Source organism: Apium graveolens, chromosome 4 (assembly GCF_009905375.1).
Source record: "Apium graveolens cultivar Ventura chromosome 4, ASM990537v1, whole genome shotgun sequence".
Classification (NCBI taxonomy): Eukaryota; Viridiplantae; Streptophyta; class Magnoliopsida; order Apiales; family Apiaceae; genus Apium; species Apium graveolens.
The window spans coordinates 22,018,925-22,307,282 of record NC_133650.1 but is presented as its reverse complement, the minus strand read 5'-3'; the positions used below and the strand labels follow the sequence as shown (position 1 = coordinate 22,307,282).

The following is a 288,358-nucleotide window of genomic DNA, read 5'->3' as shown; positions in this document are numbered from 1 at the left end:
ATTGGGACACCATCAAATTGCCCACCTTCCTAACCTCTTCTCCATCATCAAAGAAGCAGAAAAGAAGAATCAAATCAACACCCTCTAAAGCCTCAATCAAATTCACACAGAAGCCTAAGCCTAAACCTCAAACCTCTAAAGATGATTATGTTCACATCTGTGACATAAAAGAATTTTCAAACATTGAACTCTATCTGGATGAGCTGGAGGATGTAAGGGGAATAGCTGCCTACAGACAGCTACCTGAGAGACTAGTGTTCAAATACAAAGGAGCTGGGGAAAGAACATGGCCTCTTCACAGAATTCTGAATGAAGGCTACTCTACCTTGATTAGAGTCTACTCAGCCATACAGAAGGATTCTGGCTTTACCAGGACTGCCAAGACTGAGATTCTCAACAAGATTGCCAACATAAGGAAAACTTGGAGGGAGCCAAATGCCTTGCCTAGAACTTTACTCATTCAAGAAAGAGGAATTACAATTCACAATTCACCTCATTGGTTGATGGAGTTCAGAGACAACAAAGGAGTCAGAAGATTTTTCAGAATTGAAGATCAGCTAAAGATTGCCAGTAATGAAACTCTCAAGGATATGCAATCTAAGTTAGATATCAACGAAGAAGATGAAGCTGAATTCTACAAACAACTTCAACTTCAAATAGAGGAGAATGACAGGAGGCTAGGAAAGAAAACCAGGGATCAAAGAAAAAGAAAGTAATTTGCTCAGGCTAAAGGAGCACCCTTGGAAACAATGTAATTCTTCAATTCCATCTCAGCATATACATTTTTGTAGCACTTTTGAATTTCTACTTTGTTACAGTTTATATATTTGTTAAGTGTTTTGTTATCATCAAGCTAAACCTAAATTTATGCCTACAGTTCTAGTAGACATAAATAGGGGGAGATTGTTAGGAATATGTGTATTAGTTTGATGATAAGTTAAGCAAAACACTTAAGTAGAAATCTAGTGTTTGTAGCCTCAACGGATAAGACCATCTTGGCTATCCGTTGAATGAGTAGCTTTACTTAGCAATAAGTTTAGTATTGTAGCACATTTCACTCTCTGGTATCAAGCTGTAATTCTTAGATGTTGTTAGGAAATAATCAGTCATGTTGACTACTAATGGATGTACAAATAGGAGGGCTAATTGTAAATATTTCATGCCTTGTAATTTTGTATAAGTGAAGAAGTGTCAACGGATATTGAAGACCTTCAACGGATAAGAAACAATGCTTCAACGGATAATATCCATCAACGGATAAGTGCTTCAATGGATAAAGACTTCAACTGATAATGCATCAACGGATAAAGCTTCAACGGATAAAGCCTCAACGGATAAGGCATCAACGGATGAAAGCTTCAACGGATGCTTAGTTCATTAGCAGTTGATAGTGACAATTCACAAGCTGACAGAGGCACATGGATTGACAGAGACATACTGGAATGTGGAAGCCTCTAGGAGGAATCAAGAAAATGCAGCATTTCCATTCTGATGCAAACAAGGAAGTATTCAAAGATTTACAGATTACTCTAGATTGCATTGGATAGAGAAATGAAGAAGAAACATGTGAAGAATATTTTCAATTGTATTTTACAGTTTGTCTTCACTTGTAAACTTGGTGATATATAAACCAAGTAGCAGCTAGTAATTAGAAATGAATTTTCCTTGAGCTGTTTAGAAATATCAAAAGAGAAAATCATCTAGTTTGTACTAGGAAGCAGCTGTGATTTAATTCTTTGAATCACAGATTTTCTGAAATAACACATCTCTGGTGGAACAACAAATCCACCAGAAAAGTTTTTTTTAAAGTTCTTTGTGTTCATTACATTTGTGTTTGAATATATATCTGTCTGCATCAGCTTCAAGCAATTCACACACATTTGATCACTCAAACACTTAGCCTTGGAAACTGCTCAAAACTTGAAAAAGTTTTGAGATTTACATTCAACCCCCCTTCTGTAAATCTCATTGTTAGTCCACTGGGAATAACAGGGTGGCAGTCCATCAATGCGTAAGAGCCGGGTGGCGGTCCAGCACAAGGTCCTTATGTGGCCAGGGTGATGACCGGTGGGGGATTCATCCATCTACTAGTAGAAAAGGTTACTTATTGGTATCTTTGCCTGATCAGCAAGATATCAGGTTTATACCAAAATTCTTTCCTTTCCAAATTTATTGGATATTGCAATTCTGTTCATACTTTACATGACAGAGGTTTTTAGGAAACGTATGTATATATATAGGTGTATATATATATCGGGAATTAATGAAGTATATCATAACTTCACTTCCTTCAAAATATTTCAAAGATTGAATCTATTCAAGTCTTATCTTGTAGTCTCATCAGTGTGATGAACTTTTGAAACTAATTATAACTTGAACGGTGGTAGTTCAAGTAGTATTTGGAAAAGATATAAGTATATTGGAGTATCTTGTAACTTCATCTTTTAAACTTATATCTAGTAAATGATTATCTTATGCATGACAAAGATTTTCAGAAAAACGTTGAGACAAGGTTAGATATATGAGATCACCTTGCAACAATATTTTTATACAGTTATACACTGGAACTCTGTGTGTATTATGCATGGAAGAGGACTTCCCATATTTTGAAAAGTATATATGTATATATATATACTGAATATTTTGTGACTTCATCGCATTAAGATATCAACTTGGTTCATTTATTTTGACCAAGACTTTCATGAGTACTATGAGAATGCTCATATATTATAAATCACTATATATATTATTTTGGTGGGCTTGTTGCTCACCCTTGCTTTCTTCTTTCATCACACAACATCAGATAGACAAGATGAACAGGACCAAGCTCCCAATTCACAAGCGGATAGGGAACGTTCCGCAGTTTCCTATAGGCGTTGATGTCGCTGTAGCTGAGGTAGGAACTACCAATAGGCTAGGCTTTCAACTTTTGATATACCAGATTATGTATATTTATGAATTGTAATAATGGCAAAGAAATGTAAATTTATTCAGAAACCTTTTTAAGGTGTATTGGATATTCATCTCTGAGACTATAACTTGTGGTGTGTGTGTTTATTGTGGGGTCACAGTACAGAGTAGTTGATAATTTATTAAGATTGGGTGTTATTAAGGGAAATAGAACTCGTGACAACCCGGATCCCCGACCCCGGATTTGGGGGTGTTACAGAAATGGTATCAGAGCCAAGCGTTATAAACCTCAGAGATGATGTGACGTTAAGATAATAAGTTCACTAAGATAATAAGAACTCTTGCCAAGTTCATAGTCGGACTACCTAATGTAGTACTGACAGTTAAAACCCTTATGGGAACCCTTATAAATATCGTGATAGAAGCGTAGTTCGTTATCATATATGGTAGCGGGACACCGAACCCTGAGGTTGAGGAGTAACAACGCGATGATGTTTTATTACTAATTGGAGATCTGATTGTGGATCCGATAGAGCGTCCTAACGCAGGACCGGATGATGTTGATATTGAGGATGTAGCGATTGAGGATGTTATCCTAGAAGGGATAGTTGCTGAGGAGGATCCCATGGAGGATCCTGACAAGAATAAATAAAGGACCACTGATGAATTGATGACCATGGTTAGGTCGACTACCAGAGGTAGGATTGGCCGGTCACTACCGGAGGTTCGTTCAAGTTTGTAAAGATAGTAGCCCCTTTGAAGCAGCTTACTCGTAAGACTAAGAAGTTTGAATGGACAGAGAAATATGAGAAAAGATTTTAACAACTAAAGCAAAGGTTGGTGGCGACCCATATGTTGGCGTTGCCGGATGAAAAAGGAGATTTTGTGAATTGTAGTGACGCTTCGCATGAGGAATTAGGGTGCTTCTTATACAGCACAGCAAGGTAATCGCGTACGCGTCAAGATAATTAAGGGAATATAACATTCGATATCCCCACCTATGAGCTTGGGCTCATGGCAATGGTTTTGCCCTAAAGATTGGAGGCACTACTTGTATGGAGAGAAGTGCGAGAATTACCTAAGCCATAAGTGCTCTAGTACATTTTCACGCAGAAAAGAGCTCAACATGTGCCAAATGAGGTGGTTAGAGCTAATCAAGGATTACGATTATGAGATTCTTTATCATTCGGGGAAAGCCAATGTGGTGGCTGATGCCCTTAGTAAAAAGGAGAGACTCAAGATGATAATGTCTTTGAAAGAGTTTATAAGAGGTTTTGACAAAATGGAAATAGATATGAAGGTAATCGGAGCCGGTACCGAAAAGCTGTTTGAGATTGCAATACAACCCGAATTATTAGAAAAGAACATATTATGCCAGAAAAAGTGATGAATGAAGGCAGAGAGCCAACAAATAAATAAGAGATTAATAACGAGAAAGATGATAAGGGAATAATGAGGTATTCCTACAGAATTTGGGTTCCAAATGTTCAAGAGCTTAAAGATGAGATCTTAGATGAAAGTTAGTTTGAGGAATAAAATTTAGAGCAAACCCTGAACGTGATAGTCAGGGAGGTCGCCATCAAGATAGAAGGAACCCATAACATGATGAAGTGGAAAATGAGGATTTAAAATATGTAGGATGACCCCGATTATGGGGAGGAGGAGGGAATGTTCAGACTAAGGAAACAGAAGTCGAGTAAGGAAAGGAGACCCGAGACGGTACTCCTATACGAAAATTTATGGACCTTTCTAGACAGAACTTAGACTATTATCCCCAACCACCACCCTGAGGAAACAATGCGGTGAGAAATTCTTTCAGGGCCTTTAAGTCGCTAAGCCCTTAGAGTTCCAAGGAACAAGCTGAACCAGTCGAGGCAAGAACCTCGCTAAAGGAAATATAGGAATCATTTGAGATTCTAAATGATGGACGAATCACAAAAGACTATTTTGTCACTTACCCTCCTAAGAGAGAGGCCACCTGCTGGTGAAAGACCAAGAAAGGCACGGAGCCAGAGGTTAGAATAAACTGATTAAAGTTCAGTCAATTGTTTTCAGGAAAGTAATTCCCAAGGTTATGGAAATAGTGTAAAAGCTTTAGAGCCAGAACAAAGGCGGACGAGTATGATGAATTATGAATCTAAGTTGTAAAAGTTGTCAAGATTCGTTCTGAGGACACGAATCCAGAATGACGGGATGTTTGAAATCAATGCTTATGTTGTGATTGGTTTGTGAAATAATGATAAGGGAAAGGAAAATAAAAAGAAACTGAAGTGGAAAGGAATATAAAGACAATAGAGTTTGAGGTATGATAAGGGAGTTGTGCATAAGGAAACCCTAAAGACTCGTAGCAATAGAAATAGAAAAGTATGTAATCGTCAGGATGAGGGTGATTCACCATGAGTTAAATTGCTGGTTGAAGGCATAAGAGATACATATATTGTACCCCCTTTAAGTTGGGAGGATTCAAGGAAACCTTGAGATAACTCGAAGAATAAATAATGAGACGCGGATAGACCGAGGAGACAAGGAAGTAAGAAATTAGGAAAATTGGATGAAGGAAGTGACCTTCAAGAAGGTGAAGTGTAAGACCAGTGGCATGATACCCAGAAAGGGAGACGCCAGGTATAAAAGATATCCCAACATTGAGATGACTGTTGAGATAAACAACAAAAGTAAATAAGGAATTATTAAGAAGAAGTTCTCGTTGAACACGACCAATATCTTCCAGAACATCCTTGTTATCGTTACCAAATCAGGAAAGAAAAACGGATGACCATTGTTATCTTTTGGAGGCCATATGGATTGACCTCAATTTGAATAAGGATGCTATTATGAAATTAGGTATAGACTATCGAGGTGGGAATGATGAATAAGATAATCTTTCAAGGATATATGACTTGATTTATCCATGGAAGGATGCAAGTACCTTTTTAAAGGTGGGATTAAGGATATAACTTCGATAACTTGAGATGAACCATAGGGGAATGCATGAAGGTTGGCATTTCACCCTTAATAGGGATAGTATGAGTTTTGATAGTATGAATTGGAAAGGATTAAGGTAATAACAACCTTTAAGAATCAGTGGAGAAATTTTTCAGAAGTATATAGACAATGGTTTTAGTATTAGTAAATGGTATTTTGATATGCCCTGTATCTAGGGAATACAGGAGGAACGATTCAAGGATAACCTTAGAGGTTTTACAAGGAGAAAGGTAAAATTCAAAATTTTCAAGAATAGAAATGTTGATAAAGGAAATATGACGTAATTATATTGATGCCAAGTGAGGCACGTGTTAAACCACGAGAAGGTATGGATCGAACCAGTAATGGTCGAAATTGTTCAGGGCAATTAGGACTTAAGATAAAAGATGTTCTAATTATGATTGAAAGTCAGTCATGACAGTGATTAACCTCTAAAGACTGAGGCAATAACTTATGAAAAAATGGTAAAAAAATTTTTACTCATCACATTTTAAGGAAAACATCTTCACATAAGCTGTGATTGAAATAAGGTAGAAAATTTATTTGGAGGTGGTTAAAATGACATTGATTGTAAGGAAATTTTACTATCATGAAAGGCCAAAGAGGTGGCCGACACTTTAAAGGTAAGAGGATAATTATAGGCGCTTGTGCCAAAGGAATACAATGATGATGGTTAAAGCTATGCAGGTTGTATTATGGTTTGGAAGATTGACATTCCTTCTGATGACTGTGCAATACCCAACCGTAATAGTGGTTGGTAAAGGTTTAATTCGTGTAATCGCCATGAGCGGGCTATCTATCTCAGAAGGTACTATCTTGAGATTAATCCAGGACCATATTTCAAAAAAAAAAGGACTAAACGAACCTTTGAGTTAAGTCTTCTATTTAGGGCATACGATCAAAAATGGTATTAACCTGCTATCGTTGCTTTGACTGAAACTCTTCTGCAATTTTATCTGCTTCATGTCATATGTACGTCAAGTTCAGGAATGTTCTTCATGAATCATGAACGGTGATCATGTTACCTCCTTAGAAGAATTCGATACGAGATGTATGGACTCCGTATGGTTAGATATTAAGGTTTCATGGAACGTGAATGACGACAGTAGGTCAGTGGTGGACCATAGTAAGGCAGCAATGATTCTGCGAGTAATGAGCTGATTACAACCGTGAGAGTTGTATTGGAATGGATGTTGAGATTGAGTACCACTAATCGGGTCGTGGTAGTGTATAAGTTATCATCGATAGACTAATTAAGTAGAGTATCTACCTATTGAATATTTATTCTTTCTTATCAATAGAGAGTCGTATTATTATACGAGGAAGGTTGCGATGCAAGCATAGAATTCTAGTAACGATGATGTCTAGAATGAGATCCCAGATTCGATTTTCAATGTCGAGGGAGTTTCAAAGGTGATTGTGTATAAGCTCGAGGAAGAGCATGGGTCCATAGAATGATGGACGGAATAACAAATATTTAAGCATGTGAAATGCGATGCGATAATACTTGATGTTGATATATATACATATATGATTTATTCTCCTATGACAAACCTCTATATTTCAGAGGTAGGTTCCAAGCCAGATATTTTGTGGCAGTATATTTTTTTCATATATACAATTCTCTTCAATTCGTTCTTTTCTCTTCTTTTCATTTAGTATAAGCTGAGAAGAACAACCCTTCCAGAAGGGGAGGTATTGCCGAATGACTATCTATCTGTGTGATAGAAGCCTAGTAGGATACCAGCTATTGTTTAATTGCTTGTCAAGTACTAAAGGCCGGCCACCTTCTGTACTAGCTATGCGATATAACAAGTGTTCATGATCATAGTGATCTCTCAACAAATTTCTTTACTTCTATATGATTGATCAAACTTTGGGAAATAGAAACAACTGAAAAAGGAGTAGTAAAGTTATGGTGGTATTCGGAATGGAGACACATTCGTGATACTAAGGTTGACGCGTGTATTAAAAGGTTATAAAATGCTAACGAGCAAAGGTGTAACCAGTATAATATTAGGAACGGAAGATAATAGCGATTACGAACTGGAAAAGAGTGGGTATTGAGAAGCAAAAGCTATAATTCTAGAAGCTACGATGAGGGTCTGTGCAATAGACTTGAAAGAAATTGGAGCGATCACTTAACATAATTTGATTTTTTTTTCTTACGATAATAGATCATATGTCAGTATTGAGATATCGCCTTATGAGATCCTTGAGGGAAGACAATGTCGATCTCCCTTATGATAGGATGATGTTGCAGAGCGCAAGATGCTCAGACCATTAGTGGTCCAAAGGACCAAGGATATAATAGATCTAATCAGAGGACGGCTGGTAGTAGCCCAAGATAGACATAAAAAGTATGTTGATTTGACACGAAAGGACGAAGAATAGGAAATAGGGGACCTAGTAATGTTAAAGGTACCCCTTGGAAAGGATTGATGAGGTTCAAAAAGAAAGGAAAGCTAAGCCGACGAATTGTTGGACCCTTTGAGGTATTAAGACGTATTGGGAAGTTAGCATACGAGCTAGCCCTACCTCCGAACCTGTAGCAAGTTCATAACGTGTTCCACGTATCAATGTTAGGGAAGTATAATTCGGATGCCAGATAAATAGGGGCATATGAGCGCATAGACACGCAACCCGACGTAACCTATATGGAGCAACCAGGAAGGCTTATAGATTGAAAAAGGAACAAGTGCTTAGGAGAAGGGTTATCAAACTATTCAGAGTTTGATGGAAGAACCACAATGTGGGAAAATTTACTCGAGAGTTAGAAAGTGCAATGTTAATAAAGTATCCCTATTCATTTTCTATCTGATTCCGGGACGGAATCCTTTTAAGGAGGGGAGACTGTAAAAACCAAATTTTTGGAAAATTTTTGAAACCCTTATGAATAGTGATTTTGCAGATTATGCTGAATGAGAAAACTTTTCAAGCCACACTATGTAGGGGTTCTGTTATTGATCTTCTGGGATATTATTAGTACTCTATATGATAAATAAGTGTATGTAAAGATCGTCAGAATCCAAATTCGAACACTTTGATTTTTCCCGGAAATCCACTAGATACGGAAAGAATTGAGTATAAGGTAACAGGATAAAAAGGATTTAAATTAAAGGATTTAAATTAAAGGATTATAAGAGAGGATCATAAAAGGAATATAATATATTGAGAAAGGTTAAGGGAACCTAAGTAATAAGATCCCGGGTATGATCCCTCAAACGATAAACGAAAACGAAAGTTAAGCGAACCGTATAATAGATCAGCGATCATTAGGCAAACAATTAGGAAGTTAATCAAAGAGATTAGTGGGGATGATGTCACCCAACCAATGAGAAGAGGACAAGGAGGGAAAGATGACATCATAGCATGATATAAGCATGACATGGGAAGGAAGGAAATATGGTGGATTATTAACCACACAAAATCAGGGGCAAATAGGTAATTTACCAAAACAAAAACAAAACTACAACCAACCAAGCCAAATAATTCATTCTTCATCAAAACAAAAAAAAACCAAGGCATTATTTCTTCATTGCTCTCGGCTTTTACTATTGCAAAGGAAGAAGAAATTCAAAACTCAAGATCAAGGCTTCCTAAATTGGTAAGATAATTCCCTAACCATCCTTATGCATAGTTATGGCTATATCATGAGTTTAAGCACCCCATTCATTCTCAATCTTCTTCAATAAATCAATGAAGAAGACAATGAATAGTGACTTCAAGAATTTTAACTTGATTTTTCTTGTTTTTCCTTTAAGATCCAAGCTTTCCTAAGACTCCTCAAGGCTTCTTAAGGCTTCCTAGCTACTCCCACCACTTCAAGGAAGGTATATCATCTCCAAACCCTAGATTCCTTTGTATTATAAGATGATTTTGATTATTATGGTGATGTAGTAGCTTAATGCTTGTGGTTTAGAGTGTGGGTTGGAGTGGTAGTGAAATGGAATGGTGAATCTTGTTGTTTTGGTTAAAAGAACTTAAGTATAGTTAAATTCAAGCTTAGGCATAAGTATAAATGTTAATATTGAATTTATTGGGGCTGTTATAATGTGATAAGGATGGACTTTGGTTGTATGAATGGATTGAGGTTGAATTGTGATGGTTTTTGAATGGTTTAAAATTGGAAAATCGCGTAAACATAGCCGTCGTAATGTCCAATTTACTTTAGACTGCTTTTGTTCATAACATTAGGACCCGAGAACCCCCTGCTAGATGTTGACCATTGCCATGTTTAGATAGCTCATGTTACGAGCTTCGTTTTGATATGTAGTTCGTTCGATTCCGTTGCACGGTTTAGGAGAAACGACCGTTTCAAGTAACGATATTTCGCGAACGAAACTTTTCCCTCGCCTTACTTTGAAACATAGGTTAAAGACCAAAAAGGGTTAATTAATGTATGAAACAATTATGGTAAGTGTGTTAGGCAGTTGGTAAGACACCCGCGAAAGAATCGCCTTAAAAATCGTAATGGTTAATTTATTAAAAATGGTGGAGCCGGGGGTACTCGAGTGACTTAAGAGAATCAGTAAGCGCAAAACAAGCGTTAGAATCTAAGTTAGTTAAAGTATAGATTTACAAGTGACATTGGTTTAATTCCAACTTACTTGTTGTTTATAGGTTACCAGACTCGTCCCGAGCCTTTTATCACCCCTAGTCGCTCAGGCAAGTTTTCTACCCGTTATACTGTTGTTGTGATGTATATATGTATATGCATTATCTTGCGATAGATGCATGTTGGTTAATTAGCAAATGTTGTGATATATTGAAGCATGCTGATATGGTATATATATGCATGCCTGTTTTGTATTCTTGCCATATATATCTGTTGGTTCAGTTGATAATACCTATGCTAGAGAATAGCAGTAATTTGCATATACCCTTAGTATAGGGACCCAAAGGTGAAAACATTTTCTAAAACCGGGAGTCGAGGATCTCGAGTAGATTTTATATATATATATTTATATATATATGGTTATAGTTTTCAAAACTATTAATCGAATAAGGTTTATTTGATAACTTTATTTTATTATTGAATATTATTTCGAATATTCATCCGAGGACTTATGACTCCTTTATATTATTATTGAATATTATTTCGAATATTCATTCGAGGGCTTATGACTCAGTTTATATTATTTAATGATTATTAATTGGATAGTCATTTGAGGATGTATTGACTCCTTTATTGTATTTAATGAATATTATTTATAATATTCATTCGAGGTATTATGACTCCGCTTATTACTTAATAATATTCTTTATTTTATTGAAGAATAATGTTTCGATAATCAAACTTATTTTTGATTATTCAAATAAAGATAGTACTTTCGTATAAGTATATCTTTGGTTATTTAATACTCATTTCAAGTATAAGTTTTACAACTTCCACTTCAAGTTATTTATATAGAGATTATCCTTATGGGAATATTATTTAATAATATTCAGATATTTTCTAATATATCGGGACTGATTTATTTTAATAAATCAGCAGTACTCCAAACATTCTTAAAAATGTTTTCGAGTCTTCAAAATGATTTTTAAAGTTAGAGTGGACCCCAAAACTCATTTTTTTATATTTAAGATCTTCCTTTCAAAGGGGATTTTAATACTCGCTCAAAACCTGGGGGATCCAGCTCTGTGGTGCTTTTTACATTCGCAACGTGGTTGCTGTTTTGAGAAAACAAATGAATTGATTACTTACCCACCGTTCGGGAAGTAAGCCCATCTAATTGAGTCGGCATAAGCGACATGCCGGGGTACGGTCTATCAAAGTGTAAGTGGCTGGGTGGCAGTCCATCAACGCGTAAGAGGCCGGGTGGCGGTCCAGCACAAGGTCCTTATGTGGCCAGGGTGATGACCGGTGGGGGATTCATCCATCTACTAGTAGAAAAGGTTACTTATTGGTATCTTTGCCTGATCAGCAAGATATCAGGTTTATGCCAAAATTCTTTCCTTTCCAAATTTATTGGATATTGCAATTCGGTTCATACTTTACATGACAAAGGTTTTCAGGAAACATATGTATATATATAGGTGTATATATATATCGGGAATTAATGAAGTATATCATAACTTCACTTCCTTCAAAATATTTCAAAGATTGAATCTATTCAAGTCTTATCTTGTAGTCTCATCAGTGTGATGAACTTTTGAAACTAATTATAACTTGAACGGTGGTAGTTCAAGTAGTATTTGGAAAAGATATAAGTATATTGGAGTATCTTGTAACTTCATCTCTTAAACTTATATCTAGTAAATGATTATCTTATGCATGACAAAGATTTTCAGAAAAACGTTGAGACAAGGTTAGATATATGAGATCACCTTGCAACGATATTTTTATACAGTTATACACTGGAACTCTGTGTGTATTATGCATGGAAGAGGACTTCCCATATTTTGAAAAGTATATATGTATATATATTTACTGAATATTTTGCGACTTCATCGTATTAAGATATCAACTTGGTTAATTTCTTTTGACCAAGACTTTCATGAGTACTATGAGAATGCTCATATATTATAAATCACTATATATATTATTTTGGTGGGCTTGTTGCTCACCCTTGCTTTCTTCTTTCATCACACAACATCAGATAGACAAGATGAACAGGAACAAGCTCCCAATTCGCGAGCGGATAGGGAACGTTCCGCAGTTTCCTATAGGCATTGATGTCGCTGTAGCTGAGGTAGGAACTACCAATAGGCTAGGCTTTCAACTTTTGATGTACCAGATTATATATATTTATGAATTGTAATAATGGCAAAGAAATGTAAATTTATTCAGAAACCTTTTTAAGGTGTATTGGCATATAATTGTGGAATAAAACGACTTGTGATTATTTTTGGATATTCATCTCTGAGACTATAACTTGTGGTGTGTGTGTTTATTGTGGGGTCACAGTACAGAGTAGTTGATAATTTATTAAGATTGGGTGTTATTAAGGGAAATGGAACTCGTGACAACCCGGATCCCCGACCCCGAGGAGTTGAATGGACCAAGAATTGGAATGAATCTGACTTCATTCCAAGCTCAAAAGTTCTGTCAGATCATATTGCAAAAGCTGATGAGTTGTTGACAAATTCTGACTTTAAAGCTCAACTTAAAGTCACAGCTCTCAGTACTAAAAGTCTTCAAGGTCAACACTCCATTACTCATTCCAAGGTTGATAAACTACATGAAAATGCTGATAAGCTGGACTTGATGCTCAAACTAGACAAGAACAGGTTTATCAGACCTATTCATGAAAAAGTAGAGGCTATTGAGAAAGTTCAAGAAAAGCAACACGCCCAACTGACTGAGGTCCTGCAGAATCAAGCCTCTCAACAGACTCAACTAAATGAAATCCAATCTTCAGTGGAACTTCTTCTCTCTCTACTCCTACCAGATGATGCCAAAAAGGGGGATAAGGTAGTTAAGTCCAAATGCTCAACTAGTTAAGTACTGAAGAAGAAGGATGATAAAGGAGATGACCAGGGAAACCCTAGCAAAGGTCAAGGTCAAGGACAAAGCAGCAAAGTTTCTTCAAAGAAACTAATTTCTAATTCTAGCAAATCTTATACACAGAAGAATACAAGTTCTGAAGCTGTAAATTCTCAAGTTTTGAAAGCAAGTTCTGATGATCAAAGTCTGATATCCAGTTCTGATATTCTCATTCAAGGAGGAAGTCAAGACTCTCAGAAGTTTTTGCAAACTTTAAAGCTTAAGGGAAGGGAGATTACAGTCTACTATAAGGATCCCAAGATTCAGACACTTGATGAAGAAATTGCTAGAAGATTATTTCTCAAGCATAATCCGGGAATGGATTTAGAGACTCTAAAGGAGGAAGAAGCTAGATTTGCAGCTGAGAAGTAAAATCTTAAGTCTAAAGCTTCTAATGCAAAGAAACCTCCAAGGCCTAAGGCAAAATGCATTGTGATCAAGGAAACTTCTGAGGTTTCAAAGCCCAAGACAAGATCACAAGTTGAAATTGATCCCAAGGTAAAAGGGAAAGGAAAGATTGATGAACCAACAAAGACACAGGAGGCGAAGATTCCTCAAATCCTGATGAAACCAGTGTGCAAAATGGTTTAAGTTTTTGATGATACAGCTGCTGAAGATGAAACTGTTGAAACTCTGAAAAGAAGGAAGATAACAGAAGAATCTAAGACAACCTCTGACATAGCTCAAGTTGTTCAGAGTGAAGAACAACAAGCTACAGAAGAAACAACAAATCCTGATCAAGTCATCAAGACATCAACCTCTGACAAAGCTCAAGTTGATTTGAACAAGATGACAGTTACTGATAAGAGAAAACTCCTATGGAAAAATGTTAATCCATCGGATCCTAATAAAAGTCAACCGCTATCTGATTTCATGACTGTTGGATTGAAATTCAGAGAAGCAAGAGACAGAGCTGGATTAGGTTCTGAAGAAGCCAAGATCAAAATAGGAGTTGAAGTACTTACAAGAGATCCATTCTTATTAACTGACAAACCACTTGAGGAAGTTACTCAGAAAAACCTTGACAAGATTATATCTATTCAAGTGGTACTGGATGCTCATGATAAGAGTAATGTCAAAGAAAAACTAATTCTATTTCTTGAAGATGGAAGAACATACATAATGTCAGAATCAGATGTTCTTAACAAATCACTGAAATAACTTCAATTTTTTTATTATCTTTTGGAGATAAAGTCTGATATTACCAGAAGATGGTCAAAGTTCATCATGAAGACTATAAGAGATAAAGACAGAATCTCTGGATTAAGGGTTACGGAATTTGTTCCAAATGTAGTTGAAGATGATGGAAGTGAAATTCCAATGAAGAAGAATTCTGCTAAACTTGAAGTTATTCTGAAAGAGAAATGCATGTGCTATAATGAAGACTCATCTCATCCAAGAGTAATCAGACTTGGTGATGGATTAGAAAGAAATCACATCTCAGCACTTAGTACTGCAATCTACTAGATTGGAAGTCAAGATGAAGAAATGAAGCAAGTCAAGGCTACATTAGCTCAAGTCCTGAGGAATGCAGAAGAGAAGCTGATATCAAACTTTGTCAAGAATCACTTTGGATTCATATTGACTCAGTAAGATTGGTAAAAGCTACAAGGGCCGTAAGTTGTAGTTAGTTGTCTAAATAAACTCTCATTGCATTTGTACTTAAATGTTTTTGACATCATCAAATCTATTAACTTGTATATTTTTCAAAATTTACAAGTTGGGGGAGATTGTTAGATATATTTGTGATGTCATGTCTAATCTGTTGTGTTTAGTTTCAGAACTTAATATCAGGACTTACTGGAAATCAGAACTTACTGAAGTCAGAACTTATATCAGAACTTAAGGCCGTCAGGATTTATATCAGGACTTAAGTGCGGGTACTTCAGATAAGGAATGCAGCTGATTTATATGAGAGGATCATGACTAAAACAATAGAAGATATGCATGAAGAGTTGGACAGATAGAAGACTTGTAGAAGATAATATCTGATTGAAATATTTCAGGAGACATAATTATATTCCATATCAATTAGAAGATATCTTGTAACTGTGTACTATATAAATACAGCTTAGAGTTTACACTATATGTGTTATCATTCACGAGAACATTATACATTGTAACCTAGCAGCTCTTAGTGATATTGTTCATCACTGAGAGAGTAGTTTAACCTACTTTGTAACAGAGCTTATTATATTGAATAAACTTGATTACTGTTACATACTTGTGTTCTAAATCGATTTGATTGTATAAACACTATATTCAACCCCTTCTACAGTGTTGTGTGACCTAACATACTTCTACCCATACGATTTCATAACCCGACTCGTATTTAAATGTATTATTTGAAATACACATAACAATCAAGGTTCACGTCTTCCGAATGCGTTTCGGTACTTTTTTTCGGAAAATACGTATATTCGTCATTTTGAAAAATAAGGTGATCGTTTATTTATAAAATATCTTGTCACAATACGTAATTAGGTTCATATAATATAATTATATATCTTCATTCGACGTCTCCGATAATTATAGGGTACGTTCCCGTATTTTCGGAATTAATTTTCTGAAAATCGGGCAGCGTCTCCTTTTTTTATCAGCCTACCTGTCGAAACCATTCGACAACAATCCACAACTACAACTCGCAATTCCGAAACACCAATAAAAATTCAATTATTTATTATTATTATTCGCATTTTTATGTTTTTATTCGTAGGACTCAAAAATGTTCATCACCGTCCACCGTCGGCTCGCCGAGGCTCATCGCCGATGGCGGTAAAATTCGCGGATTTCCGTTTATATCGGATGTCCTACACGAATTTCACCGATTAATTATCAATAATTTTCCCGCACGAATTTATTTTATTTCATTAAAATAATCAAATAGTTTCCTGCAAGATTTAAAAAACCGAATTAAAATAATATACGATCAGTACAGTAGGAAATATTCGGCAAAATTGAAAAACAACACATGCCACAATTCAATCAAACTGCACATACATATATATATACACACACACACACACATATATATATATATATATATATATATATATATATATAATCAACAAACCCAACGAAAGGAACCGGAAAGTACACAGGTGCGGCAGAAATGGTCGAAAATAGGGGCAGAAACGGCGGCACAATGACGAGAACTGAACACAACACACACACACACGGAAATACACACATACAACACACACAAACGCGGACATAGACCTCGCCGGAAAAATAACCGGCGGCGAGGGAAGGAAGGAGCGCAAAGACGGCGGGGGACGAGACACAGGGCAAACGGAGGAGGGAAAAATGGGGGAGAGAGGAGAGAATTGAGAGAGATAATCGAGAGAGGGAAGAGAGAGTTAGGAGAGAGAGAGAGCCGAGAGATTGTGATGAGAGTGGGGGAAGAAGGAGGTGACTGAACAGGGGGTGGGGGATTAGGTTTATTATTTGTTTTTTTCCTTTATGCTTATCCTTTTCTGTACCGATCGATTTGTTCCGCGCTTCGCGACTTAACAATATAATTTACGAACAACAATAACCCAAAATAATTTTTAAATTAATTTTAAAATTCTCAAAATAAAAAATAATAAAAAAATAAAATTTCTATAATTTTTAAATCATTTTAGTAGCGCGTATCGGATTCGCATTTCACAACTTAACGAACACACATGCAGGTGAATTTAATCCCAAAAATTTTCAAAATAATTTTTAAATTCTCAAAATATTACAAACTTAATAAAATATAAGTTTCATAATTTTTGAGGCATTCTGGAATTAAATACTGAATTTACACATAAATGCAAATCAGAAAATCATTTAAGGATGAATAATTGGTAAAATATTGATTTCTGAATTTTATAAATTCCTAAAAATAATATTGAAATTATAAAAGTATAAAAATAATTTTAGAAACAATTTCAACATTTATGAGAATAAATTTTTAATTAAATTACTTTTAAAAGTGAAAACAATACAACTCAGTATTTAGTAATATATTTAATCCTCGAATACCACATAGTCACATCCAGCTAATAAGAAATACAACACTCTGCTAACAAAACCATAACATATTTTATTTATTTAATAATTACATAATTACACTTATATATTGGATCCGAAAATAGATTATCTAGCCGGTAAGTAACTATAAAAATGAAATTTGATATCATATTTGGATAATTATCAAAACTGAGCTTCTTATAAAACACTTATACAAAAATAAAGTAATAATATCCCGCCGTTCGAGAATATGGGTTTTACCGATCTATGAAATGATTAGCGTATCGAAAATTTTACGCTGGGACTCGTACGGGTCAAACCGTATCCCGGCTCGAAAAAGTCAAAACACGGAAAGTGTTCAGAATATTCAGATTAGGTTAGGAAAGAGTTTTCCGAAGAGTTTCGGGTTGTAAAAATGCAAAAAAGGTTAAAATTAGACGATTTCCAATTTTATAAAGTAATTTTATAATTACTGAAAAATAATAATTATTAATCCTATAAATCCTTATAAAATCATATAATAATTCAAAAATTACCAGAAAAATACCAAAATTATCTATATTTGATTCTGGATAATTAAAAATATAAAATATCCTAATATCATATATATATATACACCCAAATATCAATATCAATCATCAGATAATTTACCAAAATTCACGTAATAATCATATAATAATTATTTATTGATAAAATAATTATACGATATATCCCGGATGTTATAATAGACAGATGCCCTACATTGACTCTTTTGTTCTTGTTCACTTGACTTGTTTCTCCTGGAACAAAGTTCTTAGAAACTGATCCATATTTCTCTTTTAACTTAGCTAGCTTGGCTTTGCTGACTGGCTTTCTTTCAGTCAACGGATGTGATTCCTTGTCTTTCGACGGATAGTCCTTTTGGTCTTTCGACGGATAACATTCATTATCCGTCGAATCCACATCCGTTGAAAGTCCTTCTACCAAATTAAAATCTAGTTTCATATTGCTCTTTTTCCAGGATTCATCATAGAAAGATTCTATACCTTGAACTTTAGTAATTTGAGCATGACCATCTCTAGATGATTTTCATGCCTTAATTACTTCCTGTTCTCATTCAAGCTGCTTTCTTAAAATCTCCTATTTCTTTAAGGATTCAGTTAGTTCATCTTTAGCAATCCTGCAGTCTATCTTTAATTTCTCAAACTCAACGAATTGAGTCTCTAGCACATTGTTTCTTTCACTTAAAACAAATTATTCTCTTTAACTTTGGTGTTTTCTTTAGTAAGAGACTTGAGTGTAACACACAGATGGTATAATTCAGTAGACATGTCATTTATAGCATCATTACACTCAACGTTAGATAAATGTGCTAGATTAGTGCTGATTACCTGATTACTGGATGAACTGACTTCTGTTTCATCTGATTTGGCCATAAGTGCTAGATTGACATAGTTTGTATCTTCATCTTCTTCTAATCGATCTGCAACCCAGTCATTTTCTTGTGTTATGAAAACCCTTTCCTTTTGTTTGAGCAACTCAAAATATTTTTGTTTATAATCAATAGGCTCAAACTTCTTTTTACCAGAATCAGACTTTCTGCATTCATTTACAAAATGACCTTCCAAGCCACACTTGAAACATTTGAACTTGGACTTATCAACCATGTTTTTGTTTGACTTAGCTGCTCCAAAATTCTTCTTGAATTTGAGCTTGGAAAATCTCCTGGATAGTAAAGCAAGATGCTCATCTATGTCATCCATGTCATCTTGACTAAGATTTTCCTCATGTTCAGCTACTAGCCCTTTTCCCTTGCCTTCATAAACCCTAAGGTTTGATGCAGATTCAACAGCTTCAGCCTTTGTCTCCTTCTCCTTTTCTTGCTCAGCAACCAATGCAATGGATCCTCCCTTCTTTCTTCCTTTCTCCAGCTTCTCATCTTGCTCTATTTCAAGCTCATAAGTCTTTAAAATCCCATATAGTCTATCCAAGGTGAATTCCTTTTAATCTTGAAAATTTCTCAATGAGAGTGTCATAGGCTTCCATTCCTTTGGCAGAGATCTAAGAAATTTGAGGTTTGAATCTTTTGTTTGATAGATCCTTCCATGCAGTTTTAGAGCATTCAGTAATTTTTGAAATCTACTAAAAATGTCAGTGAGTGACTCACTTTCTTCACTGTGGAAATGCTCATATTGACGAATCAAGAGTTGTATTTTATTTTCCCTTACCTTCTCAGTTCCATCACATATAACTTGAATTGTGTCCTAGACATCCTTAGAAGTTTTGCAGTTTATGATGTTGTCAAACATGTCACCATCAACACCATTAAACAAAATGTTCATGGCCTTTTTATCCTTATGAACTTGTTCAATATCAAGATCAGACCATTATGCTCTAGGCTTTGCGACTGATGGTTCATTTCCTGTAGCAACTCACATAGGGACATGTGGACCTTTCTCAATGCAGTCCACATATGTTTCATCTTGAGATAGGAGATGCAGATGCATCTTCACCTTCCAATGGTGATAGTTGTCTTTGTCCAAAAATGGATTTTTTACTCCAACATATTTTCTGCTCATCTTGTTAGTTGTTGTGATCTTTAAACTCTTTGTTCTTCAAGAGCTTGCTCTAATACCAATTGTTAATCCCAAACAATCTAAACAAGAATAATCGAAGGGGGGTTGAATGTAATTCTGGCTTCTTTTTAGATTTCAAGAACCGTTCTTCTATAAATATATAACTGTGTTTGATTTAGCAATGGTGCGGAATGAAAGTAATATTGAAATCAAAACACAAAGTAAATAAATGCAAGTATTTAAAAACTTTCTGGTGGATTGAACTTTTCCACCAGAGATATATATTAAGTAGAGAACTCTGTGTTGCAAAATGTACACAACTACTTACAAGTTGAAGAACAAGAACAAAGGAATTCTTTACAGATTTTGCCTTATCTATTTCTCTGGTAAAATTCTTACTAACGTGGATACCTTTCAACTTGCTACACTTGGTTTATATATCACCAAGTTACATTATAACAAGATAAGATAATAAGATAAACTATTTCTAGTCTAATTACATGCTGCTATACTTCTCTTTCCAGGATCTTTGAATATCTTCTGTTAAGCATGGAAATGGAAATGCTTCTTTTGTTCTCTAAAACCTGAATTAGGCTGACATATTCCATTTACATACAATCAACGCATGTGACTGTCAAGTCACTATCAACTGCTCTTTTAAATTTGAACATCTGTTTAAGCTTCATTGAATCATCCGTTGAAACTGTGGTTAATCAATCGTTGATACTTTGGCTGATATCCGTTGAAACTATTTAGATCATCCGTTGAAGCTTTATCTGAGCATCCGTTGAAGCTTTATGAATCATCCGTTGAGACTATATTCTTGACAATTAACTCTATTTCATTTATACAAGATTATAAGGCATCAACTATTTACAGTTAACCAACCTATCTTGCATATCAATCTAGTAGTCAACATGACTTAAATGTTCCTCAAAGATCTAGTTCACTAAGCTATTTAAGTATGCATAAATGTGCTACTAATCTAATTTTACATAAGCTACTCTTTCAACGGATGTTGAAATGATCATCCGTTGAAAGCTACAAAATCACTTAATTAAAAATCTACTTAGTGTTTTGTTCAAGTTATCATCAAGTACATAACATATTCCTACCACATTCATATTTTATCTCATGTATATTATTACATTTTATACCTAATCATTTAACCTGATTTTTGAAAATTATCATAAATAAATAATTTAATTACACATATATTCCATGCATGTAAAAAATATTATATTTTTATTTATTCATAATCTCCTTTTTTATACATAATAAATTTAACTTGATATAATCATTCATATTCTATCTCAATATTTTAACACACTATATTATATACTCTTCCGTCTCAATTTATCGGTCATGTTTGACATTTTGTGGTCAAAGTTCCCCAATTTTGACTGAAAATTTCATAAATTATAAAATTGAAAAAAATATAAAATTTATATCATTAAAAATTATATATAATATATTATAATACGTATTTTTCATGTTTTAAAAATTAATGAAAGATTGATGTTTAATTTATGGTCAAAATTGGGTCAATTTGACCATCAAAAGTCAAACAATACAAATAAATTGGGACGGGGGGAGTACCAAATAGATTTAACTAGCTTAGATTTTTTAAAAATTACAACAAATAAGTAATTTAATTATTCATATTCTATTCCATGCATGTACAAACATAACTAGTTAATACATTTATGTACTCATAATTTCACACATAAAACATTGAACTTTATATACTCATGCATATTCTAAGTATATATGTATATGCCATATTCTTACTTTTAATTTTATATCTCTCCTTAGTACAAATTTAAAAGAGAGAATTGCATTTTGCATCCCCTAATTTTGGCTCAAAATCAACTTTGTATACCTATTTTCATAAATTACAGTTTATATCCCTTTTCTTTGAAACCCGATAAAAAACATTTTTTTGCCTAATTGTCTTAATAATACAGGGGCAAAATAGGAATTTCAGCTTAAAAATTAATTAACGTATATTTTATATATTCTTAATTGTATTAAAAAATAAATTATACATATTTCATAATTTTTAATTTTGAAGTCATATTAGTAATTTCGATTTCATTTTTTATATGGTGTTAATTTCAAAAGTTTATAATTATACCACCACGATATTGGCAGCTTTCTGAAGCGCTTTTCCTGTCTATTTGCATCTTGCAAAATCAGCATCTGAATATTCAATTAGCTTAAAATCTGAATCTCTAGGTTACCATAATCCAAGATCCATGGTCCCTTTGAGATATTTGAAAATTCTTTTCACAGCTAACAAATGTGGTTCCCTTGGATCAGTTTGGAACTTTACACACATATATGTAGTATACATGATATCAGGTCTACTAGCATTCAAATATAGGAGTGAGGCATTCATACTTCTGTAGTTAGTTATATCTACTGATGAACCAGTATTTAAATCTAACTTGGTTGCAGTGGTCATGAGAGTTGTTGCAGTTTAACTGTCTTGCATCCCAAATCTTTTAAGTAAATTCCTGATATATTTTACTTGATTGATGAAGATCCCTTCTTCAGTCTGCTTGACTTGTAATCCTAGAAAATAACTTAAATCTCTCATCATGCTCATTTGATATTTAGACTACATTAGCTTGGCAAACCTCTTACATAGTTTATTATTATTAGAGCCAAAAACGATATCATCAACATATATCTGAACTACTAACAAGTCCTTACCATGGTACTTATAAAATATAGTTTTATCAATTATACCTCTTTTGAAACCACTCCAATAAGAATTGAGCAAGTGTTTCATAACAGGTTCTTGGAGCTTGCTTTAGTCCATAGAGTGCCTTATCCATCTTGTAGACATGATTTGGATATTTTAAATCAATGAACCCTGGAGGTTGTTCCACATAAACTTCCTCATCAAGTTCACCATTTTGAAATGCATTCTTTACATCTATTTGGAACACCTTAAACTTCATGTGAGCAGCATATGCTAGAAAAATTCTAATTACCTCAAGTCTTGCAACTGGAGCAAAAGTCTCGTCATAATCAATGCCTTCTTGCTGTGAATAACGTGTGACTCCCTCAAAAATCCGGGGTCAGGGATTTAGGAGGCCACGCCATCTTGAATCCTGTTTAAGCACTTATCTTTGCACAATATTATAAATACTCACGCATCTACAATCCCACACTTATTAACACATACACACACATAAGTCATTGTCTTGGAAACGAACAATACATCACTAGAGTTATTAAATCCACAAGGTGATAGTTATTATAGACCAAAATTAATTATATCTTACCGTGAGTGTAACCTTTACTTAATGTTAGACCGACGACCAAATATATGTTTCTTCATATCTACCTTACATAAGTGATATTTATATATGAGCCGGACTAAAAATAATTAAAAACAAATTCAAGTCATACAGTCTACCTGTGGTACTGCTCCAAGCAACTTACGGAAAAGCTGGCCATTTCCTACTCGCTTCCGGGTTGTTGACTTTCTGACCGACATCATGGTTCACTGTTGTGTTGTGTCATTTTAAGAAAACAAGTGTGGGTTATATTTCCCAACATAATAATTTACAGTATAAAAAGACTGTACAAGAACTTATATTAATCCGTATATGGATATGTATTTATTCAAAGTAGTTTTCTTGGTGATACACTCCTCTTTTCAAAACAATTATTTTGATTGACTTATTAGTCTGCAAATACCTTAATGGTAAACCCAACACCTAAGCTTGGGTTACAGTATTGCATCTCAATTCCAATTGGAAGATTTGGACATTCACTGTAGCCATACTATACGATGATCAATCATATAGCAAAATGTATTATTATTGTTCTCTACATGTAGAAGAACGACTTCCTTACTCCCGTTTGTCACCGTAGCCGCATTCGGGCTTTATATGCTTCTCTTTTCCCCCGGGTATATTTTGCATACTTCGCATGTCCCTCGGTATACATGGTACCTTCTTATGCGAAAATTAAATTAGTAGTCTCCCCAGTGCACGAAATACTGAATCTCTACCCCTCCCTTGTCCTTTTAAGAATCCTATCATGTACTTCGAAATCAAACTATATCGAACTTCCCCAAGTGTTTTGCTTGTTAACAGGCACAACTCATCTCATATATGTATATATATGTACTTCCGAGAAGTTTCAGAGAAAGTACTAAGATAATGTGAGTTGACCGTTGTCAACATATAAATATTTAAGGGGGAGTTTCTATTGATACTATAGTCAAAATAATTAAAATATGTCTAGATAGTATTTTTTACGATCCGAAAGTATTTAAAATGATTTTCGGAAACTTAAAAAATATTTTAAATTAGGTTTTATGATTTTTAAATCATATAAATCATTTATTAATATTTAATAATTAAATAATTATTATTAATTAACTAAATCTCAAACAATTTGATTTTAAAAGAATATTAGGAATAATATTCCTCAACTAATTTATGTTTAAGAAATTAAATTAATCTTTAATAAATATTAAATAATTGAATTTAAAATAAAATAAATGTCTGAGAATACTTCTCCCTTTTTAAACAAATATCTGAAATAATATTTATTGTCCGAGTATTTAATATAAGTTGAGGGAATACGATCTTTGGAAGTTGTGTTAAATAAATTCGAGGTATTTAATACTTCGCAAGAGGATATCGAGTCTATTGAAATAAACAATTACATACTTTAATCGTCCAAAAAATCTCCAGAATGTTTTCCGGGTTGTTAATTAATACACGCTGACCGACTCTCGGTCTATAAATTATACATCATGCTACTCACTAGATTTAATATATATTCTACAATATATGCATTGTAATTTCAATCAATATCAATACGTAAAAACTCATAATTTGCTATCATGGCAAACATGGCATTTATATGAATATAGTAAAACAAATCTTCATAACACAACAGTATACAAAGTAGGGTTCATAAAATTTCCTGGGTGTTTTGAGGTGGAGGGCGCTCGCGAGGTTGTCCGATAATCTAAAATAAAAAACATTATTGTTTCGTTAGTCTTTACTCGTATTTATCGCCGCTTATTAAATACACAATATTTATAATTGAATTACATGACTGGCTTTACTCTCGTCATTTTAATAAGGTACGAGTAGTCATTAACTTCGTTTCCATTCCACGATCCTTTTTGTCATTTATGCTAATTCGCTTTTACCACTCGGCTCCTCTCGCGATTCTTAAAAAATTCTATTCGAGCGACTTCGGCTTCGATATTTTTATAAAATTAAAAATCAATATTTTCACTTAAAATTTTTATGGAAGTTTGTATACTTCATTTATTACTCTCTGTAAAATTTTCATGATTTTTGAATAATTTTAAGTCGATTTTTTATACTTCCAAGGTTCGTAATCCGTAGCAGTTTTTGTCGCGTAAATCATTTTCACTAAAACAGACCTAACTTTTGAATTGTAAATCGAAATCAAGTGATTCAAGCGCCTAAATAATCCTTACAACAATATATATCATTATCAAGTCTTACCTTTCAAGAAAACTCAGTTTATACATTTTCTAACTTTGCAAAAAACTTAATGTCAAGATTTGGGCGTTATAACGTCGTTACGTTAATGATCCGTGTTTCGTTTTAACTCTAAACTACGAATCATCAACCGAGAACAATCAATCCAACATCTAAACTAATTAATAAATTTAAGAACATCATGTTCTTGAGGTCACAACATCAACTCTAACATCCAACATACTAATACTTCTCAAATCATCAAAACAACCACTAAAATTATTCTAATATGTTCAAGATCCATGAGTATCTTGAAATTTAAAGCTTAAACAAAGTTTGGTTGAAGGTTTATACCTTTCTTGGAAGCTTTGGAGGTTCTATTCTTGGTGGATGATGCTTGGTGTGTTCTTGGTGTGCTTAAGAAACCTAAATCTTTCCAAGAAGTTCAAGAGAATACTAAAAGTCACTATTTGACACTTTTCATTATCACTTTCATCATTTTATTTAACTATGAAAGCCTCAATGAAAAGCTATGAAAGATTTATCTTATCTTATTTTGATGATGAGGAAGCTTGGGAATTAATTTGAGCAATTATCCATGGCTTGAAGTTGAAGATTTAAATTTGGTTTCTTTGTTTGTGGTGAAGACCGAATGAAAGCTTCGAAAATGGGGGGAGAGAATGATTATTGTCTTTTGCTAGGTTTCTTGAAGTATTGGTGATGTTTTGATCCTTTTATATGTATAAAATCTTTGTATATATCTTTTATCAACCAAGGTGTATTGATTTTCTAAGGCTACATGCTAGCCAAGGACATGTACACCATTCTCTTCACTATTCACCCCATCATCTTACTATTTCACTTACTATTTTATTGGCATTCTCTAGTTACATCTTAGGTTAATTGATTTGCATGATTTGCAAGGGAAGTTGCATGGGGTTGATACGTTTATTTATTCACTTACATATTCACTTGGTCGCTTGTTTGTTATTGTGATAAATCCTCATAAGCCATTCACGAGCTAATCCTTTTCTTATAAATCCTTTAATCTTTGTAATCTTGTTCTTGGGTTTTATTTGTAAGATTCCAAATCATTAATCGCGATGTTATTCTTGTATTCCTTGATAGTTCGTAAGATAAGGTTGTTTTATAAAAATTATTTTATTCGAAAACTAACGACTTTTATATACACTCATTTGGTACGTATAATCACAATATCGACTCGGAAACTCAATTTACCATATATATATAGTGTGGGCTAAAAAGTTTTCCCCGATCTTCAGGGTTACTATTCATTGAATATTTTACAAAGTCCCAAAAATTCGGTTATTACATAACCCTTTGCAACCATCCTTGATTTAATTTTTGTAATAATTGTTATGACCGGCATTTTATGTAATATTATTTGTGGATTTGGTATAATATTAAAGTCAAATGAAAATATATTCAATGATTGTACGCTAGTGTGAGTGAAAATTTCTGCATTATAAATTTGCTTTGTGTAGTATATGATTTTTCAAAGCAAGAGTTTATTTAATTTCTTTATTTTTGATTTATAAGGAATATTCTAAGCTTTGGAAATTTTTTCTTTTAAAAGGTATTTTGTTCACAAATTTTGAAAATAATTTTATAAAGTCTCTAAAAATCCAAGTTATTTTATGGTATAAATTTTATAATTTTTGGACTTGTATTTTATTTTATAAAAATAAATCATTATAAATTTTAGTTGTCATATTTAGCAAATTACAAGAAAGCCCTTGCATGCAAACCACCCTCTCATTCTTTTCAAGGACAAAGAGGACAATTCCAACCCCACTAACTCTTATTTCTCTAGCCAATTTCCTTCTTTACCCTTGCATGCAAAATGCACCAAGTATAAGTGGAGGGATAGACTTGTCAATTCTCCTTTCCACTCAAATTTTGTCAAATCAAATACCATAAAAACAAGCAAAGACATGATCATTTTCACTCATCACCCACACCACACTCATTCTTCTCTCCCTCCTCCTCCCTCACTCTCGGCCCTCCCTCTCTCACTCTCGGGTTTAGCCGAGAACCACCCCCTCCCCATTTTTCTTCATTCCTCCACCAATATTCTACTCTTTATACAATTAAATGTTACTTCCCAAACCATGATCACTCATATTTCAAAGAGTTTTGAGTAGAAAGTTTAAGTTTAAAGGTTGCATGTAAAGGTTTTAGTGAAACTCAAAATACAATCTTGATTCTTATGGATTTAAGGTTGTTTTTGAGAGGACTACAATGAATGGATAAGTGCCAAGTCATGAGAAGGAAACTCTTGATGATTTAATGGCCATTTCCATCCATTTCATTCGGCCATGATCATATGGGAGCCGAATGAATGGTCCTTGAAATCATTCTTGTTGTTTTGATCAATTTTTGCATGTTTATGTGATAATGACTTGAATTTTGTGGTGAAAATTTGATAAAACTCCTTGCATGCTAAGTGATCATCTAGGTATACCTTATGCTAGACTTGCATGTCAATTTTAAGATGGAATATATGAAGAAAATGAGTTGTTTTGGTTTGAAAAACCCGAAGGCATGCATGCATGAGGATTTCTCTTAGAATGTTGTAAGATTTTGATCATTTGGAAAGATTTTGTTAGTGAGCCTTAATTTCAGTAGGTATAATCAGTTAATATTGATTTATGCTTCTTGTTGCATGGTAATAATTCATGATTATCTTTTATAAAAATGCATACCTTGTTGTTTCAAAAGCATGAAGATTTGTGATTTGTGAAGTGTAGATTCTCTTGTTTTGCCATAATTGTACCTTAGGTAAGGATGATCTCACCAAGGTTATTTTGAGAATAAGGGAGTTAGTTCAGTAGATTACCATGTATAAGTCTTGGTTTAAGTATTGAGTTGTTGTTAGTTGAGTTTGTCAAGTCAAAAACCTTGGAAAATGAGAGTTATAGTTCCTGCAGAAAATCAGTTTAGTACCCTGAGGTTTAGAGTGAGTTTTGACCATGTCATTGATGTGCACTTTGAGGCCCAAGCTACCAGAAGTTAGTATTGGGAGTATATAAAAGGTTTTAGGAGTTGGTTGGAGGTTTGCATGTCATTTGGTTAGGTGCACAAGTAGAATAACAAAATCTGTCCAGCAGGGGACAGTTTTGTTGCAACTTAGAAATAGGGAGATTTGACCATGTCATGGGTAGGCCCTCATTAGGCCCTATTGGGCCTTAGTTAGAGGGAATGTCAGAGAAGTTTTTCCAGCCATAGTTCATTGGATATGAGTTAGAACCATGTGTCACAAGTTAATTCAAGTCAGAGTGTTTTCTGTCCAGAAAAGCAGGGGAACCTTGGACTTTTAGCTTAGGCCCAAGAAGGTCCAAGCCAGGCCCTTGAGCCACATCAAGATTGTGAGATGCCCTTAGGTCAGGAGAGTCTTGTGTAAAAGTTTTGAAGGAAAACTTGTAGTTTAAGAGTGCCTAATGCACTCAAGAAACTATAGTTGTCATTCTGAAATTTGCACCAGTGAGCACTATCACTTATCACATAGTTTTAGAACACTTAGAAGTGAGTATTAGGTCGACCACCATAGTTGTAAGATGGTATAAGGTCAGTAGAGCAAAAGGCACAAGTGAGGGTCAATAGGTTTTGGATAATTTAGGAAAGGCACATCGAGTTAGGGAGCCAAAATTTGAAGAGTTTGTCTAGTTTAGCGACCAAGTGACTTAAGTGGTGAGTCGAGATCATCCAAGCCTAGTGTTGCATTATGGTATATATGGTGTTATTTGGTGTTAATATATGATATGTGAATATGTGGCTATGTGTGTGCAATTGTAATTTAAAAGTGAATATAAATTAAGTGCGTATAGGCCTAAGTGCCATCCGTGTTTAATTTCAAGTTGTAAATAGGTTAAGTTAGTGAGAATATATTATAATGAGGATTATTATTTATGTAGGATCTCGAGACGAGGGAAAACTTGCCATAAAAGTCGAGTGAAGCTCCAGTTGCTCCTACCAGTCAGACCAGACCAGCCTATCTCAAGGCAAGTGATTCAACTTGACCTTCATATTTACTATAAACAGTTCATATATATCGATGCAATCATTCTGAGTCATTTTGATATGTTTAAATTAAGCGTATCTCTCGCTTATCTTTGAATTATATAGAAATGCCATGAACCCTCGAGTATGTATTGCAAGTAGTTCAGAAGTCTTTTCATGATAGTTAAATGCCATGATAAAATAAAGAGTTGTTATATTACTTGATTGATCCTCTTGATTAACATGCTGATGATTCCTAAGTATTGATATCTCATCCTGATACTTGAACCCCTATAGAACCTTACCTTGAACTCTGATAGTCAGAAACTTACCAACATGATTCCTCATTGATTGATACCCTCTTTCCTATCCTAAAGCTTGACAATTCTGATATATATATACATCCTGAGCTAGAGATCATTACCTTAACACCCATAGTATTCGTGAAGCTTATCTTCTTAATGATCCAACACCTGTACCTTGACGAGAAACCATTGCTTTGAGCCCAGTTTGGCATTACCCCTTCATATTATCCATTTGTCTCACCATATTTTCCTGTCCAAATTCTGACATATGAAAACCCTTTTGGTTACCCCAATAGAGTAAAGTTTTGTGAATCATGGCCCTGAGATTTAGTACCCTATTTCCCATGTTTCGAGTTGATCTATAATCCTTTAGTAAAAATATTTACTGTTAAAAGAGATTTTGTTACAATTCGGCATCAACTTTTGAAATAAATAAAATGTGGGTTTTCAGTCCCAAAGGGTGATAAATGTTTTCTTGAATAGTGGATCTGGACTGAGACGCGAGTCCTTTCCACACTTATATTAGGCTTAAAAGTTGCCTAGGGATTCCCGTTAATGTTTTAGAACCCAACGAGGTTCGGGATTACTTCGCAGCTGATCACCGGCTGTAATCCGTAGCGTCATAAAATGATTTTGATTAAGACATAATTTTAAAATTGATTTGATACAAGCAAAATGATGCCATCTCACATAGTTTTATCTCTCGTTACCTTTGGTTATGTCTTTCCATTGTCATTCTTAAAAGTATATCTCAATTTATGTTTTGTGTCGTACTGTTAGCACTTGTGGAGCATTTGGCTCACTCCTTGCTTTAACCTGATATTACAGCTAGCAGCTATGGTTAGATTCAAGCAGACTGCCCGTAAGACCTGTGATGCTGATGCTTATGTTCGAGCTCAGGTAGAATAAGTAATAATAGTTGTGTGAGGACTCGGTTTTTGTAATCAGATGTAATAGTTAGTAGTGTTGGGCTGTTCCAAACCCTAAACTGTAAGATCTTGGATTTGGTTGTGTATTCTTCATTAAAATGATGTAATAGCTATATATATTTTGCTGTTTAAGTTGGGGGTGTGACAGGTTTTGGTATCAGAGCTACGGTTTAGAGTCCCTGGACAGCCCAAATAGGTTATAGGATTTATGTGTAGGTTATAGATATTATGCGAGAGAGTAGGTTAAGTAAATTATTATTAATACTCCTCTTATTGGTTGTCAGCAAAGGGCGCATTCCTCGTCATCCTCTGGGTCGGACGACACTATTGCTTTCTCCGTGTATGCTGAGTTGAGGCGCGAGTTCGACATGCTTCAGGGCAAGTACGACCGACTGATAGACCGACTGAAGAACGTGTATCCGGACAGCCGAAACTACGAAGGGAAGCCCAAGGAGCAGATGACTGCGAGACTTGAGACCTTGGTTCAGTACGTCAACACTAAGCTTGAGGAGATGCCAGCGCACCGGGACCGCACCATCCAGTATGTCATTCAGATGGTGGCGGATGATCTCCAGAGCATTGTGAAGACGCTTCGAGAGGAAAAGACTACCAAACCCCGTTCAGATGGAGTGAAGCCTTAGTTCTTTCCATTTACCTTTCATGTTGTTGTACTATCAGACTCTATGGAATCCCCAGTTGTTTTTGTCTTTCCTTTAAATAAGCCTGTTATTCCTAGAAACAGACTATGTCCCAATCCTATGTACCGTGACCTTTAAAATTTCAATAATTATGTGCTATTGTTCCATTTGCTCTCAACTATTATTTTATGTTTTTATCATCATATCTGCTTAATTTGGAAACTTGACCCCATATGTAAATGAGAATGCCATGCGATACCCTCGAATCATTTTACCATTCATATCTGTTTTGACACAACTCTTATTTCAGGATCATGCCTCCCAAAAAGAAGAACCCAACAACCACCTCCACCACAGACCCAAATATTCTTCGACTACTGGAAACCTTGCAACAGCAAACCAATGCTATAGCTCAACAACAACTAACTCTTCAACAACGAATTGAAAACCAAGATAACCGTGAGCCACACCAACCACCTTAACCACCAGTACCACCTAGACAAATTGTCACTTTCAAGGCTTTTCAGAATGTGAATCCACCTGTATTTCATGATACCACTGATCCAGTGATAGCTAACACATGGATCAAGGAGATGGAAAGGGCTTTTGAGTTGGTATAGTTAGGAGACGATCAGAAGATGCCGTATGCTACTTACTTCTTGAAGGGAGAAGTCATCTATTGGTGGGAATCAGTAAAGGCTATGGAAGTCACTCAGCAGGTTTCTTGGGAGAGATTTAAGAAGTTATTTCTGGACAAGTATTACCCTAAGTACATGCAGAATCAGATGGAGCTAAAATTTCTTGAGTTGAAGCAAGGGAACATGACTGTATTGGAGTATGAGAAGAAGTTCACTAAGTTGTCAAGGTTTGTGACAAAGTATACCAGCACTGAGAAGGAAAAAGCAAAGAAATTTCAGCAAGGATTGGAGCCTTGGATCAGAGATAGGGTGGCTATGTTTGAGCTTGAAACTTATGTAGGAGTAGTACAGAAAGCTGCTCTGATTGAGAATAATGGGATGCAGTCAAGGAAAGAGAGGGATAACAAGAAGAGGAAGGTTCCATTTTATGGAGAAAAGTCTGAAGCCGGAAGTTCGCAAGATCGGAATATAAAGAGGATTGGTTTCCAGAAGGGCGGAAATTTTCAAAAGAAGGGAAATTTGGGCAAAAGGCAAGAATCAAAAGGGAACAACCAGGCAAGCCAAAGGCAAGTTGGAGAAAACAGGTTCCAGAGACCGGAATGTAAGCACTGTGGAAGAAGGCACCCCGGAGTATGCAATAAGCTGAGCATGACCTGTTATAGGTGCAATCAGAAGGGACATTTGGCAAATGAGTGCAAGATGCCGAAGCCAGGAGTTACGTGCTACAAGTGTGGGAAGACTGGACACATAGCTAGGGAGTGCAAGGCAACCAGACCAGTCAAAGCTCTGATGAATGTGGTAAGTACCAGTGCAAGCGTGCCAGCTGAGGTATTGGCATTACCTCCACCACCCGCCCCAACCCCGCAAGCAACAGCAAGGACATTTGATTTGAAGATGAAGGATGCTGTACAGAATTCGGAAGTGATAGCAGGTACACTTTTACTCAATAATGTCAAAGCTAAAGTATTGATTGATTCGGGAGCAACAAGATCTTTCATATCAGAATCTTTTGTTGATAAGCTCCAATGTGATAAAATGGTTATGAGTGAGGTAGTAAATGTGGTAATTGCGAACCAAGAGAAGATTCCTGTGAATCAATTTTGTCCAAAGTGTGAGATTGATATTTCGGGGTATAAGTTCTCAGCCGACTTGATACTCTTCAAGTTGGGAGAGTTTGATATAATTTTAGGAATGGATTGGTTAGGAGAGAATAGCGCTCAGATAAATTGTAAGACCAAGAGAGTGTATTTAAAGATGAAGAGTGGAGAGAAGGTAGTATTTAAGGGGCAGAGGCAAGAGCAACTATTTCTTACAATTGTTCAAGCTAAGAAGCTACTTAGAAAAGGTTGTGAGTCATTCCTAGCTTATGTAGTGGATTCGGAAAAAGGCAGCCCTAGCGTGGAAGATATTCCTGTAGTTAACGAGTTCCCCGATGTGTTTCCCGACGAACTACCAGGCTTACCACCAGATCGACAAATTGAGTTCGAAATCAACCTTGCTCCAGGCACGGAACCAGTTTCAAAGGCCCCATATAGGATGCCACCAGCAGAAATGAAAGAGTTGGCGAGCCAGCTACAAGAATTATTGGATAAGGGAGTGATACGGCCAAGTGCGTCGCCATGGGGAGCACCTGTTCTATTTGTAAAGAAGAAAAATGGGAGTATGCGACTATGCATAGATTATCGGGAGTTGAATAAGGTAACGATCAAGAACCGCTACCCGCTACCAAGGATAGATGACCTTTTTGATCAGTTGAAGGGAGCAAAATGCTTTTCGAAGATTGATTTGAGATCGGGATACCATCAATTAAAGATCAAAGAAGAAGATATTCCTAAGACCGCATTCAGGACCAGATATGGGCATTATGAATTCCTAGTAATGCCGTTTGGATTGACCAACGCTCCGGCCGCATTTATGGATCTGATGAATCGGGTATTTAAGAAGTATTTGGACAAATTTGTCGTGGTATTCATTGATGACATCCTTATTTATTCTAAGTCGGAAGAAGAATATAAGCAGCAGCTCTGGATAGCATTGGAGATACTCTGACAAGAGAAATTGTATGCCAAGTTTACCAAATGTGAGTTTTGGTTAAAGGAAGTTCACTTTTTAGGGCATGTTATTGGAAATGAGGGAGTTAAAGTGGATCCGGCAAAGATTGAGGCAGTTATGAGTTGGGAGAGGCCAAAGACTCCTACAGAAGTGCTAAGTTTTCTAGGATTGGCCGGATACTATAGAAGATTCGTCAAGGATTTCTCGAAGATCGCCACGCCATTGACCAAGTTAACCAGAAAGAATCAAAAGTTTGAATGGAGTGCAGAATGTGAAGATAGCTTTCAAGAGTTAAAGCAGAAGTTGGTAACAGCTCCGGTGTTGGTACTTCCAGATGATCAAGGGAATTTGTAATATTTAGCGACGCTTCACATAAGGGTTTGGGTTGTGTGTTGATGCAACACAGTAAAGTGATCGCATATGCGTCAAGACAGTTGAAGCCGCATGAGTTAAAGTACCCGACACATGACTTGGAACTAGCCGCCATAGTGTTCGCACTTAAGATTTGGAGACATTACCTCTACGGAGAGAAGTGTGAAATCTACACAGATCACAAGAGTTTAAAGTACATTTTTACTCAGAAAGAGCTCAATATGAGGCAGAGGAGATGGCTGGAATTGATCAAGGACTATGACTGCTCGATAAATTACCATCCTGAAAAGGCGAACGTAGTGGCCGATGCTCTGAGTAGGAAGGAGAGATTGAATATGATGATAACATCAAAAGAGTTATCTGAAGAAATCGAAAAATTGGAATTGGAACTTTGTGGTTATGGAAAAGTCGAGGAAGTTTGTCGTGCAATGACCTTTCAGCCAACACTAGTGGAAAAGATAAAGAAGTGTCAAGAGGAAGTAATGGAAAAAGAGAAGAATCAGTTATCTGGAGAGGAGATTAATACTCAAAGGGATGAGCAAGGGATACTAAGGTTTTCATCCAGAATATGGATTCCCCATGTACCTGAATTAAAGAATGAGATCCTCCATGAAGCCTAAAATTCGAAATTTTCAATCCACCCGGGAAGCACCAAGATGTATCGAGACTTAAAGAAGAACTTTTGGTGGCCAAATATGAAGCAAGACGTGGCAGAATGGGTTGCGAAGTGCCATACTTGTCAGAAAGTAAAGGCAGAACATCAACGACCAAGCGGATTAATTTAGCCCCTGAAGATTTCAGAATGGAAATGGGAAAATATCGCTATGGACTTTATAGTAGGACTACCGCGAACGAAATCCGGACATGACGCAATATGGGTTATAGTTGATCGTCTTACGAAGTCGGCGCATTTCCTTCCAATAAATGAGAAGTCGTCACTGGACAAGTTGGTTCATCTGTATGTGCGCGAAATCGTACTAAGGCATGGAGTACCCGTATCAATAGTTTCAGACAGAGATCCCCGATTTAACTCGAGATTCTGGAAGCAATTTCAGGAATGTCTTGGCACAAAGTTGAATATGAGCACGACGTACCACCCGCAGACTGATGGCCAGAGTGAAAGGACGATTCAAACAATTGAAGACATGTTGCGCAGTTGTGTAATCGATTTTGCAGGAAGTTGGGATGACCATTTGCTGTTGATTGAATTCTCTTACAACAACAACTATCATTCCAGTATCGGCATGCCACCATACGAAGCTTTGTACGGGCGAAAATATAGATCACCAACAAGTTGGGATGAAGTAGGAGAAGGAAGAATTCTTGGCTCGGATTTGGTACAACAGTTGCATGACTCGGTCAAGTTAATTCAGAAAAGGTTGCTTGCTGCTCAAGATAGACAGAGGAAGTATGCGGATCCAGCGCGTAAGGACGTTCAATTCCAAATTGGCGAAGCTGTGTTGCTGAAGGTGTCACCTAGAAAAGGGTTGATGAGATTTGGCAAGAAAGGGAAGTTAGCACCTAGATACATAGGTCCTTTTGAGATTTTGAGTCAAGTAGGAAAGGTGGCCTACGAGTTGGCCTTACCACCTCAGTATCAGCATGTGCATAATGTGTTCCATGTGTCGTTGCTTAAGAAGTACAATCCTGATGCTAGCCATGTGATAGAATATGAACCTGTAGAAATTCAGGCAGACCTGTCATTTGTGGAGCAACCGGTTAAAATACTCGACTGGCAAGTAAAGAGTCTTAGGAATAAGTCGGTAAAGTTAGTAAAAGTGCTTTGGAGGAACCCTAAGGTCGAAGAATCGACTTGGGAGTTAGAGTCTGATATGCGTTCCCGGCATCCTCATCTTTTTTCTTAGATTCTGGGGACAGAATCCCTTAAGGGGGAGAGGATGTTACGACCGGCATTTTATGTAATATTATTTGTGGATTTGGTATAATATTGAAGTCAAATGAAAATATATTCAATGATTGTACGCTAGTGTGAGTGAAAATTTCTGCATTATAAATTTGCTTTGTGTAGTATATGATTTTTCAAAGCAAGAGTTTATTTAATTTCTTTATTTTTGATTTATAAGGAATATTCTAAGCTTTCGAAATTTTTTCTTTTAAAAGGTATTTTGTTCACAAATTTTGAAAATGATTTTATAAAGTCTCTAAAAATCCAAGTTATTTTATGGTATAAATTTTATAATTTTTGAACTTGTATTTTATTTTATAAAAATAAATCATTATAAATTTTAGTTGTCATATTTAGCAAATTACAAGAAAGACCTTGCATGCAAACCACCCTCTCATTCTTTTCAAGGACAAAGAGGACAATTCCAACCCCACTAACTCTTATTTCTCTAGCCAATTTCCTTCTTTACCCTTGCATGCAAAATGCACCAAGTATAAGTGGAGGGATAGACTTGTCAATTCTCCTTTCCACTCAAATTTTGTCAAATCAAATACCATAAAAACAAGCAAAGACATGATCATTTTCACTCATCACCCACACCACACTCATTCTTCTCTCCCTCCTCCTCCCTCACTCTCGGCCCTCCCTCTCTCACTCTCGGGTTTAGCCGAGAACCACCCCCTCCCTATTTTTCTTCATTCCTCCACCAAGATTCTACTCTTTATACAAGTAAATGTTACTTCCCAAACCATGATCACTCATATTTCAAAGAGTTTTGAGTAGAAAGTTTAAGTTTAAAGGTTGCATGTAAAGGTTTTAGTGAAACTGAAAATACAATCTTGATTCTTATGGATTTAAGGTTGTTTTTGAGAGGACTACAATGAATGGATAAGTGCCAAGTCATAAGAAGGAAACTCTTGATGATTTAATGGCCATTTCCATCCATTTCATTCGGCCATGACCATATGGGAGCCGAATGAATGGTCCTTGAAATCATTCTTGTTGTTTTGATCAATTTTTGCATGTTTATGTGATAATGACTTGAATTTTATGGTGAAAATTTGATAAAAATCCTTGCATGATAAGTGATCATCTAGGTATACCTTATGCTAGGCTTGCATGTTAATTTTAAGATGGAATATATGTAGAAAATGTGTTGTTTTGGTTTGAAAAACCCGAAGGCATGCATGCATGAGGATTTCTCTTAGAATGTTGTAAGATTTTGATCATTTGGAAAGATTTTGTTAGTGAGCCTTAATTTCAGTAGGTATAATGTGTTAATATTGATTTATGCTTCTTGTTGTATGGTAATAATTCATGATTATCTTTTATAAAAATGCATACCTTGTTGTTTCAAAAGCATGAAGATTTGTGATTTGTGAAGTGTAGATTCTCTTGTTTTGCCATAATTGTACCTTAGGTAAGGATGATCTCACCAAGGTTATTTTGAGAATAAGGGAGTTAGTTCAGTATATTACCATGTATAAGTCTTGGTTTAAGTATTGAGTTGTTGTTAGTTGAGTTTGTCAAGTCAAAAACCTTGGAAAATGAGAGTTATAGTTCCTGCAGAAAATCAGTTTAGTACCCTGAGGTTTAGAGTGAGTTTTGACCATGTCATTGATGTGCACTTTGAGGACCAAGCTACCAGAAGTTATTATTGGGAGTATATAAAAGGTTTTAGGAGTTGGTTGGAGGTTTGTATGTCATTTGGTTAGGTGCACAGGTAGAATAACAAAATCTGTCCAGCAGGGGACAGTTTTGTTGCAACTTAGACATAGGGAGATTTGACCATGTCATGGGTAGGCCCTCATTAGGCCCTATTGGGCCTTATTTAGAGGGAGTGTCAGAGAAGTTTTTCCAGCCATATTTCATAGGATATGAGTTAGAACCAGGTTTCACAAGTTAATTCAAGTCAAGGCGTTTTCTACCCAGAAAAGCAGGGGAACCTTGGACTTTTAGCTTAGGCCCAAGAAGGCCCAAGCCAGGCCCTTGAGCCACATCAAGATTGTGAGATGCCCTTAGGTCAGGAGAGTCTTGTGTAAATGTTTTGAAGGAAAACTTGTAGTTTAAGAGTGCCTAATGCACTCAAGAAACTATAGTTGTCATTCTGAAATTTGCACCAGTGAGCACTATCACTTATCACATAGTTTTAGAACACTTAGAAGTGAGTATTAGGTCGACCACCATAGTTGTAAGATGGTATAAGGTCAGTAGAGTAAAATGCACAAGTGACGGTCAATAGGTTTTGGATAATTTAGGAAAGGCACATCGAGTTAGGGAGCCAAAATTTGAAGAGTTTGTCTAGTTTAGCGACCAAGTGACTTAAGTGGTGAGTCGAGATCATCCAAGCCTAGTGTTGCATTATGGTATATATGGTGTTATTTGGTGTTAATATATGATATGTGAATATGTGGCTATGTGTGTGCAATTGTAATTTAAAAGTGAATATAAATTAAGTGCGTATAGGCCTAAGTGCCATCCGTGTTTAATTTCAAGTTGTAAATAGGTTAAGTTAGTGAGAATATATTATAATGAGGATTATAATATATGTTTGTTCGGTAAACATATACACATAACCATATATGTGTGTTCTAGTCGAAGGACTCAAGAGTTGATATCGAACTAAGATAACCTAGTGATCAGTCGACAAGCGCAGCGAGGTTTCTAAGCAAAGGACCTGAGCATTGAAGTCAGATCCAGGATAGTCAAATAGTAAAACGATAAAGCAGAGTGTCCCGAATCGGTTCAAGGTTAATCAAAGATAGTTGTAATGCTCTCCAAGGCAAGTACCCCTGACCATTCTTTTATTGTTCAGTTCGTATGAATAGCTAAATGTTTTATTCTCGTAATGGAACATAAACGTTTTAAGTTACGTATCCCCTATAGTTATAAATCACTGTTTTCAAATTGTTTTGGGGAAAAAAAACTTCGAAAGGTACCTATCTCGAATGAAATGATTTGCGAACTGGATTTTATATGTGTGCTGGTAAAATGAATGATTTTGAAATGAGATAGATATGAGTGTTTTGAAAACTGGATAAAACGATCAGATATGGGATAGATAGGGGCCAGAGTGGGCTTATTGAGGTGGCGTAAGAGGCTAATTCGGTTGCGCGTATTATATAACCGATTAGTCCAGCAGGTCAGAGACCTAGTTAGTGAGAATATATTATAACGAGGGAAAACTTGCCATAAAAGTCGAGTGAAGCTCCAGTTGCTCCTACCAGTCAGACCAGACCAGCCTATCTCAAGGCAAGTGATTCAACTTGACCGTCATATTTACTATAAACAGTTCATATATATCGATGCAATCATCCTGAGTCATTTTGATATGTTTAAATTAAGCGTATCTCTCGCATATCTTTGAATTATATAAAAATGCCATGAACCCTCGAGTATGTATTGCAAGTAGTTCAAAAGTCTTTTCATGATAGTTAAATGCCATGATAAAATAAAGAGTTGTTATATTACTTGATTGATCCTCTTGATTAACATGCTGATGATTCCTAAGTATTGATATCTCATCCTGATACTTGAACCCCTATAGAACCTTACCTTGAACTCTGATAGTCAGAAACTTACCAACATGATTCCTCATTGATTGATACCCTCTTTCCTATCCTAAAGCTTGACAATTCTGATATATATATATATACATCCTGAGCTAGAGATCATTACCTTAACACCCATAGTATTCGTGAAGCTTATCTTCTTAATGATCCAACACCTGTACCTTGACGAGAAACCATTGCTTTGAGCCCAGTTTGGCATTACCCCTTCATATTATCCATTTGTCTCACCATATTTTCCTGTCCAAATTCTGACATATGAAAACCCTTTTGGTTACCCCAATAGAGTAAAGTTTTTTGAATCATGGCCCTGAGATTTAGTACCATATTTCCCATGTTTCGAGTTGATCTATAATTTTTAATAAAAATATTTACTGTTAAAAGAGATTTTGTTACAATTCGGCATCAGCTTTTGAAATAAATAAAATGTGGGTTTTCAGTCCCAAAGGGGGATAAATGTTTTCTTGAATAGTGGATCTGGACTAAGACGCGAGTCCTTTCCACACTTATATTAGGCTTAAAAGTTGCCTAGGGATTCCCGTTAATGTTTTAGAACCCAACGAGGTTCGGGATTACTTCGCGGCTGATCACCGGCTGTAATCCGTAGCGTCATAAAATGATTTTGATTAAGACATGATTTTAAAATTGATTTGATACAAGCAAAATGATGCCATCTCACATAGTTTTATCTTTCGTTACCTTTGGTTATGTCTTTCCATTTTCATTCTTAAAAGTATATCTCAATTTATGTTTTGTGTCGTACTGTTAGCACTTGTGGAGCATTTGGCTCACTCCTTGCTTTAACCTGATATTACAGCTAGCAGCTATGGTTAGATTCAAGCAGACTGCCCGTAAGACCTGTGATGCTGATGCTTATGTTCGAGCTCAGGTAGAATAAGTAATAATAGTTGTGTGAGGACTCGGTATTTATAATCAGATGTAATAGTTGGTAGTGTTGGGCTGTTCCAAACCCTAAACTGTAAGATCTTGGATTTGGTTGTGTATTCTTCATTAAAATGATGTAATAGCTATTTTTATTTTGCTGTTTAAGTTGGGGGTGTGACAATAATGCCCTCGCTTTATTTAATAACTTATAATCAGATCTTGGTAACTAACTATTTGCAACTTGACAACTTAAAACAGATCTTTTAAGTAATTAAATAATTTTTAATGGATGAAATTGGTCAAATTTATAATTCTGATTCGTGCAGTAACATTATTTTGAATCCATTCAATTTAAATTGGTATTTTCTTCAGCACAATTCTTGTGAAGAGACCTCTACAATAATGAGTCTTGGGCAGTTTATTTGTGAAAATATATGTATAGCCAAAAATGGACCACACCTCAAATCGGGTCTAGTTCTAATTGTTAAAATGGATTCTGTAGTAATACGATCCGCTAAGCCTTAATTGGCTACCCCAGGAGCAACAGTTCATGGACATTCAATCTTGTTTCTGAACACCCAGTTTGTACCAACTACCGATCTATTCTTTGGTCTTGGTACCGATGTCCAGACTTTGTTCCTTTCAAATTCATTGAGCTCCTCTTGCATTGATGTGATCCAATCAACATCTTGAAGGGCTTCTTCCACTTTCTTAGGTTCAGTTTGACATAGAAAAGAATGATAGAGACATTAATTTTGAGTTGCTTTTCCGGTCTTGACACCACTATCAGGATTTCCAATGAGTAAGTCGGGTTTGTGTGACTTAGTCCATTTTGCTGTAGAAAAAAGTTGACTCCTTGAAGTAGAGCCCCCCTTGATCCATGAAGTCTCTAGTCTTAATTTGTTGTGTACCATCATTATTTCTTGAAGCTCCCCCTGAATCAGTGTTTCCAGTATTATCAGTATTTGCTTCATCAATATTTAAGAAATCAGAGTCTGATGGAGTATCTACTGATATTTCTTGATTTGTATCACTTGTACCTGACTCTTGATTTGAATCACGTTGCTCCCCCTAACATGTGCTTCAGTATTTGTAGTATTGCCACTGACTTGTGGCTTAACAAAGTTTAAAGTGACATCACGATTTACGGTATCAGGATTTGTCAGATCATCAGGATTTAACTATTCAACATATGGTACTTTATTTTCAAATCTCTATTCCTCATGGTCATCTACATCTTCTAGACCAGTAATCTTCTTGTCATCAATAAATACATGAATAGATTCCATGACCACTCTTATTCTCAGGTTATAAACTCTAAAATCTTTTGTTGATAGTGGATATCCAACAAAAATGCCTTCATCAGCTTTTAGATCAAATTTAGTAAGCTGTTCAGGATGAGTTTTGAGAACAAAACCTTTACAGCCAAATATGTGAAAGTACTTCAAATTTGGCTTCTTTCCCTTCGCCATCTCAAATGGTGTTTTGTCATGCTTGTTTATTAATGTTGTATTTTGTGTGAAACATGCAGTTTGCACAACCTCTGCCCAGAAGTAGGTTGGAAAATTTTCTTCTTTAAACATAGCCCTTGCAGCTTCTATAAGAGTTCTGTTCTTTCTTTCAATAACTTCATTCTGCTGTGGAGTTCTAGGGGCAGAAAATTCCTGTTTGCCCTTGTACTTAAAGAATTCTTCCATGATGAGAATTCAGTTCTATTATCCTTTTTAATGATCTTTACTTTGTAAGTTGATCCTTTTTACAGTTCCCTTACATGATCAAGAAGAATGGATGGAGTCTCATTCTTGGTGTGCATAAAATACACCAATGTGTATCTTGTATATTCATTAACAATTACAAGTGCATACCTCTTCTTTGTAATAGACATAACATTTACTGAACCAAAAAGTTCAATATAAAGTAAGTGATATGATTTAAGAATTGAGGATTCAGTTTTACTCTTAAAAGAAGATTTCCTTAATTTTGCTTTCTGACATGAGTCACATAAGCCATCAAGAGTAAATATTGTATTGGGCAATCCTCTCACAAGATCTTTCTTCAGAACTTCATTGATGTTGTTGAAGTTGAGATGAGAAAGTCTTTTATACCAGTTACAGCTGTCTTCCACAGTTGCTCCACTAAGTAGACATATTTCAGGACCATCTGTAGTTTTGAAGAATCTGGCTTCATATAAGTTACCATATCTATAACCAGTCATTGCAACCTTGCCATCTGCTTTACTATAAAAATTTTACAATGTTCTTCATAAAAAGTCACATTATAACCTCTGTCACAGATTTGACTCATACTGATCAGATTATGCTTGAGTACCGCAACTAGAGCTACATGTTCAATGATGACATTTCCAAGTTTGATTTTTCCATATCCAAAGTTTTTCCTAAGTTGTCATCTCCATAAGAAATACTTGGGCCAACCTCCTCCTTAAACTTTAATATCAGTGATTTATTTCCAGTCATGTCCTGAACATCCACTATCCACAACTAAAGAATTTTTCTTTTACCCTACAATCAAATAAACAATTAATTAGTGTTTGAAGGACCCATACTTACTTGGATCTTTTGGCCTTTTAAGTTTGTTAACATTTGCAGTAGAAGACTTTATATCAGAGTTTATGCTAACATTCTTAATATCAGAGTTTACACATGCAGAAATAACTTTTGATTTATTTAAAGAGTGTTTCAGTTCATAATAATTATAATACAAACTATGATACTCTTTACATGTGTAAATTTAATGCCAAACACTACTACAATAAAAATATGGATTCTGTGGTTTATATCTAATTGTTCTATTCCTAAATTTTGATTTAGAAGGAACAATATTTATTCCTTTATTCTTACTGCAAGCAACAACAAGACGATTAGTACTAGCATAATTTAAACATATTTTTCTAGGTGCATTAAGAATGAGTTTGTATTTGTTCTCCTTATTGACACCTACTTTTCCATTTCTGTTCTTTCTAGGTTGTTTCTCCTTGTTTTTCATTTTGACTTCCTTCAAATTTTGCTTAAGCTGTTTTTGAGTCATTTAACCAACATTTACTGTCTTGGTGTGAACTTGTTCACACTTATTAATTTTTAAGTTTGACTTAAGTGCAGAGGTTGAACCTATTTCAATTTTTTTGACTTAACAACATCATCACTTAAATTAAACTTGATAGGTCTAAATTGAGACTTGTTCAGTTTTACCTTTTTATCAAAATTTATTGGTTTAATTTTCTCAGTTTCTTTTCCAGTTACATCATCGGAATTAAATTCATTAGCATAACCTAATCTTGATCCCCAACAACTACTTTCTAATAAACCCTAAGTTATTTTTCCTAAATTAGTCCAAAGCTTAATTTCCCCTCTTTCTTTAGCTAATTCTTTTTCAAGGTATGCATGCTTTTCTAATAGTTTTTCTTTAACATACAAAACATCTTCTTTTTTTTAAGTTTCTAGCATGAAAATCAACTCAGCTTCTAGGTAATCATTCCTTTTCTTTAAGTGAGAATTTTCAGTTCTAATCCTAGCATTTTTAAGTGTTTGATCCCTATCACTAACATGCAGTGTTTTAAGAAATAACATTAATTCACAGATATCATCAGTATCAAAAGCAAGAGCGGTTTAAGATACCTTTATCTCAGCAGTCCCATCCTCCCTTTCAGCATTTTTCATGAGAGCATAATTGACATCCTCATCAGTTTCTAATGTATGTTCCTAGTTCTTCTTCTTTGTAATCAAGGCTTGTTTCTTCTCAGCCTTTGACTTTCTGTAGTCAGTTGCAAAGTGTTCAACTCCATCACAATTGTAACACTTTATCTTTGACTTGTCAATCTTCCCAGTCTCTGACTCCTTCTCATTAGAGTTTCTTCTATAATTCCTCCTATCAGAAATTGAGGAACTAGAGCCTTTCCTGGAAAACCTTTTTCCCTTCTTGAAGTCTTTGTAGGCCATCCTTTTGAAGCTTTTTACCAATATAGCAGCCATCTATAAAATTTCTTCATCAATATCATGATCACTTTCAGTGTCTGATTCATTATCAGAGTTTGAGTCATCATCAGAGTTTGATGACTTAGTATTAGACTTTGCAATCATAGCCTTTTCTTCTGAATGACTTTTTCTCCCAGCTTTCTCCCTTGGTTTCTCTTCAACCTTGAGTGCAACAAGTCTTGCTCTAGGCCCTTTACTCTTGATTCTCTGCACCATCTCTAATTCATGAGTCTTCAACATACCATAAATCTCATCGAGAGATGTTTCATCAAGATCATAGTTATCCCTTATTGATGTGACTTTCAAGTCCACTTTTTAGGGAGTGCAAAAAGAAACTTCAAGTTAGAATCTTCTGGATCATACTCTTTCTCAACTAGTGACAAGTCATTTAACATCTTTTGAAACCTGTCATAGATTTCAATCAAGGACTCATAAGCCTTTGAGTGTTCATACCCCTTGTCACACCCCCAACTTAACAATACATAATATAAAAACTATTACAATAGCTAAAAGAAAGTAAATACAACTGAATCCAAGATCTTACAGTTTAGGGTTTGGATCAGCCCAACATTATTAACTATTACAACTTGTTTTAATATCGAGTCCTCACACAAAACTATCTCTTATTCTACCCGAGCTCGAACATACACATCGGCATCACAAGTCTTACGTGCTGTCTGCTTGAATCTAACCATAGCTGCTAGCTGTAATATCAGGGTGAAAGCAAGTAGTGAGCCAAATGCTCAACAAGTGCTAAACAATATGACACAAAACATAAATCGAGATATATAAAAGAATAACAATGTGAAGATATAGCTAATAATAATAAGAGATGAACTTTTGGGTGATGGCATCAATTGTTTGTATCAAAACATTTCCAAAATCATTTCTTAATCAAAAACCATTTTATGACGCTACAGATTACAGCCGGTGATCAGCCGCGAAGTAATCCCGAACCTCGATGGGTTCTAAAACATTAATGGGATCCCTAGGCAACTTTTAAGCCTACAATTTAAGTGTGGAAAGGACCCGCATCTCAGCCCAGATCCACTATTTAAAGAAAACATTTATCCCCCTTTGGGACTGAAAATCCAAATTTTTAATCATTTCAAAAACTGATGCCGATTGACAATTAATTTCTTAAACAGTAAACATTTTTATCAAGGGGTATGAATCCACTTTGAAACACTGGAAATATGTCCACTAGGGCCATGATCCACTAGGCTTTACTCTATCAGGGTAATTTGGAAGGTTTCTATTTACAAGGACTTTGACAAGGAGATTTAGTAAGGTTATTGGATAATATGGAAGAGTAATGCCAGACTAGGCTTAAAGCAATAGTTTTAGATAAGGTATACGTATTAAAATATCAAGAAGATAAGCATTACTGGTTCCAGGTATGATATAGGTGTTAAAATATAAATAAAGTGATTATCAACTCAAGGTATAACATGGTATCAATCTTTAGGGTAAGGATGGGGTTATCAAGCAATCATTAACAATCTTTAAGGAATGACTGGATTCTAGGCTTCAAGCTGAGGTTACTGAGTATAATTTACACATGGTTCAACATCACAATTACTTTGGTATGCTAGCATAATATGACATTTGATCTACTTCCATAAAAATCTTCAAATGAGGCTAGATTACTTGCAATAGATACTTGAGGGTTCATGGCATTTCTATATAATACAAAGATAGGTTTGAGAACCACTTGGTTCATGTATAAAAAGATAAATCAGAATACTCACATCATATATAGGAACTAGTTATCACACATTTGTAGTGTAAACTAAAAAGCAGGTTGAATCACTTGCCTTGAGAAAAGCTGGACTGGACTGGAAGGTAGGAGCAACTGGAAGCTTTACTCGACCTTTATGGCAAGTTTACCCTCGTCTCGAGATCCTACACAAATAATAATAACCTCATTATAATATATTCTCACCAACTCAACCTATTTGCAAATCAAAATTAAACACAATGGCACTTAGGCCTATATACACGCAATTTTTAATCACCTTATAAACATAATGGTACACATAGCCACATATGCTCACATACCATATTTAAGTACCAAATAATATCACACACACCATATTGCAACACTAGGCTTGGATGATCTCGCTCCACAACTTAAGTCACTTGATTGCTTAACTAGACAAAATCTCCAAATTTTGGCTTTCTAACTCGAATTGCCTTTACTAAACCATCCAATTCCTATTGAACCTAACTTGGGCCTTTCACTCTACTGGCTTTAGGATATCTTGCAACTATAGTGGTCAACCTAGGCCTCACTCATAAGTGCTCTAAAACTATGTGGTAAGTGAAGGTGCTAATTATGGTAAATTTCAGAATGACATCTATGGTTTCTTGGGTGCATTTGACACTCTTACACTTCAATTTACCTCCAAAACTTCTACACTAGACTCTTCCTGACATAGGGCAACTCCCAAACTTGATGTGGCTCAAGGGCCTGGCTTGGGCCTCCCTAGGCCTAAGCTTAAAGTCCATGGTTCCCCTGTTTTTCTGGGCAGAAAAGGTCCTGACTTGAACTAACTTGTGACACATTATTCTAACTAAAATCCTATGAAATATGGCTGGAAAAAATCCTCTGACACTCCCTCTAACTAAGGCCCAACAGGGCCTAATGAGGGCCTACCTATGACATGGTCAAAACTTCCCATTTCTAAGTTGCAACAAAACTGTCCCCTGCTGGACAGATTTTGTGATTCCACTCGTGCACCTAACCAAACGTCTTATAAACCTCCAAAAAACACCTAAAACCTATTGTATACTCCTAGTGCTAGCTTCTGGTGGCTTGGGACTCAAAGTGCACAACAATGACATGGTAAAATCTCACTCTAAACTTTAGGGTACCAAACTGATTTTCCAGCAGAAACTAATACTCTCCTTTCACCAATATTCTTACTTGACAAACCCAACCAACAACAACCAAAAACCCAAACCAAACCTCAACCAAGGTGATATACTGAAATAACTCTCTTACACTCAAAATAGGCTTAGTGGAGATCATCCTTACCTAAGGTGCAACATAGCAAAATAAAAGTAATCACATTATAGAAATTACAAGTCATCAAGTTTTCAAGGACAACAACTTTTACCTTCTTTATAAATATAAATGAATTAACATCACATATTGAGGAGCACAAATCTTAATTAATATCTTAACTTAACTGAAATTAAAGTTTACTAACAAAAATATCAATCCAAATGATCAAGAACTTCCAAAATTTAAGAGTGGTTTACATGCATGCATGCCTTCGAATCTTACAAGCCAAAACAACATGATTTCCAAATAAATTTTCATCATAATTCAACATGTAAGCCTAAAATGGATTATAACTAAATGACCACCTAGCATGCAAAGGTTTTTACCAAGCTTTTACTACAAATTTCATGTTATCGTCACAAAACACATAAAAATGAAACAAGGCAACAAAACACCATCCATTCGGCTCCTATCAAGTCATGGCCGAATGGATTAGGGTGAAAACAATATTTGCATAAGTGTAACACACTCATGTCTAGCCATTCTCAACATTATGATACTATAACTCATGGTAAAAGCCTTGGATTCACAAGAATCAAGGATGTTCACTTTGAGTTTAACAAAAATACCACCATGCAAGGTCAACACATAAGTTTTTCACTCTAAACTTTTGAGATATATAAGAACAACATGTAGGGAGTAAGATTACTTGATTATAGAATGATTGTTTGAGTGAAGAAATGAAGAAAGGAAGGGAATGGGGCCTCGGATATGGAATGGCTGAGAGGGAGGGGGAAAAGCCGAGAGGGAGGGAGGAGGCCAAAGGGGAGGGTGAAGTGGTGGGGTGGAATTGAGTGATCATCACTCTTTGGTTTGTTTTTATGTCCTTTATTTGACTAAATTATGAGTGGATTTATGAAATGACAAGAGTAACCCTCTAGCTAAAGTTAGGCCATTTTGCATGCAAGGTCAAGGACGTAATTTGGCTAACAAAATGTGAGTTAGTGGGGTTGGAAATGTCTTCTTTGCCCTTTAATTGAATGGAAGAGTGATTTGCATGCAAGGGTTTCCATGGAATTTGCTAATTATTAAACAACTAATTTTCAAAGATTTACTTTTATAAAATAAAATAAAAGTTCAAAAATTATAAAATTTATATCATAAAATAACTTGGTTTTTTAGAAATTTTATGAGATCACTTTTGAAATTTGTGAGTGAAATAATTTTTAAAAGATAATTTCCCAGGGTATAGAATATTCTTTATAAATAAAAAATAAGGGCAATTAATAAAACTCTTTCTTTGAAAAAATTATATACTCCATAAAGCAATTTATAATACAGCAATTTCCATTCACACAAATGTACAATCATTATGCATATTTATAATCGACTCTAATATGATACAGAGTTCACAAATAATATTACATAAAATGCCGATCGTAACACCCCTAAGTGAGTATTGTCCTTCTATTCTTCTTGATAGCAGTGGTGCTTTGACATTTGACCTCCAAAGTGTCCCAAATTTCCTTGTCAGTTTTGCATCTAATCATCCTATTGGACATGACACTATCAATACTGCTATACAAAAGTGTTAGTGTTTGTGCCCTAGAGACAACACTATAATGTTTTAGTTTAAGATATTTGATTATTAATGTTTATGTTCTATCTGTTATTCCCTTTATAATTTTTTTATGTCTTAATTTACTGCGATATAAATGCTAGATTAATAAATGTCCTTGGAATATGATATGAATTCTATATCTCTAAGTACGTGACTTAGAAATGAGATTATGAGAATAGTATCAATATTCTTAAAGGACCCTAGTCGAGTATTATTATTAAGGGACAATAATAATGTATTAAGACTGGTGTGTTTGTTGACTTATGATCACATCTCATTGATCATAGGTATAGTGATACTAAAGTCAAAAATATAGGCAGATGTAAATGTACATGGTGCTGGACAGACCCGATGTGAGATTCTACATATTTGTTGTGTCATAAGTAATTCTCACAGTGATAATGATGCAATGGTCCTTAGACCTGAAGCCATTATATTTCTATACGAGAATTAATATACATTGATTCCATTAAAAGTTATCCTTGACCGGGTAATGATAAAAGTGGACATTGGGTATATTATGAATCGTATGAGAAATATGAATGATCTAGATGGAATTTAACCCTCCTATTTTAGGAGTGATATTATTGGCCTCTTGTGTGAGTTAGACTATGAAATGCGTGGCCACGCTCAAATGTTGATTTGATATGATGGTCTACTCATTGATCAAGGAAACTTAGATTAAACTATGATGAGGATGACACAATGGTCTCGCTTAAAACCCACAACCTTACAAGTTCAATGAACTTGCTTTTGATAAAATTGCCCCATATTAGAAACAAAGAAAATTTGTATTTTATTCCGTGTTTCATATACACGAGGATCTCATAATCGTTTCTTCATTTTAAAATCTTGAGTCGTTACAGATTTTATCTTGTTTAGAAAGCATGGCATGGTTTCGCCACAGCGAAGTACTCCCATCTCTCGTAGGAGATGTGTTGAAGTATATTGATACTTTTTTACTATTGGGTTTGACTTAACTAAGTTACTATAATAGGATTGTGAACTTAGAGGCATATAGTTTGGCGAGATTTATTAGATAAATATGAACAAATATTGTTCCACCAAGCTATCCAAGAGTTAAATAGTTGATATAATTGACAAATGTTGTCTACCTAAATAATCATGTTTTAGGAGAAAAAATAAAGTTGACCTAACGCATGGTGAAATATGGATCTTGGCTCACTAGAATGGATATAGAAGATATTCTTTCTAAATTAATAGTTAGGGCTATTGATTTGATAAAAATAGTGGGAGATATATATTTTGAATATAATTATGAATAATCACATGAACATAATTTAATGATAATCTGTAGACTAAGTCATTTTATGCACTTTAATATTATATATATCAAATGACAAATAACACAAATAACTTCTCTATGTAATAGTCCTTGAGAAGGAAAAGCTGACATGAAATAATTTCCTCAATTGACATGGGAACTTGAGGATTGTCCTCAGGTTCAAGGATGTCACTCAAACCCCTCCCTTATTTCCTCTAGCTGAGAATGAAACATGTGCTGAACAAAATGCTTATCAGAAGCAAATTGACTATGCAACTGATGTTTCATGTCTCAAAATTGTAATTATGAGTGCTAAGCTTTAGAAGCAACAAGAGCATAATGATGCTTATGATATGATTGAGCACCTTCAAAGGATGTTTGAAGGATCGGCTCGTCAGAAAGATTTGACAATAATAAGGCACCATACTTTTGCATTAATGGGAGAATGATATCCGGGTGGACCACATGTTCTAAAGTAGTAAAAGCTACCCCTTGCCATCATACTCATTCGATCACATACATCATTATGTATGTCCTAATCGTGTGGTGGCCCTTTCACCTGATCAGGTAAAAGAAGCTTTAGTCATTTTTCCAATGAGACAAAGTTCGTATCTTCCGTATGATTCAAAATCAAACTTATCCAAGTATCCATCTATATTTAACTCAGAAATGCGTTTCTCATTAATATGGATTAATGACAATGCTAGAGGTAATGTTTGATTTGAGTCATCTTAGAACATATAAATTATTAACTAATTGTGCAACATTATAATCCTTATCATTAAAATATAATAAACAACTATTGTTTATTTAATTAAAATTAAAACCTTTATTGTCCTAAAAAGAAATTGATTTAATGTATCCGCTAAAGGCAGTCATGTAATAAAAATTTATCAAGTTCACAATCCTGCCTTGTGGGAAAAATTAGGTATCGAGTTCCTTCAACTAGAGCAATAACTTTTGCTCCATTTCTAACCTGATACCTAAAGTTTGACCATTGCTGGTCTTCCTCTTTAGATCTTCTAAACAAGCTCGATAATTTAACTTCCAATCATCCAATTATTTCCACAGAAGTGACAATCATCTCCTTTAGCAACATTACTATCAGGATTCAAAAGCCCTTTGGGATTGGACTTTGGTTTGGCACCGAATAAGATCAAATCTTTAGCTTGCCTGTCCACTTTCCTTTCCCATTTTCATTTCATGTGTACATGATCAATATGGACGTAATTCATGCCCTTACCGTGTTAGTTTCAGCAGTTCTAAACATGCCTAACAACTCAGTGAGTGTTCTGTCTATCTTATTCCTTTTGTTCTTAACAAACTGAGAATAAAAGTTGTTCAAAGATAGTTTGATCAAATCAAGCCGAGTCTCTCGAGCATTCTTGAAACCCAAAAATATCAAGGTACATATACCTATCATTTTTATAATATTTACGGTTGACTTCAGTAGGTATGGAAATGTATTTCTTATGAAGAATAAATTCAATTCTTTTGAAATGGTCAAAGAATATAAGGCCGAAGTAGAAAAGCAAATAAGGGAACAGTATAAAAGTTTTACGATCAGATCGTAGAGGAGAATACTTAAGCCTCAAATTCATGAGTTTCTTGAAAGAGTGTGATATTGTATCACAACTTACTCCTTCTGGAACACCTCAATGGAATAGAGATTCTGAGAGGAGAAATCGTACCTTGTTGGACATAGTGTGAATGATGATGAGTCAAGCGTATCTTCTATTCAGTTTCTAGGGCTATGCTTTAGAAACGACTGCATATACACTTAACCAAGTTCTGACTAAAGTGGTTCAAAATACTTCGTATGAGATATAGAGTGATAAATGTCATAGCATGTCATTTATGAAAATTTGGGGACGTGAAGCGTTTGTAAAACGTTTAGCCTCTGACAAGTTTGGACCAAAATTAGATAGATGTTATTTTGTGGGATACCCAAGTGAGACTAGGGTATAGTTCTTATAATCCTTCCGAGAACAAAGTGTTTGTTGCTCGGGCCGCTGTATTTTTTGAGGGAGAACTATTTTCTAAGAAAATCAGTGGGAGGATAATACATCTCGATGAAGATCGAGAACGACATGATAACATTGAACTAAAGTTGGAATAAGATCAGGATGTACATCAAAATGTTGAAAGTAATCTTGTCCAAGAAACATAAGTTATTCGTAGATCTAGTAGGATTCACCATGAGTCTGGGAGAAATTATGGATTTCTTTTGACTCATAATGGTGATGTGATGCTTATGGATAATGATAAGCCTCTCACCTACCAAGATGCTATGAACATTCCAGACTTCGAGAGATGGCTGGAGGCCATGAAATCTGAGATGGAATCCATGTATCAAAATAAAGTATTGACATTAGTTGATCCACTCGAATGGGTAAAACCTATAGGGTGCAAATGGGCTTTCAAGAAGAAAACTGATATGGATGGTAAAGTGCAGACCTATAAGGTGTGACTAGTGGCAAAAGGTTTCAAACAAACTCATGGTATAGACTATGATGAGACTTTTTCACCAGTTTTTATGGTCAAGTCCATCAGGATTTTATTAGCAATAGTTGCTTACTTTGACTATGAGATTCAAAAAATGGATGTCAAAATCGCTTTCTTATATGGGATCCTTGAAGAGGATGTATATATGATACAACCTGAGAGTTTTGTCGATCCAAAGTTTGCTAAGATGGTTTGTAAGTTGCTTCTATCTATTTATAGATTGAAGCAAGCCTCAAGAAGAATGAACATTCATTTTGATGAAACGGTCAAAGACTTTGGCTTTATTCAAAACAAAGATGAACCATGTGTTTGCAAGAAGGTTAGTGGGAGCCATGTGACATTCCTAGTATTATATGTAGATGACATATAATAGATATGGAATGACATACCTTCTCTATAAGCTTTTAAGACTTGGTTGAGAAATAATTTCTCGATGAAAGACTTAGGCGATGCTACCTGTATATTAGGGATCAGATCTATAGAGATAGATTGAAGAGATTAATCGACCTAGTCAGAGTACATACATTGATAGAATATTGCATCATTTTATGATGCAGGAGATAAAGAAAGGATATGTTTTGATGTCTCATGGGATAGTTATGACGACCTCAACCCCGGGGTCAGGGGCTGACGTCACCAAAAATATGATAAATTATAATAAAAACTACTAAATAAACTTTATTATAACACACGACCCCAACCAGGAGCCGAAACAGGTTTAAGTATTATTTATGTTATAACACACATACTAACTTATTCAAAACCAAACACTCTCACTTATTACAGCAACTCATCAGACCTCAGGGCCTGATACAAACTACCTCAGAGGAGCCGGGACTGGAGGCTGACACTCTACGCTGATCTGGTCTTCTAGAAATCTGCAATAAATAAATATAAAACAAGCTGCAAGGGTGAACAATCCATTGCTCAACAGTACCTCTATATGAATAACCAGTAACAGGATGTATAAAACAGTATAGGAACATATATTAAACTGATATACAAAAAAAATCCGTAAAACAGGTATAAACTGGATATCAAAACTAGCATGCTTTGCAAAATAACGTCATCTGTAGTGTGCTGTGTAAAAATACCAGAGTTCAATTTTAGCATGCTATTTCTTTCCAAAACCACTGTCCATTTCTGGACCCATAAATCACCTGTCCCGTTACAGGGACTATAAATCATTTGTTCCGTTTCGGGAACCATTAAACCTTTATCAGATATATAAAAGGGGATAAATTCTAGGGACAGCTGATCAGTCTATCCCACCACAAATTTCGTTCCGGAACTCAGAGACTAGCTAGGTCTCTGTCATGCTGGACTAAGCGGCCTACCAGTGCGCGCATCCGACTTAGCCTCTTACGCAACCATGCTGGGCCGTTACCTAATAACGGACCTCTTACGCCAACTGACCATCCAATATCTGATTTATTTTTTTATCCAGTTTCCAAAATCATTTACACCTATCTCTGTTTAAACGATTGCAACACACATTCTAAAAATCCCTTTTTAATTTTTTTTATTTATCACAATTTAGAGATAGGTATTTTCAGAAGTTACTTTTTCCCCAAAACCTCGTTCAGTAAAACATATTTAAATACGGGGAATACGTAACTTAAAACATTATGTTACAGTACGTAATTTAAATCAACAACTATTCATATATACTGAACTGTAAAAGATTAGTTCAGGGGTACTTGCCTTGCGAAGCTTTGCACTAACTCTGGCTTAACTCTAATTGACTTCAACTACTGGGTCCTTTGACTCGATCCTACGAAATCGAAACAACCTAGGTTAGACAACCGATTATGCTTGACTTTTCCTCACTAACTAATTACCCAACGATATAATTCTCGACTCGCATGCATATTAATAACAATAACATATATGCAATAATAATGCACATAACAATCAGGGTTAATTTGTATTAACGAGATATATATACTCGATTTATAATTTAAGGAAATTTTTAGAAAAATTTGGATAGCGACTCCTCTGTTTATAGGTCTACCCGTCGAAACATCAATCGACGTCAAATCCCAACACAAACAATTCAAATCGCCACATAACTAAATTTTTAGTCCCGAAAAACAATTTATACAACTCATTTTATTTATTAAAATATTTAGGACTCAGAACAGGGTCATCACCGTCCACCGTGCGCTCGTAAAAATAATTTATCGCGCGCGGCGGCAAAATTTATTGGTGCCCGAAAATACACGGGTGTCCTAATAAATTTCACCGATTTATTAAAATCACATCCCGCTCGAATTAAATTTAATATCACGAAATATTAGTCAAAATTCCTGCACAAAACCAAAAATTAATTAAATCCCAACTGCACAACACGCGCACCAACACGCGCCACAACCACAAATGCAACAATCGATCGGAAAATAAAAGAACAGCGGCCAGAATCAGGGAAACAGGGGCACACACACATGCAACTGAATACACACACAACACATACATATGTATACGTATATATACATATATATACATCAACCAGAAAGAATCGGATCAAAGGTCACCGGAAACGAACCGGAAAAATGAAGCTACGGCGGCGGTGATGAACAACGGGAGAAGAAACGGAGATAGAGAGGAGATGAAGAAAAGGGAAAACAGAGGGGAAGAGAGAGTGTAGAGGAGAAATAAGGCGAGAGAGATGAAAACCATAAAGATAACGAGAGAGAGATAGAGAAATTGATTGTAAACAAAATCCCTCCTGCTTACACGTATCACTTCCCACCTTCTGATTGTATTACACGTGTCCCTTAAATCCTTTCTGTCACATTTCTGGTTCGTTTTTGCTAGTTTGACGAACCAATCGCGTTTTAAAATTTATCGAAAAATTAAAATTTTAATACCAAAATTCTCGAAATATTCGGAAGTTAATAAAAATATAATTTTCATAATTTTTAAAACACTTTACACACACAACTTATACCCGCATTAAATGAAATAACGAAACAACATGCGAGTAGAATTAGTCTTAAAAATTACCAAAATAATTTTAAAATTCTCAAAATATTGTAAACATAATAAAATATGAGTTTCATAATTTTTGAAGAATCCAAGAATTAAATATGGATTTTACAATTTAAATGAATTCAGAAAATCATTGAAGAATAAATAAATAACAGAATATTGATTTGTAAATTTTGTAAAATCCCTAAAATAATTAGCAAGGTTATAAAATCATAAAAACAATTTTGGAGACAACCCAATAATTTTGGAAATAGAATTGTCATAAAAAAACACTTTTTAAAAGTGAAACAAAAATACATTGTGCCCCGGCTAATCATAAAACACACCACGCAAACCAGCAATAACATATAAACAATAATAATTAACACAGAGACCATAAATACCATAACTTCTTTATTAATATCTACGCAATAATTACATATTTAAATATTACAAAAATATACGAATCGTTATATCCTTACCCCCTTATAAAGATTCTGCCCTCAGAATCTTTACTAATTAAATAAGTGAGGATATTTGTCAAGCATATCTGACTCTAGTTCCCAGGTAGACTCTTCTACCCTAGGGTTTCTCCAAAGTACTTTAACTATAGGAATAGATTTATTTCTAAGTACACGCTCCTTTCGGTCTAAAATCTGGATTGGCTGCTCCGCATAGGATAAATCCGATTGAAGCTCGATCGGTTCATATTCAATTACTTGATTCGAGGCAGGAATGTACGGCTTCAACATGGACACATGAAATACATTATGGATATGCTGCCATTGCGGGGGTAAAGCTATTTCGTATGCCACTTTTCCTATTTTCTTCAAAACTTTAAATGGTCCTATATATCTCGGACTCAGTTTACCTTTCTGACCGAATCGCATCCATCCCTTCCATGGAGAAACTTTTAGTAATACCAATAATCCTGTTATGGATAAAAAACTAAGGTTATTATTTGCTGTATTTATTACTAAGATTCGGGAGCTCAAGGCCTTTAATGGCTGCTCTCGTGTTTCGTGGCTCGATCTGCCTTTACGAGATGCCTACGTATCTCTGTGAATTAGAGAATCAAGCCAAAAAACGTAGTTCTGATCTGTGGGGTGAGGCCCCTTATATAGATGTGGGAGTCCTTGAATTGGACTTGGTATAGGAGACTTGGTGGACAAGCCTCTGAATTAGGATAGACTTAGGAGTCCTAGGAAGTAGGAAGCTGATTCCATATCCTTTTAGGTCCCCTTGAGGCTAATCTATAAGGATTTATATCTTTATCGGGACTCTTCTCAATAGCTGATTTTTCCCTTATTAATTAATTACGAAATTAATTAATAATTAGGGCTTTTGGGCCTTTTTTATTCCATCAGGCCTGATCTGGTCCATCAGGCTTAACCTTTCTGGTATGAGTATCATATATCTTTTTATTGGGCCTAGCAGCCCACAGCTTGTACAATTAATGCAGTATTTAATTATACAATCATAATTTATTTATCCCTATCATTTGCCCCCCAACTTTTGGGAAACATTGATTAGGTTTCGCAGAAGTTAAGTCTATTCGTTCCCTTACAGGATTTCATTTTTCCGTAAAGTGTGGAGCGACCTACACATTTACAATGAATTTTTCCTTTTATTCAGGAATTATCTTAATTTCCAGGAATTTTTCCCTTATTTCCGGGATTTTCCCCTTATTTTCTGGATTTTTCCCTAATTTTTTGGGATTTTCCCTAATTTTCTGGAATTTTTCCCTAATTTTCTGGGATTTTCCCTAATTTTCTGGGATTTTTCCCTAATTTTCTGGAATTTTCAGATTTCCAGCCCTTTTTCGACCAGGATCCTAGTCGAAATTTCGACCTGGATCCTAGTCGAAAATAGGGATCAGCCTTGCCATCCTGGTCGAAGGAATTCGACTAGGATCCACGACCTGGAATTCGACCAGGATCCTAGTCGAAATTTCGACCTGGATCTAGGACCTGGAATTCGACCAGGATCCTAGTCGAAAATTCGACCTAAATCTAGGTCGAAAATTCCACCTTTTTTTTAGCTTCTTGTCATGAGCCTATCGACTAGGATTTCGACTAGGATTCTAGTCGATATTTCGACCTGAATCCTGTTCGAAAATTCTTTGGTTTTCTTGCTTCCTGGTCGAAGGATTTCGACTAGGATCCACGACCTGGAATTCGACCAGGATCCTAGTCGAACTTCGACCTGGGTTTTTAATCCCCATTTTTTGAAAGATGCTTGGTTTATTCGACCTCATTCCTGGTCGAAGCTTCGACCTCAATTCAGTCCCGTTATTCCAGCTATTTTCGGGTGTCTGCTCGAAAGATTTCGGGCAGGATTCACGACCTGGAATTCGACCTGGATTCTGGTCTTTTTTACCCGTTATTTTCGGGTGTCTGCTCGAAAGATTTCGGGCAGGATTCACAACCTGGAATTCGACCTGGTTCCTGGTCTTCCACTAGCCTTCTTTATTTAGCTTTAATTTAGGGTATTGTATTTTCCAAATCCTAATTGGATTTGGGCCTGGCCTTTTTTGTTGGGCCTTATTAAATTTTACTGAGCCTCTATTATTGGGCTTTTCCAAATCTTATTGGGCCTATTTTATTGGGCCTTTTCAAATCTTATTGGGCCTTTTCAAATCTTATTGGGCCTCTTTTATTGATATGGGCTTAATACACCCTGTTTTGGAATGCTCTAGAATTCCTAGGAATATTCTGGAATATTCTTTTTTCTGGGCTTTTTCCTATGGGCTTTTGTTCTCAATGGGCTTTTCGTCCCTTCAACTTCCTTTTCCTCTTATATAAAGGAATGAGGAAAGGCTATTACTCCTCACTTTCTCATTTCTTTGTTTTCTTCTTTACCTTCCTGCTAAGATTCTCAGAGGAATAACAGCAAGTCGGAGCTCAAAGCCTTTTTCAGGAGCGCTTCTTCAGGTAAGATTCCTCCCTTTGCTTTTCGTGTCTATTTTTCCATTGTGTGCCACTTTAAGATAGCCTATTTACGTGCCCTTTACTTTCAGATGGCTGACAAAAGAATGACTCGCTTGGCCAAGATGAACGTGGCTAGAAAGTCCAACGATTTTCCTATTCAATCGAGGTATACTTCCTTAATCGACATGATCAACACTCGAGGGGACGAGTATCCGTCTGATGCGCATCTGGACGCGCACGATCATATCAGTACTTTACGGGATCCCAAGGAGCTGGAAAAGTTGAGCAGCTGCTTCAAAATCAAGGAGCCTTTTAAGCTGGTTCTTGCGGGTCCGGCCGACAGGGCCTGTCAGTGGAAGAAGGACGCGTTATGCGTATATAGGGATACTCTAAGGGCAGGTATTAGACTCCCTTTTCATCCATTCATTCCTTTGCTATTGGCTGATGTGGGCATCAGCCCTTGCCAACTTCCCCCTAATTCCTGGAGGTTGATTCTGTGCTATCTGTCGCAATGCGCCAAGCACAACGTCCCCACTTCTGTTGCTGTCTTCAGGAAGATTTTTCAGTTCAAAAACAGCCCTGATAAAAGTCCGGGTTGGGTTTCTATTAACCAGCGCCCCACTATCCCCCATATCGTGAATAGGAAGTCCATCCCTGAAAACAACTTGGGGTGGAAGAAAGATTTTTTGTTTGTTATTTGGGAAGGTGGAGATTGGGGCTCCCTGTTTCGATCATCCTTTGGGCTGGCCGTGGACGGGAGCCCAAATGACATAACTTTGTCTGAGGAGGAGGCTAGAGGTTTCAACCTCCTTACGCAAGACAACGGTACTTCCCATTGTTGGGACCTTAACCGGGAGACCGTCCTGGTAGAACGCGGCCTTTCGCCCGTTAATAAGAAAAGTAAGTTCCCTTTCTTATCTCCTTTATTTCCTGCACTTTTATTTCATTGGTTTTCAACTGACTTTGTTTGTTGCAGTGGCTGAGAAGATTGAGGAGGCTACCAAGCCGAAGGACCTGGAGACAACCAGGATGAAGAGGGCTGGGAAGGTCTTTAAAGACCCTGGACTTGGTGATCGCTTCCCTGAGTTCCTCCTTCAGGCAATGGAGCCAAGCGAGGAAGGCCCCAGCCAAGTTTTGCGCACCAAGCAGAGGCCAGGGGCCTATTTTTAACCTGCCTGGGGGATCCGGGGCAATGACTCAATCGTGGGCAGCACGGCGCTGTCCAAGGAATGGTCTAAGCATTCCATCTCCCCGGTGGACTATCAAGATTTTGTCATTCAACAGGACTTAGAGGGGAATGAGCTATTTGGAGCCCAGGCTATGGCGACAGTACGTCCTTTACTTATGCCCTTCGTACTTATCTTTCCATGTTTCTTTTCTGAACTTTCGCTGTTTCTCTTGCAGGCTAACGCCCATTTCCAGGGGGCAATTCACCAAGCTAAAGCTTGGAAGGTTGGCCTGGAAGATGCCAACAAGAAGTTGGAAGAGGCCAACCAAAAAATAGAGGCCCTTGAAGCTCAACTGGCCTCTTCCACTTCTGACCTGGAGATGGCCCGGGCCGAAAATGTCATTCTGAAGGCGCAGAAGGACAAAGCCTTTGATGGCTGGATGGACACCCAAGAATTCAAGGACTTGATGGTGGAGCATGATGCCCTTCTTCACCCAGTTAGCTATAAAGAGGGCTGGGATGCTGCTGTGGAGGCCATCCAGGATGAGTTTCCCGAGGTCCTTGAGCAGTCTCCCTTTCCTTGCCCTGTGCGGGTTCCAGAGCTTGGAGGGTTTACTGAGAAGCTTGCTGTTATGATCAAGGACGGAGAGGAGGAAGATTCTTCCGAAGAGGAGTTTGAGCCTGTCGCTAAGAAGGCCAGGGTGGAAGAGCCTCCAAAAGCAACGCCTCAACAGCCAGCATCTCCTGCAGAGGGAACTTCTACATGGACTTCGGAGGGGACAACCGAGACGTCCGAAGGAACGGCCGAGACTTTCGAGGAGACTTCAGATAGTGGTTCTGAGGAATCTCAGCCTTCCAAGGCCTAACTTTTTGTATATCTTCTATTTGAACTTCATTCATATCTAAACTTGTCACCCTTCGGGGTTATATTTCATATGTTGCTTTTCTTCTTTCTATTTTAACTTTACAATCTTAATACGCATTTGAACTTTAAACATCCTTAGATAGAAATAATTTCAAACTCTTTAATATGAAGTCTGGTTTTCCAAAACCTTACACAGCATGGGTTCGACCCTAATCAACAATAACTAGACAATGTAAATTCTACTGGAATATAAAATCCTACGCAAGCAAAGCTTCAAGGTGCTTTTAAACCTACTTGTCACAATGACAAGTGAGAATCGTACTTCGCCTATCTTACACGTAGTAAACCTTCAGGTTTTGTGCGTGCCAGGTCCTCGGGACTTCAAAACCTTCCATAGTTTCCAGCTTGTAGGTTCCTCTACCCTGAACGCTCTTGACTCTGTACGGCCCTTCCCAATTCGGGGCAAGCTTTCCTTTCTGTCCGATACCAGAAGCCTCTATTTTTCTCAAGACTAGGTCACCTTGTTTGAAAAACCTCTCTTTAACCCTTAGGTTGTAGTAGAATGAAGCCTTTTTCTGATATTCCACTATCTTTGCATGTGCTTTATCTCGCACTTTATCGATTAAATCCAGGGCTAACCTCTGCCCTTCCTCATTTTCTTCTACATTGAAAGCCTGAATCCTTGGAGAGGAATGTGATATCTCTACTGGAACTACTGCTTCTGCCCCATATGCCAACATGAAGGGAGTTGCTCCTGTCGTGACTCTACAGGTAGTCCTGTAGGCCCATAATATTGGAAGTATCTCATCCACCCAATTATTTCTTGACTTCTCGATCCTCTTCTTTAGTCCATCCAGGATTATCCGATTTGCTACCTCTGCCTGCCCATTGGCTTGCGGGTGAGCCACAGAGGTGAATCGTAACTCAATTTCATTTTCTTCACAATACTTCTTGAATTCCTCATTGTTGAATTGTGTTCCATTGTCAGTGACGAGGATACGGGGAATTCCATATCGGCACATAATGTTTTCCCACAGGAATTGTGCAACCTGCTTAGTAGTGATTTTGGCCAAAGGTTTGGCTTCGATCCACTTGGTGAAATAATCAATGGCTACAATCAGAAATTTCCTTTGTACCGTGGCCATAGGAAAAGGCCCTAGAATATCCATCCCCCACATGGAAAAGGGAATAGGCGAGTTGATAGAGGTCAGCATCTCGGGGGGTTATCTAACAACTGGTGCATGCTTCTGACAGCGACCACACTTCCTCACATATTCTTTGGCATCAGCCATCATTTCTGGCCAATAGAAGCCTAAACGAGTTATCTTATGAGCCAAGGCCCTGCCCCCCAAGTGTTGTCCACAAATACCTTCATGCACTTCTTCAAGAGCCAAGCGTGCCTCATCGGGCCTGAGACACCTCAAGTAGGGAACCACGAAAGATCTTTTGTAAAGAATTCCATCTATCAAAGAGTACCTTAGTGCCCGAACAGTTAACTTCCATGCTTCAGTTGCATCACTTGGCAACCAACCGGTCTGAATGTGAGCCTTGATGGGATCAATCCATGACGTCCCCAGGCCTATGGGAGCCACAAGCTTAACATCTATGCTTCGTGTCTTCAATACACGGAAGTATACACTTCCTGAACTTTCTTCTATCTCAGATGAAGCAAACTTTGATAGCGCATCTGCCTTAGCATTTTCTTCCCTTGGAATGTGTTCAACATGGCATTCATTAAATTGAGTCATCACAGCCCTTACTAGGCGTACATACTTAGCCATCGTATCATCCCTTGCCTCAAATTCTCCCTTTACCTGGGATATGATCAGCTTCGAGTCTCCACGGACCTTTAAGTTTTTTACTCTAAGTGTCCCAGCTAGACCAAGGCCAGTAATCAGGGCTTCATACTCTGCCTCATTGTTTGTGGTTGGGAAGTCTAGCTTCATAGCATACTCAATTAAGAATCCATCAGGGCTTTGCAAAACCAATCCTGCTCCACTGGAGTTTGTTTTTGATGCCCCATCAAAATAGAGAACCCAATATTCTTTATCATCCTTCTCTTTGTCCCCATTGTGGACTCCCTTGTCTTGAGGTATGGTATCTTCCTGCCCCCCGACTTCTTGGTTGGGTATGGTACATTCCACCACGAAGTCAGCTAGTGCCTGGGCTTTTATAGCCGTGCGCGACTTATACTTGAGATCGAACTCTCCCAACTCTATTGCCCACTTAATCAATCTCCCACTTGCCTTGGGACTGTGAATGATGTTTCTCAGTGGCTGATTTGTTAGCACTTCAATCTGGTGAGCTTGAAAATAAGGACGCAGCTTTCTTGAAGCCATTACCAAGGCTAAAGCGAATTTTTCAATAGTTGAATAATTCAACTCAGCACCATGCAAGATTTTGCTGACATAGTATACGGGTTTCTGGAATTTCAGTTCCTCTTTAACCAACACCGCGCTCAAGGCGCTCTCTGAAACAGCCAAGTACAAGAATAAAACTTCACTCAGAACTGGCTTGGCCAACAACGGGGCCTGGCCCATATATTTCTTTAATTCTTCAAATGCCTTCTGATTTTCCTCACTCCATACAAAGTCTTTAATGTTCTTTAGTGACTTGAAGAATGACAAGCACTTGTCTCCTGACTTGGAGATGAATCGTCCTAGCGCAGCAACCCTTCCTGTGAGCTTCTGAACATCCTTGATAGTTTTTGGTGGTTCCATGTCCAGGATCGCCTTTATTTTATCGGGATTAGCCTCAATTCCTCTTTTTGAGACCATTAATCCCAAGAATTTTCCAGATCCTACTCCGAAAGCACACTTCGTAGGATTTAACATCATCTTGTGGTACCTCAGGACCTCAAAAGCTTTCCTTAAATGGGCTATATGATCAGTCTTTACTAGACTCTTGACTAAGATGTCATCAACATAAACTTCCATAGTCTTACCAATAAGATCCTTAAAAATTCTATTCACCAACCTTTGATAGGTAGCTCCTGCATTCTTGAGACCAAACGCCATAACAAGATAACAATAAACACCAAAGTCAGTGATAAATGATACCTTTGGAATGTCATCCTTATGCATTTTGATCTGGTTGTATCTGCTAAATCCATCCATGAAACTCAGCATCTCATGTCCAGCAGTGGCATCAATCAAAGTATCAATTCTAGGCAGCGGAAAACAGTCTTTGGGGCATGCATCATTCAGATCAGTGAAGTCTATACACATCCTCCACTTTCCATTAGCCTTCTTCACCATTACAGGGTTTGCTAACCACTCTGGAAATTGAATCTCCTCAATGAAACCAGCCTCTAAGAGCTTTTCTACTTCCTGCTTTATAGCCTCTTGTCTTTCCGGGGCAAAATTTCTTTTCTTTTGTTTCACTGTCTTCCGGCTTGGATCTACGTTTAGCTTGTGAGTAATTAACTTCGGGTCTATGCCTGGCATATCAGCTGCTGACCATGCAAACACATCACTATTTTCTTGCAAAAATTTCACTAACTTCCCTCTAAGGGGCTCCTCTAATGTGGCTCCAATGAAAGTCGTCCTCTCAGGATTCTCGGGGTCTAAAGGAACCGAAACCAATTCTTCTGCTGGCCTTCCTCTATTCTCATCATTTTCTCGAACATCCATATCTTCAATAGGAAGAACCTGCCCCCCGACTCCATCTGCCCTCAAAGAGGCCACATAACAGCTTCTAGCCATTTTTTGATCTCCTCTCTCTTCTCCAATCCCGTTTCGGGTGGGAAACTTCATGACTGAATGGTAGGAAGAGGGGACTGCCTTGAAGGCATGTATCCCTGTTCTCCCCATGATAGCATTATAAGTTAAACTAGCCTTTACTACCACGAAATCCAGCATCTGCGTTGCTTGCCTTGGCTCCGTACCTATGGTGGTTGGCAATTTGATTATCCCTTCCACAGGACATTCTACTCCAGCAAATCCATATATCGGCATGTTGGTTGGTGTCAACTGGGAGTCGTTATACCCCATCCTTAGAAAGGTGTCATGGAGCAAGATATCCACAGAAGCACCATTATCCACAAGGACCCTCTTAACCGGGCTATTTCCTATTATTGGTGTTATGACCAGCGGGTCGTCATGGGGAAACTTCACACCCTCTAGGTCGGAATCATCAAAAGCCAATGTTACTTCTGTCCTGGCCCTCTTCGGGGCTTCTCCAACAATATGCATAACCTCTCTAGTATATGCCTTTCTGGAATTTTTGGACAATCCAGCAGCAGCTGGACCTCCAAAGATCGTGTTTATCACAGGCCCTCGAGGTCTCGGCCCTCAATAAATGGTGTTTATAACTGGTCCTCTAGGCTGGGGGTTTCGCCCCTGATCGTCTTGGTCCCTCCTACGATCCTCAAAGTTCTTCCTTCCATTATTATTGCTATCCCCTCCTTCTCCAGTGTATTTGTTCAATCTTCCTTTTCGAATGAGGAACTCAATTTCATCTTTCAATTGCCTACACTCATCGGTGTCATGGCCAACATCTTTGTGAAACCTGCAATACTTGCTCTTATCTAGCTTGGCGGGATCAGGCTTCAAGGGCTTAGGCCAGCGAACATCTCTGTCTTTCTCAATCTCCATCAAAATCTGACTTCTAGGAGCATTAAGCTTAGCGTATTCAGTGAACTTTTGCCCAGGTCCTCCCTTCTTGGGGGTTGAATCAGGGTTTTGTTCGGTTCTAGGATATTTGTCCTTTGCAATATATTCTAAATCAGTTTTTCGCTTCTTGCCTCCAGTGGGCTCATTACTTACTACGGTCTTCCTCATGCTTTCTTCAACCTTGATATACTTCCCTGCCCTCTCTTGGAGTTGCAACATGTTTTCAGGGGGACGTTTGGCCAAGGACATCTTGAAAAACTCATCCCTGGTTCCTTGTTGTAGTGCTATCATGGCTACCTTATCATCAAGGTCTGGGACTTTTAAAGCCTCCTTTGTAAAACGATTCAGGTAATCTCTCAAGGATTCCTTAGCTCCCTGCACAAGACTCATAAGGGATGCTGAACTTTTCTCATGGACTCTTCCACTGATGAATTGCTTAATAAAAGCCCGACTTAATTCTCTGAACGATCCGATAGAATTTGGGGGCAGGCGACTGTACCATCTTTGAGCCATACCCGACAGGGTTTGAGGGAAGGTCCGACACTTTATAGCATCATTCACGGGTTGCAGCAGCAGTGCATTAGAGAATGTCCTAACATGATTAGCGGGGTCTCCCGTGCCATCATAGGCTTTGATAGTGGGCATCTTGAATTTCCTCGAGATATGGGCATTCATTATCTCTTCTGTGAAGGGTGGAGTTGGATCATCAGGATCTCCAAGGGGAAGGAGATTGCTTGGATCAGTTCTTGGGACAGCAGCCCTTCTTCTTACCGAACCATCCAGGTCTATGACAGGAGGAGGATTTCTCCCCCTAAGAGGTATCTGGGGCCTGGTGGCCTGGTGAGCCTCTAAATCACGCCTCAGCCTTTGGATTTCAGCCTTATGAGCCCTGATCCTTTCCTGCACTTCTTGGGGATTCACCCCTGGGGTGCTTTGGGGGCGTTGCCTTCCATCGGCCATTGGCTCTTTTCCAGGACGCCTCCTTCTCGGGGCCACTTCATCATCCGAAGATTCGGAGTCTCTTTCACTGTAAGGACCAGAAAATTCCCGATCCTCAGGGATAGGACCCAAACCTCGTATATAGGGGGGCGACTGCCCTCGTGCTTCGCTTCGCCCAGCATATCCGCTTCCTCCAACCTCAGGGTGAAGGGGCATCCCATAAGGGGGGTTAGTAGTAACAATAGTTGAATATTCATACCCGACGGGTCGAGAATTCACAGGTATATGTACTTGTTAAACTTGAGGATTCGTACCTTGAATAGTCGGGGGAGTTGTCCCTTGTGGCTGAGGATGAGTTGCCCCTGTCTGGGCTTCCCCCTGAGTAGATGCATAAGTTGAATGGGGAGGAACCTCCACGGTTGATGAAATCACCTGGGTTGTCTCTGATGGTGTTCCTTCCTCTAGAGCTCCAATTGTTCTCCGTGTTCTCGCCATGGTTGTTGTTGCATTTCCCACAGATGGCGCCAAATGTTATGGATAAAAAACTAAGGTTATTATTTGCTGTATTTATTACTAAGATTCGGGAGCTCAAGGCCTTTAATGGCTGCTCTCGTGTTTCGTGGCTCGATCTGCCTTTACGAGATGCCTACGTATCTCTGTAAATTAGAGAATCAAGCCAAAAAACGTAGTTCTGATCTGTGGGGTGAGGCCCCTTATATAGATGTGGGAGTCCTTGAATTGGACTTGGTATAGGAGACTTGGTGGACAAGCCTCTGAATTAGGATAGACTTAGGAGTCCTAGGAAGTAGGAAGCTGATTCCTTATCCTTTTAGGTCCCCTTGAGGCTAATCTATAAGGATTTATATCCTTATCAGGACTCTTCTCAATAGCTGATTTTTCCCTTATTAATTAATTACGAAATTAATTAATAATTAGGGCTTTTGGGCCTTTTTTATTCCATCAGGCCTGATCTGGTCCATCAGGCTTAACCTTTCTGGTCTGAGTATCATATATCTTTTTATTGGGCCTAGCAGCCCACAGCTTGTACAATTAATGCAGTATTTAATTATACAATCATAATTTATTTATCCCTATCAGATCCTATTTCAAAACTCATGTCCTTTCGATGTAAATCTGTATTCTTTTTCTGTCTATCCTGAGCGGCTTCCAATCTTTTCCGAATTAATACCACTGCTTCTTTTGTCTGCTACACTAATTCAGGTCCTAACACTTTCTTTTCTCCTACCTCATCCCAGTATAGAGGTGATCTACACTTTCGTCCATATAAAGCTTCGTAGGGTGGCATTCCAATGCTGGCGTGGTAACTGTTATTATAGAAAAATTCTATTAATGGTAAATGATCGTCCCAACTTTCCTTGAAATCCAAAGCACATACCCTTAACATATCTTCGATCGTCTGAATCGTTCTCTCACTCTGGCCATCAGTTTGAGGATGATAAGCGGTGCTCATATTTAACTAAGTTCCTAAACACTCTTGAAACTTTGTCCAGAACCTCAAACTAAATCTTGGATCTCGATCTGATACTATAGACACAGGTACCCCATGCTTGGTAACTATCTCATCTAAATATATTTTAACTAGCTTTTCCAGAGAATACCTTTCATTAATCAAGAGGAAATGCGCTGACTTTCATTAATTGAACAATCATAGTCTTTAATCAACTCCAACCATCTCCTTTGTCTCATGTTTAAGTCCTTTTGGGTGAATATATACTTTAAGCTTTTATGATCTCACATTTCTCTCCGTACAAGTAATGACGCCATAACTTCAAAACAAACACTATAGCCGCCAACTCAAGATCATGAACTGGATATTTCTGCTCATGGGGCTTTAACTGCCTAGACGCATACGCAATAACCTTATCATATTGCATTAGCACACAGCCTAATCCTTTAAGAGAAGCATCACTGTAAATTACGAAATTCCCGGTTTCATCTGGTAATGCTAACACTGGTGCTGTCACTAGTCTTTTATTTAGCTCTTGGAAGCTTTCTTCACATTTCTCCGTCCAAACAAATCTCTCATTCTTCTGGGTCAGCTTGGTCAACGGAGTTGCAATCTTGGCAAAGTCCTTCACAAATCTTCGGTAATAGCCTGCTAATCCAAGAAAACTTCTAATTTCCGTCGGGGTCTTTGGTTGCTCCCATCTGGATACCGCTTCAATCTTCGCAGGGTCTACCTTAATTGTTAGATCACACACACTGTAGAGGGGGGTGAATACAGTGTATAGCACAATCAAATCGAACTTTAATAACTCAAGTAATAGAAAACAAACTTTATTTAAAATAATAAACTCTGTTACAGTATGGAACTGTCCTCTCTCAGTGATGAACAAATATCACGAAAGCTGCTAGGGTTACAATGAATAATCTTCTCGATAATGATAACACATTTTGTGTAAACCCTATATCTGTGTTTATATACTACACGGTTACAAGATAATCGCTAATTGATATGGAATATAATTCTGCTTCCTAAAATATATCAATCAGATATCTTTTCTTCCAAGTATTCCATTCTTCACGGAATTCCTTCTTCATGCATATCTCTTCTTACATTTGTCTAGATCTTCTCTTCCTGTAAATCAGCTGCCTTCCTTATCTGAATATTTCCTTTAAGTCCTGATATTATCTTCTGATAAATATCTCCTGAACCTTAAGTACTGATGACATAAGTTCTGACTTCAGTATAAGTGCTGATTTCAGTTAAGTACTGATTTTTCCTGTTTAAGTAAGATCTGAAAACTAAACATAAATCATATTAGACATCACACTATCAAATATATCTAACAATCTCCCCCAACTTGTAAATTAGCATAATATGCAAGTTTAACAAATATTTGATGATGTCAAAAACATTAAGTACAAATGCATGAGAATTTGACTAGATAACTATAACTTATAGTCCTTAAAGCTTTACCAACTTTAACTTTTGATAACAACTTCAGTCTGTATACATATCAGAATTTGAGCAGTTGTAGATCTTGACTTGGCTTCACTTTCTGATCTCTCTGATGTCAGGAGTTGTTCTGAGATAGTTATTTACAAACATCTCTCAGCATATCTGAGTTCATCAATCATCCTCCTCTTAGCATCTTTAAGTTCTAAAGAATCTTCAGCAGTTTGAAAGATTGCAGCCCTGAGATCATTAATTTTAGCTTTCCTTATGTCCTGATCCAGTCTGATCAAATACGCCTTGTCAGACTCAAGATTGAATTCCACAGCCTTGTAACCCAGAAAGGTAGTTATAATCTTAGCAGAGTTAGGCTTCATCTCAACAATATCACCCTTGTGATCTCTATACTTTGGAAGATATATGCTGTCAGACTTAACAGAATAAAACCTTTTCTATTTCTGAATTTGACTCTTCAAATAGTTTGCAGCACTTTCTGTTATTTTGTCATTCACTTGAAGTAAGAATTATACATGTTCCAATTCTTCAAAATACTTCAGTGGAATGGCATTTTCCCTTATGTGATAAACCCTACCATCTGTCATGAAGTACAACAAGATGTGTTCTCTCAAGTAGGTATGGTAAACCATTTGTACAGATTCTAGTTGATTCAATCTTTCAGGAGTTGCTCCAATACCTGGTTCACTTAAGGAAGTTGGATAATTGGTTGTGTTCTGTATTCTTCTTTCATCAGCACTACCCAATCCAGATTTATCTCTTGCTTCCTTTCCAGTAACCACTCTTGCTTTAAAACCACTTGCAGCAATCTTCAAAGGTTGAGTCTGTTTGGCTTTGGTAAATCCTGGTAGGAGTATCTTTGAAGGTTTAACTTGAGCAATGTCAGAGGTTTCCTTTGATTTATCTTCTGATATCGAGTTAACTTGAGCTATGTCAGAGGTTACTTGCTTCTTTGAGATATCAGAACTAACTATATCTTGACTCTGAACAACTTGAACCATGTCAGAGGTTGTCTTAGAAATTTTTCTTGAAGTCAGAGCAAGATCAGCATCTTCAACAGTAATTTCTTCATCCACAGGAGGCACATAAACCTTGATAGGTTCACCAACTTTCTCTTTGCCTTTGGACCTTGGATCTATCTACAATTGTGATTTAGCCTTGTTTGCTTCAGGATTTGTTCTTTCTTTTATCACAATGCCTCTGGCCTTTGGAAGTTTCTTTTTACCAACAGAAACTTCAGATTTAGAATTGACTTTTTCTGACTTAAGTCTAGCTTCTTCTTCCATCAGACTTTCCAAGTCCATTCCTGGATTTTCTTTCAGAAATAACTGTCTTGATATTTCTTCATCAAGATCCAAAAGTTCACCAGAACTTATCCTTTTACCAGTAACAGAAGTAATTCTTTTTCCAGCATCAGAACTTGTCCTGTGACTTGTAATTTCAGCTCTTCTTGATGAGAAACTTCTACCTTGACCATGACTGTAATGCCCCCAAATCCGGGGTCAGAGGATTTGGTCGTCACTATGAAACCTCAATCCAAAATAACCTGTTAAATCAATAAATAAATGCCAGCGGAAGATATTTATCATTTATGAACCCAAACTAATCCAAGATCTTTTAAGGTTACAGTGCTATAAACAAGAAATCCAAATTCCATCAATAAATTTTTCACTTTCTTTTAAAACTCTTTTCAATAAATTCCAACTCAAAACTAAACGCACTAGTATAACTTCGAAATGAAGTATACTAGGCCCAAATAAAATACAAAATTATACTATAATATAATATAAACAACTTTACATAATAAAACTTACACTAGTCCGCAAACCCTGGACCAACCACCTTCGAAAAACTTCTTCTTTGCTTCCTCAAATTATGCAGCTAAACAACGCAAGTTAATCCTCACTGGAGGTTAAATTTAAAAATAGGCAAGTATGAGCGGAAGAATGCTCAGCAAGATCATTATGACATATATTTAGGGTCGTTTTGATATAAAACCAACATCTGCATTAGAGCAGAACATTTAAAATCATAATTGCTGAATCATAAAATTTTAGTTGAGGATCCTCAGAATTGATCCCTTAATCGTATTCAAAACCATTTTGATATTTTTGAGCGAAATGCTTCAGCAATACTTTGAATCTTGACGAGAGCAAAGCTCGTAAAACAGTGTTTACGGAAATATCGTAAACAATAACAATAAGAAGCAATGATTATGGAATGAATCATAAACTTTACTCAAAACCGAACTCTTGAAATTAATACTTATTTTATTGTCATATCAAATTAGATATCAATACGAACTTTGATGCTCATAACTCCCATACTGAAGTCAACATCAATCATCTGTACTAATACCACCTTTGATATTTAACAACAAACTAAGTATTCTCAAAATAAGAAACTGAATCAAAACCACATTTCATCTTTTATCCAAAAACAAAATACTTAATAAATCATTCCTTGTAAGATGTCAAAAGCAGTATAATAATTTAGATTGGAATCCTCGAACGACGGTGTGTTGCCGCCGGTGATCAGCCGCGGAGCAACACCGGTATACCGAAGCATATATAACTAAACAAAGGGGTACCCAAGGCACATATCGGCCTAGCAAGGTGTTATATCCTCTATAACATATAGCTCACGCTGGACCGCCGCCACGGCCTCTTACGCAACCATCCAATCTTAAAACATTTTTATTGAAAGGGGTCATAATACTCGACACCCTTATAAATTTTATTCGCCCATTCACTTGTGCAGAAAACCAAAACAACGACATCTTTCTCAAAATCCACAACATTTATAAATCCGATAATTGGATAAGTAAAATCCCTTAGCTACTCTGAACATAGAATAGCGGAAGAATACTTGCATAAACGGAATTATTTAATTCAGCGATATGTAAAACATTTATCGATTCTAAACTGAGAATAGGGAAAGCAATACTTGCATGAAAAGATTTAAAATAAATATCACTTGAACAATAAGTGATGATAGGGATACTTGCATAATATGATTTGAAATAAACATCACTAGAACGATAAGTGAAGTCAGGGGTACTTGCCTTTGAGTTTTAGCAGTTAGTCACACTCGCAAAGACGCATTTATTCTGACATTCTGGCTTAAAACATCACCGTCCTTCTTTTCTACACTTGACTGATATGCTGCTCTTGCGATTTCTAGAAGCTAGATACCCAATACCATTCCATCTCATTCTTTATCCAACGTCTTATCCCGATCAACTCGAGAGATCCGCATCTATAATTAAAAGATATAACTTAATCGCTTAAACGATACTCACTCGATGAACTACGCGTCAAAAGCCTATCGTCTACCCATACGATAGCCCACATATAAATATAACAGACAAATACAGGACTCTTGATCCACATATGCACATAATTCACATAGCACATAAGCACATAACTCATATATCACATAATTCATATCACATAAGACTCAGTTCATCAGAAGGGTCGACTCGGTACGTTTAAAACGGAAATCGGGTTGGTGCTTGTTTCCAGAAAATACGTATACTAATTATTTTACAAAATTAGAGTTATTGGTTTTGGCAAAATAATTTACCACTACATACAATCAGGTTCCGTAAAAAAAATATATGTATATACTTCTTTATACTCGCTCGACGTTCCGATAATTACAGGGTATGTCCCGAATTTTCGAATTTAATTTCCGAAAATTCGGGCAGCACCTCCTCTGTTTATCAGCCTACCCGTCGAATAACTCGACGTCAAATCAACAACAAACAACCCACAATTAATGCAAATACAATTCACAACCTACGATTCAACCCAATCATAACACAACATCCATTCAACCACATCCCAACGACTACACTCCAAATTAGTTACACAATTATCGACTAACTCATTACAACTGCTAATTAAACTTCCTGAATAAGTAAAAAAAATAACTATTCGATTAATCATTAGAAATTCATTCGAATCTTTTCGGAAATAATTCGAATAAATAATAACCACCGAATAATTTCATCACAAATCACTGCAATAATCCGAAATTCACAGCAGCAGGGAGCAGGAAGCCAAAGCACAGGGACGTACAACACAGTACCCACACATATACATACGAACTCATACATATACACATAAATGTACACACGACTGAGCAGCAAGAATCGAGCAAAAACAGTCGTACCAGAAACACATCTTCGACTCACATGAAAAAGAAGGACGAAGATGGCAGAGGAACAGAATAATAGAGGATGAAAGAGAGAAAGGAGGAATCGAATAGAGAAAACAGAGAAATGGTGAGAGATACCCGAACTTCGAATTGATTTTACCATAGATCTTCCATCCAATTCAATCTACAGTGATATGGTTGATAAAACTTGATTCTACGTGTCGCGAGCTTCAATTCGACTATTTGCACACCAAAATCGGAGTTCCAGAACACCTTTGAATCGCAGTTTAATTATGAAGAACACGAAGAACACTTACTACTTTCTATGGATAATTATGAAATTTTACTGGTGAAATGATTATAAGCGCGAAATAAAACTATAGAAAGGGCTATTTATAGAGGAAATTTTGAGAATATTCCTTGAATATGCTTTGGAATATTCCTTGAATATGCTTTGGAATATTCCTTGAATATGCTTTTGGATAGAATATTCCCTGAATATACTTTGGAATATTCCTTGAATATACTTTTGGATAGAATATTCCCTGAATATACTTTGGAATATTCCTTGAATATAATTTTGGATAAACATTATCCTTTTTGGATAAACACTATCCTGTTTTGGATAAACGTCATCCGATTTCGGATAATTATCAAAAACCGGGCTTTTATAAAACGATTGTACGGAGATAATGTTATCGAAAAGGGTTAGCGTATCGAAAATATCGCGCCGGGCCGCGCACGGGTCAAACCGTAATTCGGATCAAAAAAGTCAAAACACGGAAAATGTCCGGAATTACCAGATTAGGGTAGAAAGGAGGTTTCGGAAGAGTTTCGGGTTGTAAAAACGCAAAAACAATTGAGGTTGGACGATTCCCAGCTTTATAAAATAGTTTTGTAATTATTTAGAAAATAATTAATAATACATAAATCATTATAAAATCATATAACACTCCAAAAATTACCAGAAAAAAATATCACAATTATCTATATTTTATTCTGAACATATAAAAATTAGAACACTCAAGGAATATCAGATATAAACACCCAAACATCAATTCCACTTATCATATAATTCACAAAAATTCACATAAAAATCACATAATAATTCCAAATAATTATAATAATAATATTGAAATATGGGATATTACAATCTACCCCCCTTATAAGGATTCCGTCCTCGGAATCAGCAGAAGAAAGCACTAAGGGTTTTTTACCCAACTTTCCATTTCCAAATAACCTCAATTTTCCATAATCTCAAATAAATCTTGTATTCCTTGTATCATAAAATTTTTATAGGAGCTTCACTGCGCACCATTGTTCCATCCACATGTTTTGACCAATTCCTCAATAGAATCGCTTTTATTGATCGTGAGAAAAAGAATAAAGAGAAAATAGAGAGAATGAAAAAGAAAAAGAGATAGAGATAAATAGAGAAAGAAATAAAGAGACAGACCGACTTCGTTATACGCCCCTGATATTTTAATCGCCTTGCAAACCACTGCTGCTCTTGGTAATCCCATTACATAACCCTGCTTTGACTTGACCAAGATAACTCAGCTTAACTTGATTGACATACTTTCGAATGTTTGAGATGATAAAATCATGGAATTTTAAAAAAAAAATTGATACCATAACGAAACCAAAATATGAATTTAAGAAAAATATTGTTGAAATAAAAGAATAACTGAGAGATCAATATGATCAAATGAACTTGGTATTGCGTGTCCAAATTAAGACGCTACTAAAGGTTGTTAACCTTCATGTATTCACAACACACACAAGTGATGGCGTCCCATCCAAATCCTATCACACAGACAGGTATACCTTGTGTCCCCTATAGTTAGGGTTGTTCATCTCAGTCAGAATAAAAGAATATCAAAGGAATCCAAAATCAAATGAATAAAACTGAAAAGATTTCAAAGCTGATATTTCTGGAGAAAAATGAAATCCAGAAAACAAGATTCTGTAATAAAATGATTAAAGGAGTGTTGGGGAATATATCCTCTAACAGATACCTCTTTTGAGAGAGGTCAAAATAAATTATAGAAAGAGAAGGTATTGCCAAAATCTTAATGCTTATCTTCAATTTGACTCTTCAGTTGACTCGTCATCCGATTCTAGATATTTCTTCACATTCCAGGAATATCGATAATCTTCATCGTCGTCAAATCGTAGTAGCCTCGAAAGATTCCACCATAGAAGTTTGCAGCTTCCCGGAGTTCCATCCAGCTCAGCACAACCATCTCAAACGAATGTGCCTATCTTAACTTACTCGTTGGTACTATATCTGATAGTCCAACAAGAACTCGATATGAGCTCAAACGTCCTCACATAGCTATACACACTCCTACACACTCTCGTTTCTAGTTTACTATAACCTCAACTCTGATACCAACCTGTAACGCCCCCAAATCCGGGGTCAGAGGATTTGGTCGTCACTATGAAACCTCAATCCAAAATAACCTGTTAAATCAATAAATAAATGCCAGCGGAAGATATTTATCATTTATGACCCCAAACTAATCCAAGATCTTTTAAGGTTACAGTGCTAGAAACAAGAAATCCAAATTCCATCAATAAATTTTTCACTTTCTTTTAAAACTCTTTTCAATAAATTCCAACTCAAAACTAAACGCACTAGTATAACTTCGAAATGAAGTATACTAGGCCCAAATAAAATACAAAATTATACTATAATATAATATAAACAACTTTACATAATAAAACTTACACTAGTCCGCAAACCCTGGACCAACCACCTTCGAAAAACTTCTTCTTTGCTTCCTCAAATTATGCAGCTAAACAGCGCAAGTTAATCCTCACTGGAGGTTAAATTTAAAAACAGGCAAGTATGAGCAGAAGAAATGCTCAGCAAGATCATTATGACATATATTTAGGGTCGTTTTGATATAAAACCGACATCTGCATTAGAGCAGAACATTTAAAATCATAATTGCTGAATCATAAAATTTTAGTTGAGGAGCCTCAGAATTGATCCCTTAATCGTATTCAAAACCATTTTGATATTTTTGAGCGAAATGCTTCAGCAATACTTTGAATCTTGACGAGAGCAAAGCTCGTAAAATAGTGTTTACGGAAATATCGTAAACAATAACAACAAGAAGCAATGATTATGGAATGAATCATAAACTTTACTCAAAACCGAACTCTTGAAATTAATACTTATTTTATTGTCATATCAAATTAGATATCAATACGAACTTTGATGCTCATAACTCCCATACTGAAGTCAACATCAATCATCTGTACTAATACCACCTTTGATATTTAATAACAAACTAAGTATTCTCAAAATAAGAAACTGAATCAAAACCACATTTCATCTTTTATCCGAAAACAAAATACTTAATAAATCATTCCTTGTAAGATGTCAAAAGCAGTATAATAATTTAGATTGGAATCCTCGAACGACGGTGTGTTGCCGTCGGTGATCAGCCGCGGAGCAACACCGGTATGTCGAAGTATATCCAGCTAAACTAAGGGGTACCCAAGGCACATATCGGCCTAGCAAGGTGTTATATCGTATATAACATATAGCTCACACTGGACCGCCGCCACGGCCTCTTACGCAACCATCCAATCTTAAAACATTTTTATTGAAAGGGGTCATAATACTCGACACCCTTATAAATTTTATTCGCCCATTCACTTGTGCAGAAAACCAAAACAACGACATCTTTCTCAAAATCCACAACATTTATAAATCCGATAATTGGATAAGTAAAATCCCTTAGCTACTCTGAACATAGAATAGCGGAAGAATACTTGCATAAACGGAATTATTTAATTCAGCGATATGTAAAACATTTATCGATTCTAAACTGAGAATAGGGAAAATAATACTTGCATGAAAAGATTTAAAATAAATATCACTTGAACAATAAGTGATGATAGGGATACTTGCATAATATGATTTGAAATAAACATCACTAGAACGATAAGTGAAGTCAGGGGTACTTGCCTTTGAGTTTTAGCAGTTAGTCACACTCGCAAAGACACATTTATTCTGACATTCTGGCTTAAAACATCACCGTCCTTCTTTTCTACACTTGACTGATATGCTGCTCTTGCGATTGCTAGAAGCTAGATACCCAATACCATTCCATCTCATTCTTTATCCAACGTCTTATCCCGATCAACTCGAGAGATCCGCATCTATAATTAAAAGATATAAGTTAATCGCTTAAACGATACTCACTCGACGAACTACGCGTCAAAAGCCTATCGTCTACCCATACGATAGCCCACACATAAATATAACAGACAAATACAGGACTCTTGATCCACATATGCACATAATTCACATAGCACATAAGCACATAACTCATATATCACATAATTCATATCACATAAGACTCAGTTCATCAGAAGGGTCGACTCGGTACGTTTGAAACGGAAATCGGGTTGGTGTTTGTTTCCAGAAAATACGTATACTAATTATTTTACAAAATTAGAGTTATTGGTTTTGGCAAAATAATTTACCATTACATACAGTCAGGTTCCGCAAAAAAAATATATGTATATACTTATTTATACTCGCTCGACGTTCCGATAATTACAGGGTATGTCCCGAATTTTCGAACTTAATTTCCAAAAATTCGGGCAGCACCTCCTCTGTTTATCGGCCTACCCGTCGAACAACTTGACGTCAAATCAACAACAAACAACCCACAATTAATGCAAATACAATTCACAACCTCCGATTCAACCCAATCATAACACAACATCCATTCAACCACATCCCAACGACTACACTCCAAATTAGTTACACAATTATCGACTAACTCATTACAACTGCTAATTAAACTTCCTGAATAAGTAAAAAAAATAACTATTCGATTAATCACTAGAAATTCATTCGAATCTTTTCGGAAATAATTCGAATAAATAATAACCACCGAATAATTTCATCACAAATCACTGCATTAATCCGATATTCACAACAGCAGGGAGCAGGAAGCCAATGCACATGGACGTACAACACAGTACCCACACATATACATACGAACTCATACATATACACATAAATGTACACACGACTGAGCAGCATGAATCGAGCAAAAACAGTCGTACAAGAAACACAGTGGTGACTCACATAAAAACCAACGACGAAGATAGAAGAGGAACAGAATAATAAAGGATGGAGGAGAGAAAGGAGGAATCGAATAGAGAAAACAGAGAAATGGTGAGAGATACCCGAACTTCGAATTGATTTTACCATAGATCTTCCATCCACTTCAATCTACAGTGATATGGTTGATAAAACTTGATTCTACGTGTCGCGAGCTTCGATTCGACTACTTGCACGCCAAAATCGGAGTTCCATAACACCTTTGAATCACAGTTTAATTATGAAGAACACGAAGAACACTTACTACTTTCTATGGATAATTATGAAATTTTACTGGTGAAATGATTATAAGCGCGAAATAAAACTACAGAAAGGGCTATTTATAGAGGAAATTTTGAGAATATTCCTTGAATATGCTTTGGAATATTCCTTGAATATGCTTTTGGATAGAATATTCCCTGAATATACTTTGGAATATTCCTTGAATAAACTTTTGGATAGAATATTCCCTGAATATACTTTGGAATATTCCTTGAATATACTTTTGGATAAACATTATACTTTTTGGATAAACACTATCCTGTTTTGGATAAACGTCATCCTATTTCGGATAATTATCAAAAACCGGCTTTTATAAAACGATTGTACGGAGATAATGTTATCGAAAAGGGTTAGCGTATCGAAAATATCGCGCCGGGTCGCGCACGGGTCAAACCGTAATCCGGATCAAAAAAGTCAAAACACGGATAATGTCCGGAATTACCAGATTAGGTTAGTAAGGAGGTTTCGGAAGAGTTTCGTGTTGTAAAAACGCAAAAACAGTTGAGGTTGGACGATTCCCGGCTTTATAAAATAGTTTTGTAATTATTTAGAAAATAATTAATAATAGATAAATCATTAAAAAATCATATAACACTCCAAAAATTACCAGAAAAAAATATCACAATTATCTATATTTTATTCTGAACATATAAAAATTAGAACACTCAAGGAATATCACATATAAACACCCAAACATCAATTCCACTTATCATATAATTCACAAAAATTCACATAAAAATCACATAATAATTCCAAATAATTATAATAATAATATTGAAATATGGGATATTACAATGACCTCCACCCATTCCAGAGTTTCCCTGGTCATCTTTTTCATCATACTTCCCCTTCAGTGTCTTAACAGTTTTGGATTTGGACTTGATTACTTTCTCCCCCTTTTTGGCATCAGCAGGTAAGAGAAGAGAGACAAGCAATTCCACTAAGGCTTGGATTTCATCGAGTTGAGATTGCTGAGAAGCTTGATTCTTCAAAATATCATTAATCTGAGACTGTTGCTTCTCTTGGGTCTTCTCAATGTAAGCAACTCTGTCAAAGGTAGGTTGAAAGAATTTTTTCTTATCAATTTTCTGAGTCATTTCTTGCTTGAGCAATTCTTCCTGAATTTTATGTAACTCTGCATGAGTTGTTGAATGGAGACCTTGAAGATGTCTAGTACTCAATGCAGTGACTCGAAGCTGTGTCTTGAAATCATCATTAATTAACATTTCATCAGCTTTTGCTAAGTGCTCAGCAAGAATCTTTTCAGATGGAACAAAGGTAACTGAGTTCCATTCCTTATTCCACTCCTGTCCTTTAGGAGTTTCACTCCAAGGTACTGGTGCTTCTCTTGTAACAAACTTCTTAACTAGTTCAGATTTATGAACATTTTGTTGAGGTGCATGTCCTGAAGTACCAGCTGCATCAGATCATCAACATCAAGATGTAGAGAAGGTGTTGCAGATAATTCTGAAGTTTCATTAGCATCAGTAAGTGGTGTTGTTGATGGATTAATTGCTGTTGGAGCTTCTAAGTAGAGAACCTCAGGCACAACCAGGTTGTGAATATCAATTTCAACACATGTGCCTGGGTCTACAGGAGATACAGTTTCTCTACTTATTCTGAATTAAAATAAGACTGTTACAGATTTTAACCACAGATAAGTCAAGTAAAGAATCAGAATTTAATATCAACACTTAGACTTATATCAGAACTTAACAGTCATCAAAACATGATTTCTTAACTCAAAAAGTGAATGCCTATCTCCGTAATTCTTCACACAAATTCTGATGTTGATTCTTCAGAACTTAATCATCAGAACTTCCATTAGAACTTGTCCTCAGAAGTTATGCAATTTGACACATAAACGATTCATCTAAAACAACATTGAACGCCACAGTAATTTTTATCATTCATATGGAGTGTAAGTGTGTGCATTAAGCAAAATATCAGACAAAGAGTAAAGTCTGATTCACTTCAGTACATCTTAGAAATAAGGCATAACTTAGAACTTTACTTAAAATCTATCATTATTCTGAAGCCTACTTTTGAATGAGTTCATGCATGAGTCCACCTCAACTGTTGTTGTGCTTATTTTATGTATCTTTTAAAATTCTATTTTACAGTGGCTTCTCAGTGTAAGTGAGTTACGACTGCTTATCAGAATTTATGCTATTATCAGAGTATTTCTCCAGTAATCATAGAGTGTGAAAAGTCACCAAGAAAAATATTTTGCTTTTTCTGATGCATATTACTTAATACCAGCAATGCACTTGGGTCGTCCCTTCCATATTTTTACTCTAGATCTCAAAGGAGTACCTAATTTTTATTACTTGTGTCTTTTCCTTTTTCTTTTGATAAGTGAGGTTTATCAGCACTTAGTACATTCAACAGATTTACTAACATCAGAACTTAACAGATGAGAAGCATTATTCTAGTTTTTGACTTAGTAATAAGATAGACAAAGTAAACTTAACTAAGATCAATATCAGAATTTGCTTGTGTCAATAGATTTCCATATAAATAATTACTTCTAACATGGGATCTCTAGTATATTAAAGACTACTAGGCAGCATCTAGCACAATTATCCTCATAGGATAGAATAGTCACAGAAACAGTCAGTTCACTATCAGAGTTTATAAATTCACGTCAGACAACAATCAGTACTTAAGCAATTTTCAAATAAGCACAGAATACACAAAGAGAGTAATTTCTGTAAATACTGATCATAAAGTCTGATGCATCAGAACAAGAGCTAAGCAGATTTAGAGAAAGAACCTGAAACCATTCCAAGTTCATTTACCAATCTTGTAAAGGTAGCTTCACATAGTGGTTTTGTGAAGATATCTGCTAGTTGTTGATCTGTTGGAACAAAGTGCAATTCCACTGTACCTTCATCCACATGTTCCCTTATGAAGTGGTACCTAATGTTGATATGCTTTGTCATTTAGTGTTGAACTGGGTTACCTGTCATAGCAATAGCACTTTGATTATCACAGTAAATAGGGATTTTAAAATATGTTAACCCATAATCCAGTAACTGATTTTTCATCCAAAGAATCTGTGCACAACAGCTTCCTGCAGCAATGTATTCTGCTTCTGCAGTTGATGTGGAAATTGACTTTTGTTTCTTGCTAAACCAAGAAACCAATCTGCCTCCAAGAAATTGGCAGCTTCCACTTGTGTTTTTCCTGTCAATTTTGCAACCTGCAAAATCTGCATCTGAGTAACCTATTAGTTTAAAATCTGATTCTCTGGGATACCACAATCCCAGATCAGCTGTTCCTTTAAGATACTTAAAAATTCTTTTCACAGCTGTTAAGTGAGGTTCTCTTGGATCTGCTTGAAATCTTGCACATAGACAGGTAGCATACATGATATCAGGTCTACTAGTGGTTAGATAGAGTAGAGAGCTAATCATACCTCTATAATTAGTAATATCTACTGATTTACCGGTATCCATATCCAGTTTTGTTGCAGTGGCCATGGGAGTGGATACACTTGAACAATCTTGCATTCCAAATTTCTTCAGCAAATTTCTGGTGTACTTGGTTTGACAAATAAAAGTGCCATCTTCATTCTGCTTGACTTGAAGGCCCAGAAAATAGCTAAGTTCCCCCATCATACTCATTTGATATCTTGACTGCATCAGTTTGGCAAACTTCTTGCAAAGTCTGTCATTTGTAGAACCAAAGATGATATCATCAACATATATCTGAACCAGAAGTAAGTCCTTTCCATGGTTGAGGTAGAATAGTGTTTTGTCAATAGTTCCTCTGTTAAATCCACTTTCCAGAAGAAACTGAGCTAATGTCTCATACCATGCTCCTAGAGCTTGCTTAAGGCCATAAAGTGCTTTATCAAGCCTGTAGACATGATTAGGATATTTGGGATCTACAAAGCCTGGAGGTTGTTCAACATATACTTCCTCCTCCAATTCTCCATTGAGAAAAGCACTTTTCACATCCATTTGAAAGACAGTAAACTTTTTGTGAGCAGCATAAGCCAAAAATATCCTTATGGCTTCCAATCTAGCAACTGGTGCAAATGTTTCATCATAATTAATTCCCTCCTGTTGAGAATATCCTTTTGCAACCAACCTTGCCTTATTCCTTGTAATTATGCCATCACTATCAGTTTTGTTTCTGAATACCCACTTTGTACCAACAACAGATCTGTTCTTTGGTCTTGGCACTAGGGTCCAGACTTTGTTTCTTTCAAATTCATTTAACTCTTCCTGCATTGCTTGCACCCAATCAGCATCTTGAAGAGCTTCTTCCACTTTTTTGGTTCAGTCTGAGAAAGAAAAGAATTGTAAAGACATTCACTTGAAGTAGCTGTTCTAGTTCTGACACCTGCATCAGGAATTCCAATTATTAAGTCAGGTGTATGTGATTTAGTCCACTTCCTTACAGATGGAAGGTTTTCTTTAGAACTGGATGCTCCCCCATGATCCATTCTATCTTCATCAACATTTTCTGATGCTCCCCCTGAAACTATGCTCTCTGAGTTGGATTCTTCAGAATTTAAGTTTTCAGAATTATCAGAACTTAGCTTATCAGAACTTGACGAATCAGAATTTGAAGAGCCAGATGTATGTTCTGATGCTTCTTGGGATGTGGTTGTATCTTGAGTATGCTCCCCCTGCATAGGTGCATTTTCCTTTGACGTTGTCACCACAGTTTCAATAACATCAGAGTTTAATCCATCAGAGTTTGTAATATCAGGATTTAGACTTTCAGAATTTTCAGTATCAGATTTTAAGTCTTCATTTTCAAATCTCAGCTGATCATGATCATTTAAATCTTCAAGTCCAGTAATCTTCTTATCATCAAAAGAGACATTGATAGATTCCATGACCACTCTTGTTCTCAAATTATATACTCTGAAGGCTTTTGTGGAAAATGGATATCCAACAAAGATTCCTTCATCAGCTTTTAGATCAAACTTGGATAGCTGTTCAGGGTGAGTCTTAAGAACAAAACATTTGCATCCAAATACATGAAAATAATTCAGATTTGGCTTCTTTTTCTTCACCATCTCATATTGTGTCTTTCCTTGCTTGTTAATGAGTGTTGCATTCTGAGTAAAACAAGCAGTCTGCACAGCTTCAGCCCAGAAATAGGTTGGAAGCTTTGCTTCATCAAGCATTGTACGTGCAGCTTCAATGAGAGTTCTATTCTTTCTTTCAACAACTCCATTTTGCTGTGGAGTTCCAGGAGCAGAGAATTCCTTCTTGATTCCATGGTCTTTGCAGAACTTTTCCATTATCAAATTTTTGAACTCAGTACCATTATCACTTCTTATTATCTTCACAGAATCTTTGACTAATTTATCCAGTTGCTTGACATGATCAATCAAGAGAGATGCAGTTTCACTTTTTGTGTGCAAGAAATACACCCATGTATATCTGGTGAACTCATCCACTATGACCATATCATATTTCTTCTTTGCAATAGACATGACATTTACTGGACCAAATAGATCAATATGTAGTAGGTGATAAGGCTCAAGAATTGATGATTCAGTCTTGCTCTTGAATGAGGATTTCCTTTGTTTAGCCTTCTGCAAGAATCACAAAGGCCATCAGGAGCAAATACTGACTTTGGCAGTCCTCTCACAAGATCTTTCTTGACTAATTCATTTATATTGTTGAAATTTAAATGAGAGAGTTTCTTGTGCCAATTTCAGCTTTCTTCAATTGATGCTCTACTCATCAGACAGATTGCAGAACCATCAGTACTTGTTGAAAGCTTGGCTTCATAGATGTTACCATGCCTGTATCCTTTCAGAACAGCTTTGCCTGTAGATTTACTAACAACTTCACAATGTTCTTCAAAGAAATCCACATGATAACCTCTGTCACAGATTTGACTAACACTCAGCAGATTGTGTTTAAGTCCTGAGACCAGAGCTACTTCTTTAATGATGACATTCCCAAGATTGATATTGCCATATCCCAAAGTTTTTCCAATGTTGCCATCTCCATAAGAAACACTTGGGCCAGCCTTCTCCACAAAGTCTGATAGGAGGGCTTTATTTCCAGTCATATGTCCTGAACATCCACTGTCCAGAACTATGATGTTTTTCCTATTGCCCTGTAATCACAAAGACCACTAATGATTAGTTTTAAGGACCCAGACTTGCTTGGATCCTTTGGCCTTATTAAGTTTGTTAACATTTGCAGCGGATTTAGCATCAGAGTTTATGTTAACATTTTTCTTATCAGAATTTACACTATCAGACTTTGAATCAGAACTTACACTAGAAGGAACAATGGTAACTTTCGTTAAAGAAGGTTTTATTTGATAATAATCATAGTATAAACTATGATATTCCTTACAAGTATAAATGGAATTCCATAAACTACCACAATAAAAACAAGGATTTTGTGGCTTATATCTAACAGACTGACTCTTAACTCCTGACTTTGAAGGTAAGGAGTTTATATTCTTATTTTTCCTGCAAAAAGAAGCCAGATGGTTAGAACTTCCACAGTTATGAAATGTTTTTCTAGGAGCATTAAGAACAGGCTTATAATCATTACTTTTATTCACACCTTCCTTTCCATTCCTATTTTTCCTAGGTGATTTTACCTTGTTTGCATTCTTAACATCTTTCAGCTTATGCTTAAGCTGCTTCTTTGTCATTAAGCCTACATTTACTTCAGTTGTCTTTTCCTGTTTTAGTTTGTCAGAAGTTAATTCCTTTTAACTTCTGATTTCTCAGTATCAGACTTTACAGCTACAAACTTAACAGGTTTTAACTTTGGCTTTTGTTTAACAAATATAGGCTTAATATCTACAGTTCCTTTATCATTCTTATTCTCTCCATAACCTAAGCCCTCTTTCTAGTTTTAACTACTTAACAAATTCTGAGTTGTTCTGCCAGAGTTAGTCCAAGTCCTGATAATCTCTCTTTCCTTTTCTAACTCAGCTTTTAGAGATTCATTCATTTTAAGCACTCCATTCCTAACATATAAAGCATCATCTCTATCTTTCTGAGTTTGATGGAACATGACAAACTCTTTTTCTAAATAATCATTCCTCTTTTTACAAGCAAGATTTTCAGAAGTTAATCTTTCACATGTTAAAGTTTGATCTCTATAGCTAATGAACATGGTTTTAAGATATCTTCTCAACTCATTAATATCATAAGTATGAAAGGCATAAGTAGTTAGAGGTACCTTTAACTCAGTAGCTTCAGAACTTCTTTCAGCACTTGCCATATCAGCATTTGCCATCAAGGCATAATTCTCCTCACTTTCAGAATCTGAGGTGTCTTTCCAACTTTTGTTCTTTGTGACAAGAGCCTCGCCTTTGTCACTCTTCACTTTCTTGCAATCAGGAGATATGTGGCCTTTCTCACCACAGTTGTAGCATTTGACATTTGTATAATCTCCTCTGTCAGACTTTCCTCCTTTGCCCTCAGATTTTCTGAAATTCTTCTTATCAGAACTTGCACCTTTCCTGGAAAACTTCTTTCCCTTCCTGATCTTCCTGTATGCAATCTTCGTGATTCCTTTCACCATAAGAGCACACAGCTTCATCATCTCTTCATCAGCATCCGTCTCAGGCAAGCTTTCAGATTCTGAGTCATCATCACTATCAGAACTTGATGACTCAGTATCAGACTTTGTGAAGAGCGCTTTACCCTTGCCTTTCCTTGAGGTGGTTGCCTTGGGGGATTCTTCTTCAGCCTTAAGAGCAACTGTCCTTGACTTTCCTCCTTTCCTCTTGCTTCTTTGTTCCATCTCAAGTTCATGAGTCTTGAGCATCCCATAAATTTCATCAAGAGTTGTTTCATCAAGATTATAGTTGTCTCTTATTGTTGTTGCCTTCAAATCCCAGCTTTCAGGAAGAGCCAACAGGAATTTAAGGTTTGAATCTTCAAGATCATACTCCTTATCAACCAGTGACAGATCATTCAAGAGTTTGACAAATCTATCATATAAATTAGTCAATGACTCATTAGCCTTTGAGTCAAAGTGTTCATACTCTTGAGTGAGTATTATCTTCCTGTTCTTCTTAATCGTATCAGTTTCCTGACATCTTGTTTCCAAGGCATCCCATATCTCCTTTGCAGTCTTGCAGTTTATTACCCTATTTGACATTACATTATCAATGGCACTATGTAGTAAGTATCGTACCTTCGCATCCTTAGCAATTGAAGCGATGTCTTCAGCACTGTAATCACTCTTCTCCTTTGGTACAGACTTTGCTGCTTCACCTGCAACTGCAACAGTGAGCTTTGTTGGATTGTGAGGTCCTTCCTTGATTCTGTCAAGATATTCTGGATATGTAGCTTCCAGAAACATAGTCATCCTCACCTTCCATATGGGATATTCAGACGGTTTCAATATGGGAACTCTAATAGTCTCATATCGACTATGGATTTGTGTCTTTGGAGGTTCTTCAGTTTTGGTGGGCTTAGTTGGAGTTTCTACTTCAGACATGATTGTTTTTGGATCTTAAATTGTTTGTGTGTTAACAGATAGGCTCTGATACCACTTGTTAGGTCACACACACTGTAGAGGGGGGTGAATACAGTGTATAGCACAATCAAATCGAACTTTAATAACTCAAGTAATAGAAAACAAACTTTATTTAAAACAATAAACTCTGTTACAGTATGGAACTGTCCTCTCTCTCAGTGATGAACAAATATCACGAAAGCTGCTAGGGTTACAATTAATAATCTTCTCGATAATAATAACAATTTTTGTGTAAACCCTATGTCTGTGTTTATATACTACACAGTTACAAGATAATCGCTAATTGATATGGAATATAATTCTGCTTCCTAAAATATATCAATCAGATATCTTTTCTTCCGAGTATTCCATTCTTCACGGAATTCCTTCTTCATGCATATCTCTTTTTACGTTTGTCTAGATCTTCTCTTCCTGTAAATCAGCTGCCTTCCTTATCTGAATATTTCCTTTAAGTCCTGATATTATCTTCTGATAAATATCTCCTGAACCTTAAGTACTGATGACTTAAGTTCTGACTTCAGTATAAGTGCTGATTTCAGTTAAGTACTGATTTGTCCTGTTTAAGTAAGATCTGAAAACTAAACATAAATCATATTAGACATGACATTATCAAATATATCTAACATTAATACCATCCTTACCAACTATATGACCTAAAAACTGAACTTCCTCCAACCAAAATTCGCATTTTGAGAACTTAGCATATAATTGTTTTTCTCTCAACCTTTGTAGTACAATCCTTAGATGTCCGACATGGTCGTCTTTGGTCCTTGAGTAGATGAGGATGTCATCAATAAATATAATAACAAACTTATCCAAGTACTCCTTATACACCCGGTTCATTAAATCCATAAAAGCCGCTGGTACATTAGTCAATCCGAATGACATCACTAGAAACTCGTAATGGCCATACCTGGTTCGAAAAGCAGTCTTCGGTATATCTTCAGGCTTGATCTTCAACTGATGATAGCCTGATCTTAAGTCGATCTTGGAAAAACAACATGCTCCCTTCAGTTGATCAAATAAATCATCAATCCTGGGTAGGGGATACTTATTCTTGATGGTTAACTTATTCAATTCTCGGTAGTCAATACACAATCTCAAGCTTACATCCTTCTTTTTCACAAACAACACTGGCGCGCCCCACGGGGATACACTTGGTCTAATTACCCCTTTATCCAAAAGTTCCTGAAGTTGTTTAGCTAGTTCTTTCATTTCTACTGGGGCCATACGGTAAGGTGCCTTTGAAACTGGTTCTGCACCCGGAATCAAATCAATAGAAAACTCAATCTACCGATCTGGTGGTAATCCTGGTAACTCGTCTGGAAACACATCTGGAAATTCATTAACTACTGAAATCTTCTCCAATTCAGGTACTCTCTTCTCAGTGTCCACAACATGGGCTAAATATGCTTCACAACCCTGTCTCAATAAATCATTTCCAAGATAGAAATAAATTTCTTGTCCTGTTTTTGTCCTTGATAAGCTATCCTTTTATTGTCTTCTGAATATAACAAAACTTTCTTTTTCTTACAATCAATATTTGCCTTATGCCGAGAAAACCAATCCATTCCTAAAATTACATCAAACTCTCCTAACTGAAAGGGTATTAAATCCACCAAAAAGAGATGCCCGCAAATTTCTATTCGACATCTAGGGCAAAACTGGTTTACTGAAACTTTATCCTGATTAGCTACCTCTATCGACAAGGGCTCATTTAGATCTTCCAACATCAAATTCATTTTACTTACACAACTTTTAGATATAAAAGACTTTGATGCTCCCGAATCAAATAAAACCTTAAAAGGCACATAATTTAAAGAAAGCTTACCTGTAACCACATCTGAATCTTGAGCATTAGATTTCTTGATCATTTTAAAGGTTCTGGCTCTTGCTGTGCTAGTTGCTGGTCCCTGAGATTCATTCCCTCCTATACTACCTTGAGTAGCCGTCTTGCAGTTTCTGGAAATGTGCCCAACCTTACCACACTTGAAGCAGGTAACTCCGATGTTTCCTAGGTTACATTCTGACGTATAATGACCCTTTTTATCGCATTTAAAACACTGGACATCCTTCCAGCACAGAACACTATGCTTTCTACCACATAACTTACAATCCACAACTAGCCTGGTTGACTGGATTGGGGCGGAAGCTACTGAGGTGACACCGGAATTTGTCTGAGCCATGCCTTGCCTTCTAAACCTCCGATTCTTATTCCGTCCAAACTTCCTTGGGAACTTCTGACTAGACCCCTCCTGGTCTGCATTACCTGTACCACTTTCAAACTTTCTCGTCCGATCACCCCTTCCCTTGGAGGCCAACTTCTGATCACTCTCAATCACCAGGGCGGCTTGAACTACAGAGGTATACGTCTTAAGTTGCAGGGCCACCACTCTACTACGAACTTCCGGCTTTAGTCCTTGCTGAAATCTCCTAGCTTTCTGAATTTCAGTGTTCACATATCCAGGGGCTAGTCGAGCCAACTCCGTAAACTTGGCCTCATACACAGCCACACTCTTTTCTCCCTGCTTCAATTCCAAAAATTCTACTTCCAACTGACTCTGCAAACAGTCTGGAAAATATTTCTCTGGAAACAACTCTGTAAATCTGGCCCAAGAAACAGGGCCTTCTCATTCTAAGGCACGTGTAGATTCCCACCAAAAACTTGCTTCACCTTTCAGAAAATAACTAGCATAATCTGACTTAGAATCATCACTCACCTGAATAAGGGTGAAGGCTTTCTCCATTTCTTTAAGCCAAATTCTAGCAGCAATCGGGTCTACCTCGCCCTTAAACTCTGGAGGTTTAACTGACTTGAAGGACTTGAAACTAACAGTCTGGTTCAACTCTTTATATGAAAATTGTACCCCCGGGTAGCAACAGTTTTATGCATCAGGAGAATGCGGTCACAATTAAATATTCCCTTATTTATTTTTGGGGTCCACCCATGATGCATAACTAAATTCAACAATCCAGCAACAAATACAACAATAACAATAACATAAATATCAACAGTGCAATAAAATAAAACTAACAATCGTAACATCAGAAAATAATAGTACAACAACAGTACAAATCCATCTAACAACTATAGTACAACACTCATGAAAAGCAATGAAAAAGGCTATTGAATTAACTGAACAAGCAGATACAAAAGGAATTCAAGTACAAATTTCAGGGCGTATCGACGGAAAAGAAATTGTGCGTGTCGAGTGGATCAGAGAAGGCAGGGTTCTGCTATTGCACTGTTCATTCTAGTTCCTACTGCTTTTCTGCTTATCATTTATGTAAAAACAGCGGATAAATGGAAATTTTATTGATAAGACACAATAAAATTGGCTGTCATAGCAGCCCCGCCTAATACAAGCTACAGTACATAGAAAACATACATAAGAAAAGCATCTACAGAACTCCTACAACCAACTCCGAGCTCTGTATCTCACTACAACAAGTCTGGTCTAGCCACTGCCACTGCCACCAATGGATCCTAACTCAAATACCAACCAGTTCACGAGATCCTGGTACTGAACAGCTCTAAACTCGAAGCTAATGAATCGGTCAATGGTCCGAGCTCTCTCTACTGCAGCCTGAGTCAAGGATCGAACTCTCTCCTGCACATCTGGGGAAGGGGCAGGAATACCCTGGAAAGGCCCGACCGGAATCTGGTCAAGCTGAGCTGCTAACCCTGGGTTCTGCTCTCTGATCAAAGACTGGTTCACCGCTCGGTGAACACGGTAAGGGATCGGGGAGGATGCACCTGAAGGAACAGAGGGTGGAACAGGTGGTCTCGGGGTGGAGGAACTAGGGCCACATCCTGGTGGAAAATCCCTAACAGCCGACACTGACCTTCGTACCCAGCGAGGACGGATACTAGGTCCGAACACACCTCCTGATACAACTGGAGGAACAGGTGGAGGAGGCATGGGAGTCTCCTCGGCTACAACATCCAAGGTCCGCTCAGAATCTGAATCATCTGAGTCTGACGGGTTTCCCCGAGAAGGAGAACTGGAGATCACTACAGGCCACTGCCAACTATAACAATATAGAGGAAAGACATAACAAGGTTAAGGCAAGTCTATTAAAATATTAATAGATGCCAGGGTAACACCGTCGGAACCCTCGACTGACACTTAAGGTTGCTCCTCAACATGAGTTGCTAACTCACACTATATGACATACTTCCTACACCTTACTGACTCATCTCTTAACCTAAATTAGGGACTTGAACCTGTAGCTCTGATACCAACTGTGACGGCCTCAACCCCGGGGTCAGGGGCTGACGTCACCAAAAATATGATAAATTATAATACAAACTACTAAATAAACTTTATTATAACACACGACCCCAACCAGGAGTCGAAACAGGTTCAAGTATTATTTAGGTTACAACACACACACTAACTTATTCAAAACCAGACACTCTCACTTATTACAGCAACTCATCAGACCTCAGAGCCTGATACAAACTACCTTAGAGGAGCCGGGACCAGAGGCTGACACTCTACGCTGACCTGGTCTTCTAGACATCTGCAATAAATAAATATAAAACAAGCTGCAAGGGTGTGCAATCCATTGCTCAGCAGTACCTCTATATGAATAACCAGTAACAGGATGTATAAAACAGTATAGGAACATATATTAAACTGATATACAAAAAAATCCGTAAAACAGGTATAAACTGGATATCAAAACTATCATGCTTTGAAAAATAACATCATCTGTAGTGTGCTGTGTAAAAATACCAGAGTTCAATATTAGCATGCTATTTCTTTCCAAAACCACTGTCCATTTCTGGACCCATAAATCACCTGTCCCGTTACGGGGACTATAAATCATTTGTTCCGTTTCGGGAACCATTAAACCTTTATCAGATATATAAAAGGGGATGAATTCTAGGGACAACTGATCAGTCTATCCCACCACAAATTTTGTTCCGGAACTCAGAGACTAGCTAGGTCTCTGTCATGCTGGACTAAGCGGCCTACCAGTGCGCGCATCCGACTTAGCCTCTTACGCAACCATGCTGGGCCGTTACCTAATAACGGACCTCTTACGCCAACTGACCATCCAATATCTGATTTATTTTTTTATCCAGTTTCCAAAATCATTTACACCTATCTCTGTTTAAACGATTACATCACACATTCTAAAAATCCCTTTATAATTTTTTTATTTATCACAATTTAGAGATAGGTATTTTCAGAAATTACTTTTTCCCCAAAACCTCGTTCAGTAAAACATATTTAAATTCGGGGAATACGTAACTTAAAACATTCTGTTCCAAGTACGTAATTTAAATCAACAACTATTCATATATACTGAACTGTAAAAGATTAGTTCAGGGGTACTTGCCTTGCGAAGCTTTGCACTAACTCTGGATTAACTCTAATTGACTTCAACTACTGGGTCCTTTGACTCGATCCTACGAAATCGAAACAACCTAGGTTAGACAACCGATTATGCTTGACTTTTCCTCACTAACTAATTACCCAACGATATAATTCTCGACTCGCTTGCATATTAATAACAATAACATATATGCAATAATAATGCACATAACAATCAGGGTTAATTTGTATTAACGAGATATATATACTCGATTTATAATTTAAGGAAATTTTTAGAAAATTTTGGACAGCGACTCCTCTGTTTATAGGTCTACCCGTCGAAACATCAATCGACGTCAAATCCCAACACAAACAATTCAAATCACCACATAACTAAATTTTTAGTCTCGAAAACAATTTATACAACTCATTTTATTTATTAAAATATTTAGGACTCAGAACAGGGTCATCACCGTCCACCGCGCGCTCGTAAAAATAATTCATCGTGCGCGGCGGCAAAATTTATTGGTGCCCGAAAATACACGGGTGTCCTAATAAATTTCACTGATTTATTAAAAATCACATCCCGCACGAATTAAATTTAATATCACGAAATATTAGTCAAAATTCCTGCACAAAACCAAAAATTAATTAAATCCCAACTACACAACACGCGCACCAACACGCGCCACAACCACAACTGCAACAATCGATCGGAAAATAAAAGAACAGCGGCCAGAATCAGGGAAACAGGGGCACACACATGCAACTGAATACACACATAATACATACATATGTATACGTATATATACATATATATATCAACCAGAAAGAATCGGATCAAAGGTCACCAGAAACGAACCGGAAAAATGAAGCTACGGCGGCGGTGATGAACAACGGGAGAAGAAACGGAGATAGAGAGGAGAGGAAGAAAAAGGAAAACAGAGGGGAAGAGAGAGTGTAGAGGAGAAATAAGGCGAGAGAGATGAAGAGCAGAAAGATAACGAGAGAGAGACAGAGAAATTGATTGTAAACAAAACCCCTCCTGCTTACATATATCACTTGCCACCTTCTGATTGTATTACACGTGTCCCTTAAATCCTTTCTGTCACATTTCTGGTTCATTTTTGCTAGTTTGACAAACCAATCGCGTTTTAAAATTTATCGAAAAATTAAAATTTTAATACCAAAATTCTCGAAATATTCGGAAGTTAATAAAAATATAATTTTCATAATTTTTAAAACACTTTACATACACAACTTATACCCGCATTAAATGAAATAACGAAACAACACGCGAGTAAAATTAGTCTTAAAAATTACCAAAATAATTTTAAAATTCTCAAAATATTGTAAACATAATAAAATATGAGTTTCATAATATTTGAAGAATCCAAGAATTAAATATGGATTTTACTATTTAAATGAATTCAGAAAATCATTGAAGAATAAATAAATAACAGAATATTGATTTGTAAATTTTGTAAAATCCCTAAAATAATTAGCAAGGTTATAAAATCATAAAAATAATTTTGGAGACAACCCAATAATTTTGGAAATAGAATTGTCATAAAAAATCACTTTTTAAAAGTGAAACAAAAATACATTGTGCCCCGGCTAATCATAAAACACACCACGCAAACCAGCAATCACATATAAACAATAATAATTAACACAGAGACCATAAATACCATAACTTCTTTATTAATATCTACGCAATAATTACATATTTAAATATTACAGAAATATACGAGTCGTTATAATAGTGATCTCAAAAGATAATTTCCCCCAAATCATTAGATGATAAGGGTCATTTGAGAAAGTTCCATATGCTTTAGCAATTGGATCTACAATATGTACAATGATATGTATTTATCCTGATGTTTCGTATGCTTTGAGCATGATGAGCAGATACCAGTCTAATCCAGTTGAGGGTCACTAGATAATTTTCAAGAATATTCTCAAGTACTTAAAGAGGACTAAAGATTTATTTTTGATGTATGGAGAAGATAGGAAATTAGTTGTAAAGGGTTACACTGATGCTAGTTCCTGAACCTAATTTTTGGACAGACAAGGATGATTACATATTTATGTCTGTTTTGTATTTTGTCTAAATATAAGTAATGTTAGCTGGAATAGTTCACAGCAAGAACATTAATGATTCTATAATGGAAGCCGAATATATTGATATTTTTGAAACATCCAAGGAGACTGTTTAGGCATGTCCTTAGGCGATATCACCTTATTAATGAGATTAATGATCAAGGAGATATAAATGTAAAGTGCATATTATTGATAATGTTGCAGATCCACTGACCAAGGCTTTGTCGCAGCAGAAGCACGATGGTCGTACTAGTTCTATGAGTATTAGATACATGGGTGATTGACTCTACTGCAAGTGGGAGATTGTTAGTGTTTGTGCCCTAGAGACAACACTATAATGTTTTAGTTTAATACATTTGATTATTAATGTTTATGTTCTATCTGTTATTCCCTTTATAATTTATAATGTGTTAATTTACTGCGATATAAATGATAGATTAATAAATGTCCTTGGAATATGATATGAATTCTATATCTTTAAGTACGTGACTTAGAAATGAGATTATGAGAATAATATCAATATTCCTAAAGCTCCCTAGTCGAGTATTATTATTAAGGGACAATAATAATGTATTAAGACCGGTGTGTTTGTTGACTGATGATCACATCTCATTGATCATAGGTATAGTGATACTAAAGTAAAAAATACAGGCAAATGTAAATGTACATGGTGCTGGACAAACCCGACGTGAGATTCTACATGACTGTTGTGTCATAAGTAATTCTCATAGTGATAATGATGTAATGGTCCTTAGACCTTAATTCTTATATTTCTATACGAGAATTAATATACATTGATTCCATTAAAAGTTATAATTGACCGGGTAATGATAAAAGTGGACATTGGGTATATTATGAATCATATGAGAAATATGAATGATCTAGATGGGATTTAACCTTCCTATTTTAGGTGTAATATTATTGGCCTTTTATGTGAGTTAGACTATGAAATGTGTGGCCACGCTCAAATGTTGATTTGATATGATAGTATACTCATTGATCAAGAAAACTTGGATTAAACTATGATGAGGATGGCACATTACATGCCTCTATTTTAATCTATAATATTTGGTTAAAGGGATTATATTACATTGTATATTATTCACGAAAGGTTTAATCGATCACCGATTCAATTATTATTACTTGGGTAGCAATGATGTTATACTAGATGCCGCTCATTGTTTATGATTTTAAATTAGATTTAAAATTCGTTGCCAACGTAATAATAACCTATAGGGTCACACACAAAGAATGCTTGAAGGATTATTTAATTTAAATTGGATATAAATTAAATTAAAGTAGTTTGAATTATTTATAATATTAATTAAGTATGATTTAATTAATTGGATAAATATTGATATTCGAATTTACTAATATCATTTATAAAATTCAGTTGTTAAATAATAAAGTGTGACTTAATTATTATACAAATAGGAATTTTGAATTAATAATAACTCCTAATTAGTTAAGAGTTATAATTCTTTTTCTACTCTCTATATAATATCTCTTGTGTGGCTGATTTTGGGTGCAAGACTTTTACTAAAACCCTAGCCACCAAGAGAGAAGATGGAGAGAGCAAGAAGAAATGAGTTTGTGCTAGTACACATCCAATCCTTGAGTTCAAGCATTCGTGTGGATACCGATAGAGCATAGATCGCGAGAGCGGGATGCGTGGTGATTGAACAATCTACGGATCTCCATTATTCAACCAATTTGTAAAGCTTCTTAAGGTAAACAATCTGATCTACGAATTAAATATCTGTTTTTTGCATGGATCCTGCGGTGGGTTTCAAAAATTCTGGTTTTTCACATTTTTAATTACTATTTCCGTTGCGTGTATATGCTCGAAACCCTTCAACAAGATGTGTAGCTTTTGCATATTTCATAACTGATGTGTAATCCATAGGAGTATAGTCCTCTTTGTCATTGTCAACCATCTTATCTTCTTTACCAGGGACAAGGATAACTACCTTCATGGGCCTGTAATGACCATCATAAATCCTATTCAGATATTCAGGTTCTGTTGCTTCCAGACACATGCCCATCTTCACTTTCCAAATTGGATATTCATGAACCTTCAGAATCGGAACATTGATAACTTCATATCTACTCATGTTATGGCTGATTGGATTTATGCCTGGTGGTGGTGGGAATTTTGTTGAGCTTTTTTGTCTACCTTTAATGATTATTTTGTGGATCTTGAAATATTTGTGTATGAACAACAAGCTCGGATACCAATTGTTAGGCCTTAAATCAACTGTAGAGGGGGTGAATATAGTTTAAACAATCAAATTGAATTAACAAACTCACTAGAAAGAACAATTTATATAATAACTGATAAAAACTGATTACAATACTTTCTTAAAGGATGAACGGATATCCTTGAGAGCTGGTAGGTTATAAGAATGATATATCAATCGTTAGGAATATGTTGTGTACTTGATGATAAGTTAAATAAAATGAATTAGTAGATTTAATTTAGTGAATTTGTAGCTTCCAACAGATGATCACTTTAACATCCGTTGAGAGAGTAGCTTATGTATCAATAAGTCTTGTAACACATTTCTGTATTTTACAATACCTTAAAGATCCAGAAGTTGTAGGATATTCAAAGTCATGTTGACTACTAGTTTGATATGCAAAATAGGTTGGCTAATTGTAAATATTAGATGCCTTGTAATTTTGCATAAGTGATATAGAGTTAACTACTATGGAAGACTTTCAACGGATGATTTTACAAGGTTTGGACGGATGACCCAAGTCACATTCAATGGATGATCTAATGAAGCTTCAACGGATGATTCAATAAAGTTTCAACGGATGATCCAATGAAGTTTCAATGGATGTTCTAATTCAAATTGCAGTTGATAGTGACTTGACAGTCACATGGGTTGATTAGATGCAAATGGAATGTGGCAGCCTATTTACAGGTTTTAGAGAACAAAGAAGCATTTTCATTTCCATGCTAACTTGAAGATATTCAAAGATGCGGGATAGAGAAATGAAGAAGCTTGTAATTAGAAAAAAAGAAACATTTTGTCTTATTTGTTTGTCTTTTTATTATGTAACTTGGTGATATATAAACCAAGTGTAGCAAGTAGAAAAAGTGTGATTGAATCAAGCTAGAAAACAATCAACTAGAGAAATAGATAAAGCAAAATATGTAAAGAAATTTTCTGTAGTTTGTAGTTCTACTTGTAAGCAGCTATGTACAATCTTTGTATCACAGAGTTCTCAAATTTATATATATCTCCGGTGGAAAAGGTCAATCCACCAATTTTTTTTTAAATACTCATGTTTAATTACTTTGTATTTGATTTCTTCAATATTTTCATTCCGTACTTTAGTTAAATCAAATACAGTTATATATTCAAGGTTGAACAGTTCTTAAATTCGAAAAGAAACCAAAATTACATTCAACCCCCCCCCCCTTCTGTAATTCTTTGTTAAATTGTTTGGGAATAACAATTGGTATCAAAGCATGCTCTTGAAAAACAAAGAGTTTAAAGATCATGACAACTAACAAGATGAGCAGAAAATATGTTGGAGTAAAAATTTCATTTCTGGAAAAAGACAACTATCACCACTGGAAGGTGAAAATGCACCTGCATTGTCACACCCCCAACTAATCCAGCAAAATTAAATATAACTATTACAACATTTTAAAAAGAAGTAAACATAACCAACTCCAAGATCTTACAGTTTAGGGTTTGGAACAACCCAACACTACCATCTATTACAACTGATTTTAAATAGCGAGTCCTCACACAAAACTACTATCTCTTATTCTACCTGAGCTCGAATATAAGCATCAGCATCACAGGTCTTACAGGCGGTCTGCTTGAATCTAACCATAGCTGCTAGCTGTAATATCAGGGTAAAGCAAGGAGTGAGCCAAATGCTCAATAAGTACTAAACAGTACGATTCAAAACACAAATCGAGATATACATTAAAGAATGACAATGGGAAGACATAACCAATGATAACAAGAGATAAAACTTTGGGTGATGGCATCATTTTGCTTGTATCAAAACAATTTCAAAACCATATCTTAATCAAAATCATTTTATGACGCTACGGATTACAGCCGGTGATCAGCCGCGAAGTAATCCCGAACCTCGTTGGGTTCTAAAATATTAATGTGATCCCTAGGCAACTTTTAAGCCTAATATAAGTGTGGAAAGGACTCGCATCTCAGTCCAGATCCACTATTCAAAGAAAACATTTATCCCCCTTTGGGACTGAAAATCCACATTTTATTTATTTCAAAAACTGATGCCGATTTATGACCAAAATCTCTTTTAACAGTAAACATTTTTATCAAGGGATTATAGATCAACTCGAAACACGGGAAATATGGTATAAATCTAAAGGCCATGATCCACTAAACTTTACTCCATTAGGGTAACGGAAAGGTTTTCATATATAAAACTTGGACAAGAAAATTTAGTGAGGCTATTGGATATTATGTAGGGGTAATGCCAAACTGGGCTTAAAGCAATGGTTTCTCGTCAAGGCACAAGTTCTGGATCATCAAGAAGATAAGCTTCATGAATACTAAGGGTGTTAAGGTATGAAGAAATGATCTTTAACTCAGGTTATATCAGAATTGTCAAGCTTTAAGATAAGAAAGAGGGGTATCAATTAATGAGGAATCACTTTGATAAATATCTGGCTTTCAGGGTTCAAGGTAAGGTTCTATAGGGGTTCAAGTACCAGGATGAGATATCAATACTTAGGAATCATCAGCATGTTAACCAAGAGAATCAACCAAGAGTTATAACTACCCTTTCTTTTATCATGGCATTCAAAATTACTTTAATATACTATCATGATAAGACTTTTGAACTACTTGCAATACGTACTCGAGGGTTCATGGCATTTTTATATGATTCAAAGATAAACATAAGATACGCTTAATTTAAATATATCAAAATGACTCAGGATAGTTGCATCGATATATATGAACTATTTACAGTGAATACGAAAGACAAGTTGAATCACTTGCCTTGAGAAAGGCTGGTCTGGTCTGACTGGTAGGAGCAACTGGAAGCTTCACTCGACCTTTATGACTTAAGTTCTGACTTCAGTATAAGTGCTGATTTCAGTTAAGTACTGATTTGTCCTGTTTAAGTAAGATCTGAAAACTAAACATAAATCAAATTAGAGATCACACTATCAAATATATATAACAATCTCCCCCAACTTGTAAATTAGCATAATATACAAGTTTAACAAATATTTGATGATGTCAAAAACATTAAGTACAAATGCAAGAGAATTTGACTAGATAACTACAACTTACAGTCGTTAAAACTTTACCAACTTTAACTTCTGATAACAACTTCAGTCTGTATACATATCAGAATTTGAGTAGTTGTAGATCTTGACTTGGCTTCACTTTCTGATCTCTCTGATGTCAGGAGTTGTTCTGAGATAGTTGTTTCACAAACATCTCTCAGCATATCTGAGTTCATCAATCATCCTCCTCTTAGAATCTTTAAGTTCTGCAGAATCTTCACCAGTTTGAAAGATTACAGCCCTGAGATCATTAATTTTAGCTTTCCTTATGTCCTGATCCAGTCTGATCAAATACGCCTTGTCAGACTCAAGATTGAATTCCACAGCCTTGTAACCCAGAAAGGTAGTTATAATCTTAGCAGAGTTAGGCTTCATCTCAACAATATCACCCTTGTGATCTCTGTACTTTGGAAGATATATGCTGTCAGACTTAAAAGAATAAAGCCTTTTCTGTTTCTGAATTTGACTCTTCAAATAGTTTGCAGCACTTTCTGTTATTTTGTCATTCACTTGAAGTAAGAATAATATATGTTCCAATTCTTCAAAATACTTCAGTGGAATGGCATTTTCCTTTATGTGATAAACCCTACCATCTGTCATGAAGTACAACAAGATGTGTTCTCTCAAGTAGGTATGGTAAACCATTTGTACAGATTCTAGTTGATTCAATCTTTCAGGAGTTGCTCCAATACCTGGTTCACTTAAGGAAGTTGGATCATTGGTTGTGTTCTGTATTCTTCTTTCATCAGCACTACCCAATCCAGATTTATTTCTTGCTTCCTTTCCAGTCACCACTCTTGCTTTAAAACCACTTGCAGCAATCTTCAAAGGTTGAGTCTGTTTGGCTTTGGTGAATCCTGGTAGGAGTATCTTTGAAGGTTTAACTTGAGCAATGTCATAGGTTTCCTTTGATTTATCTTCTGATATCAAGTTAACTTGAGCTATGTCAGAGGTTACTTGCTTCTTTGAGATATCAGAACTAACTATATCTTGACTCTGAACAACTTGAACCATGTCAGAGGTTGTCTTAGAAATTTTTCTTGAAGTCAGAGCAAGATCAGCATCTTCAATAGTAATTTCTTCATCCACAGGAGGCACATAAACCTTGATAGGTTCACCAACTTTCTCTTTGCCCTTGGACCTTGGATCTATCTACAATTGTGATTTAGCCTTGGTTGCTTCAGGATTTATTCTTTATTTTATCACAATGCCTTTGGCCTTTGGAAGTTTCTTTTTACCAACAGAAACTTCAGATTTAGAATTGACTTTTTCTGACTTAAGTCTAGCTTCTTCTTCCATCAGACTTTCCAAGTCCATTCCTGGATTTTATTTCAGAAATAACTGTCTTAATATTTCATCATCAAGATCCAAAAGTTCATCAAAACTTATCCTTTTACCAGTAACAGAAGTAATTCTTTTTCCAGCATCAGAACTTGTCCTGTGACTTGTAATTTCAGCTCTTTTAGAGATGAGAAACTTCTACCTTGACCATGACCTCCACCCATTCCAGAGTTTCCCTGGTCATCTTTTTCATCATACTTCCCCTTCAGTGTCTTAACAGTTTTGCATTTGGACTTAATTACTTTCTCCCCCTTTTTGGCATCAGCAGGTAAGAGAAGAGAGACAAGCAATTCCACTGAGGCTTGGATTTCATCGAGTTGAGATTGCTGAGAAGCTTGATTCTTCAAAATATCATTAATCTGACACTGTTGCTTCTCTTGGGTCTTCTCAATGTAAGCAACTCTGTCAAAGGTAGGTTGAAAGAATTTTTTCTTATCAATTTTCTGAGTCGTTTCTTGCTTGAGCAATTCTTCCTGAATTTTATGTAACTCTGCATGAGTTGTTGAATGGAGACCTTGAAGATGTCTAGTACTCAATGTAGTGACTCAAAGCTGTGTCTTGAAATCATCATTAATTAACATTTGATCAGCTTTTGCCAAGTGCTCAGCAAGAATCTTTTTAGATGGTACAAAGGTAACTGAGTTCCATTCCATATTCCACTCCTGTCCTCTAGGAGTTTCACTCCAAGGTACTGGTGCTTCTCTTGTAACAAACTTCTTAACTAGTTCAGATTTATGAACAGTTTGTTGAGGTGCATGTCCTGAAGTACTAGCTGCATCAGCATCTATATTCTGATCATCAACATCAAGATGCAGAGAAGGTGTTACAGACAATTCTGAAGTTTCATTAGCATCAGTAAGTGGTGTTGTTGATGGATTAATTGCTGTTGGAGCTTCTAAGTAGAGAAACTCAGGCACAACCAGGTTGTGAATATCAATTTCAGCACTTGTGCCTGGGTCTACAGGAGATACAGTTTCTCTACTTATTCTGAATTAAAATAAGACTGTTACAGATTTTAACCACAGATAAGTCAAATAAAGAATCAGAATTTAATATCAGCACTTAGATTTATATCAGAACTTAACAGTCATCAGAACATGATTTCTTAACTCAAAAAGTGAATGCCTATCTCCGTAATTCTTCACACAAATTCTGATGTTGATTCTTCAGAACTTAATCATCAGAACTTCCATTAGAACTTGTCCTCAGAAGTTATGCAATTTGACACATAAACGGTTCATCTAAAACAACATTGAATGCCACAGTAATTTTTATCATTCATATGGAGTGTAAGTGTGTGCATTAAGCAAAATATCAGACAAAGAGTAAAGTCTGATTCACTTCAGTACATCTTAGAAATAAGGCATAACTTAGAACTTTACTTAAAATCTGTCATTATTCTGAAGCCTACTTTTGAATTAGTTCATGCATGAGTCCACCTCAACTGTTGTTGTGCTTATTTTATGCATCTTTTAAAATTCCATTTTACAGTGGCTTCTCAGTGTAAGTGAGTTACGACTGCTTATCCGAATTTATGCTATTATCAGAGTATTTCTCCAGTAATCATAGAGTGTGAAAAGTCACCAAGAAAAATATTTTGCTTTTTCTGATGCATATTACTTAATACCAGCAATGCACTTGGGTCGTCCCTTCCACATTTTTACTCTAGATCTCAAAGGAGTACCTGATTTTTATTCCTTGTGTCTTTTCCTTTTTCTTTTGATAAGTGAGGTTTATCAGCACTTAGTACATTCAACAGATTTACTAACATCAGAACTTAACAAATGAGAAATATTATTCTAGTTTTTGACTTAGTAATAAGATAGACAAAGTAAACTTAACTAAGCTCAATATCAGAATTTGCTTGTGTCAATAGATTTCCATATAAATAATTACTTCTAACATGGGATCTCTAGTATATTAAAGACTACTAGGCAGCATCTAGCACAGTTATCCTCATAGGATAGAATAGTCACAGAAACAGTCAGTTCACTATCAGAGTTTATAAATTCACATCAGACAACAATCAGTACTTAAGCAATTTTCAAATAAGCACAGAATACACAAAGAGAGTAATTTATGTAAATACTGATCATAAAGTCTGATGCATCCGAATAAGAGCTAAGCAGATTTAGAGAAAGAACCTGAAACCATTCCAAGTTCATTTACCAATCTTGTAAAGGTAGCTTCACATAGTGGTTTTGTGAAGATATCTACTAGTTGTTGATCTCTTGGAACAAAGTGCAATTCCACTGTACCTTCATCCACATGTTCCCTTATGAAGTGGTACCTAATGTTGATATGCTTTGTCATTGAGTGTTGAACTGGGTTACCTGTCATAGCAATAGCACTTTGATTATTACAGTAAATAGGGATTTTAAAATATGTTAACCCATAATCCAGTAACTGATTCTTCATCCAAAGAATCTGTGCACAACAGCTTCCTGCAGCAATGTATTCTGCTTCTGCAGTTGATGTGGAAATTGACTTTTGTTTCTTGCTAAACCAAGAAACCAATCTGCCTCCAAGAAATTGGCAGCTTCCACTTGTGTTTTTCCTGTCAATTTTGCAACCTGCAAAATCTGCATCTGAGTAACCTATTAGTTTAAAATCTGATTCTCTGGAATACCACAATCCCAGATCAGCTGTTCCTTTAAGATACTTGAAAATTCTTTTCACAGCTGTTAAGTGAGGTTCTCTTGGATCTGCTTGAAATCTTGCACATAGACAGGTATCATACATGATATCAGGTCTACTAGCAGTTAGATAGAGTAGAGAGCCAATCATACCTCAATAATCAGTAATATCTACTGATTTACCAGTATCCTTATCCAGTTTTGTTGCAGAGGCCATGTGAGTGGATGCACTTGAACAATCTTGCATTCCAAATTTCTTCAGCAAATTTCTGGTGTACTTGGTTTGACAAATAAAAGTGCCTTCTTCATTCTGCTTGACTTGAAGGCCCAGAAAATAGCTAAGTTCCCCCATCATACTCATTTGATATCTTGACTTCATCAGTTTGGCAAACTTCTTGCAAAGTCTGTCATTTGTAGAACCAAAGATGATATCATCAACATATATCTGAACCAGAAGTAAATCCTTTCCATGGTTGAGGTAGAACAGTGTTTTGTCAATAGTTCCTCTGTTAAATCCACTTTCCAGAAGAAACTGAGCTAATGTCTCATACCATGCTCCTAGAGCTTGCTTAAGGCCATAAAGTGCTTTATCAAGCCTGTAGACATGATTAGGATATTTGGGATCTACAAAGCCTGGAGGTTGTTCAACATATACTTCCTCCTCCAATTCTCCATTAAGAAAAGCACTTTTCACATCCATTTGAAAGACAGTAAACTTTTTGTGAGCAGCATAAGCCAAAAATATCCTTATGGCTTCCAATCTAGTAACTGGTGCAAATGTTTCATCATAATCAATTCCCTCCTGTTGAGAATATCCTTTTGCAACCAACCTTGCCTTATTCCTTGTAATTATGCCATCACTATCAGTTTTGTTTCTGAATACCCACTTTGTACCAACAACAAATCTGTTCTTTGGTCTTGGCACTAGGGTCCAGACTTTGTTTCTTTTAAATTCATTTAACTCTTCCTGCATTGCTTGCACCCAATCAGCATCTTGAAGAGCTTCTTCCACTTTTTTGGTTCAGTCTGAGAAAGAAAAGAATTGTAAAGACATTCACTTGAAGTAGCTGTTCTAGTTCTGACACCTGCATCAGGAATTCCAATTATTAAGTCAGGTGTATGTGATTTAGTCCACTTCCTTGCAGATGGAAGGTTTTCTTTAGAACTGGATGCTCCCCCATGATCCATGCTATCTTCATCAACATTTTCTGATGCTCCCCCTAAAACTATGCTCTCTGTGTTGGATTCTTCAGAATTTAAGTTTTTAGAATTATCAGAACTTGGCTTATCAGAACTTGACGAATCAGAACTTGAAGAGCCAGATGTATGTTCTGATGCTTCTTGAGATGTGGTTGTATCTTGAGTATGCCCCCTGCATAGGTGCATTTTCCTTTGGCGTAGTCACCACAGTTTCAAAAACATCAGAGTTTAATCCATCAGAGTTTGCAATATCAGGATTTAGACTTTCAGAATTTTCAGTATCAGAATTTAAGTCTTCATTTTCAAATCTCAGCTGATCATGATCATTTAAATCTTCAAGTCCAGTAATCTTCTTATCATCAAAAGAGACATTGATAGATTCCATGACCACTCTTGTTCTCAAGTTATATACTCTGAAGGCTTTTGTGGAAAGTGGATATCCAACAAAGATTCCTTCATCAGCTTTTAGATCAAACTTGGATAGCTATTCAGGGTGAGTCTTAAGAACAAAACATTTGCATCCAAATACATGAAAATACTTCAGATTTGGCTTCTTTTTCTTCACCATCTCGTATTGTGTCTTTCCTTGCTTGTTAATGAGTGTTGCATTCTTAGTAAAACAAGCAGTCTGCACAGCTTTAGCCCAGAAATAGGTTGGAAGCTTTGTTCATCAAGCATTGTACGTGCAGCTTCAATGAGAGTTCTATTCTTTCTTTCAACAACTCTATTTTGCTGTGGAGTTCCAGGAGCAGAGAATTCCTACTTGATTCCATGGTCTTTGCAGAACTCTTCCATTATCAAATTCTTGAACTCAGTACCATTATCACTTCTTATTATATTCACAGAATCTTTGACTAATTTATCCAGTTGCTTGACATGATCAATCAAGAGAGATGCAGTTTCACTTTTTGTATGCAAGAAATACACCCATGTGTATCTGGTGAACTCATCCACTATGACCATAGCATATTTCTTCTTTGCAATAGACATGACATTTACTGGACCAAATAGATCAACATGTAGTAGGTGATAAGGCTCAAGAATTGATGATTCAGTCTTGCTTTTGAATGAGGATTTCCTTTGTTTAGCCTTCTGACAAGAATCACAAAGGCCATCAATAGAAAATACTGACTTTGGCAGTCCTCTCACAAGATCTTTCCTGACTAATTCATTTATATTGTTGAAATTTAAATGAGAGAGTTTCTTGTGCCAATTCCAGCTTTCTTCAATTGATGCTCTACTCATCAGACAGATTGCAGAACCATCAGTACTTGTTGAAAGCTTGGCTTCATAGATGTTGCCATGCCTATATCCTTTCAGAACAGCTTTGCCTGTAGATTTACTAACAACTTCATAGTGTTCTTCAAAGAAATCCACATGATAACCTCTGTCACAGATTTGACTAACACTCAGCAGATTGTGTTTAAGTCCTGAGACCAGAGCTACTTCTTTAATGATGACATTCCCAAGATTGATATTGCCATATCCCAAAGTTTTTCCAATGTTGTCATCTCCATAAGAAACACTTGGGCCAGCCTTCTCCACAAAGTCTGATAGGAGGGCTTTATTTCCAGTCATATGTCCTGAACATCCACTGTCCAGAACTAGGATGTTTTTCCTGTTGCCATGCAATCACAAAGACCACTAATGATTAGTTTTAAGGACCCAGACTTGCTTGGATCCTTTGGCCTTATTAAGTTTGTTAAGACTTGCAGCGGATGTAGCATCAGAGTTTATGTTAACATTTTTCTTATCAGAATTTACACTATCAGACTTTGAATCAGAACTTACACTAGAAGGAACAATGGTAACTTTCTTTAAAGAAGGTTTTATTTGATAATAATCATAGTATAAACTATGATATTCCTTACAAGTATAAATGGAATGCCATAAACTACCACAATGAAAACAAGGATTTTGTGGCTTATATCTAACAGACTGACTCTTAACTCCTGACTTTAAAGGTAAGGAGTTTATATTCTTAACTTTCCTGCAAAAAGATGCCAGATGGTTAGAACTTCCACAGTTATGACATGTTTTTCTAGGAGCATCAAGAACAAGCTTATAATCATTACTTTTATTCACACCTTCCTTTCCATTCCTATTTTTCCTAGGTGATTTTACCTTGTTTGCATTCTTAACATCTTTCAGCTTATGCTTAAGCTGCTTCTTTGTCATTAAGCCTACGCTTACTTCAGTTGTCTTTTCCTGTTTTAGTTTGTCAGAAGTTAATTCCTTTTTAACTTCTGATTTCTCAGTATCAGACTTTACAGCTACAAACTTAACAGGTTTTAACTTTGGCTTTTGTTTAACAACTATAGGCTTAATATCTACAGTTCCTTTATCATTCTTATTCTCTCCATAACCTGAGCCCTCTTTTCAGTTTTAATTACTTAACAAATTCTGAGTTATTCTGCCAGAGTTAGTCCAAGTCCTGATAATCTCTCTTTCCTTTTCTAACTCAGCTTTTAGAGATTCATTCATTTTAAGCACTTCATCCCTAACATAAAAAGCGTCATCTCTATCTTTCTGAGTTTGATGGAACATGACTAACTCTTTTTCTAAATAATCATTCCTCTTTTTCACTCTTCACTTTCTTGCAATTAGGAGATATGTGGCCTTTCTCACCACAGTTGTAGCATTTGACATTTGTATAATCTCCTATGTCAGACTTTCCTCCTTTGCCCTCAGATTTTCTGAAATTCTTCTTATCAGAACTTGCACCTTTCCTGGAAAGCTTATTTCCCTTCCTGAACTTCCTGTATACAATCTTCGTGATTCCTTTCACCATAAGAGCACACAGCTTCATCATCTCTTCATCAGCATCCGTCTCAGGCAAGCTTTCAGATTCTGAGTCATCATCACTATCAGAACTTGATGACTCAGTATCAGACTTTGTGAAGAGCGCTTTACCCTTGCCTTTCCTTGAGGTGGCTGCCTTGGGGGATTCTTCTTCAGCCTTAAGAGCAACTGTCCTTGACTTTCCTCCTTTCCTCTTGCTTTTTTGTTCCATCTCAAGTTTATGAGTCTTGAGCATCCCATAAATTTCATCAAGAGTTGTTTCATCAAGATTATAGTTGTCTCTTATTGTTGTTGCCTTCAAATCCCAGCTTTCCGGAAGAGCCAACAGGAATTTAAGGTTTGAATCTTCAAGATCATACTCCTTATCAACCAGTGACAGATCATTCAAGAGTTTGACAAATCTATCATATAAATCAGTCAATGACTCATTAGCCTTTGAGTCAAAGTGTTCATACTCTTGAGTGAGTATTGTCTTCCTGTTCTTCTTAATCGTATCAGTTCCCTGACATCTTGTTTCCAAGACATCCCATATCTCCTTTGCAGTCTTGCAGTTTATTACCCTGTTTGACATTACATTATCAATGGCATTATGCAGTAAGTATCGTAGCTTCACATCCTTAGCAATAGAAGCGATGTCTTCAGCAGTGTAATCACTCTTCTCCTTTGGTATAGACTTTGCTGCTTCACCTGTAACTGCAACAGCGAGCTTTGTTGGATTGTGAGGTCCTTCCTTGATTCTGTCAAGATATTCTGGATCTGTAGCTTCCAGAAACATAGTCATCCTCACCTTCCACATGGGATTTTTAGACGGTTTCAATATGGGAACTCTAATAGTCTCATATCGACTATGGATTTGTGTCTTTGGAGGTTCTTCAGTTTTGGTGGGCTTAGTTGGAGTTTCAACTTCAGACATGATTGTTTTTGGATCTTAAACTGTTTGTGTGTTAACAGATAGGCTCTGATACCACTTGTTAGGACACACACACTGTAGAGGGGGGTGAATACAGTGTATAGTACAATCAAATCGAACTTTAATAACTCAAGTAACAGAAAACAAACTTTATTTAAAACAATAAACTCTGTTACAGTATGGAACTGTCCTCTCTCTCAGTGATGAAAAAATATCACGAAAGCTGCTGGGGTTACAATGAATAATCTTCTTGATAATGATAACACTTTTTGTGTAAACCCTGTGTCTGTGTTTATATACTACACAGTTACAAGATAATCGCTAATTGATATGGAATATAATTCTGCTTCCTAAAATATATCAATCAGATATCTTTTCTTCCGGGTATTCCATTCTTCACGGAATTCCTTCTTCATGCATATCTATTCTTACGTTTGTCTAGATCTTCTCTTCCTGTAAATCAGCTGCCTTCCTTATCTGAATATTTCCTTTAAGTCCTGATATTATCTTCTGATAAATATCTCCTGAACCTTAAATACTGATGACTTAAGTTCTGACTTCAGTATAAGTGCTGATTTCAGTTAAGTACTTATTTGTCCTGTTTAAGTAAGATCTGAAAACTAAACATAAATCATATTAGACATGACATTATCAAATATATCTAACATTAATACCATCCTTACCAACTATATGACCTAAAAACTGAACTTCCTCCAACCAAAATTCGCATTTTGAGAACTTAGCGTATAATTGTTTTTCTCTCAACCTTTGTAGTGCAATCCTTAGATGTCCGACATGGTCGTCTTTGGTCCTTGAGTAGATGAGGATGTCATCAATAAATACAATAACAAACTTATCCAAGTACTCCTTATACACCCGGTTCATTAAATCCATAAAAGCCGCTGGCGCATTAGTCAATCCGAATGACATCACTAGAAACTCGTAATGGCCATACCTGGTTCGAAAAGCAGTCTTCGGTATATCTTCAGGCTTGATCTTCAACTGATGATAGCCTGATCTTAAGTCGATCTTGGAAAAACAACATGCTCCCTTCAGTTGATCAAATAAATCATCAATCTTAGGTAGGGGATACTTGTTCTTAATGGTTAACTTATTCAATTCTCGGTAGTCAATACATAATCTCAAGCTTCCATCCTTCTTTTTCACAAACAACACTGGCGCGCCCCACGGGGATACACTTGGTCTAATTACCCCTTTATCCAAAAGTTCCTGAAGTTGTTTAGCTAGTTCTTTCATTTCTAATGGGGCCATACGGTAAGGTGCCTTTGAAACTGGTTCTGCACCCGGAATCAAATCAATAGAAAACTCAATCTCCCGATCTGGTGGTAATCCTGGTAACTCGTCTGGAAACACATCTGGAAATTCATTAACTACTGAAATCTTCTCCAATTCAGGTACTCTCTTCTCAGTGTCCACAACATAGGCTAAATATGCTTCACAACCCTGTCTCAATAACTTCTTCGTTTCCATGATAGAAAGAAATTTCTTGTCCTGTTTTTGTCCTTGATAAGCTATCCTTTTATTGTCTTCTGAATATAACAAAACTTTCTTTTTCTTACAATCAATATTTGCCTTATGCTGAGACAACCAATCCATTCCTAAAATTACATCAAACTCTCCTAACTGAAAGGGTATTAAATCCACCAAAAAGAGATGCCCGCAAATTTCTATTCGACATCTAGGGCAAAACTGGTTTACTGAAACTTTATCCTGATTAGCTTCCTCTATCGACAAGGTCTCATTTAGATCTTCCAACATCAAATTCATTTTACTTACACAACCTTTAGATATAAAAGACTTAGATGCTCCCGAATCAAATAAAACCTTAACAGGCACATAATTTAAAGAAAGCGTACCTGCAACCACATCTGAATCTTAAGCATTAGATTTCTTGGTCATTTTAAAGGTTCTGGCTCTTGCTGTGCTAGTTGCTGGTCCCTGAGATTCATTCCCTCCTATACTACCTTGAGTAGCCGTCTTGCAGTTTCTGGAAATGTGCCCAACCTTACCACACTTGAAGCAGGTAACTCCGATGTTTCCTAGGTTACATTCTGACGCATAATGACCCTTTTTATCGCATTTAAAACACTGGACATCCTTCCGGCACAGAACACTATGCTTTCTACCACATAACTTACAATCCACAACTAGCCTGGTTGACTGGACTGGGGCGGAAGCAACTGAGGTGACACTGGAATTTGTCTGAGCCATGCCTTGCCTTCTAAACCTCCGATTCTTATTCCGGCCAAACTTCCTTGGGAACTTCTGACTAGACTCCTCCTGGTCTGCATTACCTGTACCACTTTTAAACTTTCTCGTCCGATCACCCCTTTCCTTGGAGGCCAACTTTCGATCACTCTCAATCACCAGGGCGGCTTGAACTACAGAGGTATACGTCTTAAGTTGCAGGGCTACCACTCTACTATGAACTTCCAGCTTTAGTCCTTGCTGAAATCTCCTAGCTTTCTGAATTTCAGTGTTCACATATCCAGGGGCTAGTCGAGCCAACTCCGTAAATTTGGCCTTATACTCAGCCACACTCTTTTCTCCCTGCTTCAATTCCAAAAATTCTACTTCCAACTGACTCTGCGAACAGTCTGGAAAATATTTCTCTAGAAACAACTCTGTAAATCTGGCCCAGGAAACAAGGCCTTCTCATTCTAAGGCACGTGTAGATTCCCACCAAAAACTTGCTTCACCTTTCAGAAAATAACTAGCATAATCTGACTTAAAATCATCACTCACCTGAATAAGGGTGAAGGCTTTCTCCATTTCTGTAAGCCAAATTCTAGCAGCAATAGGGTCTACCTCGCCCTTAAACTCTGGAGGTTTAACTGACTGGAAGGACTTGAAACTAACAGTTTGGTTCAACTCTTTTGGCTGGGGTTGTTGTTGAAGCTGTAACTGTTGTTGGATTTGTTGATGTTGTTGTTGTATAAATTGTTGTTGTTGCTGCTGTTGTAGGAATTGTTGTTGTTGCTGCTGGAATTGTTCTTGCTGCTGAGCCATCTGATTAGACTGTTGGCACAGCAAATCTAGTAATCCATCCATGACTAGGCTCCCTTCAGAGTTCCTGCTAGAGGAATTGGACGGGAAACTTTTCTTGGGAGGCATTATCCTGAAACACAACAAAAAGGTTTTATATGAAAATTGTGCCCTCGGGTAGCAACAGTTTTATGCATCAGGAGAATGCGGTCACAATTAAATATTCCCTTCCTTGTTTATTTGGGGTCCACCCATGATGCATAACTAAATTCAACAATCCAGCAACAAATACAACAATAACAATAACAGAAATAACAACAGTGCAATAAAATAAAACTAACAATCGTAACATCAGAAAATAATAGTACAACAACAGTACAAATCCATCTAACAACTACAGTACAACACTCATAATATACTAAGTACACAACAAAATTGGTTGTCATAACAGCCCCGCCTAATACAAGCTACAGTACATAGAAAACATACATAAGAAAAGCATCTACAGAACTCCTACAACTAACTCCGAGCTCTGTATCTCACTACAACAAGTCTGGTCTAGCCACTGCCACTGCCACCAATGGATCCTAACTCAAATACCAACCAGTTCACGAGATCCTGGTACTGAACAGCTCTAAACTCGGAGCTAATGAATCGGTCAATGGTCCGAGCTCTCTCTACTGCAGCCTGAGTCAAGGATCGAACTCTCTCCTGCACATCTGGGGAAGGGGCAGGAATACCCTGGAAAAGCACGACCGGAATCTGGTCAAGCTGAGCTGCTAACCCTGGGTTCTGCTCTCTGATCAAAGACTGGTTCACCGCTCGGTGAACATGGTAAGGGATCGGGGAGGATGCACCTGAAGGAACAGAGGGTGGAACAGGTGGTCTCGAGGTGGAGGAACTAGGGCCACATCCTGGTGGAAAATCCCTAACAGCCGACACTGACCTTCGTACCCAGCGAGAAAGGATACTAGGTCCGAACACACCTCCTGATACAACTGGAGGAACAGGTGGAGGAGGCATGAGAGTCTCCTCGGCTACAACATCCAAGGTCCGCTCAGAATCTGAATCATCTGAGTCTGACGGGTTTCCCCGAGAAGGAGAACTGGAGATCACTACAGGCCACTGCCAATCATAACAATATAGAGGAAAGACATAACAAGGTTAAGGCAAGTCTATTAAAATATTAATAAATGCCAGGGTAACGCCGTCGGAACCCTCGACTGACACTTAAGGTTGCTCCTCAACATGAGTTGCTAACTCACACTATATGACATACTTCTTACACCTTACTGACTCATCTCTTAACCTAAATTAGGGACTTGAACCTGTAGCTCTGATACCAACTGTGACGGCCTCAACCCCGAGGTCAGGGGCTGACGTCACCAAAAAAATGATAAATTATAATACAAACTACTAAATAATCTTTATCATAACACACGACCCCAACCAGGAGTCGAAACAGGTTCAAGTATTATTTAGGTTACAACACACACACTAACTTATTCAAAACCAGACACTCTCACTTATTAGAGCAACTCATCAGACCTTAGAGCCTGATACAAACTACCTTAGAGGAGCCGGGACCGGAGGCTGACTATAACGACTCGTGTATTTTTGAATTATTTAAATGTATGATTATTATTGAAATTAGTAAATTAAAATATGTGTATTGGTTTTGACCGCTATGTGTTGTTTGATTAGTATTTAGGTGTGAATTATGATGTATCGGGTTGTCCGCGGGACTAATTATGGGATCATATTGAATTGTTTTCACTTTCAAAAGTGGATTTAGTGCAAATTTATTTGCATAAATATTGGGAATATTTCTAAAATTGTTTTTATGATTTTATAATTACAATAATTATTTTTAGGATTTTATAAAAATTGAGAAATCAATATTTTATTAATTATTTATCTCTAAATGATTTTCTGATTGCTTTTATTTGTAAAATCCGTATTTAATTCTAAAATTCTTCAAAAATTATGAAACTCATATTTATTTAAATTTAGAATATTCTGAGAATTTTAAAATTATTTTGGAAATTTTCGGGATTAATTTCACCCGCGCGTTGTTTCCTTTAATTGTTAAAAAGCGGGTATAAAGTGTACTTCGAAAATTATTCTAAAATTGTGAAAATTACATTTTTATAAATTTCGGGATATTTCTAACATTTTAAGACTGTTTCCGTGATTTTTTGAAATTATTTTAAGCGCAACTCGGATCATTAATTGTTAAATGCGGATATGAGTTACGTTTCAAATAACTTTGAAAATACGAAAAATTTGTTTTTAATAATTATGAATTATTTGTGATATTTTAAAAGTATTTTGGTGATTTTTCGATCAATTTCACTCGTAAATATATCGTTTAATTTAAAAGGCGGTGCAGGCAAGGGCAGTACACGTGTCTAATTGCTATGATACGTGTTTTATTTCTATAGCAGTTGGATTTGTGGCAGTGAACCCCTTTTCTCCTCCCTCTCGAACCTGATTGTCTCATATCTCTCTATTCTCTCACTCCCATCTCTCGTATGGTTCAATCCCTTCCCTCTTCTGTTCCCGCCTCCGCCCCGCTGTAACGCCATCGCTGCCTGTGCCCAGTTGGGTTCCGGTTGTTGCCTTAAGCTTTAATCCTGTTTATTCTGTTTATATAGGTACATATACGTATATATGTGCTTGTGTGTAATACCGAAAGTGTGTGTGTGTGTGTGTTCGTGGGTGTAGGTGTGTGCATCAGTCTGTGGTGTGTGTTGCGGTGGTATGGTGCCACCTGATTGTACTATTCTTCCGGCCATGATTTCTTTGGCCCTGTGTTTGGGGCGCGTGTATGCGCACGTATTGATGGTTATATTTTAATTGTTTTTCTTTATTTTTAATTTCTGCAGGAAATTGTTTGACTGAATTTCGTGAAATAAATTATATAATTTCGTGCGAAAAATATTTTTTTGTAAATCGGTGGAATTCGTGAGGAAACTCGAATTTAACGGGTACCGACGAATTTTACTGCCGTTGGCGATGAGCCTCGGCGAGCCGACGGTGGACTGTGATGATTATATTCTGAGTCCTAATTTAACAAATAAATGTAAAATGCGAATAATAATAGTATTGAATGGACGTTTGGGAAATTGTGAATATTGGTTGTTGTGAATTATTGTGGTGAAGTGACGTCGAATTATTCGACGGGTTAGTCCGATAAATAAAGGAAATGCTGCCCAATTTCCGAAAAACTGAACTACGTAAATACGGGAACACATTCGATGATTATCGAGATGTTGAGTGACTATATACATATATATATATATATGTGTGTGTGTGTGTGTGTGTGTTTTATACGAAACTTGATTGTACGATGTGATAAAATATTTTACCAAATCGATAATCCTGATTTCGTAAAATAAAGAGTTTATGTATTTTCCAAAAAATGAACACCGAACCGATTTTCGAGATTATGAATCCTACTTGTTGCGTGTGTTATCATAATATACATAATTACGAGTCGGGTTTAAAAATAGTTGGGTAGAATTGGTATCGAGGATATGTCAAGCATACCTAGACATCTAACGTAGGGTATTTCGACCCTGTAGGTTATAGTCGGGAACCTGAAAGTGGAAGATGGACTAAAGATAACCTACTGGTTAGTCGACGAGCTCAGTAGAGTTTCAACAGAAAGACCTGAGTGTTGAAGTCGAATCCAATGGGATCTAGTGGTTGGACGTTAAAGCCTGAGCGACAAAGTCGGCTCAGAGTTGATCAGTAATAGTTGTAAAGCCTTGTAAGGCAAGTACTTCTGAACTTTTCTTCAAGACATATTACCAATGTTTTCGAACTGTTTCATAACATGTCACTATTATTAAACATAACTCCTGTTTTATAATGCAAGTGTTTTAAACCACTTACCCTTGAACCCTGATTCTTTCTTGATCTTGAGTTGTAGGCCTTATTCTTTGTAAACCATCCTTTGTTGATCCTCAGATATCGAATCACACCAATATGATACTACTCCCCAAAAGTATAACTACCGAACACCAAACACTGAAATAAAATTATTTAAAAACACAGAAACTTTTATACTGCAACCATTCTTTATAACATCAAAGAACTATACCTTGAAAAATCATTTCTGACCTAATACCGGATGCTGGTACAAATTGAAAACCATTTCTTATACATACCCTGAAATCCCCTTGAGATATCCATAAGCTTCCTTATGCTTTTATTCAAGTGTTTAACTATCGTTGATTATGAACTTGTTTTATTGAATTATATTGTTTATCATATTGAACTGCTTTAGGATTGGATAGTTTTTATATATGCAGACCAGATTCGTGGTCAGACCATACCAATGGTCAAGTTAGGCCAATGTGTGCCTTGGATCCAGTAATTAGAGCAATGCTATGTGCTTGCTCAGGGTTAGTGCATGACTGATCAGCAGCCTAACCTTGGTTTTTTTAAAACTTAATATGAATATCCAATTCTAATGATGAGTTAAAAAAGAAACTTGATTCCTTTGAATCATCTCATTTGATCATTGTTTAACCTCAGTTATCACTATTATGACTTGCTGAGCTAGTTAGCTCACCCTTGCGATTCTTTTATATATTTTACAGTTGTAAAGAATATGGACGATAGTGAAGTTCCTCAGTCCAAAGTACGGGCTAAGGTTCCAGTTGAGTTGAATCGAGCTAGCAGAAGCTTCATGCAGTAGAGAGATAGTCAAATTGTAAGAATGATTTTAATATCAATTGTAAGTTAAATTAGTTGGGATTTGGTACGTTGTAATAAAGGTTAAGATTGTGGCTTGTTTTCATACTTTAACCTGTTGCGATCTGTGGTTTTATGAAGCAGGGTCATTATAAATAATATTTCTTATACAGGTAAATATATTATGTTTATGTTGTGGACCCCAAACTTCTGACCCGGGTTTGGAGGGCGCCACAGGTTGGTATCAGAGCCACAGGTTATAAGTCACTGAAACAAGCCTAGATTGTTGGGATTGGGTAGAGGGTTAGGATTAGGAATAGGAAATAGAAAGATAAGACGGCGTGAGGATGAGTGCGACTATATAGTAGGTCTCCGGCACGGTTGGGTTGCGATTCGGGATTCTTAGCTTGCGATGTGATTTCCAGACAACGGCAATGGCAGATCCTGATTTCCCTATATCATTTTATCGTTTGGAGCTTCTCGTTCAAGGATCGTCATCTTCTTTTAGATAGATTTGCACCTTGTTCCCCCACCAGTGTTAATGGCACTACCTTCTGTTATAACGGTTGCACTTCTTCAAGCTATTCTACGCTACTTTTCCACCTCTTGATATGAGATTACCTATTTAAGAACCTCCATCAATTTATTCTTATTTCACTGAACATTCGGCTATGAGTGTATCTCCTTAGTTTACCCTACATCCTGTTCTATACCCCCAGTTTAGAACTTGTCCTATGAAGCGATTGTACCTACGATGATGGATTCGAGGGTTACAGTAAATGGTGAGCGCTTGAGATGTAAATAAAGGTAAGAAGAAGTTTAGAGAGAAGATTTAAGTGTTTCAGAGGATAGCTGTTATCGGGTTAAAAGAAGCCATTAGTGACTAAGCCACTCGTGAATAAGTATGGGGTGAATTAGATGAATTTTGAAAGAGTTAGAGAGAAAGGTATAAATCTGGAGTTTTTGATGGAATTAAATGATGGTGCTATGATAAATGCGATATGTAAAGTAGTGATGTGATGTGATATGAGCAAATTTGGTTCTATGAAATAGACTTGTTGATTAGTGGATAGTCTGTTCCACTTAACGACTGCAAAGTTGATAACGGGAATATTACCGGTATGGAAATTTTAATGTAAAGCTACGAATATAATAACATGTAACAACACTTGAAGTGATCGTCAATTTAGGAAGGCAAATGGACCCAATAAAGGAGAGAATGTAGATTGAAGTGAATGGACCTTTATATGATCTTTCCATTAATTTGGTACCTTGTTATAGGTCGGAAGGACAACAACCAACTCATATAGTAAGGACAACCAGGTTTGTGATTTTCCAAATTTTTTTAAAAAAACAAGTTTTCGGAAAAGATTTTCCTTTACAAATTTCTAAAAGCCCTTTTCGAATAAAATGATTTTTAAATATTGGTTGTCAAGATACTACTTGAGTTTCTTGTTTGATAGAAAGCCCGGATCACCTGGAAGGATGCTATTTCAGACTTAGTATTGCTAATTTCGAGAACAAAATAACCTGTGATTATGAAGAAGCTGATTATTCCTATCGGTAAGGTGAAAATATTGTTTGACAAGGTTAATAATAGAATCCGTGTATGGAGTAATTATTTATCTAGTTGCAGAGACCATTAGAGTTAAAGAATTCATTGATTTAAAAAGAGCATGGGCGTGATCGAAAGAGATTGGAAAGATTTCCAGACCCTTCCAAAAGAAAAAGATTATTAGCAAAAAGGATCGCTATGCTGAACAATTCATGGTTATTCCAAATTAAAAAGAGGAATCTCGAAGTTACCAAGTAGGAACGCCATTATGATCGAATTGTTAAGGTATTATACGTGAAAGTGCGATGTTAAAGACGTAAAATTTAGCAAGTAAGAATTCATTATAATACTTGGTTGCAAAGACATTTCAGCGGACTTTCTAAAGTTGTTATATGACGCAATTGGAATATGATCGAATGAGCTCGAAAGATGAATACAAATGAAATGTGGATGGTGACCAGTGGTATCGTTCTTGTCTTCAATGTTACCGCGTATATTCCTTTTTAATTCCTAAAAAAAATGTATGAACTTCTTTTCTTAATTCTTTATAATGATATCAAAAAGGAAGATATTCCATTCCTTTCAAATTTATTTGCTTCCCTCAAGTTTTGCTTCCTGATTGGGACAAACAGTGTTATGATGAGACACTTTGTCAGAATGACGAAGAGTCGAGTGGGACGCCACCTAATCATATGTTGTATGCCATATGGTACGAAAGACTGGCCATCTTAAGTACCAATGTGGTTGTCTCATTTATATTCAAATCCTTGTTCTTCTTTCTTTTTAACTCTAATTTCGTTGAACTTTGAATCCTTCTAGTCGTTTCGTTGTACTGTCATTCTATGTAAGAGGTTTTCAAACAGAAATCAATGTATCCTAATTAAGCGGACAAAGTTCCATCTACGTCTTATGCATGGGAAGGAAATAAGGGCACCTGGCGAGGATTGCAAATCACTAGCCCCAGTGAAGGATCCACTAAGAATCAAGGCAATCTACTCCAATAAGGAATACGTTTTTGAGGACGAGAATATGCGATTTTCCTAAGAAATATGTTGTTCAGAATATGCACGTGATAACATGGATGATTATGGTAAATACCTTATGCGTTAAAGTATTAAAAGATGTGAGATAAACTTAATTGTTTATCTCTCAAGGTTTTGTTGAAAACGAATTGCTCTGTTAAATTGATAAGATTATGATTAAAGGACTAGAAAGTCAAGGACATGTAATTGTTACATAAGTGAATACCAATTATGGAATTGAGATTTCTGGCAAAAAGTTATAAAGAATTGATATCGTGGGAGACAAGAGGACTTGACATTATTATAAGGAATGGATTAACTATGGAAGCATGATGCCCAGACAAACCGTCATGATGAAGAGATAGTCTTGAAGACGTTAAATGAGAGTACGATGAGGTATAAAGGAAAAAGGAGGGTTAAGAATTTGTTAATGATTACGGTGATCAAGATATGAGCATTATGGTGATTATGGGATACATAAAAGTCAGAAGCAAATAAAAATTTGAAGATTTAATAGAAATTAAGGAGTTTCAAGATATATTTCCAGATGAGTTATCGATATTCCTCCAGGTAGAGGAATGAAGTTCGTGATTGACTTAGCACCTGAGACGAAGCCAGTGACCAAGGTCTTACATAAAATGGCACCAGTTAGAATAAGGGAGTTAGCAAAGCAGATGCAAGAGATGCTAGAAGAAGAAGTGATTAAACCCAGTGGATCCCATGAGGTGCACCGATATTAATTTGTTAATAAGAAAATAGAAGTATGAGATTATGCGTCGACTAAAGAAAGATCAAAAGCACCAGCAAAGGTAAGAAGTTTTACCATGAACCGTTCTTTAAAACTGCAATACCTTTGATGAAGCTAATCAAGAAAAACAAGAAGTTTTGTGAAGTGGAGATGGGTGAAGGAAAGTTTTGCGAAGTTAAATGAAAGAATGGTTTCAGCACCTGTTTTATCAATTTAAAAGTATCAAGGAGGTTTGGTAGTTTATAGTGATGCTTCTCATTAGGGAATAGGATGTATGTTGATGCAACACAAGAGAGTAAGTGTATATGCATCCAGACAACCGAAACCTTATGAGCAGAAGTATCCTACTCATAATGTGGGATTAACAGTAATATTATTCACTTTGAAAGATTGAGAAACATGATACGTATGGAGAAAGGTGTAGGACCTATACGGGCCATAAGAGGTTGAAGTATGTATTCACAAGGAAAAGCAAAGATAAAGGAAAGCAATAACGGACATAGAATCTATACCGGAAGAATTTTCTAGGGAATTTTAGAAGTTAGAATTGGAAGTCGGAGGTTATAATCCAAAAGAAGCAAGGATGGATAGTATGACCTTTCAGTTGAAATGTTAAGGGAAAAATAAGGAGATGTCAAGAGGAGATAATGGATCACGAGGTTAGCAGTTAGTAAGAGGAAATCCATACGCTCAGGGGGGCGATTATGATATTCTTAGGTTTTCTTCCAACACTTGGATGCTACAAGTAGAAAAATTAAGAAATGAGATTCCACGGGAAATTCACTATATAAAGTATTTAATTTATTGAAGAAATGCCAAGATATACGGGAATTTCAAAGAAAAAAATATATAGTGATAATCAGGTATAAGAAGGAAATTTCGAAATGGATTAAGAAGTGTTGGACATGTCAAAGAATTAAGGAGAAGTATTGGAGGTCTAGTGAACAAGACAGACCAAGGAGTGGTTTTACAAAAAGCAATTCGTAAAATGTACCAGTGAGGTTGTTGGAGAAAAAGGATAAAATTATGAGATTGTGTACTGATTAGCGGGAGTTTAATAAAACAACAAATAAGAATAAGTGACCCCTCTAAAGAATTAATTACTTACGAGACCTAATTCAGGAAGTGTGTTATGTGGCGGGGATTAACTTAAGATCCGACCTGAGAACATATCAATGATTACGAATAGAATGAGTTATGAGCATTGCCAGCTCTGGTGATATTATGTGAAATAACAAGTGTATCAGTTGTCTATAAGAAAGTAAGGAACATGTTGTATAAGGAATACCTAAATTAGCAAATTGTATTTATTGATAACATCCTCAGCTACTCAAACAATAAGAAAGTTTGTGTGGAATGCCCAAGAATTTTTCTCCAAGGATTAGAAGGAAAGCAACTATACGTTGAGTCTTCAAGAATGAAATTTTGACCAAGGTTAACAAAAGATTCTGAATTAATCCATTTACAACCACCTAAGCAAAGCCGTATGGTAACAGATGTCGTATGCCGACAAAAAGAATTAGATGTAATGAAGACCATTGAGGAGTTAATAAATGAATTGGAAAGAGTGGAATCTGAAGTTCAAATACTTAAAAGTGATAATACGTGAATATATGAGATTACTTTTCAGCCTTTATTAAAAAGAGTAAGAAATGTTTAAATGTTTGGAAACCAAGCTAAAAACGAGCACCGCCTATCATCCTTGAATGAAGAGTCAAGGTACGAAAGTGATTCAGGAAATGTAAAATATGTTGAGAGGTTGAGTTTTAAGGAAACACTGGAATGATCATTTATCATCAATGTCAGCCTTGGGATGCCATTTTATCAAGCTTCATGTGAACGCAAGTGTAGGTCCCCATTTTTATTGAAAGAAAATGGGAAAAAGAAAGTTGTCAAATTCTAAGTTAATTCAGCACACCAAGAACGTAGTAATATTGATTGAAGCAGCTCGGAGTAGACAAAGAAAGAAGGCGAAATTATATTGAGAGAGAATATGAATATAGAAATAGGACCAGTAGTATTAGTAAAAGTATCGTTTTGTAAGAAACTGGACAAGTCTAAGTAGAAGGGACAAGGTAAGTCCTAAAATTAGTGAACCATTCGAAGTATTGTTAAATATAGATAAAGTTGTCATGAGTGATATAACCGTCACACCACTGTGTACACCTAATGTATTTTACTTATCAATGTTAAAGCGATAAGTATTGGGTTTGAATTAAGTGATTGATCATGAGCCAATTGAGCTCTTGTCCAAATTTGTTTTGCATAGGGTGATCAATCCAAACTCTTGATCGTTAAAGGCGAGTCATTAGAAATGAGTGTATATCTATAGTAAATACGTTCGAAATCTTCGAGTAGAAGAGTCTACTTGGAAACTAGAGTTAGATATGCTTGACAGATATCCTCACTTGTGTAATTAGACCAGATTCTGAGGACAGAATCTTTTTAAGGGGGGAAGGATATAACGACTCGTATATTTTTGAATTATTTAAATGTGTGATTATAATTGAAATTAGTAAATTAAAATATGTGTATTGGTTTTGACCGCTATGTGTTGTTTGATTATTATTTAGGTGTGAATTATGATGTATCGGGTTGTTCGCGGGACTAATTATGGGATCATATTGAATTGTTTTCACTTTCAAAAGTGGATTTAGTGCAAATTTATTTGCATAAATATTGGAAATATTTCTAAAATTGTTTTTATGATTTTATAATTACAATAATTATTTTTAGGATTTTATAAAAATTGAGAAATCAATATTTCATTAATTATTTATCTCTAAATGATTTTCTGATAGCTTTTATTTGTAAAATCCATATTTAATTCTAAAATTCTTCAAAAATTATGAAACTCATATTTATTTAAATTTGGAATATTCTGAGAATTTTAAAATTATTTTAGAAAGTTTCGGGATTAATTTTACCCGCACGTTGTTTCGTTTAATTGTTAAAAACCGGGTATAAAGTGTACTTCGAAAATTATTCTAAAATTGTGAAAATTACGTTTTTATAAATTTCGGGATATTTCTAACATTTTTAGACTGTTTCCGTGATTTTTTGAAATTATTTTAAGCGCAGCTCGAATCATTAATTGTTAAATGCAGATATGAGTTACGTTTCAAATATACTTTGAAAAATACGAAAAATTTGTTTTTAATAATTATGAATTATTTGTGATATTTTAAAACTATTTTGGTGATTTTTCGATCATTTTCACTCGTAAATATATCGTTTAATTTAAAAGGCGGTGCAGGCAGGGGCAGTACACGTGTCTAATTGCTATGATACGTGTTTTATTTCTATAGCAGTTGGATTTGTGGCAGTGAACCCCTTTTCTCCTCCCTCTCGAACCTGATTGTCTCATATCTCTCTATTCTCTCACTCCCATCTCTCGTATGGTTTAATCCTTTCCCTCTCCTGTTCTTTTTCTTCTGTTCCCGCCTCCGCCCCGCTGTAACGCCATCGCTGCCTGTGCCCAGTCGGGTTCCGGTTGTTGCCTTAAGCTTTAATCCTGTTTATTCTGTTTATATAGGTACATATACGTATATATGTGCTTGTGTGTAATACCGAAAGTGTGTGTGTCTGTTCGTGGGTGTAGGTGTGTGCATCAGTCTGTGGTGTGTGTTGCGGTGGTATGATGCCGCCTGATTATACTATTCTTCCGGCAATGATTTCTTTGGCCCTGTATTTGGGGCGCGTGTATGCGCACGTATTGATGGTTATATTTTAATTGTTTTTCTTTATTTTTAATTTCTGCAGGAAATTGTTTGACTGAATTTCGTGAAATAAATTATATAATTTCGTGCGAAAAATATTTTTTTGTAAATTGGTGGAATTTGTGAGGAAACTCGAATTTAACGGGTACCGACGAATTTTACTGCCGTCGGCGATGAGCCTCGGCGAGCCGACGGTGGATTGTGATGATTATATTCTGAGTCCTAATTTAACAAATAAATGTAAAATATGAATAATAACAGTATTGAATGGACGTTTGGGAAATTGTGAATATTGGTTGTTGTGAATTATTGTGGTGAAGTGACGTCGAATTGTTCGACGGGTTAGTCCGATAAATAAAGGAAGTGCTGCCCAATTTCTGAAAAACTGAACTACGTAAATACGGGAACGTATTCGATGATTATCGAGATGTTGAGTGACTATATACATATATATATATATATGTGTGTGTGTGTTTTATAGGAAACTTGATTGTACGATGTGATAAAATATTTTACCAAATCGATAATCCTGATTTCGTAAAATAAAGAGTTTATGTATTTTCCAAAAAACAAACACCGAACCGATTTTCGAGATTATGAACCCTACTTGTTGCGTGTGTTATCATAATATACATAATTACGAGTCGGGTTTAAAAATAGTTGGGTAGAATTGGTATCGAGGATATGTCAAGCATACCTAGACATCTAACGTAGGGTATTTCGACCCTGTAGTTTATAGTCGGGAACCTGAAAGTGGAAGATGGACTAAAGATAACCTAGTGGTTAGTCGACGAGCTCAGTAGAGTTTCAACAGAAAGACCTGAGTGTCGAAGTCGAATCCAATGGGATCTAGTGGTTGGACGTTAAAGCCTGAGCGACAAAGTCGGCTCAGAGTTGATCAGTAATATTTGTAAAGCCTTGTAAGGCAAGTATTTCTGAACTTTTCTTCAAGACATATTACCAATATTTTCGAACTGTTTCATAACATGTCACTATTATTAAACATAACTCCTGTTTTATAATGCAAGTGTTTTAAACCACTTACCCTTGAACCCTGATTCTTTCTTGATCTTGAGTTGTAGGCCTTATTCTTTGTAAACCATCCTTTGTTGATCCTCAGATATCGAATCACACCAATATGATACTACTCCCCAAAAGTATAACTACCGAACACCAAACACTGAAACAAAATTGTTTAAAAACACAGAAACTTTTATACTGCAACCATTTTTTATAACATCAAAGAACTATACCTTGAAAAATCATTTCTGACCTAATATCGGATGCTGGTACAAATTGAAAATCATTTCTTATACATACCCTGAAATCCCCTTGAGATATCCATAAGCTTCCTTATGCTTTTATTCAACTGTTTAACTATCGTTGATTATGAACTTGTTTTATTGATTATATTGTTTATCATATTGAACTGCTTTAGGATTGGATAGTTTTTATATATGCAGACCAGATTCGTGGTCAGACCATACCAATGGTCATGTTAGGCCAATGTGTGCCTTGGATCCAGTAATTAGAGCAGTTCTGTGTGCTTGCTCGGGGTTAGTGCGTGACTGATCAGCAGCCTAACCTTGGTTTTTTTAAAACTTAAAATGAATATCCAATTCTAATGATGAGTTAAAAAAGAAACTTGATTCCTTTGAATCATCTCATTTGATCATTATTTAACCTCAGTTATCACTATTATGACTTGCTGAGCTAGTTAGCTCACCCTTGCGATTCTTTTATATATTTTACAGTTGAAAAGAATATGGACGATAGTGAAGTTCCTCAGTCCAAAGTACGGGCTAAGGTTCCAGTTGAGTTGAATCGAGCTAGCAGAAGTTTCATGCGGTAGAGAGATAGTAAAATTGTAAGAATGATTTTAATATCAATTGTTAGTTAAATTAGTTGGGATTTGGTACGTTGTAATAAAGGTTAAGATTGTGCCTTGTTTTCATACTTTAACCTGTTGCGATCCGTGGTTTTATGAAGCAGGGTCATTATAAATAATATTTCTTATACAGGTAAATATATTATGTTTGTGTTGTGGACCCCAAACTTCTGACCCGGGTTTGGAGGGCGCCACACTGACACTCTACGCTGACCTGGTCTTCTAGATATCTGCAATAAATAAATATAAAACAAGCTGCAAGGGTGAGCAATCCATTGCTCAACAGTACCTCTATATGAATAACCAGTAACAGGATGTATAAAACAGTATAGGAACAGATATTAAACTGATATACAAAAAAAATCCGTAAAACAGGTATAAACTGGATATCAAAACTAGCATGCTTTGAAAAATAACATCATCTGTAGCGTGCTGTGTAAAAATACCAGAGTTCAATTTTAGCATGCTATTTCTTTCCAAAACCACTGTCCATTTCTGGACCCATAAATCACCTGTCCCGTTATGGGGACTATAAATCATTTGTTCCGTTTCGGGAACCATTAAACCTTTATCAGATATATAAAAGAGGATGAATTCTAGAGACAACTGATCAGTCTATCCCACCATAAATTTCGTACCGAAACTCAGAGACTAGCTAGGTCTCTGTCATGCTGGACTAAGCGGCCTACTAGTGCGCGCATCCGACTTAGCCTCTTACGCAACCATACTGGGCCGTTACCTAATAACGGACCTCTTACGCCAACTGACCATCCAATATCTGATTTATTTTTTATCCAGTTTCCAAAATCATTTACACCTATCTCTGTTTAAACGATTATAGCACACATTCTAAAAATCCCTTTTTAATTTTTTTTATTTATCACAATTTAGAGATAGGTATTTTCAGAAGTTACTTTTTCCCCAAAACCTCGTTCAGTAAAACATATTTAAATACGTGGAATACGTAACTTAAAACATTATGTTCCAGTACGTAATTTAAATCAACAACTATTCATATATACTGAACTGTAAAAGATTAGTTCAGGGGTACTTGCCTTGCGAAGCTTTGCACTAACTCTGGCTTAACTCTAATTGACTTCAACTACTGGGTCCTTTGACTCGATCCTACGAAATCGAAACAACCTAGGTTAGACAACCAATTATGCTTGACTTTTCCTCACTAACTAATTACCCAACGATATAATTCTCGACTCGCATGCATATTAATAACAATAACATATATGCAATAATAATGCACATAACAATCAGGGTTAATTTGTATTAACGAGATATATATACTCGATTTATAATTTAAGGAAATTTTTAGAAAAATTTGGACAGCGACTCCTCTATTTATAGGTCTACCCGTCGAAACATCAATCGACGTCAAATCCCAACACAAACAATTCAAATCGCCACATAACTAAATTTTTAGTCCCGAAAACAATTTATACAACTCATTTTATTTATTAAAATATTTAGGACTCAGAACAGGGTCATCACCGTCCACCGCGCGCTCGTAAAAACAATTCATCGCGCGCGGCGGCAAAATTTATTGGTGCCCGAAAATACACGGGTGTCCTAATAAATTTCACCGATTTATTAAAATCACATCCCGCACGAATTAAATTTAATATCACGAAATATTAGTCAAAATTCCTGCACAAAACCAAAAATTAATTAAATCCCAACTGCACAACACGCACACCAACACGCGCCACAACCACAACTGCAACAATATCGATCGGAAAACAAAAGAACAGCGGCCAGAATCAGGGAAACAGGGGCACACACATGCAACTGAATACACACACAACACATACATATGTATACGTATATATACATATATATACATCAACCAGAAAGAATCGGATCAAAGGTCACCGGATAAACGAAGCTACGGCGGCGGTGATGAACAACGGGAGAAGAAACGGAGATAGAGAGGAGAGGAAGAAATGGGAAAACAGAGGGGAAGAGAGAGTGTAGAGGAGAAATAAGGCGAGAGAGATGAAGAGCAGAAAGATAACGAGAGAGAGACAGAGAAATTGATTGTAAACAAAACCCCTCCTGCTTACACATATCACTTGCCACCTTCTAATTGTATTACACGTGTCCCTTAAATCCTTTCTGTCACATTTCAGGTTCGTTTTTGCTAGTTTGACGAACCAATCGCGTTTTAAAATTTATCGAAAAATTAAAATTTTAATACCAAAATTCTCGAAATATTCGGAAGTTAATAAAAATATAATTTTCATAATTTTTAAAACACTTTACACACATAACTTATACCCGCATTAAATGAAATAACGAAACAACACACGAGTAAAATTAGTCTTAAAAATTACCAAAATAATTGTAAAATTCTCAGAATATTGTAAACATAATAAAATATGAGTTTCATAATTTTTGAAGAATCCAAGAATTAAATATGGATTTTATAATTTAAATGAATTCAGAAAATCATTGAAGAATAAATAAATAACAGAATATTGATTTGTAAATTTTGTAAAATCCCTAAAATAACTAGCAAGGTTATAAAATCATAAAAATAATTTTGGAGACAACCCAATAATTTTGGAAATAGAATTGTCATAAAAAATCACTTTTTAAAAGTGAAACAAAAATATATTGTGCCTCGGCTAATCATAAAACACACCACGCAAACCAGCAATCAAATATAAACAATAATAATTAACACAGAGACCATAAATACCATAACTTCTTTATTAATATCTACGCAATAATTATATATTTAAATATTACAGAAATATACGAGTCGTTATAATAGTCATCTCAAAAGATAATTTCCCCCTAAATCATTAGATGATAAGGGTCATTTGAGAAAGTTCCATATGCTTTAGCAATTGGATCTACAATATGTACAATAATATGTATTTATCCTGATGTTTCGTATGCTTTGAGCATGATGAGCAGATACCAGTCTAATCCAGTTGAGGGTCAGTAGATAATTTTCAAGAATATTCTCAAGTACTTAAAGAGGACTAAAGATTTATTTTTGATGTATGGAGAAGATAGGAAATTAGTTGTAAAGGGTTACACTGATGTTAGTTCCTGAACCTAATTTTTGGACAGACAAGGATGATTACGTATTTATGTCTGTTTTGTATTTTGTCTAAATGTAAGTAATGTTAGCTGGAATAGTTCACAGCAAGAACATTAATGATTCTATAATGGAAGCCGAATATATTGATATTTTTGAAACATCCAAGAAGACTATTTAGGCATGTCCTTAGGGGATATCACCTTATTAATGAGATTAATGATCAAGGAGATATAAATGTAAAGTGCATATTATTGATAATGTTGCAGATCCACTGACCAAGGCTTTGTCGCAGCAGAAGCACGATGGTCGTACTAGTTCTATGAGTATTAGATACATGGGTGATTGGCTCTACTGCAAGTGGGAGATTGTTAGTGTTTGTGCCCTAGAGATAACACTATAATGTTTTAGTTTAATACATTTGATTATTAATGTTTATGTTTTATCGGTTATTCCCTTTATAATTTATAATATGTTAATTTATTGCGATATAAATGATAGATTAATAAATGTCCTTGGAATATGATATGAATTCTATATCTCTAAGTACGTGACTTAGAAATGAGATTATGAGAATAATATCAATATTCCTAAAGCTCCCTAGTCGAGTATTATTATTAAGGGACAATAATAATGTATTAAGACCGGTGTGTTTGTTGACTGATGATCACATCTCATTGATCATAGGTATAGTGATACTAAAGTGAAAAATACAGGCAAATGTAAATGTACATGGTGCTGGACAAACCCGACGTGATATTCTACATGTCTGTTGTGTCATAAGTAATTCTCATAGTGATAATGATGTAATGGTCCTTAGACCTTAATTCTTATATTTCTATACGAGAATTAATATACATTGATTCCATTAAAAGTTATAATTGACCGGGTAATGATAAAAGTGGACATTGGGTATATTATGAATCGTATGAGAAATATGAATGATCTAGATGGGATTTAACCTTCCTATTTTAGGGGTAATATTATTGGCCTTTTATGTAAGTTAGACTATGAAATGTGTGGCCACGCTCAAATGTTGATTTGATATGATAGTATACTCATTGATCAAGGAAACTTGGATTAAACTATGATGAGGATGACACATTACATGCCTCTATTTTAATCTATAATATTTGGTTAAAGGGATTATATTACATTGTACATTATTCACGAAAGGTTTAATCGATCACCGATTCAATTATTATTACTTGGGTAGCAATGATGTATTACTAGATGCCGCTCATTGCTTACGATTTTAAATTAGATTTAAAATTCGTTGCCAACGTAATAATAACCTATAGGGTCACAGACAAAGAATGCTTGAAGGATTATTTAATTTAAATTGGATATAAATTAAATTAAAGTAGTTTGAATTATTTATAATATTAATTAAGTATGATTTAATTAATTGGATAAATATTAATATTCGAATTTACTAATATCATTTATAAAATTCAGTTGTTAAATAATAAAGTGTGACTTAATTATTATACAAATAGGAATTTTGAATTAATAATAACTCCTAATTAATTAAGAGTTATAATTCTTTTTCTACTCTCTATATAATATCTCTTGTGTGGCTGATTTTGGGTGCAAGACTTTTACTAAAACCCTAGCCACCAAGAGAGAAGATGGAGAGAGCAAGAAGAAAAATTCTGGTTTTTCACATTTTTAATTAGTATTTCCGTTGCGTGTATATGCTCGAAACCCTTCAACAAGATGTCTAGCTTTTGCATATTTCATAACTGATGCGTAATCCATAGGAGTATAGTCCTCTCTGTCGTTGTCAACCATCTTATCTTCTTTACCAGGGACAAAGATAACTACCTTCATGGGCCTGTGAGGACCATCATAAATCCTGTTCAGATATTCAGGTTTTGTTGCTTCCAGACACATGCCCATCTTCACTTTCCAAATTGGATATTCATGAACCTTCAGAATTGGAACATTGATAAATTCATATATACTCATGTTATGACTGATTGGATTTGTGGCTGGTGGTGGTGGGGAATTTTGTTGAGCTTTTTTGTCTACCATTAATGATTATTTTGTGGATCTTGAAATATTTGTGTATGAACAACAAGCTCGGATACCAATTACTAGGCCTTAAATCAACTGTAGAGGGGGTGAATATAGTTTAAACAATCAAATTGAATTAACAAACTCACCAGAAAGAACAATTTATATAATAACTGATAAAAACTGATTACAATACTTTTTTAAAGGATGAACGGATATCCTTGAGAGCTGGTAGGTTATAAGAATGATATATCAATCATTAGGAATATGTTGTGTACTTGATGATAAGTTAAATAAAATAAATTAGTAGATTTAATTTAGTGAATTTGTAGCTTTCAACGGATGATCACTTTAACATCCGTTGAGAGAGTAGCTTATGTATTAATAAGTCTTGCAACACATTTCTGCATTTTATAATACCTTAAAGATCCAGAAGTTGTAGGATATTCAAAGTCATGTTGACTACTAGTTTGATATGAAAAATAGGTTGGCTAATTGTAAATATTAAATGCCTTGTAAGTTTGCATAAGTGATATAGAGTTAACTGCTATGGAAGACTTTCAACGGATGATTTTACAAGGTTTCGACGGATGACCCAAGTCACATTCAATGGATGATCTAATGAAGCTTCAATGGATGATTCAATAAAGTTTCAACGGATGATCCAATGAAGTTTCAACGGATGTTCTAATTCAAATTGCAGTTGATAGTGACTTGACAGTCACATGGGTTGATTAGATGCAAATAGAATGTGGCAGCCTATTTACAGGTTTTAGAGAACAAAGAAGCATTTTCATTTCCATGCTAACTTGAAGATATTCAAAGATGCGGGATAGAGAAATGAAGAAACTTGTAATTAGAAAAAAAAAAGAGAAATATTTTGTCTTATTTGTTTGTCTTTTTATTATGTAACTTGGTGATATATAAACCAAGTGTAGCAAGTAGAAAAAGTGTGATTGAATCAAGCTAGAAAACAATCAACTAGAGAAATAGATAAAGCAAAATATGTAAAGAAATTCTCTGTAGTTTGTAGTTCTACTTGTAAGCAGCTGTGTACAATCTTTGTATCACAGAGTTCTCAAATTTATATATATCTCCGGTGGAAAAGTTCAATCCACCAGAAATTTTTTAAATACTCATGTTTAATTACTTTGTATTTGATTTCTTCAATATTTTCATTCTGTACTTTAGTTAAATCAAATACAGTTATATATTCAAGGTTGAACAGTTCTTAAATTCGAAAAGAAACCAAAATTACATTCAACCCCCCTTCTGTAATTCTTTGTTAGATTGTTTGGGAATAACAATTGGTATCAAAACATGCTCTTGAAAAACAAAGAGTTTAAAGATCATGACAACTAACAAGATGAGCAGAAAATATGTTGGAGTAAAAATTCCATTTCTGGAAAAAGACAACTATCACCACTGGAAGGTCAAAATGCACCTGCATTGTCACACCCCCAACTAATCCAGCAAAATTAAATATAACTATTACAACATTTTAAAAAGAAGTAAACATAACCAACTCCAAGATCTTATAGTTTAGGGTTTGGAACAGCCTAACACTACCATCTATTACAACTGATTTTAAATAGCGAGTCCTCACACAAAACTACTATCTCTTATTATACCTGAGCTCGAACATAAGCATCAGCATCACAGGTCTTACGAGCGGTCTGCTTGAATCTAACCATAACTGCTAGCTGTAATATCAGGGTAAAGCAAGGAGTGAGCCAAATGCTCAACAAGTACTAAACAGTACGATACAAAACACAAAGGGAGATATACATTAAAGAATGACAATGGGAAGACATAACCAATGATAACGAGAGATAAAATTTTGGGTGATGGCATCATTTTGCTTGTATCAAAACAATTTCAAAACCATATCTTAATCAAAATCATTTTATGACGCTACGGATTACAGCCGGTGATCAGCCGCGAAGTAATCCCGAACCTCGCTGGGTTCTAAAACATTAATGGGATCCCTAGGCAACTTTTAAGCCTAATATAAGTGTGGAAAGGACTCGCGTCTCAGTCCAGATCCACTATTCAAAGAAAACATTTATCCCCCTTTGGGACTGAAAATCCACATTTCATTTATTTCAAAAACTGATGCCGATTTATGACCAAAATCTCTTTTAACAGTTTACATTTTTATTAAGGGATTATAGATCAACTCGAAACACGGGAAATATGGTACTAAATCTCAAGGCCATGATCCACTAAACTTTACTCCATTAGGGTAACGGAAAGGTTTTCATATATAAAACTTGGACAAGAAAATTTAGTGAGGCTATTGGATATTATGTAGGGGTAATGCCAAACTGGGCTTAAAGCAATGGTTTCTCGTCTGGATCATCAAGAAGATAAGCTTCATGAATACTAAGGGTGTTAAGGTATGAAGAAATGATCTTTAACTCAGGTTATATCAGAATTGTCAAGCTTTAAGATAAGAAAGAGGGGTATCAATTAATGAGGAATCACTTTGATAAATATCTGGCTTTCAGGGTTAAAGGTAAGGTTCTATAGGGTTCAAGTACCAGGATAAGATATCAATACTTAGGAATCATCAGCATGTTAATCAAGAGAATCAACCAAGAGTTATAACTACCCTTTCTTTTATCATGGCATTCAAAATTACTTTAATATACTATCATGATAAGACTTTTGAACTACTTGCAATACGTACTCGAGGGTTCATGGCATTTTTATATGATTCAAAGATAAACATAAGATACGCTTGATTTAAATATATCAAAATGACTCAGGATAGTTGCATCGATGTATATGAACTATTTACAGTGACTACGAAAGAGAAGTTGAATCACTTGCCTTGAGAAAGGCTGGTCTGGTCTGACTGGTAGGAGCAACTGGAAGCTTCACTCGACCTTTATGGCAAGTTTTCCCTCGTCTCGAGATCCTACATAAATAATAATAATCCTCGTTATAATATATTCTCACCAACTTAACCTATTTACAACCCAAAATTAAACACGGATGGCACTTAGGCCTATATGCACTTAATTTATATTCACCTTATAAATATAATTGCACACACATAGCCACATATACTCACATATCATATATTTATACCAAATAACACCATATACACTATAATGCAACACTAGGCTTGGATGATCTCGACTCACAACTTAAGTCACTTGGTCGCTAAACTAGACAAAGTCTTCAAATTTTGGCTTCCTAAGTCGATGTGCCTTTACTAAACTATCCAAGACCTATTGACCCTCACTTGGGCCTTTTTCTCTACTGACCTTATACTATCTTAAAACTATGGTGGTCAACCTAGATCTCACTCCTAAGTGTTCTAAAACTATGTGTTAAGTGAAAGTGCTCACTGGTGTAAATTTCAGAATGACATCTATGGTTTCTTGAGTGCATTAGACACTCTTAAACTACAAGTTTTCCTTCAAAACTTTTACACAAGACTCTTCTGACCTAAGGGCATCTCCAAAACTTGATGTGGCTCAAGGGCCTGGCTTGGGCCTTGTTGGGCCTAAGCTAAAAGTCCAAGGTTCTCCTATTTTTCTGGGCAGAAAACGCCCTGACTAGAATTAACTTGTGACATATGGTTCTAACTCATATCCTATGAACTATGGCTGGAATAACTTCTCTGATACTACCTCTAACTAAGGCCCAATAGGGCCTAATGAGGGCCTACCCATGACATGGTCAAATCTCCCTATTTCTAAGTTGCAAAACTGTCCCCTGCTGGACAGATTTTGTTATTCTACTTGTGCACCTAACCAAACGACATGCAAACCTCCAACCAACACCTAAAACCTTTTATATACTCCCAATACTAACTTCTGGTGGCTTGGGACTCAAAGTGCACATCAATGACATGGTCAAAACTCACTCTAAACCTCAGGGTACTAAACTGATTTTCTGCAGAAACTATAATTCTCCTTTCTCCAAGGTTTTGACTTGACAAACTCAACCACCAACAACCCAATACCCAAACCAAGACTTAAACATGGTGATCTACTGAACTAACTCCCTTATACTCAAAATAATCTTGGTGGAGATCATCCTTACCTAAGGTGCAATCATGGCAAAACAAAAGAAACCACATTTCACAACTCACAAATCATCAAGTTTTTTGAAAATAACAAGTTATGTTTTTTTTATAAAATATACCCAAATTATTACCATGCATCAAGGAACACTAATCAATATTAACACCTTATTCCTACTGAAATTAAAGCTTACTAACAAAATCTTTCCAAATGATCAAAATCTTATAACATTCTAAGAGAAATCCACATGCATGCATGTCTTCGAGTTTTACCAACCAAAGCAACATGTTTTCTAAATATATTTCACCATGAAATTGACATGCAAGCCTAGCATAAGCTATATCTAGATGATCACTTAGCATGCAAAGAGTTTCATCAAATTTTCACTACAAGATTCATGCCATTATCACATAAATATACAAAGATTGAACAAAGCAACAAGAATGATCTCAAGGACCATTCATTCGGCTCCCTTAAGGTCATGGCCTAATGAAATGGAAGGGAAATGGTCATTAAACATCAAGAGTTTCCTTCTCAAGACTTGGCACTTCACCATTCCTTGTAGTCCTCTCAAAAACAACCTTAAATCCATAAGAATCAAGGTTGTACTTTGAGTTTCAACTAAAACCTTGACATGCAACCTTAAAACTAAAACTTTTTACTCAAAACTCCTTGAAATATATGTGATCATGATATGGGAAGTAGTATTTACTTGTATAGAAGGTGAGAGCTTAATGAGGAATGAAGAAAATGGGGAGGGGGGTGATTCTCGGCTAAAACCCGAGAGTGAGAAAGAGGAGGGCCGAGAGTGAGAGAGGGAGGAGGGAGGGAGGAGAAAGTGTGATGTGAGTGGAGTGAATGATCATGCCATTTGCTTATTTTATGGTTTTTGATTTGACAAAATGTGAGTGGGAATGAGAATTGACAAGACTAACCTTCCAATTATACTTGGATCATTTTGCATGCAAGGGCAAAGAAGGAATTTGGCTAGTAAAATAAGAGTTAGTGGGGTTGGAATTGTCTCTTTAGCCCTTTAAATTGAATAGAAAAGGATTTGCATGCAAGGGCAACCATGTAATTTGCTAATTATAACAACTAAAATTTATAAAGATTTATTTTTTATAAAATAAAATACAAGTTCAAAAATTATAAAATTTATACCATAAAATAACTTGGATTTTTAGAAATTTTATAAAACCACTTTTGAAATTTGTGAACAAAATAACTTTTAAAAATAAATTTATTCAAGGTTTAAAATATTCCTTATAAATCAAAAATAAAAGAAATAAATAAACTTTTACTTTGAAAAATCATATACCAGATAACGCAAATTTTAAGACGCAGAAATTCTCATTCACACAAGCATACAATAGTTGAATATATTGGCATTCAGTTTTAAAATTGCACAAAATTTACAAATAGTATTACACGAAAATGCTGGTTGTAACATCCTCTCCCCCTTAAGGGATTCTGTCCCCAGAATCTAAGAGAACAGATGAGGATACCGGGAACGCATATCAGACTCTAACTCCCAAGTCGATTCTTCGACCTTAGGGTATCTCCAAAGTACTTTTACTAACTTTACTGTCTTATTCCTAAGAAAGAAACATATATATGGTAAATTTATTCTAATAGATTAATTCAGATAAATAAGAAAGAAGTCAGAAACTTACACAAAAAATTTTCAAAAAAAATTAATTTCAACGATGTATTAATTTTAACTAAAGATATATATTTTACCCTGCTTCATATATATAGAAAAATGTTGATTAGTCTAATTGTGACAAATAGGTTGATGGGGAAAAAAGACTCCCCATCTCCAAAACAAGTTTTCTATTCGGATTATTCCAATGTTTTATTTATGGATTTTTGTCGCACAAACTCTTCTCTTGCCAGTCGAGTATTTTGACAGGTTGCTCCACAAATGACAGGTCTGCCTGAATTTCTACAGGTTCATATTCTATCACATGGCTAGCGTCAGGATTATACTTCTTAAGCAACGACACATGGAACACATTATGCACATGCTGATATTGAGGTGGTAAGGCCAACTCGTAGGCCACCTTCCCCACTTGACTCAAAATTTCAAAAGGACCTATATATCTAGGTGCTAACTTCCCTTTCTTGCCAAATCGAGATAACCCTTTTCTAGGTGACACCTTCAACAAAACAGCTTCGCCAATTTGGAATCGAACATCCTTACGCGCTGGATCCGCATACTTCCTCTGTCTATCTTGAGCAGCAAGCAACCTTTTCTGAATTAACTTGACTGTGTCATGCAACTGTTGTACCAATTCTGAGCCGAGAATCCTTCCTTCTCCTACTTCATCCCAACTTGTTGGTGATCTACATTTTCGCCCGTACAAAGTTCGTATGGTGGCATGCCAATACTGGAATGATAGCTATTGTAGTAAGAGAATTCAATCAACGGCAAGTGGTCGTCCCAACTTCCTGCAAAATCGATTGCACAATTGCGCAACATGTCTTCGATTGTTTCAATTGTCCTTTCGCTCTGACCATCAGTCTGCGGGTGGTACGCCGTGCTCATATTCAACTTCGTGCCAAGACATTCTTGAAATTGCTTCCAAAATCTCGAGTTAAATCGGGGATCTCTGTCTAAAACTATTGATACGGGTACTCCATGCCTTAGTACGATTTCACGCACATACAGATGAACCAATTTGTCCAGTGACGACTTCTCGTTAATTGGAAGGAAATGCGCTGACTTCGTAAGACGATCAACTATTATAACACCCTCCAAATCCGGGGTATAGATTTGGGGCATTATTAACAACAATTACCAACTATACCTGCACAAGCAGAATATAAATATAATAATTACCCCGAACTATCACTACTCAGGATCTTTTAAGGTTTGAGTTTGGAAACAAGAATCATGCACTACACTTTATTACAAACCCAACTAAATAAAACTTGTCTCAAGAACTCTCTTTATTATAAAACTTTATTCTATCTACAGTTTCACTACGCAATCTTTTATTCAAACTACACAAAACTTTTATTCAACCCAACATTACTACTTATCCTGCTACACCTGATCTGACAATTCAAAGCTCTCTTCGGGAATAGGAAGGAACACTCTTGGTATAAGAGGGTCCCGCTGCTTGACTCGCTTCTTGACTATGCGGGTCCTGATGGGTTTCATTCTCTACTTTAACTGTAAAACAATAGGAGTAACAATAAAAAGGGATGAGCCAAAATTGCTCAACAAGCCTGCCAAAAATATATATATATATATAGTATAGAGAACGAGAAATGAAAGAAATAATAAGCTGCTGGTTGTAACAACCATCTGTATCTGCATCGAATAGTAATTTGCCAATGATGGCGAGTGCCAAATGAGCAAGACTGGAAACAAGAACCAACATATGCACTATAACCTGCTGATCAGTCAGAATATAGTGCGGATCTATACCCAACTGCATAGACCCAACCAACAAAAGGAGTACTCAGGCAACTATGGCCTATTCATTAATGGTCTGGGAAAAACCCAGCCTTTATAGTAACCATCCAGTCCAAGGCTGAGCATCCGGAACAATCGGTATGCTATTGATATATTCCAATACCAGGATATACCAGAATATATGTAGGGTAAAAGAATTGAAATATGAACAGGGAATTCAATAAATTGGGTAAATCAAGAATTGACATGAAATAGAACAAGTGATAATAAGTAGGTAACAGTGTATATGAACAATGATTATCAAAGAGAATCGATACGATAGAAAGGAAATATAAATCACTATTCTGAATTTAGAATAGGGGAAAAACTTGCCTTGCGCGTACTTAACCTGGTTTAACTCACTGCCTTCTGACCCTAGCTTGCTCTGCCTTGCTAACACTGAACAAATCATGGAAAGATAGGTGTTTAGATAATTTACTACATACGTGTATCTTGAATTGATATCACGCAACCTTATCAGTCTACCCATGCGTTTCTATCTGACTCGCATATATATATATATATATACATACATTTATACAGCACATCTATTCACATAATCACATAAAGCACGTAGCACGTAAAGCACATAATTAATTTCTAAATTTATAATTATTTTTAGAATCAATTCTGGGCTTATACCTGCATTACTAGTCGTATCTGATTTTATTATAATTTTTCGGGATTTATTCGGCTCAATTATATCCCTACTAGGACCTACGAACTATCAATTATCACCAAACCACTCTTTTTCAGAAGAAATTATAACTTACAACCATTTTTATTGGATTCGTCTCATTTTTCTGAGTCTAGAGGTCTTCGTTTTGCTCAAATCGGACTAACGGTTTAATTATTATGAATTAAACAAGATTTAATTAATTAATAACTAATTATAAATAATTAATTATAATTAAATAATCCTTAATTATATTTTTAGATAATTATTTAATAATTATTGCATTTTAAAATAATTAATCCCTAATTATTAGGATTAATTACAATTTATTACACTAATTTACTAATTATTAATACTTACTCGATCAGATCGATTGTTTACAAATAATCAATCGATTCTATTAACGGATACGCTATTTATCGAATATCTACTATGTGCTCGAATTATAATCTAACTCAACGATTAATTACTCGTATAAATACGAGCTACTCGCAATCCTCACATAATTATCGAACTATTACATTATTACTGAAACTTATACGATTCGTTAATTAATTAATTATCGGTATTTAATTATACGATACAAATAATCACTACAATATTATTCGAATAACTATCGCTCGAATAATAATTCTCATTATCGAATCATTACTCGTAATATTAACTAATTATCGAATTATTAATCATATTATTTAATTATTTTTAATCCTTATTTATTAATTAATTACCTAATTATTAATTAATTACCTAATTATTAATTAATTAGATAACTAATAAATAATTAGATAAATAATTAAATAATTAATTAAATAATTAAAGTCGAATTTATAAATTAATAAAATAATTTAGAAATTAATAATACAATTTTTCAGAATTTAAATCTAATTTTTATTTACTTTTTAGAATTATTAAAAACAAATTTTATTATACTAAAATATAAATAATTAATTAATTTATCAAAAACACACAACAGGGAAAGGGGTTAGGGTTGTAAGGATCAATCCCGGGTCGTTTCCCGGGTCGAAACCGGGTCGACTCCGGGTTGATGAAGAACAGCGGCTGCCTGAACTGAACCCGACGCCGGCGGGCTGTTTTCCGGCGACTTCGAATCGAACAAACGAACCACGAAGACACCTCGTTTCTTCACGTTTTCAACTAAGAGCAACACCATAGCAACGTAACATCCTTCCTCCTCCTTCCTCTGCTGTTAACGATACCGGAAAACTCAGGAACAGGGAGGCGGCGGCGTTCCGGCGACGCTAAAACGGAAACCAAAACATACAAAACTGGTACCAATCGATCGAGGATTCAACGATCTACAAGCTTATGGCAACGAAAACATCTAACAATCAATCAAATAAGAACCCCTAATTCGAGTTTAAATCCGAAAATTATAAAATAAAAATCGATACCTCTGATGATGATTTTGACGTGATAATCTGATAGAATAGGCTTCGGACTTCAAATCGGTTACTCACACTTCGATTTCTGACACTCCTATCACGATCAAATTGGCTTTGATCCGCAAGAACACTCAAGAACCCTAATTCCCCTTTTCTTAATTTTCTGATTTTTAATATTAATTAACTGAAAAATTAATAACAATTTTGATATTTATATTTATGAAAATAATACCCCTAAATAAAATTAAGGGTCTAATTACACTCCTATTAAAAATATTTGGCCCCAATTTTTATAATTTTTGGGTATTAATAATGAATTTTTAAATATCCAATAAATACAAAATAAATACTAAAAATTCCCAAAAATTGTGAAAAATACAAAAATACAAAGAAAAATGATATATGCTAATTTCATGATCATATAAAAATAAAAATGTGATTTTTTTGTGGGGTTTTTGGTACCCGAAGGGGTCCGAAAAAGTCGTTTTTCGCGAAAAAGGTCAATTTGTAAAACATCTAGGGGTTTAGAATAGCGATACGGTATAGGGCATTTTTGGCAAAATAGGGCCAATGATTTTGTTTGAAATACGGGCTTTTAAAACATAGTTTTGAGCTGTACAGGTTTTGATATAATATATATATAACTGACGATAGAACGCTCAATAAATATCCAAAACACGTTTGGATCAAAACAACCAACACATAACACATAGCAGTTAGGGTTCAACGACTTAACACATTTAATCACATAATAATACTCATAATTTATTATTATTATAATATAATACAAGCGTAATTCCTCGGTCGTTACATTCTCCCCCCCTTAACAAGATTCTGTCCTCAGAATCTAATTATGCAAATAACTGAGGATACTTTTCTAGCATTTCACTTTCAAGCTCCCAGGTTGATTCTTCAACCACTGGGTTTCTCCATAAAACTCTCACTAATGACACAGACTTATTTCTTAATACCCTCTCTTGCCTATCTAGAATTCTTATTGGCTGTTCTACATATGACAAATCTGCCTGAAGTTCTACTGGTTCATACTCTATTACATGCCTTGTATCAGGATTATACCTCTTAAGCATAGATACATGAAATACGTTGTGAATGTGCTGCATATGGGGTGGTAGAGCTAACTCGTACGCAACCTTCCCAATTTTCTTCAAAATCTCAAATGGTCCAACGTATCGTGGCTTCAATTTCCCTTTATTGCCAAATCTGGTCAATCCTTTCCATGGCGATATTTTGAGCAATACGTGTTCTCCTTCCTGATAGTCCATATCCTTCCTGGCTTGGTTTGCATATCTGCTTTGTCTGTTTTGTGCTGCCTCGATTCGTTTTCGAATAAGATTAATCTTTTCTTTTGTCTGCTGAATTAATTCTGGACCCAAAATCTTGCGTTCTCCAACTTCATCCCAATGCACGGGTGATCTGCATTTCCTCCCATATAATGCTTCATACGGTGGCATTCCAATACTGGCGTGATAGCTATTATTATAAGAAAATTCCACTAGGGGTAAATGTTCATCCCAACTGCCTTCAAAATTGATCGCACAAACTCGTAGCATGTCTTCAATCGTTTGAATTGTCCTTTCACTTTGGCCGTCAGTTTGCGGATGATAAGCTGTACTCATATTCAACTTCGTTCCTAGACATTCTTGGAATTGTCTCCAAAATCTTGAATTGAAACGAGGATCTCGATCCGATACAATTGATACTGGTACTCCATGACGCATCACAATTTCTTTGAGGTACATGTGCACTAATTTGTCGAGCGAAAATCTTTCATTAATTGGTAGAAAATGTGCCGACTTCGTAAGTCTGTCAATGATTACCCATATCGCATCATGATTTGCCCTAGTCCTCGGTAGTCCTACCACAAAATCCATCGCTAGATGTTCCCATTTCCATTCTGAAATGTCTAATGGTTGCAATAACCCACTCGGACGTTGGTGTTCTGCTTTAACTCGCTGGCATGTGTAGCATTTACTCACCCATTCTGCTATCTCCTTCTTCATATTCGGCCACCAAAAGTTTTCCTTCAAATCGCGATACATTTTCGTGCTTCCTGGATGAATGGAATACTTCGAATTGTGCGCATCTCGCATAATTTCTTCTTTTAATTCTACCACGTTAGGGATCCAGATTCTTGACGCAAAACGTAAAATTCCTTCATTATCTTTCTGAGTTGTAATCTCTTCTCCTGTTAAGTTATCGTCTTGACTCATCACTTCTTCTTGACAACGGCGAATCTTTTCCAGCAATTCTGGTTGGAAAGTCATAGCGTAGATAGTTTCTGCAGATTCATTGAGAATACGAATTTCGATTTCCAATTTGTCGAATTCCTTGGCCAATTCTTCGCATGAAGTTAACCGATTCAATCTTTCTTTTCTGCTTAGCGCATCTGCTACAACATTTGCTTTTCCTGGATGATAACTGATTGTAACATCGTAATCTTTAATCAATTCCAGCCATCGACGTTGTCGCATGTTTAGTTCCTTTTGCGTGAAGATATACTTCAGACTTTTATGATCTGTGTAGATTTCACATTTTTCACCGTACAGATAATGTCTCCAAAGCTTCAATGCAAATACAATTGCTGCCAATTCCAGATCATGCGTAGGATATTTCTGCTCATGAGGTTTAAGTTGTCTCGACGCATATGCAATGACGTTACCATGTTGCATCAACACACATCCTAAACCACGATATGAAGCGTCACTGTAAATAACAAAATTTCCTTGCTCGTCTGGCAGTACTAATACTGGTGCCGTCACCAACCGATTCTTCAACTCTTGAAAACTTTCTTCACACTTACTATTCCATTCGAACTTTTCACTTTGTCGAGTTAACTTGGTCAGCGGTGTTGCTATCTTCGCAAAATCTTTGACAAATCTTCGATAATATCCTGCCAAACCTAAGAAACTTCGAACCTCTGTCGGCGTCTTTGGTCTTTCCCAATTCAACACAGCTTCAATCTTTGCTGGATCAACTTGAATGCCTTCTCTGCTGATGATGTGCCCTAGAAACTGCACTTCTTTCAACCATAATTCGCATTTGGAAAATTTTGCATAAAGCTGCTCCTTCCGTAATATCTCCAATGTCGTTCTTAAATGAGCTGCATGCTCTTCTTCCGTCTTTGAATAGATCAAGATGTCATCAATAAATATAATGATAAACTTATCCAAATACTTCTTGAATATTCGATTCATCAAATCCATAAACGCTGCAGGTGCATTCGTCAATCCAAAAGCCATTACAAGAAATTCATAGTGTCCGTACCTTGTTCTAAACGCTGTCTTTGGAATATCTTCGGCCTTGATCTTTAACTGATGATAGCCTGATCGTAGGTCGATTTTCGAAAACCATGCTGCTCCTTTTAGTTGATCAAATAAATCATCAATGCGAGGTAAAGGATATTTATTCTTGATAGTTAACTTGTTCAGCTCACGATAATCAATACACAGTCGTATACTACCATCCTTCTTTTTCACGAACAATACTGGCGCACCCCATGGGGATACACTTGGCCTTATAATTCCTTTGTCAAGAAGTTCTTGCAACTGCTTTGCTAATTCCCTCATTTCAACAGGTGCCATTCGATATGGAGTTTTCGAAATTGGTTCAGTCCCTGGCGTCAAGTCAATAGTGAACTCGATTTCTCGATCTGGTGGAAGTCCTGGTAATTCGTCCGGAAAAACATCAAGAAATTCACAAACTACAGGAATATCTTCAATCTTCAAATTTCCCTTATCAACATCCCGTACATAGGCTAAATAAGCTTGACATCCTTGACGTAGCAATCTTCTCGTCTGCATTATTAATAGGAATTTCTGCTTTTGCTTCTCACCTTTAAATATTACCGTTTCATTTTCTTCAATTTGCAATTTCACTCTCTTATTCGCACAATCAATTTGAGCATTATTACTAGACAGCCAATCCATTCCTAAAATAATATCAAACTCCCCTAACCTAAAAGGTATCAAATCAACTGAAAAATGACATCTCCCTATCTCAATATCACAGCTCGGACATACTCGATCTACTGCAACCTGATCATTATTCGCTAATTTTATGACTAACACTTCATCCAACCACTGAATCTCACAATCTATCTTAGAGATAAAAGCTTCAGAAATAAAAGATCTAGTAGCTCCTGAATCAATCAATACCAAAGCATTTACGGAATTTACAGGGAGTGTACCTGCAACCACATTCGGACTCTGTACCGCTTCCTTCATTGACATGTTGAAAGTCCTTGCTCTGGGCTGATTTTGCTGTGGTAGTGGAGGTGGAGGTAATGCTAAAATTCTTGGAATACTGGCAGCCATTGCAATTCCTCTGCAGTCTTTGGCGATATGTCCTTTTCTCCCACATTGGAAACAAGTAACTTCTGCCTTTCCCATTGGACATTCTCCAGAATAGTGTCCCCTTTGCTTGCACTTGAAACACGTAACATTTAGCTTATTGCAAACTCCTGTATGCTTTCTACCACACGTTCTGCAATCAGGTATAAGCGGTCGAATAAGTCTCTGCTGAATTGGGGCTGGAAGTCGATTTCCCATCCTCTGATTGTTCTGCTCTGGCCTTTTGAAATTTACTTTTCCCCGAGTTTGAAATCCCGGCCTTTTGTTGAAACGATTCTGAAAATTCCCTGGTCCTTTCTCTTTCTGAGCTGCTTCGCTTTCTCCTTCAATAATCATAGCCTTCTGAACAACAGCCATATAAGTTGTCAATTCAAACACAGCTACCCTGCTACGAATCCATGGTTTCAGTCCTTGCTGAAATCTCTTGGCCCGCTTCTCGTCCGTATCCACCTGCTCTGGAACAAACCTTGCCAATTCAGTAAACTTGGTCTCATAATCCGCAACCGATAAGTTGTCTTGTTTCAGCTCCAGGAACTTGATCTCCATCTGGTTCTTCATAAAACGAGGAAAATATTTCTCCAAGAAAAGATCAGTGAATCTGTTCCAGGTCACCACACCTTCTTCCAAAGCTTTCTTTGATTCCCACCAGTAATTAGCTTCGCCTTTTAGAAAATAGCTAGCGAAATCTGTCTTCTGCTCTTCCTCAACCTTTACCAACGAAAAAGCCTTTTCCATCTCTTTCAGCCAAGCTCTCGCTTTTGTAGGATCTGTGGAACCCATAAATTCCGGTGGCTTCACCGACTGAAATTGCTTGAAAGTAGTTGTAGGTGCTGCTGGTGGTATTTGATGTCCTGGATGAGCGGCTTGCTGTAACATCTGTTGCTGGAACTGCTGTTGCTGCTGCTGCATTTGTTGTTGCATCATCAACATCTGCTGTTGCATGAGATTAAACATCTGATCCATCTGTTTATTATTGTTTTGGCCATCGGTGTTTCCATTCGATGAGTCGGGCTGTGCTTTTCTCTTAGGTGCCATTTTTCTGGTAAATAAATAATGGATCTTATTTAATAACAGTATATTAAACATATATTAAAACAGTCGATTCGAGAAATAAAATAACTTATTAAATAACTGAATAGATAAAACAGTATGATATGTTTTAAATTTTTTTTTTTTTTACAACATGATCGTGAATAAAACTACATTTGTAAATATGCAATGGTACTGAAATAAATGTAAATGCTTAAATGACTGGAATTAAAATAAAGAAAACGTGCAAAAGATTATCTCATATATATATATATAGGTAGAACACCAGCTACAGGTGTCAGTGCTTGATACAAAAACCTATGATATAACAGTCGTACTGCTACTACTATCAGTCAGAGTCAGTAGCTACACTCATACAATACTATACTGCCTCTATCTACAAAATATACATAATACAACACTCATCGATCTGCTAAATCTCAAAATCCTGGTGGTACATGGCTCAACTCCTCCTGCACTGCCTCTAGCACTGCCTCGGTAAGTCCCAATGCTCTGCGATATGCTGTCTCCGCACTAAGATCCTGCTGTCTCAAATCAGTAAGCTGCTGCGAACTAACCCGGTGAATATGATGTAGTCTCTCTCTCAGTATATAATCCGGTCGTAATGCTCTGACAGGACCATCCGTCTGTGTCTCATACAACCCAAGGATCTCCCTACACTGGTTCTGCCATCTAATCCTCTCCTCCCTCTCTGCCTGAAAACACTGGTAAGTCACGGTATGATGCTCATGAAGATCAGTGCTGGAACCTCGAGAAGGTAATGGTCCATCCACCACGATCTCATCCATAAACTCTGGCTGAGGAAACTGATAAACTCCTGGAACAGGTGCATAAATAGCTAATGGGGCAGGAAATAAGACAGGCTGCTCCATAGGCGCATACACGGGCGGCTCTGCCTCTGGCTCCATCGGTGGCATCTCTGGAATCTCGACTGGTGGCATATGAATCTGAGGCTCTACATCCTCCCACTGCGGAAGATCACCCATATCAGGAATATCAAACATCGGAAACTCTAATGGTGGAATATCTGGTATTTCTGTCTCAACGTATGGAAAATAATCTGCAAAACCTGGTACCTCCGGGGGAAGTGGTATCTCTGGTGCTGGCTCAGGTGGCAATGGAGGTAAGATCTGCCCTGACACTGGGGCTACTACCTGTGCATCCACTGGATCTGTCTCGGTCCTCTCCGTAGATGATGATAAAGAAGCCATCTAATATACATAAAAATAATAACACAAAAACAATCAAATCACAATTCTATAACTCATAACTTCTAATCACATTGACAAACAATCCTAACACTCTTACTCTCATCCTATCTTATTTTCCTATCTTATCTTAACCCTAACATTCTTGTTTTCCAAGGTCAATCCTAAGCTCTGATGCCAACTATAACACCCTCCAAATCCGGGGTATAGATTTGGGGCATTATTAATAACAATTACCAACTATACCTGCACAAGCGGAATATAAATATAATAATTACCCCGAACTATCACTACTCAGGATCTTTTAAGGTTTGAGTTTGGAAACAAGAATCATGCACTACACTTTATTACAAACCCAACTAAATAAAACCTGTCTCAAGAACTCTCTTTATTACAAAACTTTATTCTATCTACAGTTTCACTACGCAATCTTTTATTCAAACTACACAAAACTTTTATTCAACCCAACATTACTACTTATCCTGCTACACCTGATCTGGCAATTCAAAGCTCTCTTCGGGAATAGGAAGGAACACTCTTGGTATAAGAGGGTCCCGCTGCTTGACTCGCTTCTTGACTATGCGGGTCCTGATGGGTTTCATTCTCTACTTTAACTGTAAAACAATAGGAGTAACAATAAAAAGGGATGAGCCAAAATTGCTCAACAAGCCTGCCAAAAATATATATATATAGTATAGAGAACGAGAAATGAAAGAAATAATAAGCTGCTGGTTGTAACAACCATCTGTATCTGCATCGAATAGTAATTTGCCAATGATGGCGAGTGCCAAATGAACAAGACTGGAAACAAGAACCAACATATGCACTATAACCTGCTGATCAGTCAGAATATAGTGCGGATCTATACCCAACTGCATAGACCCAACCAACATAAGGAGTACTCAGGCAACTATGGCCTATTCATTAATGGTCTGGGAAAAACCCAGCCTTTATAGTAACCATCCAGTCCAAGGCTGAGCATCCGGAACAATCGGTATGCTATTGATATATCCCAATACCAGGATATACCAGAATATATGTAGGGTAAAAGAATTAAAATATGAACAGGGAATTCAATAAATTGGGTAAATCAAGAATTGACATGAAATAGAACAAGTGATAATAAGTAGGTAACAGTGTATATGAACAATGATTATCAAAGAGAATCGATACGATAGAAAGGAAATATAAATCACTATTCTGAATTTAGAATAGGGGAAAAACTTGCCTTGCGCGTACTTAACCTGGTTTAACTCACTGCCTTCTGACCCTAGCTTGCTCTGCCTTGCTAACACTGAACAAATCATGGAAAGATAGGTGTTTAGATAATTTACTACATACGTGTATCTTGAATTGATATCACGCAACCTTATCAGTCTACCCATGCGTTTCTATCTGACTCGCATATATATATACATACATTTATACAGCACATCTATTCACATAATCACATAAAGCACGTAGCACGTAAAGCACATAATTAATTTCTAAATTTATAATTATTTTTAGAATCAATTCTGGGCTTATACCTGCATTACTAGTCGTATCTGATTTTATTATAATTTTTCGGGATTTATTCGGCTCAATTATATCCCTACTAGGACCTACGAACTATCAATTATCACCAAACCACTCTTTTTCAGAAGAAATTATAACTTACAACCATTTTTATTGGATTCGTCTCATTTTTCTGAGTCTAGAGGTCTTCGTTTTGCTCAAATCGGACTAACGGTTTAATTATTATGAATTAAACAAGATTTAATTAATTAATAACTAATTATAAATAATTAATTATAATTAAATAATCCTTAATTATATTTTTAGATAATTATTTAATAATTATTGCATTTTAAAATAATTAATCCCTAATGATTAGGATTAATTACAATTTATTACACTAATTTACTAATTATTAATACTTACTCGATCAGATCGATTATTTACAAATAATCAATCGATTCTATTAACGGATACGCTATTTATCGAATATCTACTATGTGCTCGAATTATAATCTAACTCAACGATTAATTACTCGTATAAATACGAGCTACTCGCAATCCTCACATAATTATCGAACTATTACATTATTACTGAAACTTATACGATTCGTTAATTAATTAATTATCGGTATTTAATTATACGATACAAATAATCACTACAATATTATTCGAATAACTATCGCTCGAATAATAATTCTCATTATCGAATCATTACTCGTAATATTAACTAATTATCGAATTATTAATCATATTATTTAATTATTTTTAATCCTTATTTATTAATTAATTACCTAATTATTAATTAATTACCTAATTATTAATTAATTAGATAACTAATAAATAATTAGATAAATAATTAAATAATTAATTAAATAATTAAAGTCGAATTTATAAATTAATAAAATAATTTAGAAATTAATAATACTATTTTTCAGAATTTAAATCTAATTTTTATTTACTTTTTAGAATTATTAAAAACAAATTTTATTATACTAAAATATAAATAAATAATTAATTTATCAAAAACACACAACAGGGAAAGGGGTTAGGGTTGTAAGGATCAATCCCGGGTCGTTTCCCGGGTCGAAACCGGGTCGACTCCGGGTTGATGAAGAACAGCGGCTGCCTGAACTGAACCCGACGCCGGCGGGCTGTTTTCCGGCGACTTCGAATCGAACAAACGAACCACGAAGACACCTCGTTTCTTCACGTTTTCAACTAAGAGCAACACCATAGCAACGTAACATCCTTCCTCCTCCTTCCTCTGCTGTTAACGATACCGGAAAACTCAGGAACAGGGCGGCGGCGGCGGCGTTCCGGCGACGCTAAAACGGAAACCAAAACATACAAAACTGGTACCAATCGATCGAGGATTCAACGATCTACAAGCTTATGGCAACGAAAACATCTAACAATCAATCAAATAAGAACCCCTAATTCGAGTTTAAATCCGAAAATTATAAAATAAAAATCGATACCTCTGATGATGATTTTGACGTGATAATCTGATAGAATAGGCTTCGGGCTTCAAATCGGTTACTCACACTTCGATTTCTGACACTCCTATCACGATCAAATTGGCTTTGATCCGCAAGAACACTCAAGAACCCTAATTCCCCTTTTCTTAATTTTCTGATTTTTAATATTAATTAACTGAAAAATTAATAACAATTCTGATATTTATATTTATGAAAATAATACCCCTAAATAAAATTAAGGGTCTAATTACACTCCTATTAAAAATATTTGGCCCCAATTTTTATAATTTTTGGGTATTAATAATGAATTTTTAAATATCCAATAAATACAAAATAAATACTAAAAATTCCCAAAAATTGTGAAAAATACAAAAATACAAAGAAAAATGATATATGCTAATTTCATGATCATATAAAAATAAAAATGTGATTTTTTTGTGGGGTTTTTGGTACCCGAAGGGGTCCGGAAAAGTCGTTTTTCGCGAAAAAGGTCAATTTGTAAAACGTCTAGGGGTTCAGAATAGCGATACGGTATAGGGCATTTTTGGCAAAATAGGGCCAATGATTTTGTTTGAAATACGGGCTTTTAAAACATAGTTTTGAGCTGTACAGGTTTTGATATAATATATATATAACTGACGATAGAACGCTCAATAAATATCCAAAACATGTTTGGATCAAAACAACCAACACATAACACATAGCAGTTAGGGTTCAACGACTTAACACATTTAATCACATAATAATACTCATAATTTATTATTATTATAATATAATACAAGCGTAATTCCTCGGTCGTTACAACTATAACCCATATAGCGTCATGCCCGGATTTCGTTCGCGGTAGTCCTACTATAAAGTCCATAGAAATATTTTCCCATTTCCATTCTGGAATCTTTAGGGGCTGAATTAATCCGCTTGGTCGTTGATGTTCTGCCTTCACCTTCTGATAAGTATAACACTTCGCAACCCATTCAGCCATGTCTCGCTTCATATTTGGCCACCAAAAGTTCTGCTTTAAGTCCCGATACATCTTGGTGCTTCCCGGGTGGATTGAAAATTTTGAATTGTGGGCTTCGTGTAGGATCTCATTCTTTAATTCAGTACACGAGGAATCCAAATTCTGGAAGAAAACCTTAGTATCCCTTGCTCATCCCTTTGAGTATTAATCTCCTCTCCAGTTAACTGATTCTTCTCTTTCTCCATTACTTCTTCTTGACATTTCTTTATCTTTTCCACTAGTCTTGGCTGAAAAGTCATTGCACGACAAACTTCTACAACTTTTCCACAATCACAAAGTTCCAGTTCAAATCTCTTGATTTCTTCAGATAATTCCTTTGGTGTTATCATCATATTCAGTCTCTCTTTCTTACTTAGAGCATCGGCGACAACATTCGCCTTTCCAGGATGGTAATTTATCGAGCAGTCATAGTCCTTGATCAATTACAGCCATCTCCTCTTCCTCATATTGAGCTCCTTCTGAGTGAAAATGTACTTTAAACTCTTATGATCTGTGTAGATTTCACACTTTTCTCCGTAGAGGTAATGTCTCCAAATCTTAAGTGCGAACACTATGGCGGCTAGTTCCAAGTCATGCGTCGGGCACTTCAACTCATGCGGTTTCAACTGTCTTGACGCATACGCAATCACCTTACTATGTTGCATTAACACACAGCCCAATCCCTTATGTGAAGCGTCGCTGAATATCACAAAGTTTCCTTGGTCATCTGGAAGCACTAATACCGGAGCTGTTACCAATCTTTGCTTCAACTCTTGAAAGCTATCCTCACATTCTGCACTCCATTCAAACTTTTGATTCTTCCTGGTTAACTTGGTCAATGGCGTGGCGATTTTCGAAAAATCCTTGACAAACCTTCTATAGTATCCTGCCAATCCTAGAAAACTTCGCACTTCCGTAGGAGTCTTTGGCCTCTCCCAACTCATAACTGCCTCAATCTTTGCCGGATCCACTTTAACTCCTTCATTTCCAATGACATGCCCCAAAAATTGAACTTCCTTTAACCAAAACTCACATTTGATAAACTTGGCATACAACTTCTCTTGACGAAGTATCTCCAATGCTATCCAGAGATGCTGCTTATGTTCTTCTTCTGACTTAGAATAAATAAGGATGTCATCAATGAATACCACTACAAACTTGTCCAAATACTTCTTAAATACTCGATTCATCAGATCCATAAATGCGGCCGGGGCGTTGGTCAATCCAAACGGCATTACTAGGAATTCATAATGCCCATATCTGGTCCTAAATGCTGTCTTGGGAATATCTTCTTCTTTGATCTTTAATTGATGGTATCCCGATCTCAAGTCAATCTTTGAGAAGCATTTTGCTCCCTTCAGCTGGTCAAAAAGGTCATCTATTCTTGGTAACGGGTAGCGGTTCTTGATCGTTACCTTATTCAACTCCCGATCATCTATGCATAGTCGCATACTCCCATCTTTCTTCTTTACAAACAGAACAGGTGCTCCCCATGGCGACGTACTTGGCCGTGTCACTCCTTTATCCAACAATTCTTGTAACTGGCTCGCCAATTCTTTCATTTCTACTGGTGCCATCCTATATGGGGCCTTCAAAACTGGTTCCGTGCCTGGTGCAAGGTTGATTTCGAACTCGATTTGTCGATCTGGTGGTAAGCCTGGTAGTTCGTCTGGAAATACATCGGGAAACTCGTTAACTACGGGTATATCTTCTATGCTGGGACTGCCTTTTTCTGAATCCACTACATAAGCTAGGAACGACTCACAACCTTTTCTAAGTAGCTTCTTAGCCTGAACGATTGTAAGAAATAGTTTTTCTTGCCTCTGCCCATTAAATACTACCTTCTCTCCACTCTTCGTCTTTAAATAACTTTCTTGGTCTTACAATTAATCTGAGCGTTATTCTCTCCTAACCAATCCATTCCTAAAATTATATCAAACTCCCCCGACTTGAAGAGTATCAAGTCGGCTGAAAACTTATATCCCGAAATATCAATCTCACACTTTAGACAGAATTGATTCACAGGAATCTTCTCTTGGTTCGCAATTACCACATTTACTACCTCGCTCATAATCATTTTATCAAATTGAAGCTTATCAACAAAAGTTTCTGATATGAAAGATCTTGTTGCTCCCGAATCAATCAATACTTTAGCTTTGACATTATTGAGTAAAAGTGTACCTGCTATCACCTCAGAATTCTGAACAACATCCTTCATCTTTAGATCAAATGTCCTTGCTGTTGCTTGCGGGGTTGATGTAGGTGGTGGAGGTAATGCCAATACCTCAGCTGGCATGCTCGCACTGGTACTTGCCACATTCATTAAAGCTTTGACTGGTCCGGTTGCCTTGCACTCCCTAGCTATGTGTCCAGTCTTCCCACACTTGTAACACGTAACTCCTGGCTTCGGCATCTTGCACTCATTCGCAAAATGTCCCTTCAGGTTACACCTATAGCAGGTCATGCTCAGTTTATTGCACACTCCAGGGTGCCTTCTTCCACAGTGCTTGTATTCAGGTCTCTGGAACCTATTTTCTCCAACTTGGCCTTGGCTTTCCTGATTGTTCCCCCTTGATTCTTGCCTTTTGCCCAAATTTCCCTTCTTTTGAAAATTTCCGCCCTTATGGAATCCGATCCTCTTTACATTCCGATCTTGTAAACTTCCGGCTTCAGACTTTTCTCCTTACAATGGAACCTTCCTCTTCTTGTTATCCCTTTCCTTCCTTGACTGCATCCCATTATTCTCAATCAGAGTAGCTTTCTGTACTACTCCCGCATAAGTTTCAAGCTCAAACATAGCTACTCTATCTCTGATCCAAGGCTCCAATCCTTGCTGAAACTTCTTTGCTTTTTCCTCCTCGGTGCTGGTATACTTTGTCACAAACCTTGACAACTCAGTGAACTTCTTCTCATACTCCAGTACCGTCATGTTCCCTTGCTTCAACTCCAAAAATTTAAGCTCCATCTGATTCTGCATGTACTTAGGGTAATACTTGTCCAGAAATAACTTCTTAAATCTCTCCCAAGAAACCTGCTGAGTTGCTTCCATAGCTTTTACTGATTCCCACCAATAGATGACTTCGCCCTTCAAGAAGTAAGTAGCATATGGCGTCTTCTGATCGTCTCCTAACTGTACCAACTCAAAAGCCCTTTCCATCTCCTTAATCCATGTGTTAGCTATTACTGGGTCAGTGGTATCATGGAATGCAGGTGGATTCACATTCTGAAAAGCCTTGAAAGTGACAACTTGTCTAGGTGGTACTGGTGGTTCAGGTGGTTGGTGTGGTTCATGGTTATCTTGGTTTTCAATTCGTTGTTGAAGAGTTAGTTGTTGTTGAGCTATAGCATTGGTTTGTTGTTGCAAAGCTTCCAGTATTCGAAGAATATTTGGGTCTGTGGTAGATGTGGTTGTTGGGTTCTTCTTTTTGGGAGGCATGATCCTGAAATAAGAGTTATATCAAAACAGATATGAATGATAAAATAATTTGAGGATATCGCATGGCATTCTTGTTTACTTATAAGGTCAAGTTTCAAGTTAAGCAGATATGGCGATGCATATAAAAATGTAAAATAACAGTTGAGGGCAAATGGAATAATAGAGCATGATTATTGAAATTTAAAGGTCACAATACATAGGATTAGGATAAAGTATGATTCTAGGAATAACAGGCTTATTTAAAGGAAATAACGGAAACAACTGGGAATTCTACAAAGTCTGATAGTACAACAACATGAAAAGGTAAATGGAAAGAACTAAGGCTCCACTCCATCTGAACGGGGCTTGGTAGTCTTTTCTTCTCGAAGCGTCTTCACAATGCTCTGGAGCTCATCCGCCACCATCTGAATGACATACTGGCTGGTGCGGTCCTGGTGCGCTGGCATCTCCTCAAGCTTAGTGTTGACGTACTAAACCAAGGTCTCAAGTCTCGCAGTCATCTGCTCCTTGGGCTTCCCTTCGTAGTTTCGGCTATCCGGGTACACGTTCTTCAGTCGGTCTATCAGTCAGTCGTACTTGCCCTGAAGCATGCAAAGCTCGCGCCTCAACTCAGCATACACGGAGAAAGCAATAGTGTCGTCCGACCCAGAGGGTATCGAGGAATGCGCCCTTTGCTGACAACCAATAAGAGGAGTATTAATAATAAATTTACTTAACCTACTCTCTCGCGTATTATCAATAGCCTATATATATACCATATAACCTATTTGGGCTGTTCAGGGACTCTAAACCGTAGCTCTGATACCAAAACCTGTCACACCCCCAACTAATCCAGCAACATTAAATATAACTATTACAACATTTTAAAAAGAAGTAAACATAACCAACTCCAAGATCTTACAGTTTAGGATTTGGAACAGCCCAACACTACCATCTATTACAATTGATTTTAAATAGAGAGTCCTCACACAAAACTACTATCTCTTATTCTACCTGAGCTCGAACATAAGCATCAGCATCACAGGTCTTACGGGCGGTCTGCTTGAATCTAAGCATAGCTGCTAGCTGTAATATCAGGGTAAAGCAAGGTGTGAGCCAAATGCTCAACAAGTACTAAACAGTACGATACAAAACACAAATCGAGATATACATTAAAGAATGACAATGGGAAGACATAACCAATGATAACGAGAGATAAAACTTTGGGTGATGGCATCATTTTGCTTGTATCAAAACAATTTCAAAACTATATCTTAATCAAAACCATTTTATGACGCTACGGATTACAGCCGGTGATCAGCCGCGAAGTAATCCCGAACCTCGCTGGGTTCTAAAATATTAATGGGATCCCTAGGCAACTTTTAAGCCTAATATAAGTGTGGAAAGGACTCGCGTCTCAGTCCAGATCCACTATTCAAAGAAAACATTTATCCCCCTTTGGGACTGAAAATCCACATTTTATTTATTTCAAAAACTGATGCCGATTTATGACCAAAATCTCTTTTAACAGTAAACATTTTTATCAAGGGATTATAGATCAACTCGAAACACGGGAAATATGGTACTAAATCTCAAGGCCATGATCCACTAAACTTTACTCCATTAGGATAACGGAAAGGTTTTCATATATAAAACTTGGACAAGAAAATTTAGTGAGGCTATTGGATCTAAGCATAGCTGCTAGCTGTAATATCAGGGTAAAGCAAGGTGTGAGCCAAATGCTCAACAAGTACTAAACAGTACGATACAAAACACAAATCGAGATATACATTAAAGAATGACAATGGGAAGACATAACCAATGATAACGAGAGATAAAACTTTGGGTGATGGCATCATTTTGCTTGTATCAAAACAATTTCAAAACCATATCTTAATCAAAATCATTTTATGACGCTACGGATTACAGCCGGTGATCAGCCGCGAAGTAATCCCGAACCTCGCCGGGTTCTAAAATATTAATGGGATCCCTAGGCAACTTTTAAGCCTAATATAAGTGTGGAAAGGACTCGCGTCTCAGTCCAGATCCACTATTCAAAGAAAACATTTATCCCCCTTTGGGACTGAAAATCCACATTTTATTTATTTCAAAAACTGATGCCGATTTATGACCAAAATCTCTTTTAACAGTAAACATTTTTATCAAGGGATTATAGATCAACTCGAAACACGGGAAATATGGTACTAAATCTCAAGGCCATGATCCACTAAACTTTACTCCATTAGGATAACGGAAAGGTTTTCATATATAAAACTTGGAAAAGAAAATTTAGTGAGGCTATTGGATATTATGTAGGGGTAATGCCAAACTGGGCTTAAAGCAATGGTTTCTCGTCAAGGCACAAGTGCTGGATCATCAAGAAGATAAGCTTCATGAATACTAAGGGTGTTAAGGTATGAAGAAATGATCTTTAACTCAGGTTATATCAGAATTGTCAAGCTTTAAGATAAGAAAGAGGGGTATCAATTAATGAGGAATCACTTTGATAAATATCTGGCTTTCAGGGTTCAAGGTAAGGTTCTATAGGGGTTCAAGTACTAGGATGAGATATCAATACTTAGGAATCATCAGCATGTTAATCAAGAGAACAACCAAGAGTTATAACTACCCTTTCTTTTATCATGGCATTCAAAATTACTTTAATATACTATCATGATAAGACTTTTGAACTACTTGCAATACGTACTCGAGGGTTCATGGAATTTTTATATGATTCAAAGATAAACATAAGATACGCTTGATTTAAATATATCAAAATGACTCAGGATAGTTGCATCGATGTATATGAACTATTTACAGTGAATACGAAAGACAAGTTGAATCACTTTCCTTGAGAAAGGCTGGTCTGGTCTGACTGGTAGGAGCAACTGGAAGCTTCACTCGACCTTTATGGCAAGTTTTCCCTCGTCTCGAGATCCTACATAAATAATAATAATCCTCGTTATAATATATTATCACCAACTTAACCTATTTACAACCCAAAATTAAACACGGATAGCACTTAGGCCTATACGCACTTAATTTATATTCACCTTATAAATATAATTGCACACACATAGCCACATATACTCATATATCATATATTAATACCAAATAACACCATATACACCATAATGCAACACTAGGCTTGGGTGATCTCGACTCACAACTTAAGTCACTTGGTCGCTAAACTAGACAAAGTCTTCAAGTTTTGGCTTCCTAACTCGATGTGCCTTTACTAAACTATCCAAGACCTATTGACCCTCACTTGGGCCTTTTGCTCTACTGACCTTATACTATCTTACAACTATGATGGTCAACCTAGATCTCACTCCTAAGTGTTCTAAAACTATGTGTTAAGTGAAAGTGCTCACTGGTGTAAATTTCAGAATGACATCTATGGTTTCTTGAGTGCATTAGACACTCTTAAACTACAAGTTTTCCTTCAAAACTTTTGCACAAGACTCTCCTGACCTAAGGGCATCTCCCAAACTTGATGTGGCTCAAGGGCCTGTCTTGGGGCTTCTTGGGCCTAAGCTAAAAGTCCAAGGTTCCCCTGTTTTCTGGGCAGAAAACGCCCTGATTAGAATTAACTTGTGACACATGGTTCTAACTCATATCCTATGAACTATGGCTGGAAAAACTTCTCTGACACTCCCTCTAACTAAGGCCCAACAGGGCCTAATGAGGGCCTACCCATGACATGGTCAAATCTCCCTATTTCTAAGTTGCAACAAAATTGTCCCCTGCTGGACAGATTTTGTTATTCTACTTGTGCACCTAACCAAACGACATGCAAACCTCCAACCAACACCTTAAACCTTTTATATACTCCCAATACTAACTTCTGGTGGCTTGGGCCTCAAATTTTACATCAATGACATGGTCAAAACTCACTCTAAACCTCAGGGTACTAAACTGATTTTCTGCAGAAACTATAACTCTCCTTTCTCCAAGGTTTTGACTTGACAAACTCAACCACCAACAACCCAATACCCAAACCAAGAATTAAACATGGTGATGGTGATCTACTGAACTAACTCCCTTATACTCAAAATAAACTTGGTGGAGATCATCCTTACCTAAGGTGCAGTCATGGCAAAACAAAAGAAACCACATTTCACAACTCACAAATCATCAAGTTTTTTGAAAATAACAAGTTATGTTTTTCTTTATGAAATATACCCGAATTATTACCATGCATCAAGGAACACTAATCAATATTAACACCTTATTCCTACTGAAATTAAAGCTTACTAACAAAATCTTTCCAAATGATCAAAATCTTATAACATTCTAAAAGAAATCCACATGCATGCATGTCTTCGAGTTTTACCAACCAAAGCAACATGTTTTCTAAATATATTTCACCATGAAATTGACATGCAAGCCTAGCATAAGCTATATCTAGATGATCACTTAGCATGCAAAGAGTTTCATCAAATTTTCACTACAAGATTCATGCCATTATCACATAAACATACAAAGATTGAACAAAGCAACAAGAATGATCTCAAGGACCATTCATTCGGCTCCCTTAAGGTCATGGCCGAATGAAATGGAAGGGAAATGGCCATTCAACATCAAGAGTTTCCTTCTCAAGACTTGGCACTTCACCATTCCTTGTAGTCCTCTCAAAAACAACCTTAAATCCATAAGAATCAAGGTTGTACTTTGAGTTTCAACTAAAACCTTGACATGCAACCTTAAAACTTAAACTTTTTACTCAAAACTCCTTGAAATATATGTGATCATGATATGGGAAGTAGTATTTACTTGTATTGAAGGTGAGAGCTTAATGAGGAATGAAGAAAATGGGGAGGGGGGTGATTCTCGGCTAAAACCCGAGAGTGAGAGAGAGGAGGGCCGAGAGTGAGAGAGGGAGGAGGGAGGGAGGAGAAAGTGTGGTGTGAGTGGAGTGAATGATCATGGCATTTGCTTGTTTTATGGTTTTTGATTTGACAAAATGTGAGTGGGAATGAGAATTGACAAGACTAACCTTCCAATTATACTTGGATCATTTTGCATGCAAGGGCAAAGAAGGAATTTGGCTAGTAAAATAAGAGTTAGTGGGGTTGGAATTGTCTCTTTAGCCCTTTAAATTGAATAGAAAAAGGATTTGCATGCAAGGGCAACCATGTAATTTGCTAATTATGACAACTAAAATTTATAAAGATTTATTTTTTATAAAATAAAATACAAGTTCAAAAATTATAAAATTTATACCATAAAATAACTTGGATTTTTAGAAATTTTATAAAACCGCTTTTGAAATTTGTGAACAAAATAACTTTTAAAAAGAAATTTATTCAAGGTTTAAAATATTCCTTATAAATCAAAAATAAAAGAAATAAATAAACTTTTGCTTTGAAAAATCATATACCACATAACGCAAATTTTAAGACGCAGAAATTCTCATTCACACAAGCATACAATAGTTGAATATATTGGCATTGGGTTTTAAAATTGCACCAAATTTACAAATAGTATTACACGAAAATGCATGTTGTAACATGCATCTCCTCTCTCAAGATGAATAATATGTGGACTGTATTGAGAAAGGTCCACATGTCCCTATGAGAGCTTATATAGGAAATGATCCATATATCCCAAAGCTTAGAGCAGAATGGTCTGATTCAGATATTGAGCAAGTTCATAAGAATAAGAAGGCCATGAACATTATGTTTAATGGTGTTGATGGTGACATGTTTGACAACATCATCAATTGCAAAACTGCTAAGGATGTTTGGGATACAATTCAAGTTATATGTGATGGAACTGAGAAAGTAAGGGAAAATAAGATGCAACTCTTGATTCAGCAATATGAGCATTTTCTTAGTGAAGAAAGTGAGTCACTCACTGACATTTTTAGGTTTCAAAAATTGCTAAATGCTCTAAAGCTGCATGGAAGAATCTATCAGACAAAGGATTCAAATCTCAAATTCCTTAGATCTTTACCAAAGGAATAAAAGTCTATGACAGTCTCTCTAAGAAACTCTCAAGATTACAAGGAATTTACCTTGGATAGTTTGTATGGGATTCTAAGGACCTATAAGCTTGAAATAGAGAAAGATGAGAAGCTGGAGAAATGAAGGAAGAAGGGAGGATCCATTGCATTGGTTGCTGAGCAAGAAAGAGAGAAAGATATAAAGGTAGAAGCTGTGGAATCTGTACCATATCCTAGAGTTTGTGAATGCAAAGGAAAAGGCCTAGTAGCTGAACTTGAAGACCATCTCAGTCAAGATGATATGGATGACATAGATGAGCATCTGGATTTTCTATCTAGAAGGTTTTCCAAGCTCAAATTCAAAAAGAATTTTGGAACATCCAAGTCAAACAGAAACATGGTTGACAAGTCAAAATTTAAATGTTTCAAGTGTGGCTTGAGTGGTCATTTTGCAAGTGAGTGCAAAAAACCTGATTCTGATAGAAAGAAGTTTGAGGCTGTTGATTACAAAAAGAAATACTTTAAGTTGCTCAAACAAAAGGAAAAAGCCTTTCTAACTCGGGAAAATGACTGGGCTGCTGATGGATTAAAGGAGGATGAGGATACAAGCTATGTCAATCTAGCACTTCTGGCCAAATTAGATGAAACAGAGGTCAGTTTATCCAGTAATCAAGTAATCACTACTAATCTAGCACATTTATCTAAAGCTGGGTGTTATGATGCTATAAATGACATGTCTACTAAGTTATATCATCTGCGTGTTACCTTTAAATCACTCACCAAAGAAAACACTAAAATTAAAGAGAACAATTTGTTTTTGAGTGAAAGAAACAATGTGTTAGAAACTCAATTTGTTGAGTTTGAGAAACTAAATATGGAGTGCAAGATTGCTAAAGATGAACTAACTGAATCTTTAAAGAAAGAGGAGATTTTAAGAAAGCAACTTGAACGAGAACATGAAGTAATTAAGGCATGGAAATCATCTAGAGATGTACATGCTCAAAATACTGAAGTTCAAGGTATATAATCTTTCTGTGACGAAGCCTGGAAAAAGAGCAAGGAGAAACTGAATTCTAACTTGGAGGAAGGACTCTCAACGGATGTGGATTCAACGGATAATGAAGGTTATCCATCGAATAATCAAATGAATTATCCGTCGAAAGACAAGGAACATCCGTCGAGTGAAATAAAGCCAGTTAGCAAATCCAAGCTAGCTAAGTTAAATGAGAAATATGGATCAGTTTCCAAGAACTTTGTTCCAGGAGAAACAAGTCAAGTGTAAAAGAACAAGAGAGTCAATGTAGGGCATATGTCAATCAAGCAATTGAATGAAAGATTGGAGAAAATTGAGGTTAAAGTAGAATCTAAAAGGAAAAACAATAGAAATGGGAAAGTAGGAGTTAACAAACATAACAACTACATCCCTGATAAATATGCACCTAGAAAAATCTGTGAAAAGTGGTAGTGTTAATCATTTGTCTGTTACTTGCAAACTTGCTATGCCCGCACCCATGTCTGCAACTCCTTCATTTCCTGGTATGCCTACAATGCCTGTGAATGTTATGCATGCACACAATTTTAATGCACAATTTGCTAATATGCCATTTGCACAAAATCCTTACTATGCTGCATTTAGTATGCCACAAATGCCATTTAGCATGACTTACCGGAATAACATGTTTGCACATAATATGCCTTTCCATGTTAACCAGCATGTGCATGATAATTCTGTAATGATGAATGGTTTTAAAGGTTCTACTCAAATGACTAAGGATGAATCTCAGATACCTATGTCATATGAGGACAAACCTAAGAAACCTAAGAAACCTAAGAAAAAGGCTAACAAAGCAGGACCCAAGGAAAATTGGGTACCAAAATCAACTTGATTTGATTTTGTTGTGTGCAGGGAAACCGAAAGAATCTTTGGTATTTGGATAGTGGGTGCTCAAGGCACATGACTGGAGATTCTACCCTGCTCACTGAGTTCAAGGAAAGAGTTGGCCCAAGTATTACTTTTGGAGATGACATCAAGGGTTATACTGTGGGATATGGCTTGATTTCTAAAGATACTTAATGGATTGCACATCTGCAAAAAAACTCCCATGGCCACTGCAACTAAACTTGAATTAAACAGTACTGAAAGGTCTGTGGATATTTCAAGCTATAGAGGCATGGTTGGCTCACTTTTTTATTTAACATCCAGTAGGCCAGAAATAATGTTTGCTACCTGTCTTTGTGCTAGATTTCAGGATGATCCTAGAGAATCTCATTTAGTAGCTATTAAGAGAATTTTCAGATATCTCAAAGGAACACCAAAACTTGGCATTTGGTATCCAAGAGATTCTGGTTTTGATCTAACTGGTTATTCAGATGCAGATTATACAGGTTGTAAAATTGATAGAAAAAGTACTACATGAACCTGTCAATTTCAAGGAAATAAGCTAGTATCCTGCTTCAGTAAAAAGCAAAATTCAGTCTCTACTTCTACAGCTGAGGCTGAATATATTGCTGCTGGTAGTTGTTGTGCATATATTTTATGGATAAAAAATCAACTGTTGGACTATGGTCTACAGGTGGATAAGATTTCTATTTTCTTTGATAACACAAGTGCTATTACAATTACTGAAAATCCAATACACCATTCAAGGACCAAGCACATTGACATCAAGTACCACTTCATTAGAGAACATGTCATGAATGGTACCGTGGAACTTCATTGTGTTCCAAGTTGTAGGATTTTATACATCACAGAAGCATGGTAAAACATTTTCTTGATATACAATCCATATAATACGCATTCAAATCGTGAATAAATCGAGGGATCGATTACTAACCTTTAATAGCGATCCAAGAACGATGAACGGAGATCCCTAGCAGCTGCTCCTCAATTGTGAAGCACTCCACCGGTATCCACCAAGAGATCAAAATAATGGAGGGAGGAAGAGGTTGAGAGAATTAGGGTTTTTCTTATTCTTTTTGGGGTCGAGGCAAATAGGGTTTATAATAGTATATTTATAGTCAAAATTTTCAGCTGAAAATTTTCCCATAAAATATTATTATTATTAACCCTTTAATGGATTATTCTCATTAACCAATTAATTAATAATTAAAACACATTAATCCCTTTTCTAAACACTTTAGAAAAATAATTCTCTCACTTGATTTAATTTCCAAAATTAAATTCTTAATTAATAATATTAAGAACTTTTCTTAATTAATTTATAATTAATTAAATCTCATTTAATCAATTATTAAATTTTCTAACTAATTATTTATTTCACAAATAAATTATTACCAGCCATTATTAATTAATTTCTCCACCATTAAATCATTCCCTTTTATGGTGTGACCCTGTAGGTTCAATATTAAGCGGGTAGTAGAAATAAATAATAATAAAACTATTTTATCATTATTTATATAAATTCTCTAATTCATTAAATATGATTAATTAATAAATTAATCATATTTATTCTACATCGTGAGGGATACTTCTCAGCATATCGCGACTATCCGGATAATACGAATTCACTGCTTAGAATACCAAGAACCTATTCAGTGCATAGTTACCGTGCAATTAATTCCTTCTACCCTGCAATGTCATGATTAAATACAAGGCATGGAACTCGTGTCAAGCCTATCTTATTTAATAATATGCTTTCCCATTCACTATGCTTAGTTCTAATTAATGTGAATTAGAAACTCCTTTCTAATTTCATTCACTCTGGCCAGAGATTCCTGAACTAGCATAAGTGGATCAGCATTGAACATTCTCTTCCTTCACTGGAAGGGGTAGATCCTTTATTGATCATACACTATCTTCGTGTACAAATTCCTACACCCAGTAGAGCCCTTATTATTGTCCCTAGAGACTAAGAACCAAACCAAAGTATAGTTCAGTGTACACAAGATGACTATGATGACCTCAAGTCTAAGGATACTTGTACAACTATCACTATGTGAACATCTGCTGACACGTGAGTGAACTCCATCAGTTGTTCAGCTGTGTGAGTCCTGTTCAGTGAACTTATTCTATAATAAACACCTACATACTAGCTATAGTGTCACCACAAAAATGTCTATGAGAACAGACATCCTTCATAATGAAGCAAACATAGTATGTACCGATCTTTGCGGATTGCTAATTACCAGTTAGTAATCCTACAACCAGGAAATATTTAAGTTCAGAGTTATCATCTTTTAAGTCTCATTATTATGATCTCATCATAATCCATAAAAGGCTTTACTCTAAACTATGGTATATCTTATTTAAACACTTAAATAGATAAAGCCCGCAATAAAACCAAAACAAGTCTTTTATTAATATCAATGAAATCAAAACAGATTACATAAAAGTTATTCCTAAATCATCATACATGATTGGACTTAGGACACATCTCTTTCAATCTCCCACTTGTACTAAAGCCAATCACTCTGGCATCTAATACCCATCTTGTCTTTATGACGATCAAAGTGACTTTGAGAAAATGACTTTGTTAAAGGTGAAGGGTTTTTAGCACATAAACGCAACGAAAACGTAAATTTAAATCTTAAAAAAAAACTAAACCCTCCGCAAGATCCATGCGAAAAATAATATTTAATTCGTAGTTCAGTATGTTTACCTTAAGAAGCTTTACGTTAATGGAAAGATGGAGGTCTTTAATGGCGATCCAAAAATGATGAACGGAGATCCTTAGCAGCTGCTCCTCAAGTGTGAAGCACTCCACCGATATCCACCAAGAAAACGATATAATGAAGGAGGAGGAGATGGAGAGAATTAGGGTTTTGTAAATCTTTTTGGTTGAGGCAAAAATAGGGTCTATAATAGTATATTTATAGGCAAAATTTTCAGCTGAAAATTTTCCCATAAAATATTATTATTATTAACCCTTTATTATTCTCACTAATAATTAAAACACCTTTTAATTATTAATCCTTTTTCTAAACACTTTAGAAATAATTCTCTCACTTGATTTAATTTCCAAAAATTAAATTCTTAATTAATAATATTAAGAACTTTTTCTTAATTAATTTATAATCAATTAAATCTCATTTAATTAATTATTAAATTTTCTAATTAATTATTTATTTCATAAATAAATAATTATCAGCCATTATTAATTAATTTCTCTACCATTAAATCATTTTCTTTTATGGTGTGACCCTGTAGGTTCAATATTAAGCCGGTAGTAGAAATAAATAATAATAAAACTATTTTATCATTATTTATATAAATTCTCTAATTCATTAAATATGATTAATTAATTAATCATATTTATTCTACATCGTGAGGGATACTTCTCAGCATATCGCGACTATCCGGATAATATAAATTCACTGCTTAGAATACCAAGAACCTATTCAGTGAGTAGTTACCATATAATTAATTCCTTATACCCTGCAATGTCAGGATTAAATACAAGGCATGGAACTTGTGTCAAGTCTATCTTATTTAATAACTTGCTTTCCCATTCACTATGCTTAGTTCTATTTAATGTAAATTAGAAACTCCTTTCTAATTTCATTCACTCTGGCCAGAGATTCCTGAACTAACATAAGTGGATCAACATTGAACATTCTCTTCCTACACTGGAAGAGGTAGATCCTTTATTGATCATACACTATCTTCGTGTACAAATTCCTATACCCAGTAGAGCCCTTATAATTATCCCTTGAGACTAAGAACTAAACCAAAGCATAGTTCAGTGTACACAAGATGACTATGATGACCTCAAGTCTAAGGATACTTGTACAACTATCACTATGTGAACAACTGCTAATACGTGAGTGAACTCCATCAGTTGTTCAGCTGTATGAGTCATGTTCAGTGAACTTATTCTATAATAAGCACCTACATACTAGCTATAGTGTCACCACACAAATGCCTATGAGAACAGACATCCTTCATAATGAAGCAAACATAGTATGTACCGATCTTTGCGGATTATTAATTACCAGTTAGTAATCCTACGACCAGGAACTATTTAAGTTTAGAGTTATCATCTTTTAGGTCTCATTATTATGATCTCATCACAATCCATAAAAGCTTTATTCTAAACTGTGGCATATCTTATTTAAACATTTAAATAAAGAGAGCCCGCAATAAAAACAAAACAAGTCTTTTATTAATATCAATGAAATCAAAACAGATTACATAAAAGTTATTCCTAAATCCTCATACATGATTGGACTTAGGACATATCTCTTTCAATCTCCCACTTGTAATAAAGCCAATCACTCTGGTATCTAATACCCATCTTGTCTTTATGACGATCAAAGTGACTCTGAGAAAGTGGCTTTGTGAGTGGGTCTGCTACGTTGTTATGTGTGTCAACTCTCTCGACGTTGACATCTCCTCTATTTTTAACTCAGATTCACCACAAAAAATAAGAAAAATGTCCTGAATCCTTCGCAAGTACTTAAGGATGTTTTTCACTGCTTTCCAGTGGTCTTCACCTGGATTGGACTGATATCTGCTCGTCACACTAATCGAATAAGCAACATCAGGCCTTGTACACAACATCGTGTACATGATAGATCCTATTGCTGAAGCATAAAGAATCTTACTCATACGCTCTCTTTCCTCAGGTGTCTTAGGAGACATTTTTTCGGAAAGGGACACTCCATGGCTCATCGGTATGAGACCTCTTTTGGAGTTTTCCATGCTAAACCTTTTAAGCACTTTTTGGATGTATGTACCCTGGGTAAGACCTATCATTCTTCTAGATCTATCTCTATAGATCTTCATACCGAAAATATAGGATGCTTCTCCCAAGTCCTTCATGGTGAAGTTCTTTGATAGCCATACTTTGACTGATTGTAGCATCAGTATATCATTTCCTATAAGAAGTATGTCATCCACATACAATACAAGAAATGTTACCGCGCTCCCACTAACCTTCTTGTAGACACATGGTTCATCTATATTTTTGATAAAACCAAACTCTTTGATTGTCTCATCAAAATGGATGTTCCATCTACAAGAAGCTTGCCTTAAACCATATATGGTTCGCAGCAGCTTACACACTAGGTGTTCATTTCCCTTAGAAAGAAAACCCTCTGGCTGTGTCATAGAAACTTCCTCCTCAAGTTCCCCATTGAGGAAGGCCGTTTTCACGTCCATTTGCCAGATCTCATAGTCGTATTAAGCAGCAATCGCAAGCAAAATCCAAATCAATTTTAACAGGGCTACAGGCGAAAAAGTTTCATCAAAGTCAATCCCTTGCCTTTGTTTGAATCCTTTTGCCACGAGCCTGGCCTTATAGGTCTCCACCTGGCCATCTGCTCCAATCTTTCTTTTGTATACCCATTTGCACTCAATAGGCTTCACACCCTCAGGTGCTTCAACCAAAGTCCATACTTGGTTGGTATACATAGATTCCATTTCGGATTTCATGGCACTTTGCCATTTCTCTGAGTCAACACTACTCATAGCCTCATTATAGGTCACAGGGTCGTCACCATCAATGATTGACAACTCATTGTCATTCTCAATGACAAAGCCATAATACCTCCCAGGTTGGCGAGACACTCTCCCTGACCTACGAATGGGCTGTTCCACAGAAGGTTGTTCAGTCTGAACAGGTGTTTCCACTTGATCCGTAGTAGTTTGTGCTTCTTGAACTTCATCAAGTTTAATTTTGCTCCCACATCCTTCAATGATAAACTGCTTTTCCAAGAAGGTAGCATGTCTGGAGACAAACACCCGATGATTGGTGTAAAAGTAATACCCTAAAGTCTCTTTAGGATATCCCACAAAATTACATTTTACGGATCGAGATTCCAGCTTATCTGGGTCAACTTTTTTGACATAAGCTGGACATCACCAAATCTTAACGTGTTTAAGACTCGGTTTCCTTTCTTTCCATTTCTCATATGGAGTTTGAGGAACAGATTTGGAAGGCACCTTATTCAGTACATATGCTGAGGTTTCCAATGCATAACCCCACAGGAATATAGGAAGATTCGCATAGCTCATCATGGACCGAACCATGTCTAACAAAGTTCGATTTCTCCTTTCAGATACCCCATTCATCTGTGAAGTATATGGAGGAGTCCACTGGGAGACTATACCATTTTATTTGAGATAATCTAGAAACTCTCCATTCAAGTATTCACCACCTCGATCTGATCGAAGAGTTATAATACTACGTTTGGTTTGTTTCTCCACTTTGTGCTTATAATCTTTCAACTTTTCAAAGGCTTCAGACTTGTGTTTCATCAAATACACATATCTGAATCTAGATCTATCATCTATGAAAGTAATGAAGTATGAAAATCCACCCATGGCTTGCGTAGACATTGGTCCACATACATCTGTGTGTACCAATCCTAGCAAATCTGTAGGCCTCTCTCCATGTCCACTAAATGGAGATTTGGTCATTTTACCCAATAGACAAGACTCGCATGTAGGATATGATTCAAAATCAAAGGGGTCAAGTAACCCTTCCTTATGCAATGTCCGCAGTCTATTTTCACTAATATGACCAAGTCTGCAGTGCCACAAGAAAGTGAGATTTTCATCATCCCTTGTTCTTTTATTAGTTTGTTCAATCTGAAGTAAATTATGCTCTACGTCACATACATACAAACCATTATTTAAAGTACCACGTCCATAAAGAACATTTTCTCTAAGAATAGAACATTCATTATTCTTAATAATAAATGAAAATCATCCAAATCCAACATAGGAATAGAAACAATATTCCTCACAATAGAGGGAACGTAATAACAATTATTCAAAATAATAGTCTTGCCCGTAGGCATATGTAAACGAAATGATCCTACAGATATGGCGGCAACCCTTGCTCCATTGCCCATACGTAGAATCACCTCATCTTCTTCAAGAGTTCTACTTCCCTTTACTCCCTGCAACGAATTGCAAATATGAGAACCACAGGCGGTATCTAATACCCAAGTAGAAATTTGACTTAGTGACATATTAACTTCGATCATGAACATACCTGAATCAGAAGCGGTAGTCTCACTACCCTTCTTCTTCTTCAATTCTGCAAGGTAAACCTTGCAGTTCCTCTTCCAGTGCCCCACTTTGTTACAATGAAAGCAAACAGCTTTGCTCTTGGGGTCTTCAGCTTTTGGTGGAACCGGCTTTTTCTCACCTACTTTCTTCTTCTTGGAAGGGTTCTTCTTCCTTTTCTTAGGATTAGAACCTTCACCAATTAGAAGAACAAAACTCTTCTTAGGGGGAAAATTCGATTCCGCAGTCTTCAACATGTTGTGGAGTTCAGGCAGGCTGACATCCAGCTTATTCATGTGAAAGTTCACAACAAACTGCGAGAACAAACCCGGAAGTGATTGCAAGACCAAGTCTTGGCTCAGCTCCCCATCCATGGCAAAACCAAGTTGTCCAAGACGTTCAATCAAATTGATCATCTTAAGTACATGGTCATTCACAGATGATCCCTCAGACATCCTACAACCGAATAGCTCCTTCGATATCTCATATCGAGTTGTCCTCTCTGCCACATCATACAACTCTTGTAGATGCATAAGGATAGTGTGAGCATCCATATGCTCAAGCTGCTTCTGTAGCTCAATGTTCATGGAAGCTAGCATGATGCATTGAGCAACATTTGCATCATCTATCCACTTACGATACACAACATGTTCATCATTATGTGCATCGCTAGCAGGTTTAGTAGGCTTAGGTGAGTCAAGCACATATTCCAGCTTTTCAACCCTGAGAACAATTCTCAAGTTTCGAAGCCAGTCAGCAAAATTAGGACCAGTCAACTTGTGAGCATCTAGTATACTCTGGAGTGATAGTGCAGAAGATATAACGTATATAGTAAATTTGTAAATGATGAACACATAACAACACTTAGCAAATATTAAATTTCATTTCAAAACACTATATGAATCGGGTCTTTATTCATAAGTGGCTCCCACTAGTTTATCTAATTTATACAACCCCTAAGTGAAAATTAAGCATTCATAATGCTAGTGGGAATAGGGATCCTACATTCCATCACACAACCTCGGCTGTAGCACGAAACGTCATGTGATGTTTAATAGGCAGACAACTCTTATCAATTACATCTTATTTATTCCCTAATAAAACTTTAGCCTCTTGAATAATTGAGTCACGGCTGTAGCATGACATACTCAATATTCTAAGTCAAGTATAACCCAACATTTCGTACAATTGAATCAGTCTCCAACGGCCCACGGCTGCAGCACGTAACGACCTTTAGATTCTAATTCAATGTACACATCTCTATGTATACAAGTATTTCTTATTTCGAAATCAAAGCCCTCGGCTGTAGCACGAAACGACAATGATTTAAAAATAAGAACTACTTTCTACCATGTTGGAAGGCTTTGACCGACACAAGCCCGTTGTGTCATTGGCCAATTACTACTTGATATTATTTAATTTTAGAGGGATTATATTACGTTACAATCATAATCATATTATAAAGAGATTCTTCCTTTTAAATTAAATATTTCAAATCAATAATCGATAATCAGATGATTCCCAGATCGGGGGGAGCATTGTCAAGAGGCGTCACTTAAAACCCTTTTCTTACAGATAGAAATCTGTTGTTGACAGAATCATCCTTTCTCTCAATATTGAAAATTCATATTTAATTACGTGTTTCATAAACACAAGAATCTCATGATTGTATTCATAATATTATTGTTAAGGAAATAAACGATTCCTATTCTAGATTTTCTAGAGCACGCCTTATATTGATTTAAGTTCACCTAAATCTATCATCGCATGGTAAACATAGACATATATCTCATATATAAAAATAAATAAACAAGTAAGCATGCAAGCAATATTATGTCACACATTGATATAATGATGTATGAATTTATTATAGCATTTAAAACCAATTAAAACAATTAAAACATGCTTTAAAACACTTTCGGCAATATAAATAGTTCAAAACTTTTATATAAAAAAAAAAATTGACCACTCCATTAGATCCGTCTCGGAAAAACGAATCCAACGATATATTGCACGCCCAAAACGGAGTTACGAAACTCCCAGAAATCAAATTAAAAAAAAACAGATGGGCTGTAACGCATTACAGGAACGCGTTACAAGCCCTGTAATGCATTCCGGTAATGCGTTACAATCCTTTTAAGCCATTAAAAGGTGTAACACATTCCGTGAATGCGCCACAGGGTGTAACGCATTCCCAGAATGCGCGACAACCCTTTCCCCGCGTGAAGCCTGCAGCAGCCGACTCCTTTCTTCCTTTTTTTTATTGTAAACAGCCGTCGCCGCCTGTCAGTCTTACACCGAACGCCGTGCCCCCTTTTCTTTATTCCAGCAGCAAACAAATATATATATATATATACTATATATACATATATTTAATTACGAATTTTCATTAAAACAACTTCAAAAAATCATAATAATTAATCCACTCATCAGAAAATTATGAAAAAAAATACCCAGACGATCTACAACACTTGTAGAACCCAGATCTACAGTCAAAACAATTTTGAGAAACAATTTCTAATCAATCATAATTAATCCATGATATAACTTGCAAAAATCATAATAAATTCATACAAGATCATAAAATTCTGAAATTTTTATCACAGATCTATATGCATACAACCTATACTCTGATACCATTGTAGGATTTTATACATCACAGAAGCATGGTAAAACATTTTCTTGATATAAAATCCATATAATACGCATACAAATCGTGAATAAATCGAGGGATCGATTACTAACCTTTAATAGCGATCCAAGAACGATGAACGGAGATCCCTAGCAGCTGCTCCTCAATTGTGAAGCACTCCACCGGTATCCACCAAGAGATCAAAATAATGGAGGGAGGAAGAGGTTGAGAGAATTAGGGTTTTTCTTATTCTTTTTGGGGTTGAGGCAAATAGGGTTTATAATAGTATATTTATAGGCAAAATTTTCAACTGAAAATTTTCGCATAAAATATTATTATTATTAACCCTTTAATGGATTATTCTCATATATTAAACCGGTAGTAGAAATAAATAATGGAGGGAGGAAGAGGTTGAGAGAATTAGGGTTTTTCTTATTCTTTTTGGGGTTGAGGCAAATAGGGTTTATAATAGTATATTTATAGGCAAAATTTTCAGCTGAAAATTTTCCCATAAAATATTATTATTATTAACCCTTTAATGGATTATTCTCATTAACCAATTAATTAATAATTAAAACACCTTTTAATCATTAATCCCTTTTCTAAACACTTTAGAAAAATAATTCTCTCACTTGATTTAATTTCCAAAATTAAATTCTTAATTAATAATATTAAGAACTTTTCTTAATTAATTTATAATTAATTAAATCTCATTTAATCAATTATTAAATTTTCTAATTAATTATTTATTTCACAAATAAATAATTACCAGCCATTATTAATTAATTCCTCCACCATTAAATCATTCTCTTTTATGGTGTGACCCTGTAGGTTCAATATTAAGCCGGTAGTAGAAATAAATAATAATAAAACTATTTTATCATTATTTATATAAATTATCTAATTAATTAATAAATTAATCATATTTATTCTACATCGTGAGGGATACTTCTCAGCATATCGCGACTATCCAGATAATACGAATTCACTGCTTAGAATACCAAAAACCTATTTAGTGAATAGTTACCGTACAATTAATTCCTTCTACCCTACAATGTCATGATTAAATACAAGGCATGACACTCGTGTCACGCTATCTTATTTAATCATATGCTTTCCCATTCACTATGCTTAGTTCCAATTAATGTGAATTAGAAACTCCTTTCTAATTTCATTCACTCTAGCCAGAGATTCTTGAACTAGCATAAGTGGATCAACATTGAACATTCTCTTCCTTCACTGGAAGGGGTAGATCCTTTATTGATCATACACTATCTTCATGTACAAATTTCTACACCCAGTAGAGCCCTTATAATTGTCCCTAGAGATTAAGAACTAAACCAAAGTATAGTTCAGTGTACACAGGATGACTATGATGACCTCAAGTCTAAGGATACTTGCACAACTATCACTATGTGAACATCTGCTAACACGTGAGTGAACTCCATCAGTTGTTCAGCTGTGTGAGTCATGTTCAGTGAACTTATTCTGTAATAAGCATCTACATACTAGCTATAGAGTCACCACACAAATGTCTATGAGAACAGACATCCTTCATAATGAAGCAAGCATAGTATGTACGGATCTTTGCGGATTGCTAATTACCAGTTAGTAATCCTACGACCAGGAAATATTTAAGTTCAGAGTTATCATCTTTTAGGTCTCATTATTATCATCTCATCATAATCCATAAAAGGCTTTACTCTAAACTATGGTATATCTTATTTAAACACTTAAATAGATAAAGCCCGCAATAAAACCAAAATAAATCTTTTATTAATATCAATGAAATCAAAATAGATTACATAAAAGTTATTCCTAAATCATCATACATGATTGGACTTAGGACACATCTCTTTCACAAGTGAGAAGTAACTTGCAGACATCTTCACCAAGCCACTTGATGAATCCACCTTTACTTGGTTGGTAAGTGAGTTAAGTATGCTTAATTACTCTTAATTTGATTTGATGTCTAAGCAATTTGAAATGCATCCAGAATAAAATTTGATGCTTCTTGTCAAAGATGAAATTTTGGCTAAGTCAGAATTTACATCTCGACGGATGTTCATTATCCATTGAAAATGAACATCCATTAAATTTATCATCCGTTGAAATATTAAATATTATTCTGGGTACTTTTGCCTCGATGAATAATTGTTTAATCCTTATCCGTCCAATTGTTCTCAACCTTAGCCGTTAATTCTAGGCATTATCCGCCGAATTTACTTACAGCCTGTAAGTATAATTTGATGGATAATCATTAGAATTTTAACAGTTTATTTTAATTTAAATGGCTATTTTGGGCTAATTTCATTGGTTACTTTATTTTTACTTTTCACTTTTTAACCGTTTATTTCTGAGATAGTATAAAAGCCTATTTAAATTTTTATTTTTTACTTTTATCTTTCTCAAGCAATTTCTCTAACTCTTTCATCTCCAAAGAAAAAACCTTCTTCTCTGCAATTACTTTTACTCTCAGCAATGGCACCGGTAGTCAAGATCATGTCCCAAACTTGGTTTGTTTATGAAAAGAATAACTTCGTCGCACTGGTGAACAAGGAGATTGTTGCTTCTGAAGATTACCACAAAATGATGGATTTCATTCGAAGTTGCAAACTAAAATATGCTACGTTGGAGTCTCTGGTCATCTACTGTGAAGTGGTTGAGGAGATATTGACTACTGTTGTTTACAACTCAAAGGACAAAACTATTATCTTCACTCTTAAAGGTAAAAATTACTGCATAAACAGTTATATAATTCATGCATGTTTTCAATTTCCTGAGAATCATACACTAGTTCCACACACAGACACAGATATAAGCTCTATGCTTATCTCTATGGGTTATTCTCTTGACTCTGCCAATCTAGGTGAGGTTAGGAGAAAAGGCCTTAGAAATGAGTGGAGCTTTCTCTGTGACTCTTTTATTAAAGTCTTTTCTGGAAAAATTAGTAATTTTGATGATGTGACTTACTCACTTGTTAACATGTTGTATATGCTGCTTAGTGATAAGTATCATAACTTTAGTGAGCCTGTCTTGTATGAATTAGGCTATAAGCTAGGAGACATTAATAAAAGGTCTAGAAACATATATTATGCTAGATTCTTTATGTTGCTAGCTAATTTTGTTTATGAAGATCTTATCATTGAGAACCCAACCAACAAGCTTGATTATTGGGTTCAAGAAAAAAGAGTTATTGCTGATTTGAACAGGGAAAATAACGTCAGTGAGGTTCCTCTAGTCTACTTGCCAATCATGGAGGGGCCTCAGGTCAGTGAGGTAAATACTTCCGTCTCTGCTACTTCTCTACCACAAGTTTCTTTGCAGACAACTTTGGTTATGACATCTGTGATTTTTCCCTAAAAGATGCCTACCCAAGCCTCTAAAACAAAAATTTCTAAATCCAAGTCTCAAAGAACCTACTCTAGTTCCTCTCAAACGGGGCTAGTTTCAAAATCTACTAAAACCAAAGAGGGGAGTATGAAAGGAAGTAAGCTTAGTGAGGGACAGGGTGAATATCAAAGAAACCCTAAGCATAAGGAGGGAGAGTGTTGAGAAAGATTGAAGCTGTATATATAACTCAATAATACTGGTTTGGATAACTCAACATAGAATAAGGACTTTGAAATAATCTATGTTTCACTAGGATCAGTACAGATTGTTAATTGCGTATATGCACAAAAGGTTTTGGTAGCTGCAGTGAAGAAGACGTCGACAATGATCTGTATAAAGTTTATTAATATGTTCAGCCATCGGAGGGATAAGGTTGAAGTAATTCGAAGTAGTTATCAGAATCAGTATGAAGACCTCAAGGATTCCTAGTGAAGTTGATTATATTTGGTAGAAGACTTAACAATGGTTTGTACGGGTATAATACGAAGGCCTGAGAGCGGAACTAGTCATCTGTGAACCAGACCCGTGCACAAGACGTTAGTGATCCGTGAAAGGAAACATAGTATTATTTTTAGAAATACTGTTAAGTGGTTTTTGTACTCGAGTAGACTGAAAATATTTTAAGGTACAAAATCCCGAAGATTAGAAGGCTTGAAGATACAGAGGAGTACAGCTCGAGGATTTACAAGATTTATTTTTAATCAATGACTGATTGTGCATTAAATGAATAAATAAAATTCAACTCATTTTTTTATTTAATTTTATATCATAATTGATTTTAAAATAAATAAATTAAAATTGTTTTTAATAAATAAATAAATGAAACTCAGAACATTTATTTATTTAATTTAATATCAACTTTTAATTTTGGAAAAATAAATTGAGGTTTGATTTTTAATTAAATAAATGAATGAAATCAAACTACATTTATTTATATAGTTAAATGAAAAATCAAATGTTTATTTTTTTAGTAAATTACCAGTCAATTATGTGCATGAATACATATATACTCGAACTGGTTTCCTGTGTTATTTGTTTGTGCAAATTCGTGAGACCCGCATGAGAACCTGTCAAACACAAAAATGAAGAAATGAAATCTACTTGGTTTTTAAAGTGTACAATTCAAATTGGTAGATGTGTTTTTGTTTGAGCTGATTCACAAAGTCTGGCGCGTGGCGCGCACTACCGCGGCGCCCTTGATTTGCTGCGTGCGTGACTTAATCTCCCTCCTGGCGCCTGTTGTTTGTTCGAGTAGAAAAGCAAAAGCAAGACTGCTTTTGTTTTATTTGTTCAACACAGAAAGGAATTAAAGCAGCCTGTAATACTGCTTTTGTTTATTAAAATTGGAAGAAAGAAAAAGTAGTACAAGCAAAGAAACATGGTCGCAGGTTGATGAATCGAATTGCAACATAATAAAAAATTGGCAGCCTCCTTTATGCATCGCAGGTTGTATTTAAATTTCACAAGTCGCAGGTTGCTTATTCTAGTTCAACAAAAATCAATCAAGTAGATCAAAATGAGGTCGCAGGTTATGTATTTAATTTGATCGCCAGTTAGCTGTCAAAGAAAATGAAATGCATGGGTCACAGATTGAAAGGCTGCAATGAGTTGCAGGTTAACATTATAATGTCGCAAGTTACAAGTCATACAAGTTCAAATATATGGACTTCAATTTGCTACGTATCTTCTTCCTATTTACTCCATAATCAACAATCAATATAATAAAATTTGCAGCAGATTGGAAAAACACTTCTCACCATTTTTACACAGCGAAGCTCTGCAAAAATATTTCTCAAAGAATTTAACAATTTCATTTATTGAAATTAAGGAGAGAAGTGCTACCCAATTTGATTCATACCTCATCCAAGTCTTACAGTTTGTTACACTCATTATTTGTAGCTTCTTTGTATGTATCGATTATATTTGGATCAAGAAGCTATAGATTTTTAGTGTGATTAAAAGAACCCAAGATTGATAGTCATTGTATTGGTTCTTTTTATATGCGTTGCTCCGAATATTTTTATTTGGAGTTGTAAGCAAACCTCAGGGTATTTATCCTTTTAATAAAAAGAATATTTACCCCGAATCTCTTTATGTGGTTATTTCATTTTAGTTTTGATATTCCGCTGCGATTAATTTTAGAAAATGAAGAACATACATTCACCCCCCCTCTGTATATACATTTTGGACCTGACAATTGGTATCAGAGCTTGTTGATCAATATACAGATCTGATCCGTTAGATTAACATGTTTTCTTGTTGATTTTGGTTGTACGGAGTCTAGGAGTGCTTCTGGTGTGGAGATCTAATTTTGGATTTATTGGTTTTGACTTGACTGGTTTGGTATTGTTGACTGACTGGGTTATCATATTTTGAGATGGTATATTGTGAATTTTTCGTAGATCTGAAAAGATGAGTTCTCAGAAAGTTAGTAGTAACAAGGTTCCTCAGTTTGATAAATCGAGATATAATCTATGGAAGAAGAAAATGCTATTATATATTCGGGCATCAAATCCAGAGTATATGAGGGTATTGAGAGAAGGAAGACATGTACCGATGAAGGATAATCTGGAGTTGCCTAATATGAGAATGTCATGTCTTGAAGCAGAATGGAGTGCTCGTGATAAGAACTGATAGCTCTGGATGAAGGCCTGCAGCTTATTTTGGTGGATTCGATGGATGATGATATGAGTCACCAACTTATGGTCTGTGAGAGTGCCAGGCACATGTAGGAGACCATAGAACTGCTTATGGAAGGAACTGAAGGTGTTAGGAAGAATCGATTGGATAACTTGACTTCACAATATGAGGCTTTTAAGTCCTTGTCTGGAGAAAGTATCACTCAGGTCTTTGAAAGACTGAACAAGTTGTTAAATGAATTAAGTATTCATGGCAAGACTTATCCTCAGAGAGAAGTCAACAGGAAGTTTATGCTTGTCCTACCTCACCATCTAGAGAACAAGGCTTCATTTGTTCGTGAGTGTGTTGACTTTGAAACCATGACATTTGAGAAGTTGTATGGTAAGCTAAAGAAACATGAAATGGAGTAAGAACAAAGGAAGATCATCTATGGTGGTGGTACAGTTGATAGCAAGAATGCTGAACTACTCAGGACAACTACTCTTGTAGCCTGTGGAATCAAAGAGCTTGACATTACTGCTGAAAAGCCTAAGACTAAAGCTGAAGCGCTCTTTGAAGCTGAGATGGATGATGGAAACCTCTTTGGTAATCCTAGTGACTACTACACTATTGAGGAGCTACAAGGAATGGAAGATCCTACTATGGCCAACTTAGCTGAGATGTTCAGTAACATCAGGTTTGGAAGGAAGCAAGACTTTAGGGGTTCTGAAAGCAGCAACCGTGGTCATACCAAGTTCATCTTATGGATCAGGTTACAAGACAGGGATGGTTGATAGAAGCAAGTTCAGATGCTACAATTGTGATGAGGTTGGGCACTTTGCCACTAAATGTAGTAAGTCCAAACAAGCAAGGGATAAAGGCAAAGCTTATCAGAAGAAGGACTCAGGTAGCTCAAGGAAGTATCCAGTGAAATCTTACATAGCTGAGGGGAAGAGCTGGGATGACACAGACGATGAAGAAGAACAATATGGAAATCTAGCATTGATGGCATAATCTTCTTCTCTGGTAACATTTCCAACTATTCGTGCTTTACCTCCAGATAACTTGTGTGAAAATGAACACTGTGTTGCCTTCAGGCAGACTGTCCTAGTGTATGGAAATGCTATTTCTCATCACTATCTTAAGGCACGATGCAATACAAAGGAATGCATTGAACAACATGATGCCGTAAAAGAAGTGTATAGAAACATTAGCACTACACTAAGATGTACTCTGCTTGATGTCGAATACCTTAAAGTAGAACTAAAGAAGGTAAAAGATGAAAATGATAAGTTAGTTATGGATAGGGTTAGTGTTGAGAATCTTAAGCAAACCAATAGATATTTAGAGCTTAAGATTACTAAGCACCTTGAGACAAGGGAAGAGCTTAAGAACAAGAATGTAGAATTAGAAACTAAATTGCATGCTTTTACTGATTCTGTAAATTTTGCTAAGAAGCTTACATCTGATCAAGTAGTAGAGGGAAAGGTTGGGATAGGCCTAGACTACGACGAACTTAGAAAAGCTTCTAAGAAATGAGTAGTTGAAAATGACCCTGTAGAGAAAGTTGTTAATCCCCCTGGTACACCTCATGTTTTTAAGGATGCTAAGAAGCCTCTGTTTAAGAAAGCTACTGTTAAGACCTTTGATAAGAATAATCTTTATATTCATCAGGAGATGCTTGTTGAGGATCTCGAGCTCTCAAGGAGACAAAAGGAAAAGAAACCTATGTCTGTTGCTAGTGACTCTGACTTATCTTTTGTCGGACTAGGTTTTACTTCCAAGAATAAGAAGAATAGAAGTAAAAATGGCAGGATAAGAACTAATGGCCCTAGAAAGTTATATAATAACTGTGGTTCTGCTGGTCACCTTACTCATGCTTGTAGAAAGGTTAAAGTAGACAATGTTAAGAATTCTTATGTGCATAACATGCCTAACATGCCTAAAGTTTCTAAGTGTGATAAATCTGTTTGCATGCCATGTGTAGTTTCTTTCATGCACACTTATCTTGATTCCACACACTCACAGAACACATCTCATAATCATGATAAGCATGCTAGTAAGAACACTGGTAGATCAAAGACTGTAAGCCCTCCTAAAGATAGGAAAGTGGCACCTGTCACCAAGCCCAAGAGCAAGTCTGTTGGTGCTTCTGAAAGTGACAAGGAAACAATCAATGATAAAGCAAAAACTGTTAAGCCAGTCAATTCTGTTAAGAGAAATGTTATATATTCAAATGCTTCTAAGTCTTCCGAACCCAATTTAGTTTGGATACCAAAGAAAACTTGATCCCATGGAAAGAAAAGGTGAAGCGAACCATGTGGATTGTGAATATTGAATGTTTAATACACAAGAGTTCGAGGATAGAGCCCTGCTATCAGAAGTGGACAAGTGAGCTGGCCCAGTAGTTTCCTTTGGAGATGATAGCAAATGAATCACTACGGGATATGGCGTGAAATCAGGAATGTCATCTTTTACTCAATATCTAAATGTATATATCTGTTGAATATTTGTTGCAGCTATTTGTTGAGTTTCCACTTTAATAGTTTGATTTATGGACCTTGAAGCAATTCAACTTTATTATTTTCTAACATAAGTCAAATTGTTAAAGTATTAGCAACATCACACCTCTGATGATTTATTTCAGTGGTTTGTGATGAGTTTGGCAGCATTACACTATTGAGAATCTTTTTCAGTGGTTAATGATGAGTTTTGTAGCATCATAAACTCTTGATAATTCATATCATTAGTTAATGGTGATATATGTAACGTAATAAACTCTTGATTAGTCATATCATTAATTGGTGGTGATATTTGTAGCACTATAAACTTCTGATAAATCTAGTAACAATTCTTGTTGATAGTTTTATCACTAGCTAATGGTGAGTTGTGTAGCACTACATACTTGAATAAATTTGTTGACAAATTTTGTTAATATTTTTATCACAAGATAGTGATGAGATTTTGAGAATAGTGAGATATTTTTTAAATTGCCTTTTCTGAAAAACTCACTAAGATCAAAATCATGTGTGTAGCATAGTTGGACACAATTCAATTTTCATGGAGTCTAACAATTAATGAGTTCTTTGTTGAATTTCATAATTGGTAGTAGACTTAGTGGATAGTGAATCATGTTTGATTATGTGGTTTCATTTTTGTTATTATTAACATTCAATGACAGCAAGCTCCCAAGTAATTAGAAGGAAGACAGCTTAGACAATCCAGATATTGAAGACCTTTCTGATGATGAAGAAAAACCTGAGGTTGTTCCAAATGAAGATGTAAATGCAAATGATCTTGTCAATGATCATGATTCTGATTCAGACTCTGATGGGAATGGTCCTGAGACAAGCAAAGATAGTCAATCTATTTCTGGAACTAGTTCTCAAGATTCAGATTCGGAAGGATATTGACAATAATGATAGTGGAAAATGAAAGAAGCACAATCATACCATCTTTGGAACCAATCCACAAGCATTAGATTCTATAGATCATGCTGAAAACAACTCAGGGGGAGCAAGAAGAAAATCAAAGATCCGCTAGTCAGACTCAACATAATTTTGAAAATGTTGAGTCATCAAGAGCTAGTCTACCAAGACGTAAGAATGGAGTAAAAAGCATCCTTGGCACATGATACTCAGTAATTTTGATGCTGGAGTAAAGGCTAGAAGATCAGAAGAAGAAGAACAAGGATCAACTTAATTCTGGAAATGCCGAGTCACCAAGAGCTAGTCTACCAAGATGTAAAGAATGGAGTAAAGACCATCTTTGGCATTTGGTACTTAGTGTTTTTAATACTTGAGTAAGGACTAGAAGAGCTACTACAAATAATTGAATAGATTCTGGTTTTCTATCACCAATGGAACCAAAGAAAGCAGTGAAGCTCTTGGAGATCCAGATTGAGTGATTGCTATGCAAGATGAACTCAATCAGTTTGAAGATTAAATTTGTGAAGGCTTGTTCCCAGATTCAAGGATAGATCACAATCTTTAAATGTTAGATATATTTGAGATGTCATGTCTAATATGATTCATGTTTAGTTTTAATATCTTAACAAACAGGACATATCAGGACTTACTGGAATCAAGAGTTACTGGAATCAAGACATATTGGAAGTCAGAACTTAATATCAGAACTTAAGGTCATATCAGAACTTAAGTGCGGGAAAACTTACAGTTAAGGAAGGAAGCTGATTTACAGTAGAAGATCGAGACTAAAACAAATAAAGATATGCATGGAAAGAGTTAGAAGATTGGAAGACTTGTAGAAGATATCTGATTGATATATTTTAGGAGACAAAATTATATTCCATATCAATTAGAAGTTCTCTTGTAACTGTGTACTATATAAACACAGACTTAGGGTTTACACTATATGTGTTATCATTATCGAGAAGATTATACATTGTAACGTAGCAACTCTTAGTGATATTTGTTCATCACTGAGAGAGAACAATTCCATTGTAACAGAGTTTATCATATTGAATATATCTGTTTACTGTTACTTGTGTTCAAAATCGATTTGATTGTAGTAACACTGTATTCAACCCCCTTCTACAGTGTTGTGTGACCTAACAATTGGTATCAGAGCTTATCTGTTAACACACATACAGTAAAGATCCAAACAATAATGTCTGAAGAAGCACAAACTCCAACCAAGCCCACCAAAACTGAAGAAACTCAAAAGACTCAAACCCATAGTTGATATGAGACTATTAGGGTTCCCATACTGAGACCTTCTGAGTATCCCATATGGAAAGTGAAGATGGCTATGTTTCTGGAAGCTACAGATCCAGAATACCTTGACAGAATTAATGAAGGACCACATAAGCCTACTAAGCTCTCTGTTGTAGTTGCTGATCAACCAGCAATGATCATACCAAAGGAGAAAGGTGAGTACACAGCTGAAGACATCTCATCTATTGCCAATGATGCAAGGGTAAGGCATTTGCTGCATAGTGCCATTGATAATGCCATGTCAAACAGGGTAATTATTGCAAAACTGTAAAGGAGATATGAGACGCTTTGGAGACAAGATGCCAGGGAACTGATGCAATCAAGAAGAACAGGAGGACTATACTCACTCAAGAGTATGAGCACTTTGACTCAAAAGCTGATGAGTCTTTAACTGACTTATATGACAAGTTTGTCAAACTCTTGAATGATCTGTCACTAGTGGACAAGAAATATGAACATGAAGATTCAAATCTAAAATTCCTTTTAGCTCTTCCTGAAAATTGGGATTTGAAGTCTACTACTATAAGAGACAACTATGACCTTACTGAAACTACTCTTGATGAAATTTATGGTATGCCCAAGACTTATGAACTTGAGATGGATCAAAGGAGCAAGAGGTATGGAAGAAAGTCAAGGACAGTTGCTCTTAAGGCTGGGGAGGAATCTCCTAATATGGCTGCCTCAAAAAGGAGCAAAGGAAAGGCTCTCATCATAAAGTCTGATTCAGATTCATCATATTATGATGATGATGATTCAGAAACTGAAAGTTTACCTGAAATTGATGCTGATGGCAGTCCTGAAACTGCTGAATTGAAGGTACCTCAAACAACTTATGCCTTTCATACTGATGATATTACTGAGTTGAAATTATATATTAAAACCATGTTCATTAGTTATAGAGATCAGACTTTAACATGTGAAAGATTAACATCTGAAAATCTTGCTTATAAAAAGAGAAATGATTATTTAGAAAAGGAGTTAGTTTTTCTTCATCAAACTAAGAAAGAAAAAGATGATGCTTTATATGTTAGAGATGAAGTGTTAAAATTGAATGAATCTCTAAAACCTGACTTAGAAAAGGAAAGAGAGATTATCAGAATTTGGACTAACTCTGGCAGAACAACTCAGAATTTATTAAGTAGTGGAAACTGGAAAGAGGGCTTAGGTTATGGAGATGATAAAAGTGAAAAAGGAACTGAACAAATTGAGCCAATTGTTGTTAAACAGACTGCTAAGCCAAAGGTAAATCCTGTTAAGTTTGTAGAAAAAACTGTAAAGTTTGATTCTGAAAAGATGAAGGAGTATGTAACAGAAGTCAAAGATAAGTAAACTTCTGACAAATTAAAACAGGATAAACCAGCTGAAGTCAACATAGGCTTAATGACAAAGAAGCAGCTTAAGCACAAGCTGAAAGAGATTATGAATGTCAACAAGGTCAAGGAAGCTAGGAAAAATAGGAATGGAAAGGAAGGTGTGAATAAAATCAATAATTATATGCCTGTTCCCAATGCTCTTAGAAAGAAATGTTATAACTGTGGAAACTCTAACCATCTTGCTTTTTTTTGCTGGAAGAATAAGGATATAAACTCTTTACCTCCTAGATCAGGAGTTAAGAGTCAGTCTGTTAGGTTTAAACTACAAAATCCTTATTTTCATTGTGGTAGTTTATGGCATTCCATTTATACTTGTAAGGAATATCATAGTCTGTACTATGATTATTATCAAATAAAACCTTCTTTGAAGAAAGTTACTTTAATTCCTTGTAGTGTAAAGTCTGATGCAAAGTCTAATATAAGTTCTGATAAACAGCATGTTAGCATAAACTTTGAAATTAAATCCGCTGCAAATGCTAACAAACTTAAAAAGGCCAAAGGATCCAAGCAAGTCTGGGTCCTTAAAACTAACCATTAGTGGTCTTTGTGATTGTAGGGTAACAGGAAAAACATCCTAGTACTAAACAGTGGATGTTCAGGACATATGACTGGAAATAAAGCCCTGCTATCAGACTTTGTGGAGAAAGCTGGCCCAAGAGTTTCTTATGGAGATGGCAACATGGGAAAAATTCTGGGATATGGCAATATCAATCTTGGGAATGTCATCATTGAATCAGTAGCTCTTGTCTCAGGACTTAAACACAATTTACTAAGTGTGAGTCAAATCTGTGATAGAGGTTATCATGTCGATTTCTTTGAAGAACACTGTGAAGTTGTAAGCAATTCTACAGGTAAAGTGGTTCTAAAAGGATAAAGGCATGGTAACATTTATGAAGCCAGCCTTTCAACAAGTTCTGATGGTTCTGCAATCTGTCTGTTGAGTAGAGCATCAATTGAAGAAAGCTGGAATTGACACAAAAGACTCTCTCATTTAAATTTCAACAAAATAAATGAGATGGTAAAGAAAGATCTTGTGAGAGGACTGCCAAAATCAGTATTTGCTCCCGAGGGCCTTTGTGATTAATGTCAAAAGGCAAAATAAAGAAAATCTTCTTTCAAGAGCAAAACTGAATCTTCAATTCTAGAGCCTTATCACCTACTGCATGTTGATCTATTTGGTCCAGTCAATGTCATGTCTATTGCAAAGAAGAAATATGCTATGGTTATAGTGGATGAGTTCATAAGGTACACTTGGGTGTATTTCTTCCACAAGAAGAATGAAACTGCATCTACTCTAACTGATCATGTCAGATAGCTGGATAAATTGGTCAACGATTTTGTTAAGATTATAAGAAGTGATAATGGCACTGAGTTCAAGAATTCAATCATGGAAGAGTTCTGCTAAGAGCATGGAATCAAACAGGAATTTTCTGCACCTGGAACTCCATAGCAAAATGGAGTTGTAGAAAGAAAGAATAGGACTCTCATTGAAGCTGCACGAATAATGCTTGATGAAGCAAAGCTACCAACCTACTTTTGGGCTGAAGCTGTGCAGATTGCTTGTTTTACACAGAATGCTACACTCATAAACAAGCATTGAAAAGCACCATATGAGATGGTGAAGAAAAAGAAGCCAAATCTGAAATACTTTCATGTATTTTGATGTAAGTGTTTTGTTCTTAAGACTCATCTTGAACAGCTGTCAAAATTTGATCTAAAAGCTGATGAAGGAATTTTTGTTGGATATCCACTTTCCACAAAAGCCTTCAAAGTCTACAATTTAAGAACAAGGGTTGTCATGGAATCTATCAATGTATGTTTTGATGATAAGAAGATTTCTGGACTTGAAGATTTCAATGATCACGATCAGCTGCGATTTGAAAATGAAGATTTTAACTCTGATATTGTAAATTCTGATAACTTAAACTCTGATCCTGTAAGTTCTGACGGGTTAAGTTCTGATGTCATTGAAACTGTGGTAACAACTCCAAAGGAAAATGCACCTGTCCAGGGGGAGCAAGCTAAAGATCCTACAACAACTCAAGACTCTCAAGAAGCATCAGAACCTGTCACTAGCTCTTCAAGTTCTGATTCATCAAGTTCTGATGAGCCAAATTTTGATAATTCTGGAAACTCTGATACTTTAAATCATGATGGATACAACTCAAATTATGAAGTTTCAGAGAGCATAACTACAGGGGGAGCATCAGAAAATGCTGATGAAGACAACATGGATCATGGGGGAGGATCCAGTTCTAGAAATCAACTTCCATCTGCAAGGAAGTGGACCAAACCACATACACCTAACTTGATAATTGGAGATCCTGGAGCAGGTGTCAGAACTAGAACTATAATATCAAATGAATGTCTCTATCATTCTTTTCTATCTCAGACTGAACCAAAGAAAGTGGAAGAAGCTCTTCAAGATGCTAATTGGGTGCAAGCAATGCAGGAAGAGTTAAATGAATATGAAAGAAATAAAGTCTGGACCCTAGTGCCAAGACCAAAGAACAAATCAGTTGTTGGCACAAAATGGGTGTTCAGAAACAAAACTGACAGTGATGGCATAATTACAAGGAACAAAGCAAGGCTGGTTGCTAAGGGTTACTCTCAACAGGAGGGTGTTGATTATGATGAAACATTTGCACCAGTTGCTAGATTGGAATCTATAAGCTTATGCTGCTCACAAAAAGTTTCAAGTCTTTCAAATGGATGTGAAAAGTGCTTTTCTCAATGGAGAATTGGATGAAGAGGTTTATGTTGAACAACCTCCAGGCTTTGTAGATTCAAAATTTCCAAATCATGTCTACAGGCATGACAAAGCACTATATGGCCTTAAGCAAGATCCTAGAGCATGGTATGAGACTTTAGCTCAATTCCTTCTGGAAAGTGGATTTCACAGAGGCACAATTGATAAAACTCTGTTCTACCTCAACTATGGAAAGGACTTACTTTTGGTATAGATATATGTTGATGCTATCATATTTGGTTCTACAAATGCCAAATTCTGTGAAAGGTTTGCAAAGCTAATGCAGTCAAGATATCATATGAGTATGATGGGAGAACTTAGTTATTTTCTGGGACTTCAAGTCAAGCAAAATGAAGAAGATACTTTTATCACTCAATCCAAGTACACTAGAAATTTATTGAAGAAATTTGGAATGTAAGACTGTTCAACTGCATCCACTCCCATGGCCACTCTAACCAAGTTAGATAAAGATACTGGTTCATCGGTATATATTACCAACTACAGAGGTATGATTGGCTCTTTACTCTATTTAACTACAAGTAGACCTGATATCATGTATGCTACCTGTCTATGTGCAAGATTTCAGGCTGATCCAAGAGAACCTCATCTAATAGCTGTGAAAAGAATTTTCAAGTACCTCAAGGGTACAGCTGATCTAGGATTGTGGTATCCTAGAGAATCAGATTTTAAGCTAATAGGTTACTCAGATGCAGATTTTGCAGGATGCAAAATAGACAGGAAAAGCACAAGTGGAAGCTGCCAATTTCTTGGAGGTAGATTGGTTTCTTGGTTTAGCAATAAATAGAAATCAATTTCCACATCAACTGCAGAAGCATAATATATTGCTGCAGGAAGCTGTTGTGCACAGATTCTTTGGATGAAGAATCAGTTACTGGATTATGGGTTAGAATTCACTAAAATACCTATTTACTATGATAATCAAAGTGTTATTGCTATGACAGGTAATCCAGTTCAACACTCAATGACAAAGCACATCATCATTAGGTACCATTTCATATGGGAACATGTGATGGAAGGTACAGTGGAATTGCATTTTGTTCCAACAGATCAACAACTAGTAGATATCTTCACAAAACCACTATGTGAAGCTACTTTTACAAGACTGGTAAATGAACTTGGAATGGTTTCAGGTTCTTTCTCTAAATCTTCTTAGTTTTTGTTCTCATGCATCAGACTTTATGATCAGTGTTTACAGATTGTCTTATCTTTATGTAATCTGTGCTTAAATTAAAATACATTAAATGCTAATTGTTATCTGATGTGGATCTATACACTCTGATAGTGTTTTGAATGTTCTGTGACTATTCAATCTAATGAGGATTACTGTGCTAGATGCTGACCTAGTAGTCTTTAACATACTAGAAATTCCATGTCTGAATTAGTTGTTTATGTGGAAATTCATTAACACAAGCAAATTCTGATTTTGAGTTTAGTCAAGTTTACTTTGTGTATCTTATTACTAAGTCACAAACTAGATTCTTGCTTCTTATCTGTCAAATTCTGATGTCAGTAAATCTTAAGGATGAAACTAAATGTTGATAAGCCTCACTTATTAAAAAAAAGAAAAGAAAATTAAAATCAGGTACTCCTTTAAGACCTAGAGTAAATATGTGGAAGGGACCCAAGTGCATTGCTTGTATTAAGTAATATGCATTAGAAAAGCAAATAAATTTTTCTTGGTGACTTTTCACATTCTCTGATTACTGGAGAAATACTCTGATAATAGCATAAATTCTGATAGCAGTTGTGACTCACTTACACTGAGAAGCCACTGTCTAAAAGAATTCTAAAAGATGCATAAAATGAGCACAAATAGTTGAGGTGGACTCATGCACAAATTTATCCTATAGTAGACTTCATTATTAGTGTCAGATTTTAAGCACTTTTCTTAGTTATGCCTTATTTCTAAGATGTACTGAAGTTTATCAGACTTTAATTTTTATCTGATATTCTGCTAATGCACACACTCTCACTCCATATGAATAATGAAAATTACGGTGGTGATTAAGTTGTTTTTGACAAACAGTTACGTGTTGTTTGCATAAATTCTGAGGACAAGTTCTGATGGAAGTTCTGATGATTAAACTCTGAAGAAACAAGTCAGTATTTGTATGAAGAATCACAGATACAAACATTCGCTTTTTGAGTTAAGAAGCCATGTTCTGATGACTGTTAAAATATTATACTAGTCAAGTTCTGATATTAAATCCTGATGGAAACTCTGATGCTTACGTGGCATTATTTTTACTTAACTTATTTATGGTAAATACTGTAACGGTCATAATTAATCAGAATATAATTAGGTGAGATAAAAACAATCATAATCATTTGGGTTAGTGGTAGTGTTTGTCTTGAAAAACTGCATGTGCACGTTAATTATTGCTTATTTCTCGTGCTCACTAACTCTGCTTTAACTATTTACAGGCTGACAGGTGTACAAGTATCAATTTTACTTCTAAAAAGGACTGTTAAGTGGAGAGAGTATATATATGGGAGTTAAAAGATTTTCTAATCTTTAACCTACTTTTCTATTCCTAATCTCTCTTATTCTCTCTCTCTCTCTCTAATATTCTCTGAAGTTTTTTTATACAGGACTTTTATCAAACACCTTGTGCACAATATATTTTCTCACTTATTTCTTACAGAAATGGCACCAAAAGACATTATTTTCAATGGAGCGAAGTGTCCCCAACAATTACTTGGTTATTCTTAGCAAGAGTGAAGCCCCATCAGATCTTCATTTCGTTCAGGACTTTCTTGCTAACTCTGGGATAGGTTATGAACTGACCCAACCAGACACATTCTCAGAATCTCAAGTGATGGAGTTCTGGAGGTCAGGCATGTATGATGATGGTGGTGCCAATGGGTCCCCAAGTATTGTCTTTACTACAGGGGATGATGCCCATGTGGTGACTTTGGCCACAGTTCGACAAGCACTCCATCTTCCAGAAAACTGCACATATTCAACAGTTGAAGAGCCAGATCTTCAATAGCTAATGGCCAATCTGGGCTATGAGAATACTCTGGCGAAGCTGGGACAGTTGAAGAGACCTCACATAAAGAGGGAATGAAGTTTCTTCTTCGACTGCATCACCAGGACTTTTGCAAACAAGTGCTGCAATTTTGATGTAATCCCAATTCTCAGTCAACAAATCGGGTATGTTCTCATAAATCAAACTCATTTTGATTATGCAAATGCTATTTTAGGCTTTATTGGGGATAGGATGACAGAAGATAGAAACACTGTATATTTTGCTAGATTATGTCATCTTATTTATAGTTCTTGTTGTTCTGATGCACCACAATTAGCTAGTGAGTTAATTGAACCATTTAAGCTAGCTAAGAGAGCTTTTACTGACTTATTATCTACCGATAATAAGAAGACTATTTTGAGACCCCTCCAAATTCCCATATCAGTTAAACAGTTTTTGGTAAATTCTGATTCAGCCACATACACTTCTCTATATCCTGATGTCCAACCATCAGAACCTCCAACCACTACACAACCAACAACTTCTCAACCACAACCACAACCTACCATCAGGACATACTTCAAACCAACACAATCATCACAACCTCAACCATCAGCACATACAATCAGACCTTCACCTTCCAGGACAAAAAGGACAAAGTCTGTCCCTCAGCCTCCATAAAAGAGAAGGAAAATGATTCTTAGGGATGCATCTGATAGTGAAGAGGAAGCACAGGTTCATGCATCAGAACCTGTGACAGTTGAAGCTGAGAATGTTACTTCTCAGAAAGAAACTGTAGCTCAAGATTCTGATTCCTTGAAAAGAAAGAGAACTGTAAGTTCTGATGTTGCTAAAGCAACTCCTTCATTGGCAAGGAGATTGAAGAAAATGAGGGAAAAGAGGTATAATGCTAAGCCTCCATCAGAAGATACTGAAAAAGCTGAGGAAGGAGATCAGGAATCTGTGATCTCAAAAGAGCCAATTATCATTGAATCTCTGCCACCTCCAGCTAAAGACAAAGACACTGTTCCTGATACAGTGGTTACACCTCCAGTCTCTCCTCTTCATGAAGATATTACAGTTGAAGATTCAGGCTTAAGTCCTGAACTTGACATCAACAGGTTGCACACTCCTACTATTATGTATTTGGAAGCTCCAATGACAGCAACTCAGACATCTCCAACTCATTCTCCAATTTTAAATGCTGATGCTGAGATACCATCTACACCAATTCTGGATCAAGAACCTGAAGATCAGAATTTAGATGAAATTGAAACAGAAACTCTTATAGCCTCACACACTGTTGTGTTATCAGAGGATAATGAGTCTTCATCAAGCTCTGGAGATAGTGTCTCAGTACATACTCCAGCTCCTGTACTTGAAAAGGAAGCATTGGTCAAGAAATTTATTGAACAGGATGCTCCTGTACCTTGGGATGAAACTCATAGAGGAGTAGAGTGGACCAAGAAGTGGAATGAAACTGATTTCATTCCAAGCTCTAAAGTTCTGACAGAGCACATTGCTAAAGCTGATAAGCTTGTGATAAATTCTGATATCAAGACACAGCTAAAGATCACTGCTCTATCTACCAATAACCTTCAAGGTCTACACTCACAAACTCAAGAAAAGGCTGATAAGCTTCTTGAAAAAGCTGAAAAGCTAGATATGGAGTCCAAACTTGACAAAAAGAGGTTTATCGGACCTATTTCTGAAAAGGTTTTAAAATTTAAAATGAATATCCAATTCTAATGATTATTTAACAAGAAACTTGATTCTTTTGAATCATTCCATTTGAACATTGTTTAACCTCAGTTATCATTATTATGACTTGCTGAGCTAGTTAGCTCACTCTTGCGAATCTTTTTATATATTCTACAGTTAAAAAGGATATGTTGATAGCGAGGTTCCTCAGTCCAAAGTACGAGCTAGGATTTCAGATTGAGTTGGATCGAGCTAGCAGGAGCTTTATATGGTAGCGAGATAGTAAGATTGTAGGAACAATTTCATTATCAGTTGTAAGTCAAATTAGTTGGGATTTGGGTACGTTGTAATAAAAGTTAAGTTTGTGGCTTGTTTTCATACTTTAACCTGTTGCGATCCATGGCGGTGTAAAGCAGGATCATTACAAATAATATTTCATTTATAGGTTTATATATTTTGTGTGTATGTGTTGTGGACCCCAAACTTCCGACTCAGGTTTGGAGGGCGCCACAGGTTGGTATCAGAGCTACAGGTTATAGGTCACTGAAACAAGCCTAGATTGTCAAGATTGGTTAGAGGGTTAGGATTAGGAATAGGAAATAGAAAGATAAGATGTCGTAAGGATTGAGTTCGGCTGTATAGTAGGTTTTCGGTACGATTCATGTCGCGATTCGAGATTCTTAGCTTGCGATGTGAATTCCAGACAACGACAATGGCAGATCCTGATTTCCCTGTATCATCTGATCGTTTGGAGCCTTCCGTGCGAGGATCGTCATCTTCTCTCAGATTTGATGTGCACCTTGTTCTTCCATCAGTATTAATGATACTACCTTCTGTTATAATAGTTGCCCCCTTCAAGCTATTCTACGCTATTTTACCACCTCTTGATATGAAACTACCTATTTAAGAACCTCCATCTGTTTATTCTTGTTTTACTGGACATTCGGCTTTGAGTGTATCTCTTCAGTTTACCCTACACCTTGTTCTATATCCCAGTTTAAAATTTGCCCCATGAAGCAACAGTACCTACGAGGATGAATTCGGGAGCTACAATAAATAGTGAGTACTTGAGATATAAATAAAGGTGAGAAGAAGTTTAGGAAGAAAATTCAAGTGTTTCGGAGGATGACTGCTACCAGGTTAAAAGAAGCCATTAGTGACTAGGCCACCCATGACTAGCTTGTGGAATGGATAGAAGAGTTTTGAAAGAGAGTTAGAGAAGAATATGGATCTGGAGCTTTCTTGAAGTTAGATAATGGTGTTATGACGACGTGATATATTTATAGTAACAATATGATGTGTCATCAGCGGACTTGTTAACTATTGGATAGCCTGTTCTACTTAACGACTGTGAAGTTGATGACGGGAGCATTACCAGTATGGAAGCTTTGATGTGAAGCTACGAATAAGATAACATGCAACGATAACTGAAGTTTTCGCTGATTAAGGAAGACAAATGGACCCAATAAAAGAGAGAAGGCAGATTGAAGTGAATGGACCTTTACGTGATCGTTTCTTTAATTTAGTACCTTGTTATAGGTAGGAAGGACAACAACCAACTCATATAGTAAGGACAACCAGATGTGCGATGTTCAAAATGTTTAAACAAACTCTCGAAACAGATTTTCTTAACAAATTTCGAAAGGATCTTTTTAATAAAATAAGTTTTAAACATTGGTTGTCAAGTTACTACTTGAGTTTCTTGTTTGTTAAAAGACTCGGATTACCTGGAAGGATACTTGTTTCAGACTTAGTATTGTTAATTTAGAGAATAAAGTGATCCGTGATTATGAAGAAGTTGATTATTCCTAATAGAAAGGTGCAAATATTTAATATTGTTTGATAAGATTAACAACAGAATTAGCGTACAGAGCAATTATTCATCCAATTACTAGGACTATCAGAGTTCAAAAAATTCATTGATCTAACAGAAGCCTGAGTATGACCGAAGAAGATTGGGAAGATTTCTATACTTTTCTAAAAGAAGAATATTATTAACAAAAAGATCGTTATGGCGTATGATTAGTGGTTATTCTAAATTAAAAAGAGGAAACTCGAGGTTATCTGGTAAGAATGCCATTATAATCGAATTGTTAAAGTATTATACGTGTAGATGCGATGTTAAAGACGCAAGACTTAACAAGTAAGAATCTACCATAATGCTTAATTTGTGAAGGCATTTTAGCGTACTTTCTAAAGTTGTTATATGACACAATGGGGATATGATCGAACAAGCTCGAAAGATGAATACAAGTGAAATGTGGATGGTGACCAATAGTATCATTCTTTTCTGCAATATTACAATGTATATTCTCTTTTTGAATCCTTAATATGTATGAACTTCTTTCCTTGAAAATTCTTTACGGTGATAAGAAAAAGGAGGATGTTTCATTCCTTTTAAATTTAATTTTTTCCCTCAAGTTTGCTTTCTGATTGGGACGAGCAGTATTATGGTGAGACGCTTTGTCAGGGATGACAAAGAGTCGGGTGGGACGCCACCTAATCTTGTGTTGTATGTCATATGGTACAAAAGACTGGCCATCTTAAGTACCAATGTGGTTGTCTCATTCATATTCAAATCATTACTTCTTCTTTCTTTTCAACTCTAATTTTGTTAAATTGTGAATCCTTCTAGTTGTTTCGTTGTACTGTCGTTCTTTGCAAGAGTTTTTCAAACAAAAATCAATGTATTATAAACCAAGCGGGCAAGGTTCCATCTACCTCTCATGCATGGAAAGGAAACAAGGGCATATGGCGAGGATTGCAAATCACTAGCCCCAGTCAAGGATGCACTAAGAGTCAAGGGAATCTACTCCAATATGAAATACGTCTACGAGAATGAGAGTTTGCGATTTTCCTGGGAAATATGTTATTTAGAATACGGATGTGATGACGTGAATGATTATTGTGAATACCTTATGCGTTAAAGTATTGAAAGATGTGGGAGCAACTTGATTATTATTTCTCAAGATTTTGTTGATAAGATGAATTACCATGTTGACTGGATAAGATAATGACTAAAGGGCTAGCAAATCAAGAACGTGTAATTGTTAAATAAGTGAGTACCCATACTGGAATCGAGGTTTCTGGCAATAAGTTTATGAGGATTTGATATCATTTAAGATAGGAGAATTTAACATTATTCTAGGAAATGGACTAACTATTTAAGCGTGATGCCCAGATAGACTGTTGTGATGAAAAGATAATTCTGAAGACACTAATCAAGAATATGATGAGCTATAAAGGAAGAAGGAAGTTAAAGAATTTGTTAATGATGATTACGGTGATCAAGATGTGAGCACTATGGTGATTATAAATAAAAGTCAAGAGCAAACATAATTTGAAGATTTTATAGCAATTAAGGAATTTCAAGATATGTTTCCAGATGAGTTACCAACATTTCCTCCAGATAGAGAAATGAAGTTCGCGATTGATTTAGCACCTGAGACGAAGCCAGTGTCCAAGGCCTTACACAAAATGGCACCAGTTAAAATGAGGGAGTTAGCAAAGCAAATGCAAGAGATGTTAGAAGAAGGAGTGATTAGACATAGTGTACCTCATATGGTGTACCGGTATTAATTGCTAATAATAAAGATGGAAGTATGAGGTTATGTGTCAACTAGCAAAAGCTCAACAAGTTTACTATCAAGAGTAAGTATTTGTTACCTCGAACTAATGATTTGTTTGATCAGATGAAAGGAGCAAAGTATTTTCTAAAATTGATTTAAGATTTGGGGTATTACCAATTAAAAACTGAACCTATGCACATATCAAAGATAATTTTCAGAACTAAGTACTGTTATTATAAAAATCTAGTAATGTTATTTGGATTAACCAGTATACCGGTAATATTTAAACTGGATGGACAATATCTTTAAGGAATATCTGGATAAGTTACTTATAGTCAACGGAGGACCATGCAAAGTATCTAATAATAATTGGGGAGTCGGAAAAGAAAGAAGTTGTATATAAAGTTTGAAAAGTGAGAGCTTTGGTGGTAGGAAGTATAATTCTTAGTATAAATAGTCACTGGAGAGGAGACCCAAGGGGGATCCAGTAGGGATTAAAGTTACTATGAATGAAGAATGACCAAAAGCACCAACAAAAGTAAGAAGTTTTATTATTGGCCGGTTATTATCGGAAATTTGTTCAAGATTTCTTGAAAGTTGCAACACCTTTGACGAAGCTAACCAAGAAAAGCAAGAAATTTATATGAAATGGAGAAGGGTGAAGAAAGTTTTGCGGAGTTAAAGGAGGTAATGGTTACAGCACCTGCTTTATCACTTTGAAAGTATTAAGGAGATTTTGTAGTCTATAGTGATACTTCTCATAAGGATATAGGATGTGTGTTGATGCAACACAATAAAGTTATTGTATATGCATCCAGACAACTGAAACCTTATGAGCAGAAGTACCCTACTCATAATTTGGAATTAGCAGTAATAATAATATTCGCTTTGAAAGATTGGGAAACATTACATGTATGGAGGAAGGTATAAGACCTATACGGACCATAAGAGTTTGAAGTATGTATTCACAAGCAAAAGCAAATGTAGTGGCAAGCGATAAGCAAAAAGGAGAAAATAAACATAGAGACTGCACCGAAAAGAATTATCTATGGAATTTTAGAAGTTGGAGTTAGAAGTCAGATATATAATCCAAAGGAAACAAGGATGGGTAGTATGACCTTTCAGTCAGAGTTGTTAAGAAAAGATAAAGAGATGTCAAGAGAAGATAATGGATCACGATATTAACAGTTAGTAAGAGGAAATTTATGCACTCAGAAGAACGATCATGATATTCTCAGGTTTTCTTCTAGCACTTAGATGCTACAAGTAAAAAGAATTAAGAAATGAGATCCTACAGGAAATTCACAATATAAAGTATTAAATTTATTTAAGAAATGCCAAGATATACGGAAATTTAAACAAAAATAGTGATAACCAGGTATAAGAAGGAAATTTCAAAATGGATTAGGAAGTGTTAGACATGTCAAAGAATTAAGGCGAAGTATCGGAGACCTAGTGGACAAGGCACACCAAGGAGTGGTTTTACAAGAAGCGAATCATAAAGTGTACCAGTGATGTTGTTAGAGAAAATGGATGAAATTATAAGATTGTGTACTGATTATCGGGAGTTTAACAAAACAACGAATAAGAATAAGTGACCCTTATAGAGTACTGATTATGTAACACCCCCAAATCCAAGGTTGTGAATTCGGGTCGTTACGATCACTTATTAATTAAATAATTCTCTTTTCACAATATTACTCGACCTTTTATTCAAACTCACATACACACAGGTTATACGCTTGGAAACAGTAGCAAATAAATCATCTCCACTTATCTACCTGACGGGGCTAGCGCACAAAAAGCCTACAGAACTCACGAGCTTTCCTTACCCGCCTACGGACAGCAGTCCTGGTCTGATCCATGCTGGTAGTCTGTTGTGATATGATATATAAAAGCAAGGGTGGGCATTATAGCTCAGCAAGGTATAAATCCCCATAATTAAGTATGTAAGGATAAATAAAACCAATAATTATACTTTGTATCTCCAAAGCGTTCTGAAAGTTTATATGCTTGTCAAATTTATAATATTCTCAAAATCAACTACAATAATATATCCACTGAATACTTGTATCCATCTCTTTCTCAAAATCATTTTATACTCGTACTCATTTTATTTCAAAATCTTAAGATGTTACTCGAACCAAGATTCTCAAATGGGTGTGATATATATTCATCAACATCCCAATTTAAAACTCAGCCTTATGGGCAGATTTCTCAAATGGATTTGATATATATTCATCAATATCCTTGTTTTAAACTCAGCCTTATCGGCTCTCTGTTGTATATTTCACAACAATTTTTCCAAAATGGAAGAAAGGGACTATACTGGAATAAACCACGTATCGGTGATCAGCCGAATACGAAATTTTCTCTACTAGTAGAAGGAATACAAACCTAGCCGCCTTTGGGCTCATCAAGACACTACACGGTGGTTGCCCATTGCCGTGCAAGTCCGAAAGTCAATGGTCACATAGACCATATAACCGTACAATGCGCCACTCCGCGCTTGCATAATGCGCCACTCCGCGCCTGGTCACTGCCTGATACCACTCCGTACCGGGCAGGCCACATTCCAGTCCCAAAACAATTATATCTTTTGCTCAAAATCCTTTTTCGAAGGAATAGGTCGTTAAAAGTTGACCTTTAAATAAGATGATTTATTCATCACTTTTAACTCAATTGATCTTTGGGAGTTGTCGGATTTTTGAATTTAAAATCATTTTCAAATCCCTATCTGTAGTAGGGTGACACGTATATTACTCACTTGTTCTTTATTGAACGAGGAAGCAAAACTCTTATGCTTCAAGACTAAGTTCCCTAAGGTTTTGATACGTTTCAAATGATTAATCTCTTTCAAGAGTTTTGAATAATTTAGAAAGTACCTTTGGGAATTATGTCTATTTTTAAATAAGTTTTTAGAAGTCCGAAGATATTAAATATCTAAGGTCTCATAATTATATAAGAGGGATTTAATGAATTGATAAAATCTTAAGTACAAAGTATTTCTAATTAAGGTTCAATGAATTAATAAAAACCTTAAATACAAAATATTTTGTGAATAAGGTCCAACGAATGGAGACACCTTAATCAAATAATCAAAACATGATTTGGTATCCTATAATTGCTCTTTGAATAGTTAAATCTTTATTAAATAACGTGAAATTATTTATAAACTATTCAGTATATTTTTAAATACTTTCTGGATATTTAATAATCCCTTAAATATCGCTTTATAAAATAATCAATCAAGTAAGGGTGTCCCTTAAATGAATAAACCAATATTTCTCGAAGTTTAAGTCAAAATCTCAATCGTTTGCTTGATATATATATTACGCGAACGTACTTTGTTTATCAAAATAGAAATCTTTCGCGTCCGGCTCTCTCCGGAATTAAATCGTTATTAAAATATCTTCAACTCCCATTATCATATATTATATTTGAAATACGTTTCAACTTCTCATACTCGTGTAAAACGAAATTTGTTTTCGTAAACAATCGCATAATTCGTATGCATTGATATCATAGACAAGCATATATATATTTGAACTGTAAATCATGGCATCAATATCACAACAGTATATATATAGCATGGATAGTATGAGATAGGGTTTCGAAAACTTGCCTCGAGTAATCGAAGTGGTATGGTATCTGGTGTTTGGTTGGCGATCTATAAACAAGAACCAACGGTCTAAGTTAGTACACGATTAACGTCTCGCTTTTATTAAGCAACTTTCGCAACTACTCAAGTATAACGAATCTCCGATCGTCACATTCTCAACACTTATATTCTCACTTTATAACATGGTCGAGTTTTGAAATCGATCGTTCGCTTTAGAAAGTCCATTTCGAGTTTTAAGCTCGAACGTGAGAAAACGCGCGTCAAAACTAGGTTTTTATGCGTTTCTCGCTTGCGCTCGCTTTACCAAAATATTTTTATAAAATCTAAAAATTAATATTTTCTCAAAATTCTTTTTGGACAGTCTTCTCTACTATCATATCCATTTTTCATAATTTTTCCAGAATCTCGAAATTATTTTAACTACTTCAAAATCACCATGCAAGTGGACTTAAGTGCAGTTGGCTAATCGCAGAAATGTTTTACACTAAAACGACCATAACTCCTAAACCGTAAATCTCCTCATGATGATCTACACATGTATAGAAACAAAAAAACAAGATCTATCTGCTCATGGCCAGTGGTTTTCAAATTTTAACAATTTTCATGGCCGAATGTCCTGCAGAAAACAGATCAAGTGCAAGAATGCCCAAACTCAATTTCTACTACTTGATCTTAACACAATCACTACCTATAACCATCATAAACACAAGTACTTCTCAAGATCCACCCACATGAACCTTATATGCTCTATATAGTACCACATACATGGATTACAACTCAACATCTCAAGTCTTTAGCAAGAACATAATCAATACAAACTCAAACAAATACAATCCTTTGGATCTTAACACTACAACAAACATAACTCTTAAATTCAACCATAAAACCTTAAAAGGTTGAAAGTTATACCTTCTTGGATACTAGGAAGGTTAGTGCTAGGATGATTGAGGCTTGGTTTGCTTAGAAAACACTTAGAAGGGCTAGATCCTTAAGAAACAAAACAAAGAAACAAGTTAAAATTTCGGAGTTACCTTTCAGCACCTCATTCAAACATTTTTATAAAATTGAAAAAACATAATTTGAGGCTGAAATTTGGTACGAAGCTTACCCATGATATAGAAAAGCTATGGTAAAAATTTCATGATATTTGAATGAGTATATTTTGAGTTATGAATTTTTCTTTCTCCCTTGCTCAGAAAATCCGAACTGCTGGAATGAAAAATGGGAGAGCTTTAAGTGAGGGAAAAGTGGTTGTTTTCTTTTGTGACTAAAGTGTGGGAGTGTATAATGAATATATGGGATGTATGCAGCAGATTTGATAATAATTTGGCAAAGGTATGGGTTGGTTTGATTGTGTGGTGAAGTGAGAAAAGGGAGAAGTATGGCTTGTGTACTTGTTGTCTCCCATCACTATTCAACACTATTCCACTAACTATTCTAGTTAGCTTCTAATCATCTAGTTACACTCCTAACTACTAGTTAGGACTTGGTTATGCATGGCCAACTTGCATGGGATTTAATTTCCCATTCGTTTATTTATCGTAAATGCAATCGTCGTTCCATTCCGATAGTTTCCACGTATAACGACTTGTTTCGTAGCGATTTCTTTTATCGCTTATAATCCTATAACCAATTCCATTCCTTCTCTTGATCATAGAAATACCTTGATATATTATTTATTTCACGTAGTATTCCCGGTTCTACGCCATTCTTTACGGATACGAAAACACGTAGTATAATTGTGAATCTTCGAATTCCGTCGGCTTTTACATTCACTTATTTTCCTCGATAAACAAGAATATGATCTCGGATTCTCAAAATTCCACTATTCATTTAATGATGATCCCCATACGTATTACTTAATTAGCTCAAGTTACTATTCACAGAAGTTTTAAAATATTACAAAAATCAGGGTTCTTACAGTCTCCCCCCTTAAAAGGATTCCGTCCCGGAATCAACTCACAAATAGATGGGGGTACCTTTCTCGCAGGTGGCTCTCTAATTCCCAAGTCGACTCCTCGACCTTGGGATGTCTCAATAAGAATCTGAATAGCTTGACACTCTTGTCCCTGAGTACTTGCTCTTTTCAACCAATGATTTCAACTGGTTGCTCAATATAGGACAGATCTAGTACTTACTCATGTTTCACTATATTCTTGGTATCCACATTATACTTTCTCAACATTGGCACATGAAAAACACTATGAACCTGTTCAAGGTTTAGAGGTAAAGCCAATTCGTATGCCACGGTTCTATTTGTCACAAAATCTCAAAGGACCCATATATCGGGAACTCAACTTCCCTTTTTTTCCAAATCTCATCAGTCCTTCCCATGGTGACACTTTCAAAAATACCTGGTCATCCACTTCATACTCTCTGTCTTTTCGTGCTAAGTCGGCATATTTACGTTGTCGGTCTTGGGCTGCCGCTAAGCATCCTCTGATCAACTCAACTATGTCCCTCGTTCTTTACACCAAGTCGGGACCTAGTAACTTTCTTTCACCAACTTCATCCCAATACAAGGGTGAATGGCACCTCCGACCATATAGCGCCTCATGTCGGGGCATTTCTATACTCGCGTGATAACTATGATTATAGGCAAACTCTATCAAAGATAGGTGTTCATCTCAATAACCTTAAAAATCAATTACAAAATTTCTCAACATGTACTCCAATGTCTGAATGATTCACTCACTTTGTCCATCGGTTTGGGGATGGTATGCAATACTCACATTCAGTTTGGTTCATAAGCATTCCTGAAAGCTCCTCAAAAAAAATCTGGAGTTGAATCGGGGATCTCTGTCAGATACGATAGCTACAGAGACTCCATGTCTTATCACAATTTCCTTGATGTATAGCTCTGCTAATCTATCCACCATGTAGGTTTTCTTGATTGGAAGAAAGTATGCTGACTTGGTCAGTCGATATATAATTACTCATATTGCATCACGGTTAGCCTTAGCTCGGGGAAATCCTACCACAGAATCCATGGCTATTTGTTCCCACTTTCTCATCGGAATTCCTAAGGGTTGTAGGAGTCCCCTCGGTCGCTGATGTTCCACCTTCACTCTTTAACAGGTCAAACACTTACTGACCCAATTGGCCACGTCTCTTTTCATGTTGGGTCATCAATAATATTCCTTTGGATCTCGGTACATCTTGGTACCTCCAGGATGAATTGAATATCTAGAATTATGTCCTTCGCGTAAAATTTCATCTTTTAATTCTCGAACATTCGGAATCCAAATCCGGTTCGCATACCTCATAATTCCCTTCTCATCTTTCTCATATTTGACTTCTTCTCAGTCAAAGATTCTCGCTCTTCATTCGTCTTCTCTTCCTGATAATGTCCCATCTTTTCTAACAATTCCAGTTCTAATTTGATCTCAATTAGTCCATCAGTCCCTTTACCAGTGACTTCACCTCTATCTCCATCTCCTCGAGTTCTCTCACTAGTTCCTCCGGCGTTGTCAACATCTTGAGTCTCTCTTTACTACTAAGGGCATCGGCCACCACATTAGCCTTCCCTGGGTGATATAAAATCTCACCGACATAGTCTTTCATTAACTCTAACCATCTCCTCTATCTCCTGTTGAGTTCTTTCTGAGTAAATATATACTTAAGGCTCTTATGGTCAGTGTAGATCTCACAATTTTCTCTGTATGGATATTGTCTCCAATTTTTCAAAGCAAAACTATTACTGCTAATTCTAATTCATGAGTAGGGTATCTTACTTCATATTCCTTCAGCTGCCGTGAGGCATAAGCAACCATTTTCCCATGCCACATGAGCATGCATCATAATCCTTTATGTGACACATCACTATAGATCACAAAATCACCCTTTCCATCGGGCAATGCCAGCACGAGGGTTGATACCAAACTTCTTTTCAATTCCTGAAAACTTTCCTCACATTTTTCATTCCACACAACCTTTTCCGTTTTGCAAGTAGGCCTAATCAAAGGTCCTGATATCTTAGCAAAATCCCGTACGAACCTCTCATAAAACTGGTTAATTCCCAAAAAGTTCCTACTTCCGTAGGTGTGGTTATTCTTTCTCATTGGAATACTGCCTCAACATTGGTAGGGTCAACTAACACTCCTTCACTGCTCATCAATTGTCCTAAGATCTGAACTTCATTTTGCCAGAATTTGTACCTTGAGAATTTGGCAAACAACTTTTCTCTTCTCAATGCTTCTACCACTATCCTCATTTATTCCGCATATTCTTCTTCCGTTTTAGAATAGACTAAAATATTATCAATAAAAAAATAATGACGCACACGTCCAAATACTTTTTAAACACTCGATTCACAAAGTCCATGAAAGCTACTGGGGCATTCTTTAGCCCGAACGACGTCACCAAGAACTCATAATGTCCATACCTCGTGCGAAATACGGTATTTGTCCCCTGTTTTAATCTTCAGTTGGTGATATCCCATTCTTAGATCGATTTTCAAAAAGTGTACCACTCCTTCAAGTTGGTCAAACGAATCGTCAATTCTAGAGAGAGGGTATCTGTTCTTAATAGTCAGCTTATTCAGTTCCCTATACTATGTGCACAATCGCATACTACCGTCCTTCTTTTTGACAAACAACATTGGTGTGCCTCATGGTGACACATTAGGTCTCATCATTCCTTTATTCAACAGTTCTTGCAACTGTGAAGTCAATTCTTTCATTTCAACCGGGGCTAGCCTATATGGGGCTTTTTGAAACTGATGCCATTCCTGATGCTAATTCGATAGCGAACTCTATCTCTCGGTCAGGTGATAATCCTGAAAGGTCTTTGGAAAACACATCCTCAAACTCGTGAACAACTGGTATGTCACATACATCGGGGCTTCTCTCTTGGTACCCGCCACGTATGCTAAATACTCTTTGCTATCTTTCCTCAATAATTTCTTCGCTTAGCAGTATTCAAAAATTTCTGGGTCTGACGCTGACCCTTAATCACAATTTCCTTGCCGTTCGGCATTCGGATTTTAACTTTCTTTCCTTTATAATCAATCTGAGCACCATTGCTCGATAACCAATCCATTTTTAAGACCACAGCAAATTCTCTCAGCCTGAAAGGAATTAAGTCCAACTTAAAGTCCTTCCCTCCTAGTTCCCACTTGCAGATTAGATGAATCTCATTAATTGGAACAACCTCTCGATTCACTATTTTTATTCGCAATAATTCTCGCGTTGGAATCACATTAAGTTTTAACTTGGCCAAAAATCTCGCGATATAAAATACTTAGTTGCTTCAGAATTAAACAGAATATTTGCAGTAACCAAATTGAGTAAAAGGTTACCTATTATCACGCCCTAGCTGGGTTGGGGCAGTTGCTAGAATAATGTCCTGGTTGGTTGCAATTAAAGCACCTCAGTAGCTCTTTTCCCACATTACATACCTCGGGATGTTTCTCCCCACATGACTTATGATCTGGTAGGGGTGACCGAAACTGGTTATGAAACGTAGTCCTATATTGACCACCTCCCTGGGTGATACTCTTGCTTACCGGTTCGCTAAAGCTATTTCCGCCAGCTACAGTAGTGGCGAACCTGGTACCCACTGCGGGTTGGGACATCACTCCCCTCTCAGTCCTAATCGGAAACTTCTGTTTATCGCTCTGCCGCCTTGGCTTCCGAACTCCTCTTCTTGCTCTCTTCCTCTTTTTGACTTTGCTCACTCTCTGCCTCTACAATCGAGGCCTTTTTGCACATAGTCTGTTATCTCAAGTAATGACACTCGATCCTGAATCCATTGTTTCAGCCCTTGCTGAAATCTCCTCGCCTTTTTCTCTTTCGTGTTCACAAACTCCGGCACGAATCTCGACAGTTCAATAAATTTGGCTTTGTACACAGCCACTGACATCTTATCTTACTTAATCTCTAGAAACTTCAACTCCATCTGAGCCTCCATAAACCTGGGAAATACTTTTCCCCATGTGATAATCACATCAGTCTCCAGGGTTCCTTTAGGTTCCCACTAATAATTTGCTTCTTCTTTTAACACATAACTGGTGAACACAGTCTTTTGCGTCTCTTCTATGGGCACTATCTCAAAGCTCTTTTCCATTTCTTTCAGCCAAGCTCTGGACTTAATAGGTTAGCAGTCCCTTGAAATTTCTGGGGGTTTTAACCACTTAAAGGCCTTAAAGACATTAGTAACTGGAACATGATCCACCTGGGTTGAGGGTGACAATTTAAATTCTCTCGAAGAAGATTCATAATTTGGTCCATGGGGTTTCCTCTCTGGCCTTCCCCCTCGTTAGTATCCATAGTTTCTTCTTCATTGTAATCCTCTAAGCCGAATTCATTATATTCGACTTCCTCGTGTTCTTGGTTATTTTGGTTTACCAATTCAGCAGGGTTTGCTCTAGTTTCCCAATATGTCGGGGTGGCATCGTTATGCTATTATAAAAGATCACCAATATAACATTATTCGCGTCTCTACTCATTATGTTAAAGTCGCTTAATAACTCACTTTGTCACAAATACATTCTTCATTCCTCTTTAGTTACTCGCAACGTTGTGCCCACGCACCTGATTTGATGCGTTAACAAAAGACGACATCCTGCCGAGAATATACACGTAGCTCCTAGTGACATCCCACTCTTGGAATTCTGCGTCAGACTTATTGGTCTTCTCCTCCAGTAGTTCGGAGCTTGCTGCGTTGATTGCAGGAGCATGAAACTTTTTAGAAATTATTCTGTCAATTCTCGCTTTCCGTGTCGAACCATAATGGCTTAACGGATGAAATGATTTCGTATTATCGCATAGCATTCTCATCTTGGGACACGCTAAAATCTTCCTTATAGGACATAGATTCCTCAATGGTATAGCGAATACCCTTCTTGGTAGAATCGCTGTTCGTCATGTATTGAACCCTTATTATCGGAATAATACTTTCAACCAATTCAGGTAACGTAATAACCTTAATAGTAAAAGAATTAAGCATCTTGATTCTTGCCTAATATGTCTCCTCAAGGACACTATAAAGAGCTATGAGTGGCAAGACTCGGGTTTTCCAATCAACCTATGGTATTGGGGTATCGTCTTCATCCCGCTTTCTCCGGAGACTTAGCTCCACTTCTATATCAACATTATAAAAAAAATCATGTACAATTTTCTCCTTTCCTCATTATGTCGATCTTAAACGATTCCATCAATTTTTGTATAACACTTCACATAAACACTTCAACATAACTCCTGGTAGTCCATCAACAAACTCTATTGGCTCAACCAATGGACTCTCTTTCGCATATAACTCTTAGCAATCTTTTCTCTGAGTGCTACAACTCATTCTCTTCCCTTAATGTTGGCTTTTCAATCGACTGTTAATAACTCAACCAATGCCTCAACTCTTAAGGCTAAGGTCCCCTTGGGTACTACCGTCGCGACTACTCCATAGTAATCCGACTACGAACTCGATGAGAGTTCTTTTTAACTTTTAGATCCTCAGTCTACCCATTTTACTCTTACTGTTTCCAAGACTTATAACCTTTGGCTCTGATACCATTTCTGTAACACCCCCAAATCCAAGGTTGTGAATTCGGGTCGTTACGATCACTTATTAATTAAATAATTCTCTTTTCACAATATTACTCGACCTTTTATTCAAACTCACATACACACAGGTTATACGCTTGGAAACAGTAGCAAATAAATCATCTCCACTTATCTACCTGACGGGGCTAGCGCACAAAAAGCCTACAGAACTCACGAGCTTCCCTTACCCGCCTACGGACAGCAGTCCTGGTCTGATCCATGCTGGTAGTCTGTTGTGATATGATATATAAAAGCAAGGGTGAGCATTATAGCTCAGCAAGGTATAAATCCCCATAATTAAGTATGTAAGAATAAATAAAACCAATAATTATACTTTGTATCTCCAAAGCGTTCTGAAAGTTTATATGCTTGTCAAATTTATAATATTCTCAAAATCAACTACAATAATATATCCACTGAATACTTGTATCCATCTCTTTCTCAAAATCATTTTATACTCGTACTCATTTTATTTCAAAATCTTAAGATGTTACTCGAACCAAGATTCTCAAATGGGTGTGATATATATTCATCAACATCCCAATTTAAAACTCAGCCTTATGGGCAGATTTCTCAAATGGATTTGATATATATTCATCAATATCCTTGTTTTAAACTCAGCCTTATCGGCTCTCTGTTGTATATTTCACAACAATTTTTCCAAAATGGAAGAAAGGGACTATACTGGAATAAACCACGTATCGGTGATCAGCCGAATACGAAATTTTCTCTACTAGTAGAAGGAATACAAACCTAGCCGCCTTTGGGCTCATCAAGACACTACACGGTGGTTTCCCATTGCCGTGCAAGTCCGAAAGTCAATGGTCACATAGACCATATAACCGTACAATGCGCCACTCCGCGCTTGCATAATGCGCCACTCCGCGCCTGGTCACTGCCTGATACCACTCCGTACCGGGCAGGCCACATTCCAGTCCCAAAATAATTATATCTTTTGCTCAAAATCTTTTTTCGAAGGAATAGGTCGTTAAAAGTTGACCTTTAAATAAGATGATTTATTCATCACTTTTAACTCAATTGATCTTTGGGAGTTGTCGGATTTTTGAATTTAAAATCATTTTCAAATCCCTATCTGTAGTAGGGTGACACGTATATTACTCACTTGTTCTTTATTGAACGAGGAAGCAAAACTCTTATGCTTCAAGACTAAGTTCCCTAAGGTTTTGATACGTTTCAAATGATTAATCTCTTTCAAGAGTTTTGAATAATTTAGAAAGTACCTTTGGGAATTATGTCTATTTTTAAATAAGTTTTTAGAAGTCCGAAGATATTAAATATCTAAGGTCTCATAATTATATAAGAGGGATTTAATGAATTGATAAAATCTTAAGTACAAAGTATTTCTAATTAAGGTTCAATGAATTAATAAAAACCTTAAATACAAAATATTTTGTGAATAAGGTCCAACGAATGGAGACACCTTAATCAAATAATCAAAACATGATTTGGTATCCTATAATTGCTCTTTGAATAGTTAAATCTTTATTAAATAACGTGAAATTATTTATAAACTATTCAGTATATTTTTAAATACTTTCTGGATATTTAATAATCCCTTAAATATCGCTTTATAAAATAATCAATCAAGTAAGGGTGTCCCTTAAATGAATAAACCAATATTTCTCGAAGTTTAAGTCAAAATCTCAATCGTTTGCTTGATATATATATTACGCGAACGTACTTTGTTTATCGAAATAGAAATCTTTCGCGTCCGGCTCTCTCCGGAATTAAATCGTTATTAAAATATCTTCAACTCCCATTATCATATATTATATTTGAAATACGTTTCAACTTCTCATACTCGTGTAAAACGAAATTTGTTTTCGTAAACAATCGCATAATTTGTATGCATTGATATCATAGACAAGCATATATATATTTGAACTGTAAATCATGGCATCAATATCACAACAGTATATATATAGCATGGATAGTATGAGATAGGGTTTCGAAAACTTGCCTCGAGTAATCGAAGTGGTATGGTATCTGGTGTTTGGTTGGCGATCTATAAACAAGAACCAACGGTCTAAGTTAGTACACGATTAACGTCTCGCTTTTATTAAGCAACTTTCGCAACTACTCAAGTATAACGAATCTCCGATCGTCACATTCTCAACACTTATATTCTCACTTTATAACATGGTCGAGTTTTGAAATCGATCGTTCGCTTTAGAAAGTCCATTTCGAGTTTTAAGCTCGAACGTGAGAAAACGCGCGTCAAAACTAGGTTTTTATGCGTTTCTCGCTTGCGCTCGCTTTACCAAAATATTTTTATAAAATCTAAAAATTAATATTTTCTCAAAATTCTTTTTGTACAGTCTTCTCTACTATCATATCCATTTTTCATAATTTTTCCAGAATCTCGAAATTATTTTAACTACTTCAAAATCACCATGCAAGTGGACTTAAGTGCAGTTGGCTAATCGCAGAAATGTTTTACACTAAAATGACCATAACTCCTAAACCGTAAATCTTCTCATGATGATCTACACATGTATAGAAACAAAAAAACAAGATTATCTGCTCATGGACAGTGGTTTTCAAATTTTAACAATTTTCATGGCCGAATGTCCTGCAGAAAACAGATCAAGTGCAAGAATGCCCAAACTCAATTTCTACTACTTGATCTTAACACAATCACTACCTATAACCATCATAAACACAATTACTTCTCAAGATCCACCCACATGAACCTTATATGCTCTATATAGTACCACATACATGGATTACAACTCAACATCTCAAGTCTTTAGCAAGAACATAATCAATACAAACTCAAACAAACACAATCCTTTGGATCTTAACACTACAACAAACATAACTCTTAAATTCAACCATAAAACCTTAAAAGGTTGAAAGTTATACCTTCTTGGATACTAGGAAGGTTAGTGCTAGGATAATTGAGGCTTGGTTTGCTTAGAAAACACTTAGAAGGGCTAGATCCTTAAGAAACAAAACAAAGAAACAAGTTAAAATTTCGGAGTTACCTTTCAGCACCTCATTCAAACATTTTTATAAAATTGAAAACAAATAATTTGAGGCTGAAATTTGGTACGAAGCTTACCCATGATATAGAAAAGCTATGGTAAAAATTTCATGATATTTGAATGAGTATATTTTGAGTTATGAATTTTTCTTTCTCCCTTGCTCAGAAAATCCGAACTGCTGGAATGAAAAATGGGAGAGCTTTAAGTGAGGGAAAAGTGGTTGTTTTCTTTTGTGGCTAAAGTGTGGGAGTGTATAATGAATATATGGGATGTATGCAGCAGATTTGACAATAATTTGGCAAAGGTATGGGTTGGTTTGATTGTGTGGTGAAGTGAGAAAAGGGAGAAGTATGGCTTGTGTACTTGTTGTCTCCCATCACTATTCAACACTATTCCACTAACTATTCTAGTTAGCTTCTAATCATCTAGTTACACTCCTAACTACTAGTTAGGACTTGGTTATGCATGGCCAACTTGCATGGGATTTAATTTTCCATTCGTTTATTTATCGTAAATGCAATCGTCGTTCCATTCCGATAGTTTCCACGTATAACGACTTGTTTCGTAGCGATTTCTTTTATCGCTTATAATCCTATAACCAATTCCATTCCTACTCTTGATCATAGAAATACCTTGATATATTATTTATTTCATGTAGTATTCCCGGTTCTACGCCATTCTTTACGGATATGAAAACACGTAGTATAATTGTGAATCTTCGAATTCCGTCGGCTTTTACATTCACTTATTTTCCTCGATAAACAAGAATATGATCTCAGATTCTCAAAATTCCACTATTCATTTAATGATGATCCCCATACGTATTACTTAATTAGCTCAAGTTACTATTCACAGAAGTTTTAAAATATTACAAAAATCAGGGTTCTTACAGATTACTTACGAGACCTAATTCAAGAAGTGTGTAATGTTTCGGGGATTAACTTAAGATCCGACCTGAGAACATATCAAAGATTACGAATAAAATAAGTTATGAGCATTGCAAGCTCTGGTGATACTATGTGAAATAACAAGTGTATCAGTTGACTATAAGAAATTAAAGAACATGGTGTATAAGGAGTACTCGGATAAGCGAATTGTATCTATTGATAACATCCCCAACTATTCAAAGAATAAGAAATTCTGTGTGGAATGCCCAAGGATTTTTCTCCAAAGATTAGAAGGAAAGCAACTATACGTTGAGTTTTCAAGTATGAAATTTTGACTGAGGTTAACAAAAGATTCTGATTAATCCATTAACAACTACGTAAACAAAGCCGTATGGTAACAGATGCCTGGTGCAGAAAGAAAGGATTGGATGTAAGTAAGACCACTGAGGATTTAATAAATGAATTGGAAAGAGTGGAATATGAAGACTAAATACCTAAAGGTGATAATAAGTGAATATATGAGATTACTTTTCAGCCTTAACTGATAGAAACGAATAGGAGATGTTTGAATATTTGGAAACTAAGTTGAAAATGAGTACCGCCTATCATCCTTCAACGAAGGGTCAAAGTGAGGAAGTGATTCAGGAAATATAAGATATGTTGAGAGGTTGAGTTTTAAGGAAAATTTGGGATGATCATTATCATCGATGTCAACTTAGAATGCCACGCAAGTGTAGGTCCCCTTTATATTAAGGTAAAGTGGGAGAAAGAAAGTTGTCAAATCCTAAGTTAATTCAGTACACCAAAGGGCATAGTGATATTGATTGAAGCAGCTCGGAGTAGACAAAGAAAGATGGCGGATTTGTATCGAGAGAAAGTATGAATATAAAAATAGGACCAGTAGTGTTAGTAAAAGTTTCATCTTGAAAGAGATTGGATAAGTCTTAGTAGAAGGGACAAGTTGAGTCCTAAATTTAGTGAACCATTCGAGGTATTGATAAATATAGATAAAGAAGTTCATAAGTTGATGTTACCGTCACAACAGTATGTACATATAATGTATTTTTCCTGTCAATGTTAAAGCGATAAGTATCTAATTTGAATTAAGTGATTGATTAGGAGCCAATGGGCTCTTGTCCAAGTTTGTTCTGCATATAGTGATCGATCCAAATTCTTGATCGTTAAAGGCGAGTCCTTGGAAATGAGAGTATATCTATAGTAAGTATGTTTGAAATCCTCGAGTAGAAGAGTCTACTTGGGAATTGGAGTCAGATATGCTTGACAAATATCCTCACTTGTTTAGTTAGATCTGATTCTGAGGACATAATCTTTTTAAGCGGGGAAGGATATAACGACTCGTGTATTTTGAACTATTTAAATATGTAATTGTGGAAGTATTAAATAAATAAAGTATGTGTATAGTTTTTGTCAGCTCGGTTTTATTTTATTATTATGTATATGTGATTTATGGTGTACCGGGTTGTCCCCGTAATTAATTATGGAATTGTATTGAATTGTTTCCACTTTTAAAAGTAAATTTAATGCAAATTTATTTGTATAAATATGTGGATTGTCTCTAAAATTGTTTTAATGGTTTTATAATTACAATAATTATTTTTGGGATTTTATAAAATTTAGAAATCAATATTTCATCAATTATTTATCCCTGTATGATTTTCTGATTGCATTTATTTGTAAAATCTGTATTTAATTCCAGAATTCTTCAACAATTAGGAAACTCATATTTATTTAAGTTTGGAATATTCCGAAAATTTTAAAATTATTTTGGGAATTTTTGGGATTAATCTCACCCGCGTGTTGTTTCGTTTAGATGTTAAAAGCGAGTATAAATTGTATTTTAGAAATTGTTTTAAAATTACAAAATTTCATTTTTATTAACTTCATAAAATTTATAATATTTTAACACTATTTCGGTAATTTTACGGATTTTTCTTATTCGTACCATGGCTCGTTAAAATGCAAATCGCGGGGCAAAACTAGGCTGCAGAGGTTCATATAAATCCTCTTTGGACACGTGGTTAGTTTTCAGAAAAAGATTTTCCGGGTGTCCATTTATTTTTTTTATACGTGGCAGGTGCTGGTTTCTTTAAAAAAAACAAAAACAAAAACAAAACCAGAAAAACAATAAAACAAAAGCATTCTTCTCTTATTCCTCTTATCTCTCCCATGTTCCCGAAGCTTCGCCGCAGCTCTGATTTCCGGTGAGCTAGTTACGTCGTGATTTACTTCCAGACTGTTTGTTAAGTATATACATATATATATATACGCATGTGTGTGTATTGTGCTTGATTTCTGTGCTGCGATTCCAGCTGTTTCTTGTTTCCGGTTGTCCGAATTGGGTGTTGTTTTAAGGTTCTGAGTTGCCCCTTCTTGGATGGTGACTCTGATGTATTGTATATACACATCTTTATATCTGTATATCTACGGATCCTCTGTGTGTGCCTTTTTCTGTTTTGTTCTCCGGTCGGGTGTGGTACTTTTTGGCCGCTTGTTCCGTTCTGTAGTGCACGCGCATGCGTGTGCTTGATTGAAACTGCTTGTTTTTATTTTATTTCTAAAATTTCAGATGAAATTAACCGATATGTCGATGCAATTAATTTAATGTATTAATTGGTGGAATCTGTAATTAATCCTGAAATATATCGGGTACCGACATATTTTACCGCCGTCGGCGATGAGCCTCGGCGAGCCGATGGTGGACCGTGATGAGTATTTCTGAGTCCTAATATTTTAAAATAAATAAATTAAATTATAAAATTATCTTTGAAATGAGAATTTGTTATTTTATATTAAAGTCATGTACGTAATTTGGTTGATGAATTGTGATTGGATTGATTGTTGGATTGGTAGTTGATTGAGATGTCGATTTTGTTTGACGGGTAGTCCGATAAATAAAGGAGACGCTGTCCAAATTTTGGAAGCATATCCTGTAAAACATAGGGAATATCAGTCGAGTGTATATAGTTATGTAGTTATAAATAAATGTGGTACGAGCCTACCTGCATATTGTGCCATATGGTTAATAACCCTATTTTACGAAATGTACCTTCATGTCGTAAGAATATATTTTTAAAATTATAGCTGGAAACCCTTGTTTCCTAAAATGATGAGTATATGTGTTTTTCCGAAAACAAATATTGAATCGAGATTTGAGTATATGAATCATGTATGTTACATGTACTATAGTAATGTACATAAGTACGAGTCGGGATTGTTATCATTGGGTAGGATTGGTATTGAGGATATGTCAAGCATAACTGGGTGTCTAACATAGAGTATTTTGACCCTGTAGGTTATAGTCGGGAAATCGAAAGTGGATGTTGGAATAAAGATAACCTAGTGGTCAGTCGACGAGCTCAGTAGGGTTTCAACCGAAAAACCTGAGTGTCAAAGTCGAATCCAAGGTGATCTAGTGGTTGGACGTTAAAGCCTGAGCGTCCGAGTCGGCTCAGAGTCGATCAGTAATAATTGTAAAGCTCTCCAAGGCAAGTACTTCTAAACCTTTTTCGAGATATAATGCAAATATTTCTAAATTCTCTCATGACATATTGTTAAGTATTCAAAATAGCTCTGTTTTATATTGTAAGTACTTTGAATCATTTAGCCTTGAACCTGAGCCACATCATTTGATCTTTGAGCCATAAGCCTTATTCCTTATGAACCATTCCTTGTTGATTTACCAGATACTAAACTGCACAAATACGATACTCTTCCACAAATATATAACCATCAAACACTGGAACATAATTGTTTGAACATACAGAAACTTTTATACTCAACCATATCTTGTGACATCAAAGAACTAAACCTTGTAAAATCCTTGCTCATCTAATACCTGATTCTCCTACAGGCTGAAGGCCATTTCTTATACATACTTTGATACACCCCTGGGATACTCATGAATTGCATTACGCTTTTATTCAAGTGTTTTATCATAATTGATTTTGATTTTGTTTTATTGAAGTACATTGTTTATCATACTGAACTATTTTAGAATTGGATAGTTTTCTTTATGTGGACCAGATTCGTGGTCAGACCAGATTCGTGGTCATAGTAGGCTAATGTGTGCCTTGGATCCAGTATATAGAGCAAAGCTGGGAGCCTTGCTCGGGTTTAGTGCGTGACTGATCAACAACCTAACTTTGGTTTTAAAATTTAAAATGAATATTTAATTATGATGATTGTTTAACAAGAAACTTGATTCTTTTGAATCATTCCATTTGAACATTGTTTAACCTCAGTTATCGTTATTATGAATTGCTGAGCTAGTTAGCTCACTCTTGCGAATCTTTTTATATTCTACAGTTAAAAAGGATATGGTTAATAGCGAGGTTCCTCAGTCCAAAGTATGAGCTAGGATTTCAGATTGAGTTGGATCGAGCTAGCAGGAGCTTTATATGGTAGTGAGATAGTAAGATTGTAGGAACAATTTCATTATCAGTTGTAAGTCAAATTAGTTGGGATTTGGGTACATTGTAATAAAAGTTAAGGTTGTGGCTTGTTTTCATACTTTAACCTGTTGCGATCCATGGTGGTGTAAACAGGGTCATTACAAATAATATTTCATTTACCGGTTTATATATTGTGTGTGTGTATTGTGGACCCCAAACTTTCGACCCAGGTTTGGAGGACGCCACAACATATCTATGCAAATGTTCCTCCTTTGATATCTCCTGATTTCTAGCTTGACAGATACTGATATGAATAAATACTGATGACAAATACTGATCGGCAAATAGTGATGATAAATGCTCATGACGTCATCTCTGTCAAACTATGATATCAAATGTTGATTGGAAAACTCTGATAGTTAAACACTTGATATCATTAATTTCTTCTAATAATAAGTAATGTTTATTACTCCAAAATAATATTTTGGAAAGCGTTTGATAAAATGTAGTATCTTTATTACATCATAAAGGAACGTCGAGTTCTTAAAAATATTTGTATTATTATTTAAAATAAGTATATACAAAATATAATCGCCTTTAAAATACTTCCGGGTTTTTAATAATCTTTACCGACCAACTCTCGGTCTAAAATATATCATCTTACGCTACTCGCTAGCGTTATCATTTTGTATCGACATAATACTTATACCAAATAATCAACAATTGTATAACATAATATATCCTAATTTTTTTAAAAGAACGTATAATCAACATGCATATATCTCAGTATTTAAAAACATTCACAACACAACAGTTCTAAAAAAGTTGGGTTTGTAAACTTGCCTGGAGTCCAGGATACGTTCTCCGACTTCCACTCGTTCTGGATTTTTCTAATCAACAGATTTCATAATCTTAATTATTATTCCTAATCTCATTGTCGACTTATTTTCTAATTAGTATAGTATTTTCTAATTTTCATTATTTGAGCGACTTGAAATAACTAGCAATCATTGGGCGTAATGGACGGTCAAGGCAGTCGCATAGAGTTGACTTTACTGAAAGTTACTATTACGTGGCTCACACTCTAACATTTTTAATAAATCAAAAAATTAATATTTAAATGCAAAAAAACCTCAAGGAGATTCTTGAGTATTTTTAAAATTTATGATAAAAGTTTCAGTTTTAAAACATGAATTTAAATAGGTGAAAAATATTTTAAAAGTTCGGTCAACTACGGATTTTTACTATTTACACCGTTTCACTAAAACGTTCATTTCTTTCAAACCGTTAACTAAATTGATGCATCATCTTTATGTGCACAAACTAGAGAACATTTATAACAAAAAGACACAAAACCATTTTCTGGTTATATGGGTGAAAATCCCGAAGTAGCAGGTTTTCTGCAGTAGGTGTTTTTGGTGTTTTCACTCCGCGTGACCTCAGCTACGACATTTTTATAAAATCAAAAAATCAACATCATAAGATAAAAATTTACAGGGACCTTCCTTCTGCCAATTTACTTACTATCCAAATTTCATAAATTTTAACAATGTTTAAGGTCCTCTTTTGTATCCTCAAAGTCAGTACTTTATTACAATTTGGTTTTCTCGACTATGTTTGCAAAAACAGACTTTTTTTCTAAACCGTAAATCTTATAGACATGATTTTTTAATGGTTACAAACTAAAAAACAAGCTCTTTATTCATAGCCAGTTTTGTTCAAAAATACAAGTTTTATATTTCGAAAATATGCTTCAAAAAAATCCCTAAACACATACGAACATTATAACAGTTATACGCGTAATGATTCCCGGTTTAACTATGTTAAATCCATTAACAACTTCTCAATCCATAAATCCAAAATACTTTTTACAAGTTCAGTTTATAAACTCTATATAAACATTACCAACATTAACTCACAACAACTAACCACCAAGATATAACCATTTATAATCCAAACTCCATAAATCAACATACACTTAAACGTAACTCAAACTCAATCTTATAACTCAAGTAAAATCAAGGTTTGATGTTTATACCTTTCTTGAATATTTTTAATACTTAATAAAGTAATAAGATCCTTGAGGAGAGCTTGGTCTAGCTTTAGGAGCCTTAAACTTCGATAAAAATCATGAAAATAGGTTAGTAGTTTTTGGAGTTACTATTCTACCCCATCTTCAAACATTTTTATAAAATTAAAAAATACATGGATGAGCTTAAAATTTGGACAGTATCTTATCCATGATATGAAGGAGCTATGGCTAAATTTTTGTGATTTTTAAAGCTGTAGAACATAAGTTTTGAATTTTTCTTTCCTTCTTGTTCTTGAAAATCCGAATTGAAGAAATGAAATGGGGGAGAGAACTCTTTGCTTGACTTCTTGAAAAATTTGGTTGATTTTTGATATGTATAACTTGTATGTATTTCTTTTTGGATGATTTCAACATAGGTTGGGTGTTGGTGATGCAAAGTCTAAGCAAGATACATCAAAATGTAAGAAAACAAGGAACTATTTTCTTGATTTCCTTAAATCATGGAACCTTGTTCCCAACAATATTTTTATTAGTTTGGTTGGATTGGTTTGGTTTCTAGTACTTCTACTTTGCATGTAAGATATGGTCATTTAAATATCGATTTTCTTTGAGAACTAGCGACTTTTACATACACTCATCCATTACCTATAATTATAATATTAACTCGGAAACTTAAATTAATTACTCATATATGGTGCGGTCAAATAATTTTTATTAAATCACAAGATTAATATTCATTAAGATTTTTTATCGATGTCAAAAATTCGGATTTTTACAACCACTCTGAGCTTTTTATCATTTTTTAATATGTCACCACTCCTTTAAAACTAGTTGGTGGAAAGTTCAGTGTCACTTGAAAGGGACAAACCAACTACATGTGCTGGTATTAAGTGTATTGTACAATAAATTAAGTGGGATCGACTTAATACCTCTTATTTTTCTTTGTGACTTTTCACTGTCATTGGTTATAAGAAAATTACCTAATTTTGAAAAGAAAATTAAAAAGTAGAGGATCAGGTAGAGTTTGTGTTTATTGATTTATACGATATGAAGTGGAAAGAGGTATTATGTCTATCTTTTATTTTAATCATTTATTTTCATTAATCAGTTTGGGGGACTTTATGCATTATGGTTTCTGGAATAGGTATTTGGTTTGCCTTTTATTTAATCATTTATAATCTATTTTTTTGTGAAAAGAAAATAAGTATAAAGATAACTACAATAATTCTTTCATTTTGTTAGGACTTGAATCTTACAGATTGATTGTTACATTAACAAAAGAGTCTTTAAGTAAAATATTCCGCTCATATAATCTTGGTGCCATTACGAAGATCATATCCTTGGCTCCTTTCATAATCTACTGGCTATATATACAATGGAGGTTTTGATTCTATGTATATTTCAGTTAAGTTCATCTTTAAATGGACCTTTAGCAGAAACTTCTTGCACGTTCGGTGTACCGTTGGGTTTTGTGCAACTCTCCCTCCAGTTAGAACTCTGCCGCCACCAACCATTACCCATCAACAGATAATGTGGACTGGTACATGGATTATGCAAGCATATGGTGCAGCTGATTAGGGGAAATTTATGTACATTGAAGACTGTCACCTACATGGAATGGGCTAGATGTTAATACGTTTCAAGTTTTTGCTAAGTTGTGAGATCTTACAGAACCCAAAGATATTAATAACACAAATTATATGATACGTGCTTTTATCAAGTCAAAATAAATATAATTTTTGATCACATGAGATCTTTTGTTTGTTAAATTTATGCAACTATTTATTTCCATCTTTTCTCTAAAAAAGTGCTATCAAGTACTATCGCATTGCGGCTTTCTTAGCGACACTTTCTAAATACTATATGCATGGATAAAATTGATTAATATATAGTTTATATACAATATATCCCTACTAATGCTTACATTTAGTAAATATAAACAAAAATTACCTGCACATCATATGCAATCAATCTTGGAGCATTTACTTCATTGTTTACTGCAATGCAATCATATCAAAATTATAATTAATAAACAACTACAATATTTATAATCAACTATAGTGTACATTATAAAAACTTACACGTGCATTTGGGAATTTTTTTGAAAATGTAAAATAATTAGTTTTCGGTCGATCTAGATCTCTAACACAAAACTAAAATTTACAAACCAATCTACTCGAGACTGAATGGTTTTTTATATATATCTTCACTATAAAATAAAAATCTAAAATGATCCCAAATAATAAGGCTTCGATTAATTATTTTCAAATCCAAAGAAATATATAGATTTTAACCAAAATGCAACAATCAATTGAAACCCGAATACTGCTCAAGAAAATATATATTATATATTATGTTTAAAAGTTACATCAAATATTAAATTCAAAAATGAAATTCAAAATCAGATGAAATGCATCACATGAGTGAAATTGTCACTGTTGATCATATGTATATATCAGTTTTCTAAAATTTGAGTTGAGGAAGAACTTACTAATTCCAATTGAGAGAGGTTATAATTTCAAATATGTTCTTGGCTCTTGCCTGATATGTGTACTGTGCGGAGCAAGAAAAAATCGCAAAACTTATGTGTGGGGAAAATTTATAATTATCTACAAATACAAGAGTAGATCTATGAAACATTCATATTAATTACCTTCAATCATTAATTTTACAAATAAATAATCAGGTAATCAAGACTTGACAAGAGAAGTAGAAATGTTTGAGAGAAAATATGAACACAAGGGGGCGGCTGAGTGGGTTTGAAACCCTGAAGTGAATAATGTACAAATATATATAATGACACAATATTAGAGTAAGCGATCCAGATTTTATAAAGTTTAACATCCAATGGTTGTTAATCAACTTGCATTAGATAAGGGTAATGTAAATAAGTTGGGTTAGATATGGCAATGTTAAACCAAATGTATTGGATTGGGTCACCATTAATAGACATGCATAAGTATAGGAATTTAAATTCAAATAATGGCCCTAATCATTAATCATTTGGGCTTCTTTTAACAACCCAAATAAAAGTTTGACAATATGCATGCTCTCTTCTTGTCGAATCAAAATGTGCACTTGGAAATATCGATGATAATTTTTTAGAATTTCTTTAGAACATTTATTCTTAAATATCCAGAAAATTTCGCGGAAAGTAAATCTGTAGATAAATATGAATATAAAGTGGAAGTTATGAATTAGTTACCACTATTATATGTCCATAACTTCCTGTAAATTAAATTAGTTAAATTATATGATTCAATAGACTTAAAATATATTCAGTATCTAATTTGAATAATTTTACATGAATGAATATATTTTGAATTTATCGAATTTATCATGGTTTATTGGTTCAGTAAAAATGTATAGTAGAGCATCCATTACAGCAACATGAGAAAGACATACCACTTTATTATCAAGGTAGCGGTTTTGTCTTCGAAGTGTGCAAGAAGCTTCTTAAATCATCCTCATGAACATTTTTGACTCCGGAAACATTATGAACATTCGCCAAATGAATTTTTGCTTATAATGTGTAACACCCCCAGATCCGGGGTCAAGGGATTTGGTCGTCACTATGAAACCCCAGTCCAAAATAACATGTTTAATTAAATAAATAAATGGCAGCGGAAGATATTTAACATCTATGACCCCAAAATAATCCAAGATCTTTTAAGATTACAGTTCTAGAAACAAGAATTTCAAATTTCTCCAATAAATTATTCACTTTCTTTTAAAACTCTTTTCAATAATTTTCAATCTCAAAACTTAACCCGCTAGTATAACCTCGAAAAGAAGTATACTAGGCCCAACTATAAAATAACACAATTATAATATAATATAATATAAACAACTTTTCATAACAGAACTTACACTAGCCCGTAAATTCTGGACCAATCACCTTCCAAAAGCTTCTTCTCTGCTTCCTCGAATTACGCTGCTAAACAGCGCAAGTTAATCCTCACTGGAGGTTAAATTTGAAAACAGGAAAGTATGAGCGAAAGAAATGCTCAGCAAGATCATTGTAATATATATAGGGTTGTTTTGATATAAAACTGACATCTGCAATAGTGCAGATCATTTTAAAATCATAATTGTTGAAACAAAAAATTTATTAAAGAATCGGATAATATAATATATATATAGGGTTGTTTTGATGTAAAACTGACATCTGCAATAGTGCAGATCATTTTAAAATCATAATTGTTGAAACAGAAAATTTATTAAAGAATCGGATAATTGTTTCTCACTGTATTCAAAACTCTTTTTGATATTTTTGAGCGAAATGCTTCAGCAATACTTTGAATCTTGATGAGAATAACACTCGTAAAGCAATGCTTACCGAAATATCGTAAACAACAATAACAAGAAACAATGATTATGGATTGAATCATACACTTTATTCAAAACCGAACTCTTGATATTAATACTTATTTGGTTGTCATATCAAATTAGATATCAATATAAACTCTGATGCTCACAACATCCCATACTGAAGTCAACATCAATCATCTATACTAATACCACCTTTGATATTTAACAACAAAGTAAGTATCAACATAATCAGGAACTGAATAAAACTGCGACGGATGTACTATCATATGCTGATCAACCCGTGTGATAGCACAATGTCATGATTCATAGAAATATGTCCCCAAAACATGAGCACTCAAACAACAAGGCAATATACCTGCCTGTGGCAAAAATTGTGTCATAATATTTCATATGACACTTAGAAATAGCCCTTCGCTGGACCGTCCGTCCCAGTCACTTATGCAATTTGATCCAATCTTAAAACCTTTTATTGAAAAAGGGGTCATAATAACTGACACCCAAAATAATTTTATTCCCCCATTTACTTGGGTAGGAATATTCGCAACCAAATCACTTTTCTCAAAATCCAAAACATTTATAAATCGAGTAACTTGATAAGTAAAATTACTTAGCTATTTTGAACATAGAATAGTAGAAGAGTGCTTGCATAAACAGAATCATTTAATTCAGCGATATATAAAACATTTATCTATTCCGAACTGAGAATAGGAAAAGCAATACTTGCATAAGAAAATTTAAAATAAATATCACTTGAACAATAAGTGATGATAGGGATACTTGCCTTTGGGGTTTAGTAGTTAGTCACACTCGCAAAGACGCATCTATTTTGACATTCTATCTCAAAATATCACTGTCCTTCTTTTCAACACTTCACTGATATGCTGTTCCTGTGATTGCTAGAAGCCAGATACCCAATACCATTCCATCTTACTCTTCATCCAACGTCTTGTCCTGATCAACTCGAATGATCCGCATCTATAATTAAAAGGTACAACTTTAATCGCCTAAATGATAATTACTCGAAGAACTGTGCGTCAAAATCCTATCGTCTGCCCATACGATAGCCCGATCATAAAGAAGATAGTCAAATACAAGAATTATGACCCACGTACACACATAATTCACATAACATATAAACACATAATGCACGTATCACATAATTCATATCACATATGACTCAGTTCGTCAAAAGGTTTGACTCGGTACGTTTAAAACTGAAATCGGGTCAAAAATATGACTTTTCAAACAATACGCGACTCAGAATCGATTTGCAAAACAAGCGACCTTTCGAAACAAAAGGATTTGGGTCTCGAAAGTATTTTTAATGAAAGTGGAATATTTTTCTGAGTCTATACGCATTCATTTCGTATTAAACGGACGAACGGTTTATTTATTACGCATAAAATAAGAATTAAATGGGAATAAATCAATTAATAATAATATTAATTGATCTTTGAATACCATAATATAATTTTTAAAAGCTTAAAAATAATTTCTAGGAATTATTTAGAATAATTATAAATAATTATATTTTATTTAACTATTTATAAATAAAATGAATTGATTAAATGAATTAATCAATCAATTAAATCCATAAATAATTAACTAAAATACATTATAAATAATTAAATCAAATTAGATATTTGAAAATAATAAAAGAAACAATTTTTTTGGAATTTAAAGTAATTCGGTTAATTATTAAATAATTAACCAAAATATTTTTTGAATTAAAAAAAAGGATTTTAGGAATTTTTAAAATAGAATTTTAATTTAAAAAGAAAACAAAAATACAGAAACAAGTTCTGCATTCCTGTCTTCTTCTTCACTGGATCACAGGGCGGCGAAACAGGGAAGACAACCGGAAAGATATGAACACGTCGCCGGAATCTTGAAAAACGCAGATTCCGGCTGACGACCGTTCAGCCCTCCGGCGGCTCCATTAAAGGTCCAAATCCACTCGTTTCTAACAGGTTTTTGAGCCTACACAGTCTAAAATCTTTCCAGAACTTGACAGAAGCAACGACAGCAACACACAATCCTTCAAACACAAAACCGATCAAAAACCTGCCATAACTCCGGCTAACTTTAAGAACAACCGGCGAAAACTCATTTTTCTCCGATTTAACACCAAAATCAACGAACTATGTGCCAAATCAAAGCTAATTAATAGTACAATCTATCCATAACTTTAAATCAATCAACCAATCATCATAGAACTCATAAATTCACGATTAAAAAATCAAGAAAACAAAACTTGGGTTTCATCAAATTCGAACCAAATCTAACATATTAATATATCAAATCATTCCTCAGAATCCCAGGAATGCTATTTTATCAAACAAATAATCAAACAATCATTCAAACTCCAAAAATGAATTTAACGATTTTTTTTGAAAAAATCGAAATTAATAAACAATTCATCTCTGATGTTGAATCTGATATCAAATTGTAGAGCTTGAGATAAGCTTTGATTTGATTACTAGAACATCAAAAACGGTTGTCTGAATCGCCCAAAATCATTGAATCTTTGTGAAGTACAAAATTATACCCCCAAAATCTATTCTTGGATTTTTCTGTTTTCTGAAATTTTTATGAAAATAATCAATAAAATAAAATTTAAGCAGCTATTTATATTTACAGAAAATACCTTCCCCAAAATTAATTAAGAGTGCTTTTATTCCTATAAATAAAATAATTTGGCCCGAAAATAATTATTACGGGGAATAATTTTGAAAGCGATAAAATACAACATTTATATCAAAATTTTCCAAAATTGCGAATAATTCAAAAATGCAAAAATATTGGGTATTCGAGATACGATTGATTTTATAAAAATAAAAACACGAATTTTGTGGGCTTTGACATCCCGGTGGGGTCCCGGTCCGTTTATTTTTGAAAAACAGAAACAATATTTAAATTTAACAGAAAAACCCGAACACATATAAAATACATTCAGATGCACATAACCGAGATAAAACGAATACTTCGATAAAGATGCCTAAACACACGTCCAAAGTACAGATTAATTCATTTAAAATATGTAACCAGTATCTCACTGGATCATATCGGATTCGAAAATAGATTACTTAGCCGCTAAGTAATTATAAAAACGATACAATTTAATATCAAATTTGGATAATTATCAAAACCGGCCTTCTTATAAAACACCATATGAGAAAATAATGTAAAAATATCCCGTCTCTCGAGAGTACGGGTTTTATTGGTCTACCGAAATGATTATCGTATCGAAAATTGTACGCCGGGACTCGTACGGGTCAAACTGTAACCCGGATTGAAAAAGTTAAAACACGGAAAATGCTCAGAATATCCAGATTAGGTTAGGAAGGAGTTTTCAGAAGACTTTCGGGTTGTGAAAACGCAAAAATGGTTAAGGTTGGACGATTCTCGGCTTTATAAAATAGTTTTGGTAATTATTCAGAAAATAATTAATAAATTTATAAATCATTATAAAATCATATAACTGCCCAAAAATTATCAGAAAATATCACAATTATCTATATTTTATTCTGGACATATAAAAATTAAAATACTCAAAGAATATCACATATAAACATCCAAAACATTACTCCAGTTATCAGATAATTCACCAAAATTCACATAAAAAAATACATAAACAATTTCAAATATTAATAATATTAATATCTGAAAATATGGAATATTACAATCTACCCCCTTATAAGGATTCCGTCCTCGGAATCAGCAGAAGAAAGCACTAATGGTCTTATTACCAACTTTCCAAATCTTACATACACAACTTTTCTCAAAATTCAGATAACACTGAAACTCCTTAAGCCACACAGTTATCACGGGTGCTTCACCCTGCACCATTGTTCCATCCAAATCCTTTTGACCAATTTCTCAATAGAATCACTTTTAGAGATCGAGAGAAAAAGAATAGAGAGAAAGAGAAAGAGAAAGAAAAAGAAAAAGAGAGATAAAGAGATAAAGAGATAAATAGAGAGATTAAAGAAACAGACTGACTTTGTTATACGCCACTGATATTTTAATCGCATTGCAATCCACTGTCGCTCATGGGAATTTCATCGAAAAGTCTTACTTTCCAATGACCTTGGTAACTCATCTCAGCTTGATTGTCATACCTTCGAATATTTGAGATGATAAAATCATGAAATTTCGAAAAGAAAAGAATTTGATATCATAACGGGTGTTACACCACTGTGGTTACCGAAAATCTGAATTTTTTGAGAAAGTATTGTTGAAATGAAAGAATAACTGAGAGATCAATACGATCAAACGAACTTGGTATTGCATGTCCAAATTAAGACACTACTAAAGGTTGTTAACCTTCTTGTAGTCACAACACACACAAGTGATGACATGCCATCCAACTCCTATCACACATACATGTATACCTTGTGTCCCCTATAGTTAGGGTTGTTTATCTCAGTCAGAATAAAAGAATATCAAAGGAATTCAAAATTAAATGAATAAAACTGAAAAGATTTCAAAGCTGATATTTCTGGAGAAAAAAATGAAATCCAGAAAACAAGATTTTGGCATAAAATGACTAAACAAGTGTTAAAGAATATATTATCTAATAGAAACCTCTTTTTGAGAGAGGTCAAAAGAAGTTATAGAAGGAGAAGGTATTGCCAAAATCTTAATACTTATCTTCTGTTTGAACTCTTCTGTTGACTCGTCATCCCATTCTAGACACTTCCTCATATTCCAAGGATGTCGATAATCTTTGTTGTCGTCGAATCGTAGTAGCCTCGGAAGATTCTACAATAGAAGTTTGCAAGAACCGGGAGTTTTGTCCAGCTCATCACAACCATCTCAAACGAATACGCCTTATCTTAACTTAATCGTTGGTACTACATCCGATAGTCCAACACGAACTCGATATGAGCTCAAACGTCCTTACATTACTATACATAATCTTACACACTCTCGTTTCTAGTTTACAATAACCTCAGCTCTGATAGTAAACTGTAATGCCCCCCAAATCCGGGGTCAAGGGATTTGGTCGTCACTATGAAACCTCAGTCCAAAATAACATGTTTAATTCAATAAATAAATGGCAGCGGAAGATATTTAACATCTATGACCCCAAACTAATCCAAGATCTTTTAGGAGGCGTTTGGTTCAACAAATGTGGGTATGAGGTATTGGGTTGGAATAGATAAAACCCATACCATGTGTTTGGTTAAAAAAAATTTACTTTAAAACCCATTCATGAAACCCATAAGGTATGGGGTTTAGAAACCTATGTGAAGAGGTGGGTATGAGCTAAATCAAACTCTTGGGTATCATTTTCATTATTTTCTCTAGTCTTTGTTTTTAATTAAAGTATAATTCTTTTTTTAGCTCTAATTTTAATATTGATGAATAAAAAATGTGAATGTATATTTATTAGTTGAATCGATTTTTTTTGTTGCATTTGAGTTACATGGAGTGGCATAAATTCGTCGAAAGTTGCATCTAATTGAATCAAGTTGCATTAAATAGTATTTTTGTAAAAAAATTGGAAAATAGCATTTTTGAAAATAAAAAAGTATTTTTGCAAGTGTTTTTTAAAAATTATAGTATATTTGTAAAAATATCTTTAGCCTTAGGTATTTTTCAAAAAAATTATATTTTTAGCCTTACTAATTCTGATTAAATCAAGTGATCGTGTATAATTTCAGATTTTAATATTAAAATAATAAATTAACAAAAAAAATAATTAAATGTCTTTTGATTCTTGATTCTAGTTAGTTTATCAACTAGATACATTATCATCATATTTTTGAACCAAACAGGTGATATCAAGTATCAAGTTCCAAACCCATACCAGCTTAACCCGATTCCTGATTCCAACCCGATACTACCCAAAAAACCAAACAACCCCTTAAGGTTACACTTCTAGAAACAAGAATTCCAAATTTCACCAATAAATTTTTTACTTTCTTTTAGAACTCTTTTCAATAATTCTCAATCTCAAAACTTAACCTGCTAATATAACCTCGAAAAGAAGTATACTAGGCCCAACTATAAAATAACACAATTATAATATAATATAAATAACTTTTCATAACAGAACTTACAGTAGCCCGCAAACCCTGGACCAATCACCTTCCAAAAGCTTCTTCTTTAATTCATCGAATTACGCAGCTAAACAGTGTAAGTTAATCCTCACTGGAGGTTAAATTTGAAAACAGGAAAGTATGAGCGAAAGAAATCTTAGCAAGATCATTGTAATATATATAGGGTTTTTTTGATATAAAACCGACATCTGCAATAGTACAGATCATTTTAAAATTATAATTGTTGAAACAAAAAATTTATTAAGAATCGGATAATTGTTTCTCACTGTATTCAAAATTCTTTTTGATATTTTTGAGTGAAATGCTTCATCAATACTTTGAATCTTGACGGGAACAACACTCATAAAGCAATGTTTACGGAAATATCGTAAACAATAATAACAAGAAACAATGATTATGGATTGAATCATACACTTTATTCAAAACTGAACTCTTGATATTAATACTTATTTGGTTGTCATATCAAATTAGATATCAATATGAACTCTGATGCTCACAACATCCCATACGGAAGTCAACATCAATCATCTATACTAATACCACCTTTGATATTTAAAAACAAAGTAAGTATCAGCATAATCAGGAACAGAATAAAACTGCATTTCACCTTTTAATCTAAAACAGAAACAGTTTATAAATCATTTATTCTTTGAATATCAAAAATGATATGATAATTTAGATTGGGATCATTCTCCGACGAACGTACTATCACATGCTAATCAGCTCGTGTGAGAGCACAAGGTCATGATTCATAGAAACATGTCCCCAAAATACGAGTACTCAAACAAAAAGGCAATATACATGCCTATGGAAAAAATTGTGTCATAATATTTCATATGACACTTAGAAATAGCCCTCCACTGGACTGTCCATCCTGGTCACTTATGCAATTTGATCAAATCTTAAAACCTTTTATTTAAAAAGGGGTTATAACAATTGACACCCAAAATAATTTTATTCCCCCATTTACTTGGGTAGGAATATTCGCAACCAAATCACTTTTCTCAAAATCCAAAACATTTATAAATCCAGTAATTTGATAAGTAAAATCACTTAGCTATTCTGAACATAGAATAGCAGAAGAGTGTTTGCATAAACAGAATCATTTAATTCAGCGATATGTAAAACATTTATCTATTCCGAACTGAGAATAGGAAAAGCAATACTTGCTTAAGAAAATGTAAAATAAATATCACTTGAACAATAACGGATGATAGGGATACTTGCCTTTGAGATTTAGTAGTTAGTCTGTTAGATATATTTGAGATGTCATGTCTAATATGATTCGTGTTTAGTTTTCAGAACTTAACAACATGACATATCAGGACTTACTGAAATCAGGACTTACTGGAAGTCAGAACTTAATATCAGAACTTAAGGTACATATCAGTACTTAAGTGCGGGAAGACTTTCAGTTAAGGAATTAAGCTGATTTACAGGAGAAGATCGAGACTAAAACAAAAGAAGATATGCATGGAAAGAGTTAGAAGACTAGAAGACTTGTAGAAGATATCTGATTGATATAGCAAAAATTGTGTCATAATATTTCATATGACACTTAGAAATAGCCCTCCACTGGACTGTACGTCCCGGTCACTTACGCAATTTGATCAAATCTTAAAAACTTTTATTTAAAAAGGGGTCATAACAATTGACCCCCAAAATAATTTTATTCCCCCATTTACATGGGTAGGAATATTCGCAACCAAATCACTTTTCTCAAAATCCAAAACATTTATAAATCCAGTAATTTGATAAGTAAAATCACTTAGCTATTCTGAACATAGAATAGCAGAAGAGTGCTTGCATAAACAAAATCATTTAATTCAGCGATATGTAAAATATTTATCTATTCCAAACTGAGAATAGGAAAAGCAATACTTGCATAAAAAAATTTAAAATAAATATCACTTGAAAAATAACGGATGATAGGGATACTTGCCTTTGAGATTTAGTAGTTAGTCTGTTAGATATATTTGAGATGTCATGTCTAATATGATTTGTGTTTAGTTTTCAGAACTTAACAACAGGACATATCAGGACTTACTGAAATCAGGACTTACTGGAAGTCGGAACTTAATATCAGAACTTAAGGTACATATCAGTACTTAAGTGCGGGAAGACTTTCAGTTAAGGAATTAAGCTGATTTACAGGAGAAGATCGAGACTAAAACAAAAGAAGATATGCATGGAAAGAGTTAGAAGACTAGAAGACTTGTAGAAGACATCTGATTGATATATTTTAGGAGACAGAATTGTATTCCATATCAATTAGAATAGATCTTGTAACTGTGTACTATATAAACACAGACTTAGGGTTTACACTATATGTGTTATCATTATCGAGAAGATTATAAATTGTAACCTAGCAGCTCTTAGTGATATTTGTTCATCACTAAGAGAGAACAGCAATTTATATTGTAACAGAGTTTATTAAATATACTTGATCTTTGTTACATACTTGTGTTAAATCGATTTGATTATATAAACATTGTATTCAACCCCCTTCTACAGTGTTGTGTGACCTAACAAGTGGTATCAGAGCTTCTCTATTAACATACATACAGTAAAGATCCAAACAATCATGTCTGAAGAAACACAAACCCCGACTAAGCCTACCAAAACTCAAGAAACTCAAAACACCCAAACCCACAGTCAATATAAGACTATTAGGGTTCCCATACTGAGACCTTCTGAGTATCCCATATGGAAAGTGAAGATGACTATGTTTATGGAAGCTACATATCTAGAATACCTTGATAGGATTAATGAAGGACCATATAAGCCTACCAAGCTCTCTGTTACAGTTGCTGATCAACCAGCAAAGTCCATACCAAAGGAGAAAGGTGATTACATAGCTGAAGACATCTCATCTATTGCCAAGGATGCAAGGGTAAGGCATTTACTGCATAGTATGGGATGCTTTGGAGATAAGATGCCAGGGAACTGATGCAATCAAAAAGAACAGGAGGACTATACTCACTCAAGAGTATGAGCACTTTGACTCAAAAGCTGATGAGTCATTAACTGATTTATATGACAGGCGAGGTTTGAAAAACTCTTGAATGATCTGTCACTGGTGGACAAGGAATATGATCTTGAAGATTCAAATCTAAAATTCCTTTTAACTCTTCCTGAAAATTGGGATTTGAAGTCTATACCATAAGAGACAACTATGACCTTACTGAAACTACTCTTGATGAAATTTATGGTATGATCAAGACTCATGAACTTGAGATGGATCAAAGGAGCAAGAGGCATGGAAGAAAGTCAAGGACACTTGCTCTTAAAGCTGAGGAGAAATCTCCTAAAGTGGTTGCCTCAAAGAGGGGAAAAGGAAAGGATCTTATCATAAATTCTGATTCAGAGTCATCATATTCTGATGATGATGATTCAGAAACTGAAAGTTCACCTGAAATAGATGTTGATGCAGAGATGATGCAACTATGTGCTCTTATGGTGAAGGGTATCACAAAGATAGCCTACTGGAAATTCAAAAAGGGCAAGAAATTTTCCAGGAAAGGTGGAAGTTCTGATAAGAAAGGATTCAGAAAGTCTGAAGGCAAAGGAGGAAAGTCTGACAGAGGAGATAACTCAAATGTCAAATGCTACAATTGTGGTGAAAGAGGCCACATATCTCCTGACTGCAAAAAAGGAAAAAGTGACAAAGGCAATGCACTTGTCACAAAGAAGAAAAGTTGGACAGACACTTCAGATTCTGAAAAAGAGGTGAACTATGCCTTGATGGCAAATGCTGATAGCAATACTGAAACTGCATGTTAAGATTCTGGAAAGAGGGCTTAGGTTATGGAGATGATAAAAGTGAGAAAGGAACTGTACAAATTAAGACAAAGGTAAATCCTGTTAAGTTTGTAGCAAAAACTGTAAAGTCCGATACTGAAAAGATGAAAGAGTCTAGGACAGAAGTCAAAGAAAAGTTAACTTCTGACAAATTAAAACAGGATAAACCAGTTGAAGTAAACATAGGCTTAATGACAAAGAAGCAGCTTAAGCATAAGCTGAAAGAGATTAGAAATGTGAACAAGGTAAAGCAAACTAGGAAAATTAGGAATAGAAAGGAAGGTGTAAATAAAAGCAATAATTATATGCCTGTTCCCAATGCTCCTAGAAAGAAATGTTATAACTGTGGAAACTCTAACCATCTTACTTCTTTTTGCAGGAAAAATAAAGATATAAACTCTTTACCTCCTAAATCAGGAGTTAAGAGTTAGTCGCCCGCAAGGGTTAGCTCAGTTGGTTAAAGAGGGGATAACTATCTTCTTGGTCACAGGTTCGAATCCCACGGGAGGAGAATTTATGATTATGCCTCCTGAGTCAGAGCCTGTCGCTTAAATGCGGTTTACCTTGGTTCACGTGGTTTGCAGGCTATTACGTGAGCCCGTAGGGTTTACCCAGTGCGCACCCAAAGGGTAGCAGCTGCGGGTTACCTACGATAAATAAAAGAGTCAGTCTGTTAGGTTTAAGCCACAAAATCCTTGTTTTGATTGTGGTAGTTTATGGCATTCCATTTATACTTGTAAGGAATATCATAGTTTGTACTATGATTATTATCAAACAAAACCTTCTTTGAAGAAAGTTAGTATTATTCCTTCTAGTGTAAAGTCTGATGAAAAGTCTGATATAAAGTCTGATAAACAGCATATTAGCATAAACTCTGAAATTAAATCCGCTGCAAATGCTAACAAACTTAATAAGGCCAAAGGATCCAAGCAAGTCCGGGCCCTTAAAACTAACCAATAGTGGTCTTTGTGATTGAAGGGCAACATGAAAAATATCCTAGTGCTGGACAATGGAAGTTCAGGACATATGACTGGAAATAAAGCCCTGCTATCAGACTTTGTGGAGAAAGCTGGCCCAGGATTTTCTTATGGAGACGGCAACATGGGAAAAACTCTAGGATATGGAAATATCAATCTTGGGAATGTCATCATTGAATCAGTAGCTCTTGTCTCAGGACTTAAACACAATCTGCTAAGTGTGAGTCAAATCTGTGACAGAGGTTATCATGTGGATTTCTTTGAAGAACACTGTGAAGTTGTAAGAAATTCTACAGGCAAAGTGGTTCTGAAAGGTTACAGGCTTGGTAACATTTATGAAGCCAGACTTTCAACAAATTCTGATGGTTCTGCAATCTGTCTGTTAAGTAGAGCATCAATTGAAGAAAGCTGGAATTGGCACAAGAGACTCTCTCATTTAAATTTCAATAACATAAATGAGCTAGTAAAGAAAGATCTTGTGAGAGGACTGCCAAAATCAGTATTTGCTCCTGATGGCCTTTGTGATTCATGTCAAAAGGAAAAACAAAGAAAATCTTCATTTAAGAGCAAAACTGAATTCTCAATTCTTGAGCCTTATCACCTACTACATGTTGATCTATTTGGTCCAGGAAATGTCATGTCAATTGCAAAGAAGAAATATGTTATGGTTATAGTGGATGAGTTCACAAGATACACTTGGGTGTATTTCTTGCACAAGAAGAATGAAACTGCATCTACTCTAACTGATCATGTCAGACAGCTGGATAAGTTGGTCAAAAATTCAGTTATAATAAGAAGTGATAATGGCACTGAGTTCAAGAATTCAAACATGGAAGAGTTCTGCAAAGAGCATGGAATTAAGCAGGAATTTTCAGCACCTAGAACTCCACAGCAAAATGGAGTTGTAAAAAGAAAGAACAGGACTCTCATTGAAGCTGCATGAACTATGCTTGAAGGAGCAAAGCTACCAACCTACTTTTGGGCTGAAGCTGTGCAGACTGCTTGTTTTACACAGAATGCTACACTCATAAACAAGCATGGAAAAACACCATATGAGATGGTGAAGAAAAAGAAGCCAAATCTGAAATAGTTTCATGTAGTTTCATGTATTTGGATGTAAGTGTTTTGTTCTTAAGACTCATCCTGAACAGTTGTCAAAATTTGATCTAAAAGCCGATGAAGGAATTTTTGTTGGATATCCACTTTCCATAAAAGTCTTCAGAGTCTACAATTTAAGAACAAGGGTTGTCATGGAATCTATCAATGTATCTTTTGATGATAAGAAGATTAATGGACTTGAATATTTCAATGATCATGATCATCTGAGATTTGAAAATAAAGATTTAAATTCTGATTCTGTAAATTCTGATGACTTAAATCCTGATCCTGTAAGTTTTGATGGGTTAAGTTCTGATGTCATTGAAACTGTGGTAACTACTCCAAGGGAAAATGCACCTGTTCAGGGGGAGTAAGATGAAGATCCTACCATAACTCAAGACTCTCAAGAAGCATCAGAACCTGTCACTGGTTCTTCAAGTTCTGATTCATCAAGTTCTGATGAGCCAAATTCTGATAATTCTGGAAACTCTGATTCTTCAAATCCTGAAGGATCCAACTCAAATTTTGAAGTCTCAGAGAGCCTAACTACAGGGGGAGCATCAAAAAATGCTGATGGAGACAACATGGATCATGGGGGAGGATCCAGTTCTAGAAATCAACTTCCATCTGCAAGGAAGTGGACCAAATCACATGCACCTGACTTAATAATTGGAGATCCTGAAGCAGGTTTCATAACTAGAACTGCAACATCAAATGAATGTCTCTATCATTCCTTTCTGTCTCAGACTCAACCAAAGAAAGTGGAAGAAGCTCTTCAAGATGCTAATTGGGTGCAAGCAATGCAGGAAGAGTTAAATAAATTTGAAAGAAATAAAGTCTATACCCTAGTGCCAAGACCAAAGAACAGATCAATTATTGGCACAAAATGGGCGTTCAGAAATAAAACTGACAGTGATGGCATTATTACAAGAAACAAAGCAAGGTTGGTTACCAAAGGCTACTCTCAACATGAGGGTATTGATTATGATGAAATATTTGCACCAGTTGCTAGATTAGAAGCTATAAAAATCTTTTTGGCTTATGCTGCTTACAAAAAGTTTAAAGTCTTTCAAATGGATGTGAAAAGTGCTTTTCTCAATGGAGAATTGGAAGAAGAGGTATATGTTGAACAACCTCCAGGATTTGTAGATCCAAAATTTCCTAATCATATCTACAGACTTGACAAAGCACTTTATGGCCTTAAGCAAGCTCCAAGAGCATGGTATGAGACTTTAGCTCAATTCCTTCTGCAAAGTGGATTTAACAGAGGCACAATTGATAAAACACTGTTCTATCTCAACCATGGAAAGGACATACTTTTGGTACAGATATATGTTGATGATATCATATTTGGTTCTACAAATGCCAAATTCTGTGAAAGGTTTGCAAAGCTAATGCAGTCAAGATATCAAATGAGTATGATGGGAGAACTTAGTTATTTTCTGGGACTTCAAGTCAAGCAATATGAAGAAGGTACTTTTATCTGTCAATCTAAGTACACCAGAAATTTACTCAAGAAATTTGGAATGCAAGATTGTTCAACTACATCCACTCCCATGGCCACTGCAACCAAGTTAGATAAAGATACTGGTTCATCAGTAGATTTACTAACTATAGAGGTATGATTGGCTCTTTACTCTATTTAACTACAAGTAGACCTGATATCATGTATGCTACCTGTCTTTGTGCAAGATTTCAGGCTGATCCAAGAGAACCTCATTTAATAGCTGAGAAAAGAATTTTCAAGTATCTCAAGGGTAAAGCTAATCTAGGATTGTGGTATCTTAGAGAATCAAATTTTAAGCAAATAGGTTACTCAGATGCAGATTTTGCATGATGCAAAATAGACTGGAAAAGCACTAGTGGAAGCTGCCAATTTCTTGGAGGCAGATTGGTTTCTTGGTTTAGCAAGAAACAGAAATCAATTTCCACATCAACTGCAGAAGCAGAATATATTGCTGCATTAAGCTGTTGTGCACAGATTCTTTGGATGAAGAATCAGTTACTGGACTATGGGTTAGAATTTTCTAAAATACCTATTTACTGTGATAATCAAAGTGCAATTTCTATGACAGGTAATCCAGTTCAACACTCAATGACAAAGCACATCAGCATTAGGTACCATTTTATAAGGGAAAATATGATGGAAGGTACAGTGGAATTGCATTTTGTTTCAACAGATCAACAACTAGCAGATATCTTCACACAGCCACTATGTGAAGCTACTTTTACAAGACTGGTAAATGAACTTGGAATGGTTTCAGGTTCTTTCTCTAAATCTACTTAGTTTTTGTTCTCATGCATCAGACTTTATGATAAGTGTTTACAGATTGTCTTATCTTCATGTAATCTGTGCTTAAATTGTAATATATTAAATATTGATTGTTATCTGATGTGGATCTATATACTCTGATAGTGTTTTGAATGTTCTGTGACTATTCAATCCAATGAGGATAACTGTGCTAGATCCTGACCTAGTATTCTTTAACATACTAGAAATCCCAAATTTGAATTAGTTGTTTATGTGAAAATTCATTAACATAAGCAAATTCTGATGTTGAACTTAGTCAAATTTACTTTGTGCATCTTATTACTGTCACAAACTAGATTCTTCCTTTTTATCTGTCAAATTATGATATCAGTAAATCTTAAGGATGAACCACATGCTTGATAAGCCTCACTTATCTAAAGAACAGAAAAGAAAATTGAAGTCAGGTACTCCTTTGAGATCTACAGTAAATATGTGGAAGGGAAGACCCAAGTGCATTGCTGGTATTAAGTAATATGCATTAGAAAAGCAAATAATTTTTTTCTTGGTGACTTTTCACATTCTCTGATTACTGGAGAAATACTCTAATAATAGCATAAATTCTAATAGCAGTTGTGACTTTCTTACACTGAGAAGCCACTGTAAAAAGGAATTTCAAAAGATGCATAAAATGAGCACAAACAGTTGAGGTGGATTCTTGCATAAATTTATTCTATAGTAGACTTCATTATTAATGACAGATTTTAAGCACTTTTCTTAGTTATGCCTTATTTTTAAGATGTACTGAAGTTTATCAGACCTTAATCTTTATCTAATATTTTGCTAATGCACACACTTTCACTCCATATGAATGATGAAAATTACCGTGGTGATTAAGTTGTTTTTGACAAATAGTTAAGTGTCATAAGCATAAATTCTGAGGACACGTTCTGATGGAAGTTCTGATGATTAAACTCTGAAGAAATAAGTCAGTATTTGTATGAAGAATCACACATACAAATATTCACTTTTTGAGTACAGAAGCCATGTTCTGATGACCGTTAAATTCTAATAATAGTCAAGTTCTGATATTAAATCCTGATGCAAACTCTGATGCTTACGTGGCATTATTTATTTACTTGACTTATTTGTGGTAAATACTGTAACGGTCACATTTTATCAGAATATAATTAGGTGAGATAAAAATAGTCATAATCATTTAGTAAGTGGGAAGCGTGTTTTCCTTGAAACATTGCATGTGCACATTTATTACTGCTTATTAACCGTGCCCACTAATAATGTTTTGACTAATAATATGCTGCCAGGTGTCTAAAGTCTGTTCTGCTTCAATCATAAGAGTTGTCAAAAAGAGAGTATATATATGGGAGTTAAAAGATTTTATAATCTTTTACCTACTTTTCTTTCTCTAATCTCTCTTATTCTCTCTCTAACTAATATTTTCTGAAGCTATTTTCTTACAGGCCTTTTATCAAACACCTTGTGTACACTCTATTTTCTCACTTATTTTTCACAGAAATGGCACCAAAAGACATCATTTTCAATGAAGCTAAGTTTGTTCCTAACAATTACTCAGCTATTCTTAGCAAGGATTAAGCTCCATCAGAACTTCACTTCATCCAAGACTTTTTGTCTCGAAGTGAAATAGGCTATGCTTTGACCCAACCAGACACACTCTCAGGAACTCAAGTGCTGGAGTTTTGGAGGAGTGGTGTGTATGATGATGGTGGAGAAAATGGGTCCCCTAGTATTATCTTCAAAACAGGGGAGGATGAACATATGGTGACTGTGTCTACAGTTCGTCAAGCTCTACATCTACTAGAAAACTGCACTTTTTCCACAGTTGAGGAGCCAGCTCTTCAACAACTAATGGCCAATCTGGGCTATGAAAAGACTTTGGCAAAGCTTGGACAACTAAAGAGACCCCACATCAGGAGGGAGTGGAGTTTCTTCTTTGACTGTATCACAAGAACCTTTGCAAACAAGTGTTCAAACTTTGATGCAATTCCTATTCTAAGTCAGCAAATTGGGTATGCTCTGATTACTCAATCTCATTTTGATTATGATACTGCTGTACTAGGATTCATAGGGGATAGGATGACAGAAGATAGAAATACTATATATTTTGCTAGATTCTGTTAACTTATTTACAGCTTTTGTAACTCTGATGCACCCCAACTAGCAAGTGAGTTAATTTCACCATTTAAACTTGCTAAGAGAGCATTTACTGACTTATTTTCTACTGATAATAAGAAAACTGTTCTAAGACCCCTCCAAATTCCATAATCAGTCCAACAGTTTTTAGTGAACTCTGACCCAGCCACATACACTGCTAAATATCCTGATGTCCAACCAACCCAACCTCCATCAGCACCTCCAACCACTACACAGTCAACCACCTCTCAACCTCAACCAACTCAGCCTACCATCAGAACATACTTTCAACCAGCTCAATCCTTACAACAACAACCATCAGCACCTACCATCAGACCTTCATCTTCCAGGCCTAAAAGGGCAAAATCTGTTCCTCAACCTCTACCAAAGAGAAGGAAGATGATTCTAAGGGATGAGTCAGATGATGAAGAAGCACAAGTTCATGCATCAGAACTTGTGACTGAAGAAGCTGAAGGGTCAACCCATTAGAATTTAGATAAAGCTGCGGGTTCAGGTAATTTGAAGAGGAAAACTGTAAGTTCTGTTGCAGATCAAGCAACTCCTTAACTATCAAAGAGATTAAAGAAAATGAGGGCAGGAAGGCACATGGCTAAGCCTCCATCTGAGGATACTACTGAAGCTGAGGAAGGGGATCAGGAATCTCTGATCTCAAAGCCAATTGTGATTGAATCTTTGCCACCTCCAGCTCAAGCCAAAAACACTGCTAGTGATACAATGATCACTCCTACTGTCTCTCTAGTCAGAATAACAACAGTTGAAGGTTTATGATTAAGTCCTGAAATTGACCTTTAAAGGCTGATTATTCCTACTGTTTTATTTCTGGAAGCTTCAACCACAGCAACTCAGCTATCTACAATCAATTCTGCTATTCTACAGGCTGAGATACCAACAACTCCTATTCTGGAGATAAATTCTGATGATCAGAATTTAGATGAAGTTGTTCTAGAATCTCCAGTTGCCTCACATACTCTTGTACTCTTAGAGGATAACGAGTCTTCTTCCAGTTCTAAAGACAGTGTTTCAGTACATACTCCGGCTCCTATTCTTGGAAAGGAGGCATTGATATAAAAATTTGTTGAACAGAATGCACCTATTCCTTGGGAAGATACAAACAGAGGTGTGGAGTGGACCAAGAAGTGGAATGAAACTGATTTCATTCCAAGCTCTAAAGTTCTGACAGAGCACATTGCTAAGGCTGATGAGCTGATGACAAGTTCTGATTTTAAGACTCAACTGAAAGTCACAGCTCTAAGTGTCAAGCTCTTCAAGGTCAACACTCTACAACTCATGAAAAGGTTGACAAACTTCTTGAAAAGGCTGAAAAGCTGGATATAGAGACCAAGATTGATAAAAAGAGGTTTATCAGACCTATTTCTGAGAGAGTTGAAGCCATTGAGAAGATTCAAGAACAGCAACAGGCCCAAATCACTGAGGTCCTGCAGAATCAAGCTTCTCAAAAGGCTCAACTGGATGAAATTCAGTCTTCAGTAGAACTTCTTCTCTCTCTCCTATTACCAGATGATGCCAAAAAGGGGGAGAAGGTAAGTAAGTCCAAATGCTCAATCACTCGGATACTGAAGAAGAAGGATGACAAAGGTGATGACCAGGGAGACTCTAATAAGAGTAGAGGTCAAGGTCAAGGTCAAAGCAGCAAGGTTTCTTCTAGGAAACTAATCTCTGATGCAAGAAAATCTTCTACTGAAAAGAAGACAAGTTCTGAAGCTGCTCAAACTCAAAATCTGATAGCAAGTACTGATACTCAAAATCTGATATCAAGTTCTAATGTTCTGATTCAAGGAGGAAGTAAAGACTCTCAGAAGTTTTTGCAAACTCTGAAGCTCAAGGGAAAGCAGACTACTGTCTACTATAAGGATCCCAATATTCAGATACTTGATGAAGAGATTGCTAAAAGATTATTTCTGAAGCATAATCGTGGAATGAATTTAGAAAATCTCAAGGAGGAAGAAGATAGATTTAAAGCTGAAAAGACAAATCTAAAGCCAAAAGCTTCTATTGCAAAGAAACTTGCAAGGCCTAAGGAAAAAGGCATTGTGATCAAGGAGAAGTCAAATACGGAGGCATCAAAGCCCAAGACTAGATCACAGACTGAGATTGATCCCAAAGATAAAGGAAAGGGAAAAGTTGATGAACCAATAAAGCCACAGGAGATGAAAATTCCTCAAATCCTGATAAGACCTGTGTGCAAACTGGTTCAAGTTCATGATGATACTCTTGTTGAAGATGAAGATATTCAAACTCTAAAAAGAAGGAAGATAACTGAAGAATCCAAGACAACCTCTGGCAAGGTTCAAGTTGTTCAGAGTGAAGGACAGCAAGCTACATAAGAAATAACATGTTCTGATAAAGTCATCAAGACATCAACCTCTGACATAGCTCAAGTTGATTTAGACAAGATGAAAGTAGCTGACAAAAAGAAACTTCTATGGAAAAATGTCAAACCATTAGATCCAAAGAAAAGCCAATTGTTTTATGATTTCATGACTATTGGTTGAATGCTAGAGAACCAAGAGACAGAGCAGGGCTAGGTTCTGATGAAGCTAAGATCAAGACATGAGTTGAAGTTGCTACTAGAGACCCATTTCTATTGACTGACAGATCTCTTGAAGATGTTACACAGAAACACCTTGATAAGGTTATCTTTGTTCAAATGGTACAGGATGCTCATGACAAGCATAATGTCAAAGAAAATCTGATTTTATTTCTTGAAGATGGAAGGATATATCAAATGTCAGAATCAGATGTGCTGAACAAATCCTTGAAAGAACTTTAATTCTTTCATTATCTTCTACAGATAAAGTCTGATATTACCAGGAGATGGTCAAATTTCATATTTAAGACCATAAAAGATAAAGCAAGAATTTCTGGTTCAAGGGTTACAGAATTCATTCCAAACATAGTTGAAGATGATGGAAGTAAAATTCCAATGAAGAAGGATTCTGTTAAACTTGAAGTGATACTGAAAGAGAAATGTCTATGCTACAATGAAGATTCTTCTCATCCAAGGGTAATAAGACTGGGTGATGGTTTAGAAAGAAACCATATCTCTGCTTTAAGGACTGCAATCTACCAGATTGGAAGTCAGAATGAAGAGTTGAAGCAAGTCAAAGCTACACTATCTCAAGTCTTGAGGATTAAAGAAGAAAAGTTGATATCAAAGTTTGTCAAGAATCACTTTGGATTCAGATTGACTTAGTGAGATTGGTAAAAGCTACAAGGACTGTAAGTTGTAGTTAGTTATCTAGTTAAACTCTTATTTGCATTTGTACTTAAATGTTTTTGACATCATCAAATCTATTAACTTGTATATTTTTCCTAATTTACAAGTTGGGGGAGATTGTTAGATATATTTGAGATGTCATGTCTAATATAATTCGTGTTTAGTTTTCAGAACTTAACAACAGGACTTACTGTAAGTCAGAACTTAATATCAGAACTTAAGGTACATATCAGTACTTAAGTGCGGGAATACTTTCAGTTAAGGAATGAAGCTGATTTACAGGAGAAGATCGAGACTAAAACAAAAGAAGATATGCATGGAAAGAGTTAGAAGACTAGAAGACTTGTAGAAGATATCTTATTGATATATTTTAGGAGACAGAATTGTATTCCATATCAATTAGAATATATCTTGTAACTGTGTACTATATAAACACAGACTTAGGGTTTACACTATATGTGTTATCATTATCGAGAAGATTATATATTGTAACCTAGCAGCTCTTAGTGATATTTGTTCATCACTGATAGAGAAGAACAGTTCATATTGTAACAGAGTTTATTGAATATACTTGATCTTTGTTACATACTTGTGTCAAATTGATTTAATTGTATAAACACAGTATTCAACCTCCTTCTACAGTTTTGTGTGACCTAACATAGTCACACTCGCAAAGATGCATATATTCTGTATAACGACCCGTATATTTTTATTATTATTTAAATGTGTAATTATGGAATAAATGATTAAACAAAATATTTGTGTGGGTTCAGTCAGTGGGTTATTACTCTGTCACTATGTGTATATGATTATTAGTGTATGGAATTGAATTGCGTGGTTAATTAATGAAAGGTATGATTTTGTATCGTTGTTAATGATGGTATTATTGCAGTTTTATTTCCATAAATACTTGGATTGTCTCTAAATTTGTTTTTATAATTTTATAATTTCAATAATTATTTTTAGGACTTTATAAAATTGAGAAATCAATATTCCGTTAATTATTTATTTTTAAATGATTTTCTAAGTGTGTTTAATGGTAAAATCCATATTTAATTATGGAAATCTTTAAAAATTATGAAACTTATATTTTAATAAGTTCGTATTATTCTGAAAATTTTAAAATTATTTTGGGAATTTTCGGAGTTAGTTTTACCCGCGCGCCGATTCGTTTAATTGATAAAAGCGGGTATAAATTATATTTTAGAAATTATTTAAAAATTTAAAAATTTATGTTTTTATAAACTTCGGGATATGTATAACATTTTAAGACTATTTTTTTAATTTTCTGAAATTTTTTTATGTATAGCTCGGTTCGTTAATTGTAAAAAAACGGATATAAGTGCGTTGCAAAAGTTGTTTTAAAAATTATGAAATTTGTGCTTTATTGGTTTTGGGATATTTGCAAAATTTTAAGATTACTTCGGAATTGTTCGATTAATTTTATTCGCCATATTATATCATTAAAGGGCAAGAAGCGATACAAATCGACTAGCTATCCGGGGGGTTACGTGTCAAATAATTGGACACGTGTTGCGAGCACAAAAAAATCAGTTGTTTAGAAAAAAAACAAACAAACAACACAACAGAAACCTTGTTCCTGTTCTTTCTTCACCATTCCATTTCGATCTCTCTCGATTTCTCTCTCGGCCACACTCTCGAATCCTCTCTGTTTCTCACCTCTCTCTCAATCAATATCTTAATCTCTCCTCTCCCCCCATATTTCCCCCATTTTTGGTGAGTTTTTCTGGTAAGTCCGGCCTCTGTTTCTTCCTTTCAGGTCGCCGCCCTTCGCTGTTTTCCGGCGAGGGGGTGGCGCGTGATATGTGCGCGCGTGTGTGGATGTTGGGTGTGTGTTTGTGTGTCGCCTATGTTCTCTTGTGGTGCCGTTTCTGGCCTGTTTTTCGGGTTGTAGTTTTCCGATTGTACTTCTCAGTTTTCCGATTGCTGCTGTGTTGGGGGGGTACATGTGCGCGTGTACTCCTTCTGCAATTGTTTATTCATTTTTGTTATTTTGAAATTTCTGATGGAAATAATTAATAAGTGGTACGTGTAATTATTTAATTAATCAGTAGGAGTTGCGTTGGAAACCCGAAATTATTCGGGTACCCGCAAGTTTCACCGTCATTGGCGATGAGCCTAGGCGAGCCGACGGTGGACCGTGATGATCATATTCTGAGTCCTATTTTAATAAATAAACATAAAATATGAATTAAAGGTAAAATGGGAATACTAATTAATAATAAAATTGAATTGGCATTTGGGAATTTGCGGATGTTGGATTGTGTGATTGATTGATTGTTGTTGTGATTGACGTCGAATTGGTCGACGGGTAGGCCGATAAACAGAGGAAGTGCTGCCCGAATTTTTTTGGAAATTAAATTCGAAAATTCGGGACATACCCTGTAATTATCAGAACGATGAGCGAGTATAAATAAGTATATATATATGTTTTATGCGGAATCTGATTGTATGTAGTGGTAAATTGTTTTGCCAAAACCAATAACCCTATTTTCGTACAAGGACGAGTACGCGTATTTTCTGAAAATGAACACCGAACCTATTTTTCGAGAATGTGAACCCTAAGTTGATGTGTGTATTGTAATAATGTATATAAGTACGAGCCGGAATTTGATATCAAATGGGTAGATGTATATCGAGGATATGTCAAGCATACCTAGACGTCTAACGTAGGATATTTCGACTATGTAGGTTATAGTCGGGAACTTGAAAGTGGACGTTGGACTAAGATAACCTAGTGATCAGTCGACAAATGCAGCGAGGTTTCTAAGCGAAGGACCTGAGCGTTGAAGTCGGATCCAGGATAGTCAAATAGTAAAGCGATAAAGCCGAGTGTCCCGAATCGGTTCAAGGTCAATCAGAGATAGTTGTAACGCTCTGCAAGGCAAGTACTCCTGACCATTCTATTATGATTCAGTACGTATGAATAGCTAAATGTTTTAATCTCATAATGGAACAGAAATGTTTTAAGTTACGTATCCCCTGTATTTGGAAATGTTGTTTAAAAATTATGTTTTGGGGAAAAGTAACTTCTGAAAACACCTATCTCTAAACGTGATTTAAATGAAAAGAGTTTTGAATAGTGTGCTGTGATAGAATGGTTTTAAAAAGAGATAGGTGACAGTGATTTTGAAAACTGGATAAAGAGACAATTTTAATCCACCTATGTCGTGGAAGGTTTTGATCCACCTATGTCGTGGAATTTGGGAAAGAGGCAAAAAGGGAATTCAGTTGATCTATTGGAGTTGCGTAAGAGGCCCGTTATTCGGTAACGGCCCAGCATGTGTTTGCGTAAGTGGCTAATTGGGTTGGGTATTCTGTTTAACCGATTAGTCCAGCGTGGGGGAAAGACCTAGCTAGTCTTTTCCCAAGTTCCAGAACATATTCTATTTCTGGACGGTCGATAGTCGCTGTCCAATGAGGGTAGACTGATCAGCTATCTTCACCCGTTAACGTCCAATAGATTTGATTGATTCAGTTTTGAAATGGATTAACAACTCAACTTATTAAGACAGATGATGTGAAAATGGAATAGCATGCTAAAAGAATTGAACTCTGGTATTTATATACAGCACACGATTGATATCGTTGTTTCTCGGAGCATGCTAGTTTTAGTATCCAGTTATGAATGTTTACCTGTTTTCTAACGAGTTATGAATTCTGATCCTATCACTGTTTTATTATACACTGTTTTACTTATTATTCATATAGTGGTACTGCTGAGCAATTGATTGCTCACCCTTGCAGAATGTTTTATATATGTATTGCAGATGCCTAGGAGATTCTTGCGCGATAGTCAGGGCAGAGTTCCAGCTCCTTTCGTGTCAGGCTCCTCTGAGGTAGTTGTGTTCAGACCAGATGAGGTCTGTTGAGTTGCTGCATTAAATTAGTGGTCAGGATTGTGTAAGGTAATTTGGGTTGTGTTAGTTGAGTAACCTAAGTCATACTTAAACCTGGAAAAGGTCTTGGTAAAGGGGTCGTAGTTATGTATTATTAATGATTTGGACTGGATTATGATTGTTATTATTGTTGTTGGTGATGTCAACTCCTGACCCCGGGGTTCAGGCCGTCATATTCTGACATTCTGTCTCAAAATATCACCGTCCTTCTTTTCAACACTTCACTGATATGCTGCTCCCGTGATTGCTAGAAGCCTGATACCCAATACCATTCCATCTTACTCTTTATCCAACATCTTGTCCTGATCAACTCGAATGATCCGCATCTATAATTAAAAGATACAACTTTAATCGCCTAAATGATAATTACTCGAAGAACTGCGCGTCAAAATCCTATCGCCTACCCATACGATAGCCCGCACATAAAGAAGACAGTCAAATACAAGACTTATGACCCACGTACACACGTAATTCACATAACATATAAAGATATAATGCACGTATCATATAATTCATATCACATATGACTCAATTCGTTAAAAGGTTCGACTCGGTACGTTTAAAACTGAAAACGGGTCAAAAATATGACTTCTCAATCAATACGCGACTAAAATAAGAATTAAATAAAATAAACGGACGAATGGTTTATTTATTACGAATAAAATAAGAATTAAATGGGAATAAATAAATTAATAATAATATTAGTTGATTTTTGAATACCATAATATAATTTTTAAAAGCTTAAAAACAATTTTTAGGAATTATTTAGAATAAATATTAGTAATTGTATTTTATTTAACTATTTATAAATAAAATTAATTGATTAAATAAATTAATCAATCATTTAAATCCATAAATAATTAACTAAAATATATTATAAATAATTAGATCAAATTAGATTTTTGAAAATAATAAAAGAAACAATTTTTTTTGGAATTTAAAGTAATTCGGTTAATTATTAAATAATTAACCAAAATATTTTTGGAATTAAAAAAAGGATTTTAGGAATTTTTAAAATAGAATTTTGATTTAAAAAGAAAATAAAAATACAGAAACAAGTTCTGCATTCCTATCTGCTTCTCCACTGGATCACATGGCGGCGAAACGGGGAAGACAACCGGAAAGATATGAACACGTCGCCGGAATCTGGAAAAATGCAGATTCCGGCTGACGACCAGTCAGCCCTCCGGCGGTTCCATTAGAGGTCCAAATCGACTCGTTTCTAACAGGTTTTTCACCTTACACAGTCTAAAATCTTTCCAGAACTTGACAGAAGCAATGACAACAACACACAATCCTTCAAACACAAAAATGATAAAAAACCGGCCATAACTCCGGCTAACATCAAGAACAACCAGCGAAAACTCATTTTTCTCCGATTTAACACCAAAATCAACGAACTATGTGCCAAATCGAAGCTAATTAACAGTACAATCTATCCATAACTTTAAATCAATCAACCAATCATCATCGAACTCAAAAATTCGCGATTAAAAAATCAAGAAAATAAAACTCGAGTTTCATCTAAACCGAACCAAATCTAACATATTAATATATCAAATCGTTCCTCAGAATCCCAAGAATGCTAATCTATCAACCAAACAATCAAATAATCATTCAAACTCCAAAAACGAATTTAATGAATTTTTTTGAAAAAATCAAAATTAATAAACAATTCACCTCTGATGTTGAAACCGATATCAAATTGTAGAGCTTGAAATAAGCTTTGATTTGATTACTAGAACATCAAAAACAGTTGTCTGAATCGCCCAAAATCATTGAATCTTTGTGAAGAACAGAATTATACCCCCAAAATATGTTCTTGGATTTTTCTGTTTTCTGAAATTTTTATGAAAATAAATCAATAAAATAAAATTTAAGCAGCTATTTATAATTTACAAAAAATACCTTCCCCAAAATTAATTAAGAGTGCTTTTATTCCCATAATTAAAATAATTAGGCTCGAAAATAATTATTACGGGGAATAATTTTGAAAGCGATAAAATACAACATTTATATTGAAATTTCCCAAAATTGCGAATAATTCAAAAATGCAAAAATATTGGGTATTCGAGATACGATTGATTTTATAAAAATAAAAAAAAGAATTTTGTGGGCTTTGACGTCCCAGTGTGGTCCCAGTCCGTTTATTTTTGAAAAACAGAAACAATATTTAAATTTAACAGAAAAACCCGAACACGTATAAAATACATTCGGATGCACATAACCGAGATAAAACGAATACTTCGATAAATATGCTAATAAACACACGTCCAAATTATGAATCAATTCATTTAAAACACGTAACCAGTATCTCATTGGATCATATCGGATCCGAAAATAGATTACTTAGCCGCTAAGTAATTATAAAAATGATACAATTTAATATCAGATTTGGATAATTATCAAAATCGGGCTTCTTATAAAACACCATATGAGAAAATAATATAAAAATATCCCGTCTCTCGAGAGCACGGGTTTTATTGGTCTACCGAAATGATTATCGTATCAATAATTGTACGCCGAGACGCGTACGGGTCAAACTGTAACCCGGATTGAAAAAGTTAAAACACGGAAAATGATCAGAATATCTAGATTAGGTTAGGAAGGAGTTTTCGGAAGACTTTCGGGTTGTAAAAATGCAAAAATGGTTAAGGTTTGACGATTCTCGGCTTTATAAAATAGTTTTTGTAATTATTCAGAAAATAATTAATAAATCCATAAATCATTATAAAATCATATAACAACCAAAAAATTACCAGAAAATATCACAATTATCTATATTTTATTCTGGACATATAAAAATTAAAATACTCAAAGAATATCACATATAAACATCCAAAACATCACTCCAAATACCAGATAATTTACCAAAATTCACATAAAAAACACATAAACAATTTCAAATATTAATAATAATAATATCTGAAAATATGGGGTATTACATAATGTGTTCGCAATCAGTGGGGTTGGGATGCCAAAGCTGACCAAGACGACGGTGGTATGATGCCTATAAATGGGGTTTGAGATAATGAATTACAAGGTGAATCGTCAAGATTAAATCTTCTAAGACAAACAGTTTGAAATTGAACTTATCCTTTTGAATTGATTATTTGTGATCCAGATTTTGGAGTCCGAACTAGATGTGTTACTTAAAATGAATATCTTTATTCAGAATTTCTTTTTGAAATGGAACCAAAGAAAGTTGAGGAGTGTTGGAAATTGTCTATATCAGGAATCAGGATATGTTTGACAATCAGGATCTGATCAACCGTCATGATATGATTATCCATTGAAGCTTCATTATCATCCGTTGACACTCTATTTAGTCATCCGTTGATGCTTATATATGAATATCCGTTGAAGCTCTATCATATATCTGTTGATCAGCTTATCCATTGAAGATGTCTTCAGTGATAAGTCAGAGCTACGAGATAAATCAGAATGCGCTGATTTATAGGATCGTAGTTGAGTTAGATATGTATAGAAAGTAGATAAAATATATTGTACCATATCTTGTAATTGATAGAGATTGATTGTAGTTGTGTGATGTATAAACATAGATTAGATTATCACTTGGTGGTACGTATACAACTCGAGTATTCTATAACCTAGCAGCTCTTAAGAATATTATTCTTGAGAGAGTTTTGTAAAAGTTTATTAAAGAATAATATAAAATGTTATTTTATTCATACGTGCTTACTTTACTTCTGTGATAATTCGATTTGTTTTAGTAATTGTATCCAACCCCCTTAAACTATTACTTTATTGGGCAACAAGTGGTATCAGAGCGATCAAATTAACTATTAATTTGAAAATGTTATTCCCAAACAATCTAAACAAGAATTATAGAAGGGGGGTTGAATGTAATTCTGGCTACTTTTCAATTTTAAGAAAAGTTCTGCTAAAAATATATAGTTGTGTTTGATTTAGCAATGGTGCGGAATGAAAGTAGTATATAAATCAAAACACAAAGTATTTAAATACAAGTACTTAAAAACTTTCTGGTGGATTGAACTTTTCCACCAGACATATATATTAATATGAGAACTCTGTGATGCAATGTTTGCACACAGTTGCTTACAAGTTGAACTTACAAAGAACAGAGAAATTCTTTACATATGTAGCTTTTTCTATTTCTCTCGTAATTGCTTTCTAACTATTTTTTATTCAACTTGCTACACTTGGTTTATATATCACCAAGATACATGATAAAAAGACAAGTAAATAAGACAAAATGTTTCTAGTCTAATTTCATGCTACTTCACTTCTCTTTCCAGAATCTTTGAATATCTTCAGTTTAGCATGAAAATGGAAATGCTTCTTTGTTCTCTAAACCCTGCAAATAAGCTGCGACATTCCATTTGCATACAATCAACGCATGTGACTTTCAAGTCACTATCAACTGCTCTTTTGAATCTGAACATCCGTTGAAACTTCATTGAATCATTCGTTGAAACTGTGGTTGATCATCCGTTGAAACTTTGGCCGATCATCTGTTGAGACTATGTGAATCATCCATTGAAGCTTTAGTTGATCATCCGTTGAAGCTTGGTGAAACATCCGTTGAGACTGTTTTCTTGGCAGTTAACTCCATTTCATTTATGCAAGATTACAAGGCATCTAAAATTTATAATTAACCAACCTATCTTGCATATCAATCTAGTAATCAACATGACCTATACATTCTACAACATCTAGTTCACTAAGCCATTATGATATGCAGGAATGTGCTACTAATCTTATTATTATATAAGCTACTCTTTCAACGGATGTTGAAATGATCATCCGTTGAAAGCTACAGTTTCACTTAAATAAAATCTACTTAGTGTTTTGTTTAGGTTATCATCAAGTGCTCAATATATTCCTAACAATCTCCTCCAATTTATGTCTACTGGAATTGTACCCATAAATTAAGAGAAACTTGATGATAAAAAACACTCTATGAATACAGATTGAAATCAATAGATAAAATTTACAAGTGCTGCAATTTATTGAAAATTCTCACAAAGAAAAATTTGTAGAGAGTCTTACAGATCATTTTCAAGGTGCTCTTCTAGACTGGGAAAATTTAGATCATTTCCTTGATTGTCTTGACTTCTTTCCTAGCTTCACATTGTTTTCCTCAATTTGATTTGGAGTTGCCTGAAAAATTCTGATTCATCCTCATTTGACTGATCAATCTTTTCTTGCATCTCCTTGAGAGTTTCATTGCTTTCAATCTTTTGCCGATTTTCCAATCTGAAGAATCTTCTGATGTATTTATCATCCTTGAACTCCATAATCCAGTATGGCCTCAAATACACCCTATCTCCAGTAAAAGGAATTGTCAATACTCTTGGAAGTGCATTTGGTCCTCTCCAACTATTTCTTATCTCCTCAATCTTGTTTAGTATCATTTTCTTGGAAACTATGTTGAATCCAAAGTTTTTCTTGATTGAGGAAAAGATAGTCACCAGAGTAGAATAGCCTTCATTGAGAATTCTGTGAAGGGGCCATGTTATCTCTTTTCCACCCTTGTACCTGAAGACTAATCTTTCTGGAAGATGTCTATAAGCATCAATGGTTCTAACTTCATCTATTTCTTCCAAATAAAGATTTATGTCTGAGAATTCTTTGATGTCACATATGAAGAGTTGATCTCTTTTGTTGACAATAGGTTTGGGTTGGGCCACTGTCTTAAATTGAAGTTTGACAGGCGTGACTGTTTTGACTGCTCTTTTCTTTGTCTTTCTTGGTTTGGAAAAGATTGGAATATTTAGATCAGGAAGAGGCAAGCTATCCCAATCTATAGGTTCATCCTTGGAAATTACAAGTTCACCATGGAAAGTAATGTTAGGATCAACCTTGAATTCAGCCTCCTTCACAGTAGGTATGGCTGATTGGGTTGAAGTTGTAGATTGGGTTGGCATGTAGTATTACTTATATTCATCAAAGTCTAGCTTCCTCTTTGAGTGGAGTTTGTATCTAAACTTCCTCTTAGTCTGCTTTGGTTCTTCTTTCTTTCCTTCATTCATATTTTCAGTTATCACAGCAGGCAATGCAACTTCTATGGTTGCAGGCTTCTTGGCTAGGTTCTTGGCCTCTAAAGCAGCTTGCTTTTGTTGTTGTTTAGCCTCGCCTTTTTTTCTTTCTTAGCCTCTGCAAACTTTGGATGTCCAGCCACTACACAGATTAATTTACCATTCCTGTAGATCTTAGCAATTTTGTTCTTTGACACTGTGTCTCTGGGATCTTTGGATAAGGCAATAGACCTTGCAAGCAGCTTCTTTTCATCTGGCCTAGGGGTTTCATATGATAGGTCCAGTGGATTTTTGTCTGAATTCTTTGGATAATTTCTTTTTGGCTGAAAAATCACACTGGCCTTTGAAGACTTGATTGATGAGGGTTAAACCCTTTCCATGCTCCCTAAGCTCATTTCATTAACTGAAATTTGTCTCAATTGAAAGAAGTGAGAAAAGACCTTGTCTTGCTTCCCAATTGGACCAAACTTCTTCTTGATGTTTTCATCAAGCTTCTTCCATTTTGAAGATAGCTCTTGCTCAACTGCTGCTACATCAAGCTTTTTCAATATGTCATTTGATTCCAACTTAGCAGCTGCTATCTTGATCAGATCAATGCTGTCAGGAGCTGGTAGCTTAGGGAAAGGAATTGCTGGCACAATCACTTTACTGACCTGAATGTTTAGCACTTTCTCCCCCTCACTTGTTGACTCCCCCTGACTAACTTGAATTATAGAGTCTTTCTCCCCTTTTTGTTAGCATCAAGTTGAGTTGAGGTTGAGGTTTATGCAACCACCAGCATCTGAAGGAGCAGAGTTTATTGTGATTGATGTAGATGGATTTCAGTAATTGATATTTCCAGGGTCTTGAGCCTTTTGTCTAAGGAGTCCACTTTGCTGGTTAGATCAGAGTTTTTCCTAAGTTTTCTGTTAATATCTAGCATTATTGTGTTAGAAAAGGTAGCCTCCAATCTTACAGTAATATATTTCTTGACTTGATCAATTTATGTCTTCAGCTCAGTGACATCTAGATTTTGCTTGAGATATTGAATTTATGTGCTTGAAGAAGTCTCTTGGTGTTGGCATTTGTAGTATCTTGAAGAGATGTTTGAGTTTGTTCAATGATGTGAAAAGAGTGGATTTGAAATGGTGATCATCACATTCTTTGGCAAACACCCAAGATGGCATGTTTGATCTTGAGCTAGGGCCTGTTTCTCCCCCTATATCCATGGAATCTCCTTCATCATCATCTTCATCCCCAAATATATCTTCTCAACCACCAGTTGGATAATTAACATCATCACTAGCTGTGGACGGCATGGCAGTGATGACATCTGTGGCCCTTTGCATAGAAGCAGTAGTGTGCACCGGGTTCAACGCCTTATCAGCCTCCTCATAAATTTGAACAAGTATGCTAGAGCCATTAACATTTATAAAGAATAAACTTTTTTCAACAGTAGCTCTTGTGAAGTGATTTTCTAAGAGAAATTTTGACAAAGTATCATACTAGGCTCTAGGTGCTTGCTTCATCCATAAAGTGCTTTCAAAAGATAGTAGACATATTCTAGAAAATTTGGATCTTCAAAACCATGAGGCTGACTGATAGGAATAAATAAATCCTGATTACATAATTAAATAATTTCAGTTTGGGCTGCAAGGCTCAATAAGAAGATGTATGACATTCAAACCAGAAACGTTAACATGTTGATCATGTTTGATGGACCAGATCAGGCCTGATGGAACAAAGAAGGCCCAAAAACCCTGATTTTTTATTAATTTCGTAATTAATAAATAAGGGAGAAAAATAGATATTAAGATAAGTCCTAGTGGGGATATAAATCCTTGTAGATTGGCCTCCAAGGAACCTCATGGGATAAGGAATCAGTTTCCTACTATCTAGGACTCCAAAGTCCATTCTAATTATGAGACTTGCCCACCAAGTCTCCTATACCAAGTCCAATTCAAGGACTCCCACATCTATATAAGGGGCCTCACCCCACAAATCAGAACTATGTTTTTTGACTTGATCCTTGGCAATCAGCAAGGTACGTAGGCATCTTGTTAAGGCAGATTAAGTCACGAAACACAAGAGCAGTCAAATCGAGCCTTGAAGCTCACGTTCCTTAGTACTAAATACAGCAATTATATATATATTAGTTTTTAATCCATAACATTTGGCGCCGTCTGTGGGAAAGCACAACAACAACCATGGAGAGAACACGGAGAACAATTAGAGCTCTGGAGGAACGAACACCATCAGGGAAAACCCAGGTGATTTCGTCAACCGTGGAGATTCCTCCCCACTCAACTTATGCATCTACTCAAGGGGAAGCCCAGATAGGGGCAACTCAACCTCAGCCACAAGGGATGACTCCCCCGACTATTCAAGGTACGAATCCTCAAGTTCAACAAGTACATGTACCTGTGACTTCTCGACCCGTCGGGTATGAATATTGAACCGTTGTTACTACTAACCCCCCTTATGGGAGGCCCCTTTACCCCGAGGTTGGAGGAAGTGGACATGTTGGGAGAAGTGAAGCACGAGGGCAATCGCCCCCTATATACGAGGTTTGGTTCCTATCCCCGAGGATCGGGAATTTTCTGGTCCTTATACTGAGAGAGACTCCGAATCTTCGGACGATGAAGTGGCCCCAAGAAGGAGGCGTCCTGGCAAAGAGCCGATGGCCGATGGAAGACAACACCCTCAAAGCACCCAAGGGGCGAATCCCCAAGAAGTGCAGGAAAGGATCAGGGCTCATGAGGCTGAGATCCAAAGACTAAGGCGCGACTTGGAGGCGCACCAGGCCACCAGACCCCAGATACCTCCTAGGGGGAGAAATCCTCCTCCTGTCATAGACCTGGATGGTCCGGTACGGAGAAGGGCTGTTGTCCTAAGAACTGATCCAAGCAATATTCTTCCCCTTGGAGATCCTGATGATCCTACTCCGTCCTTCACTGAAGAGCTAATGAATGCCCATATCTCAAGGAAGTTTAAAATGCCAACCATCAAAGCCTATGATGGCATGGGAGATCCCACTAATCGTGTTAGGACATTCTCTAATGTACTGCTGTTGCAACCCGTGAATGATGCTATAAAGTGTCCGGCCTTCCCTCAAACCCTGTCGGGTATGGCTCAAAGATGGTACAGTCGCTTGCCCCCAAACTCTATTGGGTCGTTCAGAGAATTAAGCCAGGCTTTTATTAAGCAATTCATCAGTGGAAGAGTTCATGAGAAAAGTTCTGCATCTCTTATGAGCATTGTTCAGGGAGCAAAGGAATCCTTGAGAGATTACCTGAATCGTTTCACAAAGGAGGCTTTAAAAGTCCCAGACCTTGATGATAAGGTAGCCATGATAGCACTGCAACAAGGAACTAAGGATGAGTTTTTTAAGATGTCCTTGGCCAAACGCCCCCCTGAAAGCATGTTGCAGCTCCAGGAGAGGGCAGGGAAGTATATCAAAGTTGAAGAAAGCATGCGGAAGACCGTAGTAAGTAATGAGCCCACTGGAGGCAAGAAGCGAAAAACTGATCTGGAGTATATCGCTAAGGACAAGTATCCTAGAACCGAGCAAAACCCTGATTCAACCCCCAAGAAGGGAGGACCTGGGCAAAAGTTCACCGAATACGCTAAGCTGAATGCTCCTAGAAGCCAGATCTTGATGGAAATTGAGAAAGATCGAGATATTCGTTGGCCTAAGGCACTGAAGGCTGATCCTGCCAAGCTAGACAAAAGCAAATATTGCAGATTTCACAAAGATGTTGGTCACGACACCGATGAGTGTAGGCAGCTGAAAGATGAAATTGAGTTCCTCATTCAAAAAGGAAGATTGAACAAATACACTGGAGAAGGAGGGGACAGGAATAATAATGGAAGGAAGAACTTTGAGGATCGTAGGAGGGACCAAGATGATCAGGGGCGAAACCCCCAACCTAGAGGACCAGTTATAAACACCATTTATGGAGGGCCGAGACCTCGAGGGCCTGTGATAAACACGATCTTTGGAGGTCCAACTGCTGCTGGATTGTCCAAAAATCCAGAAAGGCATATACTAGAGAGGTTATGCATATTGTTGGAGAAGCCCCGGAGAGGGCCAGGACAGAAGTAACATTGGCTTTTGATGATTCTGACCTAGAGGATGTGAAGTTTCCTCATGACGACCCGCTGGTCATAACACCGGTAATAGGAAATAGCCCGGTCAAGAGGGTCCTTGTGGATAATGGTGCTTCTGTGGATATTTTGCTCCATGATACTTTTCTAAGGATGGGATATAATGACTCCTAGTTGACACCAACCAATATGCCAATATATGGATTTGCAGGAGTGGAATGTCCTGTGGAAGGGATAATCAAGTTGCCAACCACCATAGGTCAGGAACCAAGGCAGGCAACGCAGATGTTGGACTTTGTGGTGGTAAAGGCTAGTTCAACTTATAATGCTATCATGGGGAGGACAGGGATACACGCCTTCAAGGCAGTCCCTTCTTCCTACCATTCAGTTATGAAGTTTCCCACCCGGAATGGGATTGGAGAGGAGAGAGGAGATCAAAAAATGGCTAGAAGCTGTTAGGTGGCCTCTTTGAGGGTAGATGAAGTCGGGGGGCAGGTTCTTCCTATTGAAGATATAGATGTCCGAGAAAATGATGAGAAGAGAGGAAAGCCGGCAGAAGACTTGGTTTCAATTCCTTTAGACCCCGAGAATCCTGAGAGGATGACCTTCATTGGAGCCACAATAGGGGAGCCCCTTAGAGGGAAGTTGGTAAAATTTTTGCAAGAAAATAGTGATGTGTTCGCATGGTCAGTAGCTGATATGCCAGGCATAGACCCGGAGCTGATTACTCACAAGCTAAATGTGGATTCAAGCAGGAAGACAGTGAAACAAAAGAAAAGAAACTTTGCCCCGAAAAGACAAGAGGCTATAAAACAGGAAGTAGAAAAGCTCTTAGAGGCTGGTTTCATTGAGGAGATTCAATTTCCGGAATGGTTAGCAAACCCTGTAATGGTGAAGAAGGCTAATGGAAAATGGAGGATGTGTATAGACTTCACTGACTTGAATGATGCATGCCTTAAAGACTGTTTCCCGTTGCCAAGGATTGATACTTTGATTGATGCCACTGCTGGGCATGAGATACTGAATTTCATGGATGGATTTAGCGGATATAATCAGATTAAGATGCACAAGGATGACGTTCCAAAGGTATCATTCATCACTGACTTTGGTGTTTATTGTTATCTTGTTATGGCGTTTGGTCTTAAGAATGCAGGAGCCACCTATCAAAGGTTGGTAAATAAAATTTTTAAGGATCTTATTGGTAAGACTATGGAAGTCTATGTTGATGACATGTTAGTCAAGAGTCTAATAAAGACTGATCATATAACCCATTTGAGGGAAGCTTTTGAGGTCCTGAGGTACCACAAGATGATGTTGAATCCTACAAAGTGTGCTTTTAGAGTAGGATCTGGAAAATTCTTGGGATTGATGGTCTCAAAGAGAGGAATCGAGGCTAACCCCGATAAAATAAATGCAATCCTGGACATGGAACCACCAAAAACTGTCAAGGATGTTCAGAAGCTCACAGGAAGGGTTGCTGCGCTGGGACGATTCATCTCCAAGTCAGGAGACAAGTGCCTGTCATTCTTTAAGTCACTAAAGAATATTAAGGACTTTGTATGGAGCGAAGAAAACCAGAAGGCTTTCGAAGAACTGAAGCAATATATGGCGCAGGCCCCGTTGTTGGCCAAGCCAGTTTTGAGTGAAGTTTTATTCTTGTACTTGGCTGTTTCGGAGAGTGCCTTGAGCGCGGTGTTGGTTAAGGAGGAACTGAAAGTCCAGAAACCCGTATACTATATCAGCAAAATTCTGCATGGTGCTGAATTGAATTATTCAACTATTGAGAAATTTGCTCTAGCCTTGGTAATGGCTTCGAGAAAGCTGCGTCCTTACTTTCAGGCTCATCAGATTGAGGTGCTAACAAATCAACCACTGAGAAATATCATTCACAGTCCCAAGGCAAGTGGGAGATTGATTAAGTGGGCAATAGAGTTGGGAGAGTTCGATCTCAAGTATAAGCCGCGAACGGCAATAAAAGCCCAGGCGCTAGCTGACTTCGTGGTGGAGTGTACCATACCCAACCAAGAAGTCGGAGGGCAGGAAGATACCATACCACAAGACAAGGGAGTCGATAATGGGGACAAAGAGAAGGATGATAAGGAGAAAGAATATTGGGTTCTCTATTTTGATGGAGCATTAAAAACAAATTCCAATGGAGCAGGATTGGTTTTGCAAAGCCCTGATGGGTTCTTAATTGAGTATGCTATGAAGCTAGACTTCCCAACCACAAATAATGAGGCAGAATATGAAGCCCTGATAGCTGGCCTTGGCCTAGCTGGAACACTTAGAATCAAAAACTTAAAGGTCCGTGGAGACTCGAAGCTGATCATATCCCAGGTAAAGGGAGAATTTGAGGCAAGGGATGATACGATGGCTAAGTATGTTCGCCTAGTAAGGGCTGTGATGACCCAATTTAATGAATGCCATGTTGAGCACATTCCAAGGGAAGAAAATGCTAAGGCAAATGCGTTATCAAAGTTTGCTTCATCCGAGATAGAAGAAAGTTCATGAAGTGTGTACTTCCGTGTTTTGAAGACACGAAGCATAGATGTTAAGCTTGTGGCTCCTATAGGCCTGGGGACGTCATGGATTGATCCCATTAAGGCTCACATTCAAACCGGTTAGTTGCCAAGCGATGCAACTGAAGCATGAAAGTTAACTGTTCGGGCACTAAGGTACTCCTTAATAGATGGGATTCTGTACAAAAGATCTTTCGTGGTTCCTTATTTAAGGTGTCTCAGGCCCGATGAGGCACGCTTGGCTCGTGAAGAAGTGTATGAAGGTATTTGTGGGCAACACTTGGGGGGCAGGGCTTTGGCTCATAAGATAACTCGTTTAGGCTTTTACTAGCCAGAAATGATGGCTGATGCCAAAGAATATGTGAAGAAGTATGACCGCTGTCAGAAGCATGCACCTGTTGTTAGACAACCTCCCGAGATGTTGACCTCTATCAACTCACCCATCCCCTTTGCTATGTGGGGAATGGATATTCTGGGGCCTTTCCCCATGGCCACGGCACAAAGAAAGTTTCTGATTGTAGCCATTGATTATTTTACCAAGTGGATTGAAGCCAAACCCTTGGCCAAGATCACAACTTAGCAGGTTGCACAATTCTTGTGGGAAAATATTATGTGTCGATATGGAATTTCCTGTATCCTAGTCACCGACAATGGAACGCAATTCAACAATGAGGAATTCAAGAAGTATTGTGAAGAAAATGAGATTGAGTTACAGTTCACCTCTGTGGCCCACCCGCAAGCCAATGGGCAAGCAGAGGTAGCAAATCGAATAATCCTGAATGGACTGAAGAAGAGGATCGAGAAGTCAAGGAGTAATTGGGTGGATGAGATACTCCCAATATTATGGGCCTATAGGACTACCTGTAGAGTCACGACCGGAGCAACTCCCTTCATGTTGGCATATGGGGTAGAAGCAGTAGTTCCCGTGTAGATATCACATTCCTCTCCAAGGATTCAGGCTTTCAATGCTGAGGAAAATGAGGAAGGACAAAGGTTGGCTCTGGACTTAATCGATGCAGTACGAGATAGGGCACATGCAAAGATAGTAGACTATCAGAAGAAGGCTTCATTCTACTATAACCTAAGGGTTAAAGAAAGGTTCTTTAAACAAGGTGACCTAGTCTTGAGGAAGATAGAAGCTTCTGGGATAGGACAGAAAGGGAAGCTTGCCCCGAATTGGGAAGGGCCGTACAGAGTCAAGAACGTTCAAGGTAGAGGAACCTACAAGCTAGAGACTGTGGATGGTTTTGAAGTCCCGAGAACTTGGCATGCACAAAACCTGAAGGTTTACTATATGTAGGGCAATTGGATACGATTCTCTCTTGTCAAGATGACAAGTAGGTTGAAAAGCACCTTGAAGCTTTGCTTGCATAGGATTTTATATTCCAGTAGAATTTACATTGTCGAGTCATTATTGTTAAGGGTCGAACCCATACTATGTAAGGTTTTGGGAAACTAGACCTCATATTAATAAGTTTGAAATTTTTTCAACCTATGGATGTTTAAGTTGTGATAATATCTTGCGTGGTATTATTGAAAAAAGTCTTGCTTTGATCATTGAAAAAAGGAAGACTTCAAGGATTCTTTTATAAGAGTGCACGTTGCACAATTCGAAGGGTCAATTAGTAGTAAATGCATATTAAGTATTGGAAAGACAAAGGAGAAATATGCGAATAAGGAAAGTAGCATATAAAATAACCCCGAAGGGTAATAATTTCTGATACAAACGAACATAAATTAAGGATAAAATTATAAAATGGAAAAACTACTCCTCCATGCGGGAGCCTTCATTCTCTTGCTCCTTATCAGCACCTTCAGCATCCTTCGCAGGAGAAGCGGGAGGAGAAGCAGTGTTAGGATCCAAGATGCGATCATCTGGCTGAGGGGAGTTGAAGAGGGCATCTATGCTGTCCTCCGTCTCATCCTGCTCAGGACTTATAAAGTCCTTAGGGTCGACTAAGCCCGGATGCCTATCAGAAACCGCCTTTACGGCCACATCCCATCCCTGAGTAAACTATAGGGAATAAAGACCCTCATCATGAATCTCCATGAGATTCTTAAACTTGTCAGAATCCATGTAGTCATCGATGAGTTTTTCCTTATCGCTCCTAAGTTTCACCAGCTCAGAATGAGCCTTAGCCAGCTCCTCCTTCTTCATGTCCAGCTTCTTCTCCAGGACCTTGGCTCTCTCCTCCCATTTCTTCATCTCCTTCTCAAACTCATCAGAGTTACCCTTCCAGGACCTAGCCTGATGGAGGGCCACCTGGAAATAGGTGTTACTCTGCACAGAAATATGAGTTAACACAAGTTCATAGAAACACGAGAAAGTTGGGATTCAAAGAAAAAAGGAAGTATAAAGTTACCGCAGCTTGGGCCTGAGAACCCAGAAGCTCAATAGTCTCGATATCACTCCCCGTAATAATGTCAGTGAAATCATGGGGAGTGATGGAATGGTACGACCAATCCTTAGCATGTTTGGTGGATCCAACCACCGTATCGCTCCTCCTGAAGCCCCAATTAGGCCTGAAGGAATGTGCCTTAAGTGGAGGATCCACATCGTCCCCCAGCTCGACCACCGGGACATGGGGCTTAAGGAAAGCAGGAGCATCAGGCTTGCTCCTGGGTTCCCTGTTTAGCTTGGCCCTCTTCTAGCGGCCAGACTCCCCTTCCTTGGGCCTGTTGACGTTATTAATGGCCTCACAAGCTGAAAGAAAAAAATAGAAGGAATATTAAATTGCAGAAGATAAGAAGTTACAATTAAAGGGAAGGAAAAATAGCTACACAGTTATAAATTTACCCTTATCACTGGCCTGAGAGAGACCAACTTTCTTCAAGGAAAACTCCTCTAAGAGGGTCCAGGTGTCTGTTTTCCCATCATCTGAAATTAAGGCTTTGTAGGCCACCTCCTCCTCATCAGATAATCTGATGCTACCTGGACTCCCATCTAACACTTTGCAAAAGGGCCTACGGAAGAGTGTGGCCCAATCACCCCCAGCCCAGGTCAGCCTAACAAACTCATCCCTCCATTTGGGGTTGTTCTCAACTATAGAATTACTATCAAAGATATGGGGGATTTTGGGCCGTTGACGAATTAAAACCCAGCCCGGTTGACTCATGGAGCTATTATAGAATTGGAAAACTTTTCTAAAGACAGCTACATAAAGAGGAAAATTGTTTCTAATACAAAGAACCATAAAACAAAGAATATTCCTCCATGCATTAGGAGGAAGTTGACAAGGGTTAATTTTTACATCTGCAAGCAGACGAGGAATAAATTCGTGAAATGGAAACCTAAGGCCCGCGTTCAAGGCTCCTCGATAAATAAATAAAGTATCCACCTCCCAGTTACATGTCCTATCTTCTGGGGCAGCTGGGGTGATCCTAAGGTAAGGTGGAAGTTTATACAGAGTATTCAGAGATTCAATCCTATCCTCTAATTCATGAAAGGTGTTACCATGGTTATACGAATCTAACTCAGAAAGAGAGGGATATTCATCACCTCTAGAGTTTATCATATCAATTAAGGAAGTATACGGAGATTGAATTTGAATGTTTGTACCTCTCTTAGAAACATTCATCTTCCCCAAACGAGCCAAGTCACGATCCGCCATTGATATACTTCAGATGAATGCTTGAAACCCAGAAAAACTTGAGAAAGGTGGAGCTGCGGTGACTAAAGTCGTCGAAAATCGCCTTCTAAGGAGAGAACTCTAAGAGGATTTTGAAAGAAAGTTGAGAAGTGAGAAGTGAAATGAGGATTCTCACTTCACACTTCACTTATATAGACGGAAAGCTCGGAATACGAGGCATTTTTAGGCCCATATAGCCAGGCCCAACTTAAAAAGCCCATATATAAGAAGTATCAGGAATAATCTAGAAGCTCCAGTAGAAAATGAAGGGTCGAAAATCGACCAGAATCTTAAAGTGATTCGATCAGAGTCCTGATCGACACAAAAAAGGATCCTGATCGATATCTCATTCGAACAAAAGGAAAGAAATCCACTGAGTTCGATCAGAGTCCTGATCGACACAAAAAAGGATCCTGATCGATATCTCATTCGAACAAAAGGAAAGAAATCCACTAAGTTCGATCAGAGTCCTAATCGACACAAAAGAGGATCCAGATCGATATCTCATTCGAACAAAAGGGAAGAAATCCACTGAATTCGATCAGAGTCCTGATCGACACAAAATCGAATCCAGATCGATATTTCATTCGATCAAAATGGTAGTAAGCCACCTAGTTCGATCAGAATCCTGATCGAAATCGATCAGGAATCCTACTCGATTCTGCCCATATCCTGGTCGAAGGCTCAATCGACTAGAATGTCACTTTGAAGGCTAGTTCGATCAGAATCCTGATCAAAATCCATCAGGAATCCTGGTCGATTCTGCCTATATCCTGGTCGAAGGTTCAATCGACTAGAATGTCACTTTGAAGGCTAGTTCGATCAGAATCCTGATCGAAATCGATCAGTAATCCTGATCGATTATGCCTAGATCCTGGTCGAAGATTTAGTCGACCAGAGTGTTATTTTCTGAGCTAGTTCGATCAGGATTCCTGATCGATTTTAAGCCAGAAAATTGAAGAAAATCCAGAAAAATAAGGATAAATCCCAGAAATTAAGGGAAAAATCCAGAAAAATAAGGATAAATCCCAGAAATTAAGGGAAAAATCCAGAAAATTAGGGAAAAATCCCGGAATCAAGGGAAAAATTCCTGCAAACTAAGATAATTCCTGAATGAAAGGAATAAAAGTAAATCATTGTAAACGTGTAGGTCGCTCAACACTTTACGCAAAACGATACCTAGTAAGAGAATGAATGAACTTAACTTTCGCGAAATCTTATACGGTTTCTCAAAAGTTGGGGGGCAAATGATAGGAATAAATAAATCCTGATTATATAATTAAATATTACAGTTTGGGCTGCAAGGCCCAATAAGAAGATGTATGATATTCAAACCAGAAAGGTTAACATGTTGATCAGGCCTGATGGACCAGATCAGGCCTGATGGAACAAAGAAGGCCCAAAAACCCTGATTATTTATTAATTTCATAATTAATAAATAAAGGAGAAAAACAGCTATTAAGATAAGTCCTAGTGGGGATATAAATCCTTGTAGATTGGCCTCCAAGGAACCTCATGGAATAAGGAATCAGTTTCCTACTAATTAGGACTCCAAAGTCCATTCTAATTATGAGACTTGCCCACCAAGTCTCCTATACCAAGTCCAATTCAAGGACTCCCACATCTATATAAGGGGCCTCACCCCACAAATCAGAACTACGTTTTTTGACTTGATCCTTGGCAATCAGCAAGGTACGTAGGCATCTTGTTAAGGCAGATTAAGTCACGAAACACAAGAGCAGTCAAATCGAGCCTTGAAGCTCACGTTCCTTAGTACTAAATACAGCAATTATATATATTAGTTTTTAATCCATAACACTGACTGACATAGACTTCCTCCTCTAAATCTCCATTCAGAAAAGCACTTTTGACATCCATTTATAGACCTTGAAATTGGCATGGGTTGCATAGGCTAGAAAAATTCTGATGGCTTCAAGTCTTGCAACAGGAGCAAAAGTTTCATCAAAATCTATTCTTTCTTGTTGACACTAGCCCTTAATAACCAATCTAGCTTTGTTCCTGACCACTATGCCATTTTTATCCATCTTGTTTCTGAATACCCACTTAGTGTCAATAGGATTCTTTCCTTTAGGCTTGGGTACCGACTTCCATACTTTATTTCTTTCAAATTGGTTTAGCTCCTCCTGCATTGCTAAAACCCTATCAGGATCCAACAGAGCTTCTTCTACCTTTTTAGGTTCTTCCTGAGATAGAAAGCCGCTATATAGACATTTCTCTTGAGTTTCTTTTCTTGTCTGCACTCTTGAGGATGCATCACCAATGATTAGTTCAAATGGGTGATCTCTAGTCCATTTTCTCTGTTGAGGTAGATTAGCTCTAGATGAAGAGGCCTCATTGTTGTCTTGATGTGTGACAGAGTTTTGATTGTCAGAAACTCCCCCTGCGTTTATGGATCTTTGACTTGAAATTGAGGTTCTTTCAGATTGTGATATATCTTGGCTTTCAACTCCTATTGATGGATCAACGGATGTTGTTCTTTGTCTTTCGACGGATGATGCAGATTATCTTTCAACGGATATACACTTGGTCTTTCGATGGATGTTGAATTGTGTGCTTCATTAGATGTAGATTTTTCTGCATTGTCCTTAGACATTGGTTCTTGATCACTTTCATCATCACTATCATCACAAATCATCTCAACATTATCAAATTTGAGGCTTTCATGGAAATCTCCATCTTGTAGTCCTTCAATCTTTTTATCATCAAACATAACATGTACAGATTCTATAACAATGTTTATTTTAATATTATAGACTCTCTATACTTTTCCAACTACATATCTAACAAAAATGCCTTCGTCTGCTTTGGCATCAAACTTTCCATGCTGATCAGTTTGATTCCTTAAGATATAACATTTACAGCCAAAGACATGAAGAAAGTTTAGTGTTGGATTCCTATTCTTGAACAATTGGTAGGGTGTCATCCATTTTTCTTGATTAACCAAAGAAATATTCTGAGTATAGCATGCAGTATTTACAGTCTCTGCCCAAAAATATATTGGTAACTTTGATTCTTCCAGCATTGTTCTTGCAGCTTCAATAAGAGATCTGTTCTTTCTTTCCACCACTCCATTTTGTTGTGGAGTTTTTACTGCTGAAAACTCATGCATGATCCCATTCTCTTCATAGAAAGATCTCATCACAGAATTCTTGAACTCAATTCCATTGTCACTCCTGATTCTTCTTACTTTGAAATAAGGATGATTGTTGACATGTCTTATGTGATTGATGATGATTTCACTAGCTTCATCTTTGGATTTTAGAAAATATGTCCAAGAGAACTTTGAGAAATCATCCACAATTACTAGACAGTATCTTTTCCTTGAGATGGACAATATATTGACCACTCCAAATAAGTCCATGTGCAATAGTTGCAGAGGTACTTTATTTGTTGAATCAAGCTTCTTTCTGAATGATGCCTTGATCTGCTTTCCTTTCTGATATGCATCGCACACTCCAACCTTTGAGAATTCCACTTATTACTTTTGGAGATGACAACAAGGGTTATACTGTGGGATATGGCTTGATTTCAAAAGATAATGTCATCATTGAGGAATTTTCCCTAGTGGACGGACTCAAGCACAATTTTTTGAGTATCAGCCAGCTTTGTGATAAGGGCAACTCAGTAACATTCAATTCTGAAGCCTGTGTTGTGATAAACTAGAGAAGCAACAAAGTGGTTCTCACTGCAGTGAGAAAAGGAAATGTGCATTTAGCTGACTTCAACTCATCAAATGCAGAATCTGTCACTTGTCTATTTAGCAAGGCGAGTCAAGATGAAAGTTGGCTATGGCACAAGAAGCTGTCCCACCTTAACTTCAATACTATGAATGAATTGGTTAGGAAATATTTGGTAAGAGGTATCCAGCTCTTTCCTTGAACTTAGTGAGCATGGTAGAATCTCCAGTCATGTGCCTTGAGCACCCACTATCCAAATACCAAAGCTTCTTTCTGTTTCCCTGCACACAACAAAATCAAATTAAGTTGATTTTGGTACCCAAGTTTCCTTGGGTCCTGCTTTGTTAGCCTTTTTCTTAGATTTCTTAGGTTTTTCCTCATCTGTATTAGGTATCTAAGATTCATCATTAGTCATTTGAGAAGAACCTTAAAAACCATTCATCATTATAGAATTATCATGCACAGGCTGGTTAACATGGAAAGGCATTTATGTGCAAACATGTTATTCTGGTAAGTCATGCTAAATGGCATTTGTGGCATACTAAATGCAGCATAGTAAGGATTTTGTGCAAATGGCATACTAGCAAATTGTGCATTCAAATTGTGTGCAGCCATAACATTCACAGGAATTGTAGGCATACCAGGAAATGAAGGAGGTACAGATATGGGTGCAGGCATAGCAAGTTTGCAATTAACAGACAAATGATTAACACTACCACTCTTCACACATATTTTTCTAGGTGCATATTTATCAGGGGTGTAGTTGTTATGTTTGTTAACTCCTACTTTCCCATTTCTATTTTTTTTCCTTTTAGATTCTACTTTAATCTTAATTTTCTCCAATATGTCATTCAATTGCTTGATTAACATATGTCCTACATTGACTCTCTTGTTCTTTTTCACTTGACTTGTTTCTCCTGGAACAAAGTTCTTGGAAACTGATCCATATTTCTCATTTAACTTAGCTAGCTGGGACTCGCTAACTCGCTTTCTTTCACTCGACGAATGTGGTTCCTTGTCTTTCGATGGATAATTCATTTTATCATTCCATGGATACCATTCATTATCCGTCGAAGCCACATCCACTGAGATTCCTTCCTCCAAGTTAGAATTCAGTTTCTCCTTGCTCTTTTTCCAGGCTTCATCACAGAAAGATTATATACCTTGAACTTTAGTATTTTGAGCATGGACATCTCTAGATGATTTCCATGCCTTAATCACTTCCTGTTCTCGTTCAAGCTGCTTTCTTAAAATATCCTCTTTTTTTAAGGATTCAGTCAATTCATCTTTGGCAATCTTGCACTTTGTTTTCAATTTTTCAAACTCAACAAATTGAGTTTCTAACACGGTGTTTCTTTCACTTAAAAAACAAATTGTTCTCTTTAAGTTTAGTATTTTCTTTAGTGAGAGACTTGAGTGTAACACGCATATGATATAATTCAGTAGACCTGTCATTTATGGCATCATTACACTCAACTTTAGATAAATATGCTAGATTAGTGGTGATTACCTGGTTACTTGATGAACTGGCCTCTATTTCATCTGATTTGGCCATAAGTGCTAGATTGACATAGCTTTTATGTTTATCCTCTTCCAATCCATCTGCAGCTCAGTCATTTTCTTGTGTGATGAAAATCCTTTCCTTTTGTTTGAGTAACTCAAAATATTTCTGTTTGTAATCAACAGGCTCAAACTTCTTTTTACCAGAATCAGACTTTCTGCATTCACTAGCAAAATGACCTGTCAAGCCACACTTGAAACATTTGAATTTAGACTTATCAACCATGTTTCTATTTGACTTAGCTGCTCCAAAATTCTTCTTGAATTTGAGCTTGGCAAATTTCCTGGATAGAAAAGCAAGATGCTCATCTATGTCATCCATTTCATCTTGACTAAGATGGTCTTCATGTTCAGCTACTAACCCTTTTCCCTTGCCTTCACAAACTCTAGGGTTTGGTACAGATTTAACAGCTTCAACCTTTATTTCCTTCTCCTTTCCTTGCTCAGCAACCAATGCAATGGATCCTCCTTTCTTTCTTCCTTTCTCTAGCTTCTCATCTTGCTCTATTTCAAGCACATAGGTCTTTAGAATCCCATACAGTCTGTCCAAGGTGAATTCCTTGTAATCTTGAGAATTTTTCAATGAGACTGCCACAGGCTTCCATTCATTTGGCAGAGATCTAATGAATTTGAGGTTTGAGTCCTTAGTTTGATAAACCCTTCCATGCAACCTTAGAGCATTCAGTAGATTTTGAAATCTACTGAAAATGTCAATGAGTGACTCACCTTCTTCACTATGGAAATGCTCATATTGCTGAATCAAGAGTTGCATTTTGTTTTCCCTTACCTGCTCAATTCCATCACAAATAACTTGAATTATATCCCAGACCTCTTTGGCAGTTTTGCAGTTAATGATGTTATCAAACATGTTACTATCAACATCATTAAACAAAATATTCATAGCCTTCTTATCCTTATGAACTTGTTCAATATCTGGATCAGACCATTCTACTCTAGGCTTTGGGACAGATGCTTCATTTCCTGTAGCATCTCTCATAGGGACATGTGGACCTTTCTCAATCCAGTCCACATATGCTTCATCTTGAGATAAGAGATGCGTGCATATTCACCTTCCAATGGTGATAGTTGTTTTTGTCCAGAAATGGAATCTTTACTCCAACATCTTTTCTGCTAATCTTGTTAGTTGTTGTGATATTTAAACTCTTAGTTCTTCAAGAGCTTGCTCTGATACCAATTGTTATTCCCAGAAAATCTAAACAAGAATTACAAGGGGAGGGGGTTGAATATAATTTTGGCTACTTTTCAATTTTAAGAACAGTTCTTATAAAATTATATAGATGTGTTTAATTTAGCAATGATGCGGACAAAAAGTAGTATAGGAATCAAAACATAAAGTATTTAAATAGAAGTACTTAAAAACTTTCTGGTGGATTGAACTTTTTCACCAGACATATATATTAATATGAGAACTCTGCGATGCAATGTTTGCACACAGCTGCTTACAAGTTGAACTTACAAAAAACAGAGAAATTCTTTACAGATGTAGCTTTTTCTATTTCTCTGGTAATTTTTTTAACTTTTTATTCAACTTGCTACACTTGGTTTATATATCACCAAGATACATGATAAAAAAACAAGTAAATAAGAAAAAATAGTTCCTAGTCTAATTTCATTCTACTTCACTTCTTTTTCCAGTATCTTTGAATATCTTCAGTTTAGCATGGAAATGGAAATGCTTCTTTAGTCTCTAAACCCTGCAAATAGGCTGCCACATTCCATTTGCATACAATGCATATGACTGTCAAGTCACTATCAATTGCTCTTTTCAATTTGAACATCCGTTGAAACTTCATTGAATCATCCGTTGAAACTGTGGTTGATCATCCATTGAAACTTTGACTGATCATCCATTGAGACTATGTGAATCATTTGTTGAAGCTTTAGTTGATCATCCGTTGAAGCTTGGTGAAACATCCATTGAGACTGTTTTCTTGGAAGTTAACTTCATTTCATTTATGCAAGATTGCAATGCATTTGATATTTACAATTAACCAACCTATCTTGTATATCAATCTAGTAGTCAATATGACCTATACATTCTACAACATCTATTTCACTAAGACATTATGATATGCAGGAATGTGCTACTAATCTTATTATTACATAAGCTACTCTTTCAACGAATGTTGAAATGATCATCCGTTGAAAGCTACAGTTTCACTTAAATAAAATCTACTTAGTGTTTTGTTTAAGTTATCATCAAGTGCTCAACATATTCCTAACAGAAAAGATCAATATGTCTTGAAGTAAGTATGAATGCATAAAAATTCCTATCCTGAAGAAAGCTGATTACTCTACATGGAGAGTAAAGATGTTGATCTTCCTTGAGGCTATTAATGATGCATATGTTGACATCACAAAACAGGACCTCCCTATCCTACTCCCTATCCTATGAAGTCTGTGCCCATGACATCAGAAGTTCCTGAACACTATATCAGGAAAGAAAAATCATAATGGTCAGACCTTGAGAAGGCTTAAATGTTTAAGGATGCAAAAGTCAGAAATATTTTGCATAATAGTTTGGACAATGTGATGTCCAAAAGGGTGATTGCCTACAAGACTGCAAAAGAGATATGGGATGACCTGGAGACACAGTTCCAATGTACAATGGCAATAAAGAAAAATATAAGAGTTGTTCTTGTTTAAGAGCATGAGCAGTTGGATGCCAAGGCTGATGAGTCAATCACTGACATATATGATAGATTACTGACACTAATGAATGATCAATCATTAATCGGAAAAGAGTATGACATGAAAGACTCAAACACCAAGTTTCTAAGAGCTCTTCCTGAAGAGTGGGATACTTAAGCCTCGATAATCTTCCTGAAGAGTGAGATTCAATAAAGGAAGAATAAAAAAGGTCAAAAGATGAAAGATGTGGCTCTCAATGCTAAAACTCACAAAGGACATAGTGAGTGAAGGGTCTGGAAGAAGGAACGTGGTGGAAGAGTCAGATACTGATAAATCATCAGATCTTGACACAGATACTGATGAGGATTCAGAGATTGAGTTAGATGATCCTCAAGTGGTTCAAATGGATGCTATGCTTGTAAAAGGCTTTAGAAGGATGAGGATTGCAAAACCACAAAGGAAAGGTAGTTTTAACAAAAACATTCTGGAGATAACAAAGACAAATTCAGAAGGAATGAAGGATATAACTTCAAGGGAAGGAAGTTTGATAAAACTAAGGTGACTTGTTACAACTGCAATAAAAGGGGACATCTGGCTACTGAGTGCCCCAAGTCAACTGGAAAAGCTTTGGTTACAACAAATTCCAACAAAGACTGAATGGACTCATCAGGAACTGAAAATGATAAAGAATGCTATGCACTCATGAAAACTCATGGAGAAGATGTGTCAGGAACTGATAAAGTACCTTCAGTTGTTTTCCCTATTGATATTGATAACATGTCTGAACTGAAAATTTTCTTATATTCTTCGCATGTCACTTTTACGAGTTAGATAATTGAATGTGACAATCTAATTACTGAGAATAAGAAACTTAAGGAAAGAAATGATCACTTAGAAGCTGAGTTAGTATGTATAAATGAAAATGAAAAGGCATGCAAAAGGGCCCAACATAATGGAACTCAGATAAACATCAAATATGCCATGTTGTTGAGCAAGATTGAAGCTGTATGTATAACTCAATAATACTGGTTCGGATAACTCAACATAGAACAAGGACTTTGAAATAATCTATGTTCCACTAAAAACAGTACAGATTGTTTATTGGGCATATACACAAAGGTTTTGGTAGCTGCAGTGAAGAAGACGTCAACAGTGATCCGTATGAAGTTCATTAATATGTTTAGGCATCGGAGGAATAAGGTTGGATTCATTCGAAGCAGTTATCAGGATAAGTGTGAAGACCTCAAGGATTCCTAGTAAAGTTGGTTATATTTGGTAGAAGAGTTAACAGTGGTTTGTACGAGTATAATACAAAGGCCTGAGAGCAGAACTAGTCGTCTTTGAACCAGACCCTTGCACTAGACGTCAGTCATCCGTGAAAGGAAATAGAGTATTATTTTTAGAAATACTGTTAAGTGGTTTTTATACTCGAGAAGACTGGAAATATTTTGAAGTACAAAAACCCGGATATTAGAAGGCTTGAAGATTCAGAGGACTACAGCCCGAGAATTTACAGGATTTATTTTAATCAATGATTGGTTTTTTATTAAATGAATAAATGGAAGTCAATTCATTTATTTATTTAAGTTTACATCTATAATTGATTTTTAAATAAATAAATAAAAATTTAATTTTTAATTAAATAAATAAATGAAATCAAATTTATTTTATTTTATTTATTTAATATCAAATTTTTAATTATTTTTATCCTGGAATTCCAACCAGATTCTGTATGCATTCAGTCATTCGAATTGTTTGGTTATGTAATAAAACAAACTAGGCGATTTTTGTTTGCGAAAAAAGAAGAAGAAAGCAAATGAATCAGATATTGGCAGGTTTGTTTTTAGTATTCATTCGTTTTCTTATTAAAAGAAAAGAATGAAGTTGCTGCTTTATTTTTCAAACAAACAAAGTGATCCCAGGTGGCCCACATGCTAAACAAAAAGAAACAACCAAGTGGGTAAATAAAGTAAATGGCAGGTTTCATTGATCTATTTCTTTCTACTGTGATGCGCGCGTGGAGTACAATCTCCTTATTTCTTTTATTTATTCAATGCGTGGAATCCAATTAACACCTCCTGGTTGTCCTTGTCAGCTCCGTTTGTTCGTAAGTAACCATATGCAACTTTGGTTCACTCGAAGTTAAATGAACAAAAGAAAAAATGCAAGTCCTTGTACTACTCCTACTCCTTAGTCGCAGGTTAGAGTGTATCAGCACAAGTTGCGGCTTAGTATTTTTACTAAGTAAAATTTCTCTACAAGCAAGCAAGTCGCAGGTTGGGTGAGGGGCTATAAAACTAACATCAATTCTAAGTTACCAGCCGCAAGTTAGCATCCTCATGTGTATATACTAAGTCGCAGGTTAGGACTTAAATAGATATGCAAGACTTCCTCCTTGGTTCTCATGGTTGCAGGATAACATTGAACAAATATTTTCTAAGTCCTTTTACTCCTCCTGGTCGCAAATTGTTTAATTTGTACAAGTTGTCAATTCAAAATTATTGGACATAATTAAGCCACGTAGTCTCCTTCTCTCTCCAAGCCTACAAATCTATATAATCAATAGTAGTAAATTGAATATGTATCTCTCCATTTTCAACAGTGCAAAGCTCTTACAAAATTATCTCAGCACTCTTTGAAAGCTTGATTTGACAAGGAGAGATCATGTCCAATTTGATTCACACCATTTAGGACCTTACAAACTGTTACAAACTTGTAACAGTCATTATTTAAAGCTTCTTTAATTGTATTTAATATCATTTTATAAGAGTTTTAAATTCTTAGAGTGATAGATATAACCCTAGATTGATAGTTATTGTTTTTGGTTCTCTCTATATTTGTTGCTTCGAATCAGTTATATTCGGAGTTGTAAACAACCCTTTACGGTTTAATTTCTTAATAACAAGAATTATTCCGTGAATCTCTTTGTGTTTGTTTATTTCATTTTCGAGTTTTATTTTCTGCTGCATTAATTGACGAAAAATGAAGAACATACATTCACCCGCCTCTGTATGTAGCTTTTGGACCTAACGATTGGTATCAGAGCTTGTTGATCGATATACAGATCTGATCCGTTAGATTAACAAGTTTTGTTGTTGATTTTAGTTGTACGGAGTCTGGGAGTGCTTCTGGTGTGTAGATCTGATTTTGGATTTGTTGATTTTGACTTGACTGGTTTATATTATTGACTAATTGGGTTATCATATTTTGAGACGGTATATTGCAAATTTTTCTTAGATCTGAAAAGATGAGTTCTCAGAAGGTCAGTAGTATTAAGGTTCCTCAGTTTGATAAATCGAGATATAACCTATGGAAGAAGAAAATGCTTTTATATATTCGGGCGTTAAATCCAGAGTATATGAGGGTATTAAAAGAAGGAAGACATGTGTCGATGAAGGATCATCTAGAGTTTCCTAATATGAGGATGACATGTCCTGAAGCATAATGGAGTGCTCGTGACAAAGAACTGATAGCTCTGGATGAAGGCCTGCAGCTTATTTTGGTGGATTCGATGGATGATGATATGAGTCACCAAATTATGGTCTATGAGAGTGCCAGGCACATATGGGAGACCATAGAATTTCTCATGGAAGGAACTGAAGATGTCATTCAGAATCGATTAGATATTTTGACTTTGCAAGATAAGGCATTTAAGTCCTTGCCTAGAGAAAGCATAACTCAAATCTTTGAGAGATTGAATAAATTATTGAATGAATGGAGTATGTTAGGCCTCAATGATACTATAGAAGGGGGTTGAATATAGTATCTACAATTAATTTGATTATAAACACAAGTATGTAACAGAAAACAAGTTTATTCAATATATCAAACTCTGTTACAATAGGTTTAATCTACTCTCTCAGTGATCTATGATATCACTAAGAGCTGCTAGGGTTACAATGAATAATATTCTCATGATTTTAACACATATAGTGTAAACCCTAATCTGTGTTTATATACTACACAGTTACAAGATATCTTCTAATTGATATGATATGTTCTGTTTCCTAAAATACATCAATTAGAGATTATCTACTGTAGTCCTTTAGTTGTACAACTCTCCAAGCATATCTTCTTTTGTTTAATCCATATCATCTCTCGTAAATCAGCTGCTTTTCATCCCTGAAGTGTATCCGCACTTAAATTCTGATGTAAGTCCTGATGGCTTAAGTTCTGATAACTTCTTGTCTTCAGTAAGTTCTGATTTCCAGTTAAGTTCTGATAGTAAGTTCTGAAACTAAACAAATCAAATTAGACATGACATCACAAATATATCTAATAATCTCCCCCAACTTGTAAATTATAAAAATATACAAGTTTATAGATTTGATGATGTCAAAAACATTTTAAGTACAAATGCAATGAGACTTTATATGCACAACTAAATACAACTTACAGTCCATGCAGCTTTTACCAAATTCACTGAATCAGCCTGAATCCATAATAATTCCTTACAAAGTCTAATACCAGTTTGGTCTTTGCATTTATTTTAACTTCAAGTAACTGAGCTTTGACTTGCTGCAGTTCTTCATCTTCAGTACCACCAATCTGATATATGGAAGCTCCGAGTGCAGAAATTGGATTTCTTTCAAGTCCATCTCCCAGTCTGATTACCCTTGGATGTGTAGAATCTTCATTATAGCATAAGCATCTTCCTTTCAAAATTACTTCTACCTTAGCAGAATTCTTCCTCAAAGGAATTTCTCTTCCATCATCCTTAGTCATCATTGGAGTATACTCTGTCATTCTTGCACCAGAAATTCTGAGTAAATCTCTTATTGTCTTCAGAATTTATTCTGACCATTTCCTGGTAATATCAGAAGTTACCTCCAGTAGATAATGAATATATTGGAGCTCTTTGACAGATTTCTTCAGCACATCAGAGTCAGATAATCTATATGTTCTGCTATCAATCAGAAATAAGATCAATTTCTCTTTTTCTTCATAACCATCATGAGTATCCATCACTACTTGAGCAGAAAGCACTTTGTTAAGGTGCTTCTGTGTGATCTCTTCATATGGCTTGTCAGTCAATGTGAATGGATCTCTAATATCAACTTCTATCCCAGTCTGGAATTTCTCTCTGTTAGAACCTAATCCAGAAGTGTCTCTAGCTTGCTTGGCTTTTACCCCAAATGTTGCAAGTTGATTCAACATCTGATTTGTCTTAGGCTGAACTGGAATAGACTTGTTCCATAGCAGCTTCTTCTTGTCTTCTAATGTTAAGCTATCTATGTCAACTTGAGCAGTGTCAAAGGTTGATCTCTTGATGAATTGGTCAGGATTTGCAGTTTCATCTGTAGCTTGCTGTTCTGAAATATCTTCAGGATTTATTAAGTTCTGAACTTCTTCACTCTGAACAACTTGAGCTATGTCAGAGGTTGTCTTAGATTCTTCTGTCATCCTCTTTCTCTTCAGAGTTTCAACCATTTCATCTTAAGCAGCAGCATCATCAAAGACTTGAACCATCTTGCACACAAGATCCATCAGAATTTGAGGAATCTTCATCTTCTATATCTTGACTGTCTCCCCAACTTTTCCTTTTCCCTTGTCTTTGGGATCAATAGTAGTTTGAGATCTAGTCCTTGATCTAGGAATCTCTGTGGTAGATATTTCTCTTATCACAATCCCCTTTTCTTTTGGCCTTGGTGGCTTTTTAGCATCAAAAGCTTTTGAATTGGGTTTGCTCTTCTCAGCAGCAAATTTAGCTTCTTCTTCTCTTAATTCCTCTAAATCAACTCCTGGATTATCCTTAAGGAATAGTCTTTTGGCCAATTCTTCATCAACAGATTGAATTTTGGGATCTTTGTAGAAGAATGTTGCTTTCTTTCCTTTGAATTTCAAAGTCTGTAAAAACTTCTGTGACACTTGGCTTCTAGCTTGGACTATCACATCAGAAGTAGTTGTCAGAACTTGATCATCAGTATTTGAAGTATTTGCATTTGTGATCAACAAAGGAACATCCTGATCTGTTGGCTTCATTCCTTTCTTATTCCTCCCTTGCATAGCAGATCTATCAGAGTTCTTGCTACCAGACATTCTCTGATGAGAACTTGTCTGTTGAGTGGGAATTCTGCTCAACTGTTTCCCTTGACTTTGACCTCTACTCTTTTCAGAGTTTCCCTGGTCATCTCCATGATCATCCTTTTTCTTCAGTGTTTGGCTTGGTGAGCATTTTGACTTAACTACCTTCTCCCCCTTTTTGGCATCATCTGTCAGGAGTAGAGAAAGAAGGAGTTCCATTGAAGATTGGATCTCATTTAACAGAGTCTGTTGAGCAGCTAGATTTTGTAATACCTCGTCCAGTTGGGCATGTTGCTTGGATTGAACAAGCACAATAGCATCTACTTTTTCTTGAATTGGTCTGATAAACCTCTTCTTGTCTGGATCTTGCATCATGGCTTGCTTATCAGCTGTTTCCTGAAGTTTATCAACCTTTGCATGAGTCTTGGAGTGTTGACCTTGTAGAGTTCTTGTACTGAGAGCAATGACCTTTAGTTGATGCTTGAAGTCAGAACTTGTCAGCAACTCATCAGCATTTGAAACATGTTTTGTCAGAACATGTGGGCTGGGAATAAAATAAGTATCATTCCATTAATGCATCCACTCAGCCTGTAACACCCCCAAATCCGGGGTCGGGGATCCAGGTTGTCACGAGTTTCATTTCCCTTATCAATACTTAATCTTAACAGTCAACCAACTACTGCGTACTGTGACCCCACAATATACACACACACCACAAGTTATAGTCTCAGAGATGAATACCAAAAATAACACAAGTCATTTTATTCCACAATTATAAACCATTTCACCTTAAAAAGGGTTTCTGAATAATTTATAAATTCTTTGCCATTATTACAATTCATAAATATACATAAGTCTGGTACATCGAAAGTTGAAAGCCTAGCCTATTGGTAGATCCTACCTCAGCTACACGACATCAATGCCTACAGGAAACTACCGAACGTTTCCTATCTGCTCGCGAATTGGGAACTTGATCATGTTCATCTTGTCTATCTGTTGTTGTGTGATGAAAGAAGAAAGCAAGGGTGAGCAGCAAGCCCACCAAAATAATATGTATAATGATTAACAATATATGAGCCTTCTCATAGTACTCATGAAAGTCTTGGTCAAAAGAAATGAACCAAGTTTGATATCTTAATGTGATGAAGTCGCAAAATATTCAGTATATATACATATATACTTTTCAAAATCTTGGAAGTCCTCTTCCATGCATAATATACACAGAGTTCCAGTTTATAACTGTATAAAAATATCATTGCAAGGTGATCTCATATATCTACCCATGTCTCAACATTTTTCTGAAAATCTTTGATATGCATTAGATAATCATTAACTAGATATAAGTTCAAAATATGAAGTTACAAGATACCCCAATATACTTATATCTTTTCCAAATATTACTTGAACTACCACCGTTCAAGTTATAATCAGTTCAAAAGTTCATCACATAGATGAGACTACAAGACAAGATTTGAATAGATTAAATCTTTGAATATCATTATAAATAATGAAGTTACGAGATACTTCATTAAATCCCGATATATATATACACCTATATATATACATTTCATACACTCCTTGAAAACCTCTGTTATGAAAATTATAAACAGAGTTGCAATATCCAATGAATTTAGAAAGGAGAAAACCTTGGCATAAACCTGATATCTTGCTGATCAGGCAAAGATACCAATAAGTAACCTTTTCTACTAGTAGATGGACGAATTCCCCACTGGTCATCACCCTGGTCGCAATAGGACCTTATGCTGGACTGCCACTCAGCCACTTTCGCATTTGATGGACTCCCACTGAGCCACTTACACTATCATGGACGCCCACTGAGCCCATGTTGCTTATGCCGACTCGATAGATGGACTTACTTCCCGAACGTTGGGTAAGTAATCAATTCATTTACCAAAACAGCAACCTCGTTGCGAATATAAAATACATCACAGAGCCGGATCCCTCAGGTTTTGAGCGAGTATTTAAATCCCCTTTAAAAGGAAGATCTTAAATATAAAAATGAGTTTTGGGATCCGCTCTAACTTTTAAAAATCATTTTGAAGACTCGAAAACACTTTAAAGAGTGTTTGGAATACTGCTGATTTAATAAAGTAAATCAGTCCCGATATATTAGAAAATATCTGAATATTATTATTTAAATAATATTCCCATATTGATAATCCTTATAAAAATAATTGAAGTAGAAGCTGTAAAACTTATACTTGAAACGAGTATTAAATAACCAAGATATACTTATTCGAAAGTACTATCTTTATTTGAATAATAAAAAAATAAGTTTGATTATCGAACATTATTCTTTAATAAAATGAAGAATATTAAATAATACGCGGAGTCATAATACCTCGAATAAATATTATAAATAATATTCATTAAATAAATAAAGGAGTCATACATCCTCAAATGAATATTCGAAATAATATTCAATAAATAAATAAGCTGAGTCATAAGCCCTCGAATGAATATTCGAAATAATATTCAATAAATAAATAAGCTGAGTCATAAGCCCTCGAATGAATATTCGAATAATATTCAATAAATAAATAAGCAATAAATAAAATAAAGTTATCGAATAAAACTTATTCGATTAATAGTTTTGAAAACTATAACCATATATATATAAAATATATATATTATACTCGGGAACATCGACTCCCGGTTTAGAAATATGTTCACCTTTTTATCCCCTATACTAAGGGTAACTCAAATACCGCTTATCTCTAGCATAGGTATTATGCAACTATAAGCATTTTAACCAACAGATATATAATTCAAGAATATGAAACAGGCATGCATATATACCATATCACATGCTACAATATATCGCAAGAATTTGCTAATAACAAATATGCATTTATCGCAAGATCATGCATATACAGATATACATCACAACAACAGTTATACGGGTAGAAAACTTGCCTGAGCGACTGGGGGTTACAATGGCTCGGGACGAGTCTGGTAACCTATAAACAACAAGTTGGAATTAAACCAAAGTCACTTGTAAATCTATACATTAACCAACTTAGACTCTAACGCTCGCTTTGCGCTTACTAATTCTCTTAAGTCACTCGAGTACCCTCGGCTCCACCATTTTTAATAATTTAACCATTATCAGTTTTAAGGCGATTCCTTCGCGAGTGTCTTACCAACTGCCTATTACACCTTACATAAATGTTTCATACTTCAATTAGTCATTTAAGGTCTTTAACCTATGTTTCAAAGTAAGGAGAGGGGTAAGGGTTCGTTCGCGAAACGTCGTTACTTAAAACGGCCGTTTCTCCTAAACCGTTCATCGGAATCCAACGAACCACATATCAAAACGAAGCTCGTAACATGAACTATATAAACATGGCAATGGTCAAAACCTATCAGTGATTTCAAGGGTTCTGATGTTAAGAACAAAAACAGTCTACGGTAAATCGGGCATTACGACGGCTATGTTTACGCGATTACCCAATTTTAAACCACTCCAAATCATCTCACAATCAACCCACAATCACAACCCAATCAAAACTCCATCCATACTTTATCATAACAGCCCCAACAACTCAACATTAACAATTTATACTATTCTTTATCATGAATTTAAACTACACTTAAGCTCATTAATCAACAACCAAGATTTACAACTCCAAAAACATCCCAAAACCAACTAATCTCTACATACACAACCATCAAGCCTCTCATGAACTAGAATACTCATATTATGATCTTAACATTCAATAACAAAGCTTCGTTAAGAGATTATACCTTCCTTGAAGCTTCTTAACACAACACAAGAGCTTTGAATGCCTAAAGAACCTTGATCCTTGCTTGTATAACCTTAAACTTTCATAAAAATTCAAGAAAACTAAAGTTATTTCTTGAAGGTTACTATTCACCATCTTCTTCCTTGATTTATTGGAAGATATTGTGAAGGAATTAGGAGCTTAAACTTATAGGATATCCATATCTATGTACAAGGAACCTTAGATAATTACCTTGTGATTTAACAATGCTTGGAACTTGATTTTTGGAAATTTCTTCTTTGAAAAAGAAGAAAAGCCGAGAGCAAGCTTGGAAGAAAGAGAGATTTTTGTGTTTTTGCTTTGATTTGATTCTTTGGTTGGTTTTTTTTGATTTGTTTTTGGGTAATTACCTTTCTAACCTTGACTTTGTGTGGTTATAAACCAACCACATCTCCTTCCTCCCTATGTCATGCTTATGTCATCATGTGATGTCATCCTCCCCTCTTTGTCCTCTTCTCATTGGTTGGATGACATCATCCCCTCTAATCTCTTTGATTAACTTCCTAATTGTTTGCCTAATGATCGCTGATCTGTTATACGGTTCGCTTAACTTTCGTTTTCGTTTATCGTTTGAGGGATCATACCCGGGATCTTATTACTTGGGTTTCCTTAACCTTTCTCAATACATTATAATCCTTTTATGATCCTCTCTTATAATCCTTTAATTTAAATCCTTTTTATCCTGTTACCTTATACTTAATTCTTTCCGTATCTAGTGGATTTCCGGGAAAAATCAAAGTGTTCGGAATTGGATTCTGACGATCTTTACATACACTTATATACCATATAGAGTACTAATAAAATCTCAGAATATCCATAACAGAACCCCTACATAGTGTGGCATGTAAAGTTTTCTCATTCAGCTAAAACACTATTCATAAGGGTTACAAAAAGTTCAAAATTTTGGGGTTATTACAGTCTCCCCTCCTTAAAAGGATTCCGTCCCGGAATCAGATAGAAAATGAATAGGGATACTCTCTTAGCATTGCACTTTCTAACTCTCGAGTAAATTTTCCCACATTGTGGTCCTACCACCAAACTCTGCCTAGTTTAATAACCCTTCTCCTAAGCACTTGTTCCTTTTCACTCTATAACCCTTCCTGGTTGCTCCATATAGGTTACGTCGGGTTGCATGTCTATGCGCTCATATGCCCCTATTTATCTGGCATCCGAATTACACTTTCTTAACATTGATACGTGAAATACGTTATGAACTTGCTACAGGTTCGGGGGTAGGGCTAGCTCGTATGCTATCTTCCCAATATGTTTTAGTATATCCAAGGGTCCGACACATTGTGGACTTAGCTTTCCTTTCTTTCCGAATCTCATCAATTCTTTCCGAGGGAATACCTATAACCGCACTAGGTCCCCTACTTCCTATTCCTTGTCCTTTCGTGTCAAATCAACATATGTATCATGTCCATCTTGGGTTACTACCAGTCATCCTCTGATTAGATCTATTATATCCCTGGTCCTTTGGACTACTGCGGGTCCGAGCATCTTGCGCTCTACAACTTCATCCTAACATAAGGGAGATCGACATTGTCTTCCCTCAAGGATCTCATAAGGCGATATCTCAATACTGACATATGATCTATTATCGTAAGAAAACTTAATCCGTGTTAAGTGATCATTCCAAATTCTTCCAAGTCTATTGCACAGACTCTTATTATAGCTTTTTGCGCTATAGCTTTTGCTTCTCAATACCCACTCTTTTCCAGTTCGTAATCGTTACTACCTTTCGTTCCTAATATTATACTGGTTATACTTTTGCTCGTTAGGGTTCTATAACCTTTTAATAACCACGTTAACCTTAGTATCACGAATGTGTTTCCATTCCGAATACTACCACAACTTTATTACTCCTTTTTTTTCAGCTGTTTCTATTTCCCAAAGTTTGATCAATCATATAGAAGTAAATGAATTTGTTGAGAGATCACTATGATCATGAACACTTGTTATATCGCATAGTTAGTACAGAAGGTGGCCAGCCTTTAGTACTTGACAAGCAATTAAACAATAGATGGTATCTTACTAGGCTTCTATCACACAGATAGATAGTCATTCGGCAATACCTCCCCTTCTGGAAGGGTTGTTCTTCTCAGCTTACATAAAATGAAAAGAAGAGAAAAGAACGAACTGAAGAGAATTGTGTATTCGTAAAAATTTTATTGCCATAAAATATCTGGCTTGGAATCTACCTCTGAACTATAGAGGTCTGTCATAGGAGAACAAAACATATATATTTATATCAACATCAAGTGTTATAGCATCGTATTTCACATGCCTAAATATTTTCGCTATTCCGTCCATCATTCTATGGACCCAGGCTCTTCCTCGAGCTTATACACAATCACCTTTGAAACTCCCTCGATATCGAAAATCGAATCTGGGATCTCATTCTAGACATCATCGTTACTAGAATTCTATGCTTGCACCGCAACCTTCCTCGTATAGTAATATGACTCTCTATTCATAAGAGGGAATAAATATTCAATAGGTAGATACTCTACTTAATTAGTCTATCAATGATAACTTATACACTACCACAACCCGATTAGTGGTACTCAATCTCAACATCCACTTCAATACAACTCTCACGGTTGTAATCAGCTCATTACTCGCAGAATCATTGCTGCATTACTATGATCCACTACTGACCTACTGTCATCATTCACGTTCCATGAAATCTTAATATCTAACCATACAGAGTCCATACATGTCGTATCAAATCCTTCTAAGGAGGTAACATAATCACCATTCATGATTCATGAAGAACACTCCTGATTTTGACATACATACATGACATGAAGCAGATAAAATTGCAGAAGAGTTTCGCTCAAAGCAACGATAGCAGGTTAATACCATTCTTAATCATATGCCTTCAATAGAAGACTTAACTCAAAGGTTTGTTTGGTCCTTTTTGGAATATGGTCCTGGCTTATTCTCAAGATAGTACCTTCTAAGATAGATAGCCCGCTCATGGCGATTACACAAATTAAACCTTTACCAAACTAGTATTACGGTTGGGTATTGCACAGTCATCAGAAGGAATGTCAATCTTCCAAACCATAATACAACCTTCACAGCTTTAACCATCATCACTGTATTCCTTTGGCCTATAATTATCCTCTTACCTTTAAAGTGTCGGCCACCTCTTTGGCCTTTCCTGATAGTAAAATTTCCTTACAGTCAATGTCATTTTAACCACCTCCAAATAAATTTTCTACCTCATTTCAATCACAGCTTATGTGAAGATGTTTTCCTTAAAATCTGATGAGTAAAAAAAAAAATATCACCATTTTTCCATAAGTTATTACCTCAGTCTTTAGAGGTTAATCACTGTTGCGACTGACTCTCGATCGTACTTAGATCATCTTTTGTCTTAGGTCCTAATTGCCCTGAACAATTTCGACCTTTACTGGTTCGATCCATACTTTCTCGTGGTTTAACACGTGCCCCACTTGGCATTATTATAATTACGTCATATTTCCTTTATTAACATTTTTATTCTTGAGAATTTCGAATATTTCCTTTCTCCTAGTAAAACTTCTAAGGTTATCCTTGAATCATTCCTCATGTATTCCCTAGATACAGGGCATATCAAGATACCATTTATTAATACCAGAATCATTGTCTATATACTTCTGAAAAATTTCTCCACTGATTCTTAAAGGTTGTTATTACCTTAATCCTTTCCAATTCATACTGTCAAAATTCATACTATCCCTATTAAGGCTGAAATGCCAACCTTTATGCATTCCCCTAGGATTCATTTTAAGTTACCGATGTTCTATCCTTAATTCCACCTTTAAAAAGGTACATGCATCCTTCCATGGATAAATCAAGTCATATATCCCTGATAAGGGGGTCTTATTCAATCATTCCCACCTCGATAGTATATTTTTAATTTCACAATAACATCTGTATTAAAAAGGGGGTCAATCAATATGGCCTCCAAAAGATAACAACGGTTATCCGCTTGTCTTGCCTAGTTTGGTAACGATAACAAGGATGTTCTGGAAGATATTGGTCGTGTTCAACGTGAACCTCTTCTTAATAATTCCTTATTTACTTTTGTTGTTTATCTCAACAGTCACCTCAATGTTGGGATATCTTTCATACCTGGCGTCTCCCTTTCTGGGTATCAAGCCACCGGTCTTACACTTCACATCCTTGAAGGTCACTTCCTTCATCCAATTTTCCTAATTTCTTACTTCCTTGTCTTCTCAGTCTACCCGCGTCTCATTATTTATCCTTCGAATTATCTCAAGGTTTCCTTGAATCCTCCCAACTTACAGGGAATAAAATATATGTATCTCTTATGCCTTCAACCATCAATTTTAACTCATGGTGAATCACTCTCATCCTGACAAATGCATACTTTTCTATTTCTATTGCTACGAGTCTTTAGGGTTTCCTTATACCCAACTCCCTTATCATACCTCAAACTCTATTGCCTTTATATTCCTTTCCACTTCAGTTTCTTTTTATTTTCCTTTCTCTTATCATTATTTCACAAACCAATCACAACATAAGCATTGATTTCAAACATCCCGTCATTCTGGATTCGTGTCCTCAGAACGAATCTTGACAACTTTTACAACTTAGATTCATAATTCATCATACTCGTCCGCCTTTGTTCTGGCTCTAAAGCTTTTACACTATCTTCATAACTTTGGAAGTACTTTCCTGTAAACAATTGACTGAACTTAAATCAGTTTATTATAATCTCTTGCTCCGTGACTTCCTTGGCCTTTCACTAGCGGGTGGCCTCTCTCTTAGGAGGGTAAGTGATAAAACAGTCTTTTGTGATTCGTCAATCATTTAGAATCTCAAATGATTCCTGTATTTCCTTTAGCCAGGCTCTTGCCTCGACTGGGTCAGCTTGTTCCTTGGAACTCTGAGAGCTTAGCGACTTAAAGAACCTGAAAGAATTTCTCATCGCATTGTTTCCTCAGGGTGGTGGTTGGGGATAATAGTCTAAGTTCTGTCTAGACAGGTCCATAAATTGCCGTATAGGAGTACTGTCTCGGGTCTCCTTTCCTTACTCGACTTTCTGTTTCCTTAGTATGAAATGTTTCATCCTTCTCCCATACTCGGGGTTATCTTATACTTAAAACCTTTTTTCCACTTCATTATGTTATGGGTTCCTTCTATCTTGATGGCACCTCCCTGACTATCACATTCAGGGTTTGCCTAAATCTTATTCCTCAAACTAGCTTCATCTAAGATCTCATCTTTAAGCTCTTGAACTTTGGAACCCAAATTCTGTAGGAATACCTCATTATTCCCTTATCATCTTTCTCGGTATTAATCTTTATCTATTGTTGGCTCTCTGCCTTCATTCATCACTTTTTCTGGCACAATATGTTCTTTTCCATAATTCGGCTGTATTGCAATCTCAAACAGCTTTTCGGTACCGGCTCCGGTTACCTTCACTTCTATTTCCATTTTCTCAAAATCTCTTATAAACTCTCAAAGACATTATCATCTTGAGTCTCTCCTTTTACTAAGGGCATCAGCCACCATTGGCTTTCCCCGATGATAAAGAATCTCCCAATCGTAATCTTGATTAGCTCTAACCGCCTCCTCTGGCGTGAGCTCTTTCTACGTGAAAATGTACTAGAGCACTTATGGCTTGTGTAAATCTCGCACTTCTCTCCATACAAGTAGTGCCTCCAATATTTAGGGCAAAACTATTGCCACGAGCCCAAGCTCATGGTGGGGATATCGAATTTTATATTCCCTTAATTTCTTGACGCGTACGCGATTACCTTGTTGTGCTGTATAAGAGCACCCTAATTCCTTATGCGAAGCGTCAATACAAACACAAAATCTCCTTTTTCCATCCGGCAACGCCAACATAGGGGCGTCACCAACCTTTGCTTCAGTTCTTAAAGCTTCTCGCATTTCTCTGTCCATTCGAACTTCTCAGTCTTACGAGTAAGCCGCGTTAAAGGGGCTACTATCTTTACAAACTTGAACGAACCTCCGGTAGTGACCGGCCAATCCTACCTCTGGTAGTCCCTAACCATGGTCATCAATTCCTCAGTGGTCCTTTATTCATTCTTGTCAGGATCCTCCACGGGATCCTCCTCAGCAACAATCCCTTCTAGGACAACATCCTCAACCACTACATCCTCAATATGAACATCATCCGGTCCTGCGTTAGGACGCTCTATCGGATCCACAATCCGATCTCCAATTAATAAAACATCATCGCGCTGTTGCTCCTCAACCTCAGGGTTCGGAGTCCCGCTACCATATACGATAACGAACTACGCTTCTATCACGATTTATAAGGGTTCCCATAAGGGTTTTAACTGTCAGTACTACGTTAGGTAGCCCGACTATGAACTTGGCAAGAGTTCTTATTATCTTAGTGAACTTATTATCTTAACGTCACATCATCTCTGAGGTTTATAACGCTTAGCTCTGATACCACTTCTGTAACACCCCCAAATCCGGGGTCGGGGATCCGGGTTGTCACGAGTTCCATTTCCCTTAATAACACCCAATCTTAATAAATAATCAACTACTCTGTACTGTGACCCCACAATAAACACACACACCACAAGTTATAGTCTCAGAGATGAACACCAAAAATAACACAAGTCCTTTATTCCACAATTATAATGTTACACCTTAAAAGGTTCTGAATAAATTTACATTTCTTGCCATTATTACAATTCATATTATACATAAGTCTGGTTCATCAATAGTTGAAAACCTAGCCTATTGGTAGCTCCTACCTCAGCTACGGCGGCATCAACGCTTCCAGAAAACTGCGGAACGTTTTCTAACCGCTTACGAATCGGGAGCTTGGTCCTGTTCATCTTTTCTATCTGTTGTTGTGTGATGAAAGAAGAAAGCAAGGGTGAGCAGCAAGCCCACCAAAATAATATGTATAATGATTAACAATATATGAGCCTTCTCATAGTACTCATGAAAGTCTTGGTCAAAAGAAATGAACCAAGTTTGATATCTTAATGCGATGAAGTCGCAAAATATTCAGTATATATACATATATACTTTTCAAAATCTTGGAAGTCCTCTTCCATGCATAATACACAAGTTCCAGTTTATAACTGTATAAAAATATCGTTGCAAGGTGATCTCATATATCTAACCTTGTCTCAACGTTTTTCTGAAAATCTTTGATATGCATAAGATAATCATTTACTAGATATAAGTTTAAAAGATGAAGTTACAAGATACTCCAATATACTTATATCTTTTCCAATACTACTTGAACTACCACCGTTCAAGTTATAATTAGTTTCAAAAGTTCATCACACTGATGAGACTACAAGATAAGACTTGAATAGATTCAATCTTTGAAATATTTTGAAGGAAATGAAGTTATGATATACTTCATTAAGTCCCGATATATATATACACCTATATATATACGTTTCCTGAAAACCTCTGTCATGTAAAGTATGAACAGAATTGCAATATCCAATAATTTGGAAAGGAAAGAATTTTGGCATAAACCTGATATCTTGCTGATCAGGCAAAGATACCAATAAGTAACCTTTTCTACTAGTAGATGGACGAATTCCCCACTGGTCATCACCCTGGTCGCAATAGGACCTTATGTGGACTGCCACTCAGCCACTTATGCATTTGATGGACTCCCGCTGAGCCACTTACACTATCATGGACGCCCACTGAGCCCATGTTGCTTATGCCGACTCGATAGATGGACTTACTTCCCGAACGTTGGGTAAGTAATCAATTCATTTACCAAAACAGCAACCTCGTTGCGAATATAAAATACACCACAGAGCCGGATCCCTCAGGTTTTGAGCGAGTATTTAAATCCCCTTTAAAAGGAAGATCTTAAATATAAAAATGAGTTTTGGGATCCGCTCTAACTTTTAAAAATCATTTTGAAGATCGAAAACACTTTAAAGAGTGTTTGGAGTAATGCTGATTTAATGAAGTAAATCAGTCCCAATATATTTAGAAAATGTCTGAATATTATTATTTAAATAATCCCATAAAGAATAATCTTTATACAAATAATTGAAGTAGAAGTTGTAAGACTTATACTTGAAATGAGTATTAAATAACCAAAGATATACTTATACGAAAGTACTATCTTTATTTGAATAATCGAAAAAAGTTTGATTATCGAAACATTATTCTTTAATAAAATAAAGAATATTATTAAATAACAAGCGGAGTCATAATACCTCGAATGAATATTATAAATTATTCATTAAATAAAATAACGGAGTCATACATCCTCAAATGAATATTCAATTAATAATCATTAATAATATAACTGAGTCATAAGCCCTCGAATGATATTCGAAATAATATTCAATAATAAAATAAAGGAGTCATAAGTCCTCGGATGAATATTCGAAATAATATTCAATAATAAAATAAAGTTAAAGTTATCAATAAACCTTATTCGATTAATAGTTTTGAAAACTATAACCATATATATATATAAATATATATATTATACTCGGGAACATCGACTCCCGGTTTAGAAATATGTTCACCTTTTGATCCCCTATACTAAGGGTAAACTCAATGCCGCTTATCTCTAGCATAGGTATTATGCAACTGTAAGCATTTTAACCAACAGATATATAATCCACGAATATGAAACAGGCATGCATATATACCATATCACATGCTACAATATCGCAAGAACTTGCTAATAACAAATATGCATTTATCGCAAGATCATGCATATACACATATACATCACAACAACAGTATAACGGGTAGAAAACTTGCCTGAGCGACTGGGGGTTACAATGGCTCGGGACGAGTCTGGTAACCTATAAACAACAAGTAAGTTGGAATTAAAAAAGTCACTTGTAAATATATACATTAACCAACTTAGACTCTAACGCTCGCTTTGCGCTTACTGATTCTCTTAAGTCACTCGAGTACCCTCGGCTCCACCATTTTTAATAATTTAACCATTACGATTTTTAAGGCGATTCCTTCGCGAGTGTCTTACCAACTGCCTATTACACCTTACATAAATGTTTCATACTTCAATTAGTCCTTTACGGTCTTTAACCTATGTTTCAAAGTAAGGCGAGGGGTAAAGGTTCGTTCGCGAAACGTCGTTACTTAAAATGGCCGTTTCTCCTAAACCGTTCATCGGAATCCAACGAACCACATATCAAAACGAAGCTCGTAACATGAACTATCTAAACATGGCAATGGTCAAAACCTAGCAGTGAGTTCAAGGGTTCTGATGTTAAGAACAAAAACAGTCTACGGTAAATCGGGCATTACGACGGCTATGTTTACGCGATTACCCAATTTTAAACCACTCCAAATCATCTCACAATCAACCCACAATCACAACCCAATCAAAACTCCATCCATACTTTATCATAACAGCCCCAACAACTCAACATTAACAATTTATACTATTCTTTATCATGAATTTAAACTACACTTAAGTTCATTAATCAACAACCAAGATTTACAACTCCAAAAACATCCCAAAACCAACTAATCTCTACATACACAACCATCAAGCCTCTCATGAACTAGAATACTCATATTATGCTCTTAACATTCAATAACGAAGCTTGGTTAAGAGATTATACCTTCCTTGAAGCTTCTTAACACAACACAAGAGCTTTGAATGCCTAAAGAACCTTGATCCTTGCTTGTATAACCTTAAACTTTCATAAAAATTCAAGAAAACTAAAGTTATTTCTTGAAGGTTACT

General features: G+C 35.9%; 2 long non-coding RNA genes across 2 annotated transcripts; both read right to left on the bottom strand.

The window, feature by feature from the left end:
- Positions 1–198,649: 198,649 nt before the first annotated feature.
- Positions 198,650–200,234, bottom strand: LOC141716698 (uncharacterized). The gene is made up of 3 exons (XR_012573295.1): positions 199,997–200,234; positions 199,798–199,875; positions 198,650–198,936 (listed from the first exon to the last, which is right to left on the bottom strand). It is a non-coding gene; the product is annotated as an uncharacterized LOC141716698 (long non-coding RNA).
- A 5,860-nt stretch (positions 200,235–206,094) lies between these two features.
- Positions 206,095–209,342, bottom strand: LOC141717186 (uncharacterized). Its single transcript, XR_012573550.1, has 3 exons — positions 209,313–209,342; positions 208,408–208,452; positions 206,095–206,656 (listed from the first exon to the last, which is right to left on the bottom strand). It is a non-coding gene; the product is annotated as an uncharacterized LOC141717186 (long non-coding RNA).
- Positions 209,343–288,358: the final 79,016 nt, after the last annotated feature.